The sequence below is a fragment of the Aricia agestis genome, chromosome 11 (assembly GCF_905147365.1).
Source record: "Aricia agestis chromosome 11, ilAriAges1.1, whole genome shotgun sequence".
In the NCBI taxonomy this organism is placed as follows: domain Eukaryota; kingdom Metazoa; phylum Arthropoda; class Insecta; order Lepidoptera; family Lycaenidae; genus Aricia; species Aricia agestis.
In genome coordinates, this window is record NC_056416.1 from 6,473,923 (window position 1) to 6,716,367 (window position 242,445).

At 37.0% G+C, this 242,445-nt stretch overlaps 7 protein-coding genes and 1 long non-coding RNA gene across 16 annotated transcripts; 4 read left to right on the forward strand and 4 right to left on the reverse strand.

Annotated features, from left to right (window-relative positions):
* The first annotated feature begins 33,939 nt into the window (after positions 1 to 33,939).
* LOC121731608 (INO80 complex subunit B) lies at positions 33,940 to 35,276 on the forward strand. The gene is made up of 3 exons (XM_042121125.1): positions 33,940 to 34,138; positions 34,209 to 34,558; positions 34,685 to 35,276. Exons 1-3 carry the CDS (start codon positions 34,087 to 34,089, stop codon positions 35,219 to 35,221), a joined length of 939 nt encoding a protein of 312 aa, XP_041977059.1. The 5' UTR covers positions 33,940 to 34,086; the 3' UTR covers positions 35,222 to 35,276.
* A 1,989-nt stretch (positions 35,277 to 37,265) lies between these two features.
* On the reverse strand, positions 37,266 to 38,617 carry LOC121731609 (BTB/POZ domain-containing adapter for CUL3-mediated RhoA degradation protein 3). Its single transcript, XM_042121126.1, has 3 exons — positions 38,280 to 38,617; positions 37,948 to 38,207; positions 37,266 to 37,848 (listed from the first exon to the last, which is right to left on the reverse strand). The coding sequence occupies exons 1-3, from the start codon at positions 38,443 to 38,445 to the stop codon at positions 37,396 to 37,398; spliced, it is 879 nt and encodes a 292-aa protein (XP_041977060.1). The 5' UTR covers positions 38,446 to 38,617; the 3' UTR covers positions 37,266 to 37,395.
* A 442-nt stretch (positions 38,618 to 39,059) lies between these two features.
* Positions 39,060 to 39,556, forward strand: LOC121731610. Its single transcript, XR_006036261.1, has 2 exons — positions 39,060 to 39,192; positions 39,275 to 39,556. It is a non-coding gene; the product is annotated as an uncharacterized LOC121731610 (long non-coding RNA).
* A 6,153-nt stretch (positions 39,557 to 45,709) lies between these two features.
* LOC121731607 (solute carrier family 22 member 1) lies at positions 45,710 to 55,555 on the reverse strand. Of its 2 annotated transcripts, none has more exons than XM_042121124.1 (8): positions 55,318 to 55,555; positions 53,207 to 53,286; positions 52,667 to 52,826; positions 52,247 to 52,573; positions 47,182 to 47,331; positions 46,643 to 46,860; positions 46,320 to 46,519; positions 45,710 to 45,929 (listed from the first exon to the last, which is right to left on the reverse strand). In XM_042121124.1, exons 1-8 carry the CDS (start codon positions 55,533 to 55,535, stop codon positions 45,714 to 45,716), a joined length of 1,569 nt encoding a protein of 522 aa, XP_041977058.1. In that variant the 5' UTR covers positions 55,536 to 55,555; the 3' UTR covers positions 45,710 to 45,713. The 2 variants fall into 2 exon arrangements, with proteins under 2 accessions (XP_041977058.1, XP_041977057.1); XM_042121123.1 differs by having other exon boundaries at positions 47,110 to 47,331.
* Positions 55,556 to 57,588: 2,033 nt separating this feature from the next.
* Positions 57,589 to 69,789, forward strand: LOC121732111 (probable protein phosphatase 2C 11). The gene is made up of 10 exons (XM_042121905.1): positions 57,589 to 57,793; positions 58,010 to 58,244; positions 58,330 to 58,421; positions 58,525 to 58,639; positions 61,287 to 61,462; positions 61,646 to 61,892; positions 62,954 to 63,175; positions 66,093 to 66,230; positions 67,652 to 68,061; positions 68,727 to 69,789. Exons 1-10 carry the CDS (start codon positions 57,683 to 57,685, stop codon positions 68,949 to 68,951), a joined length of 1,971 nt encoding a protein of 656 aa, XP_041977839.1. The 5' UTR covers positions 57,589 to 57,682; the 3' UTR covers positions 68,952 to 69,789.
* Positions 69,790 to 72,858: 3,069 nt separating this feature from the next.
* LOC121732112 (intraflagellar transport protein 20 homolog B-like) lies at positions 72,859 to 74,352 on the reverse strand. Its single transcript, XM_042121906.1, has 3 exons — positions 74,154 to 74,352; positions 73,221 to 73,375; positions 72,859 to 73,017 (listed from the first exon to the last, which is right to left on the reverse strand). The coding sequence occupies exons 1-3, from the start codon at positions 74,275 to 74,277 to the stop codon at positions 72,904 to 72,906; spliced, it is 393 nt and encodes a 130-aa protein (XP_041977840.1). The 5' UTR covers positions 74,278 to 74,352; the 3' UTR covers positions 72,859 to 72,903.
* Positions 74,353 to 81,621: 7,269 nt separating this feature from the next.
* Positions 81,622 to 103,100, forward strand: LOC121732109 (spatacsin). Of its 2 annotated transcripts, none has more exons than XM_042121904.1 (15): positions 81,622 to 81,645; positions 81,905 to 82,152; positions 83,320 to 83,728; positions 85,614 to 87,484; positions 87,748 to 87,912; positions 94,788 to 94,979; positions 95,326 to 95,608; positions 97,217 to 98,134; positions 98,553 to 98,701; positions 99,455 to 99,616; positions 99,955 to 100,485; positions 100,728 to 100,925; positions 101,263 to 101,777; positions 102,454 to 102,597; positions 102,986 to 103,100. In XM_042121904.1, exons 2-15 carry the CDS (start codon positions 81,976 to 81,978, stop codon positions 103,056 to 103,058), a joined length of 5,787 nt encoding a protein of 1,928 aa, XP_041977838.1. In that variant the 5' UTR covers positions 81,622 to 81,645; positions 81,905 to 81,975; the 3' UTR covers positions 103,059 to 103,100. The 2 variants fall into 2 exon arrangements, with proteins under 2 accessions (XP_041977838.1, XP_041977836.1); XM_042121902.1 differs by having other exon boundaries at positions 81,630 to 81,649.
* A 6,004-nt stretch (positions 103,101 to 109,104) lies between these two features.
* Positions 109,105 to 237,673, reverse strand: LOC121731550 (diacylglycerol lipase-beta). Of its 7 annotated transcripts, none has more exons than XM_042121025.1 (15): positions 237,506 to 237,673; positions 153,312 to 153,407; positions 144,566 to 144,790; positions 139,933 to 140,045; positions 136,857 to 137,078; positions 134,752 to 135,067; positions 132,019 to 132,142; positions 127,745 to 127,868; positions 121,861 to 121,986; positions 120,773 to 120,865; positions 119,153 to 119,307; positions 118,227 to 118,373; positions 110,418 to 110,530; positions 110,084 to 110,101; positions 109,105 to 109,422 (listed from the first exon to the last, which is right to left on the reverse strand). In XM_042121025.1, the coding sequence occupies exons 2-15, from the start codon at positions 153,404 to 153,406 to the stop codon at positions 109,248 to 109,250; spliced, it is 2,046 nt and encodes a 681-aa protein (XP_041976959.1). In that variant the 5' UTR covers position 153,407; positions 237,506 to 237,673; the 3' UTR covers positions 109,105 to 109,247. The 7 variants fall into 7 exon arrangements, with proteins under 7 accessions (XP_041976959.1, XP_041976961.1, XP_041976956.1 ...); XM_042121027.1 differs by lacking the exon at positions 237,506 to 237,673 and adding an exon at positions 204,727 to 205,142 and having other exon boundaries at positions 118,236 to 118,373; positions 153,312 to 153,412; XM_042121022.1 differs by lacking the exon at positions 237,506 to 237,673 and adding an exon at positions 204,727 to 205,142 and having other exon boundaries at positions 153,312 to 153,412.
* Positions 237,674 to 242,445: the final 4,772 nt, after the last annotated feature.

Below are 242,445 nucleotides of genomic sequence, written 5' to 3' on the forward strand. Positions count from 1 at the left end.
AGGTATTGGCGTGTCTACATTAACTACAAGGTGTAATAAAACTAAGTGATAATACTTAAGGGTATGTGTTAAGTGTTACTTGTGCAGAGTTTACTGTAAAAGAAGCAGCGCTGATAGACCAATTTATTTTTATTTTTGTATGAACTACCGCCCTGGCCCGGCATAAAGAGTTTCCCCAAACTAAAGTAAAAAAAGTTGATTTTTCAGCGCTGCTACTTTCACAGTAATATCTCTACGAGGGACACGTACAGACCCTAAAGTATTATCACCTAGTTTTGTTACACCCTGCATAATTTTTTAATAAAACTTAAGAATATGTTAGCTTTTTACCTAAACTAATTGACTGTAACTGCTTTTACAAATAATTATAAATTCCGCAAAACAGCAGCAGTAGCCACCAAAACGTCTAGGCCATTTGAGAACTACCTCCCAAGGAGAGTCCAAACATAGAACAAGATGTCCCAGTTCTGCAGCACTCGTTGGCCTCTTACTTAAAATCTTGACAAAACTTACGCCCACTCAACGCTTACTCGAGCAGCGCTTGAACTGTTTTGTATTAAAAATTATATTTTGATGCTAATTTAACTATCAGCAATCACTTTATTATGCAAATAGTTGTGTAATTCTACGTTTAAAGCCAAATTCATAAAAATTATGCCATGCGACCCACAACCTTTCCAAATAAAGGAAAGGAAAGAAAGACGAAACCTTGCAAAGAAAGAATGTTTCTTGCTAACCGGGTAGAGTCAATAATAAAGTGCATGCCACATAGAGGCGACGGCTAGGGGCTAGATCTTTCATCTTAGTAGTTAGTGTTTTTTTTCATAACAAGTACATAATATACATGAGTGCTTAAAATATCGTTAGTTCCTGACCAATTAACACACTGTACAATTAGTATAGACTAGATGTAGCTCGTGAATTCTTACGAAAAAGATATTCCTCAGGAACAGCTGTACAAATTATATCACATTTAGCTTTTCTGAAATGTCACGTACGTTTATTAAAACGCCATCCATTAAAATTCATAGCATAGCTATAGGTACGCAGTAAAAAAGTACCCCAGGGGAGTTGTAAAGCTAAAAATTTAACATTTAACGTTTATCCAACACCAAGGAGCGTTTGAAAGCGTTGGGTATTTTTTTTTTCTGGTTGAGTGTATGTATCAAGGCGGTATAAGACGGTAAAAGGTAGGAATATTATCCTACCTTTTACCGTCAAAAGGGCACCCAAGAGACATAAGTATATTCGGAACTGTCCCAAGAATAACTAGTCATAATATAGTACCATTTTCTGATTTATTTTCCCTTCGTTAAGTATGATACGTCTGTCAAATATCTTACCGTACAGACTGAATAAAATATAGCCCGTTAATAATGATCTGACAAAAGCTCATCGTCAAAATTGGATTAGCTAGTATGCATTATAGTGGAAAAATACACATCTATATTAATATTATAAATGCGAAAGTCTGTCTGTGTGTCTGTTACCTTTTCATACCCAAACCACTGAACCGATTTTGCTGTTTAGTATGGAGATACTTTAAGTCTCGGGAAAGGATATAGAAATACTTTACACCCAGAAAACGATATTAATTATGGACTTATAGATAGTCCTATTAATATTTTAATATCCAAAGAGTGCCAAAATCCCTTTCTTTAGACTTTAAATTGTCGGAAAAGATTTTAAAGTTCTTCACTATATTCCAAACGATTTGTTGAGATTAAAAATAAAATGGCGGAGTTTTGGGCATTCCAGTTGAAACGGCACTTGCTTCGTGAAGAGGGTGAGCTTATTTAAATTCCAGTAAAAGTAGTTCCTGGAATTCCTCTGAATAAGATAGTGGATCTGTCTCGCTGTACGTAACATCCAAAAGCAAAATAATTTTAGCAACCAAAATAAAACATTATTATTACTTGACTGCGCCAAAAGGTTTCAAACTTTTTGTAGTAATTTATGAAAAGGATGTCATAATGTTCATTTATAGAAATCTCTATTTGACAATAAAATTTTGTTATAATTTAAATTGATGCAAGATACTTATTATTGAGATTATAGCCTTTACAGCGCGTTCAGAAGTGCGCGTTTTATGCAGTAGCGTTTGGGAAAACACATGAGATGAACCCGCACGCGCATAAAATGCGCACGTCTTACGTCGTCTACGTCGCCCTTAAAATTTGAATTCAGTAGATACTCATACAAAATCCGGCGTTTCCTCTAAGTCTAAGATATGCCTTATTCAGGTCTGGGGTACTCGAATGTATGAAGGGCTGTTTATTTTTGTATGAACTTAGATTTTATAATATATGAACTTGGATTGAATATTATAGGAACAAAATGTGAGTCTATCTGTCGGTCTGTCCATCTGTCTATTACCTCTTCACGCTTAAGCCGCTGAGCCGAATGTACCGGTGCGGTATACAGATGCTTGTTGTTCCGGGAAGGGGCATAGGATAGTTTTTATCACAAAAAAGTACGGTTCCCGCGCGATAAACGTATATTGGCGTCATGTAGTACTAAATATTGGTTATATTCAATATTCACCCATTTTTTTAATGAAATAAGGGGGCAAACGAGCAAACGGGTCACCTGATGGAAAGCAACTTCCGTCGCCCATGGACACTCGCAGCATCAGAAGAGCTGCAGGTGCGTTGCCGGCCTTTTAAAAGGGAATAGGGTAATAGGCGAGGGTAGAGATGGGAAGGGAAGGGAATAGGGGAGGGTAGGAAAGGGAATAGGGTAGGGGATTGGGCAATGCGTGAGTGAGTGAGTTTACCGGATGCCATGGAGATACATTGAGTCCCGGGAAAGGACATAGGATACTTTTTATCCCGGAAAATGTACGGTTCCCGCGCGATACGGTTCCCGAACCAATGGTAAGCCTCATGGAGACACGACGTTCTAAAAGTGTTAACTTTGTTAACCTATTTAGAAATAAATATTTTGATTTTGATTTTTTTTATTTTGATAAATGAATTTTGGCGCAACAGAGTTGCGGGCATCATCTAATGAGTTATAATCTCAGTTTGGATATTGCTTAAAAAACTTCAGTATAGATACAGCTAGCATTGATCTAGCTGGGTACGAATAACTAGATACGTGGGTACATCATATTACATATTTGATATTATGTATGTGTGTCCCCGACTACGTCTTATCATATTATATGCATGAGGACTGTGAATGCACCGACGTCGCGTCGCCTCGATCCATTGATTGCTTCTATTTTTGTATATATCCTTGAAAAATCTAATACAATGGCATGAAAAATACTTTTTACATTGTACGGGTAATTTTTTAAACTACATTTATTTTAATAATAGCTAGTAGAGATGTGCCGACTAGTCACCGACTATAGTCGGCTTCTTTTTAACCGACTAATCGACTAGTCGACGAAAGTGATGATCATCTCTAATCATCAAAAAGGACATCTCTAGTAGCTAGTAATAAAAACGTAAATGTTCTTCAGATAATAATACAATAATGATGGCAGTGAGTTTATTTGTATGTCATTAACAGCTAATTAGCTAAAATAAAATTAATACAATTCGTTTTATGTACATTCTCCTTCTATTGAAGTTAAGTCAAATAAAGCTTATTTAATGTAGAAACAATATAAAGTTAAATCGTACTGTTTTATCGGAAAGTTTGAACATGTCTGTTTAAATTTGCTGACGCTAACCTATGAGCGGAACTCCAACAACAAACTTTTTGTTTCACTCTTGTTATAATATACACTTTTAACGTAGAATTAATTCTCTTCTTTTTCTTCTTTAATATGGTATTCAAGAAATATATAACACATTAAAAATGTTCTTAATATAGTATCTAAAAAGAGTTGTTATGGGTAGAGGTTGTCTTTCTTATCTTTATTTCCTTTTTTTCCAGCTTCGGGAAAGGACATGAGGGTATAGTTCTATCTCGCGTACCTACTTTGCTATTTATTATTTTCTTTTATTTTTATTAGGAAAAAATAAAAATCGGCCAAGTGCGACTTGGACTCGCGCACGAAAGGTTCCGTACCATAAAGGTTCGCGCTCACTTTGTCGGCGCGTGCCGGGGCTTGCCGGGGCGGATCGGGGCTCAGCGCAGCGCAAAATGCGCTATAGCACACTATTGCCGGGCCGGGCCGCATCGCATTGACAGATTTTGAGTACTTTGGATAGCTCCAGTGTGACCACTCTTAAATCACTCGTGACTCGATATATCAAAAACGTTGCTATATTCTACTAAAATCTACTAGACCGTGTTTTAGCTTCTACCGAAAATCTACCTTTATTAATCAATGTATTCTACGTGGTTGAAACTAAAATAAAACTAAAATGTTTATATGGACTGTCTTCATTAGGCATTTTAATTTTTTATATTATTTGTTATATAATATCGATCTTCTATTAAAATTTACAAAAAATTTTGGAGTACTAAATCGTCATTTATTTGACCTCAAATCTACCAAAAAGTGGCAATCTATGTAAAGTGTGGTCACACTGTTGCCGGCGCGCAGCGGGTTTGTCGGGCCTTGTCGGGCCTTGTCGCATTGACGGAAATCCGCTGCGCCCCGACACAGTGTGCGATACGTGCATCCGCTTCCATACAAATTGTATAGAGGCGGATTTTTGCGATGAACCCCGGCACGGCCCGTCTCAATGGGCTCACTCCAGAGCAAAAATAGGCAAAAATTGTATTTTTTTGTATGGGAGCCCCCTTAATTATTTAGTTTATTTAAATTTTATTATTTATTATAAAATTATAAATACAATTGAGTATTTTGTGAACATTTCAAGTGCCTACCTGTTGCCATAATTGAGATCGAGCAAAAAAGCGAAAAAATTCACGTTTGTTGTATGAGAGGCCCGCTTAAATATTTAATTTATTTTGTTTTTAGTGTTTGTTGTTATACCGGCAACAGATATACACAATCTGTGAAAATTTCAGAAGTCTAGCTATAGCGGTTCTTGAGATACAGCCTGGAGACAGACAGACGGACAGACATCGAAGTCTTAGTAATAGGGTCCCGTTATTACCCTTTGGGCACGGAACCCTAAAAAGAGGTTATTTTTACACCCATAGTTGTAATTCGAGTTCTCATAAAATCGAATAATATGATTGAAAAAAAATAATTGGATAACAACCGTAACCGATACTGTATAGTGTATCGCATTGAGATTGAATAATTAATTGAATGAAAATGATACCCCGGTTCTACATTCTGTTTTTCAATTGATGTTATCTTTGCTAGACTTATACAGTCTTACCACAAAAGATTAAACATTATTGTACGTGGGAGAGCCATGCTTCGGCACGAATGGGCCGGCTCGACCGGAGAAATACCACGTTCTCACAGAAAACCGGCGTGAAACAGCGCTTGCGCTGTGTTTCGCCGAGTGAGTGAATTTACCGGAGGCCCAATCCCCTACCCTATTCCCTTCCCTGCCCACCCCTATTCCCTTCCCTTCCCTACCCTCCCATATTCCCTTCCTTTCCCTTCTTTACCCTCCCCTATTACCCTATTCCCTCTTAAAAGGCCGGCAACGCACTTGCAGCTCTTCTGATGCTGCGAGTGTTCATGGGCGACGGAAGTTGCTTTCCATCAGGTGACCCGTTTGCTCGTTTGTCCCCTTATTTCATTAAAAAAAATCTATTGAACAGTAATTGTTTTGAGACCATTTTGTACTGAAATTTTTTCTAATCAACTTATCAATTACAGGTGCTAAAATATTTTGTTGTAAGACCGATAGTGTTTTCGGATACAGATTATGTATTTTGTTAAAACTGTAATTTACTATGTTTCTCTGTTATCTACACAACATTCATATAATTACTTAAACAAATTAAGTCTATTGCTGCCTATATTCTGCATCGATTTTTTTATCGGTTCACAGACGGCAGAGTAAGTAAATCGTTGAACATACATAACAAAAATCTACAGCCGAACATGAAGCATAATATTATATATTTTTTCGAAATCGGTTAAAAAGAATAGGCTCAAAAACGATTAAGCCTATTATAAGAAAATTTAAACAGTGTTGGAAGATAGGTACAACAGAAAATAAATAACTACTTTTATCTGAAAAACACACAGTTCCCACTTAACTACGCGCACAAAATAGCGCGAATCTAGTGTAGGTATATCAGGGATAGAATAAATGATATAAAACTAAATCTGTTTGAACGGTTTCTTAGGCGTCGTTTACACTCAGCTACCGCAGCTGCTCCTCGCGGCAGTGGCGGTGGCTAAGTGTAAACGACGCATAAGAATCCGTTCAAACAGATTTAGTTCCGAAATTAATATTTCCCAGAATACTTCTGCGGCAGTAACGAGGCGAGCATGGTAGCTAACGCCGTATCTGCCATATCAATTAATCAGTGCCTCCGGGTCACGGGGCCCCAAAGCGCGTAAGTCACCCTTCCTGAGAGCCTCCAAACAAATTTTTATACGGGCCCTACCAAGTGACGCTTCTGGAGGCGACGGAGCGTTTACCCTCTGCTCTTTCACTCACTTGCCGCGTCGGCTGTGGCGCCCTAAGAGGGTGGCGAACAAGGCATTCGCCCGGGGCCTCGCTCTTGCAAGGGCCTCATTTCAAGCAAATTACACTACCGTACTAATTTGTTTTAACTTTATAATATATATTTTTTTATTTCAAACTTGATTTTTAATTCTTAGGTTGTTTTCGTAAGACAAAGGCGACTGCCCCCGGCGGCAGGTCTTTGCGAGGCCACAAAGATCTGCTGCCCGGGACCTCGCTATGGGTAAAGTCGACACTACATATAGGCGAACGCGTTGGCCGACGCGTTGGCCGGCGCGCTGGCCCAATGCCCTGTTCTACACAGGCGGAATACCTACCGCCAACGCGCGAACACCCGTTCTCAACATTGGGCCAGCGCGCCGGCCAACGCGTCGATCAATGCGTTCGCCTATATTATGTAGTGCCGACATAAAGGCCAGCACTGCGCGTTGGGCAGCGCAGCGGCAGCAACACGACGAGTGTTAGCGCGAGTAACTTTACATTCTGCCACTTCCCTGCCCAACACAGCGGAGTGTAAACGACGCCTTACATCTTGGGGCAGTCCGGGCGCGGGCGTTCTATAACGATATGTAAAACACTTTATTTACTGTATAACATTCCACTTTGTTCCACGGAATAGCTTTTGCGACATCTTGAATGATTCATAGCTTAAATCTCAGCTATGTACAAACGGCACTTCTATTCCTTTTTAAAACTATTGCATTACAGTGTCTTTATTGTGTTATTGTTTGTTTTAGTTCCGAATGTATTCATTTTGTGAAGTCGTTCTTGGACTTTAGCTCGGTCAAACAGCTAGTTTTCTTTAAACCTCGAAAGAAAAACAAGATATGCCTCATTGTGTTAACTTTTAAACTTGTTCAACTGGTAACATTATTAACACAGATTACACCAAACCGGAACAGAGTGAAGATTTAGTTCGATGTTAACAACAAATATTATCTCTATTTTGTGTTCCATAACCGGGGCTGGATAAAGTTTCAAAGCGTAGGAGTTACGCCCGAGCTGAACTAAAACCAAACTCCTAATGGTGGCGAAGTGGCCAGTGTACGGCTCGCTGAAACAATGCACACACGGTTCTAGGGATTATTGAAGTGAAAACTTATTTAGCTACGTTGTACTTTCAGTGAAGTTGATTCATAGGCGAACCTACGTAATTTGATGATGACGTCGTAGGTCCGTCAACTGCCTATGAACCATAAAGTTAATATACCTAGCGGAATAGAGAAACAAAGGCCTGAGCAAGAGAGATGTCACTATCAGTAACACTGCGTGGTAAAAAACAGGTAAAAGAGACGTGTGATACATGACAGCAGCACTCTTTTTTGACGTCTAGTCGGCACGTGCCGCACGTTGACAATTTAATCTCATAGAATTCATGTTCAATCATGCTTGTGTAAGTGTATACGTACACATATTTTTCACACAGATGAAAACCAATTTTGGTCACGTTTGACAGCTCGAGATTGTTGCTCTATTCCGCTAGGTATATTAACCTTAGTTGGGTTGGGCAGCATTCAGGAAGTTAAGCCACATTCTCACGTCGCATATTCCGCAGAGCTTGAAGACGAAAGTCTTCGATCAATGCGTGCTTCCCGTTATGACGTACGGGGTGGAAACCTGGCCTTTTACAGCAGGGCTAGCTCGTAAGTTTTCCGTGGCTCAGCGTGCTATGGAACGCGCTATGCTCGGAGTTTCTTTGGCGGATAAGCTTCGAAATGAAACAATTCGTCAAAGAACTAAAGTCACCGACATAGTGCAGAGAATCAGTACGCTGAAGTGGAACTGGGCTGGTCACGTAGCTGGAAGAACAGACGATCGCTGGAGTAAACTTACTCTGGAATGGAGACCAAGGCTGGGAAATCGGGGTGTAGGTCGACCTCCAACTAGGTGGGATGACGATCTCCGCTTAGTTGCAGGCCCATGTTGGATGCGAGTAGCAGGAGATCGGTCATCTTGGCGTTCATTGAGAGAGGCCTATGTCCAGCAGTGGACGACTATAGGCTGATATGATGATATTAACTTTATGCTATGAACTGATTTCTTCTGAAAAAAGTACAATTTTAACCGGCTTTGGCCCACCACACATACCCACCGATGTATCTCCTATGTCGCCAGGATCGACAACTCACAGCATAGACATCAGAAACAAACGGTGGCTTGATCTCTATGATCGACAGCCAATATCCAACCACGAAAATATGGTCTTAGGGAACCCAACGGACATGCTAAAACTGTATTTACAAAGGAATTAATCAAAAGAAGATAGGGGTAGGAAGTATCCAACTAGTTTTTTGGAACGGGTAAAACCTAACTTAAAGAAGAAAGTAATTTCCCTCTGTATTCTACCGCGTACGCATGGCGAAATTGCCTGCTCTTTTGTTTTCACTTCTACCGGATCTGCTTATTTTTGTAATAATTAATATAATAATCTGTGTTTGCCTACGTCAGTTTTCTTCTAGTTCCGCTTAAAAGTAAAGAGTTCTAAATAATTTCCTCAGTTCGACAGTCCTTAAAATGTTTTGACCCAATTAAAGTTAATTCTTGCAATAGTTTATGTTTAAAATTACACAAAATTGAAACTAAGCTAAATAAAGTGCTCCCAAAGTGATAATGCGCATAGAAATTTTCTTAATTTTCCGGCAAGGGTCGTATTTCCCGAGCGTCGGAAGACGTCGCTGCAAGCGCTGTTTTAAACTTAACTTTAAGAAAAACAGCGCTTTGCAGCGACGTAGAGGCGCCCAAACGTTACCATGGTAACGCCGCGATGACTTCCTGGTTTGCCACCGGATATATGATATTTACTTCTATTTCCTTTGAACAAGGTGCAAAATGCAAATTTCATAGATTTCGGTGTTTTCGTGATTACGACAATTAGCGAAGATTTCCATGCGCATTATTAATTTGGGAGTACTGTACAAGCTAATCTCGATATAGCTACGCCGGTATTGTCAGCGCTGTGACGCCAATAGCTGTTATGTAATATGCAAATACTGGCTTAACCGTCAAGTTCTCATAGACAGTTAACCCTCAAGGTACCGCACGGGATGTAATATGCAAACATCTTTGACCGCCCTAAATGTGCACCTGCACCTAACTTTGCTGGATAATTATTTCTTAACTAGATGATGCCCGCAACTCTGTCGTGCCGAAATTTATTGCGCGGGAACCGTACATTTTTCCGAGATAAAAAGTATTCTATGTGCTTTTCCGGGATACAAAGTATCTCCGTACGCAGCAAAATCGGTTCAACGGTTTGGGCGTAAAGAGGTAACAGACATACAAGATGCGTGGGCTTACCATGCATGATGCAGGCTAGTGTGAATGGGGATCACTCACACCTAGGCTAAATTATTGGGATAAAAACTTAACTTACTGCCGCACTTACTGCCGCACTCACTGCCGCATTCACTGCCGCACTCAGAGACTCTCCATTCTTATACAGGATGTAACAAAAATAAGTGATAATACTTTAGGGTGTATACGTGTTCCTTGTAGAGAGTTCACTGTGAAAGTAGCAGCTCTGAAAGATTTTTTTTCACTATTGTATGGGCAAGGGCCCGTGCGTCACGAGTTTCCCCATACAAAAGAGAAAAAAAATTGTTGATCTTTTAGCGCTCTTCTTTTAGAACTCTCTACAAGGAACACGTACACACCCTAAAGTATTATCACTTATTTTTGTTACACACTGTATACTTATTATACTAATTAATATACTTATATAAAGTATATATTATACTTATACACTTATATATTATTTTTAACCCCCGACAAAAAAGAGGGGTGTTATAAGTTTGACGTGTCTGTCTGTCAGTCTGTCTGTCTGTCTGTCTGTGGCATCGTAGCATCCAAAAGGGTGGACCGATTTTGATCTAGTTTTTTTTGTTTGAAAGCTGACTTAATTGAGAGTGTTTTTAGCTATAGTTCATCATCATCAGCCAGCTCCGTGCTGAAAAATCGTGGTTCATCTGGTCCGTGAAGGGCCGATTAGCAACTTGCAGTCCTTTGGTGGGCTTTATTGCATTATAGTTCGTGACAATTATGAATATTTACACATTAATGGAAAGTTGACCTGGTGCTGCAGCATCACCTGGTAATCAATAGGATACCCAACTCCTCACCAACTTAGAGCGATGGTTTCGTGTTTGGGCTCATTTTAATTGCGACAACTAGTAAGACGTAGATAAACAGTAATTTTTTGCATGCTGCTGCTGCAGCATCACCTAGATTCTATAGAAGCCGAGCTCCATATTATGAACCCAAAGTGGAGGTTTCATGTTGTGACTCATATTGACGGCCTCATCCAAAATGACACTCCTAGATGGTATTCATTGGGATATAATATGATCCTGTTGATAGGTATTATTCTGCACTATAACCAACACAAGTTTAAAAAGCATGAAATAAAATTAAATTAAGAAATTAAAAAAAAGCCCCGCCTAACAACTTTAAAAAGTAATGAAATATTATATTTTACTGACTTAAAGTTTAAATAATTCCTAAGTGTAAAGTGATATTTTAGTCCATAATTGTTGTCAAGGTGTGTCGGGGGACCGCTAATGTAGATGTTTGATTTCACATAACATTATAGTTTAAGGGTCAGATCACACTTCACAGCAAACCGAATCGAGACAATCAGTGACATGGCGATACAAAATGCAAAAGACACTGTTGGCGGTCCCCCGACACACCGTGACAACAATTATGGACTAAAATATCACTTTACACTTATTTTTTTTTTTTAATGAAATAAGGGGGAAACGAGCCAACGGGTCACCTGATGGAAAGCAACTTCCGTCGCCCATGGACACTCGCAGCATCAGAAGAGCTGCAGGTATGTTGCCGGCCTTTGAAGAGGGAATAGAGTAATAGGGGAGGGAAGGGATGGGAAGGGAAGGGAATAGGGGAGGGTAGGAAAGGGAATAGGGTAGGGGATTGGGCCTCCGGTAAACTCACTCACTCGGCGAAACACAGCGCAAGCGCTGTTTCACGCCGGTTTTCACTTAGGAATTATTTAAACTTTAAGTCAGTAAAATATATTATTTCATTACTTTTTAAAATTGTTTGGCGGGGGTTTTTTTAAATTTCTTAATATTATTTATTATTTAATTTAATTTAATTTAATTATATATAAATGCGAAAGTGTGTCTGTCTGTCTGTTTGTCTGTCTGTTACCTCTTCACGCTCAAACCGCTGAACCGAACTGAAATTTGGCATATACTTTGAGTCCCGGGAAAGGACATAGGATACTTTTTATGCCGGAAAAATGTACGGTTCCTGCGCCATAAACTAATTTTGGCGCAACAGAGTTACGGGCGTCATCTATTGATGAATAAATTTCAAATTAATGCGAAGTTTGACAGATAATGTATGGGGCTTACGTCAAATATTCATAATATTATTCATCATCATATCAGCCTATAGTCATCCACTGCTGGACATAGGCCTCTCTCAATGAACGCCAAGATGACCGATCTCCTGCTACTCGCATCCAACATGGGCCTGCAACTAAGCGGAGATCGTCGTCCCACCTAGTTGGAGGTCGACCTACACCCCGATTTCCCAGCCTTGGTCTCCATTCCAGAGTAAGTTTACTCCAGCGATCGTCTGTTCTTCCAGCTACGTGACCAGCCCAGTTCCACTTCAGCGTACTGATTCTCTGCACTATGTCGGTGACTTTAGTTCTTTGACGAATTGTTTCATTTCGAAGCTTATCCGCCAAAGAAACTCCGAGCATAGCGCGTTCCATAGCACGCTGAGCGACGGAAAACTTACGAGCTAGCCCTGCTGTAAAAGGCCAGGTTTCCGCCCCGTAGGTCATAACGGGAAGCACGCATTGATCTTTCGTCTTCAAGCTCTGCGGAATATGCGACGTGAGAATGTGGCTTAGCTTCCTGAATGCTGCCCAACCCAACTGTATCCTTCTATCGGTTTCTCTCTCGAAGTTATGTCTACCTACCTGCAGTATGTGCCCCAAATAGACATATTCCGTTACGACTTCGAGAAAGACACCGTTAACTGCAACCGGTCTCGGGAGAACATGTTCGTTGAACATGACTTTCGTCTTGTCTAAGTTCATCCCGAGACCGATCCGCCGGGAAGAATTATTTAGATTAAGATAATATAATTACAGTTGAGATATTAATGTTCAGCTCTGATTGCGGCTGTTGGGGTCAGTTCTCGACGTTGAATAACGGTGGTAAAAAATTGTCACACCTACAAATTGTTTCGAATTTTCGATGTAAAAATCCGAAAAATCATTGGATGTTTCGGAATTTTATTATTTTAAATGTCTTAAATGACCGGGATATAAAAATTGTATGGAAATAACTCACAACACCGTATTTTTAGCTGCATCAAAATGCGTAAGTATCCATAGGTAATCATAATCCAAGATTTCACATAAAACGAAAATTTATTACCTAAATTAATAGCTATCAACAAAATTATGATGTATAACACTCAACTCGATTTAAAATTGCCTGCTTTTACTACCTTTTATTTTAAACGATTCCACTCTACGTCAGTCGTGCTAAAATCTTCAAAAACATTATCCTTATTTAGTATTCTTAGAGGGTGTACGCCGAGTCTACAGTCTCGTAGATTTAATTTTCCCGCGATTTTCTTTCATCAGTTTTGTTATCCGCCTACGTCGGCGTGGTGTGGGTGGACCCTTAATTTTGATTACTTTCCCACTCGAGGCACTCAACAGAACGGTGTAATTTTAACCCAAAAATACAATGACTGTTAGCAGTGTTAATTCTGATGTGTTAAATGTTAACTTCAGACTTCTTTCCTTATCCGATCCAGTAACGTCTCATTCCTATTTTTTTGCTATTTTATGAGAAAAATGTTTTAATAAAATGTCATATCAAACGTGTAACGCTAGTTTAAGAAAACTTTTTTGCTGTTTGATAGGAAACGCACACGATTCTTTCTTGTCTTAAAAACAAAATGTTGGCGCAAATCTCAAGTCTTAAAATACTTGGGATGTGCACTAGTAATGGGAATTAATGCTATTTTCTATAAATTTCATTAACATGCTAATTTTCATGTCACAGCATGCTAAGTATTATTGCTTTGCTATTTGCTAAAAACTGTTCGCATCGCACCGCTCGCGTCGAGTATTATTTCGCATCGTGTGAAAAATAGCAGTTCATTAACAGTTAGCACCGCGGTGCGAAACAGCGCGGACGCGCATCGAGTGAAAAATAGCAATTCATTATCAGTTAGCACCGAGGTGCGAAACAGCGCGGACGTGATTTTTATGATGATCGCAGACTATTGTTACGCACGATAATATTAGCAATCGTAGTTTTTAGCAAGTACGTTTAATTTAATTATTGGTAATCGGCATTTAACAATTAATTATTATTGCTAATGCTATTTTTACCAACACGAATGTGCACCAATAAGCAATATTCTAATCCTTTAATATTCTAATTCTAATTCTAAAAAATAATTTAAGTAAGTAATTAGTAATTATACAAAATTTTGCAACCGTTCAGTAGTTTTCTACTTAAAATAGTAACAAACACACAAACTTCTACGTTTATAATAAGGATTCGAGTAATAAATTCCAGTCCGTTGTGAGCAAACTTCGGAGTTATAAAATTCGTAATTTTCAACAAGTTTACGATTCGAGTTGGAACTGCAAATAAGGTTTTGATACTTTTTCGATGTTCCCCCGAGAACAGACGATAAAAACTTTGGAGTCGGCGACAAAATCGAATTATTAAAGCTCTCATTGATCGTATAATGAAATCATTTTAGGATTACACACTTTTGAAGACTTCTTTATCTATTCCCGGTTTCAGAGGTTTTTTTTATGAAATAAGGGGGCGAAACGAGCAAACGGGTCACCTGATGGAAAGCAACTACCGTCGCCCATGGACACTCGCAGCATCAGAAGAGCTGCAAGGGCGTTGCCGGCCTTTTAAGAGGGAATAGGGGAGGGTAGGGAAAGGAATAGGGTAGGGGATCGGGCCTCCGGTAAACTCACTCACTCGGTGAAACACAGTGCAAGCGCTATTTCACGCCGGTTTTCTGTGAGAACGTGGTATTTCTCCGGTCGAGCCGGCCCATTCGTGCCGAAGCATGGCTCTCCCGCATATGAGGTTTCTTGATAGGAGTTTATTAACAGGGTATAACAAAACAAAGAGATAATACATAAGGGTGTGTATTAATCCCCTATAGAGAGTTCACTGTGAAAAAAGCACCGCTGAAAGAACAACTTTTATAATTATGGGCAAATTCATGACGCTAGGGCACTTGCGCCCGTTCAAATTGCAAAAAAATGCACTTTCAGCGCTGCTACTTTCACAGTGAACTCTATATAAGGAAGAACTCTACATCCTAAAGTATTATAAATTTGTTTTGTTACACTCTGTACCTATACAACATCGTTGTTGATTGGTTTATATTTATTTAGACGTCAGCTAATATTTGCGCTATGTGTGTTTTCAATACATTGAATATTAATTATTTTAAATATTCCATTTAAGTATGATAATAATTATAATCTTACTCAATCATGGACTTCGTTACATCAGCAATTCGAGTAATTGTTATTGCACTAATTACTTTGAACAGCTCTCAAAATGTCACAAAATTCCAACTGATTTGTTCTGCAGCTCGAGAGCGCTCGATACTTTAACATAAAAATGCTATCGCCATTTCATCAAGTGGATGGCTTTCAGTTTTAAACTATTCCAGTCATCATCATCACCATCGTTGCAAATCTATACTGATATGTTTATTACACTAATAGTTTATACTAATATGTTTATTTATATACTAATATGCTTGTTAGAGCGCGCTATTTTCATATTGTAATTTAGCGCAGATATATAAGAGATACACACGTTATCAGTTATGTACTTGTCTAACACAGCGGGAGTCAATTTTCATTAGGTAATTCAATAATTATTATACCTACTAATATCTATAATGAATTTTAGTGGTTTTAGCTGATACTCTATAGTAAGGTACTACATAGGTAGAGTTAGCTCTTCTCTACTTTTTAACCGGCTTCCAAAAAGGAGGTTATATATTCGTCTATTCGTATTTTTCACTTAACTTGTTAAAAAATTTTGCTAAGGCGCTCCCTTACCAGTAACCATATCGTGTTAACGGTGGTGGAATGTACGAAATTATTTGCTTTGTGGTCGTGCTTTTTAAGCATAGAGTATAGACTGATTAAAATTGCAGAAGTAGATAGAAGTGTAATGGTATTCTATCACTACACACTATTCATACACTTCTATCTACTTCTGCAATTTTACACTGATGATGATCGTAAATAAAAATTTTAGCTTGTGAAACAAAAAAAATACAATGATTGTGCTCCATCCGCCGGGAGTCGGGCTCAACCGGCGCAATTAATTTCGGACGGAAAACCTTTCGCTATTCGATACTTGACCGATCGTGTATTTAGTAGTTATATTTTACAACAAAAAATACACGCTTTGTTGCCAAGGTACAGATTTCTTTTTGCGTTCAATTTATATGCGTCTGTACTCTGTACCGCGAGAACACAAGCAGTTGTATACAGTCAAAGACAGCGCCAACCACGATAAAACTTCCCACTGGATAATGCCCACAGGCCACAACTCACGTACATTTTTACCGGGTGAAAATTGTCTAAGTATCTCCACATCAAATTTCAGCACAATCGGTTCAGCGATTTGGGCGTGAAGAGTTAACAGACAGACAGAAAAAAAACCTCATTCATAATATTGGTATGGATATAATGATGCCCACAACGAAGTTTGGCAAATCTTAAATAGCGCGCAAATCGTAATTTTTTTCAAGACGAAAATTATCCTATGCCTTTTCCGGAACTCAAAGTATTTTATTTCCAAATTTTATCTTGCTTGGATTTGCCATGTTTATTATAAATGTTTTCTAAATTTAAAATATAATAAATCTTATATCTTTAAACAAGCAATTCTTGTATATATATATATACAGTGTGTAACAAAAATAAGTGATAATACTTTAGGGTGTGTATGTGTTCCTTGTAGAGAGTTCACTGTGAAAGTAGCAGCGCTGAAAGACCAAAAATTTTTTTCACTTTTGTATGGGCAAGGGCCCGAGCGTCACGAGTTTCCCCATACAAAAGTAAAAAAAATTTTTGGTCTTTCAGCGCTGCTACTTTCACAGTGAACTCTCTACAGGGAACACGTACACACCATAAATTATTATCACTTGTTTTTGTTACACCCTGTATATATATATATATATATATATATATATATATATATATATATATATATATATATATATATATATATATATATATATATATATATATATATATATATATATATATATATATATATATATATATATATATATATATATATATATATATATATATATATATATATATATATATATATATATATATATATATAGGGGGTTTCGGGGGTGATAAATTGATCTAGCTAGGAATCATTTTCAGAAAATGTCTTGTTATGCGTGTTTTATCGATAATCGATAAACAGAAAAATATGACCCTTCCTGACATCTATTGGCGAATAATAATACTATTTTGTTAGCAACTAATTGTTTTAACGACCAGCAGATGGCGTTATTAAGTAACACGAAGTCAATGAGTGTTTGCTATACCGAGCAAAGCTCGGTCATCCAGGTACTATCTAATTTAACTGAGATAAGCGAGAGAATGAGAGATTAAATGATTACTTAACTCTAGTTTTATCTAGACTTGGACATCCATACTCCATACTATCCATACTAATATTATAAATGCGAAAGTGTGTCTGTCGGTCTGTCTGTTACCTCTTCATGCCCAAACCGCTGAACCGATTTTGCTGAAATTTGGTATGGAGATATTTTTTATCTCGGAAAATTGTACGGTTCCTTTGCGGTAAACGAATTTTGGCGCAATGGAGTTGCGGGTGTCATCTAGTAAATGTAAAAATAGACTTAATTACCTATCCATACATTTTCTTACAATATTTCAGTTAAACCAAAGGAAGTCATTATTAAATCTTTCTAAATGCGGCCGTAAATGTACATAATATTTTTCCATCTGACTAGTTGTTTTGAAAGGTTCGAATTTATGATGCACACTTCCGTCAGCGCGGTCCTACCGCGAGCAGTTTCCGTGCAACCTCAAACATCCTTGGAAAGCTAACGTCGCGTAAAACACGTATGAAATATAGTTTATATTTCATATGAAATTATAACATTATCCTTTCTTTACTTACGTGATGTCACTCAGAATTCAATATGTGCAAAGGCTTGATCATAAAGTTAATATACCTAGCAGAATAGAGCAACAATCTCGAGCTGTCAAACGAAACCGAAATTGGTTTTCATCTGTGTGAAAAATATGTGTACGTATACATGTAAGTGTATACGTACACATATTTTGCATGATTGAACATGAATTCTATGCGATTAAATTGTCAACGTGCGGCACGTGACGACTGGACGTCAAAAAAAAGAGTGCTGCTGTCATGTATCACACGTCTCTTTTTACCACGCAGTGTTACTGATAGTGACATCTCGCTTGCTCAGGCCCTTGTTTCTCTATTCCGCTAGATATATTAACTTTATGGGCTTGATTTATATGCGTCCGCGCGAACGAGCGGTTTGGCCGCTGTATGCTACAGTGAAAAACTGTTGCCACTGTGACGCGATTTAATAAGACTTATAAAGTAACTAAAGTAATTTTTTTCGGTAATTTCGTTGCCTTTCTTAAACTCTACAAAGGGTTTTTTCACAGCGGAAACCGTAAATTAATCCGTGATTTTTTATCACGGATTAATTTACGGTGTATAGCCTATGTTATATTATAACTGTAGCCTATCCTTCCCCGGGAGTCCCGGGACTCTAGCATATATGTATTTTCATCAAAATCGATTCAGCGGCTTTAAGCTTGATGACGTGAGCACAGAATATATATTAGTCGTAGTGAGAAACACTTTCGCATTTATATTATAATTTTCATGGATAATAGTAAAGATGACAATTTTTAATATAAAATATAGGTATGCATCAATGCTTACTTAAAAAATATTAATTTCTGTGTAAGGCATGTCATATCAAAAGCGCTTTTAATTAAATTATTGAACCATCGACGTCGGAAAACATGACATCACGGGATCGGGATTCGGGATTGACATAAAACGACATTATTTAATTAATTTTGCTAATTAGTATAAACACTATTTGTATTTTGTTTGGTGCTCTTTTTAATTAACTTTAGACAATACGTCGTTCAATTTACCGTTAGTATCTAGTTAATAAATGTTGAATAAAAGTTTGTTCCTGGATTGTAATGATTCTTATTGTCTTAAAAACTGAATCATCTATATACCTATCTTTTAATTGTGAAGTTTTACATAATTATACACATTTATAAGATATGTTAAAGAAACTAAGGGTCAATTCAGACCGCAAAGCGACGCGTGGACGTGCATTTCTTTATGGATTTAGTAGATTTCAATTGCGTTGCGACGTCTTGCAAATCTGTAAATTCGAAATGCATCTACGCGTCGCGTTGCGTTGAATTGACCCAAGTGCGTTTGATTATTCGATAATATTTTATGAAACTGAACGTTCGACACGTGTAACGTCAATCACATACATTTTGATCGGCGATTCTAATAAAGAAGCCAAAAAAACGTCCCGGCCAGGAGCTCTGCTGCTTTTAATAATTAATTACGTGTAATATTATTTTTCCAGTGTCCGTGTAAACTGTCGCTCGATGATTGCGATGCGGCAACCCAATTAATATCGGTATGAAAACATTGCGACAGGCCAAATATCAGGAATTACGGGGCAATGTTTACGCTCAATCAATTGATTCGTTAAACGATAAAACTGGTTCTACGGCCTAATGACGTTACGTATTATGGCGTTGGGGTGACCACGAGAGACGAACAGAGTGTCAGTTCCATTTATAGGTCTTGGTCAGTTCACATGACGAAGACTACAGGATGTAACAAAACAAATAACAAATACAATACAAGTACAAATAGTTTATTGACCATAATGTATACAATTTTTTTACAAATAACGCTATTTATCAGGGCTTTGCAAATCGCACGTTGGTCCAATGCGCTGGTCCCTGAGTTGGTCCAATATGTACTATCAGAGAAGTTGATGCCTATGCAGATGGCGGACCAACGTAAATTGGTTGCGTTGTGTCAAACTCATCCATGATCCGACAGATCACACTATCATTGAATTGACATAATCCGACCAAACGTCGTAGGTACCTCAAATGACATGACTGTACAGCCGGCTTAAATAGACTGCATCTAAACAGTTGTTCGTAATTTCGGATTCGAAAAATTGGATTTGATTTCAATAGTAGAATCGAGATAATATTATGTCCATACGTTGAGGTATCTTTTCGGTATGAACTAAGCATAAAAGATGGCAGAATGTTAGAACCATAAAAATAAGTAATAAGACCGGTGTAGGTATTAATAACATCCGTGCAATGAATATATTTGTTTTGTATTTGAAGGTAATATAACGGTCTAATATATTAATGTACCTGTTTAATAAAACCCAACTCTTTTCCAACCTTCAAAGTAAAACGTGGTCACCCCAGCAACGCTGACAGGAGTGACAGGACGGCAACTGAGTGAGGTGGTGTAAATGAAATAGGAATTCAGGACACGTCCCCGCCACAGTAGTTAGTATGTTCACGGGTACACCGGAACGCGTAACGCGTAAGTACATCTAGTATTCTAGATTCTAGGCAAATGAAAGTTATAGGAGAACATACTCGTAGAATACCAAAGTATCCGTACTAATATAAAGCGAAAGTGTGTCTGTCTGTTACATCTTTACGCACAAACTGCTGAAGTTTGGTATGGAGATACTTTGAATTTTTTTTTTTTTATGAAATAAGGGGGCAAGCGAGCAAACGGGTCACCTGATGGAAAGCAACTTCTGTCGCCTATGGACACTCGCAGCATCAGAAGAGCTGCAGGTGCATTGCCGGCCTTTTAAGAGGGAATAGGGTAAAAGGGGAGGCCAGGGAAGGAGTAGGGTAGGGAATTGGGCCTCCGGTAAACTCACTCACTCGGCGAAATACAGCGCTAGCGCTGTTTCACGCCGGTTTTCTGTGAGAAACTTTCTCCGGTCGAGCTGGCCCATTCGAACCGAAGCATGGCTCTCCCACGTATAATGTCCGTCGTGACTCGTGAGTCCCGGAAAAGTTTCGTTTTTTACCAATCACTGTAGATAAACGATAATATTATGAGACGGTTTGTGTTGGTCATTTTCATTAAAATAGATTTTCATATCGCATAAACAATTTAAGTAAATTTAGGACCTCACTACACGACACGATGCGACATGCGACACATTCACTTTCCATAGAACTCCCCTGTTGAAAAAATTCCAACCCTTAGGTGGTCATAGTTTTTTTAATCGATCTTTCGATCGCGGAAAAACGAGACAACATAGCTTATCTATTGTTATCGCGGCCGGATGTGGCCGCTTGGGGCTTCATAGTTCATGATTTAATTATACTTATATCTAATTAATATTATTACATCTTTGTTCGATTGACCCTTTCGCGTAATATTAGCTATAAATCGCCTCTTATATTTTATTTAAATGGACTTAAATAAGCAAACTTCAGTTTAAATCCATTAGCGGTAAACCTATTTTTCATTGTACGAAGTTTTTAGTTATTTTGCCTGGAAAGTTAATTAAGAACAGCCCTTATGATGAGTAGATACGGTTCATGTCGGGGGTAGAAAAACTTTGGACGGTGCACGAAGTCCGGAGCGACAGTCTCCAACTACTTTCCGGCAAACAACTTTGCCGAGTTGAACATTTATTACACAAACTCACCATAATTAAATTTATGCGCTACATTTTATGTTGTATAATAAATTAATCATTATATTATTTGCCGTAATGAGGTCGCAATGCTGAGGCAGCTCCTTAGTGCTATAGTAGTACTAGGTCTAACCAAACCCTAGTAGTGTTACGTAGTATACAATTACATTAACGTAGTCGATATTATCTTATCTTATATCTTTAAACGAGCAATTCTTGTTTATATATATATATATATATATATATATATATATATATATATATATATATATATATATATATATATATATATATATATAAATGGAATCTCGGAATCGGCTCCAACGATTTTCATGAAATTTAGTATATAGGGGGTTTCGGGGGCGATAAATCGATCTAGCTAGGAATCATTTTCAGAAAATGTCTTTTTATTCGTGTTTTATTGATAATCGATAAACTGAAAAATATGACTCTTCCTGACATCTATGGGCGAATAATAATACTATTTGTGAGCAACTAATTGTTTTAACGACCAGCAGATGGCGTTATTAAGTAACACGAAGTCAATGAGTGTTTGCTATACCGAGCAAAGCTCGGCCATCCAGGTACTAAAGTTAATATAATAATAATAAATAATAATAAACCAAAATTGGTTTTCATCTGTGTGAAAAATATGTGTACGTATACACTGACACAAGCATGATTGAACATGAATTCTATGAGATTGAATTGTCAACGTGCGGCACGTGCCGACTGGACGTCAAAAAAAGAGTGCTGCTGTCATGTATCACACGTCTCTTTTTACTACGGCCTTTGTTTGTCTATTCCGCTAGGTATATTAACTTTATGGTTGATACTAGGTTTAGCTAATGTTATTGCTATGAGAACTCAAACCAAATTTTCACAATTGAAACCAAATTGAATGCACTTCCGCTTACGAGTCTCTTGTAGACCCCTGCGAACGATCACTTAAGGAATTACTGATTTATGTATTACCTAGTCGCTCAAAATTGTTTGAAAAAAAAAATTTAATGTAAAAAAAATATTTTGTACTCTTTTTACAATGCTTTTTACTGTGCGAGAGCGTACAAATAAAAAGTTTTCCATTTATGTAAAAATCACCTCTGGACGTGCGGCATACAGGTTTTTCATGCACTTGACAACTTTACTACTTTTGTTCTATTTCTGTAAGAGGCATTTGTTGTTTTATTGTTTACTGGCCTATAGTACCATGCAACTTACAATATGCGTTACTCTCGGATAAACGAGGTTCCAAGACCTTTCAAAAGAAAAGTAAAAAAAGAAATTATTCAAAAGGGGTTTTCTTAGTGGTATATCAATAATTATTAAGGTACCAGTTACCACAACCTGACATAAAACCGGCGTTAAATAACGTTTAGCTACACTGTTAGTAAAGATTTTAAAAAAGCGTGTGAACGAGTCACTTTAATAAACATTGAAAAGTCGTCCGCCCCACTTCTTTTAAAGTTTTCTTGACTAGTTTTTCCTATAAATAGAGGCGTTGAGCTAAGTTTGCCTATGCACGCTACACAGTTGACAGCTGTACACAGTGTTCTAATAACTATCTAGTATCTACCCACCTACATGAACAAAACTCTGTGTATTCCAAGTTCTAGTCAAAACTTAACCAGCACCCGATAACCGGTGTAAGTTAGGTTTTCATGAAGTAAGTGTAAATTAACGATTTGATTAAAATTTAAAATGCTAATGCATCTTGGCTAGGGACATTATTTTATAAACATTTCCATCGATTAATTATTATTGATCTATCGCAGATCTCTGTCGTAAGGAAGCGAGACAAATGTTTAATCTATGAACTCACAATTCACATGACATAATTTATTTCGGATCATAATAATAATTATTATTAATCCCACAAGATTTTTTCCCACGCATTTTTTATTTCTTTTTAGGGTTCCGTACCCAAAGGGATAAACGGTACCCTATTACTGCGACTTCGATGTCTGTCCGTCTGTCTGTCTGTCTCCAGGCTGTAACTCAAGAACCGCTATAGCTAAACTTCTTAAATTTTCACAGATTATGTATTTCTGGTGCCGCTATAACAACAAATACTAAAAACAAAATAAAGTTAATATTTAAAGAGGGCTCCCATACAATAAACGTTATTTTTGGTCTTTTTGGCTCGTAATGAATAATGGCAACGTAATATAGACACTTGAAATTTTCACAAAGTCCTCAATTATATGTGTACTTTAATATTTAATAATAAAATTTAAATAAAATAAATAATTAAGGGCTCCCATACAAAAAACACAATTTTTTTCCTTATTTCGCTCTATAACCCTTCGTGCGCGAGTCCGACTCGCACTTGGCCGATTATTTATTTAGAACGCGTTTTTTATTTAGAATTTTTCTATGCATTTGGAAATTGTATTGTAAACACCATTGTACTGTGAACGCGCTTATTATTTTTTCATCGGTCCATAATTTTGTATTGGGCCCCGGATTGGACCGATATTTTTTATTTTACTGCGAATTATTCGATAGGTATGCTGTAAAAACGTGCCGGATAGCCAATTGGTGCCCGTAAAACGAAACGCAGAGGCCGGGAATGCGAAATTTAAATTTAATAAGTCTACCTTGTATAAAGTTCTTGCAAAATGGTGGAAAATAAGACAAGCTTTTAATATTGATTTAACTTGAGTATTCTACGAACGTATCTTAGATTAGGCTAGTTTTTTCTCACGATATCGATAGACCTATGAGTAGAACGTGTGAACCTAAAAATTCGCAACAATAAAATTATTATTTCATGAATTGTATTTAATATAAAACTCAAGCAAATAGATAAAAAGATATACAGACAAAACAGATAGACTAATATTATGTTACTAATATCTCGTTTTTATTATATACTTAGGTCTTAGATCAACCGTAATGATGCGAATGCGAAACGAAGACGAATTTAATATTGAAATGTAAAAGTTATCCCTTTACAATTTAAATCGAACCTGTCTGCGACAGACTTTTTTCAGTAAGCTTGGGAGAGGATTGAATTTCAAATAGCTTATTAGTCAAATGCCAATCACAGGTGGAGCTTGGAATATATTATGCTATTGCAATCAGTACTCCGTAGGTACATTCAATATACTACGGGGCTAAAATGGTCGCTTTGGAGAATCATGATATGAATCATAATATGATTCATTTTTTTTATCGCAAAATGCAACTCTGCTGGCAATTCATGTCTAGTAATTCGTACCTACTGATTTGACATTTGTCAGTTTGGCAGTTTTCACAATTCATTTGTTGAATTGATTGAGAGGAATACTTAAATGTTACCATTTTAGCCCCGCTGCGTGCTTATGTTTTTCATGACTGTGCTGATAGACCGCATAAGCTGGTTAAAGAAGTGTCCTAAATACTTTGAGAATCCTCATAGTTATGGGAGACCTTTCTTTATCAGAGCAGACTTTTTGATAGCCTATGATGTCCCACTGCAGGGCAAAGACCTCCCCCAGGGTCTTCCACTGTATACCTCTTGCATTGGGGCGCAAGAGATATACATAACAGTGTAAGAACACATACTGGATGAAGAGAAGGGGCGTAAAATTTTCTTCGGTACTTAAATTTATTATGATACTAAGGAACTTTCTGTAAGGCCGTACATAGAGCCAATGGTTCTCCCACGCAACGGAACCCTAAAAATCTATCATTTCACAAACATTTTTATCAACACAATACCGCCAACTTCGCACCTGGCTAAGTTTGCTTTTTGTTACTGAAACTACTAAAATGAATAGAACAAGTGCTATGGCCGCAGGCATTGCATTAAAGTGTGTGCTAGAAAGTGCGCGTAACAACACCGCACACCATTGTTTTACACCACACAACCTAAATTTTCATTGCGAGGACTGAAGACTGTAGTGATGGGACTCGAATCAAAATTGAGTATTCGAATCCATTCGAATCACCACGAAAATAATCGAATCGTGATTCGAATCAACCTTTGATTCGAATAGACTGTTGATTCGAATCAAATCTTTAATTCGAATAGATTTTTTTTTTCTTTATTTAGGGAGCTTAGTCAACATTGACTATGTCGCTCCATTAGAACAACGATTAAATTTAACCTTAAATCAATATTAATCTATTGCACGTCTATTAAGTGCTATCCTAACCATCTTATAAATTTATTTAGCTTTATCAGACAGGGGATAAGCCAGAATGCAGTTGCAAGTTCCAGTATACATAAAATTTTCAATTTTCCTAACAATCTGATATCTTATGTCTTCATTCCGGACACATTTCAATAATAAATGATAAACGTCTTCCACGATTCCACATTCTGAGCAAAGTGGGGATGATACTTTTTTCATCAAATGTCCAAATTTATTCAGAGGAATATGTCCGGAACGAATTCTAAACGCTATAATTAGCAAATTTCCATTTACAGATTCAAACCACGGTGATTTCCAAAGTTCATTTTGTAGTGTTCGGTACCATATGCCCTTCTCCACTGATCTCTCATCAAAATAAACCTTCCACATCTGGTAACAATGCTGTTTAACTTGTTTAATGTAGTCAGTGAAGAAAGGCATGATGTCCCTACCCACTCCATCATCGCAAGTTTCCTTAGCGAGACCATCCACCCGCTCGTTCCCCTCCAATCCAATATGAGACGGGATCCACTGAAGGATAACTTCTTTTGATTGGGTCTTTATTTCAAATATTAACCTTATAATTTCGTAGGCAATCGGTGTGCCTCTTAAACAAGAGGTGCACCGAGCCACGTGCTGAAGGGAACTCCTGGAGTCACATAAAATTACAAATTGACTGTACTGTACAGATTTTATATATTTGAGCGCCTCTAAAATAGCTACTAATTCTGACGACCTCTGTGGCTCAGTGGTCAGCGCGTTGGTAGCTCAAGCCGGGGGTCGCGGGTTCGAATCCCGCCGACGGAACATAAAGTTTTTCAAAGTTCCTGGGTCATGGATGTGTATTAAATATGTGTATCATATAATAAAAATCTTAAATATATGTATAGTATAAAAAGTATTAAATATATTTCCGTTGTCTGGTACCTGTACCACAAGTCCTTGAGATACTTACCACGGGGCCAGACTGACGTGGTGTGAAGCGTCCATAGATATAGATAAAAAAAAATCTAGATACATAATAGACATATTATCACAGATTTTCAATTTCATGTTAATGCCAGATTGGGCGTCAAAAACAGCTAAACCCATGGAACGTTGCGATGATGTGGTATCCTTAGAACCGTCCGTGAAAATTTTGTAATGTGAGGAATAATATTGTTCTAAGTATTCAATACATGTTCGGCGAAGGCTAATCGCGTCGTATTCCTTTTTAGACCTATCTACACCGTCAATACAGATTGTTATTACATCACTCAATTTATACCAACTCATCCAATAATCTAGAGTATACATATCCAAGCGAATTGCCTTATGGAGTTTTATATTTTGAAATCTTACGTACATATCCACTAAAATAGGAATTTGTTTGCGTCTCCAGTATTTGCGTGCCATAAGTGTGCTTAATTCGTTTACGACCTTAATTGTTTCGTTATCCGCTGTCGACATAGATCTCAAAATAAATTTACCAGCCAGAAAGACCCGACGAATATGTAAAGGTTGTACAGCTCGCATTCCATTACATGAATAGGAGTAGGTCTAACAAAACCACATATAACACGCAAAGCCTGGTTCTGTATTTTATCCAATTCAACTAAATTCGATTTACTTGCATTACTGTATAAAAAACAATAATTCGAATAGATTGTTGATTCAAATCAAATAGGTATTTGATTCGAATCACGATTTGAATCAATAATCATGCAGAAAGACATAAAGTCTACAACGAAATGAAGCTGTCCATTTATCATTCTGTCTGTGTCTGCTACGCTTTCACGCATAAACCACTGAATCGTTTTCGATAGGAGTTAGTATAGACCTTTGGAAAGGACATAAGCTACTTCTTTTATTCCACTGCTGGGAAATATATCACGTGTAGCCAACGAGTGCGGAAATTACCTTAGTCCTTACGGCCGTTTTCAATAACGTATCTACAGTTAAAGATAGATAGCTATCCTCGTACTAATCTTTTGCGGGGCGTTGCATTGACGTGATTCGAATCAGCTCGTGGAATCGAATCAACTCGACAGTTCGAATCAAATTATGTTCGAACCTATTTAAAAACTGACTCGAATTGAGATATAATAAATGTCATGATTCGAATCATTCGAATCAAATGTGATTCGAGTCCCATCACTACTGAAGAGCCCGAGCGTAGAGAAAGCACTGTTTTTATAATTGGACTAAGGTGTAAAAATATTATGTTTAGGCAATGTTTTAAATGACTTCAGGAATCATGTACCTATATTGCTTAACTACACACCTGCCATTTATTTATCAAAATAAGAAAGAATATTACCCACCTCAAGAGGATGAAAATAATATAATCGTACCTGTTAATACTTAATTAATGGTTTAAGGGGGCGACTAACCCTAAAGTGTCGATTTTATAATTCATTTTTATACTTGAAAATAAGCCCCGAATTGTTTCATTTTCTAAAATTAGATACTTCATTATATTTCCGAGAATTCGATCTGAGCAAAAACACGATATCTTAAAATTTTCTCGATAGAAAAAAATCACAAAGATGCATCTAATTTTCACGAATTTTTCATTTATTGCCATAACCGTGCATTGAACTAAGTTAATACTTTAACACATTGTATAAAATTCTATCATTGAGAGATCGACCTAGTAGATTTTTTAAATGTTGTATATTTATCGAGTTATTGAGAAAAAACTAATTTGGCATTGAATCCGCGTCGTTCTTTTTCACCTGGCATATGAAAGACGGGCGTGAGTGTGAAGAGAGAAGGACGATGTTTGATTTTTGGGGTTAGTCGCCCTCTTAATGGAATCTATACATCTATACATCTATACTTATAAAATTACATGTCCTGACTGACTGACTGACTGATTCATCATCGCTGAGCAAAAACTGTTAAAGTTACAGTCACGAAATTTGGTAGGTAGGGTTGTTTTATTAAGAAGACACCCACTAAGGAAGGAATTTTGAAAATTTTACCCCGAAGGGGGTGAAATAGGGGTTAAAAGTCTGAATGAAAGTCCGTCATTTCTTAAGTTAGGAACATGAAACTTTATTTTTGAGTTACGGATTAAAAATGAATGAATACGTATTTGAGCGTTTTTGGAAATTCTACCCCCAAGGGGGTGAAATTGGGGTTGAAAGTGAGAATGAAAGTGTTGGGTATTATAATCTGTGCGTGTCATAGAGTAAAGACGGCTAGTAGGTAAAAACGTTAATATACCTACGCCAATCAGCTGATCGATTCGGGAACGTTAAAATTTACGCGCGTACGTCAAGGTCGCTGATTGGCTAATTGTTCCCCAAATTTCCCGTTATCCTTGACATTTGTAAAATTTGAATATACGCTAAATTTCTATCACTGAGGCTAGACGTATTATTTCTCTCTCCCAAAAATTACTATCTCTGCAGTAGAAACTCAGTCGAAACTAACTTTCTTCGCACCTAATCGTTGCTGCTTATCACTGGCGGCAACAGAAAGTGTGAATGAAAGTCCGTTACTTCTTGAGTTAGAAACATGAAACTTTATTTTTAGGTTAATGATTAAATATTAATGGATACATGTTTAAGCGTTTCTGGAAATTCTACCACCAAGGGGGTGAAATAGGGGCTGAAAGTGTGAATGAAAGTCCGTTATTTCTTGAGTTAGAAACATGAAACTTTATTTTTAGGCTAATGATTAAATATTAATGGATACGTGTTTAAGCGTTTCTGGAAATTCTACCCCCAAGGGGCTGAAATAGGTGTTGAAAGTGTGAATGAAAGTCCGTTATTTCTTGAGTTAGAAACATGAAGCTTTATTATTGGGCTACTGATTAAAAACAAAAAGATACATATTTAAGGATTTCCGAAAAACCTACCCCTAAAGGGGTGGAATAAGGGTTGAAAATAAGTATGAAAAACCTATTGATCTATACTTATAAAATTACATGTCCTGACTGACTGACTGACTGACTGATTCATCATTGCTGAGCAAAAACTGTTAAAGTTACAGCAACGAAATTTGGTGAGTAGGGTTGTTTTATTAAGTAGACACCCACTAAGGAAGGAATTGTGAAAATTTTACCCCGAAGGGGTTGAAATAGGGGTTGAAAGTTTGAATGAAAGTCCGGTTAGAAACATGAAAGTTTATTTTTGAGTTACTGATTAAAAAATAATGGATACGTATTTAAGTGTTTTTGGAAATTCTACCCCCAAGGGGGTGAAATTGGGGTTGAAACTTTGAATGAAAGTCCGTCATTTCTTGAGTTAGAAACATGAAACTTTATTTTTGTGCTACTGCTTAAAAATGAATGGATACGTATTTATGCGTTTCTGGTAATTCTACCCCCAAAGGGGGTTGGAAATTCCGTCATTTCCTAAATTAGAAACATGAAAGTTTATTGACGTTTGCGTTTGACGTTTGCTTAAATAGGGTCCCGTTTTTACCCTTTGTATAAGGAACCACAAAAAAGGGAAAACTATCCATCTTTGATAAGTAATAACTATGTTAACGCGGACGAAGTCGCGGGCAACAGCAAGTCTATACATATAAATAAAATTGGAGTGTCTGTTTGTAATATTGAAAGAACCGTTTTTTACTAAATGCACATGAATGTATATAGGGTACATACACCAAAACAACATTTTTTACAATTTTTGTCTGTATGTCTGTCTGTCTGTCTGTTTGTTCCGGCTAATCTCTGAAATGGCTGGAGCGATTTTGAAGTGACTTTTTTAGGCACATAGCTGATGTAGTAAGGAATAACTTAGGCTACTTTTTAACCGACTTCCGAAAAGGAGGAGGATTATTTCACTTTTTTTATAAATGAACCAAGGGTTTTTTTTTATCTTTTTTATTATCTTTGTTATCACACTTTGCTGACGCGGACGAAGTCGCGGGCAACAGCTAGTTTTAAATAATAATTAAGTAGGTACTTACTTATATTTTACAGGTATAGACTACTACTATGATTATGTATGATATAGCGCCCGCAGCTTAAAGTATGACGACTTGAAGCCGTTGAAGGCGGGTAGCGGATAGAATAGGGCATTTCTCCGGATTTGGATTATTTAGTTGATTCCCTCGTACATTTTTATTTCTGCATATTTTTTAAAATCAATAACCGCATATTATTCTTAAGTGAATTACAAAAATAATTATCTATTTGGGCCCTTTTTCACTTCACAATTTTAGAAGATATTTTGATTTAAATTTTTCTAACCTAGGAAATCAACAAAGCTAATAGAAAAAAGCTTTTTCAGCAAAATAAACATGTTCAATTTAAATATAAACATGTATAAAATTGTCTACAAACTAAACTTGTTCGTTAAAACCAAATACAATGAATGGAAAATGAATTTATTTGAAATATTTTGACTTTAAGAAAAAAAATTTTTATATATATTTTACTTATTGGTGTCATTTATTTGTATCAGTATATGAAGATAATGTAATTTATTTTAATAAAAATAAACAGATATGTACCAATTAGATAAATAAATGTAAAATATTTTGATTCCCTACTTAAAATACCCAGGGAATCATCAAAATGTATGAAGAGGGAATCAATAAAAAGTTAGTTTTTCCTGAGATGTACAAAAACTGTGCATGTAGGTTAAACAATAAATAGTCTAACTAAAAAGCATTCTCATTATCGTCGTTTACATCGTGTCTAAGCAAACTTAACTTTGGAAATGTCATTGTAATTAGCGAATAGGGAATTAATTGTGTAAGGAACCAAGGTTGAGGGAATCAGATATTTTCCTTTGTAACTCGGAAACGGAGCAACGAATTGTGTGACCTCCTTCCATAATGTTTAGAGGGCTACCGAACCTCTCGCCCTGCGCACCCGCAATCACGTGCTTCTTATAACTAGGGAGGTACGAGCCTCCAAGTGAAGCGTATAGGGAATCACTATGTGAGCTAGGACAAATCTTAAAATGACTTTTTTTATTTATATAACGATATATACGTTTATATATAATAATTGTTTTATAAATATTTTGTTTATACTCTTATGATTTATTTACTTTGAAATTATAATTTCATCGTATTTGTGGGATTTGTTTGGGAATTTATAGTGCATTCTGGGGACAGGACACGTCCAGGGAATCAATTTTTCGACCTTTAAATTTATTTTAATTATATTTACCATTAAGTTTTTCTACAGAACCTAAGTGGCCCAATTAGATCACACCTTATATTATTATAAAAAAAATACAAAGGTCTACATATTATGTAACTCTGCGGGTAGTTTATACGTCCGGACAACTAAATTTTGCGGTTTGGAGAATCAGCCAATAATACTACAGCTTACAGGGTGTAAAAAAATTGCGTGATAAAACTTAAAGGTGCGTATCAATACCATGTGTATAGTTCACTATAAAAGTAGCAGCGCTGAAAGAGCATTTTTTTCACTTCTGTATGGGAAAACTCGTGACGCTGGGGCGCTTGCCCATACAAATCACAAAAAAATGTTGTTCTTTGAGCGCTGCACTTTCACAGTTAACTAACTCTCTGCAAAGAACACAATACACACCCTAAAGTATTATCACTTAGTTTTTTTACACCTTGTATATGAGCTACCGGCTGCCCAAGATCGGGATGGTTATTGGTTAGCGACTTACAGCTCATTAGTTATTCAACATAAATAATTTATTATAGTTTTATCAAGTTTTATCCCATTGTTTACAGGTAATAAAACATACTGATAAATGATAATACTCGAAGTTATGTCGATGGACAGATAGGCGCATAGGTGGACAGAGCGACTTTATAAGGGTCCCGGAACCCTATTTTTTAACTCAACAAAATATTATGATCTTTTGCTTCTTAAACAAAAAAAAAGTCACACTGTAGGAATTTTGCCGGGAATGTGAAAGAGTGATGTTGTGTAATGTGTTTTTGTATTATTGGAACGGAGTTCCCTAGCGCGCGTTCGGCGTAAATCTGAAGGCTAGACAGAACGATGTCTGACCTTGATTTGACCTCGACACTTTTTTATTAGTAAGTATTCCTTTGCGTCAACTAGATGGCGTTTTTATTAAATAAACAGCGCTTTGTAAGTATTCTTGGGCGTTAATAGATGGCGTTTTTTTAATAATTTTTGAGTGTATAATTATAATATTATTATGTAAACAGGTTTTTGAACATAAGAAATAACTTCGTTCCATTCGGGTGTCCCTTGACACCTCTCAAGTTTTTTCCTAAAATTGTATTAACTGAGTTTTTGGTGGTAGGCATCATGTAACATAGGTAGGCATTATCTAAGGACATTCTGAAAATATTTATTTTTTTATTCAGAAATAAAACAATTTTGATTTTGATTTTTTGATTTTATTGTGTAATATTGGTAGGATATAAGATATTAACCATTGGATATTCGTTATCGTGCACAAGTGTAGGAAAGTGATGCAATATCTAGAAACGTGCTATTTTGTGTTCCCTCCAAAACTCCATCGAAAGTTTCAGCAAAGCGTCTACCAATTTACTGAATCAACCGACTTGACTTCTTAACTGTATTGACTTTTACTTAGACTTTGACTAGACTTTAGACCTGACAATATAGAAAAACGAAGCTGAAAATTGTATTATAGAATATTGTTTTCCCTCCATATTTATATTCGACACTGGGCATGGTTAAATAGCCAAAGTGCCATAATAAGAAAAATAATGTCAAAGTCATTTTACTGTCAAAATTACGAAAATAAACAAAATCTCCGTAAATAATTTGCATTCGACACTTTTTTATTAGTACCTGCATGTTAGGGGCAGAGGGCGTTATTAGTAAGTATTCCTTTGCGTCAACTAGATGGCGTTTTTATTAAATAAACAGCGCTTTGTAAGTATTCTTGGGCGTTAATAGATGGCGTTTTTTAAATAATTTTTGATTGTTTAATTATAATATTATTATGTAAACAGGTTTTTGAACATAAGAAATAACTTCGTTCCATTCGGGTGTCCCTTGACACCTCTCAAGTTTTTTCCTAAAATTGTGTTAACTGAGTTTTTGGTGGTAGGCATCATGTAACATAGGTAGGCATTATCTAAGGACATTCTGAAAATATTTATTTTTTTATTCAGAAATAAAACAATTTTGATTTTGATTTTTTGATTTTATTGCGTAATATTGGTAGGATATAAGATATTAACCATTGGATATTCGTTATCGTGCACAAGTGTAGGAAAGTGATGCAATATCTAGAAACGTGCTATTTTGTGTTCCCTCCAAAACTCCATCGAAAGTGTCAGCAAAGCGTCTACCACTTTACTGAATCAACCGACTTGACTTCTTAACTGTATTGACTTTTACTTAGACTTTGACTAGACTTTAGACCTGACAATATAGAAAAACGAAGCTGAAAATTGTATTATAGAATATTGTTTTCCCGCCATATTTATATTCGACACTGGCCATGGTTAAATAGCCAAAGTGCCATAATAAGAAAAATAATGTCAAAGTCATTTTACTGTCAAAATTACGAAAATAAACAAAATCTCCGTAAATAATTTGCACTATCGAATTTGCACATTTTATTTTTATTTTATTATTTAAAATTAGATTATGATAATAGACAACCATTAAAGATTGGGCGGCAATAACAGATTGCTCATCTCATACAAATAACCGCAATATGGTTCGAAGACAACGCGAACAAAGTACTAGTGAAGATGAAATAGTTATTGGTAAGTCTATAACAAGGATTTTTATATAAACTATAATAAAATAATAACTAAAGAACCTACATTATTTCAGATACTACTCCCCAAAAGAAACACAAGCGGCACAAGCATAAAAAGCACAAGAAGCGAAGACATGACGAATACGATAGTGATACGTCTATCGACGTCTCTTACGAAGACGTTATGGACAAACCATACAAAATTAAAACAAAAAAAGAGATGCCAGGCACTTCTGCAGCAGATATGCTCAAAGCACAGAACATTAAAACCTTGTCCGACACTCGCAAACCTTTACCGGGATCGTCCTCCAGCACACCTCCTAAAGCCAGTTCTAAAAAGAAGAAAACCAAGGGTCGAGACAGTGGAACTTCAAGTGAAGAGGAACGATGGTTAGATGCCATCAAATCAGGAAAACTTGAAGAGGTTGCCAATTATTTTGTTCATCAATTAATTTAATGCTTGTTTTGAGGTTCTTCATACCAATATTTCTATTTATTACCTAACTTTTACTACTATTTCTTTTACTAAAACTTTCTGCAAACTTTCCAGGTTGATGAGGAACTAAAAAAAATAAAACCTAAAGATCCCAAAATGATGACAGCAAGGCAGAGGGCCATGTATGAAAGGGGCACAGATAAAGAGACCAGTCCAGGTGGAGAAGTACTACTTGCACTTCCTTCTGGATATAAAGAAAAAGTTATGACAGCGGAAGCTCTTCAGAAGGCAGCTCTAAAATCGCAAAAACGCAAACAGTTAGCCGATGAAAAAAGGGAGAAAGACAAAAAGAAGACCATGGACCGTCTTCTTAAAAAGCAGGAGTCCAAAAATCTAAAGAATAATCAGAAAGGAAAGCCCCAGAAAAAACTAGAACCAATGATAGTGTATAAAAATAGTCAAAATGAAATATCACTTTCACTGCCACCTGGTGTGGACTTCCCTATACGGAGTCAGCCTCCCAGAGTTGCACCACCTCCTGCAAGGTGTGGTGTCCACGGATGTAAAAATATAAAAAAATACAATTGTTCAAAGACTGGAATTCCTTTATGTGGCTTAGAATGTTATAAGAAAAACTTGCTGTGTGTTTAATACCTGTTAATAAAAATATCTTAATTAAACTTAATTAAACATTATTTATCCCTCCAGACATTTGGTTAAGAAGTATGATACTTTAGTCTGTAATCTAGCTAAAAATCTAGCTTTTATGTGTAATTAGTACAAATCTGGGTAATCCCTTATATGTATAAGCAGAATTTAATTTCAACTTAATGTTAAGGTTAATTAGCAAATAAAACAATAATAAATTTTATATAGCCAGGGCTATAATTTATTTTTAATACATCAATTATAGTGAACCATTCATCATTTACATTGTACAGAAATATGAAGAACAGAAAAATAAGCATCTAACAGGACTGCTCCTAGAAAAATTGTAGCAGGTAAATAGGTACCAATTTTAAGTTTTTATCTATTTATATGAAATTCATATAATATTATCATTTTACTTTTTAAGAGCCCCTTTCACAATCTCCTAATAAGTGCAGAATATGAATAGCTTGTCTGATCATCTTAGTTTTATAGTTACCCTGTATAGAAATCAATCATAAATATTTAATTTTAACTACATAATTACTGTGCGTCTCATTTTATTATTTAACTTAAAAATTAGGATTAAGAATGTGTTGATTATTATTATTATTACATGTATTCATCCTAAATAAAGTCAGCCTCCATAAAATGGTCTTAGTATACAATTCAGCATTGTCAGGTATGTTGTAATATTGGCCCAATTTCACCAACATCTGTTAGTGATGTTAGTGTTAACAGCTTGAATGTCATATCTTCTCTTTCATTCATATGAAAAACTAATGAGGTAACATGATACTAATTTGAGCATTAACTTTAACAGTCATTGATGAAATGAATCTTTAGCATATTATTGAACTTACAAATTACAATCAAGTGAATAGCTTGAATTTTGAACATGCATGCACCATCCTTTTAGAATGGTTGCACACCATCTTGCACCTGATAATAAATTCTAGTTTCAGTAGCATTAATTTGGTTTTAAGGATTGTAATACTTCTATATTTGCATACCTGACAACCCTACACAAGTATTCACCCTCGACCAAGGAATTTATGACTAGACTTTTTGGTTACAACTATTAAAGTACAATCTAAGAACATAGTTACTTGTTTCTCATGACTATGAAATACATTAAAAAGTGAGCTATTCCATTGACTTGGCCACATATATTGTGAATTACTAATTTATACCTGAAATTATTGTATACTACAATTAATTTGTATAAGAAGAAACAAAGTGCACCACAGACGCGGAATTAATTATTATTTGACATTGTGCCCACTGCCCGCAGTACTTGCAGGGAATGTGATGTATACGGCACAGCCAGGTCTGCGTTTACCTTAATACTTGCATAGTTGATATATTATCTAATGCTTATATGATGTTATAATATCAAATTTCAGATAAAACTTATGAATTCATAATATTTGCACATGTACATATTTTAATTCTAAACACAACATCAATTTGGCAAAATGTTTGAGCTAGCATTAACATTTCATAGTTTTTTTTTTATTATTATTAATAGCTATTAAATATATTAAAGATAATCATTATTATAATTGCAATATTCTTTTAGACATACAATAATAATTGAATGGGACACATTGTATTATAAAGATAGTTTATTACATAAGTGTTTTGTAGCCACATTTTACTACACAACTCTTATAATCAATAATATATCCTACAGACTCTAGGAAGAATAGACATTATAAGAACACACATTCAACACATTAAAGACTATTTTTTTAATACGGTTTCTGTTAGAAATACTGTAGATTCAAATTGTTTATACATGCAAGTGAAACTACATGCAATATTATATAACTACATACTATTGTTGATAAATTCAAAATACTAGTTTTATACTTCAAACTTGGGATTTTTAGATATGTTGCAGTTACCACAATGATATTGCACATTCATACATTCACAGTAGATATATAGGTACTAATAGTCCACCACATTCACAGAAATGTCAATCGCATACTCATTAGGTTTCTTTCTCTTCCATTCAAAAACTTGTAAAGTATTGTAGGAAAGTCAAAGATTATTTAATTAGTGATACCAAAGCAGGGTACCCAGCAGAATGGTAGAATACAAAAGGGGACCTGGTATCAAACATTTGTCCTCTTGGAACTTCGAAGGCGTGCCAAGCCCGACTGTAACCGCTAAGATTGATTATTCTGTTTATTTGACCTCAGGCGGGCGAGCCCGGAGCGCTCCTCCTCCTCATCACTGGTGCACGACAGACCACCCACAGCACCTCTAGATGAGGTCGCCTGAATCAAATCTTGATCTGGACCATTCCTGCTCTCGTACAGAAGTATACCCAGTGTTTCTTCATATATTCTGGCTTCAGGAAACTCGACTTTGGTATGTTTCTTGTCCGTGGCATATACAATAGAAGTGCAGCAAACTTCAGCACATTTCTTTCCGTGTCCAAAGAATGTCCAGCAGCAGATCTCATTTGAACCGATCACATCTTTGATGAACAGCACTCGCCCACTAAATCTCAGGGACAGTTTATCAAATAATTCAATGTTTTTCAGCAAATTGTCATCAGAAGTGTTTGTATAGGAATATTTGTTGTTGTGTCGATTGATAAGCAGCTTTACAACAGGCTGAAATAATATAAACGTGCATTTTTTTAAAAATAGATTTTTTTAATTTTATAAGAATAATGATATATCATGGAGGCAATTTTGATAGGTTAAGCTCACCTTTGAAGTTGACATAATCAGCAGTTGCTCCTCCTTAGGTGATGTGATCAATGGCACTCTACAAATCGGCTCGGCTTCCCGCTCCTTTTTGGTCAGTGCTTGTTGGCAAGATTCCGTGAGCTCCTCTATGAGGAAGTATTTGGCCTCCGCGAGCAGCTCCATTATCTCGCGGTAGCTGTCGGGCAGGGCGACAGTTCCGTCACGTAGATAGTTCAATATGGTTCCAAAATGTTTACCGCATCTATCGATTAGTATCCACCCTGAAAAAAAACTCAGTTTTAAAAACCTATTACCGTCTTAGTTAAGTGTACGAAAAAGGAAATTATTCATACCTTCCGAATCTGTGAGTACCTCCATCCTTCCGCTGAACATTGTGCGCAACATGTTATCGCTTTTTGTTAATGTGCCAATAGTGGTGTAAAACAGAGTTCCACCTACGTTTAGCTTCACATATTGCGATGGACTGCCTTTTATTAATGTTTTGTGATCGCCCGACATTTTAGAAAACGATAAGCGATCCCACTGTTTATTACGAATGTTAGGTATTTGATACAAACTTTTTAAATTTTAACCTTACACACCCGACCACATAGTTAATGTTATGTTTTTTAATATTCTATCAATAATATTACAATATAATTTGTAACAATCAAATATCAATAATTATTCATTGATTTTTCATTTTGTCTCAGATTTGCTATTTGACATATGACATTTTTAATGACATTTTAATTTTTTTTTTTTTTTTTTGTTAATTCGTCCCGGTCGGGACAGGCAAAGGGAGCGTTGCCCATACAGCCATTTCTATGTTTTCTCTATTTAATGAATGATAGTGAAGGCCGAAGCCAATTCTTTTATATTAACCATCTGAAATAGAGTTTTCATCAGGCCGAAGCCATTTCTCATGTTTTGATAGTATTGTTTTGTTTAATTAATACTGTCCCTTCTTCAATTTGACATATTGTCGTCATTGGTCATTGTCTTCATTGTCTTGACGTGGTCTTGACTCTTGACAGATGCCTAAAAAGGCTAAAAAGTCTGCTAATAAACAGTTCAAAGATAAGTACATTAAATAATATTTTATTACTAAAACTAAGAAAAACGAGATGAAAAGCAAATATAAAAGAGAATTATTTACAACCACAAAGTACTTATATATAATTAGGAAATTTACAACACATAACCGTTACAGAGAACTATCTCTGTGTTACTATATACAATCTCAAGGTATATAGGTAATGACTGGTGAGTACCTATTTAATTATATATCACCAATGGTAGAAAGGACGTACTCATATATTGGCTTATAACAATCGGGTGTTTTCAGAAGCTGCTGAAGGGAGTGCGGGATGGCTTCAGCAGTTTTAAAGATATCCATCAAGTGATTAATAAAAATAAATCTTTGAAGAGTAAAACTGTTACAAGTAAAGAAAATGTGATCCAAGGTTTGTTCAGAATGATTACAGTAATTACAAACGGGTGAAGACAATATATTCAATCTATGAAGATGAGCATTAAATCGACAGTGACCAAGTCTAAGACGGCAAATAGTAGAATAAAATTTCCTGTCATGAAATGAAACACCTTTAGTAAACCATGGGACTGACAACTCCTGTTTAATCTTAGAATACCATTTTCCTTTGGTTTCCATGGTCTGTTTCCAAAAATTTGTAAATTCGATTTTAAAGGTTTCTTTTATTTTGACTAAAACGTCAGATTCTGGAAGACATATGTTTTTAATACAATGCTCCTGAGAACAAGTAGTTATAGCTCTTGCTAAAAAATCAGCTTGTTCATTTCCCTTAACACCAATATGTGACGGTGACCAGACTAAAACTATATTTTTTTTGTTTAATGTTGTTAATTTTGTATATTTTTCTCTAATATCATGGATAATATAGTTAGTTGTAGCACAAAATTTGGGGTTATTTAAGTTTTGAAGAACGCTAAGACTATCGGACACTATAATCCATTTATCATAAACTTGAGTTTCAATATACTCTAATGCAGACAGAACTGCTAAACACTCAGCAGTAAAAATACTTGTTAAATTTGGAAGCCTAATACCATATCCTTTCTTATCCTGTTTAATATATATGGCTGCTGATACCGCCTCAGAAGTCTTTGAACCATCAGTATAGACTTGTTGATAACCAACTAGGTTACTTAGTAAAAGGTAGACATCTTCTTTGCACTTCAAAGAATTATCAATTACAATTTTTAGTGGAAAATATTTAGAGCTAAATGTGCTCATATAGCAAGGCCATAAGTCACTTTCATATAAGTTATAGTCTTGCTTTATTTTTACAATTTCAGGTAGGTAATGTAATAAAATAGAGGAAGAAGAACCACTCTGCAATTTTACAAGAAGAGGATGATTTTTAATGGATGAAATTCTCAACAAAAACCTGTATATTAAATATTTAAAGCGAATTTTCAAAGGAGGGATGTTACATTCAACCTGCATTGATATTATGGGTGTGGAACACATCGCACCAAGCACAATCCGTAAGCACCTATTTTGAACTTTATCTAGTCTATCAACAAAATGTGGAATAGAAGCAAAGCATACATAACCATATTCAAAATGGCTTCTTACAATAGCCTTGTAAAGAATTAATAAAATTTTTGGATCAGCTCCCCAATATGTGCCTGCTAAAGACTTTAATATATTGCAAGCCTTTAAAGCCCTGTTTGCTAAGTAATCAATATATTTATTAAATTTGAAGGAGTTCTGAAAAATCACACCTAAGAATCTAACAGTTTTGTCAACTGCTAACATACTATCTCCATATTGTAGGACAATGTTTGTTGTTTTGCTAGGTTTTTTTGAAAAAACTAAAACTTTGCTTTTTTCAGAGCTGATGTCCAAGCCCAGATCATCATAATAGGCCTTAAGGCCGAGGAGAGCAACTCTGAGATTTTCAATAGCTGCAGACAACTTGTCTGCAGTACAATATATAGTTAAGTCATCTACAAACTGTAGGTTAGTAATGTTTTGACCTAAGACAATATTTAACTTATGTATATACAAAATAAATAGTAAAGGACTGAGAATTCCACCTTGACTTATTCCTTTGTAGGAATACCTTGGACCAATCAGTTTATTTTCAAATTTCACATATAATTTACGACCACTAAGAAAATGATACACCCAATTTACCAATTTTTCAGGTAATTGTAAAGAAGTTAAAATAGTTGAAAGTTTTTCCAAATTGACATTATTATATGCGCCAACAACATCAAAGAAAATACCAACCAATATTGAATTACAAGACAGAGCATTGTGAATGTCCAAACAAAAATGACTCAAGCTCTCTCTAGCCGAACGGCCACGCCGAAAACCGAACTGATTACTAGGTAAAATATGATTTCTTTCTATAAAAAATTCCAATCGCTGTTTAATAAGCTGTTCAAATATTTTGCCAACACAAGAACTTAAAGTTATAGGTCTATATGAATCTGCAACATTTATATCCTTTCCGGGTTTTAATATTGGAACGAGACAATCTGTTTTCCACTGTTCAGGAATCATGGAATGGCACCACAATGAATTTAATAGATTAAGGAACAACTTCATATTTTTGGTGTCTAACAATTTAAACATTTTGTAAGATAAACAATCTAGACCACAAGCAGAATCTTTACGAGATTTTATGGCTGCTTTCAGCTCTTCAAATGTAAAACTATCTACTAAAAAAGAATTTGGAGATGTTGTCACATTGGAATTACTGTTCTTATAATTATTTGGTACTGTATCTGGAGTATATTTATTTAAAAACTGTAATATCCATTCACTATCAATGAAACTACTTCTAGGTGTATAACTTCGGTTGAATTTTTTTATTTTCATCCAAATTTGGCTCATAGGAGTTAATCTACTAACAGATTTACAAAAGTTTTCCCAAGAAAGTCTTCGCTCTTGTTTCAATACGCATTTTTTATGCGCCTGAAGACGCTTAAATTCGACAAAAGTTTCAATACAACAATTCGCTTTAAACCGCGCATAGGCTTGACGACAATCATGTACAGCCTTGGAACATTTTTCATTCCACCATACTAATGGAATTTTAACTTTTTTTTTAACGTTACTACAGGCAGAACTTTGAGAAACAGAATTAGCAGTTGGGGTGCAGAACTTAGGCTTATTCAAACCGTTGATAAATGTGCCACATTTATCAACAGTTTGAATTATAAGCGCACAGAATCTATTATAACTGTCGATTAAATCGCATGTTTCAATTTGAAATTTTTTTAATTTCTGATTAACAGTTTTTTCATACAAATCCCAATTTACTGTTTTCAGATTCGTGTGAAGAGGAAAACTTTCAAATGTCTGTGACAAGTTACTATGGGGAGAGAATGATGGAGAAAGATTCAATGTTGTCAGAGTTGGTAAATGATAACTACCTAACGAGTCTGAAGAAACTTGCCATTCACAAAATAATGCTAACGACGCCGAAACAAAAGTCAAATCTAGTGCATTTGGCTTCCATCTATGCGACCCTACAGTGGTTGGACGTCCATCATTCAAGAGAACCAAATCATTCTCATCAGCGACATCAACAATATCTCTCCCTCGCGCGTCAACTTTACCGCAACCCCATAAAGTATGATGCGCGTTAAAGTCTCCAGCCAAAATTATCGGTTTCGGAATAGTGTGTATTAAATCATTAAATTTTTTCTTATTAAATTCAGGAGTACAGCTTCCTGGGCTGTAAAAACTTACAATCGAAATTTGTTTCTGAAAAATTTGAATCTGAACAACAATATTTTGTAAAGAATCATCATAAAATGTATTAATTTTGTTATAGACTATAGTGTTATGAATTAATATGGCTACTCCATTGTGATTATTACCACAGTCATTTCTCACAATAGAGTATCCTTTCATGTTAAATGTGATATGTGGTTTGAGCCACGTTTCACTAATTATACAAATGTGGATGGAATTATCTAATAGAAATTTTTGTAGTTCATATTTATTACTTGGCAAGCTTTGACTGTTCCATTGCATAATATTTACTTGGGCAGAGAATGTGAAAGATTGTTATTTTTTTCTTTTATAGTTTCTTTTATTGTTTCTGAAAGAAGCTGTGAGTTTATGCTTGCATTTTGAGTCTTGTTCAGAGTAATAGCTTTAATTAAACATTCTGTGAGTAACGTAAGTGCGTTTTTATTTGAGAGAAGTACATTTAATAAGTCTTTACTATTTGTGTTTTCATTCAATGAAGGGAAATTTTGTAATTTATTATTAAAAAGGTCTGCATATGATGTAGTTGTATACTTTTTTTTATTTTCTTCTATTTTCATTTTTTTAACTCTACATTCTCCAGATATAGATAAATGGCTACCTTTGCAATGTACGCAAACAGCTTTATCTGGGCTTTGAGTACAGTTTTTATAATTGTGAGCCTCGGCACATATCGAGCAACGCTCTGCATTCTTACAAAACTTTGCTAAATGACCGTATCTTAAACATTTATAACACTGTTTCACTGGTGGAATATATGTCGTAACAGGAAATCGCCACATATTTATTAAAACATATTCAGGCAATGATGTAGAGCACGAAAATGTAATTGCCACTGATTGCGTTGGTTGCAGCTCAAAGCTGTTGTTAACCTTAGCTTTTCTCATTATTCTACGTACACATATTACCCTTTTTGTACTACTCGAAATTGCTTTATAAATTTTTTGATTGGACATTTCGGTCGGTACGGAGTTGATGACACCAGTCAACTCCGTGCTACCAGCTGGAATGCTTGCTTTTAAATTTTGGTCTCGTAAAAAAGTAGTATTTTCAAGAAATGCGTTAGCTAAGTTCGGCCGATTAAAATAGACTCCAACTTTGAATTTATTAATTTTTCTCAAGAAAGATATTCCCTTAATCGATTGTTGGAAAATACGACTTAAACCCATGAGGTCGCGAGTACCTATAGGAGTTTCACCTGTGCTTTCCACGAAGACTACAAATTCAAATCCAGCTGCGCTGTCCTCTGGATAGCGACGGCTGTAATCATTTACTCTATAAGGAGCATATTTGCTAAATTCCTCTGTGGGCTCAGACTGTTCAGAGCTACTCGACTCAGCCTGATCATCCACCGGACTAGACGATATTGGTCTCTTCTTCTTCCGTTTGGACGGCCGCTGAGACATCGCGGCGCGCCTGGTCCCGTGAAGGGACTTTTATATAATTAAAAAACTTACCAACAATACGAAGAAATAATTATATACAATTAAAAAATATATACAATACGACAAATATCCTACAATTATGCAACTTTTAACAATAAAAATCAAATTAAATTTTCAGTGCTGAAAAATTTTCTACTTTTCCCGCCACTCCCGAAAAAAACACATTTTAATTTATGACAAATCAAGTGACAGTGGCTTATCGTTTTTTTTAAATTGTAGCTTCTAGACATCGGTATTTTTAGTGAGATTCTTAGCCATAAAGCTTTTAGCCAATAAAAAAGAATAACCTAAATTATCCTGGTTGATCAATTTAATTAATCATTTTAAATTTATTTTTGCCTCTGGGAAGTATGTTAGCTCACAAAATTATTATATAAGAATGGAGAAACCAGCGATCTTGAACTTATTAGTGTGCACTGTGCAACCTATTATATTAGTATAGATACGCCGTCCTCGAACCGCAATTTGATACATAAGAATATACTTGACATGCTCTAAGTATTTGTGCTTTAATAAAGAACGCATTATTATTATTTTATTATATTATTATTATTGTATTGGTACGCACGAAATTAAAAACTGAAAATAACTAACCTACTTAGTTTTTATATTAAGCCCGGACTTAGCTATAATATATATTGATATTTTTATAGCTAGGCATATTACTATATATTTTCTATACTAATTTTCGCGTGACCGCACACTCAGCTATAATATATATTTCTGGTAGCAACTATAATATATATTATATTACGGTATATTAATATATATTATAGCTAAGTCTGTGACGGGCTTTATTTACTTATAATATTATAATATATTTTTCCAATGGGGGCTACCACGTGTGAATTTGCCACTAGTCGGGGCGCTAGTCACTAGTGTCGCGCGAGGTTCAAAAAAGTCTATTTTGTATTATTTATAGCGATCTTCGTGACAGAAATTATTATAGAAATTTACCTGTTGAAAGGGGATCCTCTTCGTAAAATTATCCCAAAAAGTATTATTTGACGATCAATGTAAATGCTTTGAGAGCGAAATTAAAAAAAGAAATAATAATCGTATTAAAAAATATTCAGTTATTGAAAAAAATAGCAAAAGTAAAGGAGATATTATTTAAATTATATTTAATAAATAAATGGGATTCTAGATTATTATAAATTCGACTTTGATAGCTATACTTCGGACCTAAGTTGACAGTTGCGCCAACTAGTGAGCAAAAAAACGGTAGTTCCCGTTGAATATCACAGATTTCTTACGGTAGGTATATCGAAATTGTTAAGCATAACATTATAGGTGCGTGTCCATCGGAATCGAAGCGTACGGTGCAGACGGAGCAGCGTCAATTTGTCAGGCGCAGAAATGACGTTCCAGTACACGCAGTACATATAAAATCAACATAAAGTAACAAATCCGTCCACTGCGTACATTCCGGTTCCGATCCGGTGGACGAGCACCTTATCACTAGGTTCATACTCTAAATATAATTCTATGATCTACTCCCTACAGGTTTTAGGTACTTTATACCTTACTTTTTCTTCACACAACTCACAAGTAATACTAAAATTAAATTATTTTTTAATCTCTTGAAGAGGTAGTAAGTTATCTTTTGCTTGAATATCTGTAGGTTCGTATGCTTTACTTCTTTTTCCGAAGTTTTGAGCTTCCTCCAATGTTTCTGGCAACTTTACATTCAACGTTTCAGGTAGCAATAGAGACGATGCAACGGCAATTATAGAAGCTATAGTTAATATTATTGCTGGTACTCGAATATCATACCTTCTACCCTGAAATGCAAAAAGTTTGGTTAAAATAAAAAATAACATTGTAATAATTATTGGGATACGTTATACGTCAGTAATACTCGTATTAGCCTGGTAGACACTAATATCCAAAAGGAAATTAAAATGTATATATAAAACTCAAAGGTGACTGACTGACTGATTGACATAGTGATCTATCAACGCACAGCCCAAGCCACTGGACGGATCGGGCTGAAATTTGGCATGCGGGTAGATGTTATGTCGTAGGCATCCGCTAATAAAGAATTTTGATAAATTCCAACCCCAAGGGGTTCAAATAGGGGATGAAAGTTTGTATATAATAATACTTTTTAACGCGAGCGAAGCCACGGGCAAAAGCTCGTAAACAATAAAATTTAAGATAACATAACTAACCATAAATAAAATGTAAGGAGCTACAGCGGAGGCGCAGCTTGAAATAATATTTCCATAAGCCATTCCTGTTTGCCGCAAGCCGGTGGGATAAAGCTCTATACTAAAGAGACTAAGAGCATAATAGGACACAAAAATTGATAAACGCCCAATAATCACTATAATGCTGCTAAACAACCAATGACGAATCAGGGAAATAGAAGCTAAAACATAAAATTAAAATAAATTAATGCAGTGATTGAAAACCTTGTCAGAGGAATCAGGATATACTTTTGGTCTTCTTCTAAACTCTATGATTAATATGATTAAGACTTTTTTGCACTCACTTGTATCTCGCAATAGAATAATTGCCCACATAGCAGCCGTTATCAAGTTTGATATGGCACCCGTCTTTCTCCTACCAATACTATCAGCTAGCCAAGCGCCAATAAAATTGGAGGGCACCTCAACTACACATTGCCACGCAAAGTTTACAAATGGATTTCCATCTGATTTTTCGCCTGCCCTCAGAACCAGAACGGTATAATTTAAAGTAATACATGCCCTGCAATTAATCATACATTAAATAAAAACTCTTTATTTAAACACGATAGCAATTTTACAAAAACTAGGACAGCAGCCTCACTCAATGAGATTGGCATAATATTTTTTATATTAATGAGCCCAAACGAGTATTATTACGATCCTAGCTCCCTCACGATATTTGTTCAGATCTAAGAATTAAGATAATAATATTATATGTATGTTGTGTGTACATAATATACCTAGCTGAATCTAATAAAACATCACAAACCACAATATAATCTGTAAGATGGTAATCAGCGCCAGTCTTTTGCCAGCGAACAATATTAGCGGATTAACTGACTTATCTACGTCCGGAATACTCATAAGCAATTCAGCTTCTGTTTCAGCAGTCAAGTTCATTCTATTTTTTTCAGCTATCAGCTTCAATGCTCTAACACATTCTTTGTTCCTTCCTCTTGTATGCAGCCAGCGGGGTGACTCTATGAGTTTCCTGAAAGTTTCAGAGTACTATATGTTTTATTAACGTACACAATGTAATACTCATCAAACTGCACGTCATACAGAATAAGGTTTTGACCTAATGTAACCCTACAATAACCTGGCTTAGTTCTCACTCAGTCCTATAATATCTATTTAATATTTTCTGGTCAAAACTAATTAGGTATAATCCATCCATACAAATATTATCCATACGAAAGTTGTCTTTGTGTCTGTCTTTATTATATGATGACTGCAAATGGTTCGTGTAATATTACACACGGTGCTGCTCGCCAGTTCTGTTTTACTTGAACAGACTGAACTTGGCTTGACACGCTAGCGCGTGTCTAGATCACTTGAAAGTACTACAAGTTACATTAATTTAATTACATGTGGTTGATATGTAATTAAAGTTCTTATCGTAGTCAAAATAATAAAATATATAATTATAGCATCAATATTCTAATGTAGATACTTATGCGAGATTTTTTCTAAATTTCAAAACTCGACGTACAAGAAGAATTATCATATAACATTCGTCAATGCATATGTAGTAAACATGAAAATTGGACAAATCTCTCTAATTTTTATAGAGTAATTTTACCCTTTTCGCCTTACCCAGTCCGCATCATAGCAAAAATATAACTCCCACACCTATGAAAATTGGACGAATCCCTCAAATTTTTATAGAGTAACTAGCTGTCCCGGCAAAAGTTTTTTTGCCATATAAAGTATTTCGCCCGTATTAATTTATTGAAGTGACTAAATAAGTATGTCACCATGGCAACGTCCATCGCTATCCCGTCGCACAAACAATGGTCGCCGTTAGTCTCGAGTTGTAATAATTTACTATTATTTATTCAACAAATGCACTTATCAAAGTATCCAGTAGCCGATTCTCAGACCCATTGAATATGCATAATTATATTTGATTGAAATCAGTAAAGCCGTTTCGGAGGAGTACGCTATCTAACATTGTGACACGAGAATTGTATTAGATTTTACCCTTTTTACCTAACCCAGTCCGCATTAAATAAAAATATTTAATAATTATGTCACAACTCATAAGCTAAAATATAATAACTTCCACACCGGTTTCAGTGACGGTGGCCGATTTCATAGAAACCAGGCCAGTTACGCAGGAGTATTTTATAGTACCCAAGTGTGTACGCACTACACAAGAGCATTCTCTATTCATTTATTCTCATAACCCAGTAGGACGGACGACTGACATGGCTGGTGAGAGATCAGGCGCTGGACCGATTTTTTGGATCATCTTGTCAGATAATAAGGTGATCACTAACTGATCAGTGATCAGCCTGCATTGTCCTAACCAAACTTGGAAATTATTGTTTTCAACGCGGGAATCGACCCCACAACATCCGAGTCAAAAGCCACGCTATAAGCCACTGGACCACGGTGGCGTTCACGGTTCAGCATTATAACTTGTATAATATTTCGCACAATTTCGTTACGTCGAAATTCATTCATCGTGTGTATGAACTGTACATTTTTCCAGACTGTAAACTGTAACATCAAATTACATATAAATCGGTTCAACTTCTAAAATCTAAAGCCTAATAGAAGGTGACTGACGTCTGACACGCATTTGCATTTATAATTTAGTTTGGATGTATGTCATAATATTTTAATTATCTTACAAAAAAAAAAAATATTTCTTTTTTAACCGACTTCCTAAAAACGAGGAGGTTATATATTCGGCTGTGGATATTTTTTTTATTTTTGTATGTTCGACCACTACTCCGCCGTTTGTGAACCGATTTTCAAAATTTTTGTTTTGTTATATTAAGTTTCTTTCCAATTTGGTCCCATTTTCACAAAAGTGGTGATCTGATGATAGGATCCATAAGTAATCGAGGGAACTCCTCAAAATTTATATAGAAACATATGGTGATTTTGGTTTTATGAGAAGCATCCTAAGCATATGCTACCAAAACGCAAGATTTTGCACCAAGGTATACTATGGTTCCGAAGATACTAAGAGAACTCCGGATTCCTTATAGATACAAGTTTGGGGGTTTAGGCGTTGTTTTAAATTTAATTTAATTTTAATTTAATTTAATTTAATTTAATTTAATTTAATTTAATTTAATTTATCTTTATTTCAGACCAAATAGCCCATAATGTAGCCTAACAGTTACACTTACAAAACAAAAAAATAAAAAATAACAACAGATGTGTTAGTAGCTTGGTTAGTATACAATAATAATAATTAAGAGTTAGTATTTGTTAGTAAATTACTTTAACCTATTTCTTATTACTACTGAGGTGCTTGTCCAGTATTTTTGAAACGGGCTGTCAATTTTTCCAGCCAACGTTCTGAGGATACTGTTGGTACTATTTCTAAGTCTTACCATTGTAGATGATGTTCTTTTACGAATTATGGCAAAGAAATCATCAATTCTAGCCTGTGCAAACATCGTGGATGCGCTACAATCCCGTGGCTTTCCCAGCAGTATCCTCAGCGCGTCATTGTACTGGATTCGGAGAGCGTTATAAGCCCGCCGCGTAAACCTGATCCATAGACTGCATGTGTAAAACGATTGGCAGAAGCTTTTAAACAGGAGCAATTTTATGTCATTTGTACAGCGTGCAAATCTACGGGCCAGCATATTGCAGCGGACTGCCAACGCTCTCCTTTACCTCTCCAAATCTTCATCATCCCGCAATTCGTCCGTCAGTATGTGACCGAGGTATTTAAACTTATACACTCTCGTAAGTGTTACCCCACACAGACTGACGGACGGAATGCTTGCAGGGGTTTTAGTACCGGCTTTACACAGCATGACGACACTTTTAGTGGCATTATACTTTAGTCCATAAGTCAGCGTGTACCTTTCACAAATTCCGACCAGTTTCCTCAGCGCAGCTACCGACGGGCTCAACAGAACCATGTCGTCTGCATAACTAATATTATTAATCATTCTTCCGTCAATTGAGCATCCGACCATGGCACTGTTCAGCTCCCCGATCAGCTGGTTGACGAATAAATTGAAGAGACTTGGAGAGGTGACCCCGCCCTGTCTCACCCCACACTTTAAATAATAGCCGTGACTGTGAGCGTTGACCCATCTGACTGTGTTGACCTGTGTATTGTACCAGTACTTCATAAGAGAGATAAGCTCAGTCGGTAAATCAGTCTCCGTTATGAGCTTATGCCACAGAACATCATAGGAGACTAGGTCGAATGCCCTGGATAGGTCTAGAAAACACGCGTAAACTGGAGTCTTCCGGTCCGTGTAGTATCTGACTGTCTGCTTTAGGCACAGAACAGCCGATTCTGTTGACAAGTTGGGTCTGAAACCAAATTGTGAGTCATTAATTTGAAGATGTTTCTCCAGACACGCGTTTAGAAGACCATCCAGAACTCTCGCCATTATAGTGGCTAGTGATATTGGCCTATAGTTGTTCTTGTCAGATGGGTCCCCGTTTTTATTCTTAATTATAGGTATGACTACTGTTCTTGTCATGTCACTCGGTAGATAGGAATGACCGATACAGAAATTGAAGAACATGCTCAAAACCCTGGACAAGTGCACACCAGCATAACGCAGATGCTCAATTGTTAGCCCATCGTAGCCAGGCGACTTTCCACTTCTCATCTTTTTTATCACACCTCTTACATCACTAGCAGTGAAACGATAATATGTTTTACCTGGCTGCGACACAGGCTTAGACAAAGAATCTGTTTTACATGTTAGAGGTGTAATCGTAAACATATCTTTAAACATATTTGCAATATTACATTCACCTACTACATTTCCCACACTTACAGGAATGCTCGGCCTAGTATTTAAGTAACTCGTTTGCTTCCAAAAACCCTTAAAATCTTTGGCCCGGTGTTTTTCTGCCAGTATGTCCATTTTAATTTGATCAGAGTGATCTTGACACCACTTTAGTCTCTTCTTAAAAGTTTTACGTGCTTCACACATACTCAGATACAAATGTCCTGTTCTAGGTCTACCGTGTGATACCCAAGTGAGATAACTAAGCCGTGCATTCCTGTGAGAGTCCCGTATATGTCTATTCCAACCCACTATGTAACCCTTTTTCTTAACCTTCTTAGCACTTTTGGTAGCCTCCGATGCTTTAATTAATATAGACTTAATGTCATTGTACATGGAGTTTATAATATGTTTATGATCTTCATTGACACAAATCGAATCGCAACATTTATGTAATTTAGATGGAAAATCTATTTTACATAATGCCGTGTTACACAAATCAGAATATTCTCAGTTAAGAACTGAAATTCTATGCAAAATAAAAAATACTATGCAAATTACATTCATCATCATCATCATCATCATCATCACTACCATATCAGGGTCACTAATGTCACAACTCACATGGTTGTATATTGATACAATATGCACCCAACACCATAAAATATCATCAGTCATCACGTTATGTCCTTATTTATTTGGTACATTTCAAAGCGATTTTAATACAAAAAAAATATACTTAATGTTGTATCAAAATACATTTGAAACAACATTAAATATATTATCAATCTTTATAATTTTGAAGTCGGTGCCAGTTCCAAAAGTTTCAAATATTCTGTCAGAGAACTAAAGATTCAGCTATCTGGTACCGACTTCAAAATGATGAAGATTGAGTACAGAAATAATTGAGGTTTAGCCGAATTCGGATAAAGGCACTATTAGATAGGAAAAATTATTTAATACTTTTTAGTTCATATTATAAGGATGTTATTATTGTTTTTACCTTGGAAGTCGGTTTTAATTATGTCTAAGGTCTAACAGAATGCTAAATTCGGTTCATTATTAGGATTAAGGTATGGCGGTATCCACAAACATAATTATTAGCCTCACAATCCTGCGTCACGGTAAGAGGATAATAAGTACCTAGACAAAATTATATATTGATTTGTGTTTATCACTTACCAGCATAAAAATAAATATGGCATTAAAGATGCTGTGGTTGCTATAAGTAGTAATTTCCAATCCCGTAATCCCCAAAAGATTAAGGCCATCAATGCCATCCCAATGCTGTACGATGCAAAACGTAGCGTGGTTATTACAGTTCTTCTTGAAGACGATGAAAATTCTACAGATATTAATGACGCTGATTGGGGCACTGACCAGGACGGAAAAGCAGATATAATGCACCCTATCATAAATATAATATACGAGTTTTTACCTATCAAAGACAAAAATCTACCAGCTATAATCATAAATAAAGATAGCAGTAACGTTGGCCGACGACCCCACCTACAAAGGTAAATAAAATATATTAATAGTTTTAGAGACAATAATAATAATATTATTATATCAGATGCTAGTTGCTACTATTTTGATACTAACGCATCGCCTAGCCATCCAAAGACAATGGATCCAAGGGTTTCACCTATTTTACTGAAGCTCAAGATATTAGCAACGTACAATTCGTTTCCACAAACCCAGTTGTTCTCTGTGCTTACAGTCGATTCGTACCAAGTTTTATCATAAACGAAATCGTTACAATCTGAAATAAGTGTTTAATCACATAAAAAAATAATTAAGTAATATTATTTACTATGTTAGATGACCTGTTGAACTACGTATCACTTTTCTCCAAATATAAACCTTTCCTGGACTTCCACAAACATTTTAAAACTGAAATTAGAATTATCGGTTCAGCCGTTCTTGAGATTTAGCATAAGTAACAAATTTTAAAATAAATTTATGTATATTTATATAGATAGATATGAACAAAGTATTTATTAGGTTTATTAAATCATTTAACAACAATAAATATTATTATTCCAATGTTTACGTAATTGTTTGTAGATTTAAAATTAATGTATTAATTAGTATTATACTATCGCAAATTACCCTGAGAAGCAACCATAAAATAATGCTCACCTTTTGTATGGTTATGATTATCTGTCGAAGTAAATAGTAAACAACTATCAAAATGAACTTCTCCTGCTATATCAATATATCTGTAAAAATAAAATAAAGACAAAAATGAAAATGCAGCAAAGAATTTTGTGAATTTATTGGTTTGATGACGAAACGATGTGGCAGACATAAATACTTAAAAAATATTTTTCCTTTAATTCGCGAATTATGCCTGATAACATTCATTCTTTCCTATGTAATAAACATGATAATTTTAAGCAATAATTGTACTGACTTAACTCTATAAGTATATAAGATGTTAATGTAAACACCGTTATCCTTGAAACCACCAAATGAGCCCGTCAAAATGAACAACATTTTCTATGTAAACAATGCTGGGAACTCAAGAAATCCGTCTTCATACCCATACAAGTATTGTTCTCATAGAAAAAGGTGTTCTTTTTGATGGGCTCATTTGATGGTTTCAAGGATAACGGTGTTTACACTAACACACTATTTAGACATTTTATACTTAAGTTCTATTATTTACTGTAAGAATGGATAAATTAAGAAATTAAAAAAAACCGCCAAAAAGCTTTAATATTCATAAGTGTCATGAACCAGAATGCAAAATATAAAACCCATCGAACGACTGCAAGTTGCTAATCGGCCTATCGGATGGGGAAACGCTGCCGACATTAATACAATATTTGTGCTGCAGAAGCGAGCCATACGTTCTAGTTATAAAATGTCTGCTTTAGAATCTCTGAGATATAAATTTAAAGAAATTGGTATTCTAACTGTTGCTTCTCAATACATTTTGGATAATGTAATATATATTTATTAGAAAAAATATAAGTAGTTAAAAGTGACATTCACTCTAGGAATACTAGAAATAAGCACAAGCTAGATGCCGGTGATCAGACTTAGTAAAGTCAGTAAATCTTTTAAAGGATTGTTGTAAAGGCGTATACGCCTTTACAACAAAATTCCAGAAAACGTTCAAAATCTTTCCATTAATAAATTTAAAAAAGTAGTTAAAGAACGTTTGTGTGCCAAAGCCTATTATAAGGTCAATGATTTCATAAACGATGGCACACCTTGAGAGTAGGATGGCTTCTTGCAAGGCTACTTTTTCATTATTATAGGATTTACAATTATGTATGTGGATATTGTATATAATATTTAGTTACAAAATTGTAAACTTTATTTTAAAAGATTAATTTCTCACTTTTTTTGGTAAAAAAGTGGGCCCCGTGCGAGTTTCTTACGCCGGTTCTTCTCGCCGGGTTAGTTCCCGAACCGGTGGTAGGCATCATGTAGGACATTCTGAATATTTATTTTATTCAGAAATAAAACAATTTTGATTTTGATTTTTGATTTTGGTTCATGATAAACCGTGATATTTCAGCAATGAGCAGGCTGATGATGATGAACTATAGCTAAGAATACTCTCGATCATGTCAGCTTTCAAACAAAAAAACTAGATCAAAATTGGTCCACCCCTTTGGATGCTACGATGCCACAGACAGACAGACGGACAGACACGTCAAACTTATAACACCCCTCTTTTTGGTCGGGGGTTAAAAATCGTACATACATACATTTGATGTAGTTACTCGTAGTTTTAAATATTTTGATAATATGTATTTTTATTGTGTACTAATTTCTACACACACATACAATGTGTCCCGACACCAGTTTCCGAGCCTTGAATGTAATCATATAATATGGCATTTTTTATCAAGCGAATTCGTCGATAAAAATGCCATAATATTATAACATTACGTTCAAGGCACGGACACTGGTGTCAAGACACATTGTATAGAGTTGAAAAGAAGGAATGCGATCGCGTTGTTTAATATTGTCAGCTGTATGATGTATAGTTCATTACATTAATTTTACCGACTTATTTTACCTTAACGGGTCATGTATGATGTATAATAATATATTATAGAGTGGTTTTCATTCGGATTAGTTAAGTAATAAGATATTGAATCTTGAGTAAGCTGAGAGATCTATCAAAATCTGACGGCGAATTAAATTAATTCTCAGTTTTGCCGTGGAACTTCTTTGATGACGCCTACATTACGTTTGGCTTAAATTATAATATGTATATTATACAGACTTACGTGGGTATATTTTTTTGTTTCCATGAGTATTCAGTAATGTTTTCAGAATTATCGGGTATTTTGCACATATGCGGAACAATTGTAAGGCACAATATAATGTTTGTGTATACCATGCTCCATAGTAGCACCAGGCCGACATTATAAAGAATATCGTACTGTTTTTGGTACCTATTGTTATTTCCTATTTCCACAAGGGCGCGATCGTAAACTGAATCCATCGTTTGCACCCTACTTCTCTAACTGTAGCACATGTTATCAATGGGTAAATTAGTGAATTATAAAATCAGACAGTTATCATTATTTGACTAAATATTATCGTTGAGCTAATTTGTTTTACGCCTATCATTTATCAACTATCAACAAGGCTTATGTAGCTCTCTCATGCCGATAACAACATTGATACTTATGACTTTTGTATGAAGGTATGCTATATTAAATGTATCTAAACCGGTATCCAATTATTGCTTTTGCATAATAAAGATGATGATAAGGTAAAAGATTAACAGATTTTTTCAATAAAATAACACTTATGTAATTTTTATGAGCCTTCAAAGTTAGATAGTCAAGTCAATTTTTTAAATAAAATTTATAAATATATATTTGTATAACATTCGATTCGTTATGCAATTTATAACAATTTTTCTTATGAAACCACCTCCAAAAACGAACAAAGTCTTCCCGTAATGCATATCTATATATAAAAATGAATTTCCAATTATTGTGTTAGTAACGCTATAACTCGATAACGGCTGAACCGATTATGCTAATTTTAGTCTTAAAATAATCCTTGAAGTCCAGGGAAGGTTTTAAAGTGACACGAAGTTCACCGGGACAGCTAGTAAACTATAAACTAGCCAACGTGTGACGTCATAAAGTGCTGAGATTTGGTATGGAGCGTTTTGAGAAGGTTTATTTTATGTGATTTTAAAATTGTTCTATCTTGGTGAGTTTTTTAGATATTAGAGTTATTTTTTACTTTTACCGATGTTTCTATTTTTTCGAGTTAGAACAGAAGACTTATAATATATACGCCCTTAAAAGTTTTCCCTTACTTTTTACATTTTAATGACACAAAATTACAACAAATTTAGATCAAGATTCTAATATCATTTTCTTTGATATAAAAACGTATTATTATACGGATATGTAACCACATCCTTTTTCGAACATCCTTTCGGTTAAATATTATGTTACTAAATAACGCCCACAACTCCGTTTTTCCGGATTATCACGCGATAATCCGGATTCGGATCCTATTTCCTTTCCTGGGACTTAAAGTATCTCAATAACAAATTTCAGTAAAATCGGTTCAGCGGTTTGGGCGTAAAGAGGCCGAAAGATAGATGGACAGAGAGACAGACAGATATAGACAGACACATTTTCTAATTTATAATATTATGAGTATTGATTAAGCATTGCACCATGATTGCACCAAACTGGGAGTTTTCTGACTCGTATTAATTTATAATTATTATAATACTTACACGGACGTAAAAAAAATATTATTATGTTACTAATGCATTTTACGTGTCATTGTTATAAAGACTCGGAGGAAAATGTCGTTTTACAAATACTTATGGAGAATTATAAATAATAGCGCGCGTTTTACAAACAAATAATTCAATGTTATCATAATAGCAATAATATATTTTTTAATAGTAAGTACTTATATAATTCTTAATTCTTTAATAGAATGTTTGCAGTCATTCTGTGCGTAGGTAAAATTTGCCCAAGCATTAGCAGTCGAAGTGTAAGTATGCTCCTTGTCCTAAAATGAAGCCAGTGCGTCGTAGGCCGTAGCCAAATGGTTAAATTAGCCGTTCAATCAAACATCAACAATCAAAAATCATCTACAAATCAACGTCTAGCTTTTTAATTAAACATAAGAGTCGCTCAAAACGTTCAACACTACAGCTGATTCAAAAGCAGCCATTTGATTGAATTAGTTCAGCGCTCAGTGCTTACCACAGTCACTGCGGCGCGGCGCTAGGTGCGTTTTGTTTACAATAATGTGTTGGTTATTAAAGAGACAAAAATTATGGGGGCACATAAGAAGAGCAAATTATGGGATTATGAAATGCAGAGTTAGAATACAATTTATTCTGCTTGTTGTCATTACTCTTGTGTAATATAATACGTCTACTCTTTTTTGAAAACTATAAATGGCTAAATACCAAAATGTTTTAATGGCTATGATCTATAATCTGTGGTCACAGTTAATTTTTTATCTATGATAAATGCGATCGGCTCTACAAATATATACTAATCTGTGCGATCGGCGAAGCTTCCCGGACTGCGCGTTTTTTGGATCATTGGACTTCGCGCGTAGCCTTTTAGTATTTAATTTTAATTAGTGATATCAAAAATGGGTGCATATTTATCAGAACCTGTTACGGAAAAGTTATCAAGTGATGAAAACAATGATAAACTGGAGTGCGGAGCTAGTTCCATGCAGGGTTGGCGTGTCAATCAAGAGGTAAAGTCAATTGTTACATTGTGGATTGTATAAAAGTACAATGGTTTAACGCCCCATGCAATAAGTAGTTCCTTAGGACCGTTAACGGTCACTCAAATATAGGTATCCCGCATTAATTCTCCCCTTAAATGCATATTTTGGCTCGAATACATGTCATGCCCCCGCGTTGCACGTACTTTGTGTAAGTACCTCTTGTGAATGCATTATCATTTTTAGGATGCACACAACACAATCTTGGATTTCGACGAAGATACTTCTTTATTCGCTGTTTACGATGGGCACGGAGGAGCGGAGGTTGCCACCTATTGCTCACAAAAATTACCGGATTTCATAAAGAATACTGAAGCATATAAAAGCGGGAAATTCGTCGAAGCTCTATCGGATGCCTTCCTAGGTTTCGATGCTACTATCGCCACAAAAGAAGTTATGGATATTTTAAAAGAACTCGCAGGTACAATCTTTTGTAATAATGGCAATATGTATAACCTAACTAATTATGTATGTACGGTCACTTACTAGTACTTATCTGTGTTTAGGTGAAATCAATCCGCCTGGGCCAAGTGACAATGAAGAATCTGACGAAGATAACATTAGTAATTTGTATAAAGATGCGCATCTCCCATTACAGGTAAATATTTAACTAATTTATAATACTACTCGTAATATTATATTGTTAGAATTTTCGTATAGATATTGACAAGTAACAATATTTTTTTTATTTAATATTTTAGGAGGTACTGGCTAAGTATGAAAACAAGTTAACCAACCTTCATAGAACACGACTTGGAGACACTGCCACACCATTATCACCATGTCTCAGAGCCAAAAGAAATTCAGAGGAACCTGGTATGTACCTATAATAATTGTATTATAAGTAATAGTATAAATAAAGCTTTTTTTAATGTACAGAACATAGTATGACTTATTATTTTTATGTCTGTTTTAGAGAAAGCATGTATACTATGGTCCGATCGCTCAGTCCTGTCTCTAGCGGTTATCGGCCTTTCGTCTACCACTGTATTCTAATTTTACAGATGTAGCGATATCTATCGCATCGTTTGTATGACATAACTGTCAAAAATTTTCCAAATTCAAATGACCGCGTGTATTGTGGTAGAGCAAGCTAGAGAAAGCGTGACCCCGCCATGTATCATGAACCATTTTTCTTACGAATTATTTTTCTGAGTATAAATAAAATAATATGAAGTAGAATAGAAAAGAACAGAAAATTGTTTATTTATTTTGTGTATCTTAAAACTATACTTAAAAACACAATTCATGAAAACTATGTTCAAAAAGGCGGTCTTAGGGTGAAGCCAAACAAGCGTAATTTGTGAGTTGTGAGTCGCAGAATTTTTGCCGCGTACCTAAATATCTTTTCATGCAAATCATGACTCACAAAATTACGCTCGTGTGAATCAAACAAGACTATTGTATGAAACTGATTGTAACAGAATTCTGCCAAACCGAAATTCTGCGACTCACACTCACTCACAAATTACGCTCGTTTGGCTTCGCCATTACCTCTGAAAGCTGACAGCAGTTTCTGCAAGACAACCTTTAAGAAAGTATTTAATATTATGGTTAAATAAAAAAAAAAAAACTTAAACTCAAAATTCAACTAATTTAAAATTACAGTGTCATTATGACTAAATTATAATATAATACAACAAGTGTATTGTACACTTAATAACAAAAACATTTAATACTATATTTTGTTCTCCAATGCTTAGCATAGTTTTTTTTTCGTTTAGGTGCAGGTGGAGAAGTTGTAGATGTATCTATAATAAAAATGACGTGAGTTTTGCGCTTGAATTCACCGTTTGGACCGCTAATCATCGTGTGCATAAAATTAATGCATAGAGTTGAGATATAGTACTCACCAGCCTGTGCCCAAGAATACGTATTGCTTACGTATCCTCGTGGTTCAATAATAATTTTCTGTTTTTGATTCATCACCATTTTCATTTGTTGTCGATTATCCGAAGAAAGCAACACAGATGAATTAATTTAAAATATGTAAAATTTTTGTTTTTATTCTTTTTTCTTAATTGTTCGTTTTAGAGGTTTTATGTCTTAGTCTATGATTTTTTAAATCCTCTTTAGAAATCCAATAGCTGAACTGATTCAGCTTATTATTTTTTGTCATGCTCGAGCTCGTATCGTTAATTTTATAGGAAAGTTATTGTTATAAAAGAATGATTAAAATTACGTGAAAAATTAGAAAATATAAGAATGATACCATCGTTGCATAACATTATTTAAAATAATGTAACTTTACCGCTTCTGACAATTTTAATTTCATAAAGTCGGTTCAATAAGTCGGAGTAAAATCCGTCGGAACCGCTAGTGCCTACTATTATAACAATCATTATGAATATGCATATTTTAGCTTTCACAGAATAATAATATTTTTATTCTATGGAACATTGTAATAATATTATATCATAGTCATTTCTATAGCGAGCTTAAGGCGATTCCGTGTTCATGTGCAAACATAAAAAAGGTTACCAAAGTTCAGTACCCCTGTTGTAAAAGGCTCGTCAAAGGTACTCGCGATAAAACAGGAGTAACTTGAAATTTTGGATTTCTGTATATGACAGCTGGTGAAAAATATATTTTTTTTATTTTCTTGATATTTTTGTGTAGTTTTCATAAAAAAAATATTGATTCCCTCTTATCGGATGATATAATTTATAAACTGCTTATTTAACATGTATAAAACTAGGAAAAACCCAATATTTATGAAAAAAAAATAATTACGATAACAATAACATGAATTTGCTGATAATATCGTAATTAAGTAAATCCAACTTCAAAAATTGCAAATTTCTGAGTTACGACGCTACGTATTTGAATGAGGTATTATGAAACTTCTATCGCTTCGTTTTCTGTCACGATTTGTATAGAGAACGATAAATTACGTCAAGATTTTCTAGAACATGGTAGCGGTAGGGTGAATAAACGCTAGAGACAAGATAGGCTGAGAGCACTATAGTGAGACTGATAAATTTCTGAAGTGATGTACAAAAAACTTGATTTACCTACTTGTTTTTTACCCATTGATCTTGAAAATCTATTGTGTCTATGATACACACGATGGAGGTGTTAATGTGTTTTTAAAATTAGTTTCAATGTAACTGACTACAGCTTTAAATAGCTATTGTAATATTCTTCATTTGACAACTTCTGTGGCTCAGTTGGTGGGCTGTTGGTAGCTCAAGCCGGGGGTCGCGGGTTCGAATCCCGCCGATGGAACAAAAAGTTTTCAAAAAGTTCCTAGGTCATGGATGTGTATTAAATATGTGTATCATATAATAAAAATCTTAAAATATGTATAGTATAACAGTATTAAATATATTTCCGTTGTTTGGTACCTGTAACACAAGTCCTTCAGGTACTTACCACGAGGCCAGACGTGGTGTGAAGCGTTCATAGATATTTTATTTAAAAAAAAAAATACTGTTATAGAAATATTTTTCTTGCAATATAGGAGTCAGTGCTTCAAGCTCTGGAGTCTCTTGTGCAGCTGGTTCTAGTTCAGAAGAAGTTACTGATGAAGCAACATCAACCAAAAATGGTGATGTACTGGATTCGGTAAAAGCAGATGATGATACTGGTGGTGTTTCTTCCACTAATTCCAATGAAGAGAAAGACTTAAATGGAGAGGTAGTACGATTTTGTTTACACTTTACAATGATCCTTTTATAATTTCTATTATTATAAAAATACAATTAAAATTACAAAATTTGCATTTTGCTATGTATTGTAGATCATGGAAAATTAAATCAGAATCCTCATTAGTATTTTAGTAGTTATGCAAATACTTAATATAATATGTTTTTTAATTAGGTATCTACCAGCGAGACCAAAGACAATGATGTTGCAATGGAGGTGGACAAGGCAGAAACAGCTCCAGACAGCTCGGCCGAAACGTGTACACTCCCTGAACCCAGCGCAGGGGCAAAGCCAACTAGCAATGGCCCCACATCAGAGGGCTGCAATGGTGAAGTAACAGAGTCCAAAGCTGACATTGAAGAGAATAATATAACATCCTCTAACGGTTCCGCAACACCCTCAAAGTCAGGAAAAGGAAAAGGTAATTTTCATAGTATTATATATGCGATACTGTACTCGGCGAAACATATCGGTAGCGGTCATTGACTCCCTGTTAAAAAACTTGTCATTTTCTATACAAAGCAGCGATTGACAACATCTGACACTTCATTGTCGATTGCGGTTTATATTCGCATGAAGTCGTCACTCATCCACCTGTGCCTAGTGCACGGCAATCAGTATACTGTTATAACTGTACATTTGTTCCTCTACTCTGATGCTGGCAACTCCTAAACGGGGAGACTTATGCCAAAAGAAGGAGTATATAAAAATGACAAGTTTTTGACAGAGAGTCAATGACCGCTACCGCCATGTTTCGCCCTGTACAGTTTAGTACACTCTTGTTCTTGTTTTATTTTTGGATAGATAATGCTATTGCACATTATGGTTGAATGTATCCAGATGAATATGTCGTTGTGGTAATGTTTTTTCGAGTCGAGGCTGAAATACTCAGGGAAATATTTTCGGCAGCGCGAGGAGCAGCGGCAGTTGCTAAGTGTAACGACGACTAACATTATACAGGGTGCAATTAAACCTTCCTGCCAAATTTCCTGTGCCTGTCCATTTAATCAAAAAAAATTGGGTGTTATATTTTTTTGGGCGTTTTTTGGGCGACGCGTCGTGTCCATTAATTATAGTGTTTTTTAGGATAACTTTCGGAAGCTATTTCTCAACATTTTAGTACTAAGTGTTTATAAACGTATTTTTATTTTTAACAAGGATCAATATATCAAAATTTGGCAGGAAGGCTTAATTGTATTTAAAATTTAACCCTGTATTATGTTGTTGACTGAACAGAAAGCAGATCAATTTATATTTCAAGAACCTATCATGTATACTGCAGAGGTTCCCAAACTTATTTTGTCTTCTGCCCACTTTGAGAGCAAATTATGTTTTAGCACCCTCACTGTTTAAATTTAAAATGCATCCAAATTTCTGGGAAAAATCATCAAAAATCTTCAGCGCCCACAAAGGGGCGTCATCGCCCACTTTGGGAAAGGCTGATGTAAAGTAATGAACACAATCTTTTGACTTTCGTTACAGAAAAAGCCTCTCCAGTTTCTAGTTCAGACAAAGTGCCAGAGAGACCAAAGAAGTCTAAATTGAGACGCGCAGCGGCTGCTGTATACGAATCACTTTTACGTCAAGCCACAGTGGAAGACGATGATGACGAAAGTGATTCGAATGATGAAACATTTGAAGGCGGAGAAGTTGATTCCTCAGAAGAAGACAATGTGAATGGCATCGGTGAATCAGAAAATGATGGTAATAATTCTTGAACTTTATCTTTAGGTATTAGTTGTTTTTAATATTTAAAAGGATAATTCTTTTTATTACAAATGTAAAAGAAAAATTTGGTAATTGACTTTCGAGAAATGTGCAAATGAAATTCAGTACTAATAAAGTTTACAAAACAGTGGCCGTGTTCGTCGGCGTAATTTTTAGCGCATTCGCTGCAAAACCTAGTTATTGCGCATGTCCAAATCATGTCATGCCATGGCAACGACAACTGTTTACGACTTGACATTTAACCCAATTGCAATTTGTTGGTGGCGTTGCAATGAACAAACCAGTGGGAGAGCCATGCTTCGGCACGAATGGGCCGGCTCGACCTGAGAAATACCACGCTCTCACAGAAATCCGGCGTGAAACAGCGCTTGCGCTGTGTTTCACCGAGTGAGTGAGTTTACCGGAGGCCCAATCCCCTACCCTATTCCCTTCCCTACCTTCCCCTATTCCCTTCCCTTCCCATCCCTACCCTCCCCTGTTACCCTATTCCCTCTTAAAAGGCCGGCAACGCACCTGCATCTCTTCTGATGCTACGAGTGTCCATGGGTGACGGAAGTTGCTTTCCATCAGGTGACCCGTTTGCTCGTTTGCCCTCTTATTTCATAAAAAAAAACAATTAAATTTAAAAAAAAATCCAAGTGATCCATATCCATATTTTCCAAAATAAAATAATCAAACACTATCATAGTGTTAAATAAATTATTTGTACGGCTGTTAGACAATTTAGGCTTATGTATTTATGTTTAGCTTTTATTATTTTAATCATGTATAAACAATTAAGACGTTGTTTACGACTTGACCAGCAACTTGTTATGGCGTTGCCATGACATCTTTTGGACATGCGCAATAAAAGGTTTGTCCAAAAATACGCCGACGAACACGGCCAGTATCACAATTCACAGACCACAGATTCGCTTTCACTACCATAATATTACGGTAATATACATGTTTTTCATCTGTTACTGAAAATGAATTTCCAATACAGGTGAATTTCAATTTTCATGTATAGGCCCACTGTGACTTTTAGTAGCGATGCAGTCGCGCGTTAGTCGCATTTGAAACGCCATACAAGCAGTGACGGATTAACCCTTAATCAAATTAAGCAATTGCCTAGGGCATCACGTCTATCTCACTTCACCAAAAAAAGTTTCTAAAAAATAAGTAAGGTTTTTAGGTGGTAAAACAGATTCTAGGGGGGGTACACAGGCATGAATTGCTTAGGGCATCAAGTATTCTTAATCCGTCACTGCATACAGGACACACAGCTAGCGACTGTATCGATGCAAATATGCGACAGTATCGCGACCGTATTGATTTTATATTTTTATTTTATTAGGAAAACATACAGTGATTTAATTAACATCCTTAAATACTACATAAACACTTAACACTATTAACACGTTTACACAGTTAGATACTCAATAATAACAAAAGCTTATGATCTAACAATAAAGTATTAATTAATGAGAGGTAAGTTCACAGTATGGTGGTTACACGTAATTTAATTTATATAATATACGAGAAATAAACTATACGCACTGAAATATGACAATATTATACCAATAAAAATATCTAGCAGATTAACAAGTTGAAAATATAATATATTCTAAATATAATATATTCTAATGGCCTGTTTCACCGCTTCCTGATAAGGTGCCCAATAGGGTTATTTGACAGATTTTCCATACTCCATCTGTCAAATTAAGTGGTGGATAGCCTTATCAGGAAGTGGTGAAACAGGCCCTTAATATGCAAATATTCTCCTAAAAAAATATTCTCAGTTAAGAAACAGTCTCAAACCATTGCTTACGGCCGTTCCCAATATTTGATCTATCTCTGGTTTTGCCCTACTAGAGATAGGAATTGCTCACATTTGACATTAGAGACATATATTTTATGTCAATTGTGAGCTATTCCTATCTCTAGTAGGGCAAAACCAGAGATAGATCAAATATTGGGAACGGCCGAGTCAATAGCTTTTTTGTAGCTCTTACTGAAGAATAAATCAAGACCCGTGAGTTTGCTTATGTCGTTAAAAAAGTTAGGTGAACGAATAAAAAAGAGTTTTTGCGATAGTTAGTATGAGAAAAAGAAGTAAACAAAGGGTTATAAAGGAAGATAATCTAGAGAATCGGGAAGGGACTTTGAGGTGTATTTTGGAAAGGAGGTGGGTCGATTTTATGTTGGGCTATTGATGCAAATATGCGACTGCATCGCTACATACCTATATTTTAAAAAGATAAAACCGACTTCAAAATTGTAAGTAATTAAGAATTAAACTCTATCTCCAAAACTACGGAACGAATTTTAATGAAACTTGCACTATTCCCTAAGTTGAACAATACCTAAAACAACAAAAAAAGAATTACTAAAATCAGACTAGTAGTTCCAGAGATATGCGAACACAAACATAAAAAACATACATACATACATACATAGTACATATTACATTGCACTTTTGAAATTTGGCACATTTGTTCAGACGCTGATATAGACTTACATATATACGAAAATTGGGCAGTTCTGGAAATACTACATACATACGCGTCGAATTGATAACCTCCTTTTTTAAAGTCGGTCAAAAAAGTCGCAATGGGCGCACGGCCTACTGTTGCATTAAGATTAGTGCTCTGAAATCTTCGTATATTACGTTTTTCACTCTTGCACATGCTTTCTTGTGTAGTTACTGGTGATAGGCAACAATAGCACCAACATTCAGAGAAAAAAATTTGTTTTTTTTTTAAATCGATATTTAAAAAAAACATTTTTTTTTTTAAATAAGATTTGAATAATTATTTCGAAATTTTTTTTGAGTTTGAGTATTCATATCTTGGTATGAAAACTATATATAAGTATAAATAGGTGTCATATAATTTTATAATTGCATGTCTAGATGAAGATGAAGACGGGGAGGAAGAGGAAGATGAGAATGAGGCAGATTCCAGTGATGAGGATGGCGAAGAGGACATCCTGATGGACGAGGAGCCCGGAAACGACAGTGGGTGTACTGCAGTTGTTGCCTTATTGAAAGGTATGTTTATAATGTAATTAGCTACAAATAATAAAAACTAAGGAAACATAACTCCCATACTTCAAGTTCTTTTTGCACACTAAAATAATATAGCAATAGCTACTATAGTTTGTGCGTTTTAAGATGATATGCGTGACACATTATAATTAACAATAGTAGGGAAGTTACCTAACAAAAATTAATCGATAATTTAAAAATATCGAATCACTTCGTAAAGGAATTGCAATCGAAATTATCGATTTTGTACTGACATTTCAGTGGTGCCGGCGATTTAAGATGGCCGCCCTTTTTTATCGATTTGATTTCGATTCAACAGTGTCAATCTCTATTGACATAGGTTCCGTTTTATGCTTCTGACATTTTCAAATGTTTTCGTAACAATAATTTTATACTTCTACTAGCTGTCCCGGTGAACTTCGTGTCACTTTAAAACCTTCCCTGGACTTCTACAAATATTTTAAGACTAAAATTAGCCCAATCCGTTCAGTCGTTTTCGAGTTTTAGCGTTACTAACACAATTGAAAATCCATTTTTATATATATACTAGCTGTCCCGGCAAAAATAGATGTTGGCCGATTCTCAGACCTACTCAACATGCTCACAAAATTTCATGAGAATCGGTCAAGCCGTTTCGGAGGAGTATGGCAACGAAAACTGTGACACGAGAATTTTATATATTAGATATAGATTTCACAGTTAATAATATAATTTTATATTAATAAGTTAGCATTTAGCAACTTTTCATTTTTATTCATTTACAATTATAGGAAACATGTTTTTGTAGATGGAATATAATTTATTACATTTTGATTTTTTTTGTTTTCTTGTAAAAAAAATCCGTAGCAAGGAATATGAGAACTGTCACCCATATCATCTTAAGAAGCACAAACTATAAATACTACATTCAAATTGACAAAATAAAGCCGTTGGCAATAATTGTCACTTCTATAACTACACAAAATTCTTGCATGTATTCGGGTCTGTTTTTGCATAAAGTATGCATGTATTCGGTTCACATTTTGTAGAATCGAAACAAATTTTTGACACAGTTATTCTTCCTGAGTTTTAAGTATTCGTAGGTACTTACTTAAATCTACAAATAGGACAATCTCGATTCCAGTACTTCTAGGAGAAAAACTACTTGTTTTTAAATTTTTTTACTTTACTTAGAACCAATTGCGTATAGTCTGTCAAAAAAGTGAAGAAATTAAAAAGTGGCAACATCGTAGTGTCATACCTTTCAAATCAATCTAAGAAAAAAGGGATGACACTACGATGTTGGCACTTTTTAATTTCTTCACTTTTTTTATAGACTATAAATTGCCATTGGGATAGTTGGCGTTCTTCTGTTTCAGATTACAAGGAAATGGCGGGAAATATTATTTATCTTTTTTTTTGACGTAACTTTTATTGTGTTGTAGGAAATGAGCTGTTCGTAGCTAACGCTGGCGACTCCCGTTGTATAGTCTGTCGGGACGGAAAAGCGATCGACATGTCCATAGATCACAAACCAGAAGACGCTCCCGAACTAGAGCGAATAACGAAAGCCGGCGGCAAAGTTTCGGGTGACGGTAGAATTAACGGCGGTTTAAATCTGTCGCGTGCCATCGGGGACCATTCTTATAAGCAAAACAAGGAACTAAACGACAAGGAACAGATGATCACAGCCTTACCGGATGTGAAGACTTTAACTATAGAACCGGAAAAGGACCAATTTATGGTATTAGCGTGCGACGGAATCTGGAACTTCATGTCTAGTCAAGATGTCTGCGACTTCATCCTGCCCCGATTGGCTGAAGGAAGGGAGAGGCTTTCACAGATTTGCGAGGAGGTATGTTTTGTTTATACTTTTTTCAGGCCATATCTATTTTAGTCATTAACATGCGATTTTTACCCATCTCCAGTAGTCTAAAGCGTGTATTTTCTAGTTTTTTTTTTTTAATTATTATTATCATACAGGCGATGCGACTTCGCGGCGGTCACTAGGTCGTTGACGGCTTGATTGCAGGTTGCACTAAATCACATTCTCTCCTCTAGGTGGCATTGAATAAAAGTTACCATGTTTTTTCCTTTGCCTCAATAAATAGCTTTTGGTCTATGTTGTGTCCTTTAACGTAGATCAGTTAGTGTCTAAACACACTAGGCCGAAGTTCGCGGCGTAAATTCCGCATGATTACACGCCCGCAATGTATTTTAAATTACCGATGACACACTATTCCGTCGCGTTCCGTCCGTATTTTGTATGCATTTGACATTGCGGACTTAATCATGCGGAATTCACGCCGCGTAACTTCGGCCTAGTGTGTTTAGACACTAACTGATCTACGTTAAAGGACACAACATAGACCAAAAGCTATTAAAGCGGGCCGCATCTGGGCTGGGCGCTGGGACTTTATCAGTGGCCCGCGTGAAGTTAAACCTTGTTATTTATTTTTTTAACCCTAAAAAATTTTGCTTGTGGCCCGCGACACTTAAACCGAAACGTGATCATTCCAGATGTTCGACCATTGCCTAGCCCCGAGTACCGTCGGAGACGGCACAGGCTGCGACAACATGACGGCCATCATCGTCAGATTTAAAAGCGGGAAGATATCAGACGTAGCTCAACACACCGAGGGCGCCAAAAAGCGCGCAGCCGAAGATTCATCCGAAGAAAAAGATTCGAAACGGCAAAAGACTGAAGACTCGCTGTCTAGTTCCGTAGTGACTTCCAGTGTTTAGACGTGTGGTAACACTGATAGTGTAAGTTAATGGGATCTTATTGGACAGTTTTGTTTTATGATAGGACGATGGATCCAAAGGGATCTGTAATTTACAGACTTTAAATATATTTGTTATTCTAGCCTGGATAACAAAAATTAATAACTTCAGAAATAAGAGAAAGTATTGAATCTTATTTAATTTTTAGTATTGTATGGCAGATGCCTACAGAATACAGTTGTCACATCTTAGAAGGGAGTAGATTGTTTCTCAATTAGCAAAGTATTTCAAGATTTATTTGCTATACGAATATGACTGTGACGTAATATTGATTTTATTAAATAATCATTCCACTCTCAAAATTTTAAGTTGATGAATCTATTTCTTAATTTCTCGAGTGTAGACCAGTGAAACTTTACAATAATTAATATTGCATTTTGTATCAATTTAGTATAGTTTTTAAACAGTAACATAATATTTATTTAGCCTTTCTTTCTTTATACCGGTTATGAATTAAATATTCTTAAATAACAGTTGTGTTTGGTGATAACTTGACTACAGCTAAACTTACTAGTGGAACCCAGTGATGTTAAAAACTAGACCACTTCATGTTTATTATAAATGTTACGGAAGAAGTTTTCCTAAAAAAGGTAACACTTCAAGGTGCATCTTTTGTGAGATAAAAAACCCAGAAATCTGTCATCAAGGCTGGGTTTATATTAGTCCGCCGTTTGGCCGCCTCACCGCGAGATCACAAGCAATAGTACATACTATGCGCATATGCGCAGCGCACATGTCTGCGCTGTGCGACGTGTGCGTTACTGCATATAATTGCATAGGTTCTATTTCCACGGACTAAAAAGTGCGTCTCGGATAGTCTATCGTCTGCGCTGCGCCTAGCGAATTATTGAAATAGCGGCGCGGTCGCGCTGTCATTTACATACATTAGCTTGTCAGCCGTCTAACCGCGCGTTCGCGCCGCCGCATATAAATCCAGCCTAAGGGTCAATTTATAATAGCGCAGAGTCGAAGCGAAGCGAATTCCCAAAAACTGGCTTGCCTCATTGTTTGGACCATATAAAATTTACATTCTTTATTATTTTTATTATACTATTATGCTAAGCAAAAGTGTCTTAATTATTTATTATTTCATTTACTTAATAGAAGTTTTCATCTTTCTTTTATGATTGACACAATATTTAAAATAATTAATAATTTGATTTATGTATGTAAAATTTATTAAAATTATATTATCATGTTTAATTTTGGAGATTTATGAGTACCTATATCAGCTTTTAAAATACACTACATGACTAATTAAGATTTTGCTAGGGCAACAGACAAATCATTTGTTTAAGTACTAATAGTTTCTTATTTTTCTTGCGAGTGGCATTACCTTTTGCAAGGCTAGAATGTTAAAAATATAAGCCAGAATCCTTTCCAGCACAGATAAAAATTAAAACAACAATTCGTAAATTGTGAATTTACTTGAAGTTAATATAATATGTATTGGAAAGTAACTTGAATCATATTTTAGAACTAGTATCAGGGCAGGTTTATGTGACTTGAATTGGAGCGCGTCTAATTGGGAATTTTTATTACTAGTTTCGTGTGCGTATCATATTTATTATAATTGGAATAGTGCTGTGAATACTTTCAATTAGGCTAAGTTATTATATCTTACAATGTATTATATTTCAGTTAAACGTAAAAAATTCGAGGCACTAACAAAAAATAAATATTCAAAATCTTGCTTGGTAGCCACCGAAAAGGGAGAGTAGTTTAATCATAACGTGAATAATAATGAATTATGATTTATGATTATGTGATAAACTTACTCCTTTACATGTCCATCTTAAATGTTATTCGTAAGAATAACATTTAAGATGCAGGCAGTGGCCAGTGTCGCAAAAAATTAAAGAAAATGTGTTTTGTTATGTCTTTGCTAAACCTAAAGTGATCAATCAATATTAGCAGTCTAGCTACATTCAGTCACATGATGAAGCCAGGTTTATATTGGATGTAAAGATGTAAATTTCCAATCATACATACCTTATCATCAATGGAATGTTTTGAAACGGACAAACAAAAGGACACAGGGTGATAATTTGTTTTACTTCTACTAAACAAAATTAGGGAAAAAAGGGACATAGAGAGAAACTTTTCCTTAAAAAATCTGCTGTTTTAAGAGACAGCTAAAAGTGAAAATGCCTGATTACCTACCGAGTAGAGTGGCGTTAGGGTAGGGCGACGCAGGGCAACCGCCCAGGGCATCGAATAAAAACATCAGCGGGGCGTCGAAGGCAAACAAAAAGGGGCGCGGCAGGTCCCACTACTAGCACCCTGGGTGCCGACGAAATCTCGCCCAGGGAGCTGGTAATGCTAAAACAGGCACTGCGAGATAGTGCTCTCGGCCGAGCACTGGGTATGATCTCAACAATTTCATTGGCCGAAAGCACTGTCTACGCTACTCTTATCGGTAGGTCCAATCAAGCCATAAGTAACAGTATCCAGGAGTGTATTCATACTGCAAAATCTCAGAACAGAATTAATTATCACCCTGCATAAGTCCCAATACTGGTGCTCGATTGATCTGTGACGAATTGACTTGGTTGACATACTGTGTGTGTTTAGACTGTGATCTTAATGTGTAGTGGTAAGAGCAAAACTGTTGCGTTCATTTTAATTGTTATTGGCATGTTCCTACGAAATTGTTCTTAAGTATTTTTATACCGGACGGACGAGTTGAAATTGTAATCGCGAGTCGGCGTATTTTTGTAACGCTTATGTTAGGTGTATTTGGAATATCGAAATATGTATGTTTTTCTTTACTTATCACATTACTCGAAAATACAGAATCATCAATGAACCTGAAATGGTACCTATTGAAAATTATTATTAGTTTGTGTGATTTAAATACATTTTGCAGACTGTCCACTAGTGTCATTTTATACCTACCGATTTTAGTATAAAAGGATGTATTACTGCAATACTTTCACGTTAGTGGTAGCACCAGCATAGACAGTAAACAAAGTTTTGTTTGACGTCTGAGGCTGTTTACACACGGCGCCGCAGCGGCAACGTTCTTCGCCGCCGCCGCGCGCACTGCGGCGCGATTATGGGTCCGACTAGTCTCGTATGTTTGTTGAAAACTGCGGCACAGCTCGCCGCCGCCGCGGCGGCTCTGTGTGAAAAGGGCCCATAGAAATACAAGGATTAGTATGCAGCGGTGGCGGTGCCGCTGCCGCTGCGGTGCGTGTGTAAACACGCTGACAACGTTTTTGTCAAAAATAATCTGATATAAAGTGTGCAACGTGTCGGATTTTGGCCGGATTACTGTATGTGCTATAGTAGCGCCCTCTGCTCCGACCATTGCGTAATCATCCCTATTCATACACATCCATACTTACTTCCATAGACCAACTAATATTATAAATGCGAAAGTGTGTCTGTCAGCTGTCTGTCTGTCTGTTACCTCTTCACGCCCAAACGGCTGAACCGATTTTGTAAAGAGATACTTTGAGTCCCGGGAAAGGACATAGGAAACCTTTTATCCCGGAAAAATGTACGGTTTCCGCGCGATAAACGAATTTTGGCGCAACGGAGTTGCAGGCGTTCGTGAAGCCAATTGAGAAGTGCCATCGCCGTGCGCTAAATCAAAATGCTCGAAGGACCAATTCATAGAGGTCAATATGAAGTTACGTGATTCGACGACTTTAAATCAACAATAAGCCGTAAGGGCTACCGGCTACTGGCGCCTGTGTGCAAAAAAAGGATTTTGACACCCCTATAGGCAAATTTTTTGGGTCCTTGGTTTTGGCGCCGAAGATTATACGCACTAATTACGTAATTATATAAGCACTAATGCAAATGGTAGCGGAGGCCCTGACAATAAGTGTGCATTATCTTTATTGAAGTATGTCCGTTACCCACGGAATAAGGATATATTTTGATTACGTTGTTATTTTATTGTTTACAGTTGTTTCAAATACTCGATAGTTTCCATTTGCGAAGCCGCCAAAACTTGTAAGGCGTCATACTCGCTATCCAATTGTTCGGAACGCAGTGACTTGTCGCTTATTTCTGCCTGAAATGGAAAGTTACATTTAATTTATTTTAAAGGACATTTTAGAAACGGGACAGAAAGAATTATATTTTAGAAACTTATAAGATTGGCAGACTGGCATTCAATGATAAACGGGCCTCGGTGTCTTTCTCTATGGACTATGCGTTTAGTTCCTATTGATCCTACTATATTCTATAATATCAATAAATTGTTCATGGCCTTACCAATAACTTCTCTTGTTCACTCGCTGTATCCTTGGCTATAGACTTCAACAAGTTCGTTGTGCCGATTGCAGCCATTTTTTGCTTTTCTACGTTGTCTCCTAAGTCTTGTAACATTTCTATCAATGAATTAATTATATTTCCAAATTCTTGCACTTCTGCAAATTCAAAGAAACTGTATTAGGTTGAAGTTACAACAACTTGTAATGCTTTTAAAACTTGTAAGTACTCACATACGGTTTTACTCGACCGAGCAATCATGTAGAATAAAAACCACAGCTCGGGTTTCGTAAGCACATTCCTCATTACTCGATAGTATAGTTTTACATAATATCGAGTAAAAACTATCGTGTGAACCGTAAAACTCACACGCTTGAATAAAGCTCGACGGCGATCGATATCGAGGCGGCTCGTTGGAATTAAATAAATCTAATTTCTTTCGAACTTACTTGACATGTTGAGCCGTCGAGCTTTAGCTAAGTACCTACTCACATACGGTTTTACTCGATCAAGCAATCACGTAGATTAAAAACCACGGCCCGGGCTTGCATGCACACATTCAGCATTACTCGATATTTTTACTCCAAATCGAGTAAAAATTATCGTGTCCAGGACCGCAAAACTCACACGCTTGAGTATGGCTTGAGTAAAGCTCGACGGCTCGCATCGAGTAAGTTCGAAGGAAATAAATTTCAGCCCGAGCTGTGAGTTTTGCGGTCCATACGGTAATTTTTACTCGATTTGGAGTAAAACTATCGAGTAATGCTGAATGTGTAGACGAAAGCCCGAGCCCGTAGCCGTGGTTTTTACTCTACATGATTGCTCAATCGAGTTAAATCGTATACGTGAGCAAAAAGAGAATATTATGTACTTACTATATACTTACGATATAGAGATTACATGAGAGCGTAATAAGAAAGCCAAGAAGTAACTTACTCAAGTCGTAATCTTTACAAGTGTCCTTTAAATCTTCGGTGTTCTTCAGAACGCCGTTCTCTATTACTCTCATTTTATTAATTTCATCGTAATATAAGTAAGCTTTCTGTAATTCGTCAGCCATAGTTCAGAAGAGCTGAGATAGTAATTATATGTATAGCAAAGAAAATATAATTACTTATGTCACAAGTCTTATCAATTATTTGTTAATACAAATTAATACATACATACAAAACATAGAACTTGATGATAGTATATTGCCTAGCAACCAAATACAGGCTACAAGTTACAACAAACGCCCAACGGGCGTAGACTTCATACAGTCAATTCTCGTCAACTTTGACGTCACGACTACATCAAGCAATTTTCGGCAACAAGCAGCGATATTGCGCAATACATCGCAATACAATTGAGCGATATGGCGTAGCTAATTCATCAACTAGGTGATAGGTCTGAATACACAAGCCCATCGGATATTCGTCATTTCGTATCGGCGACATTGAGCGATATGAAATATCTGTGCAATATCGCCGAAATAATTGCCGCAATTTACTTATTGAAATTGCTCCATATTGCTCCACTAATTGCTCCAGATCGGTCCATTCGTGTCGCCGGGCAATTATTGCCATTTGCCGCAATTGTTGCCCGTGTAAGCGCTTCTTTAACACCGTCCATCATTCGTCAATACACAGGGCATCCGCTACACTTTATGCTCGCTACCACTGCACACGGGCGCAACCAATGAATAAGGAAACAGTAGGTAAATAAGGAACCTATAAGGGCATAAACTGCGTTAAGCGGGCACCCGCGACGGGCGCACGTCGCTTGAGAACGCGCGTGAACACGCAGCGGTCCCCGTCGCGGGACCCGTCGCGGAGACCCGACTTACGCAGTGTCTCCAGTTTAATTTTAACATTGTGCATGTACAGTCGTATGGTAAACTTAATATACCTATTATTACTTAGCAAAACGACGACTAGCAAAAAAAAAGACAACCAGTGAGCTCTTTCGTTGAATTTGTTGTAAAGTTTAGTCAATGGAGAATGTTACCTAATTTTGATTATTAGCAGTCCACATTCTCTGTCAAAAATAAAGAATATTATATAGTGAAAGAATTACTTGGATACGTTAATTAGTTTCCGATTTATAAGCAAAATAAGTTGTAACTATACGACGCGGGCGCCCGGTTACGTTGTGACGTCATATCACAACTGCGCCGCGCGGGCCCCATACAATAAACGTGATTTTTTGGCTTTTTTTGCTCTATCTCAATAATGGCAACAGGTAGGCACTTGAAATTTTCACCAAGGCCTTAATTATATGTGTACAATAATTAATTAATAATAATATTATAATAAAATAAAAAACTAAGGGGGGCTCCCATACAAAAATCACAATTTTTGGCATATTTTTGCTATGTAGCGGTACTGAACACTTCGTGCACGAGTCCGACTCACACTTGGCCGATTATTCCATAAAGGAGGAGGAGGTTATATGTTCGTCTGTTTATATATTTTTTTGTATGATCAACGATCACTTCGCCGATTGTGGACCGATTTTCAAGATTTTTTCGCTATTGTATCGGGTTTAACCCGAATTTGGTACTATGTTCATAAAAAAGGTGACTTCATGATGGGATCCATAAGTAATTGAAGGAATTCCTCGCTATCTTTACTAAAACCGCATATTTATCTGGCTGATATTGTGATTTCGATTCATAATCTGAAGTAAGTATTTCAAATGGAAACTTATAGTGATTTTGGATAAATAATGAAGTATTCCAAGTAAATCTTACCAAAAAGTAAGATTTTGCACCAAGATTTATTATACCATGGTCCGAAGGCGGTGAACAGAACTCCAACCTCCTTGAAGATACATGTTTGGGGGTTTCGGTGTTGTTTTAAGAACTGAAAGCATAATATGCTACTAAGCGCGTGCGGCCCGTAGGCGTAACACATAGCGTCATTAACTGAACTAGCCCGCGCGTGCTCCTTTCGGCGCGCCCCGCGCCTGCCCCCGCAACGGGAACCGTCGCGCGGGGAGATGGGCTCCGTTGCGCGGGCGTGGGGCCCGCCTGCCCGCGACGGTTTGCCGCGCGGCTTCCCGCGACGGGTCATTTTTGTATGAAACCGCGCGGGTTATGCTTAACGCAGTTTATGCCCTTAAAAGTCAATGGGCGCAACCTTTAGGGAGATCGCAGACGGCACACTTTTTGTGTGATCGAGTCTGCGGCGCACGTACAGTCGGCATGGCGCGGTCATGCAGACTGTATGTGCGCCGCAGACTCGATCACACAAAAAGTGTGCCGTCTGCGATCTCCCTTAGGGGCGCCAAAACCAAGGGCCCAAAAAAAAAACTTAAATTAAAGTTGAGTAGGATACTAAAGTAGGTACCTATAGTCTGTCCAGAAAGTGAAGAAATTAAAAAGTGGCAATATTGTAGTGTCATCCCTTTCAAATCAATCTAAGAAAAAAGGGATTCATGACACTACGATGTTGCCACTTTTTAATTTCTTCACTTTCTTGACGGACTTTTGTACATCAGAAGCCCCAAAATTTTTATAGCAATGGAATCGTGTCCCTACCAACAAGATGGCAAAAAGTTATCAAACAAAATGACACCTATTAGGCCTGGAGATACTGACACAAAATTCTTGGTCATTTGTACCAGTATAGCGGTTTTACAGGGGTATAATTACAAAAAGGCAAAAAGGAAAATGATGGTCATATCGCTTGCACTGGCAGCCCAAACGCGTGGGTGTTAATCGAACGTGTCGGATAAATAACGAGTGTCGAGCGATTTGTTCCACAAAAATGCTTATATTTTCAGATATTCGAAAAAAAATAAGTAGGCGAAAGCGTAATGCCATACTTGTCGGGTGCGGCTTACAGCCCGCCATACCGACGCGAATACGTTAATCAGGGTTGCCAGATGCAATTTTACGATTTCCCCCAAACTGATTTTTATATTTCCCCAAAATGATACGTTTTCAAAAAAAAAACCCCAATCGCTTTGTTACAGAAAAAAAGGGAATATAAAATTGAAACTACTTTTATTCGATCTAGTAGTTTCAATCACTCGACAGTGAAACAGATACACAACACCTGGTCGCTCGCTCGACCAAAGAGACAATTTTTTAAGGGGGTGACAGACGTGCGTGTAAGTACGCGGACTATGGCTCGACGATCTTAGGAGTTAGGCTGGTATATAGATATGGTCTCAAGACTCCAAATTTTGACAGCCAACCAATCACAGAGCCTGAACCGTGTCTTGAGACCGAGATGCATCTTGAGTACTGACTATTTATACCAGCCTTAATCGCCTGTGTGTCAGCAAAGAGCCGCGAGCCGCGAGCCTGGGGGCATGGTAATCCAGTATGAGCGATTCTCGTGTGTCACCGACGCGAGCCGAGTAAGTTCGCGAACTTAAAATTACCCGCGTAATTTAAGTTCGTACGTTTGTCAGGCCTTTTACGCACTCGACCAAACAAACCAAAACAAACAAACAACAAATTTGCCAGGATGTTAATCGAATGAAAAGGACGTTGGTTTCATTTGTTTGTTATGTTTTTTAGAAGTGCTAACCCCAAAAAATCCCCATAGTGTATTTATTTTCCCCAAACATTTCCCCAAAGATACTGTTTCCCCAAATTTTCGCCTAGAGTCAAAATTTTCCCCAGAATTGCGAAAAAAACCCCCAATCTGGTAGCCCTGACGTTAATTTTAATTAAAAAAATTGAATTCATCGTCGAGTAGCATCGCCCAATGGCCGCCATACCACTGCAAAGGTGTAATTTTTTTTCTTTTCGCCAAACGATTTGTACCAGTATGGCATTTAAATTTTTGGAAAGTATTTGACAAAATATGACCGTTATTATTTTTCCCATACTTCTAGTAGGGGGAAAAAGTGCTGCCATACTTGAAATACTAATTTATTTGACACGTTTCAAAAATACGACTTTAAAATACGTAAAATCATTTTTTACATCTTGGCATCATTGTAGTCTCGTCATTTAGCAATTGTACCAAAAAAAAATTGTTACAGATTGTAACCATGGGGCGGGATGACTCTCGGACTTGAGCAAAAAAGTAATAAAAATTGGACGATTTGTACCAGTATGGCATTTGGATTTTTGGAAATTATACGATACAATGTGACCATTATTATATTTGCCATACTTGTAGTAGACGGAAAAAGTGGCGCCATATTTGAAAAACCGTTTGAATAAAATCTTAGGATTTTGAAATAATATTGTTCATATTCGCTGCCTCCCACAGGTATGGCATTATCAGGGTCCTATTTATGATCATACAGGGAACTGTTAAAAAAAGTTTCAGGGTGGTATTTGTACGTTTGGTGAAAAAAAAAAATTACACCTTTGCAGTGGTATGGCGGCCATTGGGCGCTGTCGGAAAAGTATGGCAAGGTGATTTTCGTGAATGGCTACTCGACGATGATTAGCTATGCAAAAATTAGCCTGGTACAAATGATTCAATTTTTTTATTAAAATTAACGTATTCGCGTCGGTATGGCGGGCTGTAAACCGCACCCGACAAGTATGGCATTACGCTTTCGCCTACTTATTTTTTTTCGACTATCTGAAAATACAAGCATTTTTGTGGAACAAATCGTTCGACACTCGTTATTTATCCGACACGTTCGATTAACGCCTACGCGTTTGGGCTGCTAGTGCGAGCGCTATGACCATCATTTTCCTTTTTGCCTTTACGTAATTATACCCCTGTAAAAACCGCCATACTGGTACAAATGACCAAGAATTTTGTGTCAGTATCTCCAGACCTATATATACTTTAGTCAATTGTGAATAAACTTTATAAAAAAACCTTTCGAATGTTTATATAAAATACGAAAAAAAATCCGCAACCTTTGATTTTCTGTGTTGTTTTTTCATCTCCCCTTAATCCTTGGTTTTTAATCAACTTGCAAGGGGGGTTTATTAGTTTCAACTTTCAGGCATGTACAAGTAGGTACATTAAATAAACATATTTGTGTATAATCAATATAATCTATGATGCTTGCGAGAATTTGTGCTAATTACACTTATAATTGCAATATAATATAATAATATAGGAAATTATTTAACATTTAAATTAAATTATATTATAACTTAGCAACTAATTATTAAAGATAATTGTTTGGTTAAATTATATTTTGTAATATTATATTTCATGTTGTACGGTAAGTATTAAAGAAGAAGTTTTAATACTCCGACAAAAACATGCAAGAGTTTTCGTCAAAAACAAAACATCATGAAATGTATTGCAAAATAAAAGTAAACAACAACAATAAACTTATTTTTCTTGAAATCCAAACTAAAATATAATATTATTGTCATAAATAATCAAGTATCAAAATTATAATTCCGACTATAGACAAGGTTGCCATACGTAGATTTTTTTTAATTTGCCGCCTTTTTCCAGTCTCATCTTTCGCTAGCCAGACTCTATCGATAAGTAAGATGTTATAAGTGAGCTATTAAGGTTAAAATCTTTTAAATAAATGATCAGATTCTTCACCTTATATTTTATTCGATAAAAAAGTACATCACTAAACGTCAAATCTACTAATTTTGTATGTTGATTAAATAATATCGAAAATCAAGCCATGTTATATTACTATTCTATCACAAATCTTATTTATTGTCTAATTATTAACTAAATTAGCACATACGAAGTCAAGCCATCGGTAAAATAACAAACATAAAGTAAAAATATAAACGTACCGATCCAAGGACAAACTTTTTTAAATTTCTTCACTTTTTTGACGGACTATAAATTAATTTAAAAAAAAGCAAATTGGTCGAAAAATTTGACCGATATATCGATATTTTTTTCGCGATATATCGAGACCGATATTGATATTTTTTCAAATATCGATGTATCGATATCGATATTTTCTTTCAATTTCGACATCCCTATAATACGACACTTTGACAGTTTATGTACCTCGGAGAACCGGAACATAAAATGGCGGACCGGCCACAGTATTTTGATTTGGTAGAGACCATTATGCCGCGTCCATTTATAAAAGTCAATGATAAAATCCTAACAATTTCTGTCAGAAATGTTATACCTACGAGATTTATACTCGCGTCTTGTGGCTCGGCTCGCGGCGCGTCTCGCAGCTCGCGTCGAAGCGCGAGTGTAAACACAAAGCTCGCGTCCCCCTCGAGCTCCTTTGGAAACCACTCCCGACGCGAGTACTGCGAGCCGCGAGCCGCGCCGCGAGACGAGCCGCGAGCTCGAGTTTACACTCAGGGTTCTGAGGATGTTATTGAACATGACACTCAATTATGATTTATGAAGTTGACAGCTGCCAAACTGCGAAAAAATGAAACGAACACGGCTAAGATCTTTACTATAATACTTTATCTATGCTCAGGGTGACCATATGTGGCAGCTTCCTGCCATTTTGGCAGGATTAGCGTCTATTTTGGCCTGTGGCATGATCGGTTGACGTTTTAAAAACTTGGCAGGTTTTAGCAGGATTGGGGTATGAAAAATAAATGTTATTTTTGCATCAAAGAAGTCAGTGATTTATTAGAATCTGGTGGAAGTAATTCAAATTAATATCACCAAATGAATTTATTTTCTTTCTTTCTTTCAAATTCTGTTTTAAGTGTAGATAATTTTTGGGGTGCAATAGGCAGAATGCGAAATTCTAATAGACAGTATAATTTTAAATGTTTCAAAGGGATTGTTAACTGCTTACCAACGCTTCATGCGAAAGAATGTTCTCCCAAATCGTTTTGTTCCTGTCACACAAGTGACATAGATTGAAGAAGACAAAACACTGTATAACTATTCAAAGCTTATACTGCATTTATTAGTAAGGGGGTTTAAATTTTCACAAAGTCTTAATTATATTTGTAATTTAATTATTAATAATAATAAAATTTTAATAAAATAAATATTTTATCCCATAATTTTTTATGTGTTTTTACACAATTTTTTGCCTAAGTACTTTCTGATATTTCTCTGTAACGGTACGGAACCCTTCGTGAGCGAGCCCGACGCGCACTTGGCCGATTTTATAAACAAACATGTTGTATCTATGTTGCATGAATGGTGAGCATAGTGATTGCAAATTTTCCTTCAAACCTACAAAATAAATTTTGAATCGCATGAACAAATCTATGTATAAAGATAAAGAAATGGAAGAAGACGATGCGAATGTTTAATCTTATAAAAAATGCAATATATTATATGTGTATTTTTACTTTTCTTACTTTAAAACAACAGTAAATAAAGATGGCAGTATTTGGGCATTTTTTACTACAGGATTTGGCATTTTTTTGACCAAAGTTTGGCAGGATCTGTAATTTAAATATGGTCACCCTGTGACTATGCTGATTGCTGTCTAGTGTCTACTCTTTCATCTTTGTTTACAAGTTGAAAACAAAAGGAAAGGAATGCAACCAATGGCACAACAATAATTATAGAAAAAACACTTTGTTTAAAATAATAAGCAAGTAAGTATTTTTCTTTATATTTTCGAAATAATTCTAAGTCATGGTCATAATAGTTCAAATTATGTCAATGTTTATAAACGCACCTACCCAACACCTACCTATTCAGAGTTGAGTGTTCTAAAATAAAATGGTTTTGAAACCTAATACATAACCATTAACCAATTGTTATCGTAGCATAAATAATTTGTAATTAATATGGTCTAATGGATCGTTTACTTATCATTTTGGTGAACGGTTTCAATGTGTTTTATTCTTACAGGGTGCACCATACATGCTATAATACTTCATAGAAGTTACTCTTTGTGAATATGATTTGCTATTTATTATAAGATGGAAGGTCTATCGCAAAATGAGAAAATCATCTGGAAATGTTGGGACGACAAGTCCCCTCGCGATGTGGTCCGGGAGGCTGCAGCTAAGGGAACTTATATTAACCTGGCCATAAAATATCTAATGGCAAAGAATTCATGGAATGAAACTACAGCGAAAGACTGGTTTACAACTGAGGTTGGTATCTTATATAATGACTAGCTTTCATACAATAAATTACAGTTGAAACTCGACACAACTCTAAGGTCCTAGCCAAATGCCTAGGGGACTTAGGGCGAAATCACATCGGAATAGCAGCACAGCGGTGAGGTATTTCAATGTCATATTATGATCTTAAACTTTATCTTCATTATTGTAATAGGTATATAGTATCACTTGAGAAACTTGGGAAGTCTCACAGCCACCTGTGATTTTTCAAGCGATACTATGTATAATTTATAATCATATGACACTGAAAATGCTTGCAGTTGCGCTGCCATTCCGGTGTGATTTGAGCCTTAAAATGAACAAATTATATTGCCATTAATATTCAATGAAAGTTTTATACTTATGTCCTTATATCAGTTTATACCTGTGCAGATAATATTATGTTGGTTGGAATCATTTTAGGCAGCAGTGGTTATTCATCCACTTCTTATTTGTGACATACAATTTCATAGAAGTGCTCTTGATTATTCAAGAATATTGATTATGAATAAATACTTGACTACAAATAACTCTTAAAATACTTGCGTAATGTATTTTGACAACCTCTGTGGCTCAGTGGCTGGGCGAGTGGTCAGCATTCAAGCCGGGTGTTGCGGGTTCGAATCCTGCTGATGGAACAAACATTTTTCAATAATCCTGGGTCATGGATGTGTATTAAATATGTGTATCATATAATAAAACTCTTAAATACTTACTTATATATAAATTCTTTATATCTGAACCATTACATACCATAAATTTTTACAAAACTTTCAAAATACTTTTGTTTACACATAAACAGCTGTTTCTAAAAATAAATATACAATTTTTATTTTTTTACAAATACAGATTGCAATGAACCCCAAACTAAGCAGAGCCTGTATCTTGGTGGTCCCTAAAAGTAATAAATATATTTCCGTTGTCTGGTACCTGTAACACAAGTCCTTCAGGTACTTAGCACGGAGCCTAGACTGTGTGAAGTGTCCATAGATATTATTATATTATTATTATTATTATTAATTACAATAGTATAAATTGAATTCTATGTTTTTAAATATGCCTTAAATAGAATTTTGCTTATGCCCAGTTTCTGAGGTTTTTAATGGAAATGTTTTTATCTATTTACTAGCTCTTGTGAGAAAATGTGTTATTTTATAGGTCAAAGCATGGACAGTTCAACTGTTGGCCCAGAAACAAATATTCAAAGTGTTACATGTCCTCAACAAGTGCAACATAAATGCAGAAGACCACCTCATGGCCCTGGCCAAGGTAGCTACTGAAATAGATTACAGAGACTTCATTGTGGAACACCTCGAGAAACTTACCAAAGATACTGTTCAGCTGGACAGATGGGCAGATTTTAAAAGACACTGGAATTTACTAAGACATTTGGAAAAGTCTTTTGAAGTGGATGGAACTTTTAAACAGAATAAAGTCTTTGGAATAGCTGAGAACAGAGTTTTTGTTAATGAAAGTGAAATCAAAGCATTGAATATTGAGAAAATAGAGCAGTATCCAGCCGATTGGAAATGTAAAGTTGCAACTGTGCTGTTTTTTGACACCTTCGGTAAGTTTAATTTGTTCTAATATTGTAATTTGTAGGTGGGAATATAAATTTCTTAGCTCCAAAGCTTAAAAATAATTGAAGACGTAAATGGTTGAAGTGGATATCACTAGCATTTTATAACTTAAAGATCTCACTGTATGAGTTTTTTACCCACAGATGCAGTGGGTAAAAAACTCAAGTTTTTTTAAACCCACCACATCATCGGCCTGATAAATTATATTATGTATATAATAACTAATATAAAGTGGAAGAGTTTGTTTGTTTGTTTGAACGCGCTAATTTCAGGAACTACTGGTCCGATTTGAAAAATTATTTCAGTGTTAGATAGCCCATTTATCGAGGTAGGCTATAGGCTATATTTTATCACGCTAAGACTAATAGGAGCTAAGAAATAGAGGAAAATGTGGAAAAAACGGGGGAAATTATTTGAATATGCTTAGTATCTTAAGAACTACTGGAGCAATTTTTATGTTATTTGGCACACATGAAGAATAGATCACGCGAAGGGACATAGGCTATTTTTTGCGGAAAAATGTATGGTTTCCGTGATATTCCTAAATTACGCGGGCAAAGCCGCGCGGAACATCTAGTATTGTATAATCTGGCTATATAGTACCGTATATACATAAATCCACATTTTTTGATGGTGATGGAGATGATTTTAATCCATTGCTCGTCTTGCCAAAATACGTGCACACGTGATAAAAATGATTACAATACCTACATTAACATAAAATTAAACGATATTAATTTTTATTTTACCTTAGTACGTGATTAGCGTGTATTATTTTGCCTTTTTAGACTATATTTTATAATCTACCCACGCCCCATCTGCGCCATCTCAATACCCCCTAATTTTCTCTGGATCTTCTACTGCCCCCCCTAAAGTCTGAAACGCCCACAAGGTGGCGTTATCGCCCACGTTGAGAACCTATGATCTAAACAAATGTCTATCTATTACCGCCACTACAACTATAGGTCTACCAGAATCTGATGGCAAAAAGTGAGAAAAGAATTATTTTCTCACTTTAATTGGAATAAAACATTTTGATCCTTTTTTTAGGGTTCCGTAGCCAAAGGGTAGGAACGGGACCCTATTACTAAGACTTCGTTGTCTGTCCGTCTGTCTGTCTCCAGGCTGTATCTCAAGAACCGCTACAGCTAGACTTCTGAAATTTTCACAGATTGTGTATATCTATTGCCGCTATAACAACAAATACAGAAAATAAAATAAAATTAATATTTATGGGGGGCTCCCATACAACAAAAGTGATTTTTTCGGACTTTTTCGCTCTATATCTATAATGGCTTGAGGTAGGCACTTAGATTTTTCACACATTCTTTTGTTATATGTGTACTTTTTAATAATTTAATTTAAGTAATAATAATATTAAGATAAAATAAAAATTTAAGGGGGCTCCCCCTAAGGGGGCATACAAAAAACTCAATTTGTAGCCTATTTTTGCTCTTGTATGGGTACGGAACCCTTCGTGCGCGAGTCCGACTCGCACTTGGCCAATTTTTTTTTCTTATAGCGGCTGATTCTGTGTGTTAAACATGCAAATATAAAAATTTATCCATTGATGATCAAGGATATTTTTTGAAAATCTGCTGGCAAAAATTGCCATCAGATTCTGGTAGACCTATACATTTATACTGTACTCGGCGAAACATGGCGGTAGTGGTCATTGACTCCCTGTCAAAAAACTTGTCATTTTATATGTAAACCGCGATAGACAATGGACTAGGAACATCTGACACTTCATTGGCAATCGCGGCTTATATAGAAAATGACAAATTTTTGACAGGGAGTCAATGACCGCTACCGTCATGTTTCGCAGAGTACAGTATAATAAAAGTAACTGAGTTTTGTTTCCTCTTACAGAATTTTCTCTTCTGGACTTTTGTACACCAATTCAAATGTGGAACTATTTAATAGAACAGAACAAAGCTATGGTCCTCGTCAGATGGATAAACATACAGATGTCTGAAGTTGTAAGGGACATGAATGCGCGGTACAATTTTTTCAACGGCGATAGCTTCGTGCAAAAACTTCTACACATTGACACCAAAGGGTTTCAAAGCGAGGTTTTAGATACGCTAGACGAAATATTCCGAAAATGGCCGATATCGTCGGAGATGATTGCCAGTGTCTCCAAAAGCAAACACTGCTTTGATTACACCAAAATGTGTATCTACGACACCTTATCCTCCTACGGCATTATTGTCGACGAGGAAAAGAAAGATCTAATACAAATCATATCGAGACTGGTGAGGACACAGAATTTGAGGATCATAGATGAAATATTTTCTGAATCGTGTGCCACAATAAGCAAACGAGAGTTTTACTTGGAGCTAGCCAAGTATTGTGTCAAAAATAAGTTGTATAAGATGCTGACTCTATGTTTCGAGGATCATATACGCGAAACGGATTTGTCAGACGTCGAGCAAAGCGTTAAAGGCTGCATAGAGCTTTGGCTACTGTTTAAAAGCATCGAGCGGACGAGCGACAGACAGAGTCACGTGGTGCCGGTCTACAAAACGTGCCAGCAAATCGCCCAAAACGACATCGACGAATACATCTCCTCCAATCCATATCTCGTCCTCGGAATGATTCTTCTAGAGGATAACGCCAAACTATTCGATATATTCTCCAAGAACGAGTTTTTGCAGTTCAAAGATTTCAAGCTGCCGAACAAAAGATACGATCACAAGCTGCCACATCTATTCAATATTTACAAGAAGTACAATATGAAGAATTGCATGTACGAGCCCAAAGACGTCAACGTCTATCAGCTTCTGTCCGGCTACCGAGGCCTCGACGTGTCGAAAATATTCGAGTTTCAAATCATGAATATGAGTACGAACAACTCGATACCGGATAAGACCGACCGACGGAGCCTGGGCAGCCTCATATCTCATGAGGTGGACGTTAGGGACATCAAGCCGCTGACGCAGCGCGGCTTCGATATGCCAGATTTTGACAACGAGAAGCTCATCAAAAGGTACGGGTACGAAGCGAAGCTGAATCATATCTACTACCTGAAGCAGTACCGCCCCTGTAACGCTAGCCAAGCATTCGTGTCTCAACAGTATTTGACCTTCAATCGGCTTCAGGAGAAGAGCGTGAAGAGCGCTTGCTGCGAGGCGCATGCGTTAGCTCTGCTCAATTGGTACGACCCAGCCATGGCCGCTTGCTGCATATCCTTCGTCGCCATGATCGGCTGCAACCCCACACGATGCCGAGTCCACATGTCGGCCGCTAAGATGATCGAATCCCATCTGATGCGGAAGGGAATCCCGGAGAACGAGGCGAATAAGATTATCGGTGATCTCATGTCCCAACTTATACAGAGCAACGACAGCGCCGCGAAGGTTATTCTAGAAAACTTGGAGGATATAACCATGGCGAAACTTAAAGATATGAAAGAAAACAATAACTATGACATGTCGATTGTTTTGTATGAATCCCAGACAATGGTAAAGTTTGCGATGCTACATAACTTGCCTCTACCGGAGAAGCAGTTAAGGGCATTCGTAAAAGAGAATTCCTGGTTCAATTTCCTACTCTTTGGTGACGTGTTCCGATACCCTCTGAACCAGATGTTGCAGCTCTCGCAGGAGTTTGAGAAGAGGTCGTACGCTGAGCACTTGAAATACATTATGGTTCACAGAACAGTCGAGGATGACAAGGATCAGAAATCTGTGTCGAGTAACGGCCACAGAAAGCTATCGAGATTGAGTTCCGGAGAAGTTGTAAGTAAATGTCTTTCTTATGTAACGTTAAGCTGATTAATTCATTTAAATTACTGCCTACGTTAAGCCCGTAGCTTATATGAATCTACGATACAATACATAAGGTTTAGTTGTAAGATTAGGTCTACCTAATGCGGTCACAGCACCAGGTAAAATTATACTGCAACGGTACGACGCGACACATTACGTCATGGGAACCGCGTAGTTTTGCCGACCCTAAATGTGTCATACAATTTCATACAAGGAACATTTGCATATTTCAGAGCCCAACTCAGAGTATGATCGAGTGGCGGGGGGCGTGGCTGGGGCGGGAGCTGTGGGAGGTGGCGGCGGCGTGCCACGGGCCGGAGGACCCGCCCGCCGCGCTGCTGCGTGCCGCACACACCTACCGCGAGCCGCTGCTCGTGCTGCTGGCCAGCTGCTACGAGGTGAGTACACAGCACGATGGAGTAGCGGGGGTGGTCGCACATTTGCCAGCATCGTACGCGCCGTACGTACGTGTCGAACCATTACGCACCGCATAGTTCACGAAATGCGGCGCATACGTTGCGCATATGTGCGCGTTTTGACGTCATTTCATAAAACGAATTCTAAAATGCGGCGCGTTCGCCGCGTGCGTGCTAAATATAAGGGCAACATCTCGTCTGGTTATCATTGTCCGAAACCGTAATTCAAATACATATTATGTGTAAATAATAGCTTAGTTTTATTCCCTCCTTTTCGTTTACACATAGATGTAAGATTTCGTATTAGTTCTTATTGGAAAATGTATTATCTTGTGTCTCATTTTATGTTATTGCTGTCCCTTTCGCACAAAAACGTAGTGTGTTTTATACAATTGTTATTGCTGTCTCTTTCTTACATAGTTGTAGTACGTCTCACTCGAACGTTATTGTTGTCCCTCTTTTTTACATAACTTTATTTACACATTTTATTGTTAATTTATCTTATAAGAATGTTTGTTTACTATTGTATTAGCTTATAAGAATCTCATTTGATGTCGTGTGTGTAAAATTTTATATTTAAATAAACGGACTGCATTCGTTTGGCAACATCCGATAGACCCCCATGGGCTCTAACGGTACAAATTTCATATATAAACACGCGCTTTCTCGGTGCAAAAACATTCACATTTCACAAGTCAAGCAGATGCCTGCCTAAGCTCTGTCCGCCAACCCCAACACTCCGCACCAAGCAGCTCTAAGTATCCTCCTGTGTTTCTTTCTCATCTCCTCCACCTGCACCTCCTTCTCCAGGAAGAACCCTCATCCGGCATCCTTCACCCTCAAGATACAATCCACCGCTCCACCACCTGGCGACCACGGCCCCGCCGAGTTTGTCGTGTCGCCAACAACTGGTCCTTCAGAAGCCGGATCACTGCGTCAGCTCATGAAGAAAGAAGCTCGCCCTGAAGATTGCAGCCAGCCCTGGAGAAGAGAGAAGCTCGCCCTGAAGACGGCAGCCCAGTCCCGGAGAAGAGAGAAGCATTAAAGAAAGAAGCCCAGGAGAAGAGACGAAGCCCCTGCAGCCAAGGCCAGCGTCTAAGAAGAAAGAGAATAGAAACAAGTACGCGCGAGTGTTGGTGGTTGGCGTTGCTTACCTCCACCAATTACTTGGAAGCAACCCTCAATAATGTGCGTGGTGTTAAACGGCCCCTGCAGAATGCACGGAAGCATTGTGGACTGACCTGACGCCTCCACACACCTACCCAGGTGAATAGTCAGACCCCGTCGGCACGGTACGGTAACGCTCTGGGGCCACAAGTTGGCACGCAACGACGGGTGCGGACATTCCTCCCGCACTCTGATGCACCCGTGAGCGCCCGCGCCCTCTACCGGGAGGTTCCTACCTTCCTATCCCCTGCATTCCTATTCCCGGTTCGGCGTCACCGCGGTAGCAAGCTGACCGGGCTGTTAGTAGTAGGCTTTGTAGGTCGCGTTACGTGTAGGTAAAGACATTAAGTGAAGTGAAAGTGAAAAGTGTTAGTTTTAAGGTTAGGGCCCCTCGTGCGCAATGGAGAACGTGCGTGTGTTGCGCTCGGGCAAGACCACGCCCTCGTGGGAAGAGACGCCATCGTCAGGGCAGACCACGTCCCACGAGACCAACACATGGAGCAGAGGCACCGGCGTTGAAGACACGACGGAGAGCAGCGCGCGTACCGACGCTAGGGCCAAACAAAATTCAGAACCCGCGCAAATCGACAACGTAGTCGAAAATATAGGAAGTGTGCCGGGCACTATAGTTAACGTCCCCGGGGACAGAGCAAGCAGCAAATTATCCGCGTTGCAGGCCGAATTAGAATATCACAACTCCGAACTAGCACGGGCTAGGGCGGCGTCCGCAGCTGCCATGAGTCGGCTGGAAATAGCTAGGATAGAGCTAGGAGAATCCACCGACGCGGACCAGCCACCCAGATTGAATAAAACCCGAGTTGAAGGCTGGATCTTGGAGCAATGTGTTAGGCCGTCAACAAGCGCTCAAAACCCGGGACGAGACACGCGTCCGACCGAAAATAACGAACCGCGCGCCGGTAACACGTCGCTTAGCGACATGACATTGCTAGCCAACGCGATAGTTCAAGCGGTCAATTCGAGTAGGTCGGAAGCGAAGCCTAAATTCATGCATGAGTTGCGACACTTTGACGGAACAATTACGGAGTGGATGGCATTTAAATCCGTTTTTAATGACACCGCGGATATGTTCTCGGACATTCAAAATGTAGCTAGGTTAAGAAAAGCATTAAGAGGCGCGGCCCGCGAAACAGTTAGAGCTCTGCTTTTCACGGTATCGGACCCGTACGAAATATTAGACACGTTAGAACGGCGATACGGCAGGCCTGAGCTACTTATTCTCTCCGAAATCGAAAACATAAAACGTTTGCCTCGTATGACGGAAGACGGGCGCAATGTGAGTAGTTTCGCGAGTAAGATTTCAAACACGGTAGCGGCCATAAAGTCACTTAACCTGCCACAATATTTGTATTCTCGCGAGTTAGTAGGTCGAATAGTCGACAAATTAAACATTATTTTAAAATATAAATGGTACGAATTCAAGTCGGAGCTCGATGGCCAGATTTCTCAATATTATGGCGGATCAGTGCAGCGCGATGTTCGCGTACGAAACGGCGAGAGAAGAGAAACTAGGCAGAATAAAACCGCGCGCGGTAAACACGGCTCGCACAAGAGCACCGAAATCGTCGCGTTATGATAGCGACAGTTCATGCGATCGATCGGACTGCGATGTTATGTACGAGCCGCGTAAAGTCGTAGCAACCGCGAATAGACCTCCAGCCAAAAAAGAATATAGGCCGAAACAACGCACGCCGCGCCCCGCGACAGAGGCGCCATGCTCCGTGACGGAAGCGCCGTCAAACTCGTCCAATAGGAATAATTGGCCCGTGTGTTCAGGCTCCCATACGACTATTAATTGTGCAGATTTCATTAAACTTAGCGTATCGGAAAGATGGGACACAGCTAAAAATAGTAAACATTGTTTTAGACGGTTAAACAACTCGCACGGGCGAACTTTCAGATGTAAATATATTCCGTGCGGCATAAAAGGTTGCGAAGCGTCTCACAATAAATTATTGCACGGCAGCGGCAGTGCAACGCCGCCCGCTAGCGGAAATATAAGTACAATAAATCACGTTCGCGCGTCTAACACCTACCTCAAAGTGGTGCCGGTTGAGATAAGTGGCCCAGTGGGCACCACCGCTACATACGCCTTGCTGGATGAGGGCTCTACATTGACCCTCGTTGAGCGTACGATAGCGGACAGTGTAGCACCCAGGGGTCGCAGCCAGCTACTTAAGTTGGAAGGGGTAGGGGGTAACCAGATTGACGACCCCGAATCGTGCAACATATCATTGTCAATCCGCGGCGCGTGTAGCCGAAACATAGAAAAAATGAGCGCTAGCACAATCGGTAATTTAAACCTTACGCAGCAATCGGTAAGTAAAGACCTTGTTCACCAGTGCAGCCACCTAGCGGAGTTAGAGGACGAACTGTGTTACGAACAGGCTAATCCTACGATACTTATCGGCCAAGATAACTGGCACTTAATTACGTCTCGACAATTACGTGTCGGAAATAAGGGCCAGCCGGTGGCGTCGTTAACTAAGTTAGGATGGGTCCTGCACGGGCAGGACGCAAGCTCGCGTAATTTAAACAATGTTCAGTTCATAAGTCACGTAAGAACTTCGCAGTCCGAGGATCCCGCGTTAGAATTGATTAGGAATTATTTTAGCATAGAGTCGTTAGGTATAGAGCCGCGTAAACCTAAAGCGGACCCGGACGAGCGCGCGCTAGCTGTCTTAAATTGAACTTGTAAGAAAATGAACGATTGCGATCGGTATGAGTCGGGCTTATTGTGGAAAACCGACAATGAAGTGATGCCGGACAATAAGAAACAAGCCCTCAGCCGTCTGTACAATCTGGAAAATAAATTAGATAAAAACGTAAACTTAAAAATAGAATATTCAAAACAAGTAAATAACTTGCTATGTTCGGGTTACGCGGAACTAATGAGCACCCCGGCCACATCGCCTCGCACCTGGTACTTACCTCATTTTTCAGTGGTTCATTCTCAAAAAGGTAAGGTGCGACTGGTCTTTGACGCTGCGGCTAAATACGGGGGAAAATGTTTAAATGACGCGCTGTTAACCGGGCCCGACTTATTGCAGTCGCTTTTCGGCGTTTTAGTTAGGTTCCGCGAAGGAAAAATAGCAGTAGTAGCGGACATCAAAGAGATGTTCTTACAAATAAAAGTAATTGAATCGGATCGCGACAGCCTTCGTTTTCTGTGGCGAGGCGACGATAGAAACATCCCCCCGCGAGAATACCGTATGACCTCGCTTATTTTTGATGCGGCCTCGTCGCAATGCGTGGCCATTCATGTAAAAAATAAAAACGCACAAAACTTTAGTTCGGAGTACCCGAAGGAAGCTAAAGCTGCGGAACGGAACTTTTATATGGACGATTACTTAGACTCATTCGACGACGCGGACGAAGCCAGGCAAGCGGTCAATGCCATGTACAAGATTAACTTAGGCGCTTCGTTCGAGTTACGCGGTTGGGCGTCGAATGTGCCCGAAGAACGTTTCCGATAAGCGAATTAGCGGCGCGACGACTTTAGGAAAAAGCGATACAGAGAGGACATTAGGTCTCATTTGGAACCACGCTCGCGACACTTTAGGATTTAACGTGAACTTCAGAAACACGTCATCTAGTGTAATTATAATAAAGTCACTAGCGCCGTCATGTCGATTTTCGACCCGTTAGGATTAGTTTCGCCGGTAACCATGGTAGGTAAGTGCCTCATTCAGGAAATATGGCGTAGCGGCGTAGGTTGGGACGATCCCATAACTAAGGAACATCACATTACGTGGATGTCGTTTATTAATAATTTAAACTTGCTGAGGACTTTCGAAATAGAAAGATACGTACCTGCCCCGCTCTCTGGCGAGGGGGGTTACACATATTTTGCGATGCTAGCGAAAAAGTTTATTCGGCCGCAGTTATTTCGTTAGCATGAATAATAATACAAAGACGGCTAGATTAGTTACGGCAAAGGCGAAAGTAGCGCCGTTAAAATCAATTTCAATACCGCGATTAGAGTTGCAAGCCGCGGTTTTGGGTTCCCGCTTAGCAGAGTCCTTAAAACGGGAATCGGTCTATAAAATTAAAAAGTCGTATTACTGGTCGGATTCAAAAACGGTATTAGCATGTATTAGGTCCGATCCGCGTACTTTTAAGTCGTTTGTCGCGCACCGGCTAGCCGAGATCGAAAGTACAACGACCCCGGCCGACTGGCGATGGGTGCCGAGCGCCGACAACGTCGCGGACGACGCTACCAAAGGCATTCCGGCGAATTTTAGTTCGACACATAGATGGTTTACGGGACCTAGCTTTATTTTAGACGACCCCGCGACATGGCCGCGCGAAAAGCGGACTGCGGCTCCCTTACCCCCTTCAGGGGGGGGGAGAGAATTATTAAGCAGGTTCACGTCTGTGTAGAACGTGTAAATAACGATTACTTGCCTAAAGTTGAAAGGTTTCAAAGTATAAGCGCCTGGTACGCGCTGCTGCCACCGTCTTGCTCTCGGCTGAGGCATTTAAAGCCAAATTGCTCAAGAGAAAAGTAAATACGGAAATCTCTCCTGATCACATCAGACTAGCAGAATTGCTGCTCATCAAGAGGAGTCAGAACATCTCGTTCGCGGACGATATAAAGACAATAGAGGCTGGGCAGCGACCACCGAAGAGGTCCCCATTTCACAAGCTTGCTGTGAAACTCAACCGCAGCGGGATATTATACCTTGATAGCACAGTTAAGGAAGAATACAATCTGCCTGTCCTACATGCGAAGGAAGAATTTACCCGGCTGTTAGTGCATCACACGCACGCAGTATTTAACCACGGCAATCACCAAACCGTGATGAACGAGCTCCGACAGCGCTACCACATAATTGGACTACGCAGCATCAAGTGTCAATGGTGTAGAACCTACAAGGGAACTCCCTCTAAAGACTTTCCCAGGCGGGCGAGTTCGAGTAGCAGAAGTCTGTACAGCCACCGGACTAATTCGTCGCCCAGCCTCTCGTCTGATTCTCCCAAGCAGCCAGGAAAAAAAAAAAAAGATTTCGTATTAGTTTTTATTGGAAAATGCATTATCTTGTGTCTCATTTTATGTTATTGCTGTCCCTTTCGCACAGAAACGTAGTGTGTTTCATACAATTGTTATTGCTGTCTCTTTCTTACATAGTGGTAGTACGTCTCACTCGAACGTTATTGTTGTCTCTCTTTTTTACATAACTCTATTTACACATTTTATTGTTAATTTATCTTATAAGAATGTTTGTTTACTATTGTATTAGCTTATAAGAATCTCATTTGATGTCGTGTGTGTAAAATTTTATATTTCAATAAACGGACTGCATTCGTTTGGCAACATCCGATAGACCCCCATGGGCTCTAACGGTACAAATTTCATATATAAACATGCACTTTCTCGGTGCAAAAACATGCACATTTCACAAGTCAAGCAGATGCCTGCCTAAGCTCTGTCCGCCAACCCCAACACTCCGCACCAAGCAGCTCCAAGTATCCTCCTGTGTTTCCTTCTCATCTCCTCCACCTGCACCTCCTTCTCCAGGAAGAACCCTCATCCGGCATCCTTCACCCTCAAGATACAATCCACCGCTCCACCACCTAGCGACCACTGCCTCGCCGAGTTTGTCGTGTCGCCAACAGTATGTATAATAATTTCGGAAAATAAATATATTATCTCTTATTTATATTTTCAGCCAAACGCGATAGACACACTCTGGGCGCAGTGGATTCTGTCGGGCATCGAACTGAGGGTCCACAGTCGGGAGGCGCTACTAGCGGAAATATCCCAGTTGTCTTCGGCGAGACTGCTGCAAAGAATAGCCGAGGTGTGCCTGCTAGAGGGATACCTGACCACGCTCCACGAATCCATACTTATATTCATGCAGGTAAATAAAAAAAAAGTTTTGAGCTTATCTTAAACATGTAAACGAGTAAAAAAGACACGGAATTGATATAAAAAAAATTAAAAGGGGGACGATTCCCGCTCCATACAATCTGGTCGAGGACCGCATATCAAAATGCTGACCAAAAAACATAATATAAAGATTGTTACTTTGTGAGGGAAGCTTGACGTCTAAAAACGCTAAGAATTATTATTTTTGATTTATCAATACTCCATAATTTTAATGTTATTCGTAGCCTGTTACACGCTGCACGGTCAGTTATTTTTAACAGGCAAAACGTTTTTTGTCTGAATTTTAATACATATATGATTTTTCATCATATTTCCAGGACAGTCCTCTAGTATTGCTTACCTCATTCCTACACCGTTGCGTGAATCTTCGTGCGTTTGACAACGAGACGCGGAAACACCTCACCAGCTTCATCAATTACTACCAGCGTAAATACAGTATGGACACCAATGGATTCTCCTGGGATCTGTCAAAGGAATCTCTCCAAAATATCGCCGTCTCGCTCATCAAGATAGCTCTAGAACATTGCTTCGATAGCGCATATCATCAGCGGGAATTGCTCAAATGTCTGAAAGATGTCAGCTTCGAAAAGGATCTTCTTGGTGGGTTTTTTTTTAATATTTACCTTTTTAAGAGTTTTAAATTTCCAAACTATTTAGACTTCAGTCATTAAAATATGTTGGACTAGAGCGAAGGCTTGTTAAATTCATAAAAGCAATTTATTTCATGTTATCGTAGACTGCCAAAATTATTCTGGTTTTCCGATAGTCAAGTAAAATAATCGTAGGGAAATAATGAACAGATACACTGAAAACGTATGCATATACCTTGTGCGTACGTACTCAACAACAACATTACACTAAAAATAACTACGAGGGCTGCTATTTATGTATCCGGAATTAAAAAAAGAAACAAACATATATCATTTAATATGGTTTTATTGCTTTTCAAAATATTCGCCGCGATGATCGACACACTTTTGCATACGCTGGAACCAATTTTCATAGCACTTTTTCCATTCTGATTGAGGTATCTCCAAAACGTGCATTTTGAACGCATCAACAGCCTCTTCGCGGCTCGAAAAACGTTGACCACGTAATTTGTTCTTCGCGTATGGAAATAAAAAGAAATCGTTAGGTGCCAAATCAGGGCTGTACGGCGGATGACCAGTCAATTCGATCTTTTGACCCTCCAAAAACTGAGTTGTTTCAGCTGAGGTGTGACAGCTAGCATTGTCGTGATGTAATATGATTCTGCGTTGTCGGTTGTCCTTTCTTATTTCTTCAAAGACTTCTGGTAAACAAATGGTCGTATACCATTCAGAATTAACCGTTTTACGATTCTCTAATGGCACTGTAGCCACATGTCCATTAATTCCAAAAAAACAGGCGACCATTTGCTTCAAAGTACTTTTTGCACGAGTAACTTTTGTTGGTTTCGGCTCATCTTGGAACACCCACACCGTTGACTGTTGTTTAGTTTCGGGGTCATATGCATAGATCCAAGATTCATCACCTGTGTAGATATTATAAACGGCTTTTGACGTACCACGGTTGTATTTTTTTATCATTTTTTTGCACCAATCGACACGAGCCCGTTTTTGATCGATTGTCAAGTTGTGCGGAATCCAACGCGAACATATTTTTTTTACAGCCAAATGTTCGTGTAATATCTTATGTATGCTCGTCATACTTATGCCTAAGGACGCCTCTATCTCGCGATATGTAACATGACGATCACGCATTATTAGTAGCACAGCATCTATATTTTGTGGGACAACAGCTGTTTTTGGGCGACCTTCTTTATTTTCATCCGTGAGCATAGACCGCCCACGATTAAACTCACTGTACCAGTGATAAACAGTGGTTTTTGATGGTGCTTCATCTCCAAAAGTTGCGGTGAGTTGAATAAAGCACTGTTGTTGATTTAGCCCACGCCGAAAATCGTAGTAAATCATTGCACGAAAATGTTCACGCGTTAAATCCATGGCAAATGAAGACACGCAATTTTCAAAATGACGCCACAATGGAAAAATAATTGACAGTCACATGAAACAAAATGTATTCTTCAACCAAAGAGTTCTATTTTCAAATGTTGTAATTACTTTTTAAATATTGTTCTTGTAAGTGGCCAGTTCCGGATACATAAATAGCAGCCCTCGTATAATATAATATATAAAATTTATTTTACTAATTATTTATTTTTTACAGTTCCATCTCCCAACTTCTCATCGATATACGACATAGTGGAGATATCGATGAAGACATCCCTAGTTGTAAACATATCGAGAATAATGGCGGACGACGGAACCAAGTATCTACAGGAGTGTATTGAAAAATATACGTCCAGTGCCGAGTACAGTGTAGCTACCAATATTGCCAAGCTAACTAATTTGCCGGTCGACGAGATTTTAATCACAGAGTGGAGTAGAAAGTTCAGCAAAGTGGAAGAAGATATGGCTTTAGCCGAAGATGATGTGCAGGAAAAGAGTTACACGCTTTTCCTAGCTCAGACCAGCGAAGCGTTCAAAGAAGCGGGCGTTTCTTTCGCAAACGCCACAGATTTTCTTCTCAAAGTTGCAAATTCTATAACCGATGACGCTCAGAAGTTCTACGCGTACAGAATCATAGTTAATTGGTTCACGGAAAACCACGAGTATGGGGAAAAAAGAGAGAGCATTGAACACAAAATGTGGGACTCGTATTTCGTTTCTTCGGAGAGTGATCTGTTTCTTGGTGACGCCCAATCCACTCTCTACTATGTGATGAACAATCAGAAGCTGTTTGAGGACAAACAAACTGACAATACTTTCGCCATGACGCTGCAAGAAATAGAAGTCGAGTCGGACATAATGAACATCGAAAACGTCGTTCTATTGGAAAAGATTGACGATATTAATAGTTTTCGTGCAGCTGTGAACCGATTGCTAGAACTTAAGCTTGTAGTCGAAGCGTTTAGGTTGTCAGCTCTATACAAGATATCTGAATGCGAGTACAGACCGCTGGTGTGTCCGGTGCAGATAATGCGGACTTGTCTGAAGTTAGCTGAGGGTACTTTGTCTCCGTACGAGCTTCCGGCGGAAATACGTCTCGTCATATCTTCTCCAAAGCTTCAGAATAAATTGTCAGGTGTGTATGGTTTAGTCAATATTTCTCCAAATACGCTTTAGATGTGTCCCTTAATTTGTCGTTCCTTAGCCTTAGTCTTTCTTTAGGCGCGTTTATTTCAAGTTCGCGTTATGAAAGAGGGGGTCGTAATAATAATAATATTGCGTCATGACGCCGTCACGATTTCGGACAGAAGTTTCACTTCTCACACGTTTACTCTGTACACACGCATTTTTTTTATGGTAAATGGAGTTGGTTATTCTTAGCCGGCCCCTAGACGAGCAATTTTATTGTCAATATTTGTATTGCGTAATATTATTTATAACTGTCTAGGGTTGAAATTGAACACCGCGCGCCTTCAATCTAATTGTCAAATAAACTGTTCAATAAAATTGCTCGTCTAGGCGGCCGGATAGACTTAATTATTATTCTTCTACAGGTTCTCAATCGGAGACAAGTTTCGAGGAGTTAGTCGTAATAGCGGGTTGCGAGGGCGAGGCGGGCTCGCTGGCGGCGCGACACGACGCCGACACGCTAGCGACTATAGACGCGCTAGCCGTGCGCACCGGGTTCGCGCCCGCTAAACAGGTACAAAAAATACTTGAGAGGTGTCAATGGGACACCTGGATGGAACGAAGTTTAAAAAAAAATCAAATTTCCCGCCATAGAGGATTTGTAGAATTTTAAATTTCTCGACAGTGACGTCATCGCCACATCAACGAGCTTCGCAGGTACTAAAATAAGTGTCGGTCAAAAAGTGTCGTCACAACTTTTTCCGTCTAGCCCCCTTTCGCAACGCGCTATAAGGAACTTCGTTCCAATTATGGTAGCTACAGAGTACTATTAGAGAAGTTGATTCCTAGGTAGATGGGAGACCTACGTAGTTTGGTCGCGTTACGTCAAACCCAGCCGACAGATCACAATTAACATTGAATTGACATGATCCGACCAAATGACGTTGGTATAACTGCCTAGAAATCAATTTTCTCGATAGTATGTGCGACGGTAAATTGGTATCCTACAGGTTACCAATCGGAGACAAAATTCGAGGAGCTAGTCCACCGTAGTACTGACTACGGTAGGCTAGCTCCTATGGTAATCTCAAAACAATTTCGTAGTAGGCCTACTGAGGCCTACTACGAAATTGTTTTGAGATTCAAACAATCGGACGAGAATGCCGCGTCCTGCTCTAACAACGTCATTTTACGTTTGTTAGAGTGGGACTCGGCATTCTCGTACGATTGTTTGAGTCTCAAAATGGTTTCGTGGTACGGTCCCTGGCTTTTTAGTATCTACATTTTATATCATAAAAACGCTAAAATGCATGTCATAATTTTTTAGGTTGCCAGCTACTTCCGTATCGCGCTGCAGATTGGCTGGGACTACGTATCGGTGCTCAAAAATCAGAACAGACCTCTGGACTTCATTAATCTCGTCAGCGGACGAGCTCGCATGAGCCTCGCTAATCTTGTGTTCAGAACATTCAATGTGCCGTCAAAACAAGTAAGTAAAATTTTATAGATAACGTGTTAAGAATTCAAAGTAAAAAAAATAATAATAAGCTAAACTGGTAAATTATATTGTTTTCCCTCTAACAACTAACTAATAAAAAGATCTACCCTGTGTACACGCGTTAAAGTTATATCTTAATATAAGATATAGCTTATAACAATATTCTACATAATATTATGTAATATTAAATTCTCTTGGTAGACAATAGACATAGACAAAATCGGATTTATTAATACGTTTATATTATATACACAGTGTTGGTCTTTTTTTTTTATTTATGAAATTATTATTGTTGTAAACACATTTGATTGTATTTTATATATTTATAGATCGCAGAATACTTATGCCGAGAGTTAGTCGCAGCTATCATCTCACCACATCTGGTAAAAACCTCCACCTTCCGACAGAAAGAACACTTTCAGTACACACTCTGGGGCTACGTGCTCGATTCTGACATGGAGATGTTTCTCAACATGCGACCAGACTCCTGCAGCCACATCGGCAGGCTTATTCTAGACCATCTCATGGCATTCCAGAAGATCTACAAAGTTACGAATCCAACGCAATCTGAAAACGTCTTAGACGATAGCAATTTAGATGTAGAAACATTAATAGATGAAGAATATCAGAATATAGAAGGCGACGAAATTGAATCCATACTTACGGAGGAAGGTACTCTTATGTCGGCTGAAACGGAATCTGTCTATTCTGTTGCGTCGCTCTACGCGGGAAATAAGCAGTCGAGAGAGTCGAGGAGAAATCTCTTCGACGTTATAACGAAAAGCAACATCCACATACGATATGAAATCAAATCCAATATTAGGAAGATTACGAAAGGTGCCAAGTTGTCTACAAAGCAGGTCAGTATGCTTATAGATAGTATACAGTATGCTTTAAAAATAAATTTGTATAATAATGGTCGTTGAAGATAAATAATTTAAATTTTTATTTGTTGTTCAGCATAATGGACACGAATCTCAGAAAAAAGAGCATCATTTTTGTTTCAAGGTGCACAAAACTCCTAATTGCTGGCAATTTAACAACTTTTTATGACAAAAATTATTTAAATGACATTTAAAAAAGGTCTGTATTACCTTAACAGGTGAACATAATCTGCATCGAGTTGCTGGTGGTGGCGCACGAGTGTTTCACGTCAGCGTGCGACACGGAGGGCGTGGCGGTGGCGCTGCGGTCGGCGCAGGCGCTGGCGGCGCGGCTGCTGGCGGCGCGCTCCTGGCGGCTCATGGTGCGCCTGCTGACCGGCCTCGCGCGGTACACCGAGTGCGCATACATCCTGCAGGTACGTGAGGACGCAAACGTATACGCGTATATGTACGCAAAATAACGCACATGTACGCAAAAGTTGTCTGTGGTATGTTGCGTTGAAACGAACATGTACGCGTACCCACCGGTCATCGGATGGCGTACGAACGTGCATATAATGTTATGTATAATAACAAAAACATAATCAATAAAAGCTAGCAAAATACTTCATGATGCACAAACAAATAAAACAAATATATTGTGATGGAATAGTCCGTCTAAACTCTAAAGACTGTGATGTCTCAAGTAAGCGCTCGTCCTAAATATAAGCTTTTCTATTAATTGTTGTTCAAAGATAATTTCATTAATTTCAGGCGCTCCGTGAGAACCACCAATTCGAGTTTCTCCTCGGCCAGTTTGACTACATGTTAGGCCAGCAGCAGGACAAGATCACGGAGTTCAAGCACGGCCTCCTAGACTTCCTGAAGACGCATTGTCCGGGCGACACGGACACATACATCATGGTCGCCCTACACTTCAACATGTACGCCGAAGCCGCTAACGTCAAGAAGAAACAGGCGCTAGCTCTGATAAATGATTTAGAAAAGATGGCCGGGGAAAAGGCGTCGCCGAAGAAATCTAATCAGCCGGTCTGGCTACAGATACACGATAATGTGCCAACGCGGACCATGCTAGAGACGGCGCTAAACCACTGTACGGATGCGGCGGAGTTGTATCTGCAGGGTGGTTGTACGGGCTTCGCGGGTGAAATGGCGATGTTGGCACAACAGATCGCGCTACAAATGTCGCTACTAAACGCGTCCCCAACGAGACTCATATTGAACAGGACGACGGGACAACTGTATACCCTGATTAGTGAATATTTAAGGTATTTTAATGCTTCTATACTCATCTTACTAGTGTGAAACATAATAAGTATTTTTTGACTCGAAAGCCTATATACTTCGCGATAAGTCAGTTAATATTTATTTTACAATTCGCGCCAATCTGTTTCAAGTGTCTGCTCCGATGGTTGTTGTCGGATCATATGAATAATAAAATATTATATAGACAAAACGAGCTTTTGCCTGCGGTTTCGCTCGCGTTAAGAAGTATGATTATACATATACAAACTTTCATTCCCTATTTTACCCCCTTGGGGTTGGAATTTATCAAAATCCTATATTAGCGGATGCCTTCGTCATAACATCTACCTGCATGCAAAATTTCAGCCCGATCCGTCCAGTGGTTTGGGCTTTGAGTTTTATATATATAGTTTTTTAACCATTGAAAAATCTACAATTAATCATCATTTACCTTGTGGAAAGAACTGAAAATGAAAATAACAAAAATATGAACCTTTTCAAATAATAAGAAAGAGAAACGTAAACGACGTACGAACTTTGCAATAACGTTGTGGCTTTGCAATATAATAAATAAATGTTATCGCACGTAGGTATGTTAGTCATTTTTACGCACAAATCAGAGATTACTCCGTCACTCCTTTTTTATTTTCGTTCGATGTCATATTATTATTTTCTTTAGAGTATTACTTTTCGTTGCAGTTTCATGGAGGGTCTAGTGGCGGGCGCGAGTCACGGCGCGGCGTGGCGCGAGCTGGCGTACCGGCGCGCGCTCACCAACGACCAGCGATACATCCGCGACTGCGTCACGTACAGACCCGACGTCGCCGCTTACTTCCTTGACAGGTTAGTTACGTAGACCCCCAGTTTAGACACCGTGGAAATCGCGCGGTTCAGACCCTAATGGCGCATTTTCATTGGTCGTTAACTCGTTTGATATATAGGCAGTGTGGGAGAGGAGGGAGGTGCTGTACGCATGCCTATGCGTACACTCACTCATTTACTAGGTTGAGGTTTATTTCGCGGATTATTACTAAAAATAATAACAAACTAAATTTTTAAAAATATGTATAATAATATAATCCTATAATTTACGATAAATAAAAAATCGCAGTGCAGGATGCAAGATAGTAGAGTTCTGCCGATCTTTTTGTTTTTCTGGAGTTAGTTGTATTTATTTATTTCATATTGTAATGCATTAATATTCTTAATTTTTGTTTCTCTACTATCTCAGATACAATTCGGAGAAAAACAAAACGCCGCAGTCGAAGGCAGCCATGACAGACCTACGATCTCTACTCAGATGACGAAGCGTCGCTTAGCCGCTAAAGATCTCAACTTAGCCACTAAAGGGGCCCATTCATGGCAGGCCGCCTTATGCAGGATAGTGAATGGTGTCGCAGGCCTGCATGGCCGGCCGGCAACGACACCATTCACTAACCTGCATAGCCGGCGGACGGCAAGGCGGCCTGCCGTGAATGGGCCCTTTAACTGCAGGCTTAGGGCCTGTTTCACCACTTCCTGATAAGTGCCGAATAGGCTATTCACCACTTAAATTGACAGATCAAGTATGCAGAATAAAAGTTGTGAAAAGCCTATTCGGCACTTTATCAGAAAGTGGTGAAACAGGCCCTTAGCATAACATTAGAAACGGGAAAGAATGGACATACTGACAGATGCATAGTGTCAAAATGGCGGATTTCCCTTGTCAATCTGTCACTTTATCTATTATTTCGTAGAAAGAAACCGTTACTATGGCGACCATGCTAAGCCTGCTGATAAAAATATCCACATTGTGAGTACAGACGTCATAGTCATAATTTTTTTCTTGTCTGTAGAGATATCAGATGAATCATAAAAGCACAACGTGGATTTTTAATAATATGGGGCTGTTATTATAAAAGTATATTAGTTAAGAATATTATCCAAAGCGAATATTTTTATCATGTTATTTCTATATTATTATTTTATTATGGGCTCGATTATGTCTTTTAAAGTGTTATTTTTATTACTGTGATATCTAAATTGACTGAAAAGATGTATTTTTATAGCTTTGTAGATTTGAATAAATGACTATATTATAAATATTATATAGCTTTATTATTCACTACGACGAAGGCAATAATACCAAAATTACAATTAAAAATCATTTTAGGTTCCCTACAAAGGCAAAATGAAACTATATAAGTTTTTATATATTTTTTTTTAATTTATAAATAAAATATGAACCCAACACAAGAATATAGTACATGTTAAAGAGAGAAAATCTAAAGCCCTAATTTAGGGTACAGGTGAAAAGAACATCAGTCCTTCTAATACTCAAATACACAATTAAGTAACACATAATACCGATCTGATATAAAAAAATATTACAAAAATATCAACTATAAAATCAGTGTTGAGTACAATACTCGAGTCTAAAATGGTTGATCCCTGTTTTTAAATAAAATAATTTTTAGTAATGGCGATAGCCAGTGACTGTACAAAGCACGTGATTGATGTTTTAATAATTTTTATTTTGTACAATTATTAATTAGGAAACAACACTTTTTACCTAATTTTAGGCCTAAGCCTATATAAGTAAATTCACTATTTAAGAATTCGCCATTACTATTTAAGCAAAGGAAAACAAAAAGTCGAAACAGCCAAAAGTAAAAAAAATATAAAAATAAAATACTATGCACATGCGAGTATTCAACAGTGAACAACGATGAGATTCCTTAAACAGTTAATATATTAACTCCCTCACTAATATAAATATCGATACTATGTGTACAATATAGATGTTGAGGTGACTTTCCAATTAACGCGGTACGCCACCAGAAAATATTCAAACATAATGCCACTTTGTGACCTAGGCTATAGGTTTCATTTTGGCCTAGGCCCTTGGGGCAAAGCAGTGGCGGCATTTGTCGCTAGACCGTCGGTAGAAAATAAAAAACCTATAGCCAGTTCCAAAAAACACAGTTCATAAATTATCATTTTATTTGAATTTTTGTCGCTCGCGTGCTGCGAGATTCGGAAAGCCACCATTACACCACGTTTCGTCCTTATTTTAAAAGTTGTGAATAGGCAAGGGAAAAACATTGTACATACAACTAAACATATTATGCAGTGTATTATATTTATATTAGTGAGGCAAAACTCTTAAACAATATTAAATAACTTTTAATTCACATAATTTTTTCACTTCTAACATTTTGTCATTTAAGTAATAGTGTACTTCCTAAACTGTATAACATTCGCTTAAACTACACGTATTAGTTATAGTATTCAAAAAGGCATTGTTTTCGCAATAAAATACCTAAACAAGGATCTATCCTTACCGAAAATACTATTTAGGCACCAACAATTTAGGATCAATAGTTACCTAGTAATAAAATACAATCTGTAATTATTAATAATGGAATGTAAAGGTTAAATAAAGCCTACAGTGCTCTATGAAGTCATTTGCTAAAGTTTAGGTAATAAAATTTCTTAAGAAAAGTTACATAATAGCGTCATAGATAAAAGTGATAATTTCCTTAATTACCATACATGTAGCCATACATTATTACTTGTTCCCGAAGTGTTTAGGGTTTACACGTAAAGGTTTGTGATAAATACAAGAACATTAAAATGCATATTCTGATAGACACATTTACGTTACTTACAGAAAACAGGAAAATCAAATCAACTGAAAATTGCAGTCCCAAAAGTTTCAAAACACAGAATGTGACCGCAACGTCTGCAGACTTGGTTAAAAATGTTAAAATATATAATTGGGATATACGCGTCAAATTGCAATGTGTGCGATTTCACGGTGCTGTTAAGCTATTTTTCTTTAAGAGTGCCTTCACATTAAGTCGCTTAGTCGCGCTGCTGCCGCACTACTGGCGACATAATGTGAAGGAACTCATATCCGGTGCAGCGCCAACTATATCGATCGTACATTGCACTATATTTTTACTGAAACTACTTTTTACAAAACGTTATATCTTTGAACTAAATATGAAGTTAAGTCAAGACACGCATTTTTTAAATTCAAGTAAGTAACGATAATTAGAACAAATGAAAGTGGCGAATAAAGAAAAAAACTGTCTCATCTACTTTTCTTTTAAAATTTGTAGGACTCAAATAATTGACGCCTGCTATATGTTTCGAGTGAGTAATTGTACTTAATATAATTATCTTAAACATTCTAATTTCTAAAAGTATGATATTGAGAAATCAATTGCTTTTAATTGAGCAGTTAGCCTCGTATCCACTAGGGCTTGATAGGCAACGTTTGGCGAGTGACAACATTTTATCATGGAACCCAACAATTTATTTTATTTAATATCTATTTGTGTTTACGAGAAAGGAATAAGGTAACCCCCAACATATTCTGAACGCTACGGCTACTATTCGACGAACTATTCTACGAAACAGAATAATAATTATGTTTTTTTTAATACAAACCTACAAGGATCTTGTGGCACTTGGTTGATATTGTCATGCCATGTATACAGGGTGCAATTAAACCTTCCGGCCAAATTTTGATATATTGATCCTTTGTAAAAATAAAAATACACGTTTTTTACACGAATCACTCAGTACTAAAATGTTGAGAAATAGCTTCCGAAAGTTATCCTAAAAATACCACAGTTATTGGACACTTCGCGTCGCCTGCGCGTGACGTACCCCCGCGCGCACGCCTCCACCCGCGTCACCCCCGCTCATACCCACCGACGCCAAGTGACCGTTCTGCAACGATTCTAAATGGGATAAAATATGTCATTTAAAAAAAAATAACACCCTTTTTTTTGTTAAATGGATAATAATACCTACGATACCTAATTATGCCTACGCCCAGGAAAAGTTTTAGCCGGTAGGTTTAATTGCAACCTGTATGTCGGACCGTAGATTTTGACGGACTCCACTAAGAAGAATGATAAGTCTTTGAATGGATTCCATGTTGTAGCCTGATTACATTTCTAAAGACAATTTGTGTATCGCCCCAGGGACCAGGGGCCGTACCACGAAACCGTTTTGAGACTCAAACATTCGGACGAGAATGCCGCGTCCTGCTCTAATAACGTCATTTCACGTTTGTTAGAGAAGGACGCAACATTCTCGTACGATTGTTTGAGTCTCAAAACAGTTTCATGGTACAAGGCCTGGGCTCTACGGAGTACACTTTGGGAATGGCTGGCCTAGCGGATACGCGGCTGTAGAGTTACACTCGTAGCCACAGAGTACACGCTTCGCAAAATAAATGAACGTTTTCAACGTCCTACACTATTTACAGCCGATTTCATACACTCATCACAGTCTTCAATAATTACATTTACCGAGCATTTCTCCTTAACCTAAACTATTTACAATATACGTATTTACAAATCTTTGATAAACGATTTAATCTAGTCAACGTAATATAATTTATTTATTATCTAAATCCTAAATCTATCTAGATTCGCTTGGTCTAATGCCCGTACGATAAGGATGTATAAAATTAGTCTATTAGATGAATATTTTTATGTTAAATTACGTACATGACCACAGAAAACGTTCAAAATAGATACCGCATGTGTATGTACTTGGCGTGCCATATCGCGTTCCCTAACGACGAGCAATGCTCGTCTTTTGAAAGTCTGTTCTTCAGTCTGCTATTGGAATCGGACGTCAATCGCAATTTTTTAAATGCCTAAATGCCTAAAAGTGCCGTATTGAGCTGTAGAAATTCAAATAGAAACGTTGGCCTAGATAATGGACACGGTCTTATCATCGGTACGTCACAGTAGGTAGGAAAAAAGTGGCACGCTCGTTTTCATACAAATGGAGCGACATGCGGTATTTATCTTGATCTGTCTGCGTACATGACCAAAAATTAGTTTTTAGTAGTGTGTTTATTTGGGTATACTATTACCATTTTAGTTTTCTATTCAGTTGGTTGGTTACCCGAATGAATAAAAAATGTGCAATGGCCAATTTTGCAGACATCGCAATGTACGTAATGTTAAGCGCCATCTATCCGCGCCCTACCTAACTAATCACAAGTAACGGACCAGTCATGAGGTGAGCACATCAAGTCAGTTTTTGAAGATTTAACTTCTATTACGTAAAACAATTTACTGGTACGTATGATAGAGTGACGTAGCATTAAATATTAATTACAAAAGACTGAAAGAATTTAACCAGCTTACTGTGTTGATTAAATACTACTGGTGTATTATTATCAGAGCGATTTTGGTGATTAGATGTTTTAGAAACTTACCTACGTAACCTACGTTGTACTTTAAATGTGTTTGGTAAACTTCGCACTTTTTCGGGTTCATTTTGTCTAATAATATTGCAAAAATATCAATTGTATCGTTATGTAATCTTATTCGTATTATGACTTAAATTACACATTACAACCCATAAAAGTAAAGTCTCACTTTCATCAAAATGACACGACCTACAAGCTCGGAAGAAATAATAAGTGAAGAAAGAGTGTTGTCAAAAAAGCGAGCCCATACCATAAAGTAAATACACCTAGCGGAATAGAGCAACAATCTCGAGCTGTCAAACGAAACCAAAATTGGTTTTCATCTGTGTGAAAAATGTGTGTACGTATACACTTACACAAGCATGATTGAACATGAATTCTATGAGATTAAATTGTCAACGTGCGGCACGTGCCGACTGGACGTCAAAAAAAGATTGCTCCTGTCATGTATCACACGTCTCTTTTTACTACGCAGTGTTACTGATAGTGACATCTCTCTTGCTCAGGCCTTTGTTTCTCTATTCCGCTAGGTATATTAACTTTATGGCCCATACTGACAGAATATGGGATCTTTTCACGTGAGAACTTTCCGACGATCGTGCATCGGGGGGGCTGTTTTTAATGCATGTAGTGCACATGTTAGCTAGCAACTACATAGAAACACCAGACTCTATCACCGCCTTACGGCGTACATTGACTGACCTCAGTTCGTATTTTGCAGTAAAGTACTTTTTTATTTGCTCCGAGCCCATAAGTATTAACTCATCAAAAGAAGGTTGCACTGATACTAACGAAGTCTACATAATAATATTATGATCGGCATTTGTCTTATTAAAAGGGCCCATTCACTGCAGGACTGCCGTGAATAGGCCCTTTAAAGGCGTTATACGATAAAACGGTGTAGCCGTTAAAACCAAATTACTGCGAAAACAGCTGAAATTCCAAATTCAAAAATTTAACAAAAATGAATTTTCGAAATTCGAATTCGAATTTAAAATTTTAAAATTTCGATCGTTCTCGAATCCCGCCACTTAAAGCAGCCTCCACACGTTGGCCGTGTTTGCCGAACAGAAGGGGACGGCGCTATACCAGAAAGAAGGACGCAAATAATTCGATCTCTTTTTTTAGTATAGCGCCGTCCTCTTCTGTTCGGCAAACACGGCCAACGTGTGGAGGCTGCTTAATAGTTTTTTCGCGGTGTACTTTTTAAACGCCGTCGAACAATATTTACAAATCCTTCTTTTTCTTTTTAAACCTTAACGCCTATTCACACGAGGTGCGTGACGCGGTACGCGTGTCGCTCCTCCAGTACTGTCTGTATGGTCCGGTGCACGTTCTCGGGCAGGTGGTCTAACAGCATGCGCGGCATCACCTGCAACTCCATGAAGTCCTCAGGGCACGCCCACCGCATCTCGTACGTTGGTTCTTGTGTTCGCACTTTCCTGGAAAAAAGTTTTTTTTATTATATTCATGGCCATGGATAGCCCCAAGTCCTTAAAATTTTTTGACTGGTCTCGTGGTTTGAATTTTAAATTAAACTTATACAATACGAGCTTTTGCCCGCGGCTTCGCTCGCGTTAAGAAGTATTATTATATGTATACAAATTTTCATTCCCTATTTGAACCCCTTGGGGTTGGAATTTATCAAAATCCTTTCTTAGCGGATGCCTACGTCATAACATCTACCTGCATGCCAAATTTCAGCTCGATCCGTCCAGTGGTTTGGGCTGTGCGTTGATAGATCACTATGTCAATCAGTCAGTCACCTTTGAGTTTTATATACAGTGTGTAACAAAAATAAGTGATAATACTTTAGGGTGTGTACGTGTTCTTTGTAGAGAGTTCACTGTGAAAGTGCAGCGCTGAATGACAAAAAAATTTTTTTCACTTTTGTATGGGCAAGGGTCCGACCGTCACGAGTTTCCCCATACAAAAGTGAAAAAAAATGTTGGTCTTTCAGCGCTGCTACTTTCACAGTGAACTCTCTACAAGGAACACGTACACACCCTAAAGTATTATCACTTATTTTTGTTACACCTGTAGATATTGTTACCAACAATAAATAATTTGTTTATTTAAAAAGTTAATTAAGTATAAAATTACCTTTCTTCCTCAGTCTCACTTCAGAAAGACATGCAAATTGTGAAACATTTAAGTACTGTAGAATATGATAAATTAAAACATTTATCTTTGTGTTCAGAGTATCGCATACAATTAACCTATTTAAAAATTGGCACTAGCCACTGGGATACGAATAGTATACTTAAATATTATTTAGCTGTAGAATCTAATATACTATGTATGTACAACGGCACGTTTGTGTATGTGAGTGTTTGTAAGCTGGCGTGTGCGTGCGTAGTGCCTACATCTACCTATAGTGCGTACTTACGAGTATGAGTAGACTGTAGACACATAATATGCAGACTATCAAACTTACTTCTCAATGCCCATGCGTTTCCGCCGCATGATGTGGAGTATGCGGCCGGGCGTGAAGAGACGCGCGGACGAGAAACGCCGCGCGAACACGTTCCGCGACAGCAGCGCAGCCTCCTGCAACGTCACGGGTTAACGAACGTAAGGTTTGAAATCAGGCGAACTGTGCAAAGGGGCCTTAAATTGTTTTATCTCTGTAAGTATATTTGCATACGACTTGAGTAACAGCGGAATGAAACTGAGGAAACATAATAAAATTATTCTGAGGGATCTAAGCCAGTTCTGATAGGCTCAGCGGTCAGCTATATCGAGATAAAGCTGTCAAAACATTCAATTTTAATTAGGTCGCTTGCAAGGTTTTTATTATTATTATAAATTCAATAATAATTAATCATTTTAAGGATGTGGAACTTCGAAGGCAGGTTATATTATATTGTATAACTAATAAAAAGCTTGGCTGGGGCACTGCCGTGCCCCTAGATTTAGTTATTGTTAAAGAAACATACAAACTTACTGAATTTTTTTTAATTACAGTAATCAGAACTGTTAAAATACACACAAAGTACAAAAAAACATAAAACAACAATGGAAAAGCAAAATACATCATGTGCATTATTTCTATAGGTAGTTAAGTAATAGATAATTATTATGATTAATTATGAGCTATGCCAATTAATAATTATGAATAAGGATTCTAAGACATTAAATTAGGTATAACAAAAATTAGTAAGTATCTATATAACTTTAATTGAGTATCTATTGTATGGGCTACATTGAAAAATAAAATAAAGAGTTGTGCCTTCAGTGCACGGAGGAATGTAAAATTCTACAAAGGAAAAGTGCTCATAGAAATAACATTGTATTGAGTATAAAGTACCTATGTAAATAATTTAAATACTAAACTCTCTATTCCGCTAGGTATATTAACTTTATGGTATCAAACAGGGTCAGCAGACAAAAAACAATATAGTAGGTATAGTTAATAACAGGGCAAATATTATTGTAGTTAGAAACGTATCTTCTATATTAGTATTTTAGTAAAGGGGTTAGGGGTTCAAAATCCATGCCTTCTATAGTACCTACTTACGTGTTAATAACAGGGTGCCAGGGGTGCCAACATACAGGGAAGCCAGCACGATCGAACGATTTACACTTTTATATACTAGATAGATCCTGACAAATCATGATCCGAAGTCCTAACCATCAAAAGCAAGTTTTATGGAACCGTTAAATTTTTTAATAAATAAATGTACAGGTTGGTAAAAAATAGTGTACTATATGAGGGTGCCTTGCTTTTCTTCTTGGTCTTATATCTTCAAACGAGCAATTCTTGTATATATATATAGCCGATTCCGATATATATATATATATATATATATATATATATATATATATATATATATAATTGGAATCTCGGAATCGGCTCCAACGATTTTCATGAAATTATAGGGGGTTTCGGGGGCGATAAATCGATCTAGCTAGGAATCATTTTTAGAAAATGTCATTTAATGCGTGTTTTATCGAATACCGAGCAAAGCTCGGTCAAACAGCTAGTATATATATATATATATATATATATATATATATATATATATATATATATATATATATATATATATATATATGTATATATAATTGGAATATATATATTATATATATATATATAATTGGAATCTCGGAATCGGCTCCAACGATTTTCATGAAATTTAGTATATAGGGGGTTTCGGGGGCGATAAATCGATCTAGATAGGAATAATTTTCAGAAAATGTCTTTTTATTCGTGATTTATCGATAATCGATAAACTGAAAAATATGACTCTTCCTGACATCTATTGGCGAATAATAATACGTCATCCAGGTACTAATAATATAATGTGTCATCCGTACGAGAAGAATTTCATTTAACAATTTATTGTGCACAAGAAACAATTACAATAAGACAATATACACAGTAAAACGACACAAAGGATCTGCTTATTTCTAATAGAAATCTCTTCCAGCAGCCCTACGGAGAGAGATAGGATTAAGACAGCAGATAGAACGTGCACTATTATTATGAATATATAATATATATTATATCAACACAATACTCGTACTAGTTAAACAGATAAAAATAGATATTTTGATATTATACTAATTAAACACTAAAATATAACTACATAATATAATTACTTATATACTTACTTAAAATAAATATTACATATTATATCTATATAATAAAATATAATATTGTTGTATGAAGTAAATAAATCTAATAAATTTTTAAATTACGGTATTATATAATACACAAAAAAATATATATATGCTTAAAATATAAATAAATATAATACTAGTATTTAAATGGATTGAGATTCGAGGTAATGCTCTTTCAAGCGTCTTTTAAAAACAGCGATAGTGGGACTGTCACGAATTGTGTGAGGGAGCGAGTTCCACAATCTGACAGCATGAACAGAAAATGAGTAGGAGTAAAAGTTGGAACGATGTGAGGGGAAGGAAAGATTTGACCGGACGTTGGACCTACATGGAAGATCGAGAGAACGGGAAAAGTTGAATCTGTCAAGGAGATATGGAGGAGCGAGAGGATTGTACAGGATGTTGTAAAGTAAGCAAAGGATGTGGGAGTTACGGCGGAGACGGATTGGTAGCCACTTGAGTTTGGAACGGTAGGCCGAGACATGATCAAACTTTCTCAAACCAAACACGAAACGTATACAAAGATTCTGTAAACGCTCGAGTCTAGTTAACTGTTCCTCAGTGGCGTCCAGGTAACAGGTGTCGGCGTAGTCAAGGATGGGAAGGATAAGAGACTGGACAAGGAAAATTTTGGTTTGTATAGGAAGGAAGTTTTGGAGGCGCCTCAACGTGTGTAGCGAAAAATGTACTTTCCTGCTCACTTCTGTCACTTGCGGATTCCATGTCAGATTGCTGTCTAGAATTATGCCCAGATTTTTGGCCGAATCTGTGTAATTGATTACAGTACCATCGAAAATTACACTAGGTACATTACATAACCTTTGAGTCATGTATCTGCTACCTATAATCATAGCTTGCGATTTGCTGGGGTTAACCAACAAACCGAAAGACTTAGCCCAGTTAGCTATTCGTTCGAGATCAGAGTTTAGGTCTTCGACTGCAGAGATGATGTCGAGAATGTGTGAATGACGGTAGATTTGCAAGTCGTCTGCGTAGAGATGGAAGTGGGATGTGATTATTGAAGTGATATTATTTATAAAAATAGAAAAGAGGAGGGGAGAAAGCACGCCACCCTGGGGTACACCCACATCAAGATCGCACCAGTCCGAGGTACCCACGCTGGAGCGGACTCGCTGTGAGCGTCCCCGAAGATATGACTCAATCCAATTAATCACTGAAGGTGATAAGTTAAGGGAGCGCAGGATAGAGAGGAGGATGTCAAAGTCAACAGAATTGAACGCACTGCTAAAGTCGAGCAATACCAGTATGGAGACACATTTATTTTCTAGTGCAAGGCGTAGATCATCAGTGACCTTTAGCAATGCAGTTACAGTACTGTGACCAGAACGGAAACCGGATTGGAAAGGAGAGAGTAAATGGTTAGATGATAGAAAGTGGGACAGCTGCTTGTGGACTATATGTTCGAGAACTTTGGAGAGGAAAGGTAAAATGGAGATAGGCCTGTAATGGGATAAGGAAGAGGGATTGGTTGTTTTAGGTAAAGGAATGACATCAGCACGTTTCCATGCCGAAGGGAAGGAACTCGTTGCCAAGGAATAATTAAAGATATGTGTGAGAACTGGCAAGAGTTCGGGAAGGGAGAGGGATATCATACGGGAACTGAGATTGTCATTGCCTTGAGCAGTAGATTTGATAGCCGCTATATGCTTAATGACATCATCCTCCGTAACTGGTACAAACGAGAAAGGAGTGCAGGAAGGAAGAGGAGAGGAAGAGAGATGAGACAATGTGCGCGCTTTTGTAGCCTGGTTAACAATTACGGGAGGCTTAGAGAAGTGAGCATTAAGCGAATTTAAATCAAGGGTGCTGTCAGTACATGATGAGGACTTACCAATGCCAAGTGATGAGAGAAATTTCCAAAGTTGAGATGGGTTACATTGGTCAATGGAAGAATGTATGTGGCGCCATTTGGCATCTCTACACATACGACTGCAAAGATTCCGGAGATATTTGTACTGAGCTAAGTTTTCTTCAGTGGGTCGTTTCCGAAATCGACACAAAGCTCGGTTGCGCCTGGCCATCATAGATCTAATGTCCTGCGAGAGCCAGGGTGCCGGTGGATGCTTGACCTTGACTCTTCTAAGAGGAGCATGCCTGTCGAAGATGTTGGTTAACAGGTCCGTTAGAAGTGCCACCTTTTGGTCAATATCAGAGGCCGAGAATACAGGAGACCAGTTCGTATCATGCACATCACGTTTAAGGGCCTCCAAATCGATGTTATTGAAACTGCGTAGGAATTGGTACTTAGGAATTCGACGAGGAGGTTTGATTTTGAAGGAAAGGAATATTAAATCGTGATAGGAAAATATGGAAGGGAATTGGCCGTGAAGAGCGACCAGGTCGGGAGATGAGGTAATGAGGAGGTCTAATAAAGAAGGAGTGCAATTTGGAACGTGGTGGGTTGCAGCAAGAGGGAGAATGTTGAGGTTAAGGGCAGACAATAAGGAACGGAGTTTTGAGGCACGTGAGTCGGATTTTAGGAGACAAGTATTGAAGTCACCCGCAATCAAAGTGTGGTCGTAATAAAAGAATCTAAAAACCCTACGCATTAGTCACAGTCATTAGTCAAAATCGGTGGCCTTGCGGGCTTCGCTTGGCTCATCTTGGCGGGGGCACTCCCGTGCCCCCAGATCAATTTCTTCGATCTAGACTCTAGTTACTAGTACATTTAAATTTTTATGTTTTAATTACTTACATAAAATAATTTACTAATTATTGTGAGCTTTTAACATTTTTAAAATAAAATCATGCGAGAGACTTTAATTTATCTTGAATTTATTATTTATGAGGTGGTCTGTAAGTGAGACTACTTGTTAGAAGTGCGACTTTATCCGGGCCGTGTGAAGGCTACATCCGGACAAAAGAGCTTATTCACCTTCTAGTGACATCGATGTCTAATAAAAATTTAAATGCTTCGGTCACACTTTGGTAAGTATAGTAGGTCGCAATATTAGTGTTTATTCAGACTACATTTCATTTACAAAGGTACGGTCTACTAGAATTTTTGTGCCATGCTTCTGTTCGTGTTAACTTACTTCTAAAATCTGTGGGGTTAACACTTTAGGTGTTAAATAATAATATTATAACATGCTGAAATTAATTTAGCATCTGTTAACTTAGAACTCACAAAACTTGACTAGGAACTTTGTGTGCATAATGCAATGCATTTGTTATATTATCTACATCCATATTTACATATACAATAACGTGGGAGAGCCATGCTTCGGCACGAATGGGCCGGCTCGACCGGAGAAATACCACGTTCTCACAGAAAACCGACGTGAAACAGCGCTTGCGCTGTGTTTCGCCGAGTGAGTGAGTTTACCGGAGGCCCAATCCCCTACCCTATTTCCTTCCCTACCCTCCCCTATTCCCTTCCCTTCCTATCCCTACCCTCCCCTATTACCCTATTCCCTTTTAAAAGGCCGGCAACGCACCCGCAGCTCTTCTGATGCTGCGACGGAAGTTGCTTTCCATCAGGTGACCCGTTTGCTCGTTTGCCCCCTTATTTCATAAAAAAAAAATACAGTAGTGCCTCGATAGTCCGAACCCCCGCTAATCCAAATACCTCTATAATCCGAACGACCTCCCAAACCCGCACAAGTCACTCCCGCAGCCGCGCCGCCGCATTCTAGTGCCGAGTAAAACGTAGTGATTATATATTATTCTCTTTGGTGCCGAGTTAGATAACTAAACTCTAAAGTACTACACGTATTGTTTTTGACCGCCCCACGCGCTATACCGCCATTTTGTTATTACTTATTATAGGTAAGTACTGTATTTGTACTGTATTTGTGCGTTTTATCATGGCTTCAACATAAAAAAAAAATGCCTTTAAAAATGTCTACACACTATAATCCTAATGCTGCGTCCATCCGAACAGGGTATATATTTTGGGTCTTCGGACTATCGAGGCCCTACTGAATACAAATTATACAGGTTGTAACAAAACAAAGTGATTACTTGAGAGGGTGTTTGAGTCCCCTGTTCATTGAGAAAGTTGCAGCACTAAAAGAGCAAAATTTTTTTGTGATTTGTATGGGCAAGCGCCCTAGCGTTATGTGCCCATACAAAAGTTAAAAAAGTTGCTCTTTCAGTGCTGCTACTTCCACAGTAAACTCTACACAAGGGACACATGCACACCCTACAGTGTTATCATTAAGGTGACGCCGCGTTAAAGCAAAAAACCGTGGATATGTTTGCTTGTTTTCTATGAGAGGCCGACCCGGCCTCTCACAGAAAACAAGTGTATGCTTGAACCAATCTATGGACAAATTTTGGAAGCTTATATCACTCTCCTCTGTTGGCAAAATATGAATCCCTTTTTTACAGAGATATTTTTGATTGATTATTCTGTGTTATAAAAGTTGACCAATCGTGTTATGCTATGGGTAATTCAAAGACAAAGACATGATGAATGCTGACAATGAACTTTAATTTCTTAGCTTTAGTCATTGCTGAGAAAAATCGATATCGCTACAGCCAAATTATCAATGTGTCGCCTTAATATGTTTTGTAACACCCTGTATATTTTTAATTATAAAAAAGAAAACTAAAACCCTGCTGCCTGACACACTGACTGACTCATAATATATTTTAATTGGAAGCTGAATCGAGACGAGTAGCCTTTTATTACAAAGCAATTGCAGTGGACCGTTATGGAGTAACAAAACAATGACATCGCATTCTTCACCGAGTCGTGAGTTCGATGACCTCAACTATAATTTCATGGCATGGGACAAAAAACGCTAAGATCGTCAATGTAGTTCAAGTATAAAATGGTCAGCTATCAAGTTATTCAAGTGTCGTTCAACTTTATGTGAACTAGAATTGCTAAGTTAAAGAATAGGTACCTATAATTTTTATCAAGTATGTTTTTAAACGGAAAGCGTCATACTTTATCTGAGGTAAGAAATAGGTCAATATGTATATGTTGCAGGCGACGGTGAAATCGGAAGTACCTAAATCAGGGGCGTAACTTCCACAAACAACGTGTGACAAATCTTAATCCCAGGTCCCCGCTACCATATGTGCAATGTGTGCAATGCACACGGGCGCCATCCTCTAGGGGCGCCAAATTGCCATCTTTAGGGGCGTCAAAACCAAGGTCCCAAAAAATTTGCCTAAAGGGGCGCCAAAATCCTTTTTTTGCACACAGGCGCCAGTAGCCCTTACGGGGGGCCCTTGCTTTACCCTACCTAGAATCCCAAGGGCCAAGGCACGCTTCTGACTTAAATAGTTCTACCCGTAACATGGCCATGTTTGGTGTCAGACCTGTTAAATAATATTTATCTTGAAAGCAGCGCGACTTCTATACTAAAAAGTGTCACGCGGCTGTCGCGTTGCTTTTGCAAGTTTTTACTTAGCATGGGATTAGACGACGTGATGTACGCTACTTAGCTTTTATACTAGTTATTGTATATTATTGTATGCTTAATAAAGAATTTGAAAGAATTTTAGCATAGAAGTCGCACTGCTGCCGCGCTACTGGCAACTTAATGTAGGCAGTCTAAAAGTGTAAATCGCTCGTCGCTGGCGTGCGGCACAACATAGACAGCACAAGACAGCACAGGAACTGCATAATATATATCTCACTGACAGCACTCACGGTGGACACGGTGAGGAGGGCGTCGCTGTCGTCGCAGCGCTGCGCCTCCAGGTCCTCCGGCCGGCGCCAGGTGGACTCCAGGTCTCGGGTGGGTACCCCGAACAACGCGTACCCGAAACCGTTCAGCATTATCCGGTACTGGGGAATAAACAGGTTATGTACTATCAGAGGAGTTCATAGGCAGATGGCGGACCTACGTCATTTGGAGTTTGGACGGCTCATGTCACTTCAATGTTAGCTGTGATCTGTCGCTTGGGTTTGACTTAACGCGACCAAATTACTTAGTACCAACCATAAAGTTAATATACCTAGCGGAATAGAGAAACAAAGGCAAGCAAGAGAGATGTTACTATCAGTAACACTGCGTGGTAAAAAGAGACGTGTGATACATGACAGCAGCACTCTTTTTGTAAGTGTAACGTACACATAATATTTTTACACACAGATGAAACCAACGTCTGACAGCTCGAGATTGTTGCTCTATTCCGCTAGGTATATTAACTTTATGGTACCAACGCTTGTTATATGACGAGCTGTGCCGCGTCAGCTCGAGCCACGCGCCGTGTGAAGCCAGCATGAAGTTACCGACTTCAATCGGATCGGACGTGCCTACTTGAACCTCTAACCACCCCCTTCACACGGCTCGAGCTGGCGCCGCGGCACGGCTCATGATATTACGCGCCGTGTGAAGCCAGCATGAAGTTACCGACTTCAATCGGATCGGACGTGCCTACTTGAACCTCTAACCACCCCCTTCACACGGCTCGAGCTGGCGCGGCGCCGCTCGTGATATTACGCGCTGCGAGAAGCCAGCATTGTGTTGTCTTGCTGCAACTTTTTGACCGCTTGGTCGCGATTCTCGTCTGCGTCGTTGTGCTAACACAACGGCCGTATCATAATAACTGAGTGCTGTTTACCTTAGGCAACTTAGTAGCGTGTATGGTCTGTATGATCTTGGTGCGCAGGTTCTCAATGCTGTGGACGCTCAGCCTCATCACCAGGTCGTCGCCAACCCCCACTGTCAGCACGAAGCTCTCCGTGTACCGCGCCGCCTCGCGACTTATTAGACCAGCTGCAAAATAAACTCGGTAAGTTGTAGATCCATATTATAAATGCGATAGTGTGTTTGCCTGTTACCCCTTCACGCCTCAACCGCTGAACCGATATTGCTGAATTTGTATGGAGATCTTTGAGTCCCTAGAGGATACTTTAAGTCCCGGGAAAGAATATGTTATACTTTTTAATTTTTATACCGGAATAATTTTTTCGGGCGACAAGCGAATTTTGGCGTATAATATTACCTATTTACATATACTTACTAAGTAAACTAAATTTTTAAGTAAATTCTGGAACTTTTGGTACAGACCAATAAATTTCATACCTCGTATCTGGGATCGATACCACTCGTGCTAGCGAGACAGCGAAAGCAGATCGAAGGTACGAAAATTACTAGATTAATAGACTCTCGTACCTCTAGACTCTAAACTCTGAATGGACGGTTCTGCTATTAAAATATTATTAATTAACTTATAAATAGCTGTCCCGGCAAACGTTTCTTTGCCATATAAAGTATTTCGCCCGTATTATTTAATTGAAGTGACTAAATAAGTATGTCACCATGGCAACGTCCATCGCTATCCCGTCGCACAAACAATGGTCGCCGTCAGTCTCGAATTGTAATAATTTACTATTAATTATTTATTCAACAAATGCACTTATCAATATAATAAGTACAAGTAGCCGATTCTCAGACCTACTGAATATGCATATAAAATTTGGTAAAAATCAGTAAAGCCGTTTCGGAGGGGGGTGACTAACATTGTGTGACACGAGAATTTTATATTTAAAGTATAAGATAATTATATTTTTAAATAAGTTTATCCTCAGAAAACGGATATATAGCTTTCTGAAGGTTCTGACAGAACTCAGACAGGAATGCAGTTCAAAGTACAAAAATATCTAAGTAATCAACCGTAACAATTTGAGAAGGTGTTAATTGATGAGTTTTTAGCAGGCACTTGTGAGGTTGTAAATAATATAGACTTATGTAACTTGATGTATCAACTGGTAAATTAGTTAGGTACTAGACGATCTATGTAGGATCGGAATTATTTATGACAATTATTTGTGGTTTTATAGTGTATTGAATGTTAACTTTTTGCTAATTGATGTACCTAGGTTTAGTTAGAAATTAGAATATAATTGGTACAGGAATCAAAATTATGATACTGATACCTAGTCTTAGCCTAGTGGAAACATTAAGGCACTTACATTGTTTCTTATACACCCTTAACCACTCAAGAAAAAGATAATACATATTATGCTTCATACGTTATAAATTATAATTAATTGTCCTTCAATCTTTCAAGACAATTTTCTAACGTATCCAAAGCGTATCCAAGAAGCAACAACCAACATTTATTTATTTATTTTTATAACTATAGTGTCTGTACACACAGTATGGTCAGCTTTGTTAAGGGGGTTGATTTGAGTCATAACTCACATGTGATAATATCTTATATTCATGATTCATTTACCTGGTGTAGAGAACGCGAAAACCTTGAGATGTGGATATTTGGGTCTCAGTTTGAGAGCTACTAACACCGCTACGCCGGCTCCTAAACTGTGACCTGTAATGAAGAACAAACACTTTTGTATTTATCTCAAAACTTATTCCCTTATCTTTACTTTACACATTACTCTCCATATTCGTATATTACTTATCAATCTTATCATCATCCTCGCGGCCGATCGCGACAACAGTCGGGCTGCGCCACACCGGAATGGCAGCGGCGAGGCGAGCACTTTCAGTGTCGTGTGATTTTAAACTTTATCTTCATTATTATAATACATAGAATCGCTTGAGAAATCGCGGCCAAGAGCGGCCACGTGAGGCCACGGGCGGCCGTAGACTTCTCAAGCGATACTATGTTTTACAATAATCAAGATAAAGTTTAAAATCGTATGACACTGAAAGTGCTCGCCTCGCCGCTGTGATTCCGGTGTAGAGCGGTCGCCGGTACCGAAGTTACGCGGCATAATTTCCGCATGATTACGTCCTCAATGTCAAACGCATACAATATACGGACGGAACGCGACGTATGTCATCGGTAATTTAAAATTGCGGGTGTAATCATGCGGAATTTCCGCCGCGTAACTTCGGCCTAGTGTGTTACTCTACGAAAGCATTAATTGTAAAAGTGTGTGTGTCTCACGTATCGCTGACTGATTAGGAATTAGGATAAAGGTTTTGATACTTTGACTTGCGGGAAAGAATACAATACGTTTTTATTTCAAAAGAAAGTTCTAGCGTCAAAAACCAATTGCTGCTCAATGAACTTACTTCCAGTAGTCCTGTGTTAATCATCGACATCCAATTAAGGATGCCTCAAAGGGTTTCCTTAAGGAAAGGAGGAAAGGCGAGGAGGGTTTTTTTTAACTCTTACTCCGTTTTGTTTAGTGATGAGCAAAGCAACACCAAGACCAAGACTCGAACAGTCTTGGTCTTGGTGTTGGCCAAATCTGTCTGGTTTTGTCTTGCTAGTCTTAGGATAGTCTTGATCTTACAAACAAGCAAGACCAAGGCCAATGCTCATCACTAGTTTTGATATGGAAAAATAATTACCAGTAAGTATGAGATCATAAGTGGGGTACTGCTGGAAGGCACGGTCCAGCACGGGCACCAGCCGCCGCAGCATCTTCGCCGCTCCCATCGACATGCCCTTGTGCGCCGCAGTGTCCTCCGGTACGCCTGGACAGAAGGTTATTTATTTATCTATTTAAATTGATACACCAACAACTTATTTTCTTTTTATGAAATAAGGGGGCAAACGGGTCACCTAATGGAAAGCAACTTCCGTCGCCCATGGACACTCGCAGCATCAGAGAAACTGCAGGTGCGTTGCCGGTCTTTTAAGAGGGAACAGGGTAATAGGGGAGGGTAGGGAAGGGAATAGGGGAAGGTAGGAAAGGAAATAGGAGAGGGTAGGGAAGGGAAAAGGGTAGGGGATTGGGCCTCCGGTAAACTCACACACGAACAGACAGCGCTTGCGCTGTGTTTCACCGAGTGCGGCGAAACACAGCGCAAGCGCTGTTTTAGCGAGAGTAATAAAATAAAAACATTTTTCTGTTTGAAGTATGTACCTATTAGGAGATCAGTGAAATAAAGTAGCGAAAAGCCTTATTGGCAACCGTTCTACTGTATCTCGTGATTAGGGTTGCCACCCGTACTTTATTATAAAGTATTGTACGTTATTTCAGGCAATGGGGATTGTCCATTTTTATTTTTATTTTGCTCATTACAAAAACATTTCGAGGAATAAGGTCAGTGATCGTTTTTCTGTATATAAACGAAAAAAATACCCATTAGTTACTTATATTTTTGAACAAATATGTTTAACCTTTGTTTGACCTTCAATGGCGTTAAATCCATACTAATATTATAAATGCGAAAGTATCTCTGTCTGTCTGTCTGTCTGTCTGTCTCGCTTTCACGCCAAAACTACTGAACCGATTGCAATGAAATTTTGTACACAGTTATTCTAGAGTCTGAGAAAGGACATAGGCTACATTTTGATGTGGGAAAATATCTTATTTCCATGAAAATATCGATGAAAATGAATTCGCATTACGCGTGGCCAGCGCTCATCCCGGGGGTCCTGGGTTCAAGTCCCGCAGGCGGAACAAAAAGTTTTAAATGTTCCTGGGTCTTGGATGTGTATTAAAATAAAATTTCAAAAATCTTAAATATATTTTATGTATAATATTATAAAAAATCCAGGAATATATCGATGCAATGAACATTTTAGTTCTAATACGATTCAACAGATGGCGTTTTATTTTTTACTTCATTGTAACATAGAACTAATCATACTTATTAGTTAGTATGTTTTTGTTTATAGTTTTTAATACGTTAGAATATTATGTTTAATAATATTATCACTTGGTATAATAATAATCAATCTATCTTATCTTATAGAACTCCTACTGCATTTCTAATATATGTGACAAGTTGACGACAGAAGGTGCTCTATAATAAAGGAGTTCAAGTGAATCGTGTTGGCCTATATTCCATCCAGAAAATATATCAATGCAATCAACATTTTAATTCTAATATATGAAAACAGATGACGTTTTATTTTTACTTAAATATATTTTATGTACTTATAATATTATAAAAATTCAGAAATATATCGATGCAATGAACATTTTAGTTCTAATACGATTCAACAGATGGCGTTTTATTTTTTACTTCATTGTAACATAGAACTAATCATACTTATTAGTTACTAGCTGTTGCCCGCGACTTCGTCCGCGTGGACTTCAGTTTATAAAGCGCGATGTCAACAAAATTGGTGTCAAAAGCTTTTATAAAAAAACCCTGGTACCCCTTAAATCAATACAGCTGTGCAGTGTGCACACAATAAGTATTTCATTTTTTTATATTAAACTTTATATTTTATGCCAAATTTTAAAGCTTATTTAGCCCCCAATTACACAACTTTACCCATAAACTATTTATCATTGATAGGTTTAAGGTTACGTCACTGCACAGATAAAGTACTGAGTTATTTAATACCGTAGAATAGATATAACTATCGAAAAAAATCGAAACTTAAATGTAAGATGATACCACCTCTTATAGAAAGACAGTTGACACCGCGCGCTATAAACTAAAGTCCACGCGGACGAAGTCGCGGGCAACAGCTAGTTAGCAATAAATTCGACCAACATTACGTTTCGAACTTTTGGTAAGCTTCTCGTATCAGCTTTCACATAATGAGAACTTGCATTTGACGAACCAGCCATTATAAATAAGATTGAAAGGAAATTTAAATCATACTGCAGAGGTCAATTGGCCGCCGATGATGACGTCAGAGCGAAACTTTAAAAAATTATTGAGAAAAAACTAGCCAATGAATTTCAAAATTATTTAATTTATATTCTTAAAATACCCTATTTTCACGAAAAAAATTATAAAAAGTACCTACATGTGATTTTTTTTTGGACAATGCCCATTGTACTTTGTACTTTACGAAAATAATAAAGTACGCAAAAATACTTTATTTCGAACTAGATGACCCGATGAACCTATCTCCCAACACAAACCCTCCCTGGGCCTGGGCTTCCACGAATGTTTCAAGACCAAAATAAGCCAAAGCGGTTCAGCCGTGCTCGAGTTTTAAAGAAACTAACAAAGTACAGAATTCATTTTTATTTATACTTACAGATAATTTTATAAATTGTACTTTATTTTTATACTGTGTACGGTTTTTTTCTGGCTAAAGTAGCCAGAAAAAAACCGTTAGTACACACTGGAATTTACAAGGCACCTGCTTCTATAGTTAGTTCCCTAGTCGAGGTGTCTAGTCAACTTTAAAATAATATGTACTATCAGAGAAGTTGATTCCTATGCAAATCGGGGACCTAAATAGTTTGGTTGCGTTACGTCAAACCCAGCTGACAGATCACAATGAACAGTGAATTGACATATTCGACCAAATAACGTTGGTCTGTCAATTGCATAAGAATCAACTTCCTCCATGGTACTTTATTTGCAAAAAAAAGGTGGCAACCCTACTCGTGATCATCGTATTTTATATCACGATGTGTGTGATTCATACTTACCTACCTAGTACCAAGTGCCGTAAACAGTCTTTTTTGCGCTCTGTGCTAGCTTTTACAACTGCGCCCTTGCGTTATTAGATATTATATTACCCAAAGCAATGTATAGGTCTATTTTACTGTTGGAATCGTGCTCTAGGGGTGCAGCGGGAACTATTATCGGGAGCAAACCGAAAAGATAATACTCCTGCCTGGTCTGGCCATTTTTGCGCCCCCCCAGAGTCTACGCCCTGTGCCTGGGCACCGGTGGCACCGCCCTATTTACGGCACTGCTAGTTAATAATCATACACGTTCAGTAGACGTAACGTAATTATCATTCTCTATAATTACTGCTCTATAAAGAGTTAGATAATAATCAATAATAGCTATTAAGATACGTAAACGCGACATTTTAATCTGAATAAGTCTTACGCATTACCGGCAAAAATGCAGCACATTATAGATTAATTATTAATCTTTATGACGTCAAAGAATTCAATTGATACCATCTTCTATGCATTATAATTTATAAGTCATATATAATAATTATAGTTATATCAATATTTTTACATTACAATCAAAAACATTTCCAAATGCAAAGGTATTTCTGCTGTGTCAAAAATACTGCCTATCGAGTTATGCTATGGGGATTTTCCACGAAGTCTGTTGTAAACACAACATCAATTAGGTGGTCCGATGGCCACGACTCCAGTCTGATTGCTCTTTCACGCCCAATCCTAGTCACTATGACTTGCAATATTTTGATGTCATTAAAACCAGTTGAGCTATTTTTCTATCAGAATTCATTGCCATCGATTGTCTTTGCCCTTCAATGACTGTTACAACGATATTAAAAATATAAATTTTTAACTACAACATTTTTGTATCATTTCATATTAAGTAATTTGTTTTAATTTTAAGTAGGTACCTACTTCCGTGCTTCTTATTCTGATATAAACCTTTATTCATTTTTTAATATTCAAATTATCTGGTTAAAATAAATTAACATAATTAAACTTAAGTACTTAGATAATTAATATAATAATTTTATTATTTTAAGTTTTGAAGCAAAATGTTATTATTTTGTTACACAAAATAAAGCAAAAAACTTATATTAGTTATGCTGTACGTAAGTATACACAAAATTATACACACAATTACAATTAAATATTATTGATGTCAATGTAATTAAAGTTATAATACTCTTAAAAGTTTAATTTAAGCTTAAGATTAAACAAAAAAAAATAAATTGTTGAATGTTTTTATTTTTATAATCATACTAGCGGCCCGCCCCGGCTTCTAACGGGTGGACATTGATTTTTAAATATTTTTTTTTCAATCTTTATTTCTTAGTCAATCTTTATTGAACATAAAAATGGTTTACACTAAACGTAGTGAATTAATGAAGCACTATAATATTATCCCATCAATGAAGCGGCACCCGGCTGTCGCATAACTATTATATTATAAATCTATTGTGTCTGCGATTCCCATGATCGAGGTAATAATAATTAATATTTACGTGGACTCTCCGGGCGAGCACACCCGCGCGGCGCGCCTTGACGACGCCCAATTCGCAACGTGCAGCAGAAATCGTAATATTTTAATTTCGCCATAACATTAAAACCAAACGTCCAATTTTAATCATTCAAAGACCAAATATTATCTACATTAACTGTACTTAGTAATGAAATAATTTATTTTGATAAGAATTAATGCCATGAGTAAAATAAAGGCATTTAAATGTAGTCCAAAAACATTTCAAGATTTTTTAATAAAAAAATGGTTATTGTGCCTCACTCAACATAGATAGGTATAGTGTGTCGCGGACTTTTTTGTAGATATTTAAAAGATCTACAATTACTTAGAACATTTTATGGTTTTATCTTTTATAGTTTAGGCAGCGTACGCGAAAAAAGTAACATTTCTGGTTGATTTTTTACACCTTGCGTCCGAAAATCCCAAATATCTTACGGAACCCTATTTTTTCCAAAATAAAATTTAGCCTATGTTCAGCAGAATTAATGTAGGATTCCAATGGTAAAATAATCTTTCAAATCGGTCCAGTAGTTTCGGAGCCTATTCAAGACAAACAAACAATCAAATCTTTCCTCTTTATAATAGTAGTGTAGAATAGCCTGGGTTTTTATACTTTTTAAACTGAAACATTTTTCCAAAAAATATATTAACTACTACTTTTGGTAACTTTAAAATTTACTTAAAATCGTCGATATTATTATAAAATTCATACTTGATTCATACATAACCGTAGAGAAACATTACCATTTACCCGGCTCCGATGATATTGTACTTATACAGATATGTTACGTCCATACTATTTTCCGGCTTAAATCTCTTCCGAACAATTTTCAAATTCAAAATTGCAGACATTGACAAATTTGACAGATGAGTGAAACAAAAGATACGAAAAACCATTTACGTAAAAGAGACAGTTCTATTTTTAAACGTCGAATCGTATCGCTGTCTCTTTCTTCGCCTGAGCTATGACGAAAATTCGATTTTTTCCAGATTGTTCGAAAAAATAATTGAAAATGTAAATAATCGAGGTATTTATTGCAATCACGACATGTGTTTTGTTTACTTTCGAGTCATAATTGGTACATTTTCGATACACGCACGACGTCATTTTCAATTTATTTAGGTAAGACAAGATTCGGCACATTCGTAACTGCGCTCGATGCAGACTAAACAATAGACGGCCCAATTGGGCCGTATTTGAAGCTTCACAACGCGCGCGGTAGTAACATATCTGGTTTGAGTATTTCATCATTGCCCGGCTCATATTTTGTACCTTGACAACATTCTTATTTCAAAATTTGAAAAAGCAAATAAAAGAACATACCTATGGCCTAGCTCTTATTAAAAAAAAAAAGAAAAAAAGTACCTTCAGCCTCGAATTTTTCAGATCCAGCGGAGAAGTCAGTAAAGATGTCCCTTAGCGAGATGGAGCCGCGCACCGCCACCACGATCGCTTCGCGCTCGTGGTCAGCTATCACGCAGAAGGGTAGCTGGAAGAGGAAATATGTTATATGGGACCATCCATAGAGTACGTCACATGATTCTAGGGACCCCTCCTCTCCTTGTCACACCTTTTCAAATTTCATTAAAATCGATTCAGCGGTTTGAGTGTGAAGAGGTCAGACTGACAGACAGACATACAGATAGACACACCTTCTCATTTATAATATTAGTATGGATTGTTACCGCCTATAGCATCTATGATTGGAACTCTCAAAAATGTATGACCATTCTAATTCTGCCCCTACGTTTTCTATAAAATTAGAAAATAACAATTTGTAGGTCATAAACAGTCTGACGTTTTTCAGAGCGAATCAAAATTGCCGATTCTATGAAGAATTTACATTATCGTTAAGTTAACGATACTTCGCTAATGAGTTTGAGAATAATTATTATGTACCCGGAGAGAGTCATGATAGTTTTCATACACGTAGAGAGTAGAGACAGAGTTTGAAAGTTAAATTTAAATGTTTACTTCATGTTTGTTACATTAATAAAGCAGTAACAATAGTAAAAAACTTCTTAGAAACATTTACAGATCTCTACCATTGAAACCTTCGCGCAAGAACTGAAAACTACGACAGTGAAACCTTTAGATTTTCCAAGTCACTTGTATGAGAGGCCGCAGAGCCTTTTATCAGATCGAAGAAGAGCGATATTGCCTCGCATTGTGTGATCTCAATAAGTGGCATTTTTGGTTGTCAAGAATGGGCTCACCTATCCAAACCTCAGGGTTTGTTCGGACTATTTAGTAGATGGTTTATGTGAAGTTTGCACAAAATCGGTCGAGTCATTTATCACATTTTTTGGAACAAATGAATTCAATAAATAGCGGGTCATTTTGTTATAATGGAGATTTTTAGACGGGGAATTTGATAGATCTGTTGACCTGTGCCTGTACTGAATCTTCCACGGCGATCACGAATACGTCGTGCTACTTTGATGTGTGCTGCTTTTAATTACAACAGTCAGATTGATTGTAGTATACAGTACGGATACATTGGAGTGATGGACGTAATATGTCCACATTGTGACGCGGCAACATTTTCAGGTGAAACGCCCGGCATGTGTTGTGCTAATGGCAAAGTTAGATTGCCAGCATTAGGAATTGCACCCGAACCATTATACATTAATATTCAGTACCTGGATGACCGAGCTTTGCTCGGTATAGCAAACACTCATTGACTTCGTGTTACTTAATAACGCCATCTGCTGGTCGTTAAAACAATTAGTTGCTCTTAAAATAGTATTATTATTTGCCAATAGATGTCAGGAAGAGTCATATTTTTCAGTTTATCGATTATCGATAAAACACGAATAAAAAGACATTTTCTGAAAATGATTCCTAGCTAGATCGATTTATCGCCCCCGAAAGCCCCTATATACTAAATTTCATGAAAATCGTTGCGAGCCGATTCCGAGATTCCAAATATATATATACTTATACAAGAATTGCTCGTTTAAAGATATAAGATTAATATTTGGGACATCTCAGACATCGAAGCATTTTGATTCAAATTCATATTAAATTTTGGTGCTACTAAAGTTATTAGAGATAGTTTCATCACTCATGCGTTTAAGGTTAATACTAATTAATACTTTAACTGGATTGTCACATGTTTATATCAATCTTAATCACATATTATTCGATAAGTAGTTTTAAAAATTCTTATCCAATAACCTAAAATTGCATACATGTTACAGATTCAGGGCCAGATTTATCATCAAGTTGGCGTTATTGCCGTTCCCTGACGCTGTTCATCAATTTTTGCAAATTTATTTTATTGGTGATGAAAATCGTGAATTGGATCAACGTTGTGCAATTATTTCTAATACAAGACGAGAAATTATTCGTGAGCTACAATGGTTTTTCTATCAGCATAACGCATTACTGCAATTGTTTAAAATTGCTCTCGATCGTATCTATCATCTAATAATCATCTTTGGACGTGGGAGAGCCATGCTTCGGCACGAATGGGCCGGATCGACCGGAGAAATACCACGTCCTCACAGAGAACCGGCATGAAACAGCGCTTGCACTGTGTTTCGCCGAGTGAGTGAGTTTACCGGAGGCCCAATCCCCTACCCTATTCCCTTCCCTACCCTCCCTTATTCCGTTCCCTTTCCATCCAACCTTCCCCTATTACCCTATTCCCTCTTGAAAGGCCGGCAACGCACCTGCAGCTCTTCTGATGCTGCGAGTGTCCATGGGCAACGGAAGTTGCTTTCCTTCAGGTGACCCGTTTGCTCGTTTGCCCCCTTATTCCATAAAAAAAAAAAAATCGTAATAAGGGCAGGTAGAACACCTTTTGGAGAGCATGCCAGGCGATTCAATGCACCGACAATTGATGAGGTTGCAATTGTAATTGTTGGTGATCACTGATCAGTTTCAATCCCGTGATATTCTTCTTCTTATTCACACTCAAAATGGAAAAGCAAAAAATATTATTATTAAGTATATTAAGATTTTAAATAGCTAGCAAGTAGCAATTAAGTAATATATTTTTTTTAAGAAATGAATCAATGTTCTAACTGGTTTTTGTATTATGTGAAACATTTTTACCTAGCGAAGCACGTACCGGGCCGCTAGTAATAATTATATCGTTGGTATTTTTTGCGTACAAACAGACTGAATTCTATTTTGGTCTAGAAAAAAACAACCTGTGGTTAACTTAACAATAGAGTAGTATTAGTACGAGACCCACTGTAGTTAACCAAGGAGCACGAAAGCATGATATTTTTTTGGAATTCTTTTCAATAAAAACTCGGAGCGTCTGCTCGAACAAAAAGCGTACTAAACCCTAGGATTAACGAACACGCAATTGCTTTGACCTCGGCGACGTCTTGCTCAATAAAACGAACATTCAGATAAAACGGTCTTCATGAAAACATCAACTTAATGGACAAAAACTAGCAAAAATATTTTAACAGTCGGATTTTACTGCAAGAAAACATAAGATCCTAAACACACCTTAAAAGGTCGACGCCCGATTTTAAGTTTATTTCGTGGAAAAAGGTTTTGCTGCAGTTTTCATTAATATGTAAAGTATATTGCATACTTTAATTTTTTAAATTATAATTTTAAAAAGTGCGATTAAATTTTTTTCTTAAGATCATAATTTAGTTTTTTGTAGTAAAAATGTCTGACCGATTTTATACCGCGCGATGAGGCTATCAAAATCCACTGTGTGAAATATCACTTAATTCACACAGTGATTTTTTATCATTCGTCTTTCCATTTCTTCCGAAGAAACGATCAAAGTCGTTTACTAACCTGGTTCGGCTTAGCGCTTATTATAATAACTAGCTATTTGACCGAGCTTTGCTCGGTATTCGATAAAACACGAATAAAATGACATTTTCTAAAAATGATTCCTGGCTAGATCGATTTATCGCCCCCGAAACCCCCTATATACTAAATTTCATGAAAATCGTTGTAGCCGATTCCGAGATTCCAATTATATGTACATATATATACAATATATATACTTACAAGAATTGCTCGTTTAAAGTATTTTATAAGATAAAGGTGAATAATATGTGTCTGTCTGTCGCCTCTTCATGAATCATGATTCAAATGTTTATGCTCGTTTTGAATCAACAGTTCCCGAACATTAAATATTCGACGCATAATGTTTTCGCTATCATCTATTACGCGCTATATTTGCGATTTTTAACCGACTTCAAAAAAAGGAGGTTATCAATTCGACCCGTATGTATGTCATTTTCCAGAACTGCCCAGTTTTCGTAGATATACTAATATCTACGAAAACTGGGCAGTTCTGGAAAATGACATATATACGGGTCGAATTGATAACCTCCTACACTAGTAAACACCATTATCCTTGAAACCATCAAATGAGTAGTCAAAATGAACAACTTTTTCTATGAGAACAATGCCGATCGCCGAATACAAATTGCCGATCCGGGCATCCGTATGAAGACAGCATTTTTTTTAAATTCCCAGCATTGTTCTCATAGAAAAATCAAATGAGCCCGTCAAAATGAACAATCATTTTGGCGGGCTCATTTGATGGTTTTAAGGATAACGGTGTTTACACTAACACATAGTATAAATTATATATTTAGCACTTCGAATCTTTAACGTCCTTTAGCAGGTATAATAAGGAAATAGTTTACCTCAAAGACTCTGTTGTTGAAGGAGGCGAATATGACCTCGTCTGAGGACAGGTTGGCCATGTACTTAACGCCGGCGAAATTGCACAGGCAACAGTTGTCATCTGTCACTATGGAGTTCTTCGGCCTGCAAACATTAAAGTATTTTAGTTGAGAGGTAACTGAAGTGTATTAATGTACCATCGAGGTAATTGATTCATAGGCAATTGGCAGACCCACGTCATTTGGTCGGCTTATGTCAATTCAATCTTAGCTGTGATCGGTCGGATGGGTTTGACTTAACGCGACCAAATTACTTAGGTCCGCCATCTGCCTAGGAATCGACTTCCCTGATAGTACATCATACTCGCACTTTTAGTTGCGTAATAACTATTTAGTAATCCGGCCCTTTAGCCAAGACGTTTTCTTGATAGAATCGCCGATCAAAATGTATGAAATTGACATTACACGAGTCCAACGTCAATTTCATATTATCGAACGCTTATGTCAATTTCATACATTTTGATTGGCGATTCTATATAAAAGCGATAAAGAAAACTTCTTGGCTAAAGGCTCAGTGATTTGCTGCTGTAGTTTGAAGGTAGATCTTTAAGTTTTAAGGTAGATCTTCTAAGATAGAGCTTTCTCTAAGTTTTAGATTGTATATCAGATAAATATATCAGATTTAATATTAAATTACAAAACAGAGAGCGTTAATCAACAAAATTTATCGTCGTAGTTCCTAAGCCAGCTAAGTTATTAATTGGTTCAGACTCCAGAGTTCCAGTTAAAGATTAATAGCTGAGAATTCCGGTTTGTCATCAGTTTATTATTCTAAAATTAGTTCGGGAGCCGAGTCAAATTAGTTTAGAGATAGGGTCGTGGTTTCCGATCGTTGTGGTTACCTCCATTACGCTAAACCGGGAAATTATTGACTTTCCAATTTCAGGCATCCTTTACTGAGGTAACAGTATACATTTTGGTTAACTTGCATGATCGTTTGATTTGAACAATGGAGTAAATTAATCTATATTCTATACTAATATTATAATTCTGCAGAGTTTGTTTGTTTGTTTGTTTGAACGCGCTAATCTCAGGAACTACTGGTCCGATTTGGAAAAATTCTTTTACTGTTGGATAGCCCATTGATTGAGGAAGGCTATATTTTATTACGCTAAGACTAATAGTAGCGAATAAATAGAGGGAAATGTGGAAAAAACGGGGGAAAATATATGATAAAGCTTATTTGAACGCGCCAATATCAGGAACTACTGGTCTGATTTGAAAAATTCTTTCAGTGTTAGATAGCCCATTTATCGAGAAAGGCTATATTTTATCTCGCTAAGACTAATAGGAGCAAAGAATTAGAGGAAAATGTGGAAAAAACGGAGGAAAATTATTACTGGAGCAATTTTTATGTTATTTGGCAAACATGAAGAATTGACCACGTTAAGGAACAAATGCTATTTTATGCGGGAAAATGTACGTGTAAATTCCTAAATTACGCAAGCAAAGCCGCGCGAAAAATCTGTATATAATAAAATCGTAGGAAAGTCAATTCTGTATATTGAATATTTTTGTACAATAAATAATATTTGGGATGTGATCTACTATGCTAACGCGGACGAAGTCACGGGCAACAGCTAGTCTATACTAATATTATAAATGCGAAAGTATCTCTGTCTGTCTGTCTGTCTCGCTTTCACGCCAAAACTACCGAACCGATTGTAATGAAATTTTGTAAACAGATAGTCTTAAGCCTGAGAAAGGATATAGGCTACTTTTTTACTGGAAAAAAGCGTTGTAAGGGGGTGAAAATGCGTAAATTTGTTCAAATTAAGTTAGTTCCAAAAATTCATACCAGATGGCGCCGTGCGTCTCCTACATCGCGCTAATGCTTGCCCAAAAGTCTATCTATAAGAGGTGGTATTATCTTACAATCTGTTTTGGATATTTTTCGATTGTTATGTCTTTTTTATGTTATTTAATAAATCAGTACTTTATCTATGCAGTGACGTAACCTTAAAGTTTAAACCTATCAATGGTAAATAGTTTATGGGTAAAGTTGTGTAATTGGGGGGCTAAATAAGCTTAAAAATTTGGCATAAAATATAAAGTTAAATTAAAAAAATTGAAATATTATGTGCACACTGCACAGCTGTTTTGATTTAAGGGGTAGGTACCAGGGTTTTTTTTTATAAAAGCTTTTGACACCAATTTTGTTGACATTGCGCGCTATAAACTGAAGTCCACGCGGACGAAGTCGCGGGCAACAGCTAGTTATCTATATATATAAAACTCAAAGGTGACTGACTGATTGACATAGTGATCTATCAACGCACAGCCCAAACCACTGGACGGATTGGGCTGAAATTTGGCATGCAGGTAGATGTTATGGCGTAGGCATACTCTAAGAAAGGATTTTGATAAATTCCAACCCCAAGGGGTTCAAATAGGGGATAAAAGTTTGTATATAATAATACTTCTTAACGCGAGCAAAGCCGCGGGCAACAGCTCGTACAGAATATTTATGACATGATGATAACTCTACATTCAACGCAATCTTCTGACCTGAGTGGTAAATGATACATTAAAGGAAATTAACTTAGAAATTTTAGGCAAAAACTTGGTTCACAACAAGTTCATAAGGTCTCTACTATGACACGCATGACGCATCGACAGACATGTCAAACTAACACGCCACTTTTTTTTGTTGAAGCCGAAAATTATTCAGAACAACAATTATAATAATCTTACCGACAACAACAGCATGTTAAATGCTTGGCCAGCTTGCAGACGCCGGTAAAACAGTGTCGGTACAGCACATACGGCCAGCCGTACGCCGCGATCGACAGCCTGAGATAATGAAGAGCATCATCCAAGTTCATCCACGGGGGCGTCTCGGAGAAAACCTTGTTCAAATCCGTGGTGTATATCGGTTCCTCATCATTCAACATCTGTATCCTCCTCATCTCTCTCGTCTCTCGCTTCTGCCTCACCCTGAGGAGGACGCAGCCGGCCACCACGTCCGATGGCACTAAATCCGTTGACCTGAACAACGCGCTGAGAAGAGCTGCAAAAAAAAACTTGAGTCGTAATTTGAAAATGGAAGGCAAACTAAATTCTATAAAAAATAATGCACTAAAAGTTACCAAAATTTTGAAAATATTAGAATAGTCTATGGAATAGTCAATCATCTCAATGTGATCTCAATGTATGAACGCGAAGCTAGCATTGTTTGAGCGAAAAGTTAGAACGGTTCATTATTTACCTTTACTGGAAAGGATCGAAGTTATTATAACATCTAAAAATAAAGTAGAATAAACTTTGAAGTCCTTCGCTTAGACGTAATATTGGGTCAGTTAAGAAATGGTGCTTACGTCACGGAGGCCCGAGTCCTGACGTCACTCGACCCTCGTATTAATTCTGATATTCGATTAACGTTTAAGTCTTAATTGCTTATCGCCTAAGTGTTTGTTGTATTTTTGGATACTTTTTAGGTTATAGCTGTTATTTAGTGAGAAGTTTCAAGCAATAAATCAAACATGACGTCAGGAACCAATAGTTATATTAGTAGGTACTGCGTGCAGCGGCATCATTTTTTGTGATTATCTATTCACTATTTTTGTTATCTTCCTACCTAGACTGTTTTAACGTCATCGGTAATTTATTTCTTAAGTTTTTCTTGGAACTACGTAGACCTATTGACGCTTTAAACTTGTGTTTGAAAAGGCTAAGTTTTTCTGAAGTATCCTGAATCATTTGTCATACCTAGTTAGCAAAGCAAAAACTTAGCACAAAGCATTAAAAAATAATTGTTTGTGATTCTAGAATCTAGCTTATTTAGAAAAAATGAAGACCGGTTATGTCCATGCAGAGTCATAATATCATGCATGTAGAGTTTAAAGAGCTATTGTGTTTAGATTAATCTATGTTCATAATATTTTATTGATAATTTAAGTTATTTTCGTTGATAAAAAGATATATTTTTCCTTTGTATTTAACCTACATTCGACACTTATATGTGTACTTTCCATGGAATTCTAAAATAAGATTAATAATATGACTTAATTAATTAAATGTTAATATTACCAAATAAATTTATTTTCTTTCTTTCTTTCTAATATGTAGAGAAACAATGATGAAAAGAATGAAAACTTATGAATATTATCTCAAACCTCAACATGGTAATATTTTAATAGCAGAAACAAGAATGAATGAATAATAAAATAAAAATATGATCAAAAATTCAAAATCGCAATGAGAGAGAATCGGACGGAATATTGAATTATTCATAAATAACAGATTTCTCTTATTGAATTTTGCAGGGTGCATATTTCCATCCATACTAATATTATAAAAGCGAAAGTGTGTCTGTCTGTATAAAGTTTAGATCAAATTCAAATACAGTTGTTGATATAAAGGTCTTAGTTCTAACATGCTGACATAACAATGGCGTGCAATTTAATTAATTTTATCTGAAGCTGCGATGCTTTAGATGTCTTTCCCAAAAGTGGGCGACAACGCCCCCTTGTGGACGCTGAAGGTCTAAAGGGTGTGGTCCCAGAAAAAAAATGGGGGCGTTGTGTAGAGGCTTGGGGGGTGATTTATTTCATCTGGATGCACTTTAAATTGAAACAAGAGGGGTGCTAAAACATAATTTGTTGTCACAGTGGGCGGTAGACAAAATGCGTAGGTAGCGTATGGGAAAACACGCGCGCGGGCTCTGCGCGGGTTCAGCGCGTGCTGCGCGCGTGTTTTCCCATACGCTATAGTAGAACACGCGCAGAACACGTGCACGTCTGATCGCGCCCTTGCCCGAAGTTTGGGAACCCCTGCTTTAGTTCTTTAGTTCAACCAACCTGCGACCTGCTGGAACGCCTCCTTGCCGTGCTCGTCGCGTTTCAGCCAGCAGAACGCCCAGCGGAACCGGCGCGACCACAGCCCCGTCACCTTCCGGTGGTGGCGCACCTGGTTGGGCGTGTCCTGCATGTCCCCGTAGTCCACGGAGCCCAGGGGGTCGAACACCATGAAGAGACCGAACACCGTCAGGCCTAGCTGCACCCAGTTGAACAGTACTATGCCTGGAACAAATTGAATGGTTAAAGAAATGCAACGTTTACAGCCTACAAAGTCAAAGTCAAAAGATTTTAACGAGAAGAAATGAAACTCCTAGATTTTCTACCCTCATCCATACTATCCGTCGTGGGGAACATATCGTGGGAGAGCCATGCTTCGGCACGAATGGGCCGGCTCGACCGGAGAAATACCACGTTCTCACAGAAAACCGGCGTGAAACAGCGCTTGCGCTGTGTTTCGCCGAGTGAGTGAGTTTACCGGAGGCCCAATCCCCTACCCTATTCCCTTCCCTACCCTCCCCTACCCTCCTCTATTTCCTTCCCTTCCTTTCCCTACCCTCCCCTATTACCCTATTCCCTCTTAAAAGGCCGGCAACGCACCTGCAGCTCTTCTGATGCTGCAAGTGTCCATGGGCGACGTAAGTTGCTTTCCATCAGGTGACCCGTTTGCTCGTTTGCCCCCTTATTTCATAAAAAAAAGAACAACTTTAACGATTATAGTTAGGACAAATAAGTATTTGGTAAACAAATATTTAATCATCTACCTTCTTATATAATTTGTATAAATTAATTTTATAATAATTTGTGGTTTCGGATAATGGTAGAGGATCGACTCACGGCGCCCCTCTTGCCGCTACACGGCGCACCAGGGCGCCGCGGCGCACAGTTTAGGAACCCCTACGCTATACGATTTTTTGTGAGAAATTTTAACTTTCCTAAAGGCTTCCAAAATCTTTTTTGTCTGGGGCACGCTATGCTTCTGCATAAGTCATCCTACTCTAGTTTGCAACTCACTCGATTTTGCAACAACGAAGACACTGTTAATGAAAGCAAAAAAATGATTGGCACATAGCATTAGCGTCAATTTGTATGAACCTTGTATGTCCTGCCATAACTTTACGACTGAGAAATGATAAAAAATACAATTTATATTTTTCTAATGGCCAAACGTGTTATGATGTTTACGGACAAAAAGTTGGAAAGCCCCAGCACGTTTATTTACTGTAACTATTTTATCTAAATTCGAATAGCTTATAACGTCATGTATCTTCTAAATATCTATTAGTTATAACGTCAGAGAAATTAAGACAACTGAACGAAGCGGTAAGTAACAATTTGAAAACTGACGTTTTTTTGCATACATGGAAGCTTAAGAACAAAAAAAAATGATTTGAAATAAAAAACATATGGATTTTATGTATACCTAGCTTGATATATTAGTCAGACGATGAAGTAGGTGAGTAGATGATGTAGTAAGGTAACAAGAGTAGAATGAAGCAGTAAGGTAACGAGGTTTGATAAAATTATAAGGGAAAACGTGCTACCCTGTTACGACAAAACAATGCAACCCGGGTTACATCAATTTATAATAATATAGTCTTTTATCTACTTGATGTAAGCTTTGTATTGATTGAACACAAAAAAATTGAGGACAAGTTTTTAACCGAAATATTCCATGTATCATTTTGCTGTAACCCAAAATGTGGATGAAATATTTCTGAAAAACACTGTAAGCCACCCGGCTATACGTCTTGTAAAAATATTAAATATTGCAGCGTTTATTTTTGTTTTTGCAAAACACCGCAAGCTGAGTTTGCCCCTTAATATTTTATACTGGCACATGTTTCTATAGTATTTTAAGATAATTTAAAAAATACGATAAAATAATGTTCTAATGAAAATTTGGAAATATTATAAGTATTCAGCTCATAAAGAAACCATGTACCTATCTATACTGGATAAAATTTGGTAACGAGCTTAAGTTAAAAAAAACTCATAATATTTTGAAAGTTACAGGATACAGCGTTTTATCGTAACAGGGTAGCGTGATTGCTCTTATGTTGTAAAATTTTAGTTACCCGGTTCATCCACTCATGTCTTCGAATATCGGGCGGTTCATTGAGTTAGTTTCATTAAATTTATGATGTTTGCCCAATATCACTTAATATGATGAAGCTTCCTCTTTATTGCGTAATGCGTATAGCGTTAGAGCCTTCAACATCAGCGTCTACGATCCAAAACATTGAGCAGGTCGTACATAACCTATCTTAATTCTGAATAATTTAAGTATCAGACTAGATTTTATCAGCAGATTATTATATATATGTTAAATAATGTTTCCAAGGTCGAAAGTCTATTTTTAACCGACTTCCTTCTTATCTAATAATAATTTGATAATGTCATAGTAAGGAACACGATAAATTCGACGTGTAGGTAGTGATTAGGAACTTAATATTAGTGCCCCTAAAATTGGGCTAATTTCGATTCGGTTACCGCACTTATTATAGTTGCTGAGGATTTTTGACATGATTGGTTTTAAGGCCATCCCCTGAGCAAACGACCTTGACCATACATTTGCCGCGTTGCCGAGATCGCAATCGCAAAAAAAAAATTAACTGCAAATATATTGTAGTGAATGAAATTGTCGATCTATTGGCGTGTGTTTCAAATAAACGTAACTTGTAAATACTAGGGAAATACTGAAGTCTGAATGTATGCTTGAATTTAAATAAATTGGTATTACTTTGGAAGCTGATATCGTGAGTATAAAAAAAAACAAAAATAGAAAATTAATAACTGTGAAAGGAACGTTGAATACTTTAGACTTATTACTAATTTATACGTTACTAAAGATTACTGCTGTATTTTTATTATAATTTTGTAGCTTTCAAATTATGAGTCAATAAGGCTCTAAAAACGGTAAATTACAAACAGGTAAGCCCCTGTCAAAAAACCTCAAAAACTGGGCATTACTTTGTAAAATCGTCGAAAAGCGCGCGAAAACATTAAACAACCAATCAAGAAACATTCGAATTTCAAAACACAACAACAGACTTCCAGCCAGGGCTAGTCAACTTACTCTGTATAACAATACTGGAGAACTTGTCCATGACGGTGCACTGTATGACCTCGCAGAACATCCACATGGTGCCCATCACGTTCAGGCCCACCTCCGGCAGCACAAGGAACACCCTGGAACGTGTCATGAGTTAGAGCCAGTCCATACACCGCGTTGCGTCAGCGTTGCGTCGACGCAGCGCTGCCGTTGCGTTGTTTTACATACAAATAACCAAGGTGCTGTGTGCGTCGTCGCAACGCACACATGACAGACAGTAGCCCACGAGACGAAGCGGAAGGGGGTGTTGACGTGAAGACTGCTTTCAATGATGAAAAACTCAAAGCAGATATGTTACTACCGCGCGCGTTGTGAAGATTCAAATAGGGCCCAATTGGGCCGTCTGTTATTTAGTCTGCATCGAGCGCAGTCACGAATGTGCCGCATCTTGTCTTACCTAAATAAATTAAAAATGACGTCGTGCGTGTATCGAAAATGTAGCAATTATGACTCGAAAGTAAACAAAACACATGGAATCTCTTACCACATGTCTTGATTGCAATAAATACCTCGATTATTTACATTTTCAATTATTTTTTCGAACAATCTGGAAAAAATCGAATTTTCGTCATAGCTCAGGCGAAGAAACAGACAGCGATACGATTCGACGTTTAAAAATAGAACTGTCTCTTTTATGTAAATGGTTTTTCGTATCTTTTGTTTCACTTGTCTGTCAAATTTTTCAATGTTTACAATTTTGAATTTGAAAATTGTTCGGAAGAGATTTAAGCCGGAAAATAGTATGGACGTAACATATCTGTATAAGTAGAATATCATTGACTGCTTCATAATAACGCTGCGATGACGCAGCGCCCGGCGCCCGTGTGGCCGACTGTGCGCCAAAAGGCAGCGCTGCGCCGACGCAACGCTGACGCAACGCCCGTGTGGACAGGCTCTTAGACTGGCCATAGACGGACCGCAAGTTGCAGTCGGGACCGACTGCTCCGGAGCGGTCGCGTTGATATTTGCACCGACCGCTCAAGAACTGCTCGAGCGATCCGTGTATTGCGGATATGAATTTAGTATGAAAACTGCAGATCGCCGTGCGGCGACCGAATTTTGCAGTCGGTTTCGAGTTTCGACAGCAGGATGCGGTCCGTCTATGGTCGGCCATACAGCCTTTGATAACCTCAATTCTACTATTTATGCCACATTGATTCGTTCACATTCGAACAGCTTCGTTTTTTCCGATTCATGGATGTATTTGATCTGGTGCATTTTCCATCAAACTACAATAATGTGGTATAATATTCACTCGATATCTTAGATCAGGGGTCACCAAATTGCGGACCGCGGTCCGCATCCGGACCGCCGCCGACCCATTGTGTGCGGACCAAGCATATTCGAAGATAAACTTCGTTAAAAATTAATTTCGTTTTCGACATACTGATGAACATGTAGCAATTACCTACTACAATTGACACTTTCCTCATTGATACAAATAAATACCTTTGTAATTTCCGTAATTACATTTGTTATATATTTTATTTTAATGTGTGGACCGCGAAGGTCATTTTATTTCTTAAAACGGACCCCGAGCGAAACTAATTGGTGACCCCTGTCTTAGATTAATGATTGGTCTTGGATTGGTATTGGACGTCGTAGCGTCGTAGCGCGCGGAGACCAATCAAATTAGCGGAGACTAAGCAAACAATAATGAATATTATCAGGGCGAGCAAAGTGAGCCCTACTATGTCCCACAACAGCACTTTTGTGGTTCACTTTACGGAAAAACTATCACGCCTATAATTGATTTGTGCTTTAACATAGTAATTTTTATTTAGTAGATGTGTTATCATCAGTCAGTCAAGATTTGGTTACTATTAAAATATATAAAAAACTAGCTGTTGCCCGCGACTTCGTCCGCGTGGACTTCAGTTTATAGCGCGCGGTGTCAATAAAATTGGTGTCAAAAGCTTTTTCGAAACCCTGGTACCCCTTAAATAAAAATACCCAAAACAGCCGTGTAGTGTGCACATAATATGTTTTTTTTTTTAATTAAACTTTTTTATACCAAGCTTATTTAGCGTTATACAACTTAGCTGCATAACATGTATAACAATCGAAAGAATCGAAATATTAACTCAACATGGTACCACCTCTTATAGAAATACATACGAGCAAGCGATAGCGCGATCTAGGCGACTCTTGGCGCCATCTGTTCCAGTTTTTGGAACTAACTTAATTTGAACAAATTTACGCATAAACACCCCCTTACAACCCCTTTTTCCAGTAAGAAGTAGCCTATGTCCTTTCTCAGGCTTTAGACTATCTGTGTACAAAATTTCATTACAATGGGTTCAGTAGTTTTGGCGCTGTTTTTGAATTTGATATCTAAGTTGGTAGGTGAGTTATTAGTTGGTAACGTATAACAATTGAAAGAATCGGAAAATCTAACTCAACATGGTACCACCTCTTACAGAAATACGCATGAGCAAGCAATAGCGCGATCTAGGGGACTCTTGGCGCCATCTGTTTTGAGTTTTTGGAACTAACTTAATTTGACCTTTACGCATTTTCACCCCCTTACAACCCCTTTTTCTAGTTAAAAAGTAGCCTATGTCCTTTCTCAGGCTTTAGACTATCTGTGTACAAAATTTCATTACAATCGGTTCAGTAGTTTTGGCGTGAAAGCGAGACAGACAGACAGACAGACAGACAAGACAGACAGACAGACAGACAGACAGACAGACAGACAGACAGACAGACAGACAGACAGACAGACAGACAAACAGACAGACAGACAGACAGAGATACTTTCGCATTTATAATATTAGTATAGATTAACCTAAAGGTTTAATTACCACGCAGAAAAACGACCCGAGCCCTCACAAAGCTCGGTTTTTAGCTAGTAGGTATATTATAATATGTTTGTAAATGCTTAATTTGAGCGTTAAACAATTATGGATCTTCACCTCGAGAAGAGAAAGACGCTAAAGTTGTCCTTAAAACTTTATTTGATTTTCTGTCACAATAACGAAACATTAATTCTTATTCCCTTTGTGTAGATTTCAGTTAGGTACGGTACTTATTTTCCATTAAACCCAAGTAGACTTTTATCAGGCTTACGCGAAGTACAGCTGTAAGTTGTAACTTTGGGAAACAAAGAATTAGGTATTCTATCCATCAGAAGTTCTTGAAAAATTGTAGTTATAACTAATATTAGTAATAAGTAATAACAGTTCTATTGACAGAAAAAGTAAAGTAATAAAGCAACACATTTCAGTAAGTAGCAATAAAGTTTTATCCGATAATATATAGAAGACCTTCAGAGCAAGTTACCTGCTAATTTCACGGCGGGGATCAAACCCCGGTGTCAAGGGGCCGTTTAGAAGTTATAATGACGGTGGCGACGTTAACCTTTCCCCGGCACGTGTTATCGCTGATCTTATGGACTTTAGGTATACACATATAATGACGTGTAGGTAATAACCTACACGTCATTATATTGACATTCTATTCATATTTTGCGCGGCTGTGTTTAGCCGAAAAAGGCGATTGTAATGAAAATGGCGCTATGGTAAACGCTGTCAACTACCTATTGTGCAACTATTTCTCAAAATGTTGGTTTCGTGAAAAAAAGTTAGTAAACGTGTATACATTTCTAGCTGGTTTCGGTTAGAAAGCTAGTCTAAGCGCATCTGGGTGCCTTTTTCTTCCACAGAGCGAAACCGAAGTGTCACTAACTTTAGCTATTTGTCATTATTAAAGCCAAAGCCAGGGGGTGCTTTAGTTTCAAGCATATTAGGTCTTGTAAACAAAACAATAAGAGCAATTATATGAATTATAGGAATCTACGGCAGTGGTATTTTAAATGTTTAAAAAATACAAAATATCTGAAATGTGTTGGTAAACTAGCTTTGATGCCAAAAATGCTCAAATCAATACCGACGTTCATCTGCATTTAGATTGACATAAATCGGGTTTCGAGCATCAATATACGACCTAGTACTGTAAAACCTGGCCTAGGTACGAAAAATAACAGTATTTTTTGTCGCCAAGCTTAGGTATAAAAAATATTAGTCTTATGAAATAAACATTAAAACAGACGGGAGCTTTACGATGCCGACTATTTCACGAGTAAAAGTTTTCTCCAGTTTACACCGAAACTAGACAACACGAGGCATAATAATTGGTGATGCATGAAAGCGAATGAAAAAATGAAACGATATTATGTAATTTCAATTTTGTATCTCTATGTGCTGGACCGCCAGGATCAAGCTTCGTCTCGTTTTTGGTGTGAACCGATTCTGTGGGTGCGTTTTCATTGACTGCATCGTGATGAATGTATTTTTGCGAACCAATAGAATTGCATCATTTGCTTCACCTCGCTAAGCGCAGCGATTCTATAGGATATACTTAAAATCAAATTCCTCGTAACGCAGCTCCAGTGAAAACGCAACCTTATTTATTTATGTACCTTATGTACTATCAATGAAATTGTTTTACAGGCAGACAGCGGATCTATATAATTTAGTCGCATCAAGCTCAACCAACAGATCGGCTAACGTTGCCCTACCGAATAACGCAGGTCTACCATGTGCCTATGAATGAATGATGGTAATTATGTATAAGGCAAAGAAATAATGAAACTCACTTAAGTAGTAACAAAGGTGCGACGAGTTTCCTCGCTTCCGTCTCCGAGATGGTGCCCCTGGCGGACTGCTGCGCCAGGGCTGCCAGAAGCAGCATGAGGCACGCCTGCAGAGTGAGCGTGCCGCACAGGTAGAGGCGCACGAACTCCCCGCCGTGCCAGCCCTCGCTCTGGCACTGCCATGTCACCGGGTATAGCACTTCTACCACTAGGGCGATCAGGATCAACCTGTGTAAAAATAGATGATTTTAGAACACTCTGTAGCTAGGAGCAATTCAGTAATGTAAGGGAATACCGAATATCAAAAGATTATTAAAACCGACATAAAAGTCATTTGATTGCAATTTGCAATAGTGATGCAGCTGCGAAGGGAAGTCCATTTGATATTTTAGTTATTGCAATTAGACGAACTAGTACATTAACTTGTCTAGTAAATAAAGTTCAATTTTGAATCGCTATCCAAGAAATGCCGAGACGCGACGACCCTTAATTGCTCTTGAATGCCAATTGCCAAATGCTAAATATGCCGAGACCTAACTAAATTTTTTTGTTTCAAATATTACCAGGTATAGTTTTGATAGATGTTTTAAAACAGTTTATAGTGAGTAACAAAAACCACCTTTTTTGCTTTTCGTTAACAAGCAGTAATGTACACTTAATACATTTATTTTTGTGGTCGAAAACGCTTTGAGCGGAAGTGACAACCTTCGAGTTGAAACAAACAACATAATAACACCTTTTTAGGGTTCCGTATTTACTCAATGGCGCTCAGAGAAACTTATGGCTTTGTGAAATTTATCTTTGGTTCTATTGAAAAGGTGTTTACTTTATGTGGTAAAATAACAATATTTTTAGGTTAGGTTAGGTTTTCATTTTCATTTCATTTCATTTCATAAAAAACCTATTCAAGGTCTTTTCTTGTTACCAAAGTACATGAAATTTCGTTTGAATGGTATAATTTAGACGACGAGAGAGAATTTAGACGTGGGTGAGCCATGATCCGGCACGAATGGGCCGGCTCGACCGGAGAAATTCTCACACGTTCTCACAGAAAACCATGGTGTGAAACAGCGCTTACACTGTGTTTCGCCGAGTGAGTGAGTTTACCGGAGGCCCAATCCCCTACCCTATTCCCTAACCCTACCCTCTCCTATTCCTTTTCCTTCCCATCCCTACCCTCCCCTATTACCCTATTCCCTCTTAAAAGGCCGGCAACGCACCTGCAGCTCTTCTGATGCTGCAAGTGTCCATGGGCGACGGAAGTTGCTTTTCATCAGGTGACCCGTTTACTCGTTTGCCCCCTTATTTCATTAAAAAAAAAACAGACAGCACTTTCACATTTATAATATTAGTATGAATGGAATCAGCCAATAAAAACATGCTCTCAGAGCTAGCGCCTTTGAAACACCCTGTTAAATGAACCAAAAATGAAATTCGTTTATATTTTAAGACGAAAAGCCGTAAAAGCCGCGTGAATCCGCAATTTATTTTAACAAATTGTCTTTGTATTATAAAGAAGACTGGCAAAAGTAAAGCTATTGATTATATTTGGAAAGTAATAGATTTTACAAAATAAGGACGAGCTATTACATTTGAATAACAATCTCCATACAAGCACAGAATACATGATATTAGTACAAGGAAGATGTGGCCTTTGATGAATATTATGCGGCCCCTTCACGTTGATGCATGATGGACTTCAAATGATTACGAACGTGTAGAGGACCTTATTCGTACTTCTGATCAAAATTGATTTTATGTTGCAAGTATGCTTACACTTTTACAACTTTTGTACAGCTTTGAAATCATTGTGCCAATTATAGTAATGCATCAATGCCCAATGTGCCTTTAAAGGAATAGCAAATATGCGTGACAGAATTCGGTTAAAAATAGAAAATATTTTATATCCCAATCACCCAAAAGGACCTACAGAACTCTAAAAAATGTCTACTAATTGAACTTGACAGAACTTTGCATGTATCAAAAGAAAAACCCTAAGGGCCGCTCCACACCAGAAATTGAGAAATCGCGGCCGCCGGCGGCCACGGGCGGCCGCTAGATTTTCAAGCGATACTATGTATTACAATAATGAAGATAAAGTTTAAAATCATATGACACTGAAAGTGCTCGCCGTGCCGCTGCCATTCCGGTGTGGCACGGCCCTAAAAGTAGGGTAATATAACTGCCTAACTAGTGACACTTTATACCTCAAAACGCCCCATCTATACTAGGTATAATCTATTCCATACTGATGTTTTCGCATTGTGTGTACACTACTCAATACTCATATTGTTTGTTCTCTGTAGTCTGTTCAAACAACCGAGCGCTGTTGATAAGCGCCCCCCGTCCCATGATAGATGAGTTCCATTCTAGAAAATGCTATTCGGATATTGTTGAAACAATTCCGAACATGCCACCACATTTCCATGTCATGCATTGTGAAAACTAAAATAGTTATTTCGGCTGTGAATTGGAACTGTCACAACTCACAATGAAAATTGCGAAGTTATAACTGTTCTAACCAAATCATGCCCTTTTTACATTACGAAATTATTTACTGTATGTACCCCGGCGGATTAGTTATGACTTATGAGATTACATGGGATTCCCCAGTTTTCCATACTAATCACTAACCATCCATACTAATATTATAAATAAGATCTACCCACTAAAACCTCATGGTGCTCAACTCATCGCTTAAGGCAGAGTTGCGGGTACGATAGAACGTACTGCAACTATACCAGCTAACTCTATGTCTACGTGTAACTTTAAGATCGGCAAGAACGAAACGGGAAGCGCAGTGTTCAGTTTTAAGGTGGGTTTGATCAGACGAGTCGTTATTGGTAGATCGCGATCACACGATGACACGTCATTGGTCATTGGCAGTCATTTAACGATTGTCCACAAGCGCCAATTGCCTAATAATCTCAAAGTTGTGCCCACTTTCTCTCTGTACAAAAAAGAGAATTCTACACTATTCTTCGTGAGTTTTTACTTTGTCGAATAAGTGAAATTCGAGCAAAAACCACATTCTACTGTCGTGGACGGGAGCTAAAAGGACCACAGTCCACACAATTCAAACACAATACTTAATTAATTTGCCCAGGGGTAGGGGGATCTAACACAATAAACGAGTGAATTCAAAGTGATAGAAGACCAGACCAGAAACCGCATCAAAGATACCTTCTGCGTTGCGTTGTGTACATTCCTTTAAACCTCGTAGAGTAAGCTTACTAATATTATAATATTAACTGTCTGTCTGTCTTCCATATAATATATATTATGTACTAATATCCATACTAATATTATAAATGCGAAAGTGTGTCTGTCTGCTTGTCCGTTACCTCTTCACGCCCAAACCGCTTGACCAATTTCTCTGAAATTAGGTATGGAGATACTTTGAGTCCTGGTAAGGGACATAGAATGCTTTTTATCCCTAAAAAATGTACGAATTTTGGCGCAAATGGCGTTATTAGTTACTTTAATAAATATAATATTGTAAATGAAAGAGCACAGTAATTGTTTAAATAGTTATGTCTGGGCGATTTAATTTTGTGTAAATTATTCGTATCCACGAATTATAATCAACCCGCATGTTAACTATTTCAGGCCCTCTCATAAACTTAAACATTTTTAACATTTTACTTGCTTGATTACTGCTTATTAAAATGTTAGAGTAAAAAATGGTCAAATTATGAATGAATGAATGAATATGCTTTATTGTGCTCAAAATGTACAAACATAATAAAGAAGTTATAAGAACTGAGCATGAGCACAAAGGCGGCTTTATCGCTATGGAGCGATTTCTTCCAAGCAACCTCTGGCGCATGGAGACAATTAATTACAAAACAGTGCAACAAGTTGTAATATTACTAAAGTTAAAATAGGCTTATCATAAATCTTAATAAATTACGCTAAATTCTATTTTAAAATGTAATACATATTCTAAAGCATATTGGGTTAAATACTACTAATTTTTATTATAAATAATATACTAATACACAAATACTAAATATAAACAAACTAATATATATTTTAATATAATACATACTCATACCTACATACACAGAAATAAATCCTACTAGTCCTACTAATATTATAAAGGCGAAAGTTTGTATGGATGTGTGGATGTATGGATGTTTGTTACTCTTTCACGCAAAAACTACTGAACGAATTTTAATGAAACTTTACAATAATATAGCTTATACATCAGAATAACACAAAGGCTACAATTTTAACCGACTTTCAAAGTAGGGGAGGTCTTATGTTCGTTTTCTTATATTCAACGATTACTCCGCCGTTTGTTAACCGATTTTCAAAATTATTCTTTTGGTATAAGTATAGGGTATCATCCCAATTTGGTATTATATTCACTAAAGTGGTGATCTGATAAAGGATCCATAAGTAATCGAGGGAACTCCTCAAAACTTATAGGGAAACATGTGGTGACTTCGGTTTCGTGAGAAGTATTCTAAGCATATGCTACCAACAAGTAAGATTTTGCACCGAGGTATACCTGGTATACCGTGGTTCGGAATTCTCCTCTCAGAATCCTGATTCTTTATAGATACAAGTTTGGGAGTTTCGGCATTTATTAAAAACGGAAAGCATATGCTACTATGCAAATTACATTCATCATCATCATCATCACTACCATATTATACCATTTCATAGTCTTTTAGATCGAGACTCGAGTTTGTCAAGCGATAATTAAAAAAATCTATACCTACCTAATATTATAAACCTGAGGAGTATGTTTGCTTGAACGCGTCAATCTCAGGAACTACAGGTCTGATTTAAAAACTTATCTCAGTGTTAGATAGATCATTTATCGAGTAAAACTATATTATATTATCACGCTAAGACTAATACGACCGAAGAAACTTAGGAAAATGTGGGAAAAACGGGGGAAATATTTGATATGGGAAAATGTACGGTTTCTGTAAAATTCCTAATTTACGCGGGCGAAGCCGCGCGGGACATCTAGTAAATACAATACTTTTAATATAAGGTTTACAACTCCTTCGTACGAAATACTGAGGTAATGAATCTTAAGCATTTTTTTGAAAGTTACAATAGTTTTAGCTTGCCTGATTTTGGCTGGTAAGGGGTTCCATAGCAGTATTGCCCTGACTGTAAATGATTTGTTGTAGAAATTGGTGTTATGTTTAGGAATATGGAGAAGGAGATTGGACACAGAGCGCAGTTGAAGTTCGGACGTTCGAAATTCAAACCTTGATTTGAGATAAGAGGGTGCTTTTGGGTTGAATAGCAGGGTGTAAAGCAAGGTGAGGTTATTAATACGCATTTCCATTCGTCGTAGGCGAATGGGCAACCAAGAAAGCTTGAGGCGATATTCGGATACGTGGTCGTATTTACGCAAGTTAAATATAAAACGAATTGCCATGTTCTGAAGACGCTCGAGTTTGTCCATTTGTTCTTCAGTGATGTCAGTGAAACAAGCATCCGCGTAATCCAATATGGACAAAAACAAAGACTCAGCAAGTAGAATTTTAGTCTTTACTGGAAGAACATTTTTTAGCCTTCTCAGCGACCTCCATACTGCACACACCTTGCTGCTGATTAAGGAAATATAGTCTGACCAGGAAAGACGATCGTCCAAAAGCACACCCAAGTCTTTCACTTTCGTACTTAGGGGTATTGGAGTTCCATCTACGACCACCGGAGGTAGATTCTCCCAGTCAATCTTGGATACTAATCCTTGACTTCCCACAATAATGACCTGACCAAATTATGTTGCCTGGAAAGTGATTTCGTATATTTAGTAGGTGCCATCGAGGAAATTGATTCCTAGGCAGTTTACAGATCAACGTCATTTGGTCGGATCACGTCAATTTAATGTTAATTATTGTAATCTGTCGGCTGGGTTTGACGAAACGCGACCAAACTACATAGGTCCCCCATCTGTTTAGGAATCAACTTCCTCGATAGTACAATAGAGCGGTTATCGTCTTCTTTATTTTCGAAACATTAAGAGGATACAACAGGGGCTAGAGAAATGAAAAAAAAGTACGTGTAATATCTATAGCTGTCTCCCTTACCTCAAGCCTATACCACAGAACGCGATAGAGACAACTGCAGAAAATCCAGAAAATCAACGATTCGTTGTCCCCTGATTCCTTCTCCAAAACTTAACCGATTTAAGTACTTTTTTCATTAAAGATTAAAAAAAGGCTTGAGCTGTGTTCCTATGTTTTGGTTTTTTTGTATAATCTAGCCAAATCTGTTTTCTGGACGTTTGAACACAGCGGAAAATCTGGCCATTTTTTGGGTTTTTGAACGTTCATATCTTATTTAATAATTAAATTATGAAGAAAAAGAAAACATAGGGACATTGTTTTAGTGGCCGTAGATATTCAGGAAAAAAATTATAACTCTACTAGCATTATCCAGGGAGGAAACAGGGGACAACGTTTGTATGGAAAAAATCGCGGTGTGGAATCCTCTTAAAATCGAACCAATATTATTGGATCCCATCGATGCAAACAAAATGTTCACTTACAAACAATAAAAATAACAGTTGGCCCGAATTCTAGATTTGCCAATTAAACTGTTCTTATTGCATGCCATCAAATTGTTAACCGCACAATGAAGGCAATGTCGCATCAATTTAAAATCCATTATGAAGCAATCAGACCAACGTCAAAGGTCGACAGTTCGGGGGTCTACGTACGCTGGTCGTGAAAGCTCGCGAGACTAGGGTTGCCACTTGCCAGGCAGCCGGATAAAGCCGGACATTGCCAGGCTATTTGATGGCGTGTCCGGCCAAAATCATAGGTAGTCCGGCTTTTCTAGAACTTTAGATATACAATTTATAAGAATAATGAATATACTACTAATATATTCTGTATTCATAATAATTACTAATCCATACTATCCATGACACACGCGAAAGTGTGTGTTTTTTTTAATGAAATAAGGGGGCATCAGAGCAAACGGGTCACCTGATGGAAAGCAACTTCCGTCGCCCATGGACACTCGCAGCATCAGAAGAGCTGCAGGTGCGTTGCCGGCCTTTTAAGAGGGAATCGGGTAATAGGGGAAGGTAGGGATGGAAAGGGAACGGAATAAGGGAGGGTAGGGAAGGGAATAGGGTAGGGGATTGGGCCTCCGGTAAACTTACTCACTCGGCGAAACACAGCGCAAGCGCTGTTTCACGCCGGTTTTCTGTGAGGACGTGGTATTTCTCCGGTCGAGCCGGCCCGTTCGTGCCGAAGCATGGCTCTCCCACGTCAAAATGTGTCCGTCTGTCTGTTACCTCTTCAGGTCCAAACCGCCGAACCGATTTTGCTGAACTTTGTATGGAGTTATTTTGAGTGCCAAAAAAGGACATCCGGAAATAGGATCTTTTTGTCCCGGAAAATGTGCGGTTCAAACGCGATAAACGAAGTATCCTATAAAACAGATTACGCGCGAATAATATTCGGTAGGTATATCGATAATGTATCGAATATCGATATACCGAAAATTTACTGTGCTACTAAGTCCACAATAACAGACCGGCCTTCTTTTACAAATGTCCGGCTAAGCTGGCTGGTTTATCCGGTTTTTCCGTTTGGTGACCGGCAACCCTACGCGCAACAAGTAGGATCTTTGATACAAAAGGATCCGAACACCTACAAAGTAACGTTTAATGACTTAAATGAAGGCTGAACTTTATGACGTTTCGTCAAAATTGAAGTACCGAAGTATTTTCATGTTTATTAATTACATTAATGACTTTACCAATAGTAATGGCTATTAATTGAATTTTAGCTTGGAAAATAAAATGATCTTTCAACCAGTGTTTAGGAGTAAGGGTAATAACTGATTACACTACTACCGAGCAGAATGATGAGACAGTGCTCTCGGCGTGCGGGAGCCCAACTCACGCTTGGCAGATTTTTATTCATCTTAGGCCGACTCCCCATATAGACGAACGCGCGCGTTTGGTTTGCAGTTCTATTGCAGTCGTGTCAACTGCATTCAAACTGCACTTGAACTGCAATTTGCGGTTGGATTGCAGTTGAAATATGGTCCGTCTGTATAGACCCATAGGGCATAATAAATTTAAATGTTTTCTCGATACTCATATTGTTCGCCATTTCGTCAAGTTAGATGTTAATTCGCCACAAGAAGGAAACGTGCACTCTTCATCGCCGCTCCGGGCGAACTGATCGCGCGGCCTATGTGTGGATGGAGCGCGAAGCTTGCGACAAAATGTCCTTTGATCTTTTGCCGACATTTCCGACCCGCGCGGCAAGCTCGCAGACGCGTCGGCCAACGTCTAAATACCTACGGCCAACGCGCGAACGCCTGTTCTACACATAGGCGAACGCGTTGGCCAACGCGTATGCAGACGCGTTGGCCAACGCGTTCGCCTATATCAAGTGCCGGCATTAAACAATTTAGAACGAGTATGACACGCAAAACGGTTTACTTTGGAATTCCTAGGGTCAGTTCACAGTTCACATCAAAATAATTGGCAATGCGTAATAAATGGCCAAAAATTTGACGCTGCTTGACTGACAGTTGACACTCCAATTAAGCATCACCGTGTCGCCCTGCGTCTCGTCTCGTTCCGGACTTCGGTATAACCGACCCTTATGCTAAGTACTCACATACGGTATTGCTCGATAGTTTTACTCCGAATCGAGCAATAACCACCGTGTGGACCGCAAAACTGACAGCTCGAAGGCTCGCTGAGTACTTAGAATTTGGTTTCTTATCAAGTACGATATATACGTACCACACAAAGCGGAACAGTAGCTCGAATATACTCGGGAACACGAGGTCGTCCGAGGCTGCCAGCCATTTTCGCCCCAGCAGTCGGAGCGCTGGCATTCTGCAACAAAAGCAAAAGATTGTGATGATTTATGAATCTTTATGTATTAAATTCATCCATACTAATATTATAAATGCGAAAGTGTGTCTGTCTGTCTGTTACCTCTTCACGCCCAAACCGCTGCACCGATTTCGCTAAATTTGGCATGGTACTTTGGGTCCGGGGAAGAATATGGGAAACTTTTCATATCGAAAAATGTACGGTTCCCGCAAATTTGGCGTAACTGAGTTGCGGGCGTCATCTAGTAAATACATTTTATAACTTCATGTACTTTTATACGATTGTAATAAAATATACGATCTCGGGCAAATGCTTAGGCAATGATAATATTTAGGTAGAAAAATAATTAATTATCGCACTCGAATAGAAATCATTTCATGTAAAAAATATTATCATTCCTCTCTGTTTAAATTTTGATGATATTTACAAATTATAATTAGTCGGTCTAAATTCTAAAACATTGCTTCGATTATGTTATTAGTTATTACTCAAACTAAAGCTAAGCCCACGTTTGTTATTCTACTCCGTTTGTAATGTCATTAACTCTAATTAATAGCGTTTATATGCTTAAGAGCTCACCTGACTCTAAAAATCAAACATCGTCCTTCTCTCTTCACACTCACGCCCGTCTTTCATATGCCAGGTGAAAAAGGACGGCGCGGAATCATCGCCGAGTTAGTTTTACTTGAATAAAAGACGAACTATAAATTATAATGATTATGAAAAAAGTGTTTTGAGCAAATTTAGGTTTTATCAATACCTTTTTAGATTACTTATCTTACTTATTATTTTAGATTTTAGTCTAAAACAAGGTTTTCTGTAAAAAAGAAACCATCGAGCATTTTTTGAGTAATCGTGTTTTCGTCTTGAGCATTTAATCTTTATGAACTGAAGTTACTTGTGTCAAAAAATCTGTTTTCTAGACGTTACAGATTTTGAGATCTAGGTTAAAGTATGTAGTCAAGTTAGGGTCATAATTATGGGCTCTTAAGCTTAGAATCCTTAGGAATAATTTATTCAAGCTTGATCTAGGACTTAGGACTTATAGCCTTCAATCGTAGGGACTTTTATTTACTTACAAATGTTATTCCTTTGAACCTTGTAACTTTTGTTACTTATCCTTCGATTAAAATTGTCTGCGAAATCTGGTAAACCTATTATGCCAATATGGAACGCAACAAAATTGTTGAGGTGCAAATAACAATGGACATTCACCATTACCACATTTGAAAAAAAATGAATCATATTATCTTATATCTTTAAACGAGCAATTCTTGTATATATAATTGGAATCTCGGAATCGGCTCCGACGATTTTCATGAAATTTAGTATATAGGGGGTTTCGGGGGCGATAAATCGATCTAGCTAGGAATCATTTTTAGAAAATATCATTTTATTCGTGTTTTATCGAATACCGAGCAAAGCTCGGTCAAATAGCTAGTGATTCATAATATGATTATCCAAAGCGACCATATTAGCCCCGCTGAGCACACACTAGACAGATTATAGTTAGCAGAAGTCGGAAATTCCGCGTAAGTTGAGCAACCCGCACCGGAGCAGTTTGCGTAAGGCTGTATGAGTTGTATCGCAATGCCCGCGTACTGAGTGGCCTTTGATTCAGCCCGATATACCGTTTTATTACCCGACCTCCCCAAAAGGAGGTTATAAATGTTTGGTGTGATTTTTTCTCAATTTAATATTGCTTCCTACGTAACGTTATTTCTGCCTGACTACGTGCAATGCAAGATAGCTCCTAAGTCCTAAGATCTCACAGACAAAAATAGGTGAAAAGTTAAACTTGCGTCAAAATATATTATAATTTTGTCTTGTTTAGGTTTCTATTATTATAACCGTTTGCTTCGCAGCTTTGAAACGGACAGGGTTATTTTGCATTTACGTACAAGGTGTAACAAAACTAAGTGATACTAGCCGCCGTACTCAGAGACATTAAGTTATGATTAACCTTCAATTAAATGAAGAGTTTGACAGATAACGTATGGAGCTTATGTCAAAATTTTGAATTCAATTACATTTAAGTAATTAATGTTCCTCTCTGAGTGCGGCAGTTAGGCGTTAAAATATAATTTGTTCTCAAATAGGGCAGTAGACAAAGTATGTTTGGGAAACACTGCCCTAAAGTATTATCCACAGTATTATCACTCAGCTTTGTGTCACTCTGTAGAACTTTATTACGGATCTGTGTGTTGGGTATAAAAAGCAATATTTCCATTGATGCACAAGGTTATACGCCGTCAGTTTCACCATCAATCAAACTAACAATAATCAAGGAAGTCGTAATTATAGGATGATCACCAGTAGTGCTAGCACAGCGACCAGCGGAAATGCGAAAGTATGGACAAACTGTGGAAATAAACCTAAGGTGCCGTTCCGATCTTTTTTCGTTCCGAAAAATTCAATTAAAATGCCACTTTATGACAGACTATAGTCACAAACTGTGGAGATAAACTTAAGGTGCCGTTCCGATCTTTTTTAGTTCGGAATAATTCAATTAAAAAGCCACTTTATGACAGACTATAGTTCTAAAAATTCAAATAATATCCTACATTATGACATATACTATAGTGTGTCATAAGTGGCATTTTAATTGAATTTTTCGGAACGAAAAAAAATCGGAACGGCACCTTAGGTTTATTTCCACAGTTTGTCCATACTTTCGCATTTCCGCTGGTCGCCGTGCTAACACTACAGGTTTATGATTCAATCAGTACGTGCTCAACACCTTAGATTTTAGAACATAAACTAATTTCATACTAGATGACGCCCGCAACACCGTTGCGTCAAAATTCGTTAGTCGCGCGGGATCCGTAATATCCTTGTATGTAATAATGTCCTTTCCCGGGATTCACAGTATCTCCAAACCAAATTTCAGCAAAATCGGTTCAGCGGTTTGGGCGTGAAGAGGTAACAGACAGACAGACACACTTTCGCATTTATAAATTATTTCCAAAATTAAGACATGCAATATTCTACTTGTTCGGAGACCGGGCTATACGTGACAGTCACTAATCACTATACAGGATGTAACAAAACTAAATGATAATACTTTAGAGTACAATAGGCATGATGACTATTTTTTTTTCTTATCGGTAATTGAAAGACACTTAAAAAAAAACATCGTTGAAAGAATGACTCTGATAGCTTAAAAATTCACCAAGATATGACAATTCAAATATCTCATAAAAAAGACCTGCCCGAAACGCTCCATACAAAGTGCTACGAAAGTATGACGTCAGTCTTTCGTAGTTTGTACGCATGGGAAGACAACTTTGTTTGACAGGTATATTAAATATTGCGTTTATGAAAGTAGTTTCATAACAAAAGTTGCTTTTAATTGCATAAGTTATCAAATTGTATACAAATATTAAGAAATTTAATTGAAAAAAAATTCGACTTGAATATCCAACTTTGAAGGCGCATAACTAAGAAAATACAAATGCTATCAAGCTGAAATTTTGGGAACACTTATTTTTTACCATGATTTCTTTATTTTATTAACAAAATTCGCTAATCTTTGACCTTGTTATCATCCCTATTGTATGTGTCCCTTATACACTGTCAAATGTAAAATATTATATACTTTTTCAGCACTGCAACTTTTAAGTGATCTCAATATAGGGGACTCATACACACCCTAAAGTATCACTTAGTTTTGTTATAGGGACCCTAGACGATCATGCAGCATAACTATGCGACGTGCTGTCACGCATGATCGTTTATTGTATTGATTGATGCGAATGACATGCAAATTACGCGCTGTACATTGATTGACCAATTGTTTAATTTTTCGTCCTGCAATATGTGACGTTGTTAAGCATTCGTGTACTAACCCACAAAAAAATACGTATTGAGTTACGAATGCAGTTATGTTCTTTAGATGACTAAGAACAAGACTGCATTCAAAATTTAACAACAAAAAAATGTGGGTTATGACTTAGGACACTAATGCTTTACAGCGAGTAGCGATCAATTAATACTGTCACGTAAATGCATGTCATGCTAAATTGCCGTCTAGGGAGCGCTTTACTGGGTTTATGTACATTACGTAGTCAGAAAAGTATGACCCCAGAATGAGAAAGATCACATGAATATTCACAAGAACGACGACCTTGGGAATGGGTAACGAACACCAGCCAGAGGTGTTCGCAAATTGAAATTTACTTATTCACTAGTCACTACAATTTACTGTACTGAATTCTATATGTGCTCATAATCATCAGCTTATTATTCAGACCACAGTCCACACCTACCTCATTTTTAGGGTTCCGTACCCAAAGGGTGAAAACGGGACCCTATTCATGAGACTTCGTTGTCTGTCCGTCTGTCGGTCTCCAGGCTGTATCTCAAGAACCGCTATAGCTAGAGTTCTGAAATTTTCACAGATTGTGTACATTGGTTGCCGCTATAACAACAAATACTAAAAACAAAATAAAATTAATATTTAAAGGGGGCTCTGATACAACAAACGTGATTTTTTTGGCCATTTTTGCTCGATATCAATAATAGCAACAGGTAGGCACTTGATATTTTCACAAAGACCTTAATTATATGTCTACTTCAATATTTAAGAATAATAATAAAATAAAAATTTAAGGGGGACTCCCATACAAAAAACACAATTTTTGGCCTATTTTTGCTCTATAACGGTACGGAACCCTTCGTGCGCGAGTCCGACACGCACTTGGACGATTTTTTTAGTTTTTACAAAAGTATTGTAATGATAGTACAATTAGTAACTAATTACTTTTGTAACACACTGAGAAATTCGTTCGAGGTAAAGGGCGGACCTACGTAATTTGGTCGAGCTATGTCAAGTCAAACTTCAAACATTGAGCTGTTGACTGAGTTTATAGCTCGAATATTAGGCGATAAAAATTACATTATTATGTAATTGTTTTTTGTAATTAGCAACATTTTGTTTCATTTGTAATACAGATAAAAAATTAAGTAAATTAAGTAATAAAATCTCAACAATGTTAAAGAAAATGCAGCAATTTGAGTCGGCATGCCAGTACTCTTTAGACAATCCATCGTGATAAACAAGAAAAGTTGCAATGTATGCTCAATTTATCGCTTCTCCGTATCATTGTTTTTAGAAATTATACAATACGGGGGTTCTCAAGTATCTCAGCCTAGGGAAAAAGTAAGTATAGACAGAGTTCTACGCTTAATGAGGCCAGTTTTTAGGGTTACGTAGTCAACAAGGAACCCTTATAGTTTCGGTCTGTCCGTCCGTCTGTCTATCCGTCTGTCTGTCTGTCCGTCTGTCTGTCCGCGGTTTTGCTCAGAGACTATAGGACCAAGGCTGTAATTCGGCATGAATGCAGATATTAATGATGCCGACAAAATGGTGTCGTATAAATTCTAAATTTTTTTATGGTACCTCCCCTGACCCCTACACATCCAGGGGGGATGATTTTTTTTTCGCGTCCACCCGACCGTGTGGGATGTCGTTGGATAGGCTTTTTAAAAAAACTACGAGTATTCATAGACCATTTTCCGATTTAGGGATCCGTTTGTGAAATATTAAGTTTTAAACTGGATAAAATCCAGTGTCCCCCCCCTTTCTACCAGCTAAACGGTTGTTTTTGGAAATGTAAAAAAAATTCACGGGAGTAGGAAATATGCTGAATTTAAAAGAAAACTGTCACGGCTAAGAAGACTTCATTCATAAGTTTTTAAGTAATAGTCGATCAACTAAAAAAATTGTATTCGGTCTTCGGACAAGTATAAAGAAACTTTTCGTTCAAATTCCTTGAACATTTTCAAAAATTATCTAAATCTAGCGGTACTACGGAACTTTATATTGCGCATGGCCCGAGACGCACTTGGCCGGTTTTCATTCATGTGTGAGTCAAACTATACTGCCGAGCAGCCTATCACGGTTACGCTAACGGCTAAACACGATGTAGCGTAGTTTGATGCATACGTGTGCGTATAAAGCGCGTGTAAGTAAATGAAACAGCGTCATTAATTACTTGGTTTTTTGCTTGATTTGAGGAAAACATAATGTCTTAACCACTACTATACTCCTTTATGTTGCCTTTAGCAAGAATATTAGATGACATGGAGATAAACAAAAAACTGTAGTTGCAATAAGTATTCGACATAATTTTCTCATGTAACACAATAAAATTACGTACTTATGTTATATTTTGAGATTTAATACCCCTAAAAGAAAGATATACGTGGAAGAGCCATGCTTCGGCACGAATGGGCCGGCTCGACTGGAGAAATACCACGTTCTCACAGAAAACCGGCGTGAAACAGCGCTTACGATGTGTTTCGCCAAGTAAGTGAGTTTGCCGGAGGCCCAATCCCCTACCCTATTCCCTTCCCTACCCTCCCCTATTCCCTTCCCTTCCCTTTCCTAACCTCCCCTATTACCCTATTCCCTCTTAAAAGGCCGGCAACGCACCTGCAGCTCTTCTGATGCTGCGAGTGTCCATGGGCGACAGAAGTTGCTTTCCATCAGGTGACCCGTTTGCTCGTTTGCCCCCTTATTTCATAAAAAAAAAAATAAAGATACTGGAACAATCACTTTGAGTCAGCTCCGACGCTAAAAATTAAAATAAGCGAAGGGGCATACGAATCATTTCGATTATATAATAAAATAAACTTCTAAAATATTAACATATCCACGAAATATAATGTTTGATCCAAGTTGGATAGGCAAGTTTTTTGCCGAAAATTGGTAGGTAATAAAACCAGCAAAAAAGTATGAATAGTAATAATATTGGAGAAGGATCGCATATATTATTTCGAAAGTGACATAATATTATTGGTATGTATTTACTACCTCTAGATATTATGCGAATGGTCCCACGACCCACACACTTTATGTATGTACTTATACAAACAGAAATACATGAGAGAGGTAGCATAAATTCAAAAAGGAGTATGCTAGGTGTAAATATATTTAATGATACTCACACGTACGTCGTACACACCTAAATACCAAAAATATTATTATTATTTATTTCACACATTAATTACCATGTCTTTTAACTTTCTAAAGAGTGGAAACGGTAACTTCTCGACAATTTGCGAAAGATTTGATAAATTATTATTAGTGATTACTGATTTTTAATTAACTATAAGTCGTTTATAGTCGTGTCAACTGCATTACAACTATTTATTAAAAATAGCAATGATTGTTTTCTAAAATTCTTTACACATTAATAACATAATACATTTTGGTTGGATTTAGAATTTACTGTATATTTGAAACCAAGCGATATTGAGCAAACTGAGGCGCGCGTATTTCTCACTTGGTTTCTTGGCCTTACCTCACCTAAGTCCTAATCTAAGTGTGACGTCACATGTATCTAGATTCTAGAATATCTTGCATCACGTCTGACTCACAACTAACCCTGAGGTTAATATAGTTTACTTGGTGTGTGAGCATTCAAAAAATATGCACTGATAGGTAATAACTAAAAAAAAACCGACCAAGTGCATGTCGGTCCACGCGCAATATAGGGTTCCGTAGTACCGCTAGTTTTGGAAAAATTTTGTAAGGTCAATGAACGTACATTTATAACGTGTTTTACAATACTAACAACATCATCTCAGTTACTATAAGCCAATAGTTAGCTGTAAGCCCCCCAAACATGATAAAATAAAATAAAATAAATAAATAAAAATACTATCAGAGAAATTTGAACGAAAAGTTCCTTTATACTTCGCCGAATACATTTTTTTTAGTTGATCGACTATTACTCAAAAACTTATGAAGTCTTCTTAGCCGTGACAGTTTTCCTTTTAAATTCAGCATATTTGCTACTCCCGTGAATTTTTTCACATTTCCAGAAGCAACCGCTTAGCTGGTAGAACGGGGGGACACTGGACTCTAACGATTTTTTCCACTTTAAAACTTAATATTTCATAAATGGATCTCTAAATCAGAAAATGATCTATAAATAGTGAACACTCATAATATTTTTAAAAAACCTATTCAACAACACCCCAGACAGTGGGTTGGTCGCGCAAAAAAAAATCATCCCCGCTTGATGTGTAGTGTAGGGCAAATAACATAAAAAATATTTTTTAAGATTTTATGTAGGTACCTAAGTAACATTTTGTCGGCATCATTAATATGTGTATTCATGCCAAATTGCAGCTATGTAGGTCCTATAGCTTCTGAGCAAAACCGCGGACAGACAGACAGACAGACGGACAGACAGGCGGACAGACTGAAACTATAAGGGTTCCTTGTTGACTACGGAACCCTAAAAATACTTGTAGCTGGAACTGATTACAGAAAAGTTTTTGAAATAAGAATGAGTCCAAATGAAATGAAAATGAAATAAACAATATTTATTTCTAAGTAGGTTAACAAAGTTAACACTTATAGAACGTCGCGTCAACATGAGGCCTACCACCGGTTCGGGAACTACCCCGACACGGACTTACACAGAACTAGCGTAAAACTACGCAAAATTATGTTATATTTCACTGATTGAGTAAGTTGAGGCCAGGGCCAAGCCACAAAACTGCGTTACGTTGCCGCCACAGACATAGATCATGATATATACCGCATATTATGTGTTTCGCGTGCCATATTGCCACTGACCTCCATTATACAAGTACGCTGGACTGATGATACCCTTTGAAATGACAGCTATTTTTTGTGCCTATTTGAAGCGGAATCAGCTCCCCCATTATTAGGGATAGGAACTAAATTTGATGTAAAAATGACGTTTGAAAGTCGCCATCATGTCGCCATATTGGCGCTAGTGATGTACAACTGTCTTTTCTATTATCGATGAAATGTTTCCAGATTCAGATAATGCCGACCATTAGGACAAAAATATGAAATTGAATAATACAAACGCTACATATTTGTATTAAAGATTACAGACTTCCTCTCCGTAATTTAGATAGGCGTAATAAATTAACAACGATTTCATACGTAGATAACGTGAAGTAGCAGTACCTATCTATAATCCATTTATTTTTAGCAGTTAGCACTACGAAAAACTAAAAACAAAACTTAAGATAAGCTTCTAACGAAAACTTTGTTGTATTGTATTTTCTTATTTCATTTCTAATATTATCAAAGTAGTGCTACAGTGTATCGTATTAAAGCTGAACAAAGCTGAATAAGTGTTCTGTGTGATTAAACCCTAACTAATCTCATCATATCCATACTAATATTATAAATGCGAAAGTATCTCTGTCTGTCTGTCTGTCTGTATGTCTGTCTCGCTTTCACGCCAAAACTACTGAACCGATTGCAATGAAATTTTGTACACAGTTATTCTAGAGTCTGAGAAAGGACATAGGCTACATTTTGATGTGGGAAAATATCATATTTCCATGAAAATATCGATGAAAATGAATTCGCATTGCGCGTGGCCAGCGCTCATCGCGGGGGTCCTGGGTTCGAGTCCCGCAGGCGGAACAAAAAGTTTTCAATGTTCCTGGGACTTGGATGTGTATTAAAATAAAATTTCAAAAATCTTAAACATATTTTATGTATAATATTATAAAAAATCCAGAAATATATCGATGCAATGAACATTTTAGTTCTAATACGATTCAACAGATGGCGTTTTATTTTTTACTTCATTGTAACATAGAACTAATCATACTTATTAGTTATTATGTTTTTGTTTATAGTTTTTAATACGTTAGAATATTATGTTTAATAATATTATCACGTATAATAATAATCAATCTATCTTATCTTATAGAACTCCTTCTGCATTTCTAATATATGTGACAAGTTGAAAACAGAAGGCGCTCTAAAATAAAGGAGTTCAAGTGTACCGGCGTGTTGGCCTATATTCCATCCAGAAAATATATCAATGCAATCAACATTTCAATTCTAATATATAAAAACAGATGGCCTTTTATTTTTTACTTAAATATATTTTATGTATAATATTATAAAAAATCCAGAAATATATCGATGCAATGAACATTTTAGTTCTAATACGATTCAACAGATGGCGTTTTATTTTTTACTTCATTGTAACATAGAACAATCATACTTATTAGTTACTAGCTGTTGCCCGCGTGGACTTCAGTTTATAAAGCGCGATGTCAACAAAATTGGTGTCAAAAGCTTTTATAAAAAAACCCTGGTACCCCTTAAATCAATACAGCTGTGCAGTGTGCACACAATAAGTATTTCATTTTTTTATATTAAACTTTATATTTTATGCCAAATTTTAAAGCTTATTTAGCCCCCAATTACACAACTTTACCCATAAACTATTTATTATTGATAGGTTTAAGGTTACGTCACTGCACAGATAAAGTACTGAGTTATTTCATACCGTAGAATAGATATAACAATCGAAAAAAATCGAAACTTAAATGTAAGATGATACCACCTCTTATATAAAGACTTTTGAGCAAGCGTCAGCGCGATGTAGAAGACGCACGGCGCCATCTATTATGAATTTTTGGAACTAACTTAATTTGAACAAATTTACGCATTTTCACCCCCTGACAACCCTTTTTTCCAGTAAAAAAGTAGCCTATGTCCTTTCTCAGGCTTTAGACTATCTGTATGAGTACAAAAATTCATTACAATCGGTTCGGTAGTTTTGGCGTTTGGCGTGAAAGCGAGACTGACACACAGACAGAGATACTTTAGCATTTATAATATTAGTATAGATTATGTGCACACTGCACAGCTGTTTTTGGGTATTTTGATTAATTAAGGGCCGCGCTACACCGGAATGGCAGCGGCGAGGCGAGCACTTTCAGCGCTGCCAATCCGGTGTAGCGCGGCCCTAAGAGGGGTACCACTTACCAGGGTTTTAAAGTTTTTAAATTTGACACAAATTTTGTTGACACCGTGCGCTATAAACTAAAGTCCACGCGGACGAAGTCGCGGGCAACAGCTAGTAGTAATATTATAAAGCGGAAGAGTTTGTTTGTTTGAACGCTCTAATCTCAGGAACTGCTGGTCCAATTTGAACAATTATTTCAGTGTTAGACAGCCCATTTTATATATTTTATCACGCTGAGACTAATAGAAGCTAAGAAATAGAGAAAAATGTGGAAAAAGTGGGGGAATGTATAACGTGAAGGATTATATAGGCTATTTTTTGTGGACCAATTTGTCTGTGTAATTAGATATTTACGTGGGAGAAGCCGCGCGGAAAGTCTAGTAATAATATAAAAGTTCCCTATTTATTTATGGATCTAGCAAGACAATTTTTATCGATTTACTTTATCTCATTTGATTTTCGCCATTTTGGCGCTGATTGCAGAAGTCCGAGGGAAATTAACTTATTGGATAATGCGATTCATAAATAAATACATTTTTTTATTGGGGTGGAGTAGGTAAGGTATTTATAAATAATAAAAATATATGTGCGATACTTTAACATTATATTTTATTAGTTACCGTTACACAGTTGCAGTCTGTCAAGAAAGAGTAGACGCTGAAATAATTTTTCCAAACATAATCACGATCAAATGGTAGTTTTGCGCCTTGTATTTTCACAGAGAACGTTTGTACACTTCAAATAGTAACGGCAAGCGGTAGTAGCAATTTTCGGACGCCAACCAAGCTTTTCAATTTTTTTTAACCATAATTCCAGTCTTCCTTCGTCAGACGGAAACCTGTCTATTTTAAGAGCATAATATGTATTTGATAATAAAAATCGGTTATCGGAGATTTCAATACAATTATTATAGATATCGATAAGTTTTATCGACAGAAAACTCCAGCACTATTGAATTTTATTGTTTATCAAAAATCGGTAAAACAAACGTAAATATGTGGTGAATACGGTATAATAAGATTAGTGCCACATTTTTAAGTACCTATATTATCAATAAAAGTTTAATATCGTAGAAATGAGCTATTAAAATCACTTACTTGTGAAATGTAACCCCACATCCCTTTTTGTACCGTGTTTTAGATAACATACACCTTTTCATACTTTAACTATGAACTACCACCACTTATTTACATATATCTTATATATTTAAACGAGCAATTCGTGTATATATATATAAATATATATAATTGGAATCTCGGAATCGGCTCCAACGATTTTCATGAAATTTAGTAAATAGGGGGTTTCGGGGGCGATAAATCGATCTAGCTAGGAATCATTTTTAGAAAATGTCATTTTCATCAAATACCGAGCAAAGCTCGGTCAAATAGCTAGTATTACTTAATCGCGTAAAACCTTTTAAAACACTTTAAAAACACGAAAACAATTCGAACGATTAAGCCATAGAGAATTAAAATACATGCATGGTTACCAGTGGTTACGTCAAATTTAGTTCTCTACCCTAATAATGGGGGCGCTGATTCCGCTTCAAATGGCACAAAAAAAAGTGGGTATCATAGATCCAGCGTACTTGTATAATGGAGATCAGTGCATATCGCGCTCCCAAACGACGAGCAATGCTCGTCTTTCAAAAGTCTGTTCTTTAGTCTGCTATCGGAATCGAACGTCAATCGGAATTTTAAAAATGCCTAAATGCCTAAAAGTGCCGTATTGAGCTGTAGAAATTCAAATAGAAACGTTGGCCTAGATAATGGGCACTTTTCTTATCATCGGTACGACACTGTAGCTATAAAAAAGTGGGACGCTCGTTTTCATACAAATGGAGCGACATGCGGTATCTATCTTGATCCATGCCTGTGGTTGCCACACAGTAAAATCTACATGCAATCTATGTCTGTGATGCATTGGTTGTTTTTGCGACAAGACGCTGCAACGCTGTGTTTTTTAGCCTAGGGATTGTAAGGATAAGGAAGCAGCACTCAAGGACTTAAAATTCCTCTGGTATTGCGATTGTCTACGGGCGACAGGCTTCAAAGGTAATATAACTTTATCACGTCTAGCATGTTCATAATTTATGTCACAAGATTGGTTGTATATTTTTATGTCCAAATGCTTTAATATTATTAATATCTACTCATTATCAGAGTCAGCATTAGTTAGCTGTCACTAATATATTTATGTCTTGACCCTACGAAGTAATATAATATGGGCAGCTAGAATACCATACTAATGGCCCAATATGGAATGCATGTTAATCAAAACATAAAAGATTTAATTTCGTAGATATTATCTTATCTCTTGCAGAATATCTTAAATATTTGTAATTCAACGAGAAATCCTTATTAACATTATGTCTGCTCACACGAGATATTGCGATGTTTAATAAACAACCAGCAAAAGTAATAATACAATATTGCTGGAATTCTTGTAATTTCATCCCTTCGTTACATCATCCGCGTATTATTAGTATTGGAATTTGGAATTGAGTCAGTCTAAAGAGAAATTATTTTATATTAAAACTTTTATTATAAGTAAATAATAAATATCCAATAATATTATAATTATAACCTTACACATAGACACATGACACCTAAGACACATTTTACGAAACTCCACCCTCCACCTTCAGGGTGGAGTTTCGTAAAATGTGTCTATATTATCAGCTATATAGCTGATATAGACACATTTTACCACGTCTACATTCTATAGCACTTTTATCAATATTATGATCTAAGTATTGTATGTCGCCGAAATAAAAGCTAAACCTAGGGCCTTTTGAGAGCCGTTGATCCTTTGTCCCCGTACAAAACTCATGCCAGTACAGTGCAACAAGATTCTTGTAAGTCTATCCATATTTCATACTAATATTATAGACGCTGAAGTGTGTCTGTCTGTCAGTTACCTCTTCACGCCCAAGCCACTGAACCGATTTTGCTGATGATGATTTGAAATTTGGTACGGAGATACTTTTTATCTCAGAGAAATGTACGGTTCCCGCGTGATAAACGAATTCTGGTGCAACGGAGTTACCTGGGCATCATCAGCTAGTCAGCTAGTAACATAATCTTGTAATGGGCAATTTCAGTTGCAACGTATTATTAACTATAAATAACGCCAAATATTTTAAATACTTTTCACGTTATCAAAATATGTAATCAGTGAACTGTGTACTCGTACGATAAGTTTTATTGCAGTGCAGTGTTAAGGAGATTATGACACGGATACGTGATTGAAAAGATTACTACATAGTACATAGAATTATGAGAGTAAAGAAATGGACAGTGCTCCTGTCCTGTGTACTGCGCACACACTTAGGCACTATAAAATTACTTCTGCGTACCTGGCCTGGTTTCAATGAAACCAGCCACCGTCAGCGAAACCGGTGTAGGTTTTTTTATAATAGGCTAGATTGAAAATTCTCATTTTCTACTTTATGTAGGTACATACATATTACATATCTATTTTCAGCAGGGATTCGTGTTCCAGTTATGAATTGTGTAATCAAAGGAATCTGAGATTGCATGCATTGACGTCAGCTGCGGGGTCAATGGCCGCCAGTTCGCATCGTGGTAAAGCACAATGTATCTGACCAACTTTCGCTGACTAGATAGTACGGGAGCCCTAGAACAATTTTTATTACTATCAAGCGCTAATTTTTTGTGAGTAGCTTCATTTTTATAAGACGAACAACATTTTTATTTGCAAAAAATCTTGAAAGTGGTAGCTAACAGAAATAGAAAGGAATTCATACTTTGACTTGATGGTACTGAAATATGGATTGTTCTATTGGTAGGACAATGTTACTCTTAACTATTAACCTATCAATATACAAAAAATCGGTTCCGTTTTAGGGTTCAGTAGTCAACCAAGTTTTGTTGATTACAGAACCTATAACGGAACCCTAACGAGCTGATTTTTTGTATATTGATAGGTTAATCATAGTTTAAATATAATTTAAGAGTAACATTGTCCTACAAATAGAGCAATCCATATTTTAGGACCATTAAGTCAAAGTATGAAATCCTTTGTATCTCTGTTAGCTACCACTTTCGAGATTTTTCGCAAATAAAAATGTTGTTCGTTTTATCAAAATGAAGCTACTTACAAAAATTTAACTTGATAGTAATTAAAATAATTTGTTCTAGGGATCCCGTACTAAGACTGGCATTTAGCGAAATTAAAGACGTCAACAATTTACTGTAGATTGTTTATACCTATTTAAGTTTAACTGCTCTTTATATGTTTGCCAATGATATAATAATAAAAAACTCAAAGCAGATATGTTACTACCGCGCGCGTTTTGAAGCTTCAAATACGACCCAATTGGGTCGTCTTTCATTTAGTCTGTCTCTTTTATGTAAATGGCATTTCGTATCTTTTGTTTCACTTATCTGTCAAATTTGTCAATGTTGTTCGGAAGAGATTTAAGCCGAAAAATAGTATGAACGTAACAGATCTGTATAAATAGAATATCATTGATGTTTGCGGTATTTTAAAGTCCGGCTGCGATAAATTTTACACTGCGAGATTAACACATACTCTAGCCTCCTTTTAACCCATAAAAATGTAGTGTTCTGTGTTCCCGTGGGCTGTATTTACTATTTAGGCGGCTAGAGGCGCAAGCAAAAACTTAACCTTTAACTTTTTATAATATTTAAGTATTAACTCAATTTTTTACACAGAATACAAAAGAACGGCGCGGCAGGTCATAACTCATAACAATATTTCATACTAATTTTTATTTCGTGATAAAATAAAATTTATCGACGTGTATAAATTACTCTGGCCTCCGAATTGTTATGTCTCAGAACTTAGCTCAATGCCCTTATTCATTATAACAGAACATTAAATTAAATAATAAATTATCGCTTAAATCAAGAGAAGTGTTAGCTATCATAGCCGAATTTGTTTTACCTAAATTTCGGAATACATAGATCTATAATATATCTGATGTAGTTGACACATCTTCAAAAACTAAATTTCTTGTGAATTTTTAATTTAGCCTTAACTTTGAGTCCGGGAAACCCACTTGTTTCGCGAGACTTGAATTTCTGCGCCAAAACAGTAGCGGGCAACATCCATAAGTTAAAATGAAGTGTGTCTGTCCTATTCACGCTTAAACCGCTGAACCGATTTTGATGAAATTTGGGAAACAGAAACTTTGAATCCCGAGATAGATTATGTTGCGGAAAAATGTACGGTTACCGCGCAAATTATTTTCAGCGCAAAGGAGTTGCGGGTGTCTAGTAACTTACTAGTCATCGTCACGGAGACTTTCAAGAAGAGAGCGTATTCCCTCTTAAAAGGCCAGCAACGCACCTGCAGCTCTTCTGATGCTGTGAATGTCCATGGGCGACGGTAGTTGCATTCCATCAGATGACCCGTTTGCTCATTGCCCTTTTATTTCATAAAAAAAGACTGTAGAATTTACTCAACTAGATTTTGAGTAAGATAGAAATGACACGATTACAACATGAACAAAACTCATGCGAGCGCTCCGCTTACTAGTCATCGTCACGGAGACTTTCAAGAAGAAGAGAGCGTATTCCCTCTTAAAAGGCCAGCAACGCACCTGCAGCTCTTCTGATGCTGTGAATGTCCATGGGCGACGGTAGTTGCTTTCCATCAGATGACCCGTTTGCTCATTGCCCTTTTATTTCATAAAAAAAAGACTGTAGAATTTACTCAACTAGATTTTGAGTAAGATAGAAATGGCACGATTACAACATGAACAAAACTCATGCGAGCGCTCCGCATCGAGGTCAGACGAATTTTATAGCGCGGAACGTCAACGTAGTTGGTGCCTGGTGGTAGTTACTGGCGCAAGTAACTCACCAGTACTAGTGGTCATTGGAAAGCAGTGAGTAACCTACTAGTGGAGTGATAGCCAACCAGACTTTGGTCATTTTACAAAAGCTATAAGTTTTACTGCATATGATAGAAACGGTAGAAACGACTAGGAACTATGCAGTTTCCGTCGCGGTTACTTTAGGGGTTTTCAGTTCAGTAGCTCTACCATGACTTTAAAGCTATAGTATTTATCGAATATCGATACTCGATACCGCCATACTAAATATTTACGTAGTAGGTATCGAGTATCGATAAATACTATAGCTTTAAAGTCATGGTAGAGCTACTGAAGGTCTATAGTTTTACTGCATATGATAGAAACGGTAGAAACGACTAGGAACTATGCAGTTTCCGTCGCGGTTACTTTAGGGGTTTTCAGTTCAGTAGCTCTACCATGACTTTAAAGCTATAGTATTTATCGAATATCGATACTCGATACCGCCATACTAAATATTTACGTAGTAGGTATCGAGTATCGATAAATACTATAGCTTTAAAGTCATGGTAGAGCTACTGAAGGTCTATAGTTTTACTGCATATGATAGAAACGGTAGAAACGACTAGGAACTATGCAGTTTCCGTCGCAGTTACTTTAGGGGTTTTCAGTTCAGTAGCTCTACCAAGAGTTTAAAGCCATAGTATTTATCGAATATCGATACTCGATACCGCCATACTAAATATTTACGTAGTCGGTATCGAGTATCGATAAATACTATAGCTTTAAAATCATGGTAGAGCTACTGAAGGTCTATCTAACCTTCGATAAAGTATGAAGCTCGATTCTTGCTGCGGTAGTCGGTGGTCGTTCTTGCTTCTATGTAAGTCATGTAAAGGAAATTTTTATATAATGAGAATTTTTTTACGGGCTTTGGCCCAGCTCACATCCCCACCACTGTCTCTCCTGTGTCGCCAGGATCGACAGAGGTATCCAACCACGATAACCCTTTGACATGATCTCAGGGAGCTCGAGGGACATGCTAACTGGACCTTTACATCCGTTGTGGATGATTTATACAGTATTTTTCAGGGCGAAGCAACCACTCCTTAAATACTGTAGTGCCTGGGACAAGATTTTTTAAATGTCCGTATGGTTGCCCAAGCGCATACGGCATTCTCGCATCATAGTCGGCCTAGTCCAGAGGAAAGAACTAGTCAATATGTCTGGGACCAACTATGTGCTGGTTTCCTCACGATGTTTTCCTTCCCCGTACGAGCGTCGTCTGTATTATGTACTTGAGATCAGAAAATGTCTCATAGGTACACGCCTCCACCCGGGTTCGAACCTGCACCTTCTAGGAGTGCGAACTGAAGGTCTACCCATTAGGCCACGGACAAACTGTCTTAAAATGAGGAAGGCCTAGCTATCGTTGGCTCTTGTGCCATAGTGTTGTGTGCTGTACGCACCTACACTAATATGTATTCTGTGCCTACACATAACACAACAAAATGAAAATAACCTACAGATACTCCGAAGCCTACTTGTGCTAGTCTAGGACCTAGGTTATAGTCTGGGTTTATAAAGGAAATAATGAAGACTAATTGGTATACATAATTAAACTAGTACCTGGATGACCGAGCTTTGCTCGGTATAGCAAACACTCATTGACTTAGTGTTATTTAATAACGCCATCTGCTGGTCGTTAAAACAATTAGTTGCTAACAAAATAGTATTATTATTCGCCAATAGATTTTTCAGTTTATCGATTATCGATAAAACACGAATAAAAAGACATTTTCTGAAAATGATTCCTAGCTAGATCGATTTATCGCCCCCGAAACCCCCTATTTACTAAATTTCATGAAAATCGTTGGAGCCGATTCCGAGATTCTAATTATATATATATATATATATATATAGTATATACATATATATATATATATATATATATATATATATATATATATATATATATATATATATATATATATATATATATGATATATATATATATATATATATATATACAAGAATTGCTCGTTTAAAGATATAAGATTAATTATAAAAATAGTTTAATATAACAATAACGAGGGTAAAACTGGTACTTACAACACTTATCATTCTTGAAGGTTGAACCACTTATCACAATAGTAATTAGCTCAATACCTAATTAATGACCTGGATAAAGAAATAAATATCCTCTTATAGTTTAAATGCTTGTAATAAACCTAATGGCTAGACAAAACTAGGTTTTAAAGGTATTTTTAAGGGTTTATATATTTTGGCAACAGTTTATCTATTCACTAGTGTTTTTTATGGCTAGCCTCGAAAAGTTAAAGCTTTAACGAAAAGTTAAAAGATTTATAAGAAATTTTTTAGGTTATATTATATAATCGATCACTGACCAGAGTTCGGAGCAGAGGGCGCATGTCTCTAGTATCAAATGCAGTAAATAATCTGACCAATCTGCTAGAAATCTTTACCCTGACGGACCTCAAAATCGGGCATGTTGCGCCTTAATATCAGAATTTTGACACAAATGTTGACAAACGTTTTTTTTATGAAATAAGGAGGCAAAAGAGCAAAGGGGTCACCTGATGAAAAGCAACTACCGTTACCCATGGACACAAGCAAAATCAGAAGAGCTGCACCTGCAGCTCTTCTGATTTTGCCGGCAACGCACCTGCGTTGCCGGCCTTTTAAGAGGGAATAGGATTACAGGGTAGGGAAGGCAAGGAAGGGAATAGAGAAGGGAAGGGTAGGGAATAGGGCCTCCGGCAAACTCACTCACTCGGCGAAACACAGCGCAAGCGCTGTTTCACGCCGGTTTTCTGTGAGCCCGTGGTATTTCTCCGGTCGAGCCGGCCCATTAGTGCCGAAGCATGGGTCTACCACGTGTCTTAGATGCGGCACGAGCATTGCTGAGTGCTACCGTATAGCGTGAAAACATTGGTATAATATATCATAAATTATATGCTATTGCCACAAAGCTTATTATTATTTGTGCTGTAACTTTAATCATAATAAATAATTTAACCAAATTCTTCTGTTACAGCACAAGAAAATTCTACAGAGCGTGAAATACTTTCGTTTTGTTTTTCATCTTACACACAGCAAAAGAACGGAAATCCAAAGTACTTGTAACCTTGTGCTGGTTAAGTATTTATAATTAGTAATAATTGTACTTTGGCCTTCACGGCGATTTCATTCAGTTATCCTGTTTATCTATACTTCTATACTAATTATTTATTCATAACTAGCTGTTGCCTGCGACTTCGTCCGCGTGGACTTTAGTTTATAGCCCGCGGTGTCAACAAAATTTGTGTCAAATTTAAAAACTTTTTAAAACCCTGGTAAGTGGTACCCCTCTTAGGGCCGCGCAGCGCGCTACACCGGAATGGCAGCGCTGAAAGTGCTCGCCTCGCCGCTGCCATTCCGGTGTAGCGCGGCCCTTAATTAATCAAAATACCCTAAACAGCTGTGCAGTGTGCACATAATCTATACTAATATTATAAATGCGAAAGTATCTCTGTCTGTCTGTCTCGCTTTCACGCCAAAACTACTGAACCGATTACAATGAAATTTTGTACACAGTTATTCTAGAGTCTGAGAAAGGACATAGGCTACATTTTGATGTGGGAAAATATCTTATTTCCATGAAAATATCGATGAAAATTACTTCGCATTGCGCGTGGCCAGCGCTCATCCCGGGGGTCCTGGGTTCGAGTCCCGCAGGCGGAACAAAAAGTTTTCAATGTTCCTGGGTCTTGGATGTGTATTAAAATAATATTTCAAAAATCTTAAATATATTTTATGTATAATATTATAAAAAATCTAGAAATATATCGATGCAATGAACATTTTAGTTCTAATACGATTCAACAGATGGCGCTTTTATTTTTTACTTCATTGTAACATAAGAACTAATCATACTATACATAATCATACTATAAATATTATACTATATGTTTTTGTTTATAGTTTTTAATACGTTAGAATATTATGTTTAATAATATTATCACTTGCTATAATAATAATCAATCTATCTTATCTTATAGAACTCCTACTGCATTTCTAAGGAGTTCGAGTGTACCGTGTTGGCCTATATTCCATCCAGAAAATATATCAATGCAATCAACATTTTAATTCTAATATATGAAAACAGATGGCGCTTTATTTTTTACTTCATTATTATAACAGAACTAATCATACCTACTTTATTATATATTAATGTTTTTATTCATAACTAGCTGTTGCCTGCGACTTCGTCCGCGTGGACTTTAGTTTATAGCCCGCGGTGTCAACAAAATTTGTGTCAAATTTAAAAACTTTTTAAAACCCTGGTAAGTGGTACCCCTCTTAGGGCCGCGCAGCGCGCTACACCGGAATGGCAGCGCTGAAAGTGCTCGCCTCGCCGCTGCCATTCCGGTGTAGCGCGGCCCTTAATTAATCAAAATACCCTAAACAGCTGTGCAGTGTGCACATAATCTATACTAATATTATAAATGCGAAAGTATCTCTGTCTGTCTGTCTGTCTGTCAGTCTCGCTTTCACGCCAAACGCCAAAACTACCGAACCGATTGTAATGAAATTTTGTATACTGATAGTCTAAAGCCTGAGAAAGGACATAGGCTACTTTTTTACTGGAAAAAAGGGTTGTAAGGGTCGTAAATTTGTTCAAAAAATTCATAATAGATGGCGCCGTGCGTCTTCTACATCGCGCTGACGCTTGCTCAAAAGTCTTTCTATAAGAGGTGGTATCATCTTACATTTAAGTTTCGATTTTTTTCGATTGTTATATCTATTCTACGGTATTAAATAACTCAGTACTTTATCTGTGCAGGCAGTGACGTAACCTTAAGACCAAATTTCACCAACGACTGTTAAAGTTAATGCTCGAATTAGTATCACGTTAGCTGTTTCGTTTTTCATATGAATGAAAGAGAAGACAGGACATTTTAACAAGCTGTTAACACTAACAGACGTTGGTGAAATTGGGGCTAAACCTATCAATGATAAATAGTTTATGGGTAAAGTTGTGTAATTGGGGGGCAATTTAATTTAATAAGCTTTAAAATTTGGCATAAAATATAAAGTTTAATATACAAAAATGAAGTACTTATTGTGTGCACACTGCACAGCTGTATTGATTTAAGGGGTACCAGGGTTTTTTTATAAAAGCTTTTGACACCAATTTTGTTGACATCGCGCGCTATAAACTGAAGTCCACGCGGACGAAGTCGCGGGCAACAGCTAGTACTAGATATTGGAAATATACTTCTAATAATACATTTTAAATTACTACTTCCGTAAATAATGGGATAAACAATTTTTTTATCTAAAATTTTGATACAAAAAATGTGCCGTTGTTTATGTTTGCAAGAGACCCTAAACTTGGGAGCATAAAGCAGCTCAAGAGTCAAGACCCTTACTAAGCTCCTACAAAATGTTGAGTTTTTTTTTGTTGTCAAAAAAAATCGTCAACTTGAGAACCCGGATCGGGTTTTCAAGTTGACGATTTTTTTTTACGGTTTTATCGACGGTTAAAAATGAATTGAAATGGGAAATAAATAATAACAGATGCAAATACTCTACTACTCTAGTACAAAACAACGCTAACAGTTATATTTCATGCGCTGAACTATGAGGTCACGCCTTGAAATCCGGCCAAGGACGAACTTTGGAGACTACTGTTTTAACGCGAATACTGCTAAGATGCTAAGAGGTTAGCTTTGTTTATAAGTATTTAGTACACACTGGAATTTACAAGGCACCTGCTTCTATAGTTAGTTCCCTAGTCGAGGTGTCTAGTCAACTTTAAAATAATATGTACTATCAGAGAAGTTGATTCCTATGCAAATCGGGGACCTAAGTAGTTTGGTTGCGTTACGTCAAACCCAGCTGACAGATCACTAATTAACATTGAATTGACATATTCGACCAAATAACGTTGGTCTGTCAATGGGGATTGTCCATTTTTTTTTAATTTTGCTCATTACAAAAACATTTCGAGGAATAAGGTCAGGGATCGTTTTTCTGTACATAAACGAAAAAAATACCCATTAGTTACTTATATTTTTGAACAAATACGTTTAACCTTTGTTTGACCTTCAATGGCGTTAAATTAGCAATAAATTCGACCAACGTTACGTTTCCAACTTTTGGTGAGCTTCTCGTATCAGCTTTCACATAATGAGAACGTGCATTTGACGAACCAGCCATTATAAATAAGATTGAAAGGAAATTTAAAACATATGCAGAGGTCGATTGGCGGCCGATGATGACGTCAGAGCGAAACTTTAAAAATTTATTGAGAAAAACCTAGCCAATGAATTTCAAAATTATTTAATTTATATTCTTAAAATACTCTATTTTAACGAAAAAAAATATAAAAAGTACATGTGATTTTTTTTGGACAATGCCCAATGCATAGGAATCAACTTCCTCGATGGTACCTATTTTATAGATTACACACTAGCTAAAAGCGTTAATAATGTTTTATCACATTAAATTGATACATTTAAATGAATGCTAGGAGGCTTTTTTCTGTGTACCCACAAGGATAAGTTATAATATGTAGGATAAATGATATGTAGGCAATGTTTTTCTACATTCTGGGCGGGTTGCACCAACTTACTTTTAAAACCATAATAAAATGTCAAATGAACTGTCAAATCTCTAGTAAAAGTCCATATAATGGACGCCCAATTTGACGATAACCTTAACCTTAACTATAACTACGCCTCGGTGCAACCCACCCTAAGTACAATTACTATTAAAAAAAAACCGGCCAAGTGCGAGTTGGACTCGCCCATAAAGGGTTCCGCAGCAGCAATACGGTTTGTTTTTATGAAATTAAGAGGTTTTTGATTTATTTTCAAATTTCAGTTGATTTAATGAAAGTTAAATTAAGGTTTACCATTTATGACGTATAAAAAAAACTACTGGCTAGATCTCGTTCGAACCAATTTTCGTTGGTAGTTTTTGTAGTAATGTACATCATATATATTTTTTTAGACTTATCTTTAGAAGTTAGAGGGGGGGGGGACACATTTTACCACTTTGGAAGAGTGTCTCTCAAAAATGATATTAGAAACCTCAATATGATTTTTTAAGACCATTCCATAGATACCCCACACGCATAGGTTAGATGAAAAAAAAAATTTCGTTTCAGTTGTATCTATGGGGACCCCTAAAATTTTTAATATTTTTTCCATTTTTGTATCAAAATCTTGAAGCGGTTCACAGATTACATCTACTTACCAAGTTTCAATAGTATATAGCTCTTATAGTTTCGGAGAAAAGTGGCTGTGACATACGGACGGACAGACAGACAGACAGACAGACAGACAGACATGACGAATCTATAAGGGTTCCGTTTTTTGCCATTTGGCTACGGAACCCTAAAAAAGACGGGTTGCACTCCGGGAGTGCCGGCAGAAGTGAAAACTTGATTATTAACGTTGTGCATTATTTTTTTAACCCATTTTTTATGAAAATCGATTTTTTAAAAATCGATTTTTTTAATTAATCCAAACCCTTACAATCGATGAAATTTTTAATCCACTTTTTATGAAAATCGATTTAAAAAAAAATCGATTTTTTTAAGTAATCGAAACCCTTACAATTTTTTTAACCCATTTTTTATGAAAATCGTTTTTAAAAAATCGATTTTTTTAATTAATCGAAACCCTTAAAATCGATTAAAAATATCGACAATCGAAAAAAAAACAATCGATTGTTCGAATAATCGATTAATCGATTTCGATGTTACAACACTACTATCCAACCGTCTTACGGTTTTTCGATCAGCACAAGAATCTGACGCTAGTTTCACAGTTTTTACCCACCCCACAAAAGTGCTCAACGCCGCTAAAGAAGTTTTCACTTCAATAATTTCTGAACTAGTTTCAATTTAAAGGGTCAGTTCACTAAACGAGACGAGAAAAGACGAGACACATGTATTGCGTTTCAGGCAAGTCACCCATCGTCTCGTTATATTATATACTTATTATAAAATGCTAAAAAATGTTACCCTCAGCAAAAACCGCAAGCAAATTAAATAAGCGTATTACACAATCATTACACAGCGTTACGAAAATAAACACAACCGTAAAACTATTAGCCGTAATCTGCTTTTCTCGTATATTGCTTACGTAATTGAATAAAGCCTGCAACTTGTTACGTACAATATCGCGTTATTAGATTCCACCCCGCGTCCCAGGGCGGTTGTCCACCGGCCACCGCCGCCGTCACCGGGACGACACCGGGACGTCACCGACAGAAATTCATATAAAATGCAACTTTATAGATTTATTTTGCTCTACATTTTGCTCTACGCAACTACAAAGTAGCGGCGGCATGGGTCGCTAGACCAAAGCCGGTAGAAAACAAAACCTTTACCCTAGGCCAGTAATGGCGAACCAATGGCACGCGTGTCACCAGTGTCACGATACATAAAATTTGGAGCACGCTATCACAAAACTAGTATCGAAATTATTTTAACAACAATAAACATTATAAGATCCTCCTCTGCATAGCAAGCATTAAATTAGGAAAATTTTGAAATACGCATCGGATCACAAAAATACTGAATGGCACGTTTCTAAAGATTTCTTCAGAAAAAGGACACATTAATACGAAAAGGTTCGCCGTCCCTGACCTAGGCCATAGGTTTCATTTTGCTCTACGGCGTAGAGTCTACGCCACTACAAAGCACTAAGCAGCGGCGGCATGGGTAGCCAGACCAACAATGTCGGTAGAAAACAAAACCTTATAGCCTAGGCCCTAGGTAATAACGTGGCATTTTAGTGTAAACATGACTAGTGATTGGACAGTACCACTTACCAGTCATTAGACAGAGCTCAAAAACACTATATTTATTAAGATTGCTTTCAACTACCTGTTTTTATTTAAAATTAGGCGTTCTATTATTTAAAAAAACAGGCGGTTTTTAAAGCAACCCTAATAAATATTGTGTTTTTGTGCTTTGATTAATGACTGGTACTGTCCAGTCACTAGTCATTTTACCCTATATGAATTTTTGTCGGTGACGTCCCGGTGACGGCGGCAGCGGACAAAAGTCCTCAGGGGGAACCCCATATTGTACATATTATGGACAAATTTCATGCATGTATTCTATTAACGCAGAGAACATTTCAGATAGAAATTCAGATTTTAACCGAAATATTATTTACAGATGTACAACTTACAAGTAGAGTGTATTAACTCCCAGAGGAAGTTAATTTATTTTTTAGACTTAAGAGTCTTTGGGGAATCTTCTTATTATAACATATGATTACCTAATTATTTATTCATATCAATAAATAATATTTTTTTTATTTTATTTGTGTTCTTAGTACATAATATACATGTCGCAGCCGACTGGTTTAAATAGCCGTTCAATCAAACAGCTAGCCCTTTGACTGAACAACGCCATTCAATCACACGGCTATACGTCGTTTAGCCGAATTGTTGACTACAACGTTCAACACTACAGCTAGACGACGCTTAGCCAACTGGTTTAATGGCAAATTAACTAGGGCGACCATTAGCTTAATATGTAATTTGGGAGAATAGGAAAACTTTTTGTATTTTATTGAAAGATTATTCTTGGATTAAGAGTTTAAGGGGTGACCAAAAGTTTAATGCAATAAGTAAAAATAAAAAATTCTGAGGCGTGTTTTGTGGCGGTCGCCAGCTGCTGCCGCAGCACAGTCACAGTTCTAACCTAACTAACTTTTGCACTTTCTGGATTGTGTTTGTTTTTGTTTTGACGGGGGGCTGCGCCCCCCGAGCCCCCCTTTTGTTTGACGACGGTCGCCGGCTGCTGCCGCAGCACGCTCGCTGCGCTCGCTCGGCTCCCTCTGTGTTGTGGTCTAAGTTCTAACCTAACCTAACCAACTTTTGGACTTTCTGGATTGTGTTTGTTTTTGTTTTGACGGGGGGCTGTGCCCCCCGAACCCCCTTTTCCGGTGGGCTGCGACCATCCATTTCATAATCCCGTAATTTCTCCTCGAATATTTGTTGAAATTTTGATTCACTCGTATGTGTAATACGATTTTTGTCTCTTTAATAACACTTGTAACTTTTATTAACTACTTTCTTTCCGAAAAACAACCACAAACACCAACAAACACCTGCTAGTTGACGCCATATTGTAAATAAAACGCACCTATAGCCGCAGCGGTGCACGCTGAACTACTTCAATTAGACGGCGGCTTTTGAATCAGCTGTAGTGTTGAACGTTTTGAGCGACTAAAATATTCAATATAAAAGCTAGACGTGTGATTGAATGGCGTTGTTCAGTCAAAAGGGCTAGCTGTTTGATTGAACGGCTATATAGTAGGTATTCAAGGAGTGCAGTGCATTACTTGCCATTCACAGATATTTTAATTTAAATTTCGTACGTTTTAGATGACTCATGACGTTAATTATTAAATATTAATAGTAAAAAATATAGTAGAAAAAAATTAAAATGAATACATTTAAAACGCCTAAATTTATAAAATAGCATCGAAGGTGCGAAGTGCGAACGCGATCGACTAGGTATGATCTAGGTATGATCGCGAGGTATGGCTCAAGGTCAAGGCATGCAGCCCGCGCGCGGCAGACCCTAGGCTTATGCATGCGTTAAGATTTTCGTGTCCGTACACAGTTCGTCAACGCACACAAACATGAATATTTGTACTGAAAGTCCTGCGGCAGAGCCCAGCAGTGTAGCCAGCTATAGGAATTTCCCACTTTTAGTAGGAGAAAAATAAATATACAGTGAGTATTTTAGGGAGTAAAAATATTTAGGGATATTCTTGGGCGTAAAATTTTTGAAGCAAAAATTTATACTTATTTATTTCGTTTTTAGTACTATTTTTTTTCGCCGTATTTTTTTTCGTGGTTTTCGCCGCGACCACAACAATTTCGGTCGGCTGAAGTAGTATTTTCAGCGTTTTGATCTCTTAGTGGAAAGCACCGCAAGTGATAAATTATATTTGAATTCTAGTTGGGGAGTTCTGATTGAAATTCAGTGGGTTTTCAAGTTGCTTTAGGGGGAAATTTTTTGAAGAGTTGGCATCACTGGAGGTGGCCGGCGGCGCGCGGCGCTCGGGAGTTATCGGATAATGTTCGTTGCCTATAATCCGAGTAAAAATAATAGACGGAAATCTAATTAAATAATTACGTATGCACATTATGCATTCTTGTTTAGTAAGGTTATCATTTGATTACATAGCAGAAATGTTTTGTTTTGGGAGGCCATTCAAGGCCATTTGTTTTTTCCATGTGATTGAGCGCTGTTGTCTGTTACATATTATTTTTAGTTGCGCCAGTATATTAACTAGATAGTTTTCTAAGAAGATTTTTTCATTTTAACATTAATTTGAAAGTTTCAAATACTTAAGTACATTTAACAGTTTAATATTAAGAAGTGCGTTTTTTGATTTTTATAAGATATTTGAGGTGGCACAAATCTTGCATCTACATGATATTTACATCGGAACGTTCTGTTGGCTATGCTAAAATCTATATAAAAGAAATAGTTTTTGTGACTGTTAAAAGTAATAAGTTCACAATGTTATCAATAGATGTCGCTAGCTGCGTTGTCGACGTAAGCTAGATCGCGCTATTAAGATTTTTTTCTGGCCGGCCGGCTTATATAGGCCGTGATAACAATCTGGAAATTAGTCTTTGCAGCTTGTTGCCTGGATTCATTATGCCAGTTAGTAATACCATTAAGAGGATACCACAGCGGCTAGAGAAATGAAAAAAAAGTACGTGTAATATCTATAGCTGTCTCCCTTACCTCAAGCCTATACCGCAGAACGCGATAGAGACAACTGCAGAAAATCCAGAAAATCGACGATTCGTTGTCCCCTGATTCCTTCTCCAAAACTTAACCGATTTAAGTACTTTTTTCATTAAAGATTAAAAAAAGGCTTGAGCTGTGTTCCTATGTTTTGCTTTTTTTGTATAATCTATCCAAATCTGTTTTCTGGACGTTTGAACACAGTGGAAAATCTGGCCATTTTTTTGGGTTTTTGAACGTTCATATCTTATTTAATAATTAAATTATGAAAAAAAAGAAAACATAGGGACATTGCATTAGTGGCCGTAGATATTCAGGAAAAAAATTATAACTCTACTAGCATTATCCAGGGAGGAAACAGGGGACAACGTTTGTATGGAAAAAATGGCGGTGTGGAATCCTCTTAAGGTTAGATTTTGTTCAGTGACCGAGTACTGACTACACTGCTTACCCTGTGTCAGATTCCTGTGCACGCCGCTGGCTTATAGCATGTAGAGTCGGGCTCTACATTAATATATCGATATAACTCTATTACTACTACATTTTGTTTTGAGATTTGTGTCGTTTATTAACATTTTAAATGAGTAAGTCCATCTCGAAAATTGAGAAATGTACTTGAAAAATAACTATTGCGTTTTGTTCCAAAAATAAAAAATTAACAGGCCATAAACGTTACGTTATTATTTTGATTGTTTGAAAGGAACTAATGATTGCTTTAATAATGATAAAAGTAATTTTGATGTGTTACTCAATCCAGGAAGGCAATAATAGGAACGCGTATAATTGTTTTGTCGAAAGTAGAGCCAAGGGTAATCACTAATCGCCAATCGATGTATTAAATATTCTAGTTTTAACTTCTGTACGACTTTGCTCTGTTTTTTTCTATAACATATTCTATTAAGTAAATAGTTTTTTTTCTATATAATCTAGTCTAGCTTAGCGGGCCCCTAGACCTACAATAGTATTGAACAATTTATTAAACAATAACATTGAAAGACGGGCGTTCAATATTAAGGCGAGGATAAACCACAATTTGTTATTCCGTGACTCCCGGTTTACCTAGTTCCAATATAATAACGAAGTGTTAAAAAATATGAGATATAAAGCACAATATTTAAAATACCTTAAACCATAAACATTTTAATAAAACGTAATACTTTGGCTGTAATTAATTTACATACTCACCTCCGATAAAAATCTATTTCATCGAAATATACTTGTATTAACTAGGATAATTATACATTTTATTTGAATAAATTATTAGTAAATCTATATTAAAATCTCTTTAACCGAACAATTTTGTTTCTTAATATTTATTTCCAAAGATATTAAAAAAAAATATGAAAAATAGAGAAGATCCGCCCGAGTAATTACAGTTTTATGCTAAGCTAAAATGAATCTTATTGCGATGCGTATGCGACGCTTGGTCTTTGGTTGTGTGCAAGGTTATCGTTTTGGATTGAGATTAATCCCCGCCTTAACCCTAGACGGTCAATAACAATTTTATTTATTTATTTATATAATAAGTGTTATTGCTCAATAAAATTGATCATCTAGGGACCCGCTAAGAGTGCGTAAGTAGAGTTCTTGCTCTTTGAAAATGTGAAAAGAAAATGTTGAGATAGAGCACGCATTTTACGGGAAAAATTAACTATCCATCTCTACAAACCTTTCTCTGTCTTTTTTAAAAAAGTATTTAAAAGTAAGTCAGTTAATATTGCTTCTTTAGATGATAATAAAGAAATAAAAAAGCAGCAAGCAAGAAATTATAAGACATACTGATATATTTTGGGTTATTACAAAAATGCTCCTGTTGCAACGTGCAATGTGGTTACATGAATCAGCTGATTTTAGCGGTTTCATATTTCGCAACTTGTTAGTTCGTAACAGAATAATTCGTGGAAGTCATTATTATAATCTCACTTTTAGTTTGAGTGGTAAAAGATTTTTTATTAAAAAAAACTGACAACGAACCTCAACGAACATATAAATCAGTTCTCCCAAAATTGAAAAGATTTTTTTTATGAAATAAGGGGGTAAACGAGCAAACGGGTCACCTGATGGAAAGCAACTTCCGTCGCCCATGGACACTCGCAGCATCAGAAGAGCTGCAGGTGCGTTGCCGGCCCTTGGAGAGGGAATAGGGTAATAGGGGAAGGTAGGGATGGAAAGGGAAAGGAATAAGGGAGGGTAGGGGATTGGGCCTCCGGTAAACTCACTCACTCGGCGAAACACAGCGCAAGCGCTGTTTCACGCCGGTTTTCTGCGAGGACGTGGTATTTCTCCGGTCGAGCCGGCCCATTCGTGCCGAAGCACGGCTCTCCCACATCAAAAATGATACTGAGTGAAAGAAAAACAAAAGAAAAATGGGGGATAGTGTCGTTAAAGTATAGACCGCACCCAAATTTAAATCGCTAAGGCAAAATTGGGATGGGAATAAGGGGAAATATGCAGGTTTCGACTTTTTAGGCCTCAAACGATCGAACAGTTATTGAACTCGGCCTAATAACAGAAACTTTCCTTTAACATGTTTTTGTTAAAGTTTTCCACATTCCGAGTTGTTTATCGATCGGATTCGATCGGTCTATGAAGATTTATTGCTATTGGCTCGTAAAGCGGAGTGATCGTTTAACAGTAAACGTTGGCGAAATATTTATGTCCTATCAGGTGCGAATATAATATTCATCCAATTTGAGGTGTGAATTGTGATATTTATAAAGCGAGATAATTAAGATAACACCCGCAACTCCGTTGCGCTAAAATTCGTTATCTCGCGGCCACCGTACATTTTCCGTGATAAAAAGTATCCTATGTCCTTTCTCGGGACTCAAACTATCTCCATACCAAATTTCAGTAAAATCGGTTCCGCGGTTTGAACGTGAAGAGATAACAGACAGACAGACATATTTTAGCATTTATGTAAAATGCTAAGTATGGATTAAGGCTCAATTCACACCGGAATAAAGTTCGTCACACGATTTTCATGACCTTTAGGCCCCTCCTTGTCATACCATGTCACACTTCATCGACCGCCTGCCCCCAAAGTGCGTCGGCGTCAGTTGGGTCACCTCCTATTTTAAAGACTGACGAGAGATCAGTCCCTTGCCTGGCTTACGAAAGCTTGGGAAGAAATACTAATAATTTTTAATTCCACGCAAAACCAGACAGTTTAATCCAGCTAGCTGACACGTTTTGGTCCCTGGATTTGTTTCCCCAGTGGATTACACATTGTCATAATATGACGAGCGACCCACGCGGTTTTAAATCATCCATTTTGTTTATTTAACTACATTTCTACCGCGTGGGTGGCGCGGCGCCTCGAAGCTCCAGTTTTACGTTTGAACACGACGATCGCGATAGTATAAACAAATGGCTCGCGAAAACCACTCGACTGATGTCTGATAATGATGATTGATTGTGCAAATCGTCCGAGCTCAGAGAGTATTAATATTACAGCTTTGAAAATATTTTACTGTGGATCTTAGCTGTTGATCTTAGCTTCGTATAATAAATATTAGACTACTGAGCTTAGGCTGAAATCTGGTTTTATATGCGTCCGCTTGAACGCGCGGTTTGGACTTTGGCGGCTACTCCGCGTTGTCACAAGCATCTGTAATGACAGTGCAGTGGGACCGCGCCGCTATTTAAATAAATCGTTACATATTATATACATTGTCTTATAAAAAGAAATTATAGTTTGTTGAGGGACCGACTTTTTATTTGACCATCACCCGTCCAAGAAGGTAGGTAACAGGTTTAAACGAGAATGAATAGGGTGCTCATGTGTTATGAGAGCACTATAAAATAATGAAACTCAATGAAACCTGCCACCTTCACAAAAAACAGTGTAAGAGGCATTACGTATACTTTCAAATTATACTACCTAGTTACCTTACAAAAAGTAACAAAAATCGTGCGCGTGCTCATCGAATAGTAATTTGTTGTGATGGACGTGGAACACGTGACCTATTTTCAGAAATAAATCGAGTGTTTAAAAATAAATATGTTATACACAATTTTAGGTACGCAGGAATAAGTTCTAAGGCCGGCCGCATACATACGTTTTCCGTATGCGATTTCCGAATTCGTCGTCCGTATTCGGAAATACGAATGTATGGAATCAGTAGAAAATATATTCGTTTTTCTCCGTATGCGTACGGAACGAATTCCACACATATTTTTTCGCGCGAACCCGCTGGCTTGCTCTTAAGAGGATACACCAGGGGCCAGAGAAATTGAAAATAGTTATTTGAAAATGTATTGCTGTCTCACCAATCTCAAGTCTCCCACCGCAGAGCGCGATAGAGACAACACGACAAAAGTTCTAATAAAAGAACAGAAAATCTTCGATTCCTTGTCCGCTGATTCCTTCTCCAAAACTTAACCGATTTAAGTACTTTTTTCATTAAGAATTAAAGCATGGCTTGTGCTGTGTTCCTATGTTTTATTTTTTTTTGTATATTTTAGCCAGTTTTGTTTTCTGGGTGTTTGAACACAGAGAAAAATCTTGCCATTTTTTTGGGTTTTCGGACGTTCTTATCTTTTTTAATAATAAAATTATGAAAAAAAAGAAAACATAGGAACATGCTAATAGTGGCCATAGATATTCAGGAAAAAAATCATAACTCTACCGGCATTATCCAGGGAGGAAACAGGGGACAGCGTTTGTATGGAAAAACGGCGGTGTGGAATCCTCTTAATGAATTAAGAGCAAGCCAACGGGTTCGCGCGAAAAAAACGAAGTTTGCGCTAGTCTGACGGAATTCCCAACACGGAAAACGAATTCAGAAATCAAATACGGAAAACGTGCGTTAGCGGCCAGCCTAAAGTGTGCAAATAGTAATTACACGTTTTAAAGTGTCTAAAACCTTAAGTACGAATTTCCGTTCAACAATTTCGCAAAATCGATTTGCTGATTGGACCGCATATTGGCGAAATATCACCGAATAATTCGGTAGCGCTTGTACACTCGCAGTTTCAAAGGAATCGAGAGCTGAAGTAATTAACCCTAATCGATCGGCGACGAAGGTTACCAGCTGAACAAATTATTGTTGTGTATGTTGTAAGTGGTTAACGATATTTCAATATTGTTGTTTTGGTTATCTATACTATAATATTATAAATGCGAAAGTATCTCTGTCTGTCTCGCTTTCACGCCAAAACTACCGAACCGATTGTAATAAAATTTTGTATACAGATATCCTATCTCAGTCAGTAGCCTGAGAAAGGACATAGGCTACTTTTTTACAGGAAAAAAGGGTTGTAAGGGGGTGAAAATACGAAAATTTGTTCAAATTAAGTTAGTTCCAAAAAATCATACTAGATGGCGCCGTACGTCTCTTACATCGCGATAACGCTTGCCCAACATCTTTCTATAAGAGGTGGTATCACTGGTATCATCATACGTTCGTGTTTCGATTTTTTTTCGTTATTTCTTTTTTACGTTAGTTAATAAGTCAGTACTTTATATTATATAGTGACTTATCAATGATAAATAGGCTAAATAAGCTTTAAAATTTGGCAAAAAATATAAAGTTTAATTTAAAAAAATGAAATATTACGTGCACACTGCACAGCTGTTTTGATTTAAGGTGTACCAGGGTTTTTTTATAAAAGCTTTTGACACCAATTTTATTGACATCGCGCGCTATAAACTGAAGTCCACGCGGACGAAGTCGCGGGCAACAGCTAGTATAAAATAAGTTTATTGTTGTACGTTGCATAAATTAAGTTTTATCTACGAATAATAAAAACTAAGGAATCGTAAGTTCGTAACACCCATACGAGTACTATTACCGTTTTAAATTTGGTTCCTTTTGATCTGTCACCGTACCGCTCGAGGTCACCTAAATATTGCAAATGTATTGAAATGTGTACTAGATAAGTATTGTGGAGCATGTTTTTTGACGGAGTTACTTTTCCTTAGTTTTTATTATTCGTAGGTTTTTATTTATTGAAATGTTTGTGAAGATGTGAGTGAGTACTGAACTTGTAGTCAAAACAATAATATTGCAATGTAGCCTGTACCTTGGTACTACTAATATATGTATATTCTGTGCCTGTACCAACGAAGTGTATTCACTATAGTTCAATGTTTTTAATTTCAAATGACTCCATTTTTGGAGTTTAAACTTATTTACTGGCGTATGCATTTTTGGAACGGGTATAGTATAATAAAATGATAACCAGACGTGTGGACACGTGACCTGATCAAAAATTCGTAAGACGGAGGGAGAGTAGACCGCAGTACCGCAGACATGGCGAAGAAGAGAAAGTAATATCCCCTCTTTTTCTACCGCGCGGTTAAGATGTATGACGTATGCTCCTGTTGGTTCGTTTTCACTTCTGAGTTCTGTCACTCCCAGACAAATCCATTGTATTTTTAATTTAGACTAGACGAAGCCCGCAACTCCGTTGTGCCAAAACTCGTTAATCGCGCGGGATCCGTACATTTTTCCGGGATAAAAAGTATCCCATGTCCTTTCCCGGAACTCAAAGTATCACCATACCAAATTTCAGCAAAATCGGTTCAGCGGTTTCGGCATGAAAAGGTAACTGACAGACAGACAGGCATACAGATAGACAGAGAGACACATTTTCGCATTTACAATAATATAATATTACTTACTAGTATGGCTTTAGTCTTTAGATTTTTTATGCGAATAAAGTGGCGGTCAGAGAAGCGTTTGTCTGAGGCTATTTTAATTGTTCCAAAACACAAAAAGGCTTGACATTTAATTAAAAACGTTTGTTTTAAACCTCTCCTTTGTTATTTGAACAGCTGTGTCCAGTTTCTACTTTCTATTCATTATTTCTATTTTCTTTGAGAGCTTCGCCCTTGCCCTTGTGCTGACACCAGCACCGGCTTATTATGTAAAACTAAACGGTAGAGACTTAGCTCTGTGAATGAATAAAATAATGAAAACGTGAGTGGAAGTATCAAACAAGTAACATTTCGTAAGATACGGACAATAACTCATTTTTTCCCTAATTATCTTAATAAAACTTGTGACTTATCTACTTCATAACCAAGCTAATATATCTGGGTACACATATAATCCATACTTTTTCTATTTCAAATATTTTTTTCGGCCCTAAAGCCTCCATTAAAACAAAAAAACGGGAAGTTTTTTCATGTTACTTACCCTATTCATCCACTCACGTCTTGAATTGTTCTTTTTAACCCCCGACAAAAAAGAGGGGTGTTATAAGTTTGACGTGTCTGTCTGTCTGTCTGTCTGTTTGTCTGTGTGTGTATCTCTCCGTGGCATCGTAGCATCCAAACTGGTGGACTGATTTTGATCTAGTTTTTTTTGTTTAAAAGCTAACATGATCGAGAGTGTCCTTAGATATAATTCATCATCATCAGCCTGTTCAGTGCTGAACAATCAGGGTTTATCTGGTTCATGAAAGGCCGTTGGCAACTTGTAGTCGTTTGATGGGTTTTATATTTCATTCTAGTTCGTGACATTTGTAAATATACAATATACGTATAAGTACACATAATAATGGAAAGTTGACCTGGTGCTGCAGCATCACCTGGTAATCAATAGGATATCCAACTCCTCGCCAACTTAGAGCAGAGGTTTCGTGTCTGGGCTCATTTTAATTGCGACAACCAGTAAGAAGTAGATAAACAGTAAATATTTACATGCTGCTGCTGCAGCATCGCCTAGATTCTATAGGAACCGAGCCTCGTATGAACCCAAAGTGGAGGTTTCATGTTTGGGCTCATATTAACGGCCTCATCGAAAAGAACATTGATAGAATATGGTAATTATGAGAATATAATTGTGTTGATAGGAATTATTCTGCACTTTTTAAACTTGTGTTGGTTTAAACAACACAAGTTTAAAAAGTATGAAATAAAATTAAATTAAGAAATTTAAAAAAAAACCCCGCCAAACAACTTTAAAAAGTAATGAAATAATATTAACTGCCTTTAAGTTCAAATAATTCCTAACTTGTGTAAAGTAATATTTTAGTCCATAATTGTTGTTAAGGTGTGTCGGGGGTTATAAATGAATTGTTGTTGTTGGACCAGCTGTCATCTGTCAATTTCTCCGGTCATCAAAGTTAAGGTTAAAGTTAAAGCTAAATTTAGCCTTAACTATAACCATAACTTTAACCTTAACTTCAACTTTAATCACGCCTCTGGTGCAATCTGGTATAGATTAGCCAGTAGCCACAAAACGCATTAGTAGCTTAAAGCTTGGGGCTAGGCAGCCGCCCACGCAGCCCTGGCGAACCTCCCACGGACTATTCCGAAACTTGCTAAATTACACTTCAAAATATAAGTAACGGTTGTTTTCTCAAACTCCCAGACAAACAAAAATTTTAAAGTTATTCGTTCAAACTGCTAAGATTTACCTACCTACAAATTACAATTTCTATTTAGACACAATATTGCTGTTGGTACAGAAACCAACTTTGTATCAACTGTTATTAATATTTTAATTTTGAGGTGTTCTTTGACAACCCTGAAGATTTTTTCAAGCTAAGAAAACCTTTGGAAATCATACAATAGGTAGGTACTAGCTATTTACTATTTAGTAAATAGCTTATTATTATGTAAATATGTACCGTGTTTATAGTGGCAAATAAACCTCATTATTATTATTTTCTATATATATAAAAATGAATTTTCAAATGTGTTAGTCGCGCTAAAACTCGAAAATGGCTGAACGGATTGGTCTGATTTGAGTCTTAAAATATTCGTAGAAGTCCAGGGAAGGTTTTAAAGTGACACGAAGTTCACCGGGACAGCTAGTTAGTAAGTATAAATTTCTTCCGACTTCCAAAAAGCAGCGTAGCTAGCACGGGGTTTCCCAGTCGATTCTTCGGAAGAAAGTAATGGCAGTTTCTTTCCCATGTCTACTTAACTTATTCCCGAGCATGGATCATATTTCAGTGGACAAAGACAAGAAACTCTTTCCATAGCAACTAATAGCAACGGCAATTATTTTTTTTTTACATTTAGTTTCTTGGTTCTTTTTTTTAATTATGGCACCTCGGCTATAAAACCATGGCCAGTGTCGAGTAAATGGCGGCAAATTCAAAAAATCGACGTGTAGCAACCTTGTCTATAGCCAGAATTATAGTTTTGATCTACGAAATACGAATAATAAAAACTAACGAACTTTATTATTCGTAGTTTGTAGATCAAAACTATAATTCCGGCTATAGACAGGGTTGCTATACATCGATTTTTTGAATTTGCCGCCATTTACTCGACACTGGCCATGGTTTTATAGCCAAGTGCCATAATAAAAATAAAAACAGAATCAAGAAACTAAATGTCAAAAGCGGATCGTCATGCTTGACTTATAGATTTTCAAAAGCGAAAGATATCGAGATAGGAAAGAAACTTTTACTCCAATGTTTTTCCGGTAAAACTGTCAAAATTTAGTTTCTTTCGTTTGTCTACGTGCTTGTGCTAGCTATGCAGGAGGTTCTACTGGTTGTTGGTATCTGTGCAATGTAGACACATGTAGGGCGAGTGAATTAAACACAGAATACCGATACTGTTTACTCAAGAGTCAAGAACTCAAGACGTTCTCTCCGTGCCATGGTCGGTAAGGAAGTGTAAGGAACTAGGAAGTGTCCGTCCGTCTGACATCGGGCGAGTGCCCCCACCAACCCTACCAGCCCTACCGGCTACCACATCGTCCATCTTTATTCATCAATACACTGCGGTATCTTTAAACATAATATCACCCTATTAATAAGCCACCTATTACGTGGTATCACGTAACGGCCTATCCGATGAAATTCTATTTTTAACTTAAGCCAATTACGAAGATCCTGGGTCACGGCCAGGGATGACGCTTCTGTACTGTTATGATCTTACAGATAATTTATGTTTACACGACTGTGCTAGAAGGGTTTTGTTTTTCGAGAGTATAAGTTTGTTTGACATAGGCTCTGCAGCCTGAATGGTTTGCCGCTTGACGGATTTTAGCTTGAGAAGTGTCGTTAAGAGATAAATCGATGTTTACAGTGTTTACATATCAAAATTTATTGCAGTGCAGATTTTTTTGAAGATTCCGTGCCCTATGAGTAATGCGGAACCTCAAATGAAAACGGGATCCTATTACTAAGACCTTGCTGCCTGTCTGTCTATCCTTCTGTCACTAAGCTGTATCTCAAGAATCGTGATAGGTAAAGAGTGTTTTAGTTGCCGTTTTTACTTGTGTTGGAGACTTTCGGGCGGGTGGCAACCCTGGCGATCTTCCTCGGTCCCACGCTCAAGTGCGACCTGTCTGAAATTGCTGACGGCTGTCAAATAGCAACAGGTTTCCCCTGACAGTTGCTGTAATCGTTTTCGTGTTTGTCGATCTCACGAACGATGGATCACATCTTGATACAAACAGTGACAGTATCAAACTGTACACTACAGGGTAGCGCATGTCGAGTACAAAGGCAGACTTACATTGAGTCAGTAACAGCTGATGTCAGTCCACTGATATGTCAGTGCTGACCTGGCACTGCCATAGTGTAAATGCAGATTTACGTTGAGTCAGTGTACTTTGCTGACTTGAAATCAATTTACACTATGGCAGTGCACTGACATGGCAGTGGGTTAACGTCAGTTACAGACTCAATGTATAAGTCTTTCTATAGTATAAGTTTCAGTTGGCAATTGCCAGCACGATTTTTTTTTCTTTTTTTTTTAAATATCTATGGACGCTTCACACCACGTCAGCACGTCAGTGTAGCCCCGTGCTAAGTACCTAAAGGACTTGTGTTACAGGTACCAGACAACGGAAATATATTTAATACTTTTATACTATACCGTATACGTATATTTAAGATTTTTATTATATCATACACATATTTAATACACATCCAGACCCGGCAACATTGAAAACTTTTTGTTCCGTCGGCGGGATTCGAACCGGCGACCCCCGGCTTGAGCTACCAACGCGCTCACCACTGAGCCACAGAGGTCGTCAATCTAGTCACTATATCTTTGTACATAAGGTATCATACAGGAACAAATGGTAAGTAAGTTAGTTGGTAGTAGGTACACGTTGCGGACTGGCGACACAACTTTTCTATCCCCCCCGAATCTTATACATGTAAGAAGATTCAAGATCATCTTCTTCAACAATGGCTGCGAGTATGAAAATTATCGTGCTGGAGGCATTGGGAGAAAATACCGATCTAGGGCTTATCCATTGTTTTGTAGTGCAATGGAGACGAATATAGGCATTAGAAGATTAACTGCCTCAATCATAGACGAATATAAATTATGTACATAACTGTAACTAAATGACGATTTTGATATAAGCCCCATACATTATCTGTGAAACTCCTCATGAAATTGAAGTTTAATCATTAATCATTATTCATTATTAAATGTCTCTAAGTGCAGCCGTGTCCAACGAAAAATGTTGAAGCCTAAAAATGGAGCTAAATAAGGCTCATGAAACTAGCCTTCATATCTAATGTTAGTTAAATTGTTGTTAAAACGAACTTAACCTTTGACCTTAGATCTTGACCTTTTGACATTGACTTCCAGCGAGGTTACATCTTAATGTCGATCTCCAGTTCAACGTGAGATAACTCAAAGAATGAGTTAGTTAACTATTTAAGAATAGGATTAAAGATTACTTCAAATATGAAATATAAAACCATTTTTTTTGGCACCTGCTTCCATAGAGTTCCCTTAGAACGTCGAGGTACCTAATTTACATAACGCGTGTTAAAATTTAAATAATTTGTGTATTTCAATCTGAATTAATATTTTTAAAACGAGTACTTATTATTTCATCATAATATAATTCTGGTGTTTTTTTTATTTCATTTCGTGATTTCCCGCGGGCTCCAAACTAATTTAATCTCGCTAAGCTGGAGCTCCAAATGCAACGAGAATAACCTCTACAGCAGAATTGCATTAGCTTAATATAACTGATTCGGAAGCTGACAGCTGCCTTTGTTTAAACACTTTAAACACAGAATAACAATTAAATCTTCCTTGAAGGTTCCATGAATATTCCGATACTAAAATTAGCGAAATCAATTCAGCCGTTCTGGAGTTTTAGCGAGACTAACAAAAAAAATCATTTTTGTTTAATATGTATAAGATAACATAATATTATGTACTTACTAGTTTCCTCATGCGCCTTTGCCGGCGAGGCGCGAGGAAAGGCTATTCCAGTAGAATATTATTTCCAGATTTTTTAGAAAACCAACATTCAATCTCTGTTTTACTCCCTTTTGAAAAGAATCGATACCTTTTCTTGGTAGATGGTATTACTAATATTATAACTCCGAAAGTGTTTTTTTTATGAAATAAGGGGGCAAACGAGCAAACGGGTCACCTGATGGAAAGCAACTTCCGTCGCCCATGGACACTCGCAGCATCAGAAGAGCTGCAGGTGCGTTGCCGGCCTTTTAAAAGGGAATAGGGTAATAGGGGAGGGTAGGGATGGGAACGGAAGGGAATAGGAGAGGGTAGGGAAGGGAATAGGGTAGGGGATTGGGCCTCCGGTAAACTCACTCGCTCGGCGTGAAACAGCGCAAGCGCTGTTTCACGCCGGTTTTCTGTGAGAACGTGGTATTTCTCCGGTCGAGCCGGCCCATTCGTGCCGAAGCATGGCTCTCCCACGTCTAAACGTCACGTCTGTCTTTTTGTCTGTCTGTTATCTCTTCACGCCAAAACCGCTAAACAGATTTAGCTGGTTATGATGATACTTCGAGTCCCAGGAAAGGTCAAAAAGTTTCTCATACGATAAACAATAATTCTAGCGCGTTAAAAGAATTATGGGGCAACGAAGATGCGGGCGTCATACATAATATCTCATAGTGTGAAAAACGAAAGCTTGTGACACACAGCCACAAGGCTATTCGTGAATTCATAAATAATAATTAGCTTGTGTGCTATAAATATCAACAGTACTATCACTACGAACTACGATGCGGTTGTATGGCACATCGATTTTATCTGCAAACCGCGATGCGCCCGCGCATGACTCACATCGGAAAATACACAATCGCCATCGCCACGGATGTTTGTTTGTTTGTACGTCAGTGGATATCGACTCGTTTTCTTTTAAGGTCGCTAGCCTAAATATTTCGCAAATGGGTACGAGTGTACATGTGAAAAAAATATGAAAACTAGTAAGCCTTTTCACGGACATGGACATTAATTACTTAAATCTCTACTACTCTACTCACTATAATATCAAGTTCATTTTAGTACCAATGGATCAGTCCAAATTCAAGAAAATCTATATATATCTTATATCTATATATATAAAAATGGATTTACAAATGTGTTAGTCGCGCTAAAACTCGCAAACGGCCGAACGGATTGGGCTGATTTTAGTCTTAAAATATTCGTAGAAGTCCAGGGAAGGTTTTTAAGCGACACGAAGTTCACCGGGACAGCTAGTAGTTTATAAAGCTAGACATAAAGTAAGTAACTAGATTATTTTTTTTCAAATAAATATTTCTTTTTAAAAGGTTTTAATGTTCTTAGTTCTTGTCTAACAATGGAAATAATACATTAAGTAGAGGCGTTTTTCGCTTAATCCTAGCACTATTCATAGAAATAACGTTTCTCTCTAGGAAAATATTGGAAATAAAGCACTTAGCACCGTGTAGGGTCGCCCACGTGAGTAAACTGAGCTACACATGCTATACATATCTATATTTGGTTCAAGAAAAATACGATAATGGCAAAAAGTAGGAGAAAAAGCGTTAAGGATAAAAGCAGGCTAGAGCATAATAGATTGCTTTATTTATAAAATTCATAGGCTTCTATCGAATAAATAAGAGTTTATAAAGTTTCAGGATATTTGTCCAATCTGCCTTATCAGTTATCACTAACGCTCATCATTAGATTTTAGGGTCTCCGGGTAAAATCATTATAAAAACGCATTATCTAAATAACTATGATTGAAACAAAAATATGCCAGATTTCATCGTGCCGAAATTTCTAGGCTTTGGTCTAGAAAATTCGATATGGAACATTTTCCAGATAGACTTTTTATCTCATCCCTGTTTCCATATCGAAATTTCTAGACTGTTCGAGTATCGACACGATACTGGAACGTCTCGCTTCATGATCCGATATGGTATAATCACGTTAATACCTGGTGTTCGGTTTCACAACGTATTATGTTCGGTCACGGTGACCTTTACGTTATGTATTTAGAGGTTATGTCACAACTCAGGTGAACCACAACCAGACTAGCAGGTTTGAGTCAGTAGGAGAGGGAAGAAGACATTGATTGACAAAGCGCTACATAAGAGACTCAAGACCTTGGAGAGTTAGATCTAGAGAATCAAATCTAACGACTAAATTTTGTAAGATCTATAAGATTATTAAGCTGAGGAGTACTAGGTTGTCGCCTCGACGGTCCAATCGCCCTTAATGGAAAAAGATCAAAACAAAGGAATTTCTTTTAAATAGGAAAACCGTTTCTATTTAATTAGAAAGAAACACGGGTCAAACGATCTCCTTGCGGAAGTTGACTAGGCAGTAGGCACTTCACCGGTCTTCAGTAAACTCATGGAAAGTATTGAGGTCAGATAAGTGTGATAACGTCGACGATCACGAACCCGTCTTCAAGTAGCATTTATATGCCAATAGCTCGTAATGATAACGAAACAATGAACAAAAAATGTTATCGACTGTTGTCGAACGATTGCCAGTTTTTTAATGAGTGGGATATAAATTAATCCACCGGTCCACCGTTTCTATTTCAACGGTTTTTAATACAGTATCAACTTGATTGCACAAATCACAATCTTATGAATCTACATCTATAATCTTTTTTTTTTTCTAATAGGCCATTTTTTCTGATTTAAATGTGTTTGTGATTCAAACCCGAAGAATAATAGGCTACATAACATCACGCTGTGACCAATAAGAGTCAGGAACCAGAGGAAAATTTAGAAAAATGGGGAAAAGTAATTCACGTTTATATTTTGTTTTTTTTTTTTAATTTATGTAATTTGGGGCCGTCTATGGACTCTTCGCCCGTATCTTTTTTTGGCTATCTTTGTATATAGGCTTTTCGCACCAAGGATAATTGAAATACTTAATATTATTGATTGTAATATGTTTATTTGTTTTAACATGCTGATCTCAGGAACTGCTAGATCATCAGGAAAGTTTTAAAAGCTACATAACATTACGTTGCGAGCAATAGGAGCAAAACATCAGAGAAAAATTTAGCAACCGCGGACAATTGCGTTTAAAAAATTTTTAATCACATTTAAAACTAAAATAATAAATAAACAATCGTTGTAACGATAAGGCGCAGTTCAGACAACACACTATCCGTGACGCACTTTTTAGTCCGTGAAAATAGAACCTATGCAATTATATGCAGTAACGCACACGTCTGCGCTGTGCGTCGTGTGCGTTACTGCATACGTTCTATTTCCACGGACTAAAAAGTGCGTCACGGATAGTGTGTCGTCTGCGCTGCGCCTAATTGACGTAGACAAAGTCATGGGCAACAGTGTAGTGTGCTGAGGCCTGAGCCGCACATTGCAACTGCATCTAGTTGAATTATAAAGTTGATCATCATGGAACAATAAATATTGTACGCGAACGAAGATTCACTTACGTATCACTTTATCACTTTCATAAGAAACTGTATGTCTTCGTAACAACTAGAGCATGATGCTAATAAAAAGCATTAGCTTTCAATATACATCTAATCTAGATCATAACGAACTAGAAACATTAAAACCGGCTTAATCAGACACAGTATCTGATTATTTAGGCTTGAGAAACTTGATTATCATGTATTCCTTGCCTTGAGACTAAAAGGCTAAGAAGTTAGTGTTAAAGATTGGGCCAACTTCACACTAGAAACCCGTTAGCCTTCCAACCTTGTTGTAATAATACTAAGTATAATTCTTCCTCAAAATTTTAAGACTACTAAAGGCGCTGCGATAAAAATCTAAAGATACGTTTTATTATGATGTTGTTACAAGCAAGTTATGAGATTGTTTACTAATATGTTAATAATATGAAACGGGCAACAAATGGGCAAAAGGCCCACCACATACACATTCCCATTTCCCACCACTGCAACCCCTGTGTCGCCAGGATCAACAGTGGTAACCAACGTTGATCCTGGCGACACAACCAACCCACCAAGAAACAGGCAAGTAAACAGATTATCCGAGTAATATTTCATATGAAATGTAGAGACAAGTAAAATATTCTGCGGTAGCAAATATGACGGTAACAAATTCATCAAAAACGCCATTTATCATAACAAGTAACAAAAAACTGTATGTTATTGATGAACCTATTTTCTTTTGTCACATAAAAAGTCTCGCACAACTATGTATTTACATTAGATGACTAATACATAGTATTTAAACACTCATGATCGATTATGCGTCTGCACGACTCTTGTGTTTATGTCCTGGACCTTCCATTTAATCAATATACAAAAATCATTAATAACATAGTTTTCCGTTTGTCACATAAACCTATAATGCTAGTATATATTATAAGTCTATGGTTTGTCAGTAGAGCGGAAAGATATATATTTTTAATGTACAACGGCCCTGCATTCTGACTTCAAATGCTTCATTTTTATTGCAGACCTTCCACTATATTGTAGAAAGATATGATATCTAGCTCTACAAAAATAAAACTACGCAAGTATTAGAATAAGCAAAATTAAGATATTATTCTTTTTCTAATACTTCTTATTACCACTTGGTAGATCAGTAAAAGAGCGTATTCTATACATATTATAAAACAAAGTCGCTTTTTTTCCCTCATGTCCCTTTGTTCCCTTTAATCTTTAAAACTACGCAACGGACTCTAATGATTCTTCAGTGTTAGATAGCCCATTTATCGAGGAAGGCTATAGGCTATATTTTATCTTGCTAAGACTAATAGGAGCGAAGAAATTGAGGAAAATGTGGAAAAAACGGGGAAATTTATTTGAAAGGGCTAACTTGAACGCGCTAATCTCAGGAACTACTGGTCCGATTTGAAAAATTATTTCAGTGTTAGATAGCCCATTTATTGAGGAATCTCTATATTTTATCACGCTAAGACTAATTAGAGAATATGGAAAAAACGGGGGAAATTATTTGAGAGGAACAATTTTTATGTTATTTGGCACAGATAATAAGTAGAGCACGTGAAGGATCATAGGCTATCGATTTTAATCATTTTTTCAGTGACTATATATTTTGTACCCGTGCGTTGCCGGGGCGGGTCGCTAGTATTTAATAAAACCATCCGCGGTCGAGAAGGGAATCGTCAAAAAGACATTATTCTCGCAATATCGGCTGAATGGTATTTTATGACACTGCCTACTAAAGTTTAGAGCTCATGAAATATTAGTTATATCTACTGGATGAAACGAGACCACAATTTTAAATTGGCCAATTGATTTTATTCCTTTTAATGTGAATTTTCCTCTTCGATTATGATTTATCAGCATTTAATTAAAGACCTAGCTTTCTCATCTTCTATCTTTCTGGCTTTGATTAAAATACCTTACACTGTCAATTAATGTAAGTATCTTATTCTTTAGTTACAAATTACAATCTTAGAACACAGGTGCATCATTAAATTTATCTCATATCTCAATCACATGTAATTTTATGACATCTCATCTTATCTACGTTATATTACAAGCCTTATTAGTCACAATGTACTATTATACTATTGGGGTTGCTCGGACGTTGGGTCAGTGATCCATCTTGCATCGTTTCTCACATAGTTCAAAAGCTATGAAGCTTTAGCTTAGCTTTTTAGCTTAGTAAACGAATGCCCAAAATGGGGGTCTGCTTGGAAAAGTCGAAAGCAGAAATTTTAACTTTGCTACTTTGTTAAGAGTAGTTAGGAGATAAACATACTAAGTCCTGACCCCTCCGAGGTGAGCCCGAGGGAGGGGGGGGGGGGGGGGGGGGGGGGGGTAAAGAAGGCCCCTTTTTTTGGTTTTTTGCTTACTCATCAAAAAAGGTGCTTCGTACGAAATTCTCTTCTACTACTTATTAAAAGCTAATTAAATTCTCTACAACTTCGTCCTTTACACTTTGTATCTATCTCCAATGATTGCCTCGCTATGAGCTTCTAAAATTGGCCGATTTTCAAAAGTGTGTTTTTTAGGGTTTCGTACCCAAAGGGTAAAAACGGGACCCTATTACTGAGACTTTGATGTCTGTCCGTCTTCCTGACCATATGTCTGTCCATCTGTCTGTCCGTCTGTCTGTCCGTCTGTTTGTCCGTCTGTCTGTCCGTTTGTCTGTCCTTCTGTATGTCCGTCTGTCTGTCTCCAGGCTGTAACTCAAGAACGATAATAGCTAGAGAGTTGAAATTTTCAGAGATTATGTATTTCTGTTGCCGCTATAACAATAAATACTAAAAGCAAAATAAATTAAATATTTTAGGGGGGCTCTCATACAACAAACTTGCTTTTTCTCGTATAAAAAACAATAAAATGTTGAATATCGAACCTTTGCCTGATTTTTTCGTTTAATATCACTTTGGAGAAATTGTTTATAAATAGCAAAACTAGCGCATGGTGCAATAATAAAGGTTGTTTTTTTATTTCTTAAGAAAAATAAAACATCCTGTATTATTGCACCATTCGCTAGTATTGCTTATTATAAACAAATTCTCCAAGGTAACGATGTACGGTTAAATCCAGGAAAGGTTAGATTTTTAAGGTTTTATTATTTTCCCGTACACTTCTTAAAAATAAGAAACAATATACTAAAATACAACACTTTCCTCAAGTTAGCCATATACGATTACTTTTCAGAAGTCATTCCTTACCAGCAACACTATAAATTGATGCAATAATATAGGGTGTTTTATATGATTTTTCTTACCTTCTACCCTTATTAACTTTTTTCTCCCATGGTTTAGAGATTTTTCGTCATACAATAAAATGTTTCAACTTTTCAAGCCCTTTCATTTGGTGTATGTCTCAAAGTGCTACATTAGTTTGGGCATATCGCCCCTCTTTCTTTGAAAAATAAAAATTAATTATTAATTATTAATTTTATTTAAATTTTATTTTTAATTATTAAAGTATAAATAGAACTAAGTATTTTGTGAACATTTCAGCCTACCTTATGCCATGATAGATATCGAGCAAAAAATTGCAAAAAAAATCAAGTTTGTTGTATGAGAGCCCCCCTAAAATACTTAATTTCTTTTGTTTTTAGTATTTATTGTTATAGTGGCAACAGAAATACACCATCTCTGAAAATTTAAACTCTCTAGCTATTATCGTTCTTGAGTTATAGCCGGAGACAGACAGACGGACAGACAGAAGGACAGACAGACGGACAGACAGACAGACAAACAGACGGGAAGACAGATGGACAGACAGACGGTCAGGAAGACGGACAGACATTAAAGTCTCAGTATAGGGTCCCGTTTTTACCCTTTGGGTACGAAACCCTAAAAAACAAGAAGCTCATAGCGAGGCAATGATTGGAGATAGATACAAAATGTAAAGAACAAAGTTATAGAGAATTTAATTAGCTTTTATTATGTAGTACAAAAGAATTTCGTACGAAGCACCGTTTTTGATGAGTAAGCAAAAAACCAAAAAACGGGACCTTCTTTGCCCCCCCTCTCCCTCGGGCTCACCTCTGAGGGGTCAGGACTTTTAGTATGTTTATCTCCTAATTAGTCTAAATAACGTACCAAAGTCAAAATTTCTGCTTTCGACTTTTCCAAGCAGAATCATTCGTTTACTAGGGTATTTCCATATTCCTCTAATAAAAATTCTCAGTTGGGCAATATGGCACTTATGGCGGCTCTCGACATAGGCGAACGCGTTGGCCAACGCGTCTGCAGACGCGTTGGCCCAATGTGTAGAACGGGCGTTCGCGCGTTGGCCGTAGGTATTTAGACGTTGGCCAACGCGTGAACGCCCGTTCTACACATTGGGCCAACGCGTCTGCAGACGCGTTGGCCAACGCGTTCGCCTATGTCGAGAGCCGCCATTAGACGCATTCCCGTTTTATTAAATTCCTTATATTTTTTAAGCGTATTCAATCAAAATAACGTTCGATGCCATCGTACTTTTTCATTTGCGATTAGAGGACGAATTTTATTCAATATTGCCAAGCTTGGCACTGGCCAATCGGAGTGTCACATTCGAACGGTTATAAATATCGTAACTGATCAATGATCATATTAACATACTAAATATTGTTAACCTTGTCTCGCTCGCTTGTTGAATGATTTTCACGCACGAAATTTTTACGTACGTCGTCTCACGGTCCCAATTTCGGCGGATTTTGTAATTTAAAACATAATATTACGAAAGGATTTCACATGCCCGAGAGGTGCGGTGACGATTAATGAACTAACGATCCAACCACGAAGTTTTTCCTTCTTCAAAATTAAATAAACTTTTTCGCTTGTAAAAAAGAATGGGGAAACGACAGATTTACGAAATGTTATTTTGACTTTCGAGGTGAAGGAACTTATTTTAATTTGTGTAATGTCTTGAGCCGTGAAAGGAGATTATTTCAGATTGAATCGATAGATCTAATTGGCAGGGTGCGTTGGTTTCCGTTGAATGAAAACAGTCGAAAATTGCCATCCTTTTCTGTCGATTTTCGTTTTTTCCTTATTTGCAGTTATCTTGTATCATATCATAATGATAGCCGAGTAGAGTTAGTTCAGCCTTGTATGGGAATCTGAAATTAGTTATAGTCAGATTTTTTTTGCACTTATGTTTAGGGTGGGGTCATGAATAGTTTAAATTCAAAAACTCGACCAAATCTGACGTGGGCGTTAGCCGCCATATTGGTTTGAAGATCAAATCATTTTTAAACATTATAATATTATCTCCTTTATTTTTTACGAAAATGATAAGCACTAAATTTGTGTTCTTATAATTTTCATTGTAAAATCAATATTTACGGAGATAAATGCAAGAAACAAGTCAAAGTATAATTTCACTTGTAATGTCAATTATTATCGAATTTAGTGAAAATAATGTAGAAACAAAGTTGTAGGTCATTAAATTTCCTACAAAATATTTGATCCTTATGACTCTTTTTAGAAATCAATATTATATTTAAGCTCCTACACCTATGGTAAATGTACCGGGACCCAAGCGACTGGATAAAACTGAATATTTCTGATCATGAATAAGACCCTATAACAATTACGGCACAACCTACACCTGAATCATTATTAAAAAATTGGCCAAGTGCGAGTCGGACTCGCTCATGAAGGGTTCCGTACCATTATAAGGCAAAGATAGACAAACATTTGTTCTTTTTGTATGGGAGCCCCCCCTAAATATTTATTTTATTTTAATTTTATTATTAATTATTATAAAGTACAAATACAATTAAGTATTTTATGCATATTTTAATTGTCTTAGTGCTGCTATTTTTGATAAAGAGCAAAAAAGACCATTAAAATTCTGTTTGTTATATGAGAGCCCCATCACATATTAAATATTAATATTATGTTTTTAGTATTTGTTGTTATAGAGGAAAACAAAATACATAATATATATCTGATAATATTTCAAGTTTCTACCTATCACTGTTCTTGAAGCCTGGAGACAGACAGACGGACAGACAGCGAAGTCTTAATTTTAATTGTGGTTAATTTAATGAACTACAAGTTTACATTTTTTTTCTGTATTTGACAATAATCTCGATACAGGTCGAACAGGTCGAAATTATACTTTGACTTATTTTTTGCAGTTATTTCCGTAAATATTGATTTTACAATAAAAATTATAAGGACTAAAGTTGTAGAAAATCAAAGAACAATGGCTAAATCGTACCAGGTGGGCGGTGGCGTCCCGATATGCAATTAGTATCAAAAATTCCCTAATATTTTAAGGCATCGAAAATCATTAGAAATGTGTCTATAAATAGCCACAAAAAAAAGATAAATATATTTTAGTTTCGTTATGTTCTGACAGCCGGCGATCATTCGCATTCGTTCTATTATTTGGGTAATACTCTAGGAAAAATTGAAATAATTAGAAACGAGATCGCCGAATATACACTTGTGGGCCACACCGCAGTCGGGAAAAAGGTAGTTCTTAAGTCTAACCTCAAAATAATTGTAAACGTTATTAATTATTATAAAAAATCGTGGCTATTTAGACATAATTCTCAAACGAAATTATGTTTAGAGCATAAGAACAACCAAATCTAACTATAGTTTATTTTGGGACATCAAAAATAAAAGTCGAGTCCAGCTCCTATACAAATTTGGCCATGATTCTTTGCGACAAATTTGATCCTTGTCATTTTCTTAAAAAAATTAAAAATAAAGGAGATTTTATAGCTAAAAAAAGATTGGACCTTCAAACCAAATATATCAGCTAACGCACACGTTGGATTTGGTCGAGTTTTTGAATTTAAGCTATTTGTAACATCCTCTAAACACTGGCGCAAAAAAATCTGACTATTAATTAATTTTAAAAAAATCTAACTCTACTGGGGTATGATTATTAAGTAACTATCAAACACCACAACATCTTTAAATAAATTTAAATTAAGTAATGGAAACTTCAAAAATATTTTTGTGTCTTTAAAGATACAGGTTTTTCATGTTTTTCTTAAAATCTGTAATAATGGATTTTCATCATCGTCCAAATAGTAAGGTCAGAAGAAACATAAAATTTATAGTTTGTAATTGTAACAAAGGCGTTATTAACTCAACTGTAATGTTCTTGTAAAAAATAATTTATGCTTTGTTTTTTGTACGGTAGCAAGTAGCACTACAAGTATAAATCCTGCATAACTACATACCTACTTACTTAAGCAAGTACAAATATTAAATAAGTATTTTTATTATAATAAAGCGGCACATCGGTGCCATAGTCAAAAAGTAGTCACAAATGAACAAGGTTCTCTAAGCGACGAAATCTACAATAAAGAGCAAAGCATACTGAAACTAAGCAAGCAACAAGTAGTAGAATTAATTAATAATAATACTCACTTATCGTTATCATTAAACACCTCAGGGAGAAATCTCCGATGCTAGTCGGAAAGCATGATCGAACGATTCACTGTCACTTAAAAATTAAAATGTCATTTAAAACTTGATTCCATAACAAGCTGGATGTTCTAGACACAGTAACACAGTTGAACGAGACACAGAATTGCACAAACTCGTGGTAAGCTCCTTTCACTTAGCACGGCACACCAAAATACACGTACTCTGTCACAAATGCAATTTCACAAAACACTGCCACCGGCCGACTAGTTTTAAGCACTAGCAAACAATAACACACTTCAGTATCGTGTGTCGGTTATCGTATATTTAATTTTCAGTTACAAATAAATGAGTTTATGTCAAATCATTTGTTTACGGATTGAGAAACGACGGAGCTGGCGTCCGACACGTGCACTTGGGCGACCGGCAGCCCGCGGAATGAACGCGATCGTCGGCCGTCGCGTCGCCCGCCGCAGGCCGCGTCGGACCGGGCGGCGCGCCGCACCGCACTTATGACCTTTCGATACTCCACTTCTAAAAACAGCCTCACATCGACTTTGAAGAAATTGGCAGCCGATAGAGTTCTACGAAGTGGTTAAATTGCTTACCCTTGTAGGGTCTGTGTTTTCGTAGCCTAACCCTTCACTTTGATAAAATATTATTGCCTATAAGACGTGTACACATTAATTGCTTTAGAACCTTCGATCACTAATATACAAGATACACAGTCCGCGGCAAAAAACGACCTCACTAAAAGAGCACCAAACGCAACATTCTGGTGGACTTTCGATTTAGTAGTGCTCGAACGCTCCGCTGGGAAACATGTCCCAGTGCTCGTTCAACAATTATAAAAATCATACGTTTAAAACGCAAAAAAAGGATGGAATTTCATATTTCCGGTAAGTATTAATTTTATCCTAATATATTTCATACAATTGTATTATAAATATTGGTATTTCGTTAAGAAATCAACAAAAAACAGTTTTAAAATTAAGTTGTAAATAAATCAACACGAGGTATAAACCATCTCAATTGCGAATACTCATACTAAAGGTACTTATCGTAGTTTATCATGCCCACTTGAAATGTTCGGGTTATACACTGTGTTTCTGTTCCATTTGGTGGAGTCGCTATTAATTATTATTTATTTTATTGAGGAATATATTTTTTTTAGGTTTCCTCGAGATCCACTTAGATGTGGAGATTGGATATCAGTTATAGCACGGCAAAGATGCGAACAATTTTTCAAGCTGACTTTAGCGAGCGTCCTATGTTACACGTATATTTTAGTTAACTATAAAATTAAACATATTAGAACAACATAATATTACAAGTAAAAATAATTACTCCACACTTTATACATTAAACTTTGGAAAAATTAAAAAATGGACTATTAAATTATTACAATCAACAAAAAATGTTGAACAGTTCGACTCCGCTCATACTTCACTTCACCCTGTTCCAGCGGCGACGTGCGGCCGTAAAATTATTGAAGTGCTTTTTTGGAATTGTAATAATTTAAACTTTAAGACATAATATGGACGATGGTTGAATTTAGTTTGAAGCGTGCGTCGTTCGTAAAAATTTATTGCTTTGTAAACACACATTGTACATTGTTTTATAAAAAGATCTTTAATAACTATTATTAAGGTTGATTTTAGATAAATGTATACTTTTTTAAACACTTTTACTCGGCGACAGATTTTCGAGAGGTTTTGTATGGGACTGTGTATCTTGTATATTAGTGATCGAAGTTTAGAACCAACTTTATTAGACATTGAACTAACTTAGCATACCTACTGGGGACATAATAAATTTCAAATACATACATTCAAGACTCCGAAAAGAGAGACGCCAGGCCCCGACTAGCTCAGAGTCCAGACAGAATCAAAACAATTATACCATTCTGCTACCTATATTTACATTCCATACCACAGTTTTAGTTTTAGGAGTATAAAACTCCGTTGGTAAATGACTTGATAAATTGCTCTTGTTTTGCGGCTTTTTTTTAAACAACTCCCAAATCCCAATCCTATTAGAATGGTGACGCAGCACTTTTAAATATTGATGATACAAATCCACCAACAATTTAGATTCTATTGGCTGTGAGTTGTGACTTGTAAGAGAAATTGTTAAATTTTTTTGCAAGCTGTACACATTAATAGCGCGAGCGTCATTTTGACAGCACATGACAGCTTCACCTTGCTAGACTAAGGTTGGGTTGCACCAGAGTTAAAGTTAAAGTTATGGTTATAGTTCAGGCTAACTTTAACCTTAACTTTGACCGGAGAAATTGACAGATGACAGTTGGTCCAACAAGGTTATAAATGAACGTGGGCGGGGGCGCTGCTGGTAATGGAGAACTGTCAAAAATGGCGTTTTTGTATGATGACAGCGTTAGTTCCTTTTTTCGCCACGTGCATTTAAAACCTTGTCGAGATCTATAATGGTTATATGGTTAAATATGGCGTCTTGATGGCGTCCATTTTTAACTTTAACCAAAGATTTGACATTTTGCATTGTAGTTAAAGTTACAGTTATAGTTAAAGTTAGTTGGTGCAACCCAACCATTATCATCTACAGGGTGTAACAAAAATAAGTGATAATACTTTAGGGCAAGGCTGCTCAACCCCAAGCCCGCGGGCCACATTATGGCCCGCGAAAGAATTTTAAATGGCCCGCACAAGGAGTAAGGACTGAATATTTATTTTATTTTAATTTTATTATTCATTATTAAAGTACAAATACAATTAAATATTTATTGCTTATTTTAATTGTCTTAGTGCACTAAAATATTGTTTGTTATGTGGGAGCCCCATCAAATATTAAATATAATATATGTTTTTAATATTTGTTGTTATAGAGGGAAACAAAATACATAATATCTGAAAATTTCAAGTTTCTACCTATCACCGTTCTTGAAGCCTGGAGTCAGCTGTCAGACAGACGGACAGACAGCGAAGTCTTAATTTTAACTGTGGTTAAGCTGAAAGTTGAGCTAAAAGTTTATTTCTGTGTTTGACAATAATCGCGATTCAGGTCGAACAGGTCGAAATTATACTTTGACTTTTTTTTTTGCAGTCATTTTCGTAAATATTGATTCTACAATAAAAATTATAAGGACTAAAGTTGTAGAGAATCAAATTTGTGATAATTTTTGTCCCTTCTCATTTTCTTAAAAAAATAAAATAAAGGAGATATACTTAGCTAAAAAAAGATAGGACCTTCAAACCAATATGGCGGCTAACGCACTCGTCGGATTTGGTCGAGTTTTTTAATTTAAGCTATTTGTGACCTCTTCTAAACACTGGTGCAAAAAAATCTGACTATAATTAATTTTAAAAAAAATCTAATTCTACTGGGGTATTAGCAGTTGAGGCAAGTTAGCGTAGTTTGATGCATAATATGAACGCGTGCGTGTAAAATATAGGCAGAGTCGTCTCAGTAAAAACGCAGTCACTATTATATATATTTTTTGGTCTGTGTTGACATGATATTACTTAGTAAAGTGGTAGTATCCTCGGTAGCTAACAAGCTTGTCAAGGAAAAGCTAAGGCACCTTTTTTTTTTCGAAAGGGTCTAAGCTACTGGTCTGGTTAAGACCATGGTAGTTTAATCGTGGCTATAACTAGGCTGTTGCTAGTTGGTTTGGAAATAAACAATGAGGGGGGCCTGGCCCCCTCCCCTAAAGTCACACGTGTGACATTCTAGACGGGCAATATTGGGGAGAGCTACGAAAATAAGCTATTTTTATCTGACGTGGGTCTAAGGCACCATATTATTATTATGCTCCATCGAGCGTAACTGTACCAAATAAATGAAACGAGTATACTACAGTCGACAAGCCCGGTGTACCTTTGAGCCTTTATTGCGATAAAAGTAAGGTCGATAGTACGCCGGGTTTGTCACATAGTTACTAAAGAGTACAGTAAGCCCTGAATATTTCCAAGTAAAACCATTTAAATCATAACTGTCTATTTACACGTGTACCATTAAGTTTGTAATGTATTTAATTGATATGTAATAACTAATGACACAACATACTGAACGTTTCTTAGATATTTCTGATTGTTACCATACAAACCCAATATTATATACTTACAGTCATAATACATTTAATTATTGTTGACTGAAAAATAGTTTTAACAAAACGTCCCTTATAGATGTAGAGTCAGGGTAAGTTCATATTGCAAAGCGACGAGGCGATGTGATGAAATGATTTATTGAAGTGATCCATTCTAAACTTTATTTAATACACTATAGTAGGGGAGGGGAAGGTGCTAATTGTGTAGTCATTCTAGCTACATGGAGACATAATAGATTTTTTGCATTAGGTAAAACTGATCTGCCACATGGCCTCCAAGTAGCAGACTCGGGGGGCGTCTGCTACAGCCTTGGTGGGGGCCGAGGAGGAGGGTGCACGTGTTGTGCGCCCATCGTGGAGTCTTCGGGCCGCTGGCGGGGTCGCAGATGTGTGTATCGTTCCTGTGGCCCCGTCAATACGCGGCGTGGCGGAAGATGGGGGGGGGGGGTTTTAGTGGGTATACCGTGGTCTCATTAGCTACGGGAGTCCCACATAACCACTCGGGTCGCCCCCTGCGCCTGGGTGGTATGCGTAATGCATTTCCCCCTCCGGGAAAAAAAAAAAAAGGTAAAACTGATAAAAAAATAACAAGAGCGTTTTTTATTTTAGCGGTGGGTTCAGAAACTACAGCCATTTAAAGTTTTGAAAAAGAAAATATATTCAGAAAATTGCTTATTTAGGTAAATTATAAATATATTTTAGACAACAAGGACTAAATTATTTAGTTTAGTGCAAAATAAAATATCTGCGAAGCTTAGTTACGAAAATATGAAGCTTTATTTTTTATACTTTAAAATGTTCCTACAGGCTTACCTAACGTTTGAATCGTCAGTGCTTTATTTAACTATTATACACTATATGACGTATAATCAGTATACTAGAAGACGCACACTAAATTGACAGACACGTTGGGCAGTGTGCTACCCGTTCAGCGGGGCTAAAATGGTCACATTTAGCAATTCCTCTCAATCAATTCAGCAAATGAATTGTCAAAACTGTCAATCTGACGAATGTCAAATTATTATGAATTACTAGAAAAACGTCATTTTTGACATGTGTTTGACAGACGACACCAGCTTCCTTTACCAGCAGCGCCCCGGCGCCCCGTCCACATTCGTTTAAAGCCTTGGAGCACTATACATGATATTGTGAAATCTACTGTACCAGCGCATACATTGTCCTATGACAAGTCCTGTCAATAGTTCCAATGGGATGCCTTTAACAACAGCCAATATTATGTTATCAGTTTCGTTCGAATAGTCACCGAGACCATTGTTTTACGTAAACAATGGTCCCAAAACAGATAGACACGTCAAACTTTCCTTTTGTAGTTTTTGTCAGGGGTTACAAATAAATAATAATATTATGTATAAGTAACAAAAATACGGTTTTAGGGCGACCGCACATTGGAGACACGACAGTTTTTAGACAGACTATCGCATAATAAAAAGTACTAGACGCGCACATTTGAAACAAAACGTCTCATAGACAAAATTGTCTAATGCGTACAAGAACTGCAACGCGACAAGTCTGACTAACGACTGTCGGCGTCCCTTTGAAGTGTATGCGAGCGCGCACATCAACGACAAAACTGTCTAGCGGTGTACCTAGTCTGATGTATGCGTTGCGTCGTCGTAGACAAAACAGTTTCGTCTTGGTATGCGCCGCGTGGTAGACACAACTGTTTTTCTTTAATCGTAAAGCTGACTCGTCTATGTGAAACAAGATTGTCTAAAAACTGTCGTGTCTCAAATATGTGCGCTCTCTTAAGTCTCGAAGTTTAGTCACAACAAAGTTAGATAGATTGCGAAAAGACGGCATTAAACTTTATTCCTATTTAGTCCAACTTTAACGCTCTAAATAATTGCAAAATCGATCCAGTTATCTGTACTTTTTATGAATGTTTTTTTGGCTAAATATCACATAAGCTTCACCTATTTTCTTTATCATCAGCAGACTCCCAAAAACCTATATTTTCTTTATCGTCCGCAGACTCCCAAAAAAGATGTTAAGTGTATATTTTTTTAAATAAAGCACTTTTTTATGAAATAAGGGGGCAAACGAGCAAACAGGTCACCTGATGGAAAGCAACTTCCGTCGCCCATGGACACTCGCAACATCAGAAGAGCAGCAGGTGCGTTGCCGGCCTTTTAAGAGGGAATAGGGGAGGTTAAGGAAGGATAGGGAAGGGTAGGGAAGGGAATAGGGTAGGGGATTGGGCCACCGGTAAACTCACTCACTCGGCGAAACACAGCGCAAGCGCTGTTTCACGCCGGTTTTCTGTGAGCCCGTGGTATTTCTCCGGTAGAGCCGGCACATTCGTGCCGAAGCGTGGCTCTACCACGTAAAAATCTAACTTTTAAGCGTTAGACATAATATTAGAAACATAAAAACCACGTTTTGCCAAATCTTAATATTTAAAATATATTCTTTCCGCTTATAATATGTAATACAAGACGGTGTTGTTATTATGCTCTCCATAAAATGAATTTTACATGCACATAGTGTGAAACAGCAGCTGGGGTAGATTGTCACTCGTGTCAACAATTTTCCTATTAAGTTTGTGGGACTTTGCACGTGGAACGTTATGAATTATGATGCAACGTTTTCTTGATAAAAGCTTCGCTAATGCCCTGATCGAAATGAGAGCTCGGACACGAGGCAAAATGTAATAAGCAAGGTGAATTCGAATAAGGGCATGATATGAAGACAGGCATTCTCAAAGTGTCCTCCGCGGAGCCCTGGGACTTTGGGGCTTCGCAAAGGTCTTGTTACATACGCAAGGGATACTTAAATTGTTTTCAGAAATGTCAACAGACACCAGCATGAAGACAATTAATTTAAAGAAAAATCATTTTTTTAGGTCCGTCAAAAATGCTTCTTCTTAAAAGCCACTCAATAAGGGATCGCAGACGACACACTTTCGTTTTCGATTCCCGGCAAAGGAAATCTAGCATACGCTATAACTCACTTATAGCAGCGGTTCTCAAACTTAGGGAGATCCCAGACGACACACTTTTTGTGTGATCGAGTCTGCGGCGCACATACAATCTGCATGGCGCGGCCACGCAGATTGTATGTGCGCCGCAGACTTGATGAAAAATGGGATGGGTAGATAAGTATGAAAAAGTGAAGTAGGTAGTGCCTACTTCACTTTACCTCGGCGACATACATAGATAGAACAAGGAGGTTCTATACTTACGTTGTTCTCTCTGTACCCAGTACCACTCTCTATTCTCCCTCTGTGTTACGAATTTTTAATTAGGTCAAGCATCCTAATTCCTAACATGAATTGGGCACGTGCAAAAAGTACAGTTAAAAAGTTTTCACCTTAAAATCTGCCTATGACCTTTAGGGCCTTCGCCCACTGCGACTTTTAGTAGCGATGCAGTCGCACGACTAGGGCATCGAAACCCGGACTCGATTTTCAAAACCCGGGTTTTCGGGTTTTTTGAAATGAAAACCCGGGTACCCGGGTTTTTCGGGTTTTTTCGGGTTTTCTTACAATTCAAAGATTAGCGATGCGAAAATACTTTAAATATGATTTTCAGCGATTGCCAGCACCTTTCCAGTAAAATACTATTGAAACACCATCGTGTGGGGTCACGGCAGTGCCCAACCAAGTCTCGAGTGAACGGGCACGGCCGTTAGCCGTATCATACTTTTATCGAAGCGACTATTTACCTCTCCTATATAATTTTGCATTTTATTAAAGGTAGGGATTAAGATTTTTTCCAAGAGAGAGATTTCCAAAACTAAGTATTAGAACAAGCTTCACCTCCAAATTACATAATATTGTATTAATAAATCAGGAATTTTTAAAGACAGTAAATTGAAGAATAACCTTTACTATGAAACCTATGCCAACAAATCTTTATTTAATCTTTTACATTTTTATTGCTGATTGCCAAATTATTAATAGGTATTTAATCCTAATTGATGTTTGGCATATTTTGTCCCTGTAATTAAAGTTTAGCGCCATAGTTTTTAGCTAAAATTGCTGTAGATAGGCTGCTGTAGATAGACCAGAAGACTTACTATGTTTAAGACCGAATTATCTTTGCAAATTAAAGTAACTTTTCTGTGTCGTCTAACTTACTGGAAAATCCCTTAAAGCGACGACGAAACGACAACGACAAAAAGTCGTTATTTATTCTAGTCACAAAATACCTTCTAGTCACAATTAGTTGACCAGATCAGACCACGTGGCAAATGCGGAAGGTTGCTTTTCATGAGTTTGGAAGATCAATCATGGTGTAATTGTGAATACACACAAGAAATTGTCTCTCGCGCTGGTGCTGATAAAAACCCCCTTTTTTCATCTGAGTTCGCTAAAATCACGTGTTTTGATAATTCCGCAGTGAGTATGCCATCGACAGCCAGCTATGGAAAGCCATCTTTCGTCCTATTATGTGTTACCAACATCAGTCTCTCAAGCAATGAAAAGCAAGCTGCCGCATTTGTCAGACTGCAATACTGGAATACAAAATGGTTTCACATTAATTACAAATAATTGAAATAACAATAAAAAAAACCGTAACGACAAAAGAAAACCTCGTAAGACTTTTTAGTAATTTAGACGACTGAAAATAATGACTTTGAATTGCAAAGAAGACTGATGAGCGTCATACCGCAGCAGATCACAAAAAATATTTTTTAGTAAAAATACTGTATGCCAAACATCGATCAGTATAATAAATTACTAATAATTTGACAATCAGCAATAAAAATATCTCATTCGACTGATATTTTCAGATTATAAAACAAAATAATGATTTGTTGACTTATCATTGATTTTTTATGACTGTAGATATTTGTGATTGTTTCAGAAACGAAAAATTCGGAAAAGTGTTTCAATAATTTAATTTAATTCACATTAATAACTAGTTGTTAATTTAGTTTTACTTGTTTTGTCTATCTTTTATCATTATGTATGTTTTTTTCCTTTGTCTCTAATAATTCCGTATCCGTAACTATTGATTTGTCTCACTGTATTGTCCGAGGTTGGGGACCTGGTGATTTGTACCACAGGCTTTGGCCTAACACAAACACCAGCTCCTCACAGACCTATGTATGTACTATGCTGATTAAAAATGTTATCTAGCTTAAGACTGTTTGTGAGGAAAAATAAATAAAGAATTTAAAAAAAAAATAAAAAAAAAAAATGTTTTATTTAAGACCAAAAAATAAGCTATCATTGTTCCATACACTGTCTTCAAAAATTCCTGACAGGTTTTTAGATAAGTATTCCAAAAATGCCTACGACTTTGTTGATGGGTGTATTTAATCAGCAACGGCCCATACAAGTTTCAATGTTTTGTTACTAACTAGTGGCTGACTTGCCCATCATCAAAAGTCTACGGTACTTTCAGCAGACTTAGAACCCTTTGAAGCTGTCCACACTTTATTTTGTAAGCCTTTGATCACATAATACAGAAAACTATAGTCAATCACTGAATGTTGATTGAAAACTATAAAGTAAGTTTAACAAGACTTGTATTAATATGAAATTTGAAAACTTTTTGCAATGGATAGATAGTTTGGAGTGACTCGGCTTTTTTACATTGAATAGCTTTGGTAGGGTTTTCAAAATATGTATTACTAGCTGTTGCCCGCGACTTCGTCCGCGTTAGCATAGTAGATCACATCCCAAGTATTATTTATTGTACAAAAATATTCAATGTACAGAATTGACTTTCCTACGATTTTATTACATAATATAGATGTTCCGCGCAGCTTTGCAGATTTAGAAATTTAACGCAACCGTACATTTTTCCGCAAAAACTAGCCTTTGTCCCTTCACGTGGTCTATTCTTCTTGTTTGCCAAATAACATAAAAATTGCTCCAGTAGTTCTTAAGATAATAAGCAATTTCAAATAATTTCCCTCCGTTTTTTCCACATTTTCCTCTATTTCTTTGCTCTTATTAGTGTTAGCGTGATAAAATATAGCTTATAGCCTTCCTCGATAAATGGGCTATCTAACACTGGAAGAATTTTTCAAATAGGATCAGTAGTTCCTGAGATTAGCGCGTTCAAATAAGCCCTTTTATATAATTTTCCACGTTTTTTCCACTTTTTCCTCTATTTCTTAGCTCCTATACTAATAGGAGCTAAGAAAGACTACTTAGCGAGATAAAATATAGCCTATAGCCTTTCTAGATAAATGGGCTATCCAACAGTAAAATAATTTTACAAATCGGACCAGTTGTTCCTGAGATTAGCGCGTTCAAACAAACAAACAAACAAACAAACTCTGCAGAATTATAATATTAGTATAGATTATTAATAAATATTTTTGTGACAATTACTTTTTAATGCACTTAAAACGAAACTTTTACTTTAAAATATTAATTAAACCTATACAATATGTTATAAAAATAAATTATTTGTATGTTACTTTGTTATACATGCTTAAAATCAGGTTTGCCTTTAATAATTATCAAAAAAACGAAAAACCCGAAAAGCTCGAAAACCCCGGGTTCCATTTTCGAAGCCCGGGTTTTTTCGTGATCCCCAAAACCCGGGTCTTCCCGGGTTTTCGGGTTTCGGGAAAACCCGGTCTCGATGCCCTACGCACGACTATGAAGCGCATGACTGCATCACTACTAACGTGCGTTAGTCGCATTTGCAACTCCATACAAAACTCCATACAAAGCACACAGCTAGCGACTGCATCGCGAAAAAATATACATACAAATTATGCAGTCATCTCATGAACATTAAACTTAATTAGAGGTACTTGCGGCTACTTTTAACAAGGCAACCCAACATTAATCCATTCTATACGTTCTAAAGATTATTTTAAAATATATTTGATCGAAAAAAACGATTCATGCAGGATTTTACGGTCGGATCTTAGGATATAAACAATATAATTTGATAAGTCATCGAGGTATATTTTAGCTGCAGTTTGCAGATGTCATTTGGGAGGAAATTGACTAACAAAAGGCAACCTGCGTAGGAAGATGCCTTTATTGCTATGTCCGGTCGCTATTTGTACGAGAGCTGTACTAGTAGAGCTAGAGTTGTCTTGCAAAAATATAGCACAACACATGCTTTGTTCCTTTTTCGTTCTTCTTTTACAAACCACGAAACCCACTAATTGTTTTTTTACGCAGGTATAACCTGTACTACAATATGATTTCTAATACTTTTTTCCTCTTACCAATAATTACCTAATTTATATATTTACGGCGCGTATAACTATTCAATGGTTGGTTGTGTTAGTCTGCCTTTTATATGTAATACTAGACCCAGACAAAGATTAATATCAAACCCGTGTAAATATATTCTTTATTAGTAAATAGATACGGTTTTTGATAATATAATTATTGCAAAGTAGAAAATCTCCAATTAATCACAAAATTCATTCACATGTAAGTACAGATTTATGCAAATCTCAATATCTCTATGACATAAGATTCGCATACTTACACAAATCGATGTCATAATTTTGTCTGCAGTCAGCACCTAAAAATATATCAGCAATATTATAATAAACTAGATTTTATTTAATATAAAAAGTACCCATAGCTAAATAAAATATAGCCTATAGCCTTCCTCAATAAATGGGCTATCTAACACTGAAAGAATTTTTCAAATCGGACCAGTAGTTCCTGAGATTAGCGCGTTCAAACAGACAAACTCTTCCGCTTTATAATATTATAGTATAGATTTTTCCACATTTTCCTCTATTTCTTCGCTCCTATTAGTCTTAGCGTGATAAAATATAGCCTATAGCCTTCCTCGATAAATGGGCTATTTAACACTGAAAGAATTTTTCAAATCGGACCTGTAGTTCCTGAGATTAGCGCGTTCAAACAAACAAACAAACAAACAAACTCTTCCGCTTTATAATATTAGTATAGATAAGAGATATACTTACCTGCTATAGTTCAAAATTCAAACTTTAAAAATATTCGTTCGAAAATTGTCACCGGCTGACGAAAGCGGTTATTGACCTCATTTCTTGCTTCCAATTCTTAAGTCAAGCGGTGCGTTGATTTGTTCGAAGTTTAAAAATATCTGTAGGGCCATATAGGGCCGTGTAGGGCTGCGTAGGGCCAGGGTCAACCGGCTCCGGGTAGATACGAGCCCTGTGTCACACCAGACTGGTGATAAACTGTATCCGGATTCACCCTTATCGCATTTCGACAGACATGTCCACGATAATAAGTAATAACTAATAACATTCTAAGAACACGTATTTAATGTTTTTTTGGAACGAAGTTCCTTATCGCGCGTTGCGAAAGGGGGCTAGACGGAAAAAGTTGTAACGACATGACACAAATGTGTCGGTATATTACAACTACATCCGCGAGAAGACCACCTACACGGCGGGTGGAGCGTCTGCACTCTCGCCACAAAGTGAATTTCAGTTCCTTTGTGGTGAGAGTGCCGACGTTCAAGTTTTATCCATCTTCGAGGAGTTCTGGCCCGCCGATGTAGTTTACCGGAGGTTCCGAGGGAGGCTCCCGAACGAAGCGCGCATCACGTCGCCGAAAGAGACTTTACGTGATAAAGTGTAGTGTGATTGTGTGTGTGAAATGTGAATGTGTAAATATGAGGCTAAAATTGTTCGGCGTGCATCCGTTGTCTGATTGCCTTATCACAAGTTTTACTTAGCATGGATGTACGCTACCTAGCTTTTATACTATTGCATATATTATTGTATGCTTAATAGAGAATTTGAATTTGAACTAGAGCAAAAATGTTATAGTTGTAAGCCGTGCGGTAGCGCGTGTTTCTCTCTCTCTCTTTATTTTTATTTTTTAATAACCTCGTTCCATCCGGGTGTCCCTTGACACCTCTCAAGTTTTTTTAATTACTTAATTGTCCTGTTGGGACCTAACCAGGGGGGTGTCACTCCGCCGTTCCGCCGCCGAGCTACAAGTACATACGAGACTCCCCAACGTCGGGGCGATTCAATGGTTGCCGCGAACTGACTCGTGGGTCGTGGCGCACGCGCGCGCCTCTTACGCAGTGTCATATTTTAATTGGCAAAACTTATCAAAAAAAGCAGCCGATTGTTGGGATAATGAAAAAAATAGCAAATTTATATACTTATCTACTGTCATGGTACCTAAATCTATGACAATAATCTATAATATAAAAATGAGTCGCTGAATGTGTTGCTAAGCGCAAAACTCGAGAACGGTTGGACCGATTTCACTAATTCTTTTTTTTAAATATTCCTTGAAGTACGAGGATGGTTCTTACGGAGAGAAAAATTCTAAAAAAAAATTAAATTAAATTTCCTGAAAAAGTCTAAAAACAACACTTTTATATACTCCCATACAAAAGATTTGTGATAATACTTAAAAGTCAAATATATAAAAATGGATTTTCAATTATGTTAGTAACGCTAAAACTCGAAAACGGCTGAACGGGTTGGGCTAATTTTAGTCTTAAAATATTCGTAGAAGTCCAGGGAAGGTTTTAAACTAGGGCATCGAAACCCGGACCCAATTTTCAAAACCCGGGTTTTCGGTTTTTTTTAAATTAAAACCCGGGTACCCGGGTTTTTTGGGTTTTTTCGGGTTTTCTTAAAATTCAAAGATTAACGATGCGAAAATACTTTAAATATGATTTTCAGCGATTGCCAACACCTTTCCAGTAAAATACTATTTAAATACCATATTTGCGGTCACGGCAGTGTCCAACCAAGTCTCGAGTGAACGGGCACGGCCGTACCATACTTTATAGAAGCGACTATTTACATTTTACATATTATCCTATTATATTATATTGGATCTTATCAAAGCTAGGGATTAAGATTTTCGGGCCAAGATTAAGTATTACAACAAGCTTCACCTCCATATTCGTATATTATTAAATGTATTTGTATTTTATGAAATATATAAAAATCTATCAATAATTTTTGAAGACAGTAAATGGAAGAATAACCTTAAATATAAAACGTAGGCCAACAAATCTTTATTTAATCTTTTACATTTTTATTGCTGATTGTCAAGTTATTAATAAATAATAATTATTTAGTCCTAATTGATGTTGGCATACATTATACCTGTAATTAAATGTTTGTGCCTAGTTTTTACTTGAAATTGCCTTTTGTCTACCTTGCTACGGTATGAAGCCGAATATTCTTTGCAATTTAAGGTAACTTTTCTGTCATCTAACTTAGTGGAAAATCTTACATTACACTACACCTCAAAGCTTTTTGTAGTCATTAGTTTTAGTCACAATAGACAAAATTCATGTCAGATTACCATATAATTTTAATGAATTTAGAAGATTAACCCCATGGTTGGCATGCTGTTACACACAAAAAATTGTATCTGGCGCCGGTGCTGGTAAAAACTCTACTTGTTATAATTATTTCATCTCGATTAACTAAAATCACGTGTTTCTTTTAATAATTCCGCTGTGAGTATGACATCCGCGGCCGGCTAAAGAAAGCCATCATTCGTCCTATAATGTGTTACCAATATCAGTCTGTCAAGCAATGAAAAGTAATCTGCCGCATTTGCCAGACCGCAATACAAAAATATGGATTCAGATTATACTTGATGGAAACTCCTCGGCATGGATATGTCATTTTCTAGGGGCTGGTTGCTTTCCTGGAACCTTTTTACTGATTGCATAGTCTTAATATTGTCGCTTTTTGTTATCTTGTGAATATAACAAATAATGACAAAAAACATAACGACAAATAAAAACCTTTAAGGGTTTTTAGTAAGTTAAACGACTGAAAATAATGACTTTAAATTGCAAAGAAGACTGGGCGTCATACCGCAGCAGAGCACAAAAAATATTTTGTAGTAAAAATAATACCAAACATCGATCAGTATAAATTATTACTATTAATTTGACAATCATCAATAAAAATATCTCATTCGAATGAAATTTTCAGTTTATAAAACAAAATAAAGATTTGTTGACTTATCATTGATATTCATGATTGCAGATACCTGTGGGCTGTGATTGCTTTATAAACGATAAAATTCGGAAAAGTGTTTTAATAATATGTTTTTTTAAATACAAAAAAATAAGCTATCATTGTTCCATACGCTGTCTTCAAAAATTCCTGACAGGATAGATATTCCAAAAATACAAATATCTCGAAGACTTTGTTGATGGGTGTATTTTATCAGCAATTACGGTCCATACAAGTTTTAACGTTTTGTCACTAACTAGTGGCTGACTTGCCCATCATCAAAAGTCTCCGATACTTTCAGCAGACTTAGAAGTTAGAACCCTTTGAAGCTGTCCATACTTTATTTTGTAAACCTTTGATCACATAATAAACAAAACTGTGGTCAATCACTGAATGTTGATTGAAAACTATAGAATAAGTTTAACAAGACTTGGCTTCTATGAAATTTGAAAACTTTTTGCGAATGATAGATTGTTTGAAGAGACTTGGCTTTTTTACATTGAATAGTTTTGGTACGATTTTTAAAATATGTATTATTAATTATTATTAATAAATAATTTTTGTGACAATTAGTCTTTAATGCTTTTAAAACGAAACTTTTTCTTTAAAATATTATATTTTGTTTAATTATGACCAATATAAATAATTAAACCTATACAATATGTTATAAAAATAAATAATTTGTAGGTTAGTTTGTTATAAATACCATAAATGAGGTCGGGCTTTTATTAATTATCAAAAAAACGAAAAACCCGAAAAGCTCGAAAAACCCGGGTTCCATTTTTGAAACCCGGGTTTTTTCATGATCAAAAAACCCGGGTTTTCCGAGTTTTCGGGTTTCGGGAAAACCCGGTCTCGATGCCCTATTTTAAAGTGACAAGAAGTTCACCGGGACAGCTAGTAATATTAATAAATATACACACAATTAATGTTTTATAATTATAATAAATATACTTATTTAAAATAGGTGGTAGGTCATAGGTGGTAGCTGCATATACATTATACATATAATATAATCCATACCTAATTACCTACTTACATCAAAAGAAAATCACGTGCCGTGTCTGTGTAAACTGATTTATATGTTCGGTATTCATTTACCTAATAGGTAGGTATAACAGTTTCCGTATGTATATACCTTGCGTGGTATTTATACTTATTTGATTTTGACAACCCTATTTTCGGAATATCTGACAAGGTGTGGAATTGGTGTGGAATAAAGTCGACCTTCGCGCGGCGCCAGAGAGCTCAATGTCGGCTGCTCGCGTGCGGTCCGTTGTTAATAAATTAATAATACTTATGTAGGCACATAAAACGGCGGCATTTGTGAACATCAAAGCAGTGAGACTTCTGTACTTGTACTATTATCTATTCTGTGATCTAACCAAAGTTGATTAACGGCCGTTCCCAATATTTGATCTATCTCTGGTTTTGCCCTACTAGAGATAGTAATAGCTCACAATTGACATAAAATATATGTCTCTATCTAATGTCTAATGTAAGCTATTCCTATCTCTAGTAGGGCCAAACCAGAGATAGATCAAATATTGGGAACCGCCTTAATTCATCAAGCCCCTGCGGTCACCGGTGACCGAGACACAATAGAAATTCTATTGTGTCTCGTTTTTCCACGATTTAACGCAAAGCCAAATATGAATATATTAAGAATTAAGTAAGTACATAAGTTATGTTAAGAATAAGGATCGACACTAAAAAGATTTAAAAATTCTACCCCTAAGTGGCCTAAATGTGGGTTCATAGTTTTGTCGGGAATTGCGGTTTAATTTAATTTTGGCGTTTTTTTTCATAGGCTATTTTTTTAATGCAAACATCGAGCAAACAGTTCACCTGATGCAAAGCAACTACCTTCGCCCTTTGACACTCGCAATATCAGAAGAATTGCAGGTGTGTTGCCGGCCTTTTAAGACGGATTACGCTTTCTTCTTGAAGGTTACTATGGAGCTAGTAGTAACTACCTACTAATTTATTTAATTTATGGCTATTTTATGTTAGTATAAGAAAGAGAATTTACTGATGTAGTCTTTTTACTTTTATAATCTACTCATCTAATAAGAATTACACATGCAACCTCAGTCGTCACCTCATTTAGGAAATAATGATCATTCCCTAAGGATAGAAAATAAAATTTTTATATAATAAATCTATACTTAATATAATCTAAACTTATATATGTCGCAGGGAAAAGAGGATATCAGGGATTTCACGATATCCCTAGGGATATCACGACATCCCGGCAGATGCCGAATATTCTTGTTTATTACGTCTTCTTACTAAAAATATCTAGTGATATGTCATTTTACTAAACTAAATCTAGTGAAATGTCAGAAAAGCGGAGACCGCCGAAAAAAAATCGAGCCACACATTTCTCTCGCTCGCTCTAGTACCCACACGGGTACTTTGATAGGATCATCTAACATCTTACTCTAACAAGTATGATGTTAGATCCATGCGTCGGATGGGCATGTAAAAAGTCGGTCCTGCACCTGATCTCTCGCCAGTCGTGTCGGTCTTCCGTCCCACTGGGTTATGCAAGTATAGGAAGATATACTTGCTCTTGTGTACTGCGCACACACTTGGGCACTATAAAATTTCTCCTGCGTAACTGGCGTGGTTTCAATGAAACCAGCCACCGTCGCCGAAACCAACGTGTAATGCAAACATAGCAGATCTGAGGGGACATCACCATATCTCTGAAAACCAGCTGAGGGTTCTTCATCAGATGCTTCAGACCTTTGATTTTTGACGTCGAATGAAGCGGCCCACCAAGTTGAATATTTTTTGTAAAGGCATGTCGATCTCTAATAGTTTGGTTAGGCTCTTGTGTTTTCTAATCAGGGTGACGCTGATTAGAAAACACAGGTACTTACTCCAGGTACTCCAGATCTTCGATTACTTTTTACGGTTCCGTACCCAAAGGGTAAAACTGTCGCTCCGTCTGTCTGTCTGGCTCCAGGCTGTATCTCAAGAACCGCTATAGCTAGACGAGCCGCGCCAGCACTCCCACTAGTGCCCGTGTGGGTACTAGAGCGAGCGAGAAAAATGCGTGGCTCGATTTTTATTCGGCGGTATCCGCTTTTCTGACATTTCACTAGATTTAGTTAAGTGAAATGACATATCACTAGATATTTTTAGTAAGAAGACGTAATAAGCAAGAATATTCGGCATCTGCCGGGATGTCGTGATATCCCTAGGGATATCGTGAAATTCCTGATATCCTCTTTTCCCTGCGACATATACTTATATAAACTAATATTATAATTGGGAAGAGTTTGTTTGAACGCGCTAATCTCAGGAACTACTGGTCCGATTTGAAAAATTCTTTCAATGCTAGATAGCCCATTTATCTAAAAAGGTTATAGGCTATATTTTATCACACTGAGACTAAAAGGAGCGAAGAAATAGAGGAAAATGTGGAAAAAGCGGGGGAAATTATTTGAAAGGGCTTATCTCACGAACTACTGGAGCAAATTTTCTGTTATTTGGCACAGATAAGAAGTAGACTATTTTATATTCATAGGGTATTTTTGTGGACTAATTATTTGTCTGTGAATTGTGAAATAAGTAAGTATCTATTTTAGTCTAGTAAATTACATTTTTAGCAAAGTCTATAAACATTCTGCTTTATTATACAGTTAAAAGGACATACCTATTACATGATAATAAACAGTAGGTATTTAAATACTTAATGGTGAAAAATACTTCTAGATTTTCCATGGAAACTTAACTCTACAATTTAGCATATTATATTATGTATTTTAACTTATATGACAAAGTATCATCAGTCAATTATTTTCAAAAACTGATATTCAGTTAAATGTTTAAACGTATGTGTAGATAAGTCAGCCACGGCCCACGTCTTTTCAACAATATCGTTTACACTTTCCAGCACATATTTTTACTGTGTGGTTTGACCCGGATCAACAAAAATTCAGGCTAGAAAACTACCTAGAAAACCTTCGAGCTTTGAAAGCAATAAAAGTACACAATATTTGTAAACATGGCCGCGCGCCCGACTCGGCCGCGAGCCAACGAAAAGTTCGCGAGCCGTAATAAAGGGAATTGCTTTTCAAATAAATAACTATAGCGGTTTCCATAACATCAAAGACATGTTAAATGTAGGTGGTCTTCGCCTAGAAAGTAACTGTACCTTTTTTTTTCACGCAGAGAAATGCATTAACGCATTTGACGCAGGGGATGGGGACTCTGCGGATATGTGTATAAGGAGGGGAAGTAAGTTATCTTCGGCACCGCGCGCGGCTTGATGTGTGCGCCATAGTATCAATGCGTCGCCACGTACGGCACACAACAAAATCTCGGCGGTACCAGCCCTCCTTTTACTATGGATATGTGGGGCTCATCGCGGCGAAGATGGTATGTGCCGCGACCCGACCCACTAAAACTCTGCGACGCTCCTCTCGCCACCCAAGACGAAGCCACGGGCACGACACACCAACCGCAACTCCGTCAGTGGCCGTCCGACCTATGTCAGACCACACTCGCGCTTCTGCGTTTATTAGAACACACAATGTTTTATTATTAAACTTTAGGGTGTATTATAACACCCCTCTTTTTGGTAGGGGGTTAAAAAAAATATGTCCTAAAATGTACGCGTCCATTTCGATAGAAGCCGGCTATGTTTGTATCACTACATTTTGAAGTCTTTTTGATGACCGTGCCGTTAAAATACATCCATCAGTTTAAAAACTTCTGTTTAGACTTAATTTTTAACAGGCTTAGGAGGATTTTGTTCAGTATGGAAATGTTTTTATTAAATAATAATTTATGAATTATCACACTACGATCAAAATAAACATCTTTTCCGTTTCTGCGTTTGATTCTCTAGAGCAGGGGTCGGCAAGTAATTTTAGGTGGGATCCGGATACTGTGGGAAAATTTTAACGAGGTCCAGAAAAACACACTTTATATTATTTTAATTAATTTTTTTTAAATGAAATAAGGGGGCAAACGAGCAAACGGGTCACCTGATGGAAAGCAACTTCCGTCGCCCATGGACACTCGCAGCATCAGAAGAGCTGCAGGTGCGTTGCCGGCCTTTTAAGAGGGAATAGGGTAATAGGGGAGGGTAGGGAAGGGAATAAGGGAGGGTAGGGAAGGGATTAGGGTAGGGGATTGGGCCTCCGGTAAACTCACTCACTCGGCGAAACACAGCGCAAGCGCTGTTTCACGCCGGTTTTCTGTGAGAACGTGGTATTTCTCCGGTCGAGCCGGCCCATTCGTGCCGAAGCATGGCTCTCCCACGTAAACACTATACGTATACCCTATGTAATTATTGATACTTGGTATAAAATACATTACAATATCTCGTGGTCCGAGATTCGACCTTTCGCGGTCTAGAGTCTAGAGTCTAGTCCCTACATATTTAAAATTTTAAGTTTTGTTCTTTTCTTCTTCTTCTTTTATTTACGGCAAACCATCGCTTTTTGCGACATTCTGCCAGTGTCAAGTATTGAAATAAAAAAATATCGAAACGAATTGGTAAAAATCATGGCCGTTTTTAGCGCATTCGCTGCAAAACCTACTTATTGCGCATGTCCAAATCATGTCATGCCATGGCAACGACAACTGTTACGACTTGACATGTAACCATTTAAATAATCCATACTAATATTATAAATGCGAAAGTGTGTCTGTCTGTCTGTCTGTCTGTCTGTTACTTCTTCACGCCCAAACCGCTAGACCGATTTAGCTGAAATTTTGCATGGAGATACTTTGAGTCCCGGGAAAGGACATAGGATACTTTTTATGCCGAAAAAATGTACGGTTCTGCCGCGATTTGGCGATTGAACGAGTTTTGGCGCAACGGAGTTGCGGGCGTCATCTAGTATTTAATAAGTATATCGATAATTTCCTCCACTAAATTTTCCAAGTGATCCATGTCCATATTTCCCATAATAAAATAATGAAACACTATTATAGTGTTAAATAAATTATTTTAGACAATTTCGGCTTATGTATTTAAGTTTAGCTTTTATTATTTTAATCATGTTTATACAATTAATACGTTGTTTACGACTTGACCAGCAACTTGTTATGGCGTTGCCATGACATCTTTTGGACATGCGCAATAAAAGTTTTGTCCAAAAATACGCCGACGAACACGGCCCATGAAACAATTTTGGTATTTGAGATCTGAAAAGAGAAATATTGTTAGTTTAATTATGGTATGTTAAACATTTAAGGTATATAACAAAATAATAAGGAATACAAATAAGAGAGTTTAGGGTTATCAAAGGAAATAATTATTATAGTTTAATCTTATTTAGGTTTATAAATTTAGATAAAAGGAATAACAATTTGTAATTATCAAAATGATAAAGAAGGGACCTGAAATCAGTAGGTAAAGGAATGTTGAGGTTTGGAAGATGATCATAAATAAGCAAAGAAGGAGAATTCAGAGGGCAGGTGAAAAATATGTGATCAAGGGTTCCTTCATCTAATCCACACTCAAAAGCAGGGCTGTAGCTAGAGTCAAATTTGAGGTAGGGCAGCATCGGTTACAGGTAGGGCGGAAGCAAAAAAAATCGGTCAAGTGCGAGTCGGATTCGTGCACGAAGGGTTACGTACCGTTATAGATAAAAAATAGGCCAAAATTGTGTTTTTTTGTAATTGAGCCCCCTTTAAATATAAATGTTATTTTAATTGTATTATTAATTAATCAAGTGATTTCGCAAAAATGTCCAGTGCCTACTGTTGCCATTAATATCAATATGCAGCAAAAAAGGCCAAAAAACACGAATCCTTAAATATTGATTTTATTTTGTTTTTAGTATTTGTTGTTTTGATTTATCTCTAGGTCAATGATGTATTCAATTCATTCAATAGTTATTCTTAGATACTTAAAAAAATTCTGTGACAAAGCATGAGCACTATATCTAAGAACTACATATTATTAAATCCTCAATTACGAAGAACAAGCGAACAATATGGTTAAACTTCTGGATGTAGCGATCCACGTGTGAGTGAGAGTGAGGAAATAATAATTAATTGTTGGGTTGGGTGATACGAGTCAACAGATACGACTAAAAATATATTAAGATTATTATTGTTTCTGCAAACTTATTAAAATAATAATTAATAATAAAATAACATAAAATATTTAAAACAGCTGAATTCTACGATTCGCCATATTATTAAAAATGCGAAGAACTTCGTTCAGATCAACTTTTTTTGTTCTTTTTTTTTCAAAGGCCAGAAATACCATACCAGCCATTCTTTCGTGACCCATTGACAGTCTTTGAGGCCTATTAATTGCAGTTAAAGTTGAAAACGTGGACTCGTACACTGCAGTACTACATCTTTTTTTTTTCATTAAGATTATAATTAAATGGACGCATCGCTTCATGTAATCGTGATTCAAATGCCATCTATACACAGAACAAAGAATTATTATCGACGACTTCTGTGGCCCAATGGTTGGGCGTGTGGCAGCTTAATCCGGAGGTCGCGGGTTCGAATCCTGCCAACGGAACAAAAAGTTTTTAAAGGTATAATAAAAATCTTAACTATATAATGTATAGTTTATATAAGAATAAAGTATATTTCTGTCGTCTAATACCTGTAATGCAAGTCCTTTAGGTCTTCCTTTTTAGGGTTCCGTACCCAAAGGGTAAAAACGGGACCCTATTACTGAGACTTCGATGTCTGTCCGTCTGTTTCCAGGCTGTAACTCAAGAACGGTAATAGCTAGAGAAATGAAATTTTCACAGATTATGTATTTCTGTTGCCGCTATAACAACAAATACTAAAAACAAAATAAATTAAATATTTAAGGAGGGCTCCCATACAACAAACGTGATTTTTCTAACATTTTTTGCTTAACTATCAATGATGACAACAGGTAGGCACTTGAAATTTTCACAAAGGCCTTAATAATATATGTAATTTAATAAATAATAATAAAAGTAAAAAAAAAATTAAGGGTTAGGTAGGTAGGTAGGTCCCATACTATTTTTGCTCTATAACGATACGTGCGCGGTATAACCCTTCGTGCGCGGGTCCGACTCGCACTTGGCCGATTATTGGTATTTTTAAGGTAGGGCATTGTGATTTTAAGGTAGGGCATTGCCCCACTATGCCCCCCCCCCCCTAGCTACGGCCCTGCTCAAAAGTGAGGAATCTTTTACTGTAATTTTGTTAAGAAACTGAGGAGTGCAGCAATGGCCTAAACGGATTCTACATAAAGAGGAAACAACATTTTTTGTTAACTTTTTATACTTCCAAAACCAGGGCTTATGTCTTATTAAATGTTGAATTGATGCATAAGATTTTCCTTTGATTCTCCCTGTTGATTCCCAGATTGATTGCCAAGACTTATAAGCAGTTTTTTGCGGTACAGTTAGAAGGTCATAAGTTTGATAACAAAAATATTTCTGTTCTACCTCATGTGATGATGCAAATTTAGCTAAGGAATCTGCTATTTCATTACCCTTAATGCCAGAATGTCCTGGAATCCAAGCAAGTGAAATATTCAAACCTTTTTTAAGGCTATTTAACAGAGATTGTTTAATATTAAGAATGATAGAACTATGTAATTTGTTATATATTGTATTAGAATATAGGGATTCCAGGGCACTCCGTGAGTCAGAGAAAATTACTGCATTTGATATATTCTGGCTGTCTATAAATAGGAAAACCTCTAATATATCTATACACTCACCTGTATAAACGGAAGAATGGGGAGGACACTGGAATTGCAGTGCTATTCGTGAGTTTTGGTAATACACTGCAACACCGTGTTCCCATCCTCCGTTAATTTAGATGCATCAGAAAAGAAGTACTTCCATCCATTCCAAGACTGTTCTTCCATCTCTTATCCAATTCCGACAAAAATAGAGTATTAGAAGAAGATGATTGTTTTGAGAATCCAATATTGATAAAGATATTTGGGATATATGTAAGAGACTCATATGGGTATTCATAAATGGGAAGTTTTGAATGTGATGATGTGATGACTTATGAAGCCAGAAAGGGGACGTTGAACACAAATTGTTCAAACAACTAATTTTTTTTTTTTAAGGGATGATTTGATCGCAAGCTTGTTCTAAAGTAAAAACGGTCTGCTAAGAATTGGAAACGGATGGATAGAGGGGGATCACCACATTCCACTTGTAGGGCGTTGATTGGAGTAGATTTCATACAACCCAAAACACAGCGGAGTGCTTTTGAGTGTAAGAGATCTAAGGACTTAAGAGAAGATTTACTACAAGGATAGATGAGGAAAGTACCGTAATCAAAAATACTTCTTATAATGGCGTTATAGAGAATTTTTTGGGAAAAAGGATGGGAACCCCAAGAAACACCCCCAAGAGCTCTTATAATATTTAAATTGCGTTCAGTTTTTTTAACAATATAATTAATATGATTTGTGCCTGATAATTTAGAGTCCAAGTTTAAACCTAAAAAATTAACATTATTTTTCACTGGTATAGATTGGTTTTCAATTGTCAGGTCCACATGAGGGATATTTCTTTTTTTGCTGAAAATAACTACACTACTTTTAAAAGAAAGATAAAGGGATGAGGAATAAAGGTTGAAAAGGATTGGACTGATCACCGACCCCTGGGGAAGACCCATCCAAACCAACCGAGGTTCAAAATTATATCCAGGGACGTGGAGTTTCACCTCCCGACCCATCAGCAGGTTACAAATGACAAGAATAAACTTCTCTGGTAAGTTCAGCTGTTGTAACTTGTACCTGAGCACGGAGAGCTGGACTCTATCATATGCTGCTGATATGTCGAGGAATGCCGCAATGAGAGACTCCTTTCTAGAGAAAGCTATGTTTATATCAGTGAGTAATATGCTTAGGCTATCTAAGGTCCAAATTGACAAGGGGGGATGAGATTGTTACTTTCTACAAAGTATTCAATTCGGTTCTTTAAAAGATGCTCAAAGACTTTGCAGAAAGTGGAAGACAAGGCAATTGGACGATAACTATAACTTTCATTAGGTGGTTTCCCAGGTTTGCAAATAGGGAGAATTATTTGAAGCTTCCATTCTCGGGGGATAAAATTATTGTCAAAAAAATTATTTATGAGTTTAAGGAAATAATTTAGAAATTTTGGGCCGGCTTTTTTTAGAAAAGAGTAAGGAAAACCATCAATTCCAGGGGAGGAGTCTTTGACATGAGAGAGGACGAATTTAAGTTCTGACATAGAGAAGGGAGAACAAAGGTGATGATTTTGATTTGAGCAGGAAGTATTTGGTAAATCATAAAAATTAGGTACAAAAGGTGGGGCAATTTTATTAAAGAAGGCTGTAGCAGTTTCTACAGAAATACGAGGAGTGTTTGTGGGAGAACAACCACGACGAAATCTATTTATTTGGTTCCAAACTACACTAGCATTAGTACTTGGGGACAGAGATGCACAGAATTGATGCCAGCTCAGAAATTTCTTTTTCCTAAACAAATGTTTGGATCTAGCCAAAATTTTACGATAATTTATCAAATTTTCTTCAGTCATATTTCTATTATAAGTCTTTTCTGCTGACTTCCTGGCTTTTATCATTTCTGTGCATTCATTATCCCACCATGGAGGGGACGATATTTTCCTTTTGGCTGAGTTTTTGATAGGGATAAGGACATCTGCAGTTTCAGATATGATATTACAAAGTTCTGTTTAGCATTGATTCAGATTTACTATATTAATTTCAGGCAATGAAGAAACTTTGGATTCTAATATTAGATTGTACAGATCCCAATTTGCACGAGTTAATCTGTACTTAAGAAGTGGTATATGGCCTACATGGGGAATACATCTTAACGGGAATGCAATGCTAAAGGGTAGTGATCGCTTCCAAATGTACTGTCTAAACGTTCCCACTGTAAAAGGGTGGACAAATCATTAGAGCAAAAAGAGAGGTCTACACAGCTCTTTCTTTGTCCAGGAGCTGTTATTCTGGTAGGTAGACCATTATTTAAGATACAGAAATTAAACTCCTGTAACAGTTCCCCCAAATCATAGCCAATCGAGTCATTAGCTTCTGAACCCCACATAATATTGTGACTATTAAAGTCTCCTAGAACAAGGAGAGGAGGAGGGAAGTGAAGGAAGATATTATGAAGAAAAGAAAGGATAGAACTATCCGGATGAGGAATATAAATAGATAAGATACTCATTCCATCTATTTTTACACCTACAATGTTAATATTGTTGTTATTATGAGCAGGAATTGATAAATTGACTGAGGGAATATTATTATTGACAAGGATCATAGATCCCCCATATCCATCATCCCGATCATCTCGGTATGATGAATAAACCTGTTAAAGAAAAATTATGATTTTGTTTGAACCATGTCTCTGTTATACATATTACATAAGGAGAAATATTATTGGCTATGTGAATTAGTTCATGCTTCTTGGTCTGAATGCTCCTGGCATTCCATTGAAGAAATTTGAGAGGATCCATTATCAGACTGATTTATGATCGAGTATAATTTATGTGCTACGTGGTCAGTTATAGAATCTTTTTTGTTGATAAGATTTACCTACTAGAAGATTTAAAAGTAAATCCTTAATATTAATGTTGTTAATATCTGATACTGAAGGAATTGAGTTAGAAAGAGCACAACCATCTTGAGATTCAGGGATTCTAAAATTATTTAAAATTGCATTATGTGCCTGTCTGTCATATCCCGGAACTTGAACCGGACGAGGTTTCCGTGGAATAAACACAGTTTTTTTGTAGGACATACTCATTGGTTTTGTGGGAGTAGAAAAAGAATTGATTTGAGGACTTATACTATTTTTTGAAACATCCGCATACGATCTGTAGGAGGGAGGCATGAATTTTGAGGCTTCTTCATATGAGATATTTTGTTCTGCCATCTTTGATTTTATCTCTGTCTGTCTAACATATTCTGGACAACTTCTGTTCACAGCAGAATGTGGTCCAGAACAGTAAAGACATAGAAAATTAACATCCGAGATAGAGCAGCTATCTCCACTATGATCTTTGGAGCATTTAAAACATCTTGGTTTTGATCGGCATTGGTTTTTTGTATGCCCATAACGGCAGCAATTAAAACGTTGAATTGTAGGGTACTTATAGAGATCTACAGGAAGGGAGGTATAAAAACAAAAAAACCCTGGTAGGTAATGTCTGACCATCGAAGGTTAAAATCACCGATTGAGTAGGGTGCCACTCTGTGGAATTATTAACAATCACTTTACGGTTAATTCGGCGAGCCTTTATAATTTTACCACAGCCTAATGGAACTTCGAGATTAACAATAATTTCCTCTGGGGACCACTCAGAAGGAACTTCTCGGACTACCCCCATTCTGGTAATATTGTAAGTTGGTATTGAAGAGCTGTAGCCATTTTGAATTAGTGATGTATGAGTCAAAAACGAGTTGGCGAATTCGGCAGACTTAAATTCAATTGACACTTTATTGCGACCAACATGTTTGACACCATCATTAAGAATTCCTTTAAAATCATTTTTCTTTAAGAATTGACCAAACTTCACAGGATGAAGAGCGGTACTAGATGAAGGATCACTTTCCACTCTAGTAACGTGAACGATAAAGGGATGCTTATCATGTTTATTGTATATTAACCTATGTTCATTTTGTTTGGGTTGTTTTGCAGGAAGATCAGCAAGAGTATGAGATGTTCTTTTCCTTACAGATGATTCTAAAGCAGTGAAAGAAGAAAGGGGGGCAGATAGGACGGGAGAGTAAGGAAATTCAATTGAAGGGAAACTTTTGTCAGGAGGTATAGGGTCAGGAGGTTCGTTACCCTCCATGACTTAAGGAAACACGAAACAGTAAAGACAAACACTTACCACGAATACAGGACAACACAAAATGTATACAAATCAGATTTAATAAATATTCAGATACCAAAAAATCCGTCAAATGAAAGCAAAAGTTTGGAAACAAACCGGCGCGCTCGACACTTGACAGAGAATCCTTTTGTTCTTTTGTTTACTTAAATATCTTTTTTATAAGCCGGATGTTAGTTTCATGTTTGTGTGTTGACACTTATCTCCTTTGAGTTTTTCATATAATATGAAATTATATGAAATCTTATCTCTACAGACTCTACCGTCTGCAAATACTAATGGAAATAAGTATGTAGTGACAATAATAGTTAATAATGTATTGTTTTCTCAAATAAATGTCTGGAACAAAATAAATAATAATTGTACGTAACAAGAATCATAACAACAACAATATTATTATTATCATTGCGACGAGACGATGAAATGTCAGATAACTGATCGTTATCAATAGTAGTAATTATGCTCCGCTTACATAAGATTACAATGCTTTATAAACTGTAAATATAATTATAATTTATAATGCAAATAAACATCGAAAATCTGCCCATAAAATTTCAGGGCCAGTTGCTTTAAATCTTTTTACTTAAATTTAATATGTACTATGTAATTAATTACAAAGAGCTTTTGATATACATGACATGCCAGCCCCATCGTAACTAATAACTATGATTAAAAAATGTCAGAAATATAACCAATATCAGTTACTACTACAGGATATGAGGATATATTCAAAGAGGAACAATCAACAAACTTATACGTATCAGATTTATTATAATATAATTGTGATTTTTTTTTACCATGTCAGTACACATCTAAAGCTGTTTTTACAGTTTATTTATACGTTGCAACTTGCAGTAAATGATTGGCAGTGTATCGCAGACACATCACACAATAGATTTTCAATTGTTATGCAGCAACCAGCTGCCGCTTGGGGATTGATGGGTTAATTTATTACAACAGCTTGTACATAATATGTTGAGTTGAATAAGATAAAATATTTTACATATTTTGATAATCATTATAATACTATTCTTTCTCGTACCGCTATTTTAAGAATAAACCGCGCAATAAGATACAAGTTCTCTTCTCTATTTATCATTTTGATATCCTTTCCAACATTGTCTTTAATAATATTCAAGAAACTTTCAGCAGCTTAGACTTGGAAAGTGTAAACTTTGCAGACAGATATCATCTGAACAGACCTTGTAAAAAATAGATTGATTTTCTTGTCGATACAGAGTACCCAGTGTATTTAACAACGATTTTTATCTATTTTCGTAACAATATGTTATATGAGGTCGGTCGAGACTTCGAGAGGAACATACATCATCCTTAATGATTTAGGTAATCTTGTAGAACTGGTCACGCATGTACATTCCTAAATATCACTCCTAAATCTTAACTCAATATTATTTTAGTCAAATTAACAAACATAAGCGATATTTAATGACAAATTAATTAAAATTATTTAAATACTTTAAAAAGAAGAAAATATATTTCTCCTTAAAAATTATAACTAAGTACAGTGTAAACTCCATATAACGACACTGGAGGGCAGTGCCGTAAATAGGGCGGTGCCACCGGTGCCCAGGCACAGGGCGTAGACTCTGGGGGGCGCAAGAACGGACAGACTAGGCAGGAGCAGGACTATTATTTTTTCGTTTCGCTCCCGATAAGTTTCCGCTGCACTCCTTGTGCTGCACAGTGTGGGCGGTATACTCATAACAGGCGAAAGGCCTACTTGATATCTAAGACGGCTCGCCTGCTTGTTTGCCCATATCAGTTCTTTAAAACAAGTTTGTTTTCCAAAAATTTTGTATATTATAATAATTGGTCAACACCAGTCAACACCATGTTTTATTTTATCATCCTGAATGAAATAAAATAGGCCTATATATAGAATTGCCATGAAAGGGTACCTATAATATCTGAAAAAAGCAAGGGCGCACTCGCACAGGGCGCAAAAAAGGCTATTTACGGCACTGCTGGAGGGACCGTGCATTTTATGGCGTTAGGCTAAGAACTCACGGCGCGGTTTTCGCCCGCGGAGCTTCGGTTTTATTTCAGAACTCACGAGACCGCTGATTTGTGCGAGCTCGCCATGGAATTAAGAGGATACACCAGGGGCTAGAGAAATGAAAAAAAAGCACGTGTAATATCTATAGCTGTCTCCCTTACCTCAAACATATACCGCAGAACGCGATAGAGACAACTGCAGAAAATCCAGAAAATCAACGATTCGTTGTCCCCTGATTCCTTCTCCAAAACTTAACCGATTTAAGTACTTTTTTCATTAAAGATTAAAAAAAGGCTTGAGCTGTGTTCCTATGTTTTGCTTTTTTTTGTATAATCTAATAATAATAATAATAATATAATAATAATAATAAAAATTTTATTCAAACATAAATACAATACACTGCACACACTAAAGCAAAAAAAAAAAGCAAACAATAACCCAAAAGAAAAACTAAAACAAACAACAAACTACAAAAAAAAAATGGCATCATTAGGCAGTGCATTGTATAATGCCGAAAAGGATACCCACTCAGGTGTATTACCACGGCGCAGAACACTGCACCGCGGTACCTGATCTTCCGTGGTTCCTATACATATTACGCCTGACGCACGACAGATTCAACATAAATAATAATAATAATATATAATAATACTATACATAATATAATAATACAATAAAATAATAAAACATCATTTATAATACTTAAATAAGAGTACGGTAGCTGCTATTTACGATACAGCACGGCATAAAACCCGCACCTGTGACAACGACATTCCAGCTTCAGGAGATAAGTGCCTATTTCCCGCGCTTCAGTACGTACGTACGGGGAGCACGCGCACAGTAATCTAGCCAAATCTGTTTTCTGGACGTTTAAACACGGCGGAAAATCTGGTCATTTTTTTTGGGTTTTTGAACGTTCATATCTTATTTAATAATTAAATTATAAAAAAAAAGAAAACATAGGGACATCGTATTAGTGGTCGTAGATATTCAGGAAAAAAATTATAACTCTACTAGCATTATCCAGGGAGGAAACAGGGGACAACGTTTGTATGGGAAAAACGGCGGTGTGGACTCCTCTTAAGGGCCCGCAGCCGCCGCGGTCGCGATCATGGGATGATCGCAAGACGGACCGGGCGGTTTCTACTACGATCGCCCGCTAAACTATCGCAGAGCGCGCGGGCGCAAACCGCCGAGGCTGCGGGCGACCAACGACGTCAATACTATGCGGGCGACCGCCGCCGGTGGGGCGCGCGCGCGCGTGTCCATTAATTGTAGTGTTTTTTAGGATGGTTATCCTAAAAAACACTACAATTAATGGACACGCGCAGTAACTTAGTAGAGTAACTTATATATATGTCGCAGCCAACTAAGATATTTTTCGTAAATATATATACGTTACAAGTATACATATTTACGAAAAATGTTACAAGTATTATTAAAGAGACAGAAATTATGGGGGCACATATGAGTGAATCAAAATTTAAACTAATATTCGAGGAGAAATTACGGGAGTATGAAATGCATCACCAAGGTACTTATTGCAATTGTGTTCAAAATGAGTGAGAATACAATAAATAATTAATCTGCTTGTTATCATTACGCTTGTGTAATAAATAATAATAGCTCGAAACTAATGATCACCTTAGTTAATTTACCATTTAACCAGTTGGCTAAGCGTCATCTTGTGTAGTGTTGAACGTTGCAGTCAACAAGTCGGCTAAACGACGTATAGCCGTGTGATTGAATGGCGTTGTTCAGTCAAAGGGCTAGCTGTTTGATTGAATAACTTTTCAACCAGTCGACTGCGACATAATTATATAATATTATATAGTAGAGCATAACTTTCGGAAGCTATTTCGCAACATTTTAGTACTGAGTGATTATAAAAGAAAAAATACGTGTATTTTTATTTTTAACAAGGATCAATATAGTCTTATTGATAGATTGTGAGGTCGTGGATAATAAATAAAAGAAATTCACATTTATATTTTGCTTTATTTTGGTTAAGTCAGGAGTTCCCAAACTGTACGCCGCGGCGCCCTGGTGCGCCGTGGAAAGGCAAGAGGGGCACCGTGAGTCGATCCTCCATCATTATCCATAACCCCAAATTATATAAATTAAAATTCTAATATCTTGATCCAGCAGATGGCGTTATTAAGTAACACGAAGTCAATGAGTGTTTGCTATACCGAGCAAAGCTCGGTCATCCAGGTACTGAATAATTATAAAAAGCAGGCAGGCAGGCATGATTAAATATTTGTTTCATTTATTTTCCTGCTTAACCTAACTATAAAATATAACCATTAAAGGCGTTTATTTATGTATCTTTTTGTAATTGCTCGGTAGAGTAGGCCGCCGCGCCGTGACAAAAGATTGACTTGTAAGTGCACCGCAGGCTGAAAAATATTGGGAACCCCTGGGTTAAGCGCATTCGGTAAGGCACGTCTTTACTCCAAGTATACCATTTTGTCGACATCATTAAGATGTGCATTCATGCCGAATTACGGCTTTGTAGGCCCTATAGTCTCTGAGCAAAACCGCGGACAAACAGACGGACGGACGGACAGACGGACAGACAGACGGACGGACAAACCGAAACTATAAGAGTTCCTTGTTGACTACAGCATCCTAAAAAGGACGTTGCCAAATTACGAGTTTCTTAATTTTCTTCTTTTAGGGGGTTCTTGTATAATATCATAAAGATCCAGAACATCTCTATGGTTCATTCCAAAATCCAAATAGAGAAAACTTCGGGTAGAGGCTTCGAATTTCGATCACATTGTGTTCGAAGGGTAGAGGCCGTAGAGGGCACAGTTAAAAACTGCCGGTTGTCACTCATCTCTGTGCCCATCTTAACATGTTTTAGGCTACTGCCTAGAGATGATGAAGGCAGTTTTGTATATTATGAGCACATAACTCAGTATTTACATAGCGGATCGAAATACACTCACTTGTATGCTCAGGTTCAGCTTACATAAGCCGGCGTGGGCACGCTCGCTGGACTTGTAAACCAGATTTCGACACTTTAACACTTTTTTCGCAACACGCCATAAGAAAACACCGAGTTGCCGCACCCGAAAAACCGCTTTCGCCTCCACAAACACCACACACCGGAGCGCGCTGCGTGCGCGCGATATACGCGCTGAGATGACACTGACAAACCGTTAAGAGATTTACCTTTCAGCTTCTTTAATAATGATACTTATGTGGTCGCCATAAAGGTGGTAACGCAAGTAGAATAAAATCGAACGTTTAAACTGCGCCCGTGCGGCCGTCGACCGCGGATGACCATTGGCCGGCCGCCAGCACTTTCGCTGTCATCTGCTCTATTTCCATAAGAAAATTTCCCCCCTCGTCGTGACATCTCGCGTTATTTCAACGCGACTGCATATTACATAACGAGTGCTGTTTTAATTCCATATTTTGCACAAATCATACTTATATTATAAATTCAAAAGTGTGTATATCCGTCTGTCTGTCTGTTACCTCTTCAGCCCAAACCGCTAAACCGATTTTACTGAAATTTTGCATGGAGATACTCTGAGTCCCGGGAAAGGACATAGGATACTTTTTAGCCCTGAAAAGTGCACTGTTCCTCGCGATAAACTAATTTTGGCGCAACGGAGCTGCGTACGTCATCTAGTAGTTGAATAATGCGGCCACTTCGGTGACTCTTACAGTACTCCAAAATTAATAATGCGCATAAATTTCCGTGAATAATGACCGTGTTACAAAAGCTACAGGAATATCACGACGAACTTTGACCAATACATGTATCTTAAACGCAATGCAATTAGAAAATGCAATATCGTCTACCGGCGCTCGGGAAATACGACCGTTGCCGAAAAATTTCGAAAACTTCTATGCGCATTATCACTTTGGGAGCACTGTATGTTATTAATTATTTCCAATAAAGCTAGTAATCAATTATCCGAAAAGTAAATATTTATAACAATTTATGTCAATTCTTTACTAGGCGCTAGGCGTAACCTGTCCTGTGGGGCCAATAAATACATTCCCAAAAGATATTTTACATTATGTAACATAATATACAATGTGTCCCGACACCGGTATCCGATCCTTTAATGTTATCGACAAATTGGCTCTCAAAATTTTTCTCTCTCTCACGGTTGTAAAATGGCAGCCATTTTAGTTTTTCTCGGGCTTTCACACTAATCTGACCAGTACTTCTCATGTAAATATCCTATGAAGATAAAAAAGGTCTCATTTGATAGCTAAACTTGTGGACTACGCTTACACAGGCAATACGTTATAAATTTTGTGGAATCCCTTCTACCAGCTAAACGGTTGTTTCTGGAAATGTGAAAAAAATTATTTTATTTTTTTGTTAGTAAATAGTAGTCCCTGGGTACATACATTATGTACCCAGTGCTAAATATGCAGTGTTAAATATGCCGTCCATTTTTTATTTTAACCAAAGATTTGACATTTTGCATTGTAATTATAGCTAAAGTTACAGTTATTTAAGTTGGTGCAACCCATCCTTAAACACGTATACAGGGTATAACAAAAATAAGTGATAATACTTTAGGGTGTGTACGTGTTCCTTGTAGAGAGTTCACTGTGAAAGTAGCAGCGCTGGAAGACGAAAAAACAAGGAACTCGTACACACCCTAAAGTATTATCACTTATTTTTGTTACACACTGTATAAACACGTATAATAACTGTACATTCATTGACCATACAAAATTTTAAAAAAACTAGCGGTACACGCACTTGGCCGGTTTTTCTAATAAATATTTGTCTGCAACTGTCATTGAAGCGTATTGAAATACATACTTGGAATCAGTTATGTAGATATTGTCGTAATGTTTAAATAGCTAGATGGCGTTAACTACACGATAAACATATTATAAGTATTGTTAATACGTCACCAGATCATGGTGTGTAGGGGAAGTCCCGCTCTCACGTTTTAACACCTCAGTTTCAAGCTTTACAGATAATTAAACAATAATTAACTAAGTATTATTAACTTATGCCGATTTAACTAAGTGACGCTGTTATTGTTAAACGCTTGTCTAAATATTATGTTATTGTGGATTCATGTTCAGTTAGTTATAATATTATTCGATTCAATATCAACGAGAAATATGGTTTAATAACAGTCGCATCAGTGTTCATTATCCATAGAAACTTGCGCAGCGGGATAGCCTGCCCTTAAATAAAGAACAAAGGAAATCGTTTTTTTAACCAACGATTATCTTAAGAGGATACACCAAGGGCGAGAGAAATTGAAAATAGGTATTTGAAAATGTATTGCTGTCTCACCAATCTCAAGTCTCCCACCGCAGAGCGCGATAGAGACAACACGACAAAAGTTCTAATAAAAGAACAGAAAATCTTCGATTCGTTGTCCGCTGATTCCTTATCCAAAACTTAACCGATTTAAGTACTTTTTTCATTAAGAATTAAACCAAGGCTTGAGCTATGTTTTATTTTTTTGTATATTCTAGCCAGTTTTGTTTTCTGGGTGTTTGAACACAGAGGAATATCTGGCCATTTTTTGAGTTTTTGGACGTTCTTATCTTTTTTAATAATAAAATTATGAAAAAAAAAGAAAACATAGGGACATGCTAATAGTGGCCATAGATATTCAGGAAAAAAAATCATAACTCTACCGGCATTATCCAGGGAGGAAACAGGAGACAACGTTTGTATGGAAAAACGGCGGTGTGGACTTCTCTTAAGGGTTTGTGAACATGGCACTTAACAATAACAAACCTAACAATCACTTTATTTTCCGCGTTTTATTTTCGACGGATGTATTCCTGTTTATTTGTATTCAGTATTAAAAATAACCCATCATACCTAATTGATCCCAAATTATACTTACGTTTGTGGTCTAATTATAAAAAATACCTACGATCGTTGCATTCGAACAGGCTGCTGACCTTATGCTGACGTCAATGGTTTTTACACCCAGGCTCGGCAGAAACTTGCCATACATTAGTTTTGTGGAAATGTACTGTTAGAGAGGTTTCTCATTCGCCATCAACGGTACCTCGACAGTTTGGCATTGGAGTAATTACAAAAATATTTCGGTTCTTTGCGGGCCGAGTCCCCCTAAGTCGGTCAAATGGTTGTGCCACGTGTATTACCGTAATGTCCTTAGATAGTATTTAGACAAAAAATAATACCTGTTTAATCTGTGAATGTTTTTATCCCGCGTCGAGGCTTTGCAGAATGAACACACTCTGCTTCAATTATTTGCAATGTAAAAAAATCACCTTGTATTATATTTAATCTACCTAAAATAATAATTATTAGTTTGTCAATTTAGTAAATATCTCAATATTTGAACGATTTCGTAATGTTTTAATTTTTGCTATACTCATCATTATCTTTGTGTATATAAAATGTGTCTGCTATAATACGCTATCATTACTCTTATATCAATTCTCTTATATTACTTCTTATATCACTGTACCTTTGTTAATGTATCAATAAACAGTTATCATTTTACGGCTGTTTCTATAATCAATCATCCTTATCAGCGTGTAAGGTGTACATACCCGTACATCTTTGTGGTCCTTCGAGCCGGATATGAACCAGAGACCTATGGATCTACAGTCCATATCGCATAGAGCACGAAACCGCGTCATCAGCCTTTTGGAAATCATCTGCTTCCGAAGGAATCAAGGATTAAGCAAGACGTTGACGCAATCAATCAAGATTATCAATCATAATATCATTATCACCAACGTTGGATTTTATATCATTATCAACTTTAACAAAGGTACACAATCATTATCATTTTTATCAATTTTATTCAAGCTTGAAATTTTAATCAATCATCAATCAACAATCACAAATCATGGAGGATATGAACAGGCTGTATCGGAACTACAAAAACGATGGGCCTAGTCGTAAGACTGCCGAAGATATCGAAGAGATGGCTCAATTGGTGGGCTGTTGGTAGCACAATAAATGCCGGAGGTCGCGGGTTCGAATCCCGCCGCGCGACGGAACAAAAAGTTTTCAAAGTTCCTGGTCATGGATGTGTATTAAATATGTGTATCATATAATAAAAATCTGAAATACATGTATAGTATAAAAGTATTAAACAATATTTCCGTTGTCTGGTACCATTAACACAAGTCCTTCAGGTACTACGGTACGTAGCACGGGGCCAGACTGACGTGGTGTGAAGCGTCCATAGATATTATTATATTATTATTATTACTCACTATAGTGTGCTAACTCTAGTCCAATTTATTTTTTCGGTTTCCTCTTGCTTGTGTTTCATGCTCGACATTTCGCATCTAAAAAAATCTCTTAGAAATTAAAAGTTAAAATAGCCACAAGTTAATTATTGTCATGTTGCACTGCAACTGTTGGACTATGGGAAGGTTTCTTTATAAAAATAACATCGTACATAGCATTTCGACGTCAACAGTCAACACCTAATAAATATTCAATTTACAGCGAAAAATCGATTCTATTTGCTAGCTAAGGTCACGGTGCATTACGTCTAGGCAATGATATTGTTAATCAATATCATCATTATCATGCATGCCTATACACCTCTCATCTGTCAGGCGCCCAAAATGGACGCCAAAAAAATATAAGCCAGCTTAATATATTGTTTCTCTCCTTGTTACATTTCTTATAACGTAAACAATAAAACAGAGATACAAATAAAAAGCCGCTAACACATTAGGACATTAGTGTGGGCCGATATTTCAAGTGTAAACTGCATAAACCATTTTTTGTGATTTTTAATGAGAGTAATTAGAAATTGAAAATTTTTCGATAATGGCGTGAAAGTTAAACGAATGTATATTATATGACCAAGAACTCCTCTATAACAGTAGGCATTAGAATTAATAGCCTTACAAAGGGCTTCTTTTTACTGTAGAGTAGACCAGA

Bases quoted from the DNA above. Each gene is read 5' to 3' on its own strand.
- LOC121731608 (XM_042121125.1), top strand. From the start codon at position 34,087: ATGGTTCGAAGACAACGCGAACAAAGTACTAGTGAAGATGAAATAGTT. The intron at 34,139-34,208 runs GTAAGTCTATAA...ACATTATTTCAG, and splicing joins TGAAGATGAAATAGTTATTG to ATACTACTCCCCAAAAGAAA. The intron at 34,559-34,684 runs GTTGCCAATTAT...CAAACTTTCCAG, and splicing joins AATCAGGAAAACTTGAAGAG to GTTGATGAGGAACTAAAAAA.
- LOC121731609 (XM_042121126.1), bottom strand. From the start codon at position 38,445: ATGTCGGGCGATCACAAAACATTAATAAAAGGCAGTCCATCGCAATAT. The intron at 38,208-38,279 runs GTATGAATAATT...GTTTTTTTTCAG, and splicing joins GGTACTCACAGATTCGGAAG to GGTGGATACTAATCGATAGA. The intron at 37,849-37,947 runs GTGAGCTTAACC...ATATTATTTCAG, and splicing joins TGATTATGTCAACTTCAAAG to CCTGTTGTAAAGCTGCTTAT.
- LOC121731607 (XM_042121123.1), bottom strand. From the start codon at position 55,535: ATGGATTCAGTTTACGATCGCGCCCTTGTGGAAATAGGAAATAACAAT. The intron at 46,861-47,109 runs GTTTGTGATGTT...GATTAATTGCAG, and splicing joins ATCTTACAGATTATATTGTG to GGCATGTATTACTTTAAATT. The intron at 45,930-46,319 runs GTTAGTTATGTT...TTTGCATTTCAG, and splicing joins CTCCTTACATTTTATTTATG to GGTAGAAGGTATGATATTCG.
- LOC121732111 (XM_042121905.1), top strand. From the start codon at position 57,683: ATGGGTGCATATTTATCAGAACCTGTTACGGAAAAGTTATCAAGTGAT. The intron at 58,640-61,286 runs GTATGTACCTAT...CTTGCAATATAG, and splicing joins AAGAAATTCAGAGGAACCTG to GAGTCAGTGCTTCAAGCTCT. The intron at 63,176-66,092 runs GTAATAATTCTT...TTGCATGTCTAG, and splicing joins CGGTGAATCAGAAAATGATG to ATGAAGATGAAGACGGGGAG.
- LOC121732112 (XM_042121906.1), bottom strand. From the start codon at position 74,277: ATGGCTGACGAATTACAGAAAGCTTACTTATATTACGATGAAATTAAT. The intron at 73,376-74,153 runs GTAAGTTACTTC...TTGAATTTGCAG, and splicing joins TTGTAAAGATTACGACTTGA to AAGTGCAAGAATTTGGAAAT. The intron at 73,018-73,220 runs GTAAGGCCATGA...TTTCCATTTCAG, and splicing joins GTGAACAAGAGAAGTTATTG to GCAGAAATAAGCGACAAGTC.
- LOC121732109 (XM_042121904.1), top strand. From the start codon at position 81,976: ATGGAAGGTCTATCGCAAAATGAGAAAATCATCTGGAAATGTTGGGAC. The intron at 87,485-87,747 runs GTAAGTAAATGT...TGCATATTTCAG, and splicing joins GATTGAGTTCCGGAGAAGTT to AGCCCAACTCAGAGTATGAT. The intron at 100,926-101,262 runs GTACGTGAGGAC...CATTAATTTCAG, and splicing joins AGTGCGCATACATCCTGCAG to GCGCTCCGTGAGAACCACCA.
- LOC121731550 (XM_042121025.1), bottom strand. From the start codon at position 153,406: ATGCCAGCGCTCCGACTGCTGGGGCGAAAATGGCTGGCAGCCTCGGAC. The intron at 144,791-153,311 runs GTACGTATATAT...ATTTTTACACAG, and splicing joins CTACTGTTCCGCTTTGTGTG to GTTGATCCTGATCGCCCTAG. The intron at 140,046-144,565 runs GTGAGTTTCATT...GACACGTTCCAG, and splicing joins GCACCTTTGTTACTACTTAA to GGTGTTCCTTGTGCTGCCGG.